Genomic DNA, 273,574 nt, shown 5'->3' on the forward strand with positions numbered 1-273,574 from the left:
TGGTTTTAGGATGCCACATTTTGGAATGATTTGTTATGCAAAATACAAATACAAGAGAACAAATATGGAATACTAATTCAAGGGTGTAGCTGGGAAGGCAGGCTAAGGAATGTTAGACTTGACCCAGTGGAGCATGCTTTCCAGAGGGGAATGACGGGCTCAGGCCTATCTTTTTTTAAAAAAGGCCCTCTGGCAGCTGAGAAGGTGCTCTGGAAGGGGCAAGATTGGCCATGAGACCAGTCAGGGGATTCTGCAGTTGTCCAGGCAAAAAGACTGACATTAAGAGAAGGTGGCAGAGATAGAAGATAGGTGCAAGAGACATTTCCGAGTAAAAATAGTCAAAGGCTATTGATCAGCTGCATGCAAATAATAACAATAAAGGTAGTATTATTAACAGCTAACATTTATTGAAAACTTAATATATATCAAGTACTGCTCTAAGCATCTTGCACATATACTCACATTTAATGCTCACAACCATATGAGGTAGGCATTATTATCTCATTTTACAGATGAGGAAACAGAGGCACAGACAGATTCTGTGACTGGCTCAATGGCACTCAGCTGGTGAGTAGCAGAGCCTGGGTTCCAGCTTGGGCAGCTGTGCCTTTAACCCCCCCCCCAGACTTCCTCTGGAGGGATTAGAGAGAGAGGGAAGGAAGCAGAAGACAAGGGTGAGCCCGCTCTCCAGCCTGGGAAGCCGACTGCAGCCACACTGAAAGTAGGGGCAGATGAATTGAAAGAAAGACATTTCTATCACCAATCACCTAATTCCCTGTGTACCATTGGGGCTGCTTAATGAGCTCAACTACAACCCAGCACGTGAAATGTAGAATAACATCCGGATGTGGCACCAGGCCCCACTTCTACCACACTCCAGTAAAAATAAACTCTCTGTCCAAATATAGAGTGGTTAGAAGTGCCATGTTTTACAGGAGAAGAGGCAGTTATTTGGCATTAAATATAGACAAGTTTCGGCTTCCCCACCGATCTGGGTGAGAGCATAGCAGTTTCCAAATGGAAACCCAGATGAGTGGGGTAAGGCCCCCTCAGACTGACTCAGCTGTTTAAAAGGCCCAAATAGAAAATAACGTCCCCTTTCTGGGCCTCTTCCACATGATGAAGAGCTAAGACAACATAATCAATGTCACTTCAAAGTCGCACTGTCTATAAGTATAGGTACAAGAGTCCGAGGCTGTCCTCAGAGAGCTGACGGCTTCCTAAATCAAGGGCGCCTGGCCCAGGCAAGGCAAGTTGGCCTTTTGGCTCACAGTTTACTGCTCATAGGACCAGTAGCGGTTTTTTCCAAGCATTTTTCAGAACCCTGTCAAGTGCTTTAAATTATCCTTTGAGTCAGACACATTGTTAATCCCCAAAGAAAGGCAAGTGAGGACTACCTCTAGCATACCTCCTGAGATGCTACCTTGATAAAAAGGAAACTGCAGCCCAGTTTGACACGGGTGGGGGGCTGCATGGAGGGGCTGCCAGGACGCTGTCTGTCAGTGAGGCTGCCATCACTGAGTGCCCTCAGGGCAGGTCCTTTGGGGACACTCCCTTTAATCCTGCAAGGCAGACACAGCTGTAATTTACACAGGGAAGAATGGAAGGCTCAGAGAGGTTACACAACTTGCCTTAAGTCATTCACCTGACAGAAGCTAGAACCAGATCCAAATCCCTGTCTGGGCTGGTCTGGATTCAAAGCCTGTGTCTTTCCCCCTCACGAAACTCTGCTGCGCTGTTTACTGTGTGGTCAGAAGGGCCCCTCTGATCTCCAGGAGGGGAAAGGAAGTCCTGATGAAAGCCAGAAGCCTTGGAGGTAACTCGGGAAGGCAGCTGAGAAACGAGGTAGAAGTCAATTCCCTAACCGATCCCCATGCATTTTCATCACACCTTGAAAAAGAAAGATCAGCTTTGCTTTAAATGGTTTTATTAAAAATTGTACCAGTTGATGGGGGAAAATATACACATACATATATGCATGTGAAAAGACACAAAGCTAAACACTCTGTACAGATTAAAAAACAATGGGTTCCCATCCCCTCCCTCTCTTTCCCTGTCTCTCTCCCAGAGGCAGAGTGCCTAGAACCCAGGAAAACTAACCTGGGATGAACAAAATGCTACATTCTCACTGGGTCTCACCCTGACAGTCCCTGTGGACCCAGAGATGGGGCAGCGCATTGGGCAATGCTCACAGAGCAGGGAGAGGAGAGGCGCTGGCCACCTCCTCAGAGCGAGGGGATGTGCAGACCGGGCAGCCTGCACAGGATCTGAGCACCTCCAGCCCACAAGGCTGGCCCATCTATGGGAGAGCTCGGCTTTCTCTGCTATTCCCTCAACACCCAAAGTCCCCACCAGCCCTAAGGTGCCCACTGCCCACAGTGTTCCAGGAGGCATCACAGGCTGATAGGTTAATCCCTTCCTGGACCAAGTCCAGCCAGGGTGGCCTCCCACCAAGAGTCCCACCTACGCATGGCGGGACCCTGCAGCTCTCTCTGGGCTGGGCTGTAGCACTGTTTCACAGAAGCCCCATGGAGCCCTGGCAGCTGAAATCTAACTGCTTCTGTCATTCTCTACTCTCCCTACCCACCTCTTCATCAAGTCCTCTAAATGGGACAAGCTCTCAAGCTCTTGGCATTGCTGACCAGGTCAGTCACAGTGACCCAATGGAGGCCCTGGATGGACCATCCCAAACAACCCTCTCCCTCCCCATGCTCAGGCCGGGGACACCCTTGGACAGGGCTGGGCTGCTGGGGATAGTGAGGCAAGGCAGCTGGGCCCCTCTGAGTGCTCGGAACATGCCTGCCTGGAGTTTGGACACAGACCCATTCCCTTGGGGCTCAGGGAGGCAGAGAGGTGATCTCTTTCTGCCTCGGACTGAGCAAGCAAGAAAAGGCCATGGGGGCAGTTCTCCATCAACCCAGACTTTAAAGCAGGCAAAGGCAGGGAGGCCAGGCTAGTCCTCCAATGGCCCTGGTGGGGTCAGAGGTCAGCCTGAGGGGTTCCCCCAGTCCTGTCTACTGGCTTCCAGACACAGCTATTGGGGGTTCTGAATTAGAAGGGCTGTTTTGAGCCTGAACATCAAGCTTCCCTTCCTCCAGGGCATTTCTACAATGGGGAGGTTTCCAGTACCTCTCCCACCCCCACCCTCAGCAAACCACAAAAGCTCCAGAAGTCTTCAGTTGGTTACAGGTCAGGAGCCAGGTCAGACTCTCCCTCCCTCTAAATCTGATTCTCCACCCACTAACTAGAGACAGCCAAGCTCCTGGGGGTGGGGGATGGGGGAAAGGGGCCCAAGGGGAGGGACACGTCTCCTGAGGCTGGACTGGAGGAATGTTCAGACCCACTGGCAGAGGGGGAAGGGGCCAGTCTAGATCATTAGGCCAATTAAAAACAGCCAGTCGGGAGGAACCTCTCTTCTCTCCCTTCTGGGACTGTTCTGCCAGTCACCTCCTGGGTTTTTGCATGGAGGGGGAGGAAGGGAGTTCTAAATTTTACCCTGGCTTGCAGTGAGTTACTTTGTGGCTTCACTTAAGATGGAGACAGTGTAGTCAGATCACACTCCGCCTAGCCCCAGGCAAAATGTTCAGGTGGGCTTGTCCAAGTCTGGGCTCAGTTCTCAGCACAGGCCACAGGACATCCCTCCCCCTCCCGGGCCAGGCAAGGTCTCTGCAATTGATGGCTTTGCCTCAGCACCAAGGCCCAGTCCACTTACTTGCTCTCTCACTCGGCTCAGGTGGAAAATCTGTTGAGAGGGGTTAAAGGTGTCTGGTAGAAATAGTCCTGGTTTCCTTGTGTGTGATACACAAACACATACCAGCAGCCTGCCTATCACAGTCCAGGAGAGGGGAAAACAACACATGTCCTATGCACATCATAAAATGGTGTGAAGACATGCAGAAAAATCCAGATTTCATAATGATCATCGTGTCCCAGAGCCAGTCTTCACCTGTTCCCTGGGCTCCCTCTTGTGAGCAGGAACCCATCTTCTTAGCAAATGATGGTACACACCCTGAGAATATAATTCTGGCAAAGAGGTAATACCTCCAGAACATCCAAGCAGAACAAAACAAAGGCTTGCGCACAGTTTGAGGTCCTTTGCCTCAGGGCCACTGTGAGCCCACCTTTGTGCAAATATAAGAAAAGCTCCCCTTCCTCTGAGCAGATATAGCCCTACACTAGGGCATATAGCTTAGGAAGCAGAGCCTGGGCTGGATCTTAGCTTCCATTATCTTCCTCTGCAGGTGCCCTTGTGCAGTGAACAACCTGCCTGACTGTACATCCAGAAGAGCACTGCCTCCCTCAGCAGTACTGAAGGTCTCCTCTACGCAGAATTGGAGGAGCTTGGGCTTGTTCAGATTTGTGAGTCTACTCGGGACTCCTCCAATTTCCTTGGGTAGCCCCAATGTCTTCTATGACCAAGCAATCTTTTCTTTGTGCCTTGCTTCACTGTTAGCACCAAGGTTATCTTTTCTTACATATGCAAAAATTATAATTTAATTTCTAGGTGTCTGGTTAACAGAGTCCCTGTGTCTTTTCATATTCCCTGTGTCTGCTATCAGAGCTGCCAGACTGGCTGCTTTAAATTCTCTCCATTAGTGCCACAGCAGGCAGAAAAGGGAAGAAGTTCAGAGGCAGCTGTGATCCTGCTGCGTTCCAGAGCACGCCCTTCTAGCCTAGCTGGAAGCTGAAGGAAGCCAGCTTTAACGGTTCTGCTTTCTAATCATTGTCTGTTACTCTAAAAGACACATTTCAGCTGACAAAGCCACTGTGCTGGCTTCTTCCTGTATCCCACTAGGTGTGAAAAAGGAATGGGGATCAAGGGGAGGAGGTATGTTGTCTCCAAGGAAACCAAGGGGTCTGGGTTCCTCTCGGGCTGACTCCTACAGGTGGATGGCCTCCACATTTCCCAGCACCACTGCAATCCTGCCTCTTCACGCCCTAGAGTGCTGATATAGGGTGGAAAGCAGTCTGTCAGCTGGGTCTTTTGAAAGGAGAGCTGAAAAAGGCACAAGCTGCTGGCTGCAGCATGTTGATTGGCTATTTGGCTCATCCATGGTTGATACCCAGCCAGTTCAGTCCCTGGTAGCCAGAGGTGGCAGGGATTCTGCACCCAAGGACCAATCCTGGGGCCTCCAAGTAGAACCAAGTCAGATCAGAGGTCTACCCAGAAGTTTGTTTCATTTTGCAGCACATTTGAAGGGTCCTTGGAGAAACCCAGCCCTCCCTGAGGTCTGCTGGAGATGACAGGGGCTGGGTGAGAATCCCTGAGCCCTTGGGGAGAGCACTAGCTAGGCCAAAGGAGAACCCAGAGATGGAGCTGGCTGACCAGCCTAGCGAAATTGCCATGCTCAGCCTGAAAGCCCCTGGCCGAGGCCCTCGGGGGTTAAAGCAATGTGACCGCAGATCTTGGCCCCATCCATGGTGGAAGGCTGATAGATTTTGCTGGAACCAGGAGTCTAATCCAGTCTCCTATTTGTTAACCAAGTTCCCATGGGAAAACTTCAGTCCACTGACCAGAGAATATCACTACCTGGTCATCTTCAACAACTGCTGACTGTGGAACTACTTGTCAGAGCCTTTGGGAGGTCCCACATCACAGACACATCACCTCTACTTCAACAGTGTTTAACAAAGGCCCTCATTCCTGGTTGGGGCCCTGAACAGGGAAATAGGTCTCTCTTAGATATGTCTTATGTACAGGGAGAGGCATTCTAAAAATAAAACAAAACAACAACAAAAGCTTCACAAGACACAGTGTCCATCCACGCCGGCGTCCTTCCTGTGGTGCCCCTGTGAAGAGGGCAGCCCAGCCTCACCTGGGGCCTGCCCCATTCCTGTTCTCGTCTGCATTCAAAGCGAGGTTGTGTAGGAAGAGCAGGATCTGCCACCACACGCGATTTCGGTTCTGCTGGTGCTGAAAGGAGAAAAAAAAAGTCAGTGTAACTCCTAAATGCAGCCTGAGATGACTGCTTATCATTTCCAATAAAAGTTTAGATGGACATGTCTCGGGGTGGCACTTTAATCCTATCAGTACAGCAAACAATGGGGAGGTGAGAGAGGGATGGGAGAAGTGGCAATGAGGGGGAGATAGTTGAGTTCTCCAAAAACAATAGCAGTTTTAACATTAAAAAGAAAAGACCAGGCTCTTTATGCACTGTGCACAAGAGGATTAAACTTTTTCCCCTGCTTGCAGGATTTTCCAGAGTTTAGCCAAGTGCTGCTTTTAATCAGATTGGCTCCTGAATCCCTCTAACCTCAGCTGCATGAACAACAAACTTTCTTCAGAAAGAAAGAGAAGTGCCCCCTCTCTTCCCCCACTCCAAAGTAACACAGAGAACAAGGGAGGAAAGGGGGGAGCCCTCCATCTGCAAGTGATTTGACACTGTGAAGGTCAAAGGGTTAATCTTCAATTTAAACCACACTGCTGAGGCAGCAAAAATCTGATTTCATCCAGTGCAAACACGCACACACAGGGACACACAGACACAGACACACACACACACTTGTGCACCCGCCCTCTCTCCCTTCCCAGCGTCTCCAGCTCAGTGTTGCCCTTTTTATAGCTGCTCTTGACAGTAAGCCATAAATAATCCCTCTTGGAGCGCTTTCCTACTGACTGGAGCCAATTAAACGTTAAGCAAGAACATACTTGAAAACAAAACAAAAACAAAGAATGCACACTACTCTCTGGAGGTTATCCCAGGTCCTACTGTCAGGCAGGGAAGCTGGGAGCAAAGGTCAGAGGTCAGTTGCACACAGGATTGGGCCTGGTGGCCCGCCCACACAGGTACCATTTCCCTGGGGCCAGCAGTGGCCCAGAAGGGTCTGAGGGGTGCTGGAAGAGTGGTTTTTGTTCTTTCTTTCTCTGCCAGGGCAGAAGGGCTGGGCCAGGGCCCTCTCTACTGGGTTCTCAGTAGACAGGTGAATAAAACCCAGTGTGCAGAAGGGAGCCAGCACAGGCTGCACTTGGATTGCTGCAGTGACCCAGGCGGCAAGCACATTTATGTGAACTGTCCGGGGACAAGGCAGGGGGGCCGGAGCCCTTGCTTAGGCTGTCTTTAACCACAGCCCCGGCCGGGCGGCCCCCACCAGGCAACTCCCAGTCAGATGAGAAGGGGACAGAGCAAGCCAGCAGCAGCGCTGCAAAGTGAGCCCAGCTGCACTCCCAGAACTTTGCAGGCATAGCTGGCCTGGCCTCCCTGACCTTTCCCCAGGCAGCAAGGTTGCTGGGGTCCCTTTCACCCTGCCTTAGGCCACAAGGAGAAGATAGGCGAGAGGTCAACTGAGGCTTCGGGTCCCGCCAACCCAGGTGAACAGAATGCCCTCTGTCTATGGCAGTCACATTCCTCTTTCGCCTGTGGAAGTGAGACTTGAAAACACCACAGAAAGCTGGAGGCACCGCTACTGTTAGGAAGGGAAGGAAAATCGGGGTGTGCCACAGAGGAGCCCTGGCAGACTGTGGCTGGGGAGGCTGATGACTTCCTCATGTTTTGTAAACAAAGATGAGTAAAAAGAGGAAACACACCCAGCTTAACAAAACCTGGTTAGAGTAAAGCAGCATGAAAAAGGACTCAGCTGTGAACCTGAAGAGTCAGGCCTGCCTGCAGCAGCTGGGCAAAGCACCCCCTCCTCCTGCTTCCCTCCCCAGCTGCTGCCCAGGACAGGTGCAAAGGTCATGTGGCAGAACAGGAGGAAAATCCAGGAAAAGACTGGTCCCTGGAGAGGCCAGTCTGCTAGAATTCCAAGGTTTCTCAGGTGCCTGTTTGAAAAGGCCAAGTAATAATAGCAACCACATTCATAACAGTAAGATTAACATTGAGTGAGCCAGGCTGTTCTGAGTGCTTTACAGCCTCGCTTCTCAAAGTGTAGTTCTAGACCAGTAGCCTCAGCAATATCAGGGAGCTTATTCGAAAGGCAGACCATAAATGTGCATTTTTAACAGGATCCCCAGGTGACTTGGCAACACATTAGAGCACGAGAAGCACAGTTCTATATACATTAAACTCCTTTGGTCCTCTCAACAGCCCTATGAGGTACATCTATATTACCATCCCCATTTTACAGATGGGATCACTGAAAGAGGTAAGTAGCTTGGCGACACAGCTGTAAGGGGCAGGGACTGGACTGGATCCAGACCCTAGAGCAATGTCCTCACGCATTACCACTGTGCTCCAAGTACCACCACGTACCTTTTCTTTATATTAAATCAGACTCTCCACCCTCCCCTTCTCCAAACCATCTCAGAACAGCTTAGCATCTAAGGAAGGGAGATCACAAGTCTATAATTTAGGGCCTGGGCCAATCCCACCTCTGTATGCTTCAGTTTCTTCCCCAGTTCCCCTCCTGGAGGAGAACTACTTGAAACCTGGGTAACTTCCTGGGCCCTGATGTCTCTGGGGATGAGGCAAGGCAGCACCCTCACTCTCATCATTTAGGGGTGTTGAAAGACCCAGAAGCCACTGTGGGCCAGAAAGCACTGTCAGACGGGAAGGCTGAGGTCTTGCTGAGAGACACAGGCAGGCCGAGGTGCAGGAGGCAGGGCACACGGACCCACCCTTGGAAAGGACCCAGGTTCTATGTGTGCCTCTGCTGTGACGGGCCTTGGGGCTCATGGATCATCAGGGAAGGCACTGGGGGGTGGATGGCTCCCTGAGCCAGGAATCGGAGGACCTGGCCGGGGGCTCCCATCAGCCCATCTGCAAGTCCTCACTTTCCTCATAAGTGAAATGCAGGTGTGTTATTAGATCAGTGGTTCCCAAACCTGACTGTGTTCTGGAATCCACTGAGATACTGTTGTAAATAGAGTCCCCAGGTCCCGCCCAGACCAACTGGATCAGAATTTCCAGGGAATATGTATACTGCTCAAGCTCCCTGGGTGACATTAAGACCAGAAGTAAAATTTATTGTACATTTTAGTCATAAAAGTAGTATATGTTAACTCTAGGAAAATTAGAAAATACAAGAAATTAGAGAGGAGAAAATAAAATCACTCATGATCCTAGAAGGAAATATGTCATAATTTGGTATTTTCTACAGTCTTTTTCAATCTCTTCCCCCCAGAGTAATGACCTGGCCAAGCCAGAGGTAAATCCTGCCCAGGTGGTTCACAGGTAGCCAGGCCACAGACAGGCATTTAGAAACCACTAAGGTGCTTTCCAACCCTACAGTTTGGTGATTCGGAGTTCGTCATCCACAACTACTTTCAGGATTATGGCTCAGAGCTCCAACAACTGATTCTCATCAGTCAGCCTGGTGGAGGGTCTGGGTGGGCCTGGAGAACAGGTTGCCTCTTACAGTTAAGCAGCAGCTGTGAAGCCAGCAAGGGCAGGGCCTGGGAAACCTGTCCACAGCCCCTGCAGCCCTTCCTCTAGGTACAAGCAGAGGCCACACATACTCCACTTAGCCTTCTCCTGTCACAGGACAAGCCCCAAAAGGCCCTTTTCTGAAAGGAAACCAAGCAGCCTCCTACCAAGAGAATCAAAGAATGCCCTTTATTATGTGGAACAACAATAAATATTTTTTAAAAATTAAACAAAAGGGCCTGAATAGAAAGGAAAGAAAAAAGGACTTGAAGGGAGGCCGGGGAGAGAAACAGCAAAAAGGAAGGAAACCAACATTCACTGAACAGGATGAGGTACACAAAGACACCAGACACCAGAGGGCACAGACCCTTCCAGGAGAGGGTGTGGAGAAGGGGAGAAGGAAGGGAGACTGGGAAAGAGCATGCGGGCTCTGACTCTCAGGCGCTTGGCACAGCACCTAACATAATTCGAGCTCAGTGAAAGCAAACCCTGGGGCAAGACTCTCTGGGACTCAGCTTGAGCACCCCTTAAAGTGGGGGAACCTGCAAAGAGTGGGGGTTCCCAGGATACATATTCAGGGTGGCCAACAGGCATAGTTGTACAGAGGAGGGGAAGCTGGTGGGAATTTTAGCTTACACCAGAAGCCCTCAAATTCAGAGTCTAGACAGTAGGACTAAGGCGTGGAGGGAAACAATGGAGGTGAATGGCCCAAGGGAAGGGGTCCTGGCATGGTGGGTAAAAATATCCTTTTCTGTTAAGAGGATACAACTAGGCATTAGACTTAGGTTTCCTGTTTGACTCAGTCCCACTTTCTTGCTGTGTTCAGGGGATGAAGGCCATCAGTAAACAAGTGTTTAAGTCACCCCCACTGTGACTGAATGCATGGTCGTTCATCCTGTATAACAGGGAACATGCTGGGGCATACAGTAGGTACTCAATAAGAGCACACTGAACTGACTACAGAAAAGTCAGTCTTGCAAGATAACCCACTTGTCTGAGGCCAGAAACAACTGATGTCTGGCCAGGTCTAAAGATGGACTTGATGTGATGTTATCAGCCCCCTGCCTAGAGAGAAGCTCAAACAGTAAAAGGCATTTTTTGTTGCTTTTTTTTTTTTTAAAGAGCTGGCAGTGGTGTCTGATGAGGTTGGATTACACAAATTAAACTCTGTTTCATCCCACGTGGTCTCTGCCTGAAGCACAAAGAGTGCTCCCTGCCCTCAGACAAGACTCTTCCTCTGCCTCTCCCCCTTTGGGTCCAGCTCACACCCTCTAGGGGATCTGTGTGTCACCAGTGTTCCAGATGCTCCAGCAAGAGCTAATTCACCCCAAAACACAAGAGGAAGGAGCAAGACTACATGGAGGCTCTGTTTTAAATGAACCCTACCAATTTATCAAACGGATAGCCATTTATATTATCTCACTTAAAACAAAGTGCTTTCCTGTTTTCCCATTTGCTCCTCACAAAGATCTGGGGCAGGTGTTATCAATCCCATTTTACAGATGGAGAAGCAAAGGCTCAGAAAAGTTACCCCAAGCAAGTTAGTTGTGGGAGGGAGGTTATTTGGACCCCCACATTCTGACTCCTTTCACTAAAATACTGCAGTGCCTTTATTCACGTAGGAAAATAGTATTAACTTTTCAAAGACAATTGCCACTGAACTGCTCCCCAGTATGTTTAAAGACATTGTTTCCAGATCATTAACTATTTAGTAAGGATGCTGTGGACCAGAAAAAAAATAAACCTTCCAGAGGCAGAGCTAACTGAAGATCAAACAGAAATAAAGCTAAAACTGGTCTGAAATTATAACTTTAGATCCTGTTCTGAAACCATGCTCAGTTTCTTTAAAATGCAGAATTGTACATACTCTGCTTTACAGGAAGAAACATGCTCTACAAAGTGACCTTTTCCTACCTCTCCCCTGCTCCCCATCACACTCTAAACCCAGCCCAGCCAAGGCTGAAGGGAAGAGCCTCACAGTTGAGAACAGGAACACGGAGATAAGGCAGACCAGGAAAACTGCAGCTGAAAGAAGTTGGGTAGGTGTTTTTGTTCAATTCAGCAAGCTTTTATCAAGCACCCAACTGAGCTAAGAATTACAAAGGACACAAAGATGAGCAAGTTGTAGGCCTTGCCCTCAATTATTTTACAATCCAAGGGGGAGAAAGCAGTAAGTCTAACAGGGGACAGAGCTAGGTCAGGGAGTAAGTGGGAGCTCCAGTGTATTCTCAGTGTCCAGGATGTGTCTGCTGAGGAGCCGAGGTGGGTGGTGGGAAGACCATGGTTTTAGGATCACTCAGATCTGTATGAATCCCAACTCAGCCACTTGCAGTGTAACTTGGGCATGTCGTCTCACTTCTCTAAGCCTCAGTTTCCTATAAAATGGGGGTAATGGGGTCTAGACATACAAGGTTGCTGTGATGATTAAGTGTATGTAAAGCATTAGGTCTGGTGGCTGCATCGAGCAGCTCACCCCTCCCTGGTGAGGACAAAGAAAACCCGTTGCCACTTCGCTTTGCTCAGACTTCCCCCAATACCCTCTGCTCACAGTGCGCACCCAAGGAGTGCTATCTTCTAAACAGACTCATGAAGTCCTGGGGAAATCCCTGACTTTTCACTCTGAGATGGACAGTGGCAGCCAGAAGCAGCCAAGTTCAGAATTCCAGGCTGCCAAGCTGAGCAAAGGGACTCTGCAACCCACAGGACAGACCCTTGGGCCCAGTGGCCCACCGCCCCAGCATGCTTCTGACGTAGACACAGGAGGAGCAAGCAATGCGGCAAAATGGAAAAGGAAGAAAAGTACTCCTTGCCAGAGCTTCTTTAGCCCAGCCAGCATTGATAACAGGACACTAAAGCCACCAGCTGCCACCATGGCAACACCAATCACTTCTCCAAGGAAGAAGAGCAGCCTGAGGCCAGCCCATTTTCAGTGGAAGACAGAGGGGCTTCCTCTAACCCAGCTGACTTCAGCCCCTGGAGCCTGGGGGTGGGCCCAGCTGTGCATAGGTCTCCAAAGCCTTGTGCTGCACCCCTTGAGGAGTGGAGGTGGGGACTACTGAGGCCCTTACCAGCTCCCCCAGGGATGGCTCTGCCCTCCACAGTCTGAGAGCAGCTCCGTCAAACTAGTGGGCAAATTGTTAAGAACTCAGGAGGGAACGGTGTTGTGTGTGCTCTGGTCAAAGGTGAGGGAGAGAAGGGATTGAGGAGGGGGTAAGTCTGCTGTGGGTCCATAAGGCTGTAGTGAAGGAACCCCAAGGCTGACTCCCAGCGGGAAGCCTCTGCAGCTGGCTGTTCTTGCCCTGCCAGGGGCCAGGGCCCAGCGCCGTGGGCAGAACAAAGCAAGCTGAGTGTAGAAGAAGGCTGCCCCCGTAGCCACACACTGACTGGTCTCATGCTGGTCATGGAACATGCCCTGTTGGTCGCCAAACTTCGATCAATAGGTAAACCAGCCATTTTTCCTGATCCTTTGTTAGTGCCTCCCCCAAACTTCCCCCCTTCATTCCACCCACCCCCACCCCAAGCCAGCTCCCATCCCCATGGCTTGCCTTGGTGGGGAGAAAATGAACTGTCTGGAACCACCGGGCCGTTCTCCTGGAAGGGAGAGTAGTCAGGTGCAGAGTGGAGTGGGGAACTGGCCCCTTGTCAGCCACACTGATGACTCAGAGGCTAAATATAGCGACGATATAAACAGAGCCAGCCACAGAGCAAACACAGGGCCCCTGAGTCCCAGCACTGACTCTCACGCAGAGCGCTCTCCACAGCCCCTCCCCCAGCCCTGCTCTTCCCCTGGCACTGTCCTAGGAGGGCCCCCCACTCCTGGGACAGAGGTTGGCTCCATAGGGACTCTTCTCACTCTAGGGTGAATCTCTGGGGTCCTGCCCAGGGCTCCCCCACCTAGAGCTTCAACAACCTCATCAGCCAGTCTGAGTTCCAGAAAACCACTTGCCAGCAAGGAAAGCATCCCAAAGGGTCAGGAAGCAGTCAGGGGTTCCATGAACAAAGGATCCTGGCTGCTGGAAGAAAAGCTGCTGGTTAATAAACCATGCAAACACCACCTTTGGTACAACTTCCAACAAAGGCAGGTCCAAGCAAAATCCTAAAATCATCTTTTAACACATTTCCAAAAGTATTACACAGTCCATACCTTAATAGTTATATGTATTACAATTTCCAAAGGACTTCTACATCAACTCTGCAAGGTAAGTATTAGAAATTGAGGCTCAGAGAAGTTAAATGATTTTCCTATGAACACAGAACTCATAAGTGACAGAGCTGGGATCAGAACCTGGATCTGCCTCTAAATCCAGGACTCTTTCTGTGATATTGCAACCAAAGATGGTTTCAACTGAGTGGCTGAAATTTTTCTCAGATTTCATTTTCCAGAAAGTCTTATTACTATTCAGGGCATTCCAAATCCAACTGCTCTGAATGGAGCCATTCCTGGTCCAAATGAAAAAGCCATTCCCAACACAAAGAATTCCAATCTTCCTGTAGCTTTACTTATGCAACAGTCTACAGTAACTAATTTTTTTGGAGAATTCTTGGCTTCTTAACATTGCCCAGAAATATCTCCACAAGTTTCAAGATGTGCCATTGGGATAGGAGACTTTCCTAAGGGAAGGCGATAACAGCTACTGGCCATTCTTAGATGCATACTGATGAAGACCATGGTGGGAGGAATGGCAAGAAGCTGAGACTACACCTTCTGGCTAGAGGAGCCCAGTGAAGCAGCAGACCTGAACCTCTTTGCTCCAGAAGCTAGATGGACATGGAAACACCAGGGTACCCTTAAAGAGCCAGAGGCAAGGTAGGCCACAGTCAGCAGACCACCGGAGGCCACCTGCTGCAGCTAGCCAACTCACAGAGCAACAAAGAGGGGACACTTGCACTCCTGACCCAGCCAAAAGAAAGTGGGGTGCTGGAAAGGCTTTTCCCTCCACTCATTCTTCTTCCAACCCTCTTGCTGCTTTGGAGACCCAGAGCTGACAGCGAGCACATGATACTGAGCTGCCTCCAATTCCTTGCCTGCCAGTCCAGAGGAGCCACCCTAAACTGACCACTCAGGTAACCAGGCTAGACCTTCACTCTGCATGCTCCTTGGAGAATATAATGAGAGTGCTAATGACCAACATAAACGCACACCCAGAGAATTTGCAACGTTTTGAATCTGGGGTTGTGCTGATGCACTTAACTTGCCATAATGCCAACCTACCACAAATTACACTTCCTCTGCTCCACATCTCCTAGTGAGGTTTCCCTCACACAAAGAAAGAACAACTGAGGTCCGAAGCCAGGGGCAAAAGGCAGGTGCTTACACTCCCTACAAGACTCAGGGACCAATGGCCACTGTCTGGCCCTGGGAGACTGTTCCAGCTTGAGGAGAAAGGAGATGGCCAGGCCCCCTCAACTTCATACTGCCTCTTGGGTTGTTATCCTCGGCTCTCTGAACTCAGCCCACAATGATGGGGCATGACCATCATTCTCTAAAGAGAAATGTCCAAGGCCAAGGCTCACAGCTGCACAGCCTGGACACAGATTTCTTTGGACAGGGCAGGTGGAGGGGAGCTCTGCTCAGGGGGGAGCAGCTTGACAGGTGAGGGGCAAAATGCACTGTGAAATGACAAGAACAAATGTGAAGATGATGAGGATTATGAACAGATAGAAGGAAACAAGCATTAAAGAATACTCTATGTAATGGGGTTGAGGGGTGGGGGTACTTGGTGAAGGGGGAAAAAAGAAAAAAAAAGGAATACTCTATGTATCTGGAACTTTCACAGGGTATTTTCTCTCTTGATCTTCACAATACAATTCTGTGCTATTAGCTCCAATTTACAGAAGAGGAAACAGACTCAGCAAGTCACTTGTGACTTCCCAATGGCTAGTAGGTGGCAGAGCTGGTGTTCAAACCTGGGCTTTCCAACTTTGTACTCAAAGCCTAGAGATCTAATCCTAAGTCAGTTTCTTACTAGTGCCTCAGTTTCCCTGCCTGCAAAGATGAAGGAAGGGAATAGGGACAGAAGATAAAGGATAAGAATGTTGGTGTGGCAACAGCACTTTCTAGATATGAAATATTAGACTATAGTTTAAATATTAACCAAGTTCAGAAAATGATCCACTTCTTAAACTAGCTGCTAAAAGGTCTTATACATGCCAGTGCTCAAACTCTGCCTGTAGCCATCATCCTAGCCCTTCCCAAGGGATGAGCTTCTGGGGAAGGTTTGTGAGCAGACACAGTGGGGAGGAGGGGATGAAGAGCAAGAGGACTCCATGGACAAAAAGTCTGGTTCTTTGTAATGGAAAATTTTAGAAAACTAGCTCTGGACTTCATTGGCCAGCCTCCTACCACCACAGGGTAGGAGAAGTAGGTGGCTGGCAGAAGGGCAAAGGGCAGAGGGAACTTGGGAGCCAGAGGGGTGAGGGGCAGCACAGAGGAGACTCTCCTACAGCCCTCCTCTGACTCTGCTGCCCTTCCCCTCCCTCCTCCAGGCTGGGGCAGTTGGCTCTGGCTGAGAGGATAGCACCCTGTCGAGAGCTGAACAGCGCCCTCAAAGAGGCACCCTTGGACTGGGGGAAATGAGGCTAAGAAGCAAAAAGCAGGGTCAAACCTTGGGGGAAGGGCCAAGCACTGAGTCAGGAAGAAAAGGCCCTGGGCTCTACTCCAGCTCTGTCCTCCAGCCTGCTCGGAAACCTACTGGGGTTCACCAATGGGTGGGGACTACTCTGGGAAACAACTGTTGAGAGCAATCAGGTCTATTGGGAATGAAGAAATCTGCATTCTGTCTGCAGACAATCCTGTAGATGAGCCTGGAAGACCCATAGCCATTGTCTCCTCCATCAACTCCAGCACCAGGACTGGAAGCTGTGAACTGGGCTCAGCTGTAGGCTCTACAACCAGAGTAGAATGAATGGGCAGGAAGGAGGCCAAGAGATGGAAATCAAGAATTAGAGCAAGTCAGTACATGGATTGAAGAGGAAACCCTAAGCCAAGTTTCCACAGAACAATCAAAGGAGGGACTAGGGACTGGGGCTTGGTGCCAGAGGGCCACCCCTCCTTCCTGATCACTAAGAAACCGGGAGAGCATACCAGGACCAGGACTAATCCCAAATTTCTCTCATACTCCTTGGCAGAAGGCATTAACCATACATATCTAACCCCTGATGGCCTGTTCTCAGGAGACCCAAAGCCAATTTCTTTCCCTTGCTGCTGGCAGTTAGGTTTGACCCTTCAATCAAACCTACTATATAGCCAGTAACTCTCCTCTGGTCATCTGAAGTTACCCATTTAACCTCAGGGTCAGCCCAATGGTGCTAAAGTATTCATTCTGTTGATTTCCAGGTAGACGACAGACACACACACACAGCCTACCAGGCCAGGGACACTGTCCCAGATGTAGGAAATATGTTCATTTCCAGGTGGCATGCCTTTGCTTCAGCGGTGATTGTATTAGCACAGATCCAACCTTGGGCTCCTCACCCTGCCTTGGCAGCCACCCAGAAATCCCTCCCGGAGAGGAAGGGTTAAGTGCATGGGGGCTGGCCCAGACAGCACTACAGAACAGGGCAGTCTCCAGCCCGTGCTGCTGAAGGGTTCCTCAAGCACGAGCCTGCCAGCCGCCGCCTTTGTTGATGGACTCTGCCACATGCTCAACTGACATGCAATCCTCTGCCCTGGTGGGGCTGGGGCCAGGCTGCCGGCCCAGCACCCCAGCCTCCTGCCTGGAGAGACTCTGAGGTACACTCTCCAGAGTCCTAAGCCCCAGTTCCCAGACAGAGACAATGAAGAGCAGCCTCCCCAGCTGGGAAGAGTCAGGTTACAACAGGTTCCACCACTTTCCCCCATTCAGACCCATCCCTGGCCTTACCCAGTTGCCAGTTTCCACTGCACCTCTGCTGGGCACCCCCAACTGTCCAGTTTCACTGCAGCACCCTGAAAATCTTTCCCTTAGATCTCCCCTTCCCCCCCACCACCAATAAGCCCCCATGCCTACCTGCTGCATATGAAGCCGATGGAACTGGTCTGCAATGCACTGAAGTTTTCGGGCAATCTGTACCTCTGCTCGATGCTGCCACTGTCCTTCGGGGGACTGCTCACCGAAGGGCAAGCCTGCAGGGAAACCCGCAGGGAGAGGGAGCCGGTAGCCAGCATTGCCTGCAGAGACAGAGGGCTCACATCTCAACATTCTCTCCAGCTCTCCAGTTCTGCCCATGCCAAGACCTGGGGCTGAGGCCTTTATCAGGGCATTCTGCCAAATCTGGATAGCCTGACTTGCCTGCTGCCCAAGTGTATAAAAGTTTATGCTGGGAGAACAGAAGGAAATGGTCCCAGCCTTCCCTCCAGTTCTCCATTCACCAGCAGTCCATGGCAAAAGGTACTTGTGTGGGTGAACCTGACAACCTTCTGTCCTCACCAAACTATCTTTGATCACAGTTTATGATTCATGTAGTAGCAGGTTGAAGCTCTCCTCTGGAGAAGCACTGGAAGCAGCTCACCAGACTTCCTGGGTAGAATAAGCAAGGGACCAAGAAAGAGAAAACCAAGAAAGGGTCGTCCCTTTTTAAGTACAGTAGAGGAAGGCCATTCTCAGGTCCTGACACTCTGGGCAGTGGCACCAAAACTAGGGAGAACACGCCTCAGGCCCACAGAATAGCCAAGGTCCTCTCTGGAGGCAGCCCGCCCGGCAAGACCTCAAGACCAGCGCTCCACACTTAGCAAGTGCTGGGCACTGAGCTGCCGCTAGGGGCGCCCACCCGCCTCCTCCCTCCTTTCCCTTTTCCCTGCCTGCCAGCCTTTTCCACCTTCTCAGACTCCCTCCAAAGCTGCTGTGCTGGAATTGCCCCATGGGGCGCTCTCTCTGGGGGAATAACTGCAGTGTCTCCTCAATCTGCTCCATCAGACACAGCAAGATAGCCTCTGAGCCTTTCCCTTCCCTCCATAAGCTAGTGTGCTAAAAGAAGAAAACAGACTGAATCTCAGAGGAGGGCATGCTCATAAAACAAAATTCATAAGCCCACAAATGAAGGGGTCTTGTCTGATTGAGCCTTGGTAACAGCCCCTCTGCTGGCATTGAGCCCAGGTAGGCCCAACCTCTTTCTCCAGTTCCGCTTCCAAGCACAGAAAGTCCCAAGTGACACCTCTGCCTTCAGAAACCTTCCCTTCTAGAATGGACTGTGTTTTTCCCTTCACTGTCAACATCAAGTCACAGATCCCTCAACCTTCTCCAGGGCAACATTAGCCACTTTAAGGAAAGTACATCACCAGGTCACAAAAGACTGGCACTCCACAGGCCACAGGATGTAAAAGCTGAGGCCCAGATACCCTCTTTACAACCCAAGGAGACACTGTGGACCCAGGGTCCCTCCAGAAAGGGACAGAAAAGCAGAAATAGTAGCATGGTAATTTGCCCTTCTTGGGGCCTGAGGAACACAGGTGAGGAGCAACAACAGGCCAAGAGGCAGAAGGGTGACAGCTAAGGAATCAGTAGCCTCTGCTGTTCAGTTTGGGGAAGGAAACGGCAACGGGCAGGTTTGGGGAGGGAAAGTCCCCTCTTTTCCCCCAGTCTCTATAGGAGGAGTCCTGAGGCTGAAAGCACTCACCATAAAAGAGTCGCTGGGGTTCCTCGGTCACCCCACAAGGCAGCATGACACCCTGGCTTGGGGAGGCTGGACTGAGGGTCTGGGTGGCTTTGTCTTCCTGGCTGGCGGGTCGAAGCCCAGGGCCACAGCAGTGGGTGAGGGGGAAGAGCTGCAGACGGCTGAGGGGACAGTCCAGCTGGCTCTGGGCAAACAGGTCAGCAGAGAGCAAGCGCCCTGGCTGGGCCTCTGGCTCCCCATCCTCTGGCTGGAACACATCATCCTCCAGCTCCTCCACACACTGGGGCGGCTCCATCTCCCCTGTCAGGGTGCAATGCAGGCATCCAGGATGCTGCCCCCACCCACGCCAAACCTGGAGGACTCCCCCTCCCCTTCCTTCTTCCCTGCTTTCCCTTCTTATCCAGGGAAATCAGGCCAGGTACTGGTGATAAAGCACTGCCAAGGATAACACCCACACCCAAATGTGGACTGCCTTGCTGTTCTGGGACTCCCTACACCTCTTCCCTGGGTCTGCCCAGAGCCACCCTCCCCTTGGCCTCTTCTTCTGACTCAGGCTGGTCAGGGTCATGAAGTTTGACTGCTATTGACTCTGGGCAATAGCAAGGGTATGATCAGCTGCTACAAGCTCACAGGGTACCTGGGGCAATGTTAACAAGACTCCTCTGTGAGTGGCTGTGGGAGGGCAGAAGGATGCTGTGACTGGCTATAGACACAATGCTCACAACACACACACTCACTCATTCACTGTCCTGGGGAGTAGCCACCAAGTCTTAGTCCCAGCTCAGCAGCACGAACAAAAGGCAGCCTTCCTAGGGCAGCCAGGTTCCCTCCAAACCTGCTAAGCCCCGCCTAGCTGCCCATCGACTCTAGTCTCCACCCCCTGCTTGCTCAACACAACAAACAGGCTCCCTGGTGTGTTAAGAGTGTGTTTTGGAAGGGAGAGAGGAGAAAGACCCAAGTTAGTCACTGCAGTTGCCCTCTCAGCAGAGCAGAGCTGGGTGTCCCCCACAGCTTGGCCTAGAGGGTAGATCCAGCATCCAGCAGAGTGGCCAGCCTGCCCCAGTTCAGTCTACTCGCTAGTTTCCATGACTTCAAATCTCTCCCCACAGCCTACCATTCCTGCCAGCGCCAAACCTGAGATTGGTATAACCTGCCTCACAGAAGGAAGTGAAATTCAGGCCTCTGTCTGTGACCTCACTTACTGCCTATAGTACTTAGGTTGTTGATATGAGTTCCTTGGTGATAAAGAAGTTCCTCTTGCTCCACCTGATGGCTCTAGGAAGTCTGAACTGGGAGCCATCCAGCATCCGGAGCTCCCAACCCAGTCCCCTAGATACACACTAGGAACCCTTAGTGCCCTTGGGGCAGCCAGAAGCAGCAGCCACATGAATGGGTAGGAATACAGAGACAATGTTCATCACTGACAGACTTAATTAGAGATCCCCTGGGAATTCTGTCTCCCAGTCTCTTGCCTTTGAAGAACAAGCCAAATGGTCTGTGGGTTGGTAATGTACTTAAAGAAATCTCAGTTAAATTCAGAAATCCTGGCTTTTCCAAATGCAAGCTCTCTCTGAGGTGCTTGCTTCAACCCTCCCTCCAACCAGTTCTTGAGCTAGCTAACTATGATCCTATCTGCCCTCTTTCCCAGAGAGTGAGTTGCCCCTAGAATGGCAAAACAGGCAATGGTGTTCTTTGGATAGTGTTTCCCAAAGTGGGGAGAGGGAGAGAACTCCAGCTTATCAGCACCAGAAAACAAAGTTTGGCGCTGATAAAGGACCAAGCGCTGGCTGTCCTGCCAGTCACTTAGCAGGGGGCTCCCCTCCTGCCCTTCAACCTTTCTCTGCAAGCAGGCAATCCCAACCTTTAGGTCCTCCAAAGCCAATCACAAGCAGGAGTCATTGTCTTGGTTTTTCCTTTGAAGCCTGTCACCTCCCCATTCCCCTCCCAGCAAAGCCCCAAAGTTCAGCCCTTGCCTGGACTGGACTGTGGGGAAGATGCAGCCAGAGGGTGTGGCTCTGCAAGCCGGGCTGGTGGGGGCTGGGTGGGGGGGACACCCTAACCTCTCTCCACAGGAACTGCAGGTGGCTCTTCTATAGGCGGGAGCCTCGGGAAAGTTGCTGGGCAAAGTCAAGTGTAAACTGGAATACAGTAAAGAGATCCTCTTCTCCCCATCCCACGAGCTGCTAAGGTGATGTCCAGACTGGAAGGAGGGGGCACTTGCTGAGAGCACTGCCAGGGAAGGCTTTATTCCTAGCGAGGAGAATTAAAGACCGCTGGGGCGAGCCCAGACCCTAAGGGCTCTCTACACAGGGATGCTGAACTTCGACTCCTCCTCCTAAGAGAGGCCAGATGCTCTGAACCTAAACAGGGGCTAAAATTTGGGAAAGCACACATACACACACACTCACGCACTCACACAACACACAGCCGACCTGGGTGACTCCAGGAGAGAGTCTCAGCCTCCGAGTCGTGATGCCAGGGCTCCGCGCCAGGGTCCAGCGTGACCAGCACTCGGGGGCTTGTCGCCCAGACTCAATTGGGAAGGAGGGGGAAAGCCCAGCTGTTAAGGAGAGGAGCCTTTAGACTCCGCAGGAAGTCAGGACGCCCTACGACTCCCTACCCTACCCCAAAGTCAGACACAGAGGCCAGGCCGTTTTAGGGCGCCCAGGTCTACTCAGCAGTGCACCGTAGGTTCCCCTGCCCACCTGGACCCAACTCCTTGGCGTCTCAGATGCTACTACACCCAACTTCCCTCGTGGAGCAGCGCACCTAGATGTGGGTTCTGCACGCCGTTCCCTCACCCCAGCGCCTCAGTCCTTCAATGGTCACCCCAAACGCCTGCAGCCCAACCCTTCTCGGGCCCCCACGCTCAGAGCGACTCCACTCCCCACTTTCCCGAGGAGGTGCGATCCAACTCCGCCCGGCCCCCAGCTGCACGGGCGCTCACCGGGCCGCAGCGGGAGGCGGGAGGCGCAGGCAGGGGCGGCGGCTGCAGCTGGCGGGCGGGCGCAGGAGGAGGCCACTCAGCACCGCGCGGTATTGTTTCCAAAATACGCCCGCTCGGGGCATCCCGCAAACAGCTGATGAAGCCCCGCCTCCTGAGCGTCACGCTGTCGGCTGGCCAATGGTGAGTGGAACCCCAAGTCCCGGGCTGGGCGGCTGCCAGGGACTGTCACGAATGTACGAACCTTCCCTTGGAAACATTGCAAGGGGCCGAGCAAAGTTCCTACTCCCGCCAGAAACGCATTTGGAGCACCGTCGCCCGCACAGATTCCGTTCCTAACGCAGGCTCTGGAAGCGCCAGAGAGTCCCTGACTCCTCTCGCCTCGCAGCGAGAGAGGGGGCGTCAAACTGACTTTTGTCTTCTCTTTCTCGGGAACGGGCTGAATAATTACACCGCGTCCAGAAAAGGAGGGGAAGGTGAGGCGGGAAATTTTCAGACATTGGCTGCGTCTTGTGGGTGCAAGATACGGGTCCCCGTGGATCCCGACCTGGTGGCAAAGCACCCTCCCGCCTGCCGAGCGGGTCAGAAGAAAACTCCAGCCACAAATCTGTAGGAAAAATGAGAATACGTGTGCCTGGCGCCGTTGATGAGTGACATTCAGATCAAACACATCCAGAGGGACACTCATGTCCTCTTTTTGACTGGGTGTGGACACTTGGAAAATACCATCGAGCTTGAGGAGAGGAGAGATCAAGAATGCAGGAGCTGCTTGGGCAGCTGACATCCTGTTTATGGGCACCATCCAGAGATAGTGCAGGCGCTGCCAGGAGAGCAACGCTGCCTGCAGAACTCGCGCTGTCGGTAACGGAGTCCATGAGCTAGTTCACAAACATTTATTGAGCACCTGCGTTTGAGTGCGGGCACCGAGCTAGGAACAACAACACCAAAAAAAATCCTGGTGCCTGCCCTCTGAGAGCTTCCAATCTACTTGGAGAGGAGGACCTAAAAATAAAGGAAAGCAGCATGGAATGCGTTAATTTTAGGAATAATGACTTCTGGGAAGTGCAGAAAAATTCAGAATGCAAAGACAGTACGACTTCAGGGACATGGCTTTTGAGTTGGGCTTTAAAGGATGGGAAATTTTTTCAAGAAGGAAAACCAGATAAAACAATTCGGGCCTTGTGGCAGCAGGACAAAGTACTGAACTGGAAGGTAGGATCATTGAGTGTACACTGGGATTTAGGAAAGATGGGCATGGACAGGTAGATACAGGTCAGATACAGAGGTGTCCCTGGAATGTCAGGCTGGGGAATCTGTACTTTATTCTGGAGGCAAAGGGGTGCCAGTAAAGATTTTATAGATGAGTGACTTGACCCAGAAATCTGTAAGAGGGAACCAGTCCCTGCAAAGATGAGGTGATCATTGCTGGGCCCTGACCCCAGGAGCAGTGGGGACTGGCTAATCACCAAGCTGCTCTCTCTGGGTGGTAAACTCAGACAGATTTAGGTTAAGTGGAACTAGGGCCCTTAGCCCAGAGGAGCCTGAGATCTCTTTATATATTTTTCCTGCCCATTCATCCTTTTCCTAGCTCCCAAAAAAAAGTACTTGAAAGAGAGCAAACCAGGCATATTGAGGGCTGTAGCTGCTAGAGTAGGAAAGTACTGTCCCTGAAGGACAGAGAAGAGGGAAAAAGGAAAGGGGAGAGTCAAAGTTGGCCTGCAGACAATCCCCTCAGGAGCTGACAGATAACCACAAAGATGGGCTGGAGCCAAAGGAGGTATTTTATTTTTCTGGGAGACTTGGCCAGGAGGGAGTGTGAGAGCTGGTCGGGGTGACCTCGCACTCATGCCACATGAGATGCGGAGACCAAGCCCAGCCTCAGGCCAGGGAACTGAGGAGCCCTGACCATGCTCACCATGCACACACCTCCTTCTCCTCCTTCTTTCTATCCTTCTCTTCTTCATGGCTTTCCTCCTGGGCCAGTGGTTCATGCTGGCCAGTGATGACCAAGAGTGTTACTTAGGGTCAAGAGTGGGGAACTGGAAAACGACTCAGTTCTGAATCTATCCTCTGGAGCCCCATGGTCCCTGGGGTGCAGGGGTCATCCTGTTTCTTCTGACCTACCCAAACTGCTGAAACTGCCTGATGCATCACAGCCCTGAAAGGCGGGTCTACAAAGCAAGGAAGCTGGTACCTGGGATCCATGTACCCACCAGAGCCCCCCAGGGTCTCTTCAGCTTTAGGGTGTATGAACCCCTGAAACTGGCTACATAGTGCTTGAGTTCACACAAACATTTAGGGGGTGGCTGCATAGCTTACAACAGTTTCCCAACAGGATCTGTGACCCTATAAAAGGTTAAAATCACCATTGTAGGAGAATGGGGCTGGAGAGCAGAAGAGATCGTCTTAGTGGGGCTGGACAGTTTGCAAGATGGTGGGTCACACTCTTAGTGACATTTCTTCTGGGACTTCTCTCCCAGGCCTTCCCATCCTGCTCCCTCAGGCTGGTTCTGAAGGACAGAGCTCCCAGTAGCTTGGCCTCCTGTGCTTTTAGCCTCTAAGGTCAAGCAGCAGGGGCCCAGCCTTCTGAGCTGGAAGGACCAGAAAAGACTGTCAGGGATAAAGGGGTCAGGGAGGTCAGGAGCCTCACTCCCCACTCTCATCACTGTCAAAGCAGACCCCTCCCTCTTGTGCCCTTTCTTTCTCCCTTCCAGCACACAGCAGTCTCAACAGTGTCAGGACCTGCTGGGCTAGAGTTCTGGGCTCTGAGTCCTCTGACCACCAGCAGCACCCTAGTAACAGATGAACCCTGGGCTTTTGACAGGACTCAGAGCAAATGTACATTGCAGCCACAACAAGCCTTTTTTAAAGAATTTCCTCTCTTTCTCTTCCCACAACTTACCCCAACTTGTTTTTCCCTTTGCTGACTGATGCTGTCTCCAGAAGGAGGGTCCCCAGAGAAAGGCAGGGTTGCTCTGAAAGGCATCAGGGCAGAGGCCTGAGAGGGAGACAGACCTTCCCCAACAATCTGGGAGGGATGCAAAGAGTTAAGGGGAGGCTGCTTTCAACAGAAGAGAAAACCCAGCTCCCTATAGAAAGTGTGCAGGAGCCCTCTCCATTGTTTTACCTGGCTATAGGATTTCTCTCTGAGACAAGGAATGGGCTCTAAAACTCCAGTAACTGGATCACTGGGAAGGGAGGTTTTTAAAAACCAGCTGACAGCTGAATAATAGGAATTACCAGGCAGGCCGCCCTGGGGTTACTGAGGTTTGTAACTCAACCCCCAGGGAGCGGTTAGATTGGAAACTGATTTATGGGTGGGGGTTTTGGTGGGAATGCCCATAGTGCTTGACCCCCTTACTTCTTAACTCCTTCCATGAGGGATCATGTACATAAGAAAGACCAGGAACCTGGAAGGTTTGGGTGCCCTTCCCTCAGTGGACTTGCTCTAAGAGAGTGAATTTATCTCTCAGAGCACCATTCCATCTGTCTGCAAAGGAACAGTCCCTTTCTTCTGAGTTGCAGAGAGAGAGAGAGAGAGATGGAGAGACAGAATATACCAGGACGGACAGACTGGCTTCTGCTAATTGAGTAAGCAAGTGAAGAGACTTGATTTCCCAGTCATTGAGTTCACTGCTTGCCAATCAGTGGTTCGGTGGGGTTTTGACAGAAAAAGCAGATACCAGTGTTTGGAATTCAGAGACCTGGATGTGAAGGGAAATGCAAAGATGGAGGTTGCCATGCTGAAGTCCAATGGAACCTAAAAAATAAGGTGGAGTTCAGGCTCCCATGAATTATGCCATTCAGTACATATTCAGCTTTATTTGGGGGACACAATAAATATTTGCTGAATGAGTGAATGAATGAATATACATATACACATTTTAAAAATATGAATAGTTTTGTGTTGGCAAGTGCAAAAAACCTGCAGTGGAGCATTTTCCATAAATGTGCTGTCTCCACTATGTTTGACACGTGGAGTGGCTGGCCTTAACCTGAGTTTCTTCTCACCAGCAGAGCCTTCCCATGGAAGGCAAAGGTGATGCTTTCAAATCACTGCATGCACCTCCAACCACCCTCCTCCAGGCTTGGCACATTCTGGACCTAAGTCTGCCAGGACAGATTTACAGAAAAAACTACAAGCAGGCGCTCAGGGCAGTGTCCTCAGCTCCTCACTCCCCCACCTCTGGCCCAGCCCAGGGCTCAGCATGCCCAGCCCATGAAAAGTAGGTCAGCTTTATTCTGCCAAGGAATGAAGAAACCCAACCAAAATACTCTTACTCTGCTTCCCCCAGAATGCAGCCTCTCTCCTGGGCAAAAGTACATCACTATGTCAGTACATACTTCTCCTTGAGGTTGGCAGGGAACTCTGAGGAGCTGACAGCTAAGGACACAGAATGATCAATTGCTATCAAGGAAACCTGCCACCTGGAAGAGCTGGGAACCAGTCCCTTCTGGGTCTAGAGGCTCCCAGGTTTTGAAGTTGGTGCTCAAGAGGATCTGGGCCAAGAAGATGAGCTGAATCAGCTGTTTCTCAACCAACCTTTCAGCCCCCACTGTCCTGGACTGTAAGAAGGTCACTATCTGGCAACGAGAGGGGCTCAGTCACTGAGGTGTGAGTTCATCAAGCATTTACGGGGCACCTGCCATATGCTAGGCCCCATGTCAGGGGCTGGAGGTACAGGTGCAATCCCTGGGGGGGACCCTTGAGCATATCCATATCCTTTCTTCCTGAACATGAAGCCTTATATGCACACCTACACACAAACTGAAAGAGAAACTGGGGACAGGAGGAGGCTATGGTAGGAAAGGCTGAAGCTGGATGAGCTAAGGGAGGCTGAGACTCCCTGCGGGGGTCTTGCTTTCTTGTCACAGAGGCATCCTGGGTATGTCTGATGCAGCGCTTCTTCCCTGTTCCCAAAGCCCACTCATAATCAGGTCAGGTAGAAAGAGTTCTGAATTAGATGTCAGGAAATCTGGGTTCTGTTCCCAGCTCTGCCATTAACAGGTGACCTTCCAACACTCACATTTATGTCCTTGCCCCTACAGATTCAGAGGGGGCAGGCTTGAGTAAACAAGCTGGCTCCACAGGGCTTAGGACTTTGGGGCAACACCAGCCTCTTATCCCAATCTGGCCTGAGGTCCCTGGGCTATCATCAAAACAGCGCTCACCTGTTGAGCACCTCCTGAATGCCAGACACATGACAAAATGTGTCTCATTTAATCCTAAACAACCCCAAGAGGGAGCTGTCACCACCAGTGCCCTTTTACACTCAAGGAAATAAGATCACTTCTCTGAAGATGGGCAAAGAGCAGCAGAAACATGATTTGAGGCCACATCTGTCTGACGAAAGCCCATGCTTACATCCCCTACATCTACTGCCTTACAGGCAAACCCAGTCCCTCCCACAGACGGATTTCACTCCCCTCCCCCCCATCAATAACACCCTGTCCTCGGTGCCCCCAGAACAGGAAGGCCAAGCCTGAGGCAGCCTCGAGAGGTAAATTCCAGACTCTCTCAGTTGCAAACACTCCCACTGCCACCACCACCTGCGGCAGAGGCGATTGCATCACCCGCAGGAAGCGGCCGAGCGGCCCAGCATCGGCTCTGGGGTATGTTTTCATTTCCTACTTCTACGCTTGCCTGCATTGAGCACACTGCCTTATCTACCCCTGCCCTGGCCCTGTGGGTTTAGGCAAACGTGTGTGTGATGGACAAGGGACTATGGACTGTTGCTTAGATGGGATTTGTATGGGACCAACGAGTACCCCACTCCCTTTTCTGAACACTATCAGGTGGGAGAGGGGAGGTCAGGCTGCAGGAGCTTTTCCAACCAAGGACCAATAAGAGATCCTGTAAGCTCAGAGAAAAAGTCCTCTTGGATGCAGGAGACAAGTCCCAGGTAGCCACCATTCCCATGCCCTGCCTCTCAAGGATGAGTACCCACATGTCTGGGCCATGCCCAGCAGCCAGATGGCCACTGAGGGGCAGGTGCTGAAGAGGCGGCCAACATAGCCATGATGTCTCTGGTGAGGTGTCTTGGGCCCATTCAATTGACAGATACATTGCACGGGACCTTGCTTAACCCCCACCCAACATTGCCATGGAATCTTCTGGAACTGAGGACAGATTTTCCCCTCTATAGTTCCTCTTCTGTCCATCCTGAACTTCCTTTCCCTCCCTCCCTTCCTTCTCTCTCTCCCTCATGAAGCACTCTTACTTTATCTCCCTAATCCCTCCTTCTACCCTGGTTTCCTCCTGCACTTGCCACCTCTCTCTGGACTCACCTTGGCCCACAGCAACAGTCAGCCCTCTATGGGCTCATAAAAAATTCGATGTTTTGGTGGAACTTATCCTGTGTGGAAAGGCTGCTTCTTTTTTTTTTTTTCTAATTAAGGTTTCACATGAAAAGCATTGTGGTTACTACACTCACCTATATTATCAAGTCCCCTTCACACCCCATTGCAGTCACTATCTGTGAAAGGCTGCTTCTTTTAATGTTATCATCCCATTTGAAAATGGTTCTTAAGTCTGAGTGACATTTGAAATGGCTCTATGAGTGGGGTTATTGCTCTCTTCACCCAGAGAGCTATGTCAAACCAGTGCCCACTATGTGGGTCTCTCCCATCTCTCAGATGCTCTTTGCACCACAAACCTGACTCTGCAAGGGATAGGGCACCTGAATCAGTGATTTGAATAAATAGCAAGTTGTTCTTTTAGGACCAGCCCTGACTTAAATAATCAATACTGGTTTACTGTGTTAAAAAAAAAAGCCAAACTGCAATGCGAAACTGGGTAATGATAGGGCTATTTTACATGCTCTCCTAAGGCTTTGGGGTCATTAAACCTGTTCTAGATGTAATATTCCCTTAGAAATGAAGGGAGACCTAGGGACTCTGAGCTCTTCCCCCAAATCAGACCAGGTACTGGAGCCTATTCCAGGTTTCATGAATTCCTAAGCATCATCTGAGGCTATGTAAAGTGATGAAGAAACTAAATAATCAGGATCCATCCTGAATTTCACAACTGGAGAAAAATATCAACAATTTCCAGATGCTTTAAAATAGAATTGTTTCTTTAATCCTGACCTCGCTCACAGTAAGGATTTAAAATATACAAAACTGACTTTTATAGAAGCCCCTGGCACAAATTCTCACTGACCTTAGAGAGAAACCCTTCCCAAGCTTGCATCAACTCTGAGACGGGGTCATAGAGTACTTCACTGTGCCTTTGGACCAGGTAAGCTCTCAGAGAGGAGGAAACAAAGAGAATCTTGATGTAGCTTTCACTTTAAAATATATTTATCTGGAAAGTATTCCTGGAGCTTACCAGCTTCCTTGTCTGCAGGAAGGAAGTTTTTGCTTAAATGTTTATTGCTCAAATGTTTCCTGTAGGCAGAGAGTTTCTTTCTCTATTCCATTTCTTTGGTAGTGAAAGTTTGTATCATCATCTTTGAAATGTGATTTTTAAAACATATTTAGTATTTTGCTTTGGGGACCTTGTTTGATTTGGTATTTTTTGGTTCTTTGGCAATGGGGACCTCTTCCTATTTCTACAAATCCCCAATAGGTTTAACTGAAATCATTATTACATCTCTGAAACTATTTCCTTTTCATTAACTATTTATTGAGCACATATTGTGTGTCCCAAACCATGTTAGGAGTATTAGGGAAGCCATAAGGTATAAGACACATCTCCTGCTTGCCTTCCCACTGCCTGCTCTTATAGTATTATTTATTGAGATATAATTCACCCACCATAAAATTCACCCATTTAACATATACCATCTAATGGTTTTAAAATATATTTTCAGAGTTTTGTGACTATCATCATGATATTAAAACATTTCATCACCCCCAAAAGAAACCCCCCATACCCATTAGCTATCACTCTTGATTTCCCTCAGCCCTTCCCCAGAGTCGATCACCACTAAGCTACTTCTTATTTGCCTATTCTGGACATTTTGTATAAATGGAAGCATATTCTGTGTTGTCCTTTGTAATTTCATTCACTTAATGTTTTCAAGATTCATCCATGTGGTCATGTGTGTCAATATTCCTTTTTATGGCTGAATAATATGCCATCGTATGGATATACCACATTTTGTTTACCTGTTCATCAGTTGATGGACATGTGAGTTGTTTCTACCTTTCAGATGTTGTGAATAGTGCTTCCATGAACATTCATGTATAAATTTTTGTTTCAATACCTGTTTTCCAGTCTTTTGAATACACACCAGGAGTGGAATTCCTGGATCAAGTGATAATGCATTGTTTAATCTTCTGAGGAATCATTGTGTGTTTTATTTGCATTACCTAATGACTAATATTGTTAAGTATCTTTTTGTGGGCTTATTGGCTATTTGTAAATCTTCTTTGGAGAAATGCCTATCCAAATCCTTTGCCTATTTTAACATTGAGTTATATGTCTTTTTATTATTGAGTTGTAAGAATTTTTAAATGTATTTCGGATATAATCCTTTATCAGATATATGATTTGCAAATGTTTTCTCCTATTAGTTGTCTTTTTGCTTGTCATGATGAGGTCATTAATTTGCAGCACAGAAGTTTTTGATTTTGATGTAGTTCAGTTTGTCTATTTGTTCTTATGTCACTTTCACTTTTGGTTTCATATCTAAGAAACCATTACCTAACCCAAGGTCATGAAGATTTATTCATATGTTTTTGTCTCAGAGTTCTACAGTCTTAACCCTTATATTTAGGCTTATGCTCCACTTTTAGCTAGTTTTTGAGTCTGGTATAAAGAAATGATTCAAGTCATTCTTTTGTGTGTTGATATCCAGTGCTCCCAGTACAAATTGTTGAAAAGACTATTTTTTCCCTAATTAAATGGTCTTGGCAGCCTTGTTGAAAATTAATTGGCCATATATGTAAGGGTTTACTTCTGGACTCTCAGTTCTATTCCTTTCATCTATATGTCTATCCTTTATGCCAGTACCACACTGTCTTGATTACTATAACTGTGTAGTAACTTTTGAAATTGAAAACTGTGAGTCCTCCAACTTTGCTCTTGTTTTTCAAGATCATTAGGATATTTTTGATCCCCTTGCATTCCCTCATGAATCCACTTGTCAATATCTGCAAAAGAGCCAGCTGGGATTTTGATTGAGATTGCATTGAACCCATAGATCAGTTAGGGAATATTGCCATCTTAACAATATTAAGTCTCTCAAATCATGAACCTGTGATGTCTTTCCATGTATTTAAATATTTTTAAATTTCTTTCAACAATGTCTTATAGTTTTCAGTGAGCACATCTAACACATCTTTTGAAGAATTATTCCTAAGTATTTTATCTTTTCTGGTGCTACTGCAAATGTGATTGTTTTCTTAATTTTATTTTCAGATTATTCACTGCTAGTGTATTGAAATACAATTAATTTTTGTATATTGATCTCATATTCCATAATCTTGCTTAAGTCAATTATTAATCTAATACTAGTTTTCCCCTTTTTTGAGGATTCCTTAGACTTTTCTATATACAAGATCATATCACCTGTGACTAGAGATAGTCTTATTTCTTCCTTTCTGATCTGTATGCCTTTTATTTCTTTTTCTTGCCTAACTTTCCTGGCTAAAGCCTCCAGTGCAATGCTGCACAGAAGTGACAAGAGTGAACATTCTTGTCTTATTCCTGATCTCAGGGAAAAAGTTTTCAGTCTTTCACTATTAAGTATGATGTTAGTTGTGGGGTTTTTGTAGATGCCCTTTGTCACGGAGGAAGTTCCCTTCTATTCCTGGTTTTTTGAGTGTTTTTATTATGAAGATGTGTTGTATTTTGTCAAATGCTTCTCTGTATCTATTGAGATGATAGTGTGGTTTTTGTCCTTTATTTTATTGATTAACTTTATATGTTAAACCAACCTTGCAGTCCTGGGACAAAGTCCACTTCACGCACAATCCTTTCTATGTATTGCTGATAACAGCTTGCTAACCTTTTGTTGTGCTCTAGTCTTTTGAGGAGGTACAATTTACACAGAAGAAGGAATAGAGGATGTGAATACAAAACAGCATACAACCAAGTATTATAAGATTTAATCAGTGCCCTTCTAATAAATAAATATTTACTGTGTGTCAACTACTTGCCAGGTAGTGTGGACTGGGGAGATAAAAGCTGCAAGGGCTGATGGGCCTCCTTTAGGCCCCTTGAGCCCTTCATTCTGGTCAGTATCCCCAAAATTATCAAGATCCCCACTCCTTCTCTGCTCCAGGCATTATCAGGGACCAATGGAAAAGAAGCAAGGACTGCTTAGGGATTTAATTAGGTGGCCAGAGTGATTCAGTTAAGAAGCCAGAATAACAGGATAAGAACAAGGCTGTGGAGTTAGACAAATGGGGATTCAGATCCCAGAACTGGCACCTCCTGGTGATTTGGAAATAGTAAATTAACCTCTCTGAACTTAGTTACATCACCTGTCAGATGGAGATAATTACGGCACCATCCTCATGTGGTTGTTAGGGAGTAGAACTTAAAAAATTCAAAGTACCTAGTAGTGCTTTGGTACATAGTAGATGCTCAGCAGATCATTGCTATTCCTATGTGTTTAGCACCGTGTGAAACCATAGAGTGGGGAAAGAAAGTCCAAAAGAAGAATGAAAAAAACCTTAGCTTTATTTTCAGAAGGTGTAGGTTTTAGCTAGGGGGTCAAATCTAGTTGTCAAACTAAGTCAAACTTAGATATGACTAAGCATGTAGTGAATAACTGTAGCATTACCAAAACAGTATATAATTTACCTGAAAAATTAGTTTATGTGGAATATGATTAGCATAGGAATCAGTGACTATAGCATGTGAAATTCTTGACACCAAGGTTCCTGACATATAGTAAGTACTTGAAAATGGCAGTGGTAGTTATTATTAACAGTTGCCTTCACCTTAAAAGTCTCCCTGAAACAGTGATTCTCAGTGTGGTCCCTGGTCCAGCAGATCAACATCGTCTGGAACTTGTTAGACATGTAAATTCTTGATCTCTCTGCCAGATCTACTGACTCAGAAACTCAGAGGATGGGGCCCAGCAATCTGTGTTTTAATAAGCCCTTCAGGTAATTTGTATGCTGTGGTTCTAAACATTGGCTGCACATTAGAATTACCTGGGGAGCTTAAAGAAACCCCATGCCAATGCTCCCCCACCAAGACCAATCAGAATCTCTAAGAATGGGATCCAGGCCATAGAATTTTTTAAAGCTCCCCAGGTTATTCAAATATACATCTAAGGTTTGCCTCCACATCACAGGTGGAACTTTGCATTAACAAGAAGAAGAGATTCAAAGTTTAAAAATTAATAAATTTACTAAAGCTGGTTATGGAAGAGGCTCTAAAATACCCCTTTTCCATCTTCTACCCCTCCTCCCAAATCTGCACCACAAGAATAGAGACACAGGGGAAAAGAGAGCCTCTTCCCTAATCTGAGGTTGAGCTGGGGATAGAACAAAGCATCCTGTCCCCTCCCCTTTGATGGACTGCCATCCTAGGGAATAGACACTAAAAGCTTGAGCCCAATGTTCATTTTTTTTTTCTGGTATCATTAATGTACAGTTACATGAAGGACATTATGTTTACTAGGCTCCCCCTTCACCAAGTCCCCCCACATACCCCTTCACAGTCACTGTACATCAGCGTAGTAAGATGTTGTAAAATCCCGACGTTCATTTTTAATCACTCAGTGTTAATTTCCTCCTGGGGGACAAGGAGGCATCTGCCTTGAACATAAGAGGATCTCATGTCTCCCAAATCCTTTGCTTATCTATGAACAAGGAAGATCCTGTATCAGCCCCAATCCTGTACCCTAGGAGCCCAATTCAGATTGTCCCAAGAGGCAGCCTGTCCACCACATGCACACTGGCCACACCCCGCCTGACCTGCCATATTCAAAGTCCAGGATGCTGTTTCAGACAGGAAGAGAACTTGGTGTCAAGTTTAGCAGAGTATGGAAATAATGTATAAGCAGGGTATCATAGAGCCCATGTGCCATCCTGTATAAGTGGTTGTGCAAAATGAGATCTCCAGAATCCCTGGATTTTCACCCCTCACCCTGCCTGCCATTAAGGAGATTATAGCTCCCAGGCTCCTGGGTTGTGCTTGCTGGTAAAGCAGAAGCTCCCTCTGCTACTAGCTGTTTTGGGGAAGTAGCTAGTAGTGAAAGAAGTGTGGGGGCTGGAATCCTCAGACAGACAGAAATCCCACTATGCCCCTTATAATTCACTTAACTTCTTTGAGTCCCAGTTTCTTCTTCTGTTTATAAAACAATGGGGATATAACACCATAACAAATGTGCACGTCCTTAGCTTAGTGCCAACCACAGAGATGCTCAGGAAATGTTAGTTTCCCTTCCCTTTCCCAGAAAAGGGAAGGAGTGGCAGGGTATGATTGGCCAGCTGTTCAAGTCTTCCCTATGACCCCCCAGAACCACAAGTGTCCCTGCGACTCAGTGTCTGTGTCTCTCAGAACTTCTGCTAATTAAGAACAGGGTAAGATTTACATGTTAAATATTTCTCTGATAATTTCCCAGCTGGAGCCACAGCAAACCTGCGGTTTAATCAACTTTCAGTTACAATCTACATTCCCAGTACACAACTTTAGAAACTCAAATAGCAGAACTTAAAAGTTTATTTCAATTTTAAAATTCTTATTGTAAAAAATAATATGACAATCTCGTGACCCTGTTTCTTCACGGGGGAGATGGTGTCGCCCAGGCTGTACCCGTTCCCATGAAGGCGTGGCGCTTTCTTCTGGACTTTCATTTTTGGGTTTGAGTTCACATTTCTCCATTCTCTCACAGAGTCTAGAGCTGAATTTCTAAAAGAGAAAAAAAGGAAGTAGAGGGAAAATGGGCTGTTTTCTTTAAAAGGAAATGGTCCTAACCTTGAAATGCCCCCCAGTCCTCTGAAACGCCCACATGAACCCCACTTTCCCGGCCTGGGAATCTGAAAATAACACCAAGACAGGATGGCCACAGATGTTGTGCTTATTTGTACACATTTGCATACACTTAGAAGCAAATGTGCACTATCAATTAATTAGGGCACTCAGTGATGACTACAATCAACCCCAATATTCCAAGCTGGCCTATGGGAAGCAAATGGCATGACCACAGGGCAGGGCAGGACAGTACTGCTGGCCAGACACAGCTCCCACTTTAACGCTTTAGGGCCTCCCTGAAGAGGGCCAAAAATCCAATACTGCACAGGCCTAGTGTCCCCCTTTCATCTCTCTGCTCTCCCATTCTGACCTCCCCACACCATTTCCTCCTCCAGATTCAGATCCAACTGCCCTCTCTTCTTCTCCCTCCAAGTTCAGGAGAGGCCATGGCTTGGTGAGGCCTGAAAGCACTGAGGTAAGGTGGGCCTGAGCCCCACAGGATTCTTGCAGAGGGCTCTCCAGCCTGGGAAGAACATAGCACATACCTGGGCACATACCCCTTCCGCAATGCCTGCTCCTCTAGAGAATCTGCACAGCAGCTACATTGGGGAAGACATGCAGGAGCAGGCCAGGAGTGTGGATCCTTGTAAGGAAACCTCCAGGAAGACAGGCAGAGGAGACCTGGGAGTGTGGGGAAATTTGGCCTTGATCCATTTAACCTGCCTTTGAAGTACACCATTAAAGTTTGCTGGTTTCTTCCCTTAGCTGGAGAGCCTTTCTTCTCTGTCTACTGCTAACCAGCCTGGCTCCCAGACAAAGCCAGACAGATTGTTCTAAAGTTTGAATTTCTACTCACTCTCTGCATCTAATGGGCTGTCACTCAGAACTCTGCCCCAGGAACCAGACAGTGCCTGGAGAAAGTTGGGGAGGACAGCATGTGAGGCAGCAGCCTCAGCTGGGCCTGAACCTTGCTGGGTTAGAGGGAAGATGGGACTGCCCTGACCTCGGCTCCAAGTTCCACTCACAAGGATCTCTGTGCCCTTACACTTTAAAGTTACCTGGTTTCCCAAAGGCAAGGCCCAGCTGTGGACAAGGTCTCTTGGATCCTTCATGACCCTCAGGCCAGAGCTGCCCACATGGCATTGCTACAGTTGCCTTCTCTCTCCACAAGATAGTCCACACTTAGGCCAAGATGGCAGCTGCCAAGACAGAATGGTGTGAAAAAGGTCCCCAAACCTCTGGGTTCCCACAGCCTGTCCTGAGGCTCAAGCTGCTGCTTGAGGAAAGCTTTGGAGAAAAGGGCTGTGGGCTTGCCTTTAAGAGGTGCTCCAGCTTCTCTGGGGTAGCATTCAGCCACTGCCTTCTCCCAAGGACCCAGGGTTTTTCCTCCTGGAACAAAGCCATGGACCAAAACCTCCCCTTTATACTTCCCTCCATTCTCCTTTCCCACAAGGGCCTTCAGACAATACCTGTTCAGTTGGCCATCATAGGACAAACTTCTGTAGGGCAGTGTGTCTCACAGGTGATTAAGTAGCATCAGCGAGTAGAGTGCCAACACTTACTAAGGACAGTTAGAGCCATAATGAGGAGAACTACAAATGCATGTCCACAGCCACTCATCCAAAATTCTGAAATCTCAAAGCTCCAAAATCTAAAAAATAAACCAACCCCACATGTATAACATATTTGGCACCAAAGCCTATTAAAATGATGTGAAGTTTTCATGATTTCTATCCCACTTCGGGTGGTTATTCCTACATTTTTCTGCCAAATTAGTAAAATATTCATTTACAGAGTGCTGGCCCAGCCCCTGCTGGAGTTGGTAGCAAAACACATGGTATGGACCCCAAGGGTTTCAGATAAGGAATTGTGAACATGTATGATATGCTATTACAGGTGAAGAATAAACTATACCAAGGTATGAATACCCTTACTCAGAAGTATATAGACCATGTTAAGAAATCAGGCTGTGACGCAGACCTGCTGAATTCAAATTCTAGTCCCACCATTTACCAGCTGTGTGACCTTGTGAACATTGTCTAATCTCTCTACACCTCCTGTTACAGACTGAATTGTTTCCATCACAAAACTCATATGTTGAAGCCTGAACTTCTAGTACCTCAGAATGTGACTGTATTTTAAAAGAGGTAATAGGTTAAAATGAGGTCATATGGGTAGACCTTGATCTAGTCTGACTAGTGTCCTTATAAAAAGAGGATATTAGGATAGGACATACAGAAAGGGATACACGTATACATAGGGAATGCCAACTGCAAGCCAAGGATAGAGGCCTCAAGAGAAACCAAACTGCCTGACTGACGTCTCAATCCTGGACTTCCAGCCTCCAGTTTATAAGAAAATTAATTTCCGCTGTTTAAGCCACCCATTCTGTGGCATTTTGTTATAGTAGCCTTAACACACCAATACACTTCCCTTTTGGGATGGTAATAAGAGAGCCTAATTCTCAGGGTTGTTGTGAGGATTGAATGAGTTAACAGATACAAGAACACAGTACAGAGCCTGGCAGAGTAAGTGCTCAATAATGTTAAGCCAGACTGAGGGAATTTTTCTCATTTGTTCATTCACTTATTAAAAAAAAGAAGGATAAGCCCAGCCCATTTCTCTTCCCTAACCAGCAGACCTAGGGCCTACCCCACAGCTCTACTTAGATGGCTAACAGGTACTTCCCACAAACCTGCTGCTCAATCTTCCCCACCAAAACCAGCAACTCCATCCTGCTTGCTCAGGCCAAAATCTGGAGGCATCCTCAGCTCCTCTTTTTCTCATACTTAACATCAAATCAGTCAGTAAACCCTGTTGGCTCAGCCTTTGAAATGTATCCAGATTTTGACACCACTTCACCACTACTCCAAGCCACCATTATCCCTTGCCTGAATTCTAGATTTCTCTACCTATAGCCAAGAAAAATAGCTTCTGAAAATGAAAGAGAAATTGAAGACATTTTCAGATAAATAACAGCCTAGAGAAATCACTGCCAACAGACCTGTGCTTCAAGAAACACCAAAAGACATTCTCCAGCCTGAAGAGAAACGAGATCAGTTGGAAACTTAGATCTACCTGAAGGAATAAAGATCATTGGAAATGGTAAATATGTGGGTAAATACAAAAGGTTATTTTCTTAATTTATTTAATAGGCAATTGACTGTTTAAATAAATAGTAACAATGTATTATGGAATTTTTGTACATACAGAGAAGTGAAATAGATGATAGCAATAGCTAAAGGATGGCACAGGGTAAAGGGATATCTAATAAGTTTCTTACATCATTTGCAAAGTAGTATAATGTAGATTCAAAACAAACTGTAACAAGTTGAAGATGCATATTGTAACCCCTAGAGCAATCACTAAGAATTAAGTAGAGGTATAGCTAAAAAGTGAAAGAGGCAACAAAAAGGACCAGTTCTTCAAAATAAATGACTATCCTAAATGTGTATGCACCAGACCTTCAAAATACGTGAAGGCAAAAGTTCACAGAACTTAAGGGAAAAATAAATAAATCCATAATTCTAGTTGGAGGTTTTAACACTCCTTTGTCAGAAATTGATAGACCCAATGGACCAAAACTCAATAAAGAGATAGAAGGTTTGAACAATGCTGTCAGCCAACTTAAACTAACTGACATTTATTGATCACTATACCAGTAACTATAGAAATTATATTCTTATCAAGTACACACGGAACATTCTTCAGGATAAACCATATGCTGGGCCTCTAATATCTAGACGTGCTCCTTCCTCAAGACCTTTGTACTTTTCTGTTCCCTATCCCTGGAATAATTTTCCCTCGGCTCTCTGTGGCTTATTTCCTCACAACCTTTATATCTTCATTCAAATGTCACCTTCTTAGGGGGACCTTCCCTGACTATCTTCTTTTGTTTCATACCTCCTCTCCAAAGCAACTCAACTCCCTGTTTATCTTTCTGTGGCTTCAGGGGACCCAGCTGCCCTTGGAGTGCCAGATGTGGGATGTGGTCACCCTTCCCTGTCTCGCGCCTGAGGCCTGAGGCCCTGGAAAGGACATTGCCCAAACACTGCAGTTTGTTGTGAGCAGTAACAAAACAAGGCATCAGACGCCTTATCATGGTCCTTTGTATTTACTAGAAAGCCACAGCTGGTGTAGAATGTGTAATAAAGGGCTTGGGTATCCCTGAACACTTGACCATGCAGCCAGGAGGGCTAGATGGTGAAAGAGGAGAAGGCAGCTATTGGACAGAGGCTAGGAAGGGGAGGAGAGGGAGCTGCCACCACTATAAATTATTATCATAAACACTTTCCTGTGCTGAGGTCCCCTACCACTGGACGCTGCTGGCCCTCCATGTTATCTGTATCTCTCCCCTCCCCTGCTGGCACCTACTCATCAGAAGCAGAAGACAAGGTGACCCGAAGCAAACAGGTTCCCAAGGCAACATGCCAGGCCCTGCCCTTCCTGGGCAATGGCACCTGAATATGAACTGGAGATAAAAGCATGAAATCCCCATAGTCTCTACCCTGAAGAGCTTACGGTTTAACAGGGATAATAAAACAGATCCACAAGACACATCATTTCAAAAGTGCATTGCCTCTAACCATCCATAAGGTATACCCGCTTCCTGGCTCAAGCCAACATTCAAAGAATTCTATGTTGAATTACTAGGACTGTACTGCTCATACCTTAATGAATTTCCTGGAGCTTTGTTACAGTGCAAACCACACCTTGATTAGCAAGGCTGTAGAGGATTCTAAAATGGAAAAGACAAGGTCCCTGCTCACACAAGAGAGGAGAGAAGTGCCATAATAAAGGCACAGAAGAGAGGACAGCAGAGAGACAATTTCACTGGTTTCAATCAGAAAGCACAAGATTTTGGTAGGTATTAAACCTCAAGTCCATAGACAGATTTAATGTCTAAGAGCACTTGGCAAGAGGGAGAGCTGAGGGCACATAAAAACTCAGAGAAGTATGGATGAAACAATGTTGTATGACCCAAGTGAGTAGGCGCTTGGGGTCCTCACTTTTCCTTTCTCCATTCGGATGGAAATTGCTGGAGGCGAAAAGAGCACCACTGTGGCTTGGCCAGTGTGGATGTTTTCCCATAGGCAAAGAGGGCCTCCAATAAATGAACTAGAGAAAGTGCATCAGAGAGGGAGGCCCATGAGGACCTAGGTGTGCACCCTTCTTACCCAGGGAGACAGCAAGCAGAGAGGACCAAGCAGCCAGCGAGAGTGTGACTCACTGTAGGTTAGTCTTGAATTCGTGTCATTTCGAAACACAGAGCCCTGCTAGCTTCTTTCATATCGACTCTCTTTGAGGAGTGCAGATTTTGGTACAACCTTCAACCTAACACCCACTCTGATGATGAAAGGCTAAGACTGAATGCGGTTAGGCTGGTCACTCAGTACCTGCAGAGGGCATCATGTCTACCTTCCCCAAGGTAGGACAAACGGCAAAAGGGCCCTGACAGCTGTGTCTCTCCCATCCTCTCCAGACTTCTCTTTGGGTCATAACCGATCACATGGCCACTCTTAGATGCAAGAGAAGCCAAGAATCTGGGAAACAGAACTGTCAAAAATCATGTTCCATTGCTTGGAGCAGGGTACACTGCCATCTCAACAAACCCTCTTGTTAGCAAAGGAGAGCAGGGGGTACTGGTGTGGCTGTGAGTACTGACAGTGGCAGGGTAATCTCCTAAAGCTGAGGCTGCAGCATGGGCTGATGCTACTGTGATCAGAAACTGGTGGAGGGCAGGGATGGAAGGTAGTTAAAAACCCACTGTCCCCAAAACTGTCTAGTGTTCAGTTCCTCCTTTGTGATAGTTATGGAGAGAAACCCTAGACAAAGTCAGAAAACGGCCCTGCAAAGTCTCCCACAATGGCTCAGACTTTCTCCCCCCTCCGGGTGTCCAAGCTGCATAGGATACTTCTACTCAACAACTGACCCCACTGTATTGCAATTTTCTTTCCCACAGGCTATCCTCACCTACTAGACTAGAGGTAACTTGGGACAAGAATCTCATTTTATTTGCCCATTGCTCAGCTAGTATCTGGCATGTCATAGAAAACACTCAATAAGGTGACCAATTGATTAGGTGACTGACTGAATAAAGGAATGGGAGTTGGGTTGTGCTCAGTTTTGCCCCTCATGTGCTATGTGACCTTCAGCAAGTAACTTCCCTGAACCTTGGCTTCTTGTCTGTCAACTGAGAGAGATCTAGATCTCCAAGACCTCTTCTCATTCTGACATTTGGTGTGATTTAACCGTGATTTCATTCACAGATGAAAGAACTCCCCCTCTCTGGAGTTATTTCTTTGGATGGAGACACTAGCTATCCAGATGTCCCCTGTTTAAATGCATATACACCACATGGGGAGGTTATCATAATAAAAAATTCTGTCAGCTTCACTGAGGAAAATTCTCTGGTGTTTATAATTAGCTGGCCTCAAAGAGAGTTTCTGAAGGGAAGGGGACATCAGAGAGGTAAGTTCTGATTGGTTAGGAAAGAAGGTCTGAAGCAAGTGTACTGTACATGTATTCTAGAGCTAGCTGAGATTCTGCAAGAACTAGACAGGGGCAAGAAGCCTGGGTGACTGGCACATAGGGGACATAAGTACAGTGAGGAATTGTGGGGAGACAGAAAATTGCCAGAGAAAATACCATCAGTTGCCCATGTCTGTCTAGTGGAATAGCTGAGCAAGAAGATTCAGGCTGTGCATCGCAGAGGAGCAGTGGGACAGGACGGGAGAAGGGCCAATATCTTGCTCAAGGAAAGCTGTCCAGAGGACCTGATGGGAGGCCACTCTGGGGAGCAGATTATCAGGGTGTGGCCTTCCACTGTCTGCCTGGGACAGTCCTCAGGGTCCTTGCATGGCTGAAACTGAACAGGAGGGAAGAGCCTGTCTCCTGTGCCTCCCAGCTCCCCCTCCACCATGCACGTGCAGGGAGTCAGACCTGAGGCACATGGCTTTCTTCTCAGGGTGCCTACTTTTGTCCTTTTACATAACCTATCATTTCTCTCCTGTCACAGTTATTTTTGCCATGAGTATAATGGTATTACTTTATTACTGGTACCTCACCCTGGGTAATTCACTTCTTTTTTAGCCCCAGGTACACTGGATTAATCACAATCCTTGGTCAATAGCCCTTTCTCTTCATTGATTCAGGCATGGCCCACCTTTGCACTCATTTATGCTTAATTAGTTATTTATTTTAAAATAATATAAGAAACACCCATGAACTAGGCACTGGGACTAAACCATGGACCATACCCACATCTCCCTCTGTGCTCCTCTTTCATCTTATTCCTCTCCCCACCACCCTGCCACACACCATAGATTTTTTTTCATTTGATCTCTGAGGCTTGTGAAGCCTCACAGCCACTACCAGCGTTTATTCTCTGGGACCACAACCCAGTGCTCCTCACTTCCAACTGGCTGGATGTGCTTCATGCTCAAAGGGGTCTGGGCCTTGGTCAGTGACATGTGTTCACAGCATCGTGGCTGGAGTCACCAACTTGCAATGAAGTCAGGTTGCACATTACTTTAAAAAATATGTTGACATATATTTCACATTGTTTTAAAATTTTATCTAAGCCAGCATTTCTCACCCTTGGCACTACTGACATTCTGGGCTGGATCATACTTTTTAGGGAGGGTGTGTCCTCTGTGTTGTGGGGTATTTGTAGTATACCTGGCCTCCACCTACTAAGTGCTAATAGCACCCCCACCCTGCCCCCCTGGTTGTGACAGCCAAAGATGTCTCCTGGAAAAGGAGGCCAGATCACTCCTGATGAAAACCATAATTTAAGCAAGTATTTGGCAACATCCATTTCAACAAATTCTGCAGATAAAATGTCCCTCCCTAAAGAAAATACATGCACATTTGTGCTGTAAAGCCTTGCTACACAAAGTGTGGGCCTGAACCAGCAGCTAAGCAATACCTGGAAACCCAATAGAAATACAGACTTGCAGGCCCCATGCCAGCCCTACTGAGTCAGGGTCTGTGTTCTACCAAGATCCACCATGATTCATGTACACAATGAAGTTTGAGAAACTCCGCTGCAGAGGTTACACAAATTGCACTTCTGTGAATAAAATGGGCCCAGATACAGTGTTTCTCAATGGGGGAAGTTACTGCCCTTTTGGGTGGGACAATCTGTTGTTGTGTGGGGATGTCCCCTGCTTTGCAAGACATCCCTGCCCCATCCCCATTAAATGCACAGTGCTCCCTAGTCCCTAAGACAATCAGAAATGCCCTCACCCTCCAGACACCCTCTAGGGAGCAAAATCCCCTCGGAGAGCACATCCCTGGAGAGGAGTGTTTCTTGCAGTATGGACGGTTTACCTGACAGCAGGCCTTCCTCAGTCTGCAGATGGGGCCAGGAGGCACGGAAAAATACAGAAGTTAAAACATCACAGTGCTTTCCATCACGTTCTTTGGGGGATGAGTGTGGTGCCAAGTGATGCGCACTAGCTAGGAGAAGCCACTTCAGCCAATGGGAACATGTCAGAGCTGGGAAGAGCAGGGGAGACACAGGAGCCCTCTGGGAGAGATAGGAACTGTGAGCTGCAGGCCAACCAGTCAGACCAGCTGGGGCAGTTCCCCTGGTCCTTGCAGCTTGCTGGCAGTCAGGATAAAGCAAATGAATGAAAACAGGATGGCATCCAGGAGCCAGTGTCTGAGGTGAGGAAAGGAACACATCCTGGTGGATGAGGGGCCCTTTCTGTGCCCTGCCCTGCCCCCTTCTCACCTGGCACAGGCCCTTCCCATAGCCGGGTGGAATGGCTGGAATTTGAAAGCTCCGCGGGAAGAGATCCAGCTTCCATGTAGCTGCTGGGTGGCTGCCCTAGACTGGGAGCAGAAGGTGCTGGGTTTGCCCTCCAACGTTGCTTTCTGCTGACACGTAAGTCAGGAGCCTCCCCAGTCAGGTCCCCACACCTCCCGGAGCTCCTGACATTTATGACTACCTGAAGTCTCTGACACCCAGCCCACTCTCTCTCTCGCCTCCCTGCATTAAGTGTGCAGTTTCTTCTACCTGGAAAGTCCTTTCTCTCCTAGTAACCCCTGGTCACTTTTCAAGACCCCCCCTTGAAAGCACTTTCTGACCTTCCTCAGGCTCAGGTCGGGGACAGGCTGAGCTCCCTAGCTTCAGGCACACACTGGGTTATAGCTCATAAGCTGCAATGTTATTGATTGTTTTACTTGAGTGAAGAAATTGTGCTTTTTTTCACATGTATATCCCTGGTGTTTGGCGTAGTATCTGACACAAAATATTCAATAAATGTTTGTTGAGTGAATAAAGGACATTCTTGAGTGCTTGATCTAACAAGGTCGTGTGCTAGCTATTCTCTTTTGTTCATTTCTGTCAGTCAGTCAGTTACCCGTTGTTTATTGAGCACCTACCTTGGTCCAGGTCCTGGAAATTCCACGAAAAGCAAGAACTGCCATACCCTGCCAGTTAGAGACACAGTGGAACTCAGAGCCTTTGACTGCTGGGAGGAGCCAACACATCCAGTTTCTTTGTTTTCAGTTGAGGCGAAGACCACACCCATGGATGGCAAGGCTGAGCCTCTCTAATACCTGTTTGTACCGGTCTCCCCTGTGATGGCTGTAGGATGTAATCCATGTCCATGGTCTGCATTCTGGGAGCACATCTCCCAATTGGTAGAAGCCAGCTTCTCAAATACCACAGCTACTCTGGTGAAAACACAGGTACCACAGCAGGCAAATGTTCTTGTTTTTTCTCTCAGAAAGCCCACCACCTTCCCTGACTCCCTACAAGGAGCCCGGACAGAAAACCAGAAACAGGATCAGACTGATGCACTTCTGACTTTGGTTGTTAGGAGATGTCTGTCTGACTTTTGCCTGTTTCTGGATTCTCTCCTCTCTGCTCCATTTTAGGAGGCTGTGTTGGAAGAGAGGCCTTGGAACTTCCCAGAGGCAATGGGGGCCGAGGACCTGTGCTGCAAGGAAGGACGTGTGTGTGGGGCTGTCCTGGCTCACGAGACTGGGGTTCCTTGCTGACATGTTCAAGCCCGGGAGTGAGCCAGGATTCTGAAATGTGAAGAGTCCCTCTTTCATTGCTCTAGAATGGCCCCAAATTCAAACTTCCCACTGGCCCTCAGTCTTAGAATTGTTTTAAGAAAGGAAGAATCCTGGGGAAGACCCAAACCTCTGGACAAGGTCAAAAAAGGATAGCTTTAGAGAAGAGTGTAGAGGTGTGAATAGAGGCCAAATAGCTTGTCACCTCATTTAATTCTTCTCTGAACCATCTCATATCTAGCATGGTCAGCTTCTCATAGTGCGATCCAAACATCTCTATGCTTGGCCCCAAACTAAATTGTTTACTATTGTCTTATCCTCTCCCAGCCTGGGGCCTCTGACATCTGGCCTTTCCTCAGAAATGCAAGACAGAGCCCACAGCTGGGCCCCTCAGTATGCAGAAGGAAACTGTCCACAGTCTGCACCAGGTCCCAGGAGGCAACACCTGAGAGAGTGGGGCAGGAAGCCTGCCTGCCAGAGCAGCCATGGGAACCGAGACACACCCATCCCACAGATAACCCCTCCTCCTGTTGGCTTTCCCACAGTGGCTGGCTCTGCCAAGGGCCATCCCAATTGCAGTTCACCTGTCATTGGATCACCACCTCGAGCAAGGATAGAGCAGTATGGAACTCATTTCTTCAGGCCTTGATGCTATGGAGCCACAGGAACACAAGTAATGGAGTTCCACTGGCTTTTCCATAGGACCGCCAGGCCCAGGGCCACAGCTAGCACACACAGTGCTTTGTGTAGTTCAGAGAAAGGGGGCCCACTGGGGCAGATGAACTTTTAAAGGTGCCTCATCTGGGTGAGCAAAGCAGGAAAAAGTATCCATATTTGTGTCTCAGGCTGGGCGTTCTTGGGTGTAGCATAATTTTTACACCCATACACTTGGCCCTGAATCAGCATCCCCTTTTGAAGCCTCCCTCAGGTTATCTGGGTATTTTCCAGAGCTCCTGTGCCCACCAATCAGTCCATTCCCTACAGTTACCACCCAGAGCATCTGCCATGCTCCCCTTTCCTGCTCCAGCAACCTGGCTGATGGTCTCCACCTCTGAGCCTCCAGAGGGTGTCTCACCTGTGCCACAGCCTGCTGTGAGGGGATTGAGGTCTGGGCCCAGGAGTGGCCTCCCAGTGCTCTCAGAATGACCAGTCCTGGAGATGCTGGAGTGGACCAAACCCTTGGCAACTGGGCACAAAGACAGTGCTGCTAGAGGCCAGCGTCACACAGAACTGATTCCTATAGCCTCTGCTTGCAGGTCCTCTCACTGCAAGGCCCGGAGGTCTTGGGGCAGGCCACGAAGGACAACTGTCCAGGGTGGATATCAAGGGGCCCTCCCCATTCTAGTTCCTCCCAAGCCCATGGGCAAACTGTCCTGATTCCACCATTCCTCTTCCTCAAAAGCAAACAAAAATTGCCTGCCAGTAGAGGTTCTTGGTGCATATGATGCTGAGTAACATTGAATTTTCTCCTCCCCCAGAATGTGGCACCCAAGAAATAGAAGTTGATTAAACATTAGAGGTTGTTGGATCCCTTAATTTAGGATTTATATGCTGAGGTTTGTAGCACCCAGAGCAGTGGACTTAAAATATTCAGATCCTACTCACAAGGGTCATTTTCATCATTGCTTTAACTTCCTTGAGTTTGAATCATCTCATGTGTAAATTGAGCACAGTGATGAATATTTGAGGACTCTTTAGATTCTTCAAGGCCTTCCGGAAGCATAAAACTTTGGTCAGGATAATACTAGGGAAAAACAGTCTAATTTTACACTTTCTATTAGCTATAGCTTATTTAGCTCTACATCTTACCTTGTTTCTTAGCTTTGCCATGTGACTGTTTCTGTTCTCAGCTTGTGGTCCATTCTGATCTTTCGGTTCTTTTCAGTCAGATGCAGGAAAGTTGATAAATGGTTATCTCCTTGATCAGCATGTATTTTTGCATATGTCTGTGCAGAAATTCTGGGTCAGGCAATTTCCAATGATTTGAGAAGACTCAGGAAAAGTAGGGTAGTTCTGCAGGAAAGCAGAAGTATAGTCCAGAAAGGAGTTTCCATGGAACTAAAGAGAGAGGAACCCAGCTCCTTGAGAGTTCCCTAATACTCTGTCAGCAACACTGCTATGAGATGCAACTGGTCAGTGGCCAGTAGCCTGAGCCCTGGGTTAATGCATCTTTTTACCCTTTACCTCAAGACACCTTATCACTGGTAAATACAAGATGCAGCTGCTGCTCTGACTGGCTGGTCTGTTGCTGAGATAAATGCCACCATGCAATACTGCTTTTCCAGACATGGTCTTCTTCATGCTCTGCACACAACCCCCATTCAGTCTCTCTTTACCTTCCTCCCACACCCACATAGTCCCTCCCTCCTTCAGTAGTTGCGCAGTAAACAAGCATTCCATCTGAGGGTCCCTGGAGGCCCAGAAGTTTTCATCTTTGCAATGCTTAGCCAGCTAAAGCAGGATTTTGTATAATCCATGAAGGCTAAGTTGGGGGAAATGAGCCTTTGATGATCAAGAACACACACATGTCCACAAGACCAAGCAAGAGATCATAGATTTTCAACAAAATCCCTCTAACAGCCCCTGGTCCAGATAGGTATGGCTTTGCATGTAAAGTAAATGGGTGAAAATGAGGGGCTTGCCAGTTCACAACTGCTACCAGTCACCACTGTGCCTGAAATTCCACCACTAAGATTATTCCTTCATGAATTTTCTCCTCCTGGGGCCTGTTAAAACACAAAGAGCCCAAAATCTGTTCTGAAAGAGATGTGAAAAGGTTTCTTCATGGTCAAATAAGTTTAGAGACACCAACATATTTTAGAACCTCCTGTGATAGGTAGAATAATGCCCCCCAAACATGTCCATATCCTAAACCACAAAACCTGTGAATATGTCACCTTATGTGGCAAAAAGGAACTTGGCAGATGTGATTTAGGTTCAGGACCTTGAGATAGAAAGGTTGTCCTGCATGGTCCGGATGGGCCCAATGTAATTACAGGAGCCCTCCAAGACAGATCTTCCTGACTAGTTAGAGAAAGATGTGGTAGCAGAGGATGGATCAGAGTGATGCTATATTGCTGGCTTTGGAGATGGAGAAAGGGGGCCTCTAATCAAGGAATAGCATTAAATACCTCTGAAAACAGGAAGAAAGGAAACAAATTCTCCTGAAGGATCTCCAGAAACACAGTCCTGCCAGCATCTTGTTTAGCCCAGTAAGACTCAAGTCAAACTTGTGATCTACCAAACTGAAGACAGTAAGTTTGTGCTGTTTTAAGACATTACGTTTATGGTAGTTTGTTACAGCAGCTATAGAAAACTAATACACCCTCTCCCCTAGAAGTTAATGGTGCACGTTGGCATAACAAGTCCCCTAGGGAGTCTTTCAGTAAAGATACCCACTTAACCCAGCATTTCAGAAACATTTCTGAACACCAAGCCTTATTCTCCTATAAGGTCTGCTAGAATCTTAGAAACATGATGTGGAAAATGCTGCATTAAAGCATTAACTGTTATAAACATCTTAGTGGAATTTAGTGCATATGTTTTCAATGGGATAATTGGGTGAGAGAGAATAGGACACTGGACAGGTAAGTTTTGATGGTCCAGCATGGAGGACTAAAGAGGTGAGGTGCAGGAACTCAGTGGAGAGTGTGGCAAATAGACAGAAGTAGGCACATGCCATAGAGAAACATCAGCTGCTACCCAACTTGTGTTTGTGTGCTCAATAGTTTGTGCCAAATCCTCCTGCCCTTCAGGTTCACCATCTTTCTAGGAAATTCCCCCTGACCTTCTCCTCTCCCCGAGACCTGGGTTAGAAGGTTCTCCTAAATGTTTCCATGGCCCCCTCTGTTTATTTGCCTCTGGCTGTGACAGCACTGTACTGAAATTGCCTGTTTGTTTGTCTCCCACTAGCCTGAGGTTCCTAGAGGACAAGAATCATATCTAGTTCACCATTTGCCTCTTCTGTGTAGCATTAACACTTGGCACACTGAGTACTCAGGCTGAGAATTTGTCTCATCCTCTTTGTACTATAAAGGTGTGTGAGCTTAATCCTGACTTTCTTCACAATTAGTGGGTGCCCGTATCACCACCTGGGCCCTGTGCTGGCCACCCAGCCATAGTCCAGCCTAACAAGAACTCATGTTCCAAATAAGACCATAGACCATCTTCTGTCCAACTTTTTTTTTTTACCTATCTCCTCTTTTCTGGAGAAACAAGCACAGGGTTTAGCCTGGTAAGACCATAGACCATCTTCTGTCCAACTTTTTTTTTTTTTTACCTATCTCCTCTTTTCTGGAGAAACAAGCACAGGGTTTAGCCTGGATGTATTCTATCTTGTACCACTGTTTATGGGATATCTGACAATGTTACAAGAAAGACTGAAATCAAAAGAGAAAATGCAACACTTCCAAGATGGTTTAGGGAGCAAGAGAAATTGAGGAGCTGTAGATGTACAAAGGACACCCTGGGGAAAGGCAACAAGGGGCTAGGTCAGTCCTGGTGTTCAGTAAGAGAAAAAATGAGCCACAGAGAGAATCCAATATACCACATCTCCCATAAACCAGGAAGCCTTCCTGGATGTAAAGGACTTGGAAGTAAAGGGAAACCAAAATTTCCCATGGGGAACTACCCCTTTTTCCCCTCACAGTCCCAAGGTGAAACTTATGATTAGAGCCTAATCGTTCAGGCTAGCTCAACTGATTGTTTGGGGAGAAGGGGCTAATCAGAGCGACTTCTGAGACCATACCTGGACCTGGAAGAATACAGTCCTAAAGCTGTTGTTCAATGGACAGTACCCATAAACCAACCTGACAAGCAGAGGTGAGAAATGCAGAGAAGGCCCATTCCTGACAGCACCACATGAGTCCTAGGTTAAGCGTCATTTGAAGCCTTTCACATATGAGCTGGTAAATTCCATTTTCTGAGTAAGCCAGTTTGAACTGTGTTTCCATTCCACTAAATTCAAATGTCCTGGTGACACAAAAGAAAGAAGAGGTTACATGGTATGAACAAAGATGGAGAAAGCTGGGGACCAAGAGGCAGAGAGCAGCTGACACTACCCACCCATCCCCGCTCCCCACTCTGGGAACTGCCACCACTCCCACCATCCCCACCATCATAGAGGACGACTCCCCTGGAGGTGGGTTTGTTCAAAAGACCCTGCTCCCCTGACCACAACTAAGCCCACCATTGTTTCTTCCTCAGGACACTGGAACTGGGACTAAAAAGTCCAGTGGAAGTAAAGGCTGGTGTCCTGAAGGGGAAATGAGGCAAAACCTTGGGAGCTGAGGCACAGCTGTATTTTCTGCCTGTGGACTTAGAGAAAGGCGGTATCATCACATCACAGATGAGGGAAGTTGAAGGTCAGAGAGACTACGCGGCTTGCCTAAGGTTGCACATTTGGTACGATTTTTACAGAACTAGAATCCAGCTTTTCTGAATTCAAGGGTTGGGCAGGAAACAGCTGGGTCAGAGCTACCTGAGAACTTTGGACACGTACAAGACTTGGGGTTGAAGGGGGGACCATAGCCTGGCCAGATACCCCAAAAAAGAGTCAGGCCAAATGCAAGCACTCAAAGATATCTATCTCCCTATACTCAAAACATCAAAGAAATTCTGGTGCTCAAAGTGTTCCTCGCTCCGCTCAGAGAGTGGCTTTAGAGTCCGGACTCACAGAGCACCTGCAGTGAATTTGTACTGCCCTACGCCTGCGGCACCTGGGCAGCCACAGATCGCGGAAACTTCAACTCCCATTATGCACCGGGACTGCACGTACTAAACCCCGAATAAACTACAAGCCCCAGAATTCCTTGGGACTGAGCCGCCAGTACCATGGGGCAAAGGGGCGTGGCCACGTCGTCCGCGCGGGACCGTTAAATTTGAAACTTGGCGGCTTAGATTGAGGGCTCGGGGTGGCGGGTTTGTGAGGGAGTCAGCTGCATGCTTTTGTCCGGTAGCACTCTAGTCGCTTCAACACCTCTAAGGGCAGGTTGCAGAAGGAAGCTCAGACGGTCTGTAGCCGTAAGGAAAGGCCTGCGGCAGGACGAGGGTCTGAGCCGGGAATGCAGGATGGCGGCGATGAAGAAGGAAGGGGGTTCTCTGAGGTAGGTATGGGAGAAGAGCTGCTGGGAGCTGGGCCTGCACGACCCCAGAATGTCTAGCAGATGGCAATTGCTCCGCTCAGAGCAGTGAAGGAGAGGACCGGCACCGTCGGAAGAGCGGGTCCAGCCGGAGCCTCCTGCCTGTTCACGTTGGACACCAAGGTGGAGGGGAAGACTCAGGATAAGCACTGACCTCGGCGGGTGAGGGCACGTGAGAATCTTGTAGCATCCAGCTTCAAAGCAGATAGGCTGTGGAACCCCAATGGTACAAAGAATTTGTAGTGTGGGCTGTGTTTGAATCTCCGCTCAGCCGTGCTAGCTGTTGACCTTGAACATGTCCTGATATGGAAAATGCTGATAAATTCGAAGTATTTGTAAAAAAAAAAAAAAAAAAGACAGAAAACTGCCTCCAAATAAGCGCTCAACAAATGGTAGGTGCTATGCCAATAGCATAGTTAGAAATCTAAAAAGCCTTTCTCTGCATGCTTGCTGCTTTTCCTTATATAATCAATTATTCTAGGTAGGAATTCTGTATGCGCTTTCATTATGTGGTCCATAATACGTAGATAAATGCCACGTCATGAGCTCCTTAATTAATGCAACAAATATTTATTGACCAGCTACTAAAGGCTGGGTACAGCAAATAAATTCTGGCTTGGGGTGAGGGTGGGGGCGACAGTAAACAAGACAAAAATTAGGTGGTATCGGTACTAAAAATATAAAGCGGTGGGGAGTAGGGGATGTTGGTGCACTTTTAGGTAGTTATGAACTGGGGACCTCACTGAGAAGGTGTCTTTTGGGTCAATACTTGAAGGAAACTCAAGAGCTAGTCATGCCTATATCTGGAGGAAGTACAAAGACCGGAGGGTGGGGGTTGGAGGAGGGATCTGCACCTGGTAAGTAGCCGGAGCAGAATGAACTAGGAAAGCAAAAGGGAATGAAGTGGAAAAAAAAAAAAAAAGTGGGTTGGAGGGGATGCAGGCACTGTAAGGGTTGGCTTTTACTCTGTAGTTGAAAGTCACTGGAAGATTTTGAGCCTAGGAAACATAGGCTTTGAAATGTAAGTGGGATCACTTTGGTTACAGTGTTGAAAAGCCTAAAGGCAGAAAAGGGTGGAAGCCGGGAGACCAATTAAGAGGTTATTGAAAAAATTCAGGCAAGAGAAGATGGCGGCTTGAGCCAGGCTGGAAACAGTGGAAATGGTGAAAAGAGGTTGATTTCTCATATATTTTGAAGGTAGAACCAACAGGATTTACTGAGTGACTTGGGGTCGGGGGAGGAAAAGGGGTATGTATCATGGTTGGCACTTGGCTTGAGCAACTGGAAAAATGAAATTGCCATTTATTTGAGATGAGGGAAGACTGTTGGAGGAGCAGTTTGGGAGGAGGCAAGAGGGGGAGGGAGGGAGCAGTCCCGGCTCATTTGGGGACATCTAGCTGAGATAGTTTAATTACTATTTTAAGAGCAAGAGAAGAAATTCAGATGAACTCAACAAACATTTATTCAGTGCTTACTAATATCAGATCCTGTATTAGACCATGAAGATACAAAAATCACATGGCCTATATAGTTACAGGATTCATATGATATAGTTAAAAAGATTTGAGTAGTTACAACCTAAATTATTAATCACTTACAGTATACTTTTTTAAATTGAAGTATAGAATATCAACTATACAATCTTTTATTGGATTCGTATACAACACAGTGGTTCAACAGTTATCCATATTCTTAAACCCTCACTCCCAGTAGTGCAGTTACTGTCAACATAGGAAGATATTACAGAATCATTGGCTATATCCATGCTGTACTGCTATCCCTGTGACCAACCTCTATTATGATTGAGAATTTTTGTGCCCCTTTATCCCCCTCCCCGATCTCCCCCATGCCTCCCAACCCCTTCCTCATGGTAACCACTAGTCACTTCTCAGTGCCTATGAGTCTACTACTGGTTCGTTCTGTTTTGCTTTGTATTTACGTTCCACAAATAAGTGAAACCATATGGTATTTGTCTTTCTCTGCTGCAGTTTACTTTCTTGAAGAGAGTTTTCAACTCTCATCTAGACTGAGGTCACATATACATATAACTTTTACTCCATTTTGAAGATTAGTGCCTATCTGTCTCTGTTTTAAACCCAGGGATAATATCTCAGCCAGAAGTAGGCTTCTACTTGACCATCACTGAAGTTCAGAGTATATACCCTTTATGGTAATTGCCTCCAAAAACTTGTGGAGATTCTCCCCACAGGCTTGATAGAATTGGGGCAGGGGGTGGGAAGTGTAGGGCAATTGTGACCAGTAAACTATTTTTGCCTGCTTCTGCTCTGGGCTACCTATATACATTAAACTTCAGTTTTAAGTCATCAGTTGAAAAATGGGATGTTAGTTTGATGAACAGTTTGCTAATTTTAAATTAAACTAGGTGATGCATTCAGTGGTAAGCATAGAAATGCTTTTTGACAAATTTATAAAACTTTTTTCCCTTCCTTTCTCCTTGCTTTAAACATTATTCCTATGGTACTGTCCAATGATGCCCTAGCCACATTCTCTTCCATGAAGCAGTACTACAGCCATAAACTTGGAAACCAGGTCACAGAAAGGCTCAGAAGCTTAGGGGTATTATAACATTACTAATGTACCAGACCACCATATTTAACCCAAAAATTATGAATAAAGACTTACCTGAAAACATTCACAATAATCTAGTGATGTAATACTCAATGTCAGTATCAGATTTACTTCAGTTTCCCTCCTTACAGTGAAGCCATGTCCTTGGAGGGAGATGAATGGGAGCTGAGTAAAGAAAACGTTCAACCCCTAAGGCAGGGGCGGATCATGTCCACACTTCAGGGAGCGCTGGCACAGCAAGAAGCTGCCTGCAACACTACTCTTCAGCAACAGAAACGGTGTGTAGAATAGTTGGGGCTCAACCTGTCATCATTCATTCCCAACTGTGGTAGGTAATGTGAGTGTCAATCCATGCAAGATGGAATAAGACATACTCTTCAAAAATTGGTGAATGAGCATCTGTTCCCCACCTGCTTTCTCATCACACAACAGCTTTCTAGAGATCCCAAGTGTGATTAAGAACAAGAGCTGTGGGCTCTCATTTATTTCATTGTGAAGCAACTAAACTCTTGTATCAATAGAAATACATCTTAATATAGGAAACAATGATAACAAAGTAAAGCAAGTATTACATTACAGTATTTCCCAAAAGTATTATGTCATTCTGGATCCCTAACAGAATTATGTCATGTTATGCCAGATCCCAAACAATTAACTCTGATAGTAATCAGTTGGAGAAATTGCTTCCTTGGATTCTGAGTACTGAAAGAAAGTGAATATGCTGTCTTTAGTACATACTCAATGATTAACTTTCTGTGAAAGTAGTTTTGAGAATGTGCCAGAAAGAGTGGTCTTCAAAGAGAATGTAAACCTCAGAGAAACTGATTTTATTTTAGAAAGTTTCTCATTAATTTAACTCTGGATAAAGAAAAGCTGAAAAATACAAATACATTATTGAAATGGACCTACAGAACTTGCTGTCCTTGACTAACACGTTTTGATAAATATGCTTTTTTCCAAAAAATAAGCTAAAGTACCAGTTTCTACCTTTAATCTCTGACAAAAGAATTTTGCCATCATTGGCAAATTATCATTAATTTGGTTATAAAAAATGAATATCTTTTTTTTTCATTAGGTCTTTAAAAGCATTGCATCTTATGATTTTGTTTCAGAGACAGTGGTGTTCTACTCTTAACTCTTCTTCCTAGCTTCTGTGACATTGTACTAGTTACTCCACTTCTCTAATCTACCTTTTTTCTTGTTGGCTTCTTACTGTATTTTACCTAAGTTCTTTTCTTTGCCAACTGTTCTGCTTCCATATTCAAATTTCCCAGGATTGTCTATTATTTTTCATCTCTTAGTTGCCTTCTAAATGTCTATCTACCTGTAACATGTAAGTAGGTTAATATTTTACTAATATATTAAATACTGAATCTCTTCTCTTATAAATGACCTTCCTTTTTTTCTATTTCATTTTGGTTAATGGCACCAAAACTCACCTGAATGATCTTTCACACGGTTCTCTCACCCTCATTTTATTTAGTCAATTACTAAGGACCAGTGCCTTTTTTTTTTTAAGTATAATTTACACTCAGTGAAATGCTCAGATTTTTAAGTATATTGTTTAATCAGGTTTGACATGCATTTACAGACACAGAACATTTTTATTACCTCAGAATGTTCTCTCACGCCCCTTCCCAATCTTCTTCCCCTCCTTCACAAAGCAATCTGTGATCAGATTTCTATCACCATAGGTCACTTTTGCTTATTTTAGAATTTCATATAAATAGAATCTTACAGTTCTTTGACTGTAGGTTTTTTAGGCATTTTCATGTTGCATTAACAGGAGATTGCTCCTTTGCATTACTGAGTAGTATTTCATTTGCTTACCTATTCATCAGTTGATGGACATTTAGATTCTTACCAGTTTTGTGCTCTTATAAATAAGGCTGTGGACATTCTTGTACAAGGCTTTTTGTGGGCATAGATTTTCATTTCTGATGGAATAGAATTGCTGGGTAGTAGAGTAAATGTATATTCAATTTTTAAAGAAACTTCCAGTGTCCCAGAGGTTGTAACATTTTACACTCCTACCAGTAATGTATGAGAGTCTACTTGCTCCAAATTCATTTCCCGTATTCAGTGGTGTCAGTCTTTTTCGTTTAAGTCGTTCTAGTGGGTGTGTAATAGTATCTCTATGGTTTTTACTTCTTCCCATTCCCCAGGTGACTGATGATGGTGAGCACTTTTTCACATGTTTATGGCCTTTTATATATTTTCTGTGCTGTATTTGTGGAAATATTTTGCCCAATTTTAAAATTAGATGGCATGAGTTCTTTACATAATCTGTATATAAGCCCTTTATCAAATATATGTGTTGCAAATATTTTCTCCTAGTCTGTGGCTGTTTCCTTGGTGGTATTTTTTGGGAAGTAGAGAAGTCATTAATTTTGGTGAAGTTTAGTGTTTTTCTTTTTTGATTAGTGCTTTTTGTGTCTTCTGTAGGAGATCTTTGCAAAGATCCAAAGTTGCAAAGAAATTCTGTGTTTTCTTCTAGTAGATTTTTGTTTTAGCTTTTATGTTTAGGTCTATGATTCATCTTAAATTTATCCTTTGTACGGTGTGAAGTTGGAGTAAATGCTCTCCCTCTCACCCCCTTATGAATATCTAGCTGTTCTGCCTCCATTTGTTGAGTTTGTTTGCCTTTTTTCCCCCCTTTCCCTCTTTAATTGCTTTGGGACTCTTGTCAAAAAAAAAAATCACTTGATTGTCTGGTCTGTCTGTTCTGCCATTGATCTAATTGTCTATTCTTTCACCAATTACATATTGTCTTGATTAGCTTTATATAATGAATTTTGAAGTCAGGTGGAGTGAGTTATCCAACTTTTGTTGTTCTTTTTCAAAACTGTTTTGGCTATTCTTGGTCCTTTGCCTTTCCAAACAAATTTAAAATCACCTTGTTAGTTTCTGGAAAAGCCTTCTGAGATTTTGGGTGGATTACATTGACTCTGTTTTGGAATAGAAGTTATTTAGTTAAATTTGGAAGATTGCTGATTTTTATAAATAGTGTCTTGGATTTTTTTTTTTTTCACCATTTCTGCAGGCAATTCCCTCATCTCATGTTTCAGTCACCATATTAGCTTCATAATCGTGGCCCCTTTTCTAGTTTCCCTTATTCTTATAATGTTACTTGATCAACCTTTTGGAATTTTTACTTACCATTTTCAAGATACTCTCCAGTTAAAGAAGTAGTAGTGACTTGAGCAACTGGTATCCAAAGTGTTTAAATGTGCATTTAAAGCATGCCCTTATCTCTCCAGAGAGCTCCATTTATTCCCAATACTGACTTTATGTATAATTCAATCTCCTCTGGATAAACTCTCCTACTTTCACAACTTTATTCAATACTGGTTTCCCTCTTGAAAACTCCCCCTTTCTTTCAAATCTTATGGCTCCTTCAGAGTCCCACCTTCTGAGGCTTCTGCTTTGATACTTCCTTTTGCCTTCTTAAAGCCTTTACTGTCCATTCTTTGCAATTGCAAAGAATACTTTGTATTGTGAATTTTTCATTTGTGTACCTTTTCTTATTAAATTATAAATTCCTTTGTGTCAGGAACTATTTTATTATATCAAACATAACCCCTTATATAGTTTTTACTGATTAAACACTTATCTAAATTGTGGTTTATTACCCAATACTTCTCTTCTATTCTAGTTAGTCAGTCTTAATTAAGTCTTAACCCTCTGCCTTTTCCAGCTCTTTACAAACTCTTATGTTACACGTTCTTTGAAGCACTCCCCAGTTTATATATGGTATTATTCTCTGACTAGTGTTCCCATGGAATTTTTCCTTAAGATTCTTATTTCTATATATTTGTGTGTTTGTGTTCGGTTTGTTCAATATAAAATAATATGTGTATATATAAAATAATAGCTATCATTTATTGAGCATGTAATATGTCTAAACACTTTGCACTCACACTAATCAACCTAATAAGATAATTGGGTATACTATTGTGTCCCCCCTTACCTGGGGATTTTGTTTTCCGTAATTTCAGTTACCCATGGTCAACTGCATCCTGGAAGCAGATGATCCTTCTTCTGACATTGTCAGATCAATAGTAGCCTAACGCTATGTCAAAATGCCTATGTCATTCACTTCCCTTCATCTCATCACATAGTCATTTTATCATCTCATATCTCAAGAAGAAGGGTGAGTACAGTACAGTAAGATATTTTGAAAGAGAAAGAGACCACACTCATAACTTTTATTATGTTTTAATTGTTCTATTATTATTATTGCTGTTAATATCTTACTTTAATGATCAGTTAAAGTTTATCATAGTTATGTTTGTATAGAAAAAAACACATGGTGTATGTAGGGTTTGGTACTATCTGCTGTTTAGGCATCCACTGGAGAATTTGAAACATATCCTCCTTGTGAATAAGGGGGAACTCCTGTATTATTATCCCCTTTTGACAGATGAGGGACCTGAAAACAGATAAATAGCTTGTCCAGTGTCACTCAGCTAGTAATTAGTGGAGCTGCATTTGAATTTAGAGAGTCTTGTTCCAGAGCTTTAGACTGCTGTGTAATACTGCTTTTCTATATGTTGTCTTGGTATTTGTTTTTCTAGTTTCTGCATGTTTTATCACTCCTGTTATATTAGGCAGAATCCTAATTATTTCTATTTTTCTTTCTGTTTAACAAACCCACAAACTCCAGTGCAGTTATCAAAATTGGTATTAAACACTTAATATGTGAATAAAAGTAGAGGTGATACTTGTTCATTTGGCTGTAATCACTATTGTTTACGCTAATATTTCTGTTTAAATTTCAGGGCATTTGAATCTGAAATTCGATTTTACACTGGAAATGACCCTCTGGATGTTTGGGATAGGTGGGTCTTTTTTACTTAACAAGGGCAGTAGAAGCTTAACACGTGAGACCTCATGGTGCTGCCTCTCATATTGGGATGTACAGAACAGTGTGTCAGAGCAGAAAGTGATGTCTTGAAGACACAGACAGAATAATCATAGTGTTTCTTCCTGAGGTGTTTAAGACTGAAGAAATTTCAAGTTTGTGGCATGCAACTGTGAGCTACTCCCTTCTATCCCCACTGCCATTATTTCCCAGAGACACACATTAATAATATTTGGGAAAGTTTGAGGGATACAGACCTAGCAGTGTCATTGAGGATCTCTAAATAAACAATGAAGTATTTCTACTTGAAAAAGTCCATTATGGGTGTTGGTTTAAGAACACAAGTACATGCTAAACTTTAAAAATATTCTTTTTCTTTTCTTCCTATTCAGGTATATTAATTGGACAGAGCAGAACTATCCTCAAGGAGGGAAAGAGAGTAATATGTCAACATTGTTAGAAAGAGCTGTAGAAGCCCTGCAAGGAGAAAAACGGTATTATAGTGATCCTCGATTTCTTAGTCTCTGGCTTAAATTGGTAAGTCTTTCTGAAGTGCCATTTGAGTTTAATATACTAAACCATGAGATTTTCTCTAGAGCTATCTGGTACACCAAAACAATGGTAAAACCTGAGCCATTTAATAGATACTAAACATTTGATAAATATTCAGCATTCAATAAATGTTTCTACTTTAAAGATGGATTTTAATATAGTTTTTTTACTCCTTTAAAAGTGATCATAAGGCATGTATACTCCTTCATGGGAGTATAGGTTGTCTATTTATTGTAAACATAATTGAGCCACACAACTCCTGGAGGAGGATGGGTAAGACCCAACATATGGCAGGAGTATGATTGCTTGGGAAAAAGCTTTTGTATGTGATTCTGGTATCCCTTTCTCCCCTTTTGGAGAATCATCACAATAAAAAAAGTGATGTTTAATTCTTCATTTGTCTTTGGGCTTTTTTGGTTGTATACTGCTACATCCAGATCTTTGTACAGTCTCAACTTTGACATGTAGTGCTTTTGTTTCTATAATACTCTTGAGGTTTTTTTTTTTTTTTTATGAAATCATCTTCATTAATTTCATTGTTTTTATCCTAACAGAAACTAGAGAAAGTAAGTGATAAATATTTAGGATAGCATGTTAGATAATAGATAATTAGATAATGGTTAATTAGTACTTATAAAAATAAATTTTTAAAAGTAAATTATAAAAAATAAGTGATTAGGTAAGTCTAAACAATATTACAAGCATAATATGGTAAAATAATGACACTTGAAATTGATAAAATTTTTAGCTAAAATATATCTCTTGAGGAGGGCTTTTTTTTTTTTTTGAGAGGGCATCTCATATTTATTGATTAAATGGTTGTTAACAACAATAAAATTCTGTATAGGGGACTCAATGCTCAATGCACAATCATTAATCCATCTCAAGCCTAATTCTTGTCAGTCTCCAATCTTCTGAAGCATAACGAACAAGTTCTTACATGGTGAACGAATTCTTACATAGTGAATAAGTTCTTACATGGTGAACAGTACAAGGGCATTCATCATAGAAACTTTCGGTTTTGATCACGCATTATGAATTATAAACAATCAGGTCAGATATGAATATTCCTTTGATTTTTATACTTGATTTATATGTGGATCCCACATTTCTCCCTTTATTATTATTATTATTTTTATTTTTAATAAAATGCTGAAGTGGTAGGTAGATGCAAGATAAAGGTAGAAAACATAGTTTAGTGTTGTAAGAGAGCAAAATTGTAGATGATCAGGTGTGTGCCTGTAGACTATGTGTTAATCCAAGCTAGACAAGGGCCTTAAAACATCCACGGATGCAGATTTCTCTCAAAACAGGGGGGGTGAGGTTCTAAGTCTCACCACTGTTGATCCCCGATTTCTCACCTGATGGCCCCCCTGCGACTGTGCCTGTCTTAGGTTGTTCCTCCCTTGAGGAATCTTACCCATCTCTGGCTAACCAGTCATCTTCCGGGGCCATACAGGGAGATGTAAAGTTGGTAAGTGAGAGAGAAGCCATATTGTTTGAGAAGGTTAGCTTTTTACTTCTTTGCAGATTTATGGAGGAGGGCTTATTTTAAACTTCAGATAGTTACTAGTGAAGGAAATTAGGTGAATCCTGAAGGCATAATGTATCTTGATTTCTGCCAGACATTTGATATGTCTTGGCATCCTTGACAAGTTGGAGAAATTACCTTAGGAATATTAGTTACAGGAATTTATAACAGGATGGCACCCAAAGAATGCTAAACAGATTTGTGAGCATAGAGACTATGGTCCCTGGTGGGGACCATACTAATGAATTCTGTTCTTCATTCCATCCTATATAATATTCTTATCCTGTATGTTATTCTTATTTGTGATTTATTAAAAGGTTGCAATTTTTTGTGATTTATGAAAAGGTTAGAACCATTAAAAACTTTTACCAAGTGACTCTTAATCCCAGGATTCTGTGATTGTATTTAGTTGAAGCTATTAAAAGTAACAATTAGAATAATTTCTTTGTTCACTTATGCTAACCTGGTGCTAGTACTGAAGAGCAGTGACATTATCATAAAGTAAGAAGCATAGCCTAGACCCCTACTACTGAACAAATGGTCTGCAGACTGTTCAAGATACATACAAAAATTCAGAGCAAGCATTTAGACATTTGTTAACAATTTGACATTGCCACAATATCAAGTGTATCATCATTTCTCTAGTAACTTCCATTTTTATTGTATTCTTAAAAAATAATCAGTCCCGGAAGATGACTCATTAGCCAGAGACGGGTAAGATTCCGCAAGGGAGGAACAACCTAAGACAGGCACAGTCGCAGGGGGGCCATCAGGAGAGAAATTGGGGATCAACAGAGGGGAGGCTTAGAACCTAACCCCCTCCTGTTTTGAGAGAAATCTTCTGCATCCGTGGATGTTTTGTTGCCCTTGTCTAGCTTGGATTAATACTTAGTCTATAGGCACACACCTGATCATCTACATTTACCCTCTTACAGCACTAAATTATGTTTTCTACCTTTATCTTGCATCTACCTACCACTTCAGCATTTTATTAAAAAAATTATAAAATAAGGGAGAAATGTGGGATTCACATATAAATCAAGTATAAAAATCAAACAAATGATCATATCTGACTTGATTGTTTATAGTTCATGATGCGTGATCAAAATCGAAAATTTCTGTGATATGACTGCCCTTGCACTGTTCACCATGTAAGAACTTATTCACTATGTAAGAACTTGTTCACCGTGTAAGAACTTGTTTGTTATGCTTCAGAAGATTGGAGACTGTTGAGAAATAGGCTTGGGGTTGATTAATGACTGTGTATTGAGTCCCCTATACAGAATTTTATTGTTGTTAACAACCATTTGATCAATAAATATGAGAGATGCCCTCTCAAAAAAAATAAAAATAATCAACAACAGAATGGAAACTTAAACATACACACACACACACATACCCACCCCCCAAAACTGGCCCTTTCACCACAGGTAATCAGAAGAAGCACTGGTCTAGACAACCCTCAAATTCAAATGATCAGCCCTAGAATCATCAGCAATAATTTAAACTTTGTACATAGTTAATATGGTGCATATTAAACTATTTTGCTGTCTTTTTCTTTATGCAGTGGTCAAGAGAAGTAACTTATGGGTTCCTCGTACTACTACTTTCTTTTGCTTTGCAGGAAGATTCCTCTAGCCAGTTATTTTTGTAAGAGATAGCTATAACCTAGCTAAGAAATTAGAAAATATCTAGAATTTTTAGTTAAAAGTGTAAAATTGGCTTAGTTTGGCCTTTAGGAGTTACCAAAGAGATCTGCTTCACATTTTCCTTTTCTTTGTGTTATTTCTTAAGCATTCTCATTCAGCACTCTGGAATAACATGATCCTTTTTGGCTATCCAGTGCTGAACCAGGGCTATTCAGAAATCCATTAATGAAGTGAAATCAATGTTAAGCTTTATTTAGGTAGTAGCAAATCAAGGACTGGATCTTACACTGATAACACTTTCAGAATTATGATTTTGCTTAAAACACCATCACATGGGAAAACATCACTAACTTGGATAAGCAGAAAAACTCCACTTACTGAATTAATATAAAATTGAACTATAAAACACTAATTGTTATTGTTAAAAATATAAATGGAACATTTCATTTATTCAACCTTTTTCTACTAGACTCTGGTTAGAGAATGTTTTCCACCTTTGTGGAGTTTACTTTTTATGGAAGACACATGTTAAGCTTTTTATTGTAAGTGTAACAAAAGAGAAAGAGGGGGTGTATTGAGTTGTGTAGGAAGGAATTCATACAAGGAGGACTTAATCTAAGCTAGACAGCCAGGAATAGGAGAGATACACAAGAAAATCATTTAGTAAATAAATAGGAAAAAATGTTAGCTTCCCTAGTAAAAGAACTCCTAAGTAGAACACTGAAATGCCATTTTTATATGAAATTAGAAGCTTTTAAAATTAAATATTTTCTATGAAATAGTATTTGGGAATAACTACTAGCATTTGAAATCTCTTTGCACAAATCTCTTAAAGCAGTTTGTTACTTTTTTTTTCAAGTACCCTGGTCCTGCAAGAAGCAATAAGGGCTAATAATAAACAGACAGTACTCTGAGAAACAGGAAATATAGTTCCATTTATGACTTCACTATGGTCTGCCATGGAATTTTGAGCAGCTTCAGTCTGCTGCCCTGTGGTTTGGGTCGCAAGGTGCCCTCTGAACCTTTCAGAGGCAAGGGTTAGGTTTCTTGTTTTTTGGTTTTTGGTTTTTTTGGTATCATTAATCTACAATTACGTGAGGAACATTATGTTTACTAGACTCCCCCCTTCACCAAGTCCCCCTCACAAACCCCATTACAGTCACTGTCCATCAGCGTAGTAAGATGCTGTATAATCACTACTTGTCTTCTTTGAGTTTGTTACTTTTTAACTAGTTTTACTTCAAGGAATTTATCTTAAGGGAACAGTGTAAAACATGAAAGGTTGTATGCATGAAGATATTTGTTATAGAATTATTTATAATTGTGCAAAATTAGGAGTTGTTTATCCCCAAAATAGGGAAATAGTTAAATGATGAAAGATCTACTAGATGGGACATTATTCACCCATTTAAAAGTAATAATGAAGAGTAAGCAGCAGCATGGAAAAATGGACGATGCACTGTTAAGTGGAGAAAAACCAATTTTATGAAAATTAAATCTTTTTTGTTGTTGTTATTTTTGGTTTTTAATTAAAGCCATCCTACTAGATGTAAAGTGGTATCACATTGTGGTTTTAATTTGTATTTCCTTAATGACCTGTGATTTTGAACATCTTTTGCTTGTTGGCCACTTGTTTACCTTCTTTGGAGACATCTATTCTAGTCCTTTGCTCATGTTTAAATTGGGTTGTTTGTCCTTTTTTTGTTGAACTGTGAGAGTTCTTTGTATTTTCTGGATATTAAACCTTTATCAGATCTGTAATTTGCAGATATTTCTCTTGCATTCTGTAGGTTGTCTTTTCACATTCTTGCACAATATGATCTCTGTCTTTTTTTGTGGGCTCACTAGCTTTTTTTTTTTCATTATTAAGGTGTCATTGATACACAATCTTATGAAGGTTTCACATATGAAGATTAAATCTTTATAAAATGATAAAAAATCCTTTTATCCTGTGTAAGATGTATGTTCCTTTTTTTTCCTGAAGGAACAAAAAGACTGAAGAAGATAGATCACTGTTAATAGTGTAGAATTTTTAGTAGACCCCCCCACTTCTTGCTACTAGCATTATCTACAATTTACCTGGTTTTACAAGGTCCTTTCTAAAATACAGATTTGACCATGTCATTCCTTTGCATAGAGCTCTCCCACTGCAACATATATTACAGTGACTGTCAGTTAAATTTAAAGTTGATTAGTTTGACATTCAAGACCTGTCATACCTTTTTTTACAAACTAATACCTTACCTATACCCCCCAAAACTTAGCCTTTTCTGTCTTCATTTATGGTATTTTCTCTGTCTAGAATGCCTTTCCTTTCCCAGTCTCTACCTGATGTAAGTCTATGCTTCCTTCAAGGCCACACAAATGTCATGCCTTCGTTCCTCCTCTTCCCTTTTCTTACAAATTAATCTTACTTTTGTCTAATTTTTATGTCCTCCCCATATAGTCCTTATAACTTCAAATTATAATACATTTTTTTCAATGCAGAAACTACATATAGTATCTGCAGTGATTGGTACTCAATAGACACTTGGTATGTAAGCAGAAATTGGTTAACTGTTAAAGCTTTTAATTTGTTACAGGGGCATTTATGCAGTGAGCCTTTGGATATGTACAGTTATCTACACAACGAAGGAATTGGTGTTTCACTTGCTCAGTTCTATATCTCATGGGCTGAAGAATACGAAGCTAGAGAAAACTTTAAGAAAGCAGATACAATATTTCAGGAAGGGATTCAACAGAAGGCTGAACCACTGGAAAGACTGCATTCCCAGCACCGGTAAACTGATGCTCTGAAGTTTATTTCTGAAACTAATAGATATAAATGGTTTTTTTTGCATCTGAACAAAGGGCTCTCCAAGGATCGGCAAGTTTACTTGGTTACTGTTGAGTTTTTAAAAAGACATATTTAAATATTTAATATACAGTAAAATCCATTCTGGTGTACGGTTCTATAAGTTTTTATAGATGAATAGTCATATAACCATTACCATGATCAAGATACAGAGTAGAATCATACCATAAAGAATTCATTCCCTCATGTTATCCCTTTGTACCTGCTCTCACTCCCAACACCTGGGGAATATGTTTGCAAATGATATGTTTTTACCTTTATCTCATAGAGCATCATTATAGCTGCTTTAAAATTTCTGTCTGAAAATTCCAACACCTGGATCATCTTGATGTTGGCATGTATGAATTGTCTTTTCCTCTGAAAATTGGTTGTAGTGTCCTGGTTCTTTGTGTGTCAAGTAATTTTGGATTATATCCTGGACATTTATCCTGGTACTAGACTGGGTCCTGTTGGTTGGTATTTCTAGAGAATGTTAATGTCTTGGTAGACAACCATCTTCAGATATCACAAGTTCTCTCTCATCTTATGTGGGTAGTGGTTCCAGTGTCAGCTTTATTTTCAAGACCTTTGTGTCTATCCCATGGTGTGTTGTTCAGGGGTTAGTCTAGAACTTGGGTACTGTTTATATCATAGTTCAGTCTCAAAGCCTTTTCTGTGCTGCTTTGAGCCTGCCCTGTGTATGCATAGCTCAAGAGTAAGTCCAGGGTTTGTGCCGATTCATGTACAGGATTAGGCAATGTCTTTTTCAGCTCATTCTCTCCAGTATTTCTCCCATACTCCATGGTCCTCAGAGTCCCATTTTCCCAGACCTCTGGCAGAGAGATGAGGTTTCTGTAGTTTTAGCTTCCTACACCACCATTGCAGCAATTCAAAACCACCAGAGAAAAGAGAAGAAAAAAACAGGAAACAACCCCGTGTAGGTCATTTCTTCAACTTTGACTCCTCTCCACAGTCCACTTGCTTTTGTTTACTTTTCAGAAGCCTCAGTTGCTTTTTTGTATTTTGACTAGAGTTTTTAATTCTAATCAGAAAGGGGGCCATTGTGGGCTTACTCCCTTCACCAGCATTTGCAGTTTGTTTTTTTACCTTTTTGATAATACTTAAAACTTTGTCAACAGTGTAAGAAGTTTAGTCTTCAAACATCTGCCAGCTTTGCTAAAGTAAAACATCATGTTGGATGCAACTTCATTTCATATGAAATGGTTCATAAGGATCAGGAAAATTCATGGAGTTGGGGGAGCAATGAGAAGGAGAAGCAGTGATAAAATAGATGTGGCAAGATGTTAACAATCTGAATCTAGGTTAAGGGTATATGGGTGCAGATTAACTCTTTCCACTATTTTGTAAGTTTTATAATAAAAAGTTTATGGGAAACTCTGATCTTAATAAATTCTATAATCTTAATCACCCTGATTCTATCCTCAAAATCAACATAATGGTGCTCTTCAGAGTATTTTTAATTGATCAAACTTGGACATTTAAAGGGGGAGTTAAATCTTTAGTCAAAACTTTCTCTGATTTCAAGGTGGCTTTCTTTATTCTTGAGAGAATAAACACTTTCTAGTTCTATATATTTCCTAACCCTTGTTGTTTTTTTTTAACAGTTTAAGAATTTTGAATCTGGTCATTAGTGTTCATCTCAGCAAAGTAATTGTCCATTCTTTTGCTTTAGGCAATTCCAAGCTCGAGTATCTCGGCAAACTCTATTGGCACTTGAGAAAGAAGAGGAGGAGGAAGTTTTTGGGTCTTCTTTACCACAACGAAGCACACTGGCTGAACTCAAAAGCAAAGGGAAAAAGACAGCAAGAGCCCCAGTCAGCCGTGTAGGAGGTGCTCTCAAGGGTAAGTTTGTTAAGTGTTATGAGAATTTCTTAGTCTCTGGTGGTAGGCAAATTATGTAAAGAGATAATGGATAAATATATGTGTGAACACCATCCTAGATTTCTGAGTACTAGGTAACAAAAAGAAGGAAGCCTAAGGAAAGCTGAGATGACGGTGTGCAGTAAAACCAAAACATGTCCATAGTTTTATTTCTTAAGAAAAACTTAAATGCATAGGCAGTATCAAGAGTTTCTGAGTTTGAGTAGCTAACTGAAAGAAGATATGCAATAATATAGCAAGTATTGTCAGAGTAAAGTTTACATATACCAAAGCCCCAGGGAATGTATTAACATTGTCTTTAACTTTTTGGGGTCAGAAATTGGACCCCTCTTTTTTAGGGAAATTTTAGGTTCACAAGAAAATTGAGCAGAAGGTACAGAGAGCAATAGGCTTTCATTAACTAATTTTTTAGCTAAACCAAATTTTTAGCTAACTAAATTTTATTACCTAATTTTAATATTAACAGACATGTAGAGCAGAATTGCTTTCAATCTCTTACCCTTTTGTGGTATCAAATTATGAATATTCAGAATGTTCCTTAGAGAGCCCGGAATTGGGCATAAGAGAGTACATAGTCCTAAAGAATATTTCATACAGATCATGATGAAGCTTGATTGTAATAAGCCGCCTCACAACAGAGAACAACCCAAATAAATAGGTTCATTTGTCTTATCTAGATTCAGTACACTGCAACTGATTTCCATTGACAGAAATTCTTAAAGAGAAAAATTAATATTAGGTTACTCTGATAAAACTAGACAATATTAGAATGATGTGTGAAGGAAGATGTGGGATTTCTTTTTTTAGATGTCTGAATAAAAGATTGGAGGTGGGTGAAAGAAGGAAGAGTATAAGTAACAAACCAAATGGATTTAAAAGTTGCTAATTTGATCCATTAATTTTTTTTAATTATTATTTAAAAAAATTTTTGTTTCTATGGGAGGAGGAATAATTTCCTTGTGAGGAAGAATTAGGTATACCTTATATGGCATCTAAATTGATAATTAAAGATTTTACATGAAGTTTTAATATTTTTCTCCTAGCTGCAAACCAGAACAGAGGACTCCAAAATCCGGTTCCTCAACAGATGCAAAGTAATTCCAGAATTACTGTTTTTGATGAAAATGCCGATGAAGCTTCTGGAGCAGACTTGACTAAACCTACAGTCCAGCCATGGGTAGCACCCCCTGTGTCCAGAGCCAAAGAAAATGAGCTGCAAGCAGGCCCTTGGAACACAGGCAGGCCTTTGGAATACAGGGTAAGAACCCTTAGATCCAGTGTGTTATCCAACATAACAAATACTGAAGACTTAGAGTAGAGGAGTATTTTTAACATTTTTAAATTCCTTTTGAATAATTAGGCATGGTCTCCATATGTTATGTCAGATTGTAAAATTATGGTAATTTTAGTTTTCTTTTTCATCACCAGCCTCATAGCAATACAGTTTCTGTGGCAGCTGTACCCTCTGCACTACCCAATTTTACTCCATACGTGGAAGAGACTGCACAACAGCCAGTTATGTGAGTTTGATTTCCAGATATTTTAAGGTGGGAATTATTAAGAGTGACCAGGTACACCTATCCTAACGCTCAAAGACATTTTCTTTGTGGGAATGAAAGTAACTAGTTTTCTGTTTACTTTATGTCTATATTCCTTTGAGTATGTTAGGGCTAAAAGACCATTTGGTAATATTCTTATTAAGGAATAAACTTAATAGATTTATATTTACATTGTTGTAGTCAAAGATAATCACCATGACTCAATTGAGATACTTACCTTTATTATTGATAACAATAAGAAATTATGATAGTTTTTCCTCATATGCTGCTCTTTCCTTCTGAATATCTTTTTCTTCTAACCCTTAGCATTTCTGTTTATAAGAAAAGTATGATAGGTGCTGATTACATAATCAGGCAGTCTGAGATTCAGTCTAATACATAACACTGCGAGTGCTAATACTTTGGTGTATTCTGTGTATCAGTGCAACAGTTTCCTCATGACTTATCTACAACCCCTCACTTTATGTTTGGCACTATAGGAATGCAAAAATAGCAAGATTTAGAGCAAAAATTCTGTTTGGTAAGAGCTCTACACAAGGGAGGCTATTCTTAGGAAAATCATGAGTCTTTACAAAGGATAACCAGAAGAGAGAAATAGCACACATTTATGGTTGTTTCATCTTTCTAATATTTCAAGATCACTTGTAGAATAATTATGTCAAACTATGGTATAGAAAATGTTGAACTTTATTTGTATTTAAATTCCTTTAAAATGGCTATCTCATTTGACCTCTCTGCAACCTTTTTCTTTAGTTGGTGTTTTTCCTAATGTTGTATTTCAAGGGCTCTTCATGGATTAAGAAAATCAGCCAAAATCTGTAATAGGAATTACAAATATTTTCCCCTACTTTGTCACTTGTCTTTTGACCTTGCATAGCAGTAACCATTATAAAAATATTTTAAATTCTTACACAAATTTAGTAGTCTTCTTTATGCCTCCTGTGTCTCCATCATTTTTTGCTGGGATTACTGCAACATGATTAATATATCTACCTCTAGTTTTACTCATTCCCACTCATTCTCTATGCTTTCACAGGTCTAGAGAACAAATCTGATCATGTCATTTTCTGGGTCAGAATCCTTCATTAGCTCCCCATAACCTTTGTGATGAAACCCAAACTCTTTAACATTAATTATAAGACTCTTCATTATTTGGCCTCTGCTAATATCTTGTTTTCTATCCCACCTGTAGTCACACGAGACCATTTGCAAGTTCCTGAATTTGGTTTTTGCCATCCTAGCAAATATGAAGTAGTATCTCACTGTGGCTTGTTTCGCATTTCCCTAATGACTAATGATTTTGAGAATCTTTTCAAGGGCTTAATGGCCATTTGTAGGTCTCCTTTGGAAAAATGCCTGTTCCAATCCTTTGTCTATTTTTCAATTGGATTATTTGTCTTTTTAATGAGTTGTACGAGTATATATATTCTGGATACAAGTCCCTTATCAGATATGTGACTTGTAAATATTTTCTCCCATTCTATGACTTGTCTTTTCATTTTCTTGATCATATCTTTTGAAGCCCACAAGTTTTTTTAATTCTGATGAAGTGCAGTTTATTTGTTGTTTTCTTTTGTTTCTTGTGCTGTTTTTGTTGTTATATCTAAGATGGTTTTGCCTAACCCAAGGTCATGAAGATTTACTCTTATGTTTTGTTCTAAGAGTTTTATAGTTTTAACTCTTGTACTTAGGTCTATGATCCATTCTTAGCTAATGTTTATGCATAGTATAAGGAAAGAGTCCAGCTTCATTCTTCTGCATGTGGATATCCAGTTGTCCCAGCACCATTTGCTGAAAAAACTTCTTTCCTCATTAAATGTCTTAGCACCCATGTTGAAAGCAATTGACCATAATGTATGGGTTTATTTCTGGGTTCTTGTATTTCATTGATTTTATGTTTATCTTTATGCCAATACCACACAGTCTTGATTTCTGTAGATTTGTAATAACTTTTGAAATCTAGAAGTATGAGTCTTGTTTTTTGTTTTGTTTTGTTAATTAAGATATCATTGATAAACAATCTAATGAGGAACATTGTGGTTTCAACATTCACCCATATTATCAAGGACCCCCGCACACCCCATTGCAATCACTGTCCATCAGTGTAGTAAGATGCTATAGAGTCGTTACTTGTCTTCTCTGTGCTATACTGCTTTCCCCGTGACCTACCTATATTGTGAGTGCTGATCATAATGCCTCTTAATCCCCTTCTCCCTCCACCACCCATCCTCCCCACCCACTTCCCTTGTGGTAACCACTAGTCCCTTCTTGGAATCTGTTGAGTCTGCTGCTGTTTTGTTCCTTCAGTTTTGCTTTGTTGTTACACTCCACAAATGAGTGAAATCATTTGGTACTTGTCTTTCTCCACCTGGCTTATCTCACTGAGCATAATACCCTCTAACTCCATCCATGTTGTTACAAATGGTAATATTTGTTTTCTTTTTTATGGCTGAATAATATTCCATTGTGTATGAGTCTTGGATATTTTTAAAGATTGTTTTAACCAATCTGATCCCCTTGCAATTCCATATGTATTTAAGGATCGCCTTGGCAATTTCTGCAAAATAGTCAGCTGGGATTTTGATACAGATTGTGTAAAATCTGTAGATCAATACTATGAATATTTCCATCCTAACATTATTAAATCTGATCAATGAACAATGGGATGTCTTTCCTTTTATTCATCTTATTTCATTTCTTTCAACAATGTTTCATAGTTTTCAGAATACAAATTTTGCACTCTTTAAAAAAATGAGTAGACTATTTTTTGTGCAGTTATTTGTGTTTACAGAAAAATTGTGCAAATGTACAGAGTTTCCCTGTACTCCCTTCTTCCTGCCCTGGACAATTTTCATGATTATTAACACCTTGATAATCATTGCTTGATAATCACATCAGTGTGATTCATTTGTTATAACTGACAAACCAATATTGATACATTATTTTTAACTAAAGTTCATAGCTTACATTAGGGTTCACTCTAATGTGTTTTATAGTTTTATGGGTTTTGACAAATAATGTCATATATCCCTCATTACAGTATCATATAAAATAGTTTCATTGCCCTAAAAATTCCCTGTATTCCACCTATTCATCAATTCCTACTCTGAATCCCTGGTAACCACTGGCTTTTATATTGTATTAATAGTTTTGTCTTTTTCAGAAAGTCACATAGTTGGAATCATACAGTAAGTAGCCTTTTCAGATTGGAATATTAGGAATTTTTAAGGTTTCTCCCTGTCTTTTCATGGCTTAATTGATCATTTATTTTTAGTGCTGACTGATATCCCATTATTTGGATGTTTATCCATTCATCTATTGGAGGACATCTTGGTTGCTTCCAAGCTTTGGCAATTATGAAAAAAATTGCTATAAAATTTTGTGCAAGTTTTGTGTGGACGTAAATTTTCAACTCATTTGGCTGGATATTATTGTAAGACTAATTTTAGCTTTGTAAGAAAGTGCCAAGCTCTCTTCCAAAGTGGCTGTACCATTTTGCATTCTTACCAGCAATGAAGAGTTTCTGTTGTTCTGCATCCTTGATGTTGTTAATAATTTAGATTTTAGCCATTCTAATAGATACATTAATAGTATCTCGTTGTTTGCAATTCCCTAGTAATAACATGATGTTGAGAATCTTTTCATGTGCTTATTTGCCATCTATACATCTTCTTTCTTTACACCTTTAAAAAAATATATTCAGAAGTACTTTACTTTTGTTGATGCTATTGTAAATAGAATGGTTTTCTTAATTTCGTTTTCAGAGTGTTTGTTGCAAGTATATAAAATATAATTGATTTTTATATATTGATCTTATATCCAGCTTCTTTGATGAACTCTTTATTAGCTCTAATTTTTTAATAGATTCTTAGGGGGTTATTTATTTATTTATTTATTTATATAGGTTTTCATGTCATCAACAAATAGAGATCATTTTACTTCCCTTCTCATCTCGGTGCCTCACTCCTTTTTTTTTTCTTCCTCCTCCACATTTTTCATATTAGATGTCATAATCTACACTTTTTGTGTATCCCTTGACTGATTTTATATATAGTTGATTTTGCTTCTTTTGTTTTGTTTTAATTTCATACTTGCTTGATAATTAGTTGGTCTACTACCTTTACTGTGGGTTTATTTTCACTGGTGACAGCTATTTAGCCTTAGGGTCACTTCCATCTACAACAGTCCCTTTAATACATCATGTACGACTGGCTTAGTGGTGGCAAATTCCTCCAACTTTTGTTTATCTGGAAATTGTTTAATACCTGCTTCAAATTTAAATGATAATCTTGCTGGGTAGAGGAATCTTGGTTGGAGGTCCTTCTTTTTCAGTACATTAAATATATCATGCCACCACTCCCTTCTGACCTGTACAGTTTCTGTTAAGAAGTCTGCTGATATTCTGATGGGATTTCTTTTATAAGTAATCTTTTTTTCTCTCTCTGGCTCCTTTCAACACACTCCTTATCCTTGATCTTTGCCATTTTAATTATATGTCTTGATGTTGTCTTCCTAGGGTTCCTTTTCTTAGGGAATCTCTGTACTTCCATGACCTGAGTGTCTATTTCCTTCTCGAGTTTGGGGAAATTTTCAATTATTTCCTTAAACTTTCTATCCCTTTGTCTTTCTCTTCTCCTTCTGGTTACCCCCATTATGTGCATATTGTTTCTTTTGGATTGGTCACATAGCTGTCTTATTCTTTCATTCCTAGAGATTTTTTTTCTCTCTGTTTCTCAGCTTCTTTGTTTTCCTGTTCTATATTTCATTTACTATCTCCTCTCCATGATCTAATCTACTTTTTTTTTTTTTGCTGGAACTTTTTATTTTTAATTAAGGTATCACTGATATACAGTCTTATACTCAGGTTTCACAAGAGCAGCATTGTGGTTACTACATTCCCCCTATTATCAAGTCCCCACCATACACCCCATTTACAGTCACTGTCCATCAGCATAGTAAGATGCTATAGAGTCACTACTTGTCTTCTCTGTGCTATAATTCCTTCCCCTTAGCCCCCCCTATATTTTGTGTGCTAATCATAATGCCCCTTATCCCCTTATCCCTCCCTTCCCACCCACCCTTCCCAGTCTCTTCCCCTTTGGTAACTGTTAGTCCATTCTTGGGTTCTGTGAGTCTGCTGCTGTTTTGTTCCTTCAGTTTTTGCTTTGCTGTTATATTCCACAGATGGGTGAAATCATTTGGTACTTGCCTTTCTCTGCCTGGCTTATTTCAGTGAGCATAATACCCTCTAGCTCTATCCATGTTGTTGCAAAGAGTAGGATTTGTTTTTTTCTTATGGCTGAATAACATTCCATTGTGTATATGTACTACATCTTCTTTATCCATTCATCTAATGATAGACACTAGGTTGCTCCCATATCTTGGCTATTGTAAATAGTGCTGCAATAAACATATGGGTGCATATGTCTTTTTGAATCTGTGATCCTGTTCTTAGGGTAAATTCCTAGGAGTGGAATTCCTGGGTCAAATGGTATGTCTATTTTTAGTTTTTTGAGGAACCTCCATACTGCTTTCCACAATGGTTGAACTAATTTACATTCCCACCAGCAGTGTAGGAGGGTTCCCCTTTCTCCATATCCTTGCCAGCGTTTGTTGTTTGTCTTTTGGATGGTGGCCATCCTAACTGGTGTGAGGTGATATCTCATTGTGGTTTTAATTGGCATTTCTCTGATGATTAGCAATGTGGAGCATCTTTTCATGTGCCTGTTGGCCATCTGAATTTCTTCTTTGGAGAAGTGTTCAGATCCTCTGCCGATTTTTTAATTGGGTTATTTGCTTCTTGTTTGTTGAGGCATGTGAGCTCTTTATATATTTTGGGTGTCAACCCCTTATCAGATATGTCATTTATGAATATATTCTCCCATACTGTAGGATGCCTTTTTGTTCTACTGATAGTGTTCTTTGCTGTACAGAAGCTTCTTTAGTTTGATATAGTCCCACTTATTCATTTTTGCTTTTGTTTCCCTTGCCTGAGGAGATATGAAAATGTTGCTCATGTTTATATTCAAGAGAGTTTTGCCTGTGTTTTCTTCTAAGAGTTTTATGGTTTGATCTAATCTACTTTTAAATCCCTCCATTGTATGTTTCATTTCACGTACTATATTCTTCAGCTCTGAGTGGCTCTTTTTCAGATCTTCTGTCCCTTTGTCAGTGTTCTCCCTGAGATCTTGAATACTGTTCTATACATCTGTCAGCATGTTTTTTACTTTTATTTTGAAATCTTTATCAAGAAGATTGGTGATCTCTGTTTCATTTAATCCTCTTTCTGGGGTTCTGTCTTGTGGTTTTGTTTGGATCAAATTCCTCAGCCTGCTAATTTTGTTAGGAATTCTTTGTTTCTTCCTTTGTATTAGGTGTCTCAGCTATGCTTTCTGATCTAAAGAGTAATAGCTTTATGAAGGTGTGCTATGGTGCCCAGAAGCTCAAGATTCTTTACTCTCTAGTGCCTGGTTCTATTTTGTGGAGGCCCCAGCTGTTGGCATGCCAAGGGCAGGACCACCTTTCTGTCTGGCTTCTGTAATGGTCTAAGTCTGGGTAGGCAGTTTGCTTGAGCTGCTGCCTTTTTGATCAGCTCAGGATTCTCTGTTGAGCTCACTGTTGGCAGGGCCACCCTCTGCCTGGCCTGCAGCAATGGCCAGGCTGCAGAATTAATGGGGTGAGTGGACCAGTGTGCCCCAGCAGGATGTGCAGCACCAGTTTTGGACACCTACAGAGAGGAAGGAGCTCTTGGGGCTGGCTCCTCTAGGCACCTCTCTGGTTGTGCTGAAATGGAGCCAAGCGAGCTGGGAGAGTTGCCTTCTGCCTGCTAGGCAGCAAAGTCTGACACTGCTACTGGGCCAAGTGGGTTGTCTGTGGGCAGCGTGCACAAGGAGGAGACTCGGGGCTGTGTTGCCAGCAAGGTGGCTGGAGCGTCTGGGGCTCCCAAGAGTTCCTGATCTGTTGGGCAGAGGAAGAGCTGGGGAGATATCCTCCACCTGCCTTTTACCTGAGGAAAGAGTTCCGTCCAACCCTTGTCCCCTCTAGTAACCTTCCCACTGCTAGCAAGTCTTTCAAACTGTTGCCTCTGCTTTGGGTCTCAGGACTGGTGGAGCGTGCCTGCCCTCCACACTGGCTAGAGTCTCAGCCTCCCAGAGTGTTCCTCCTGCCCATGGTGTCTAGTCCTGATAATCACCAGAGCCCAGTGTAATGTGGTCTCATGCTCCCAGAGCAGATCTCCAGGGCCAGGTGTGCAGCACTCCTGGGCTCCTGCCCACTCCCTGATCCATTCCTCTTTCTCCCCACTGTAGGCTGTGGTTGGGGGAGGGCTTGGGTCCAGCTCACCCTTTTATGTGTAGTCCTCTTTTCTTCCTCAGGTGTAGGGGTTCTGTTCTGCAGTCTTCTGGTCATTTTCAGGTCTAATTGCATTTGCTGTATTTTCCTCTTTTGTGTGTTTTTGGGAGGAGGTTTCTGTCTTGCCTTCTTAGTGCTCCATCTTTAATCCCTTAAAAGGTGGAACAGTTGGGCCAACCCCATACCAGGCAGGGCCAGAAAGTCCCTGGGTGCCTTATTCCATTATGCTTTATTTCTTTTCTTACCTAATTGCTCTGGCAACAGTTTTCACTGCAATATTGAATAGAAGCGGCAAGAATTTACATCCTTGTCTTGTTCCTGATCTCAGTGGGGAAGCATTCAGTCTTTCATCATTAAGTATGATATTCGCGTGGATTTTTTGTTGATGTCCTTTATTAGGTTGTGCAAGTTGAGGAAGCCTTTTAAGCATGTAGGTACTTGGACTCTGTAATTACAGGTTCTGATTCAGTGGATCTGGGGTAAGGGCCAGGTATCTTTAATTGTAAAAAGGTACATAAAAAAATATTAAAAAGTGTAGAAGTGGTTCTGATCCCTAGTTAGGACGGAGAACATTTGCCCTCTCTTGAGGTACTTTATGCTTTCATCTTTTCAAACTTGTGTTACCACTCTTATCCTTCCTTCTCAGGGAAGAACCACATCATCAGTTGCCTAAATGCTGTATTTGTAACTGTAATTCTTTTGGGTGCTAAGCAGTGCTAAATAGTCTGTATTGTATTATAGATTAATTTCCTTTCATAAACTTGGTTTGTTTAAGATACAGTATCTTTAGTTATGATATTCTGATATTCAGATTTGTTTTCACATATAAGGAATATAAGCTATTTGTTGACCCTATTTTATGGCTAATTTTCTAACTCATCATAACAGAGTAGTACTCAGAACATAATTGTCAATGACCTGTATAAATTAATTTTAGCCTCTTAATCTTAATTGTTTTTGTTTTTGTTTTTGAAATCAGTCACATATAGTCTTGCTACTGATATCCCTTTGTTCTGTCAAAACATGCAAAGAAATAACTTTGACTTATATGGTGAGTAATAATTATTTTGCTTCGTTTAGGACACCGTGTAAAATTGAACCCAGTATAAACCACATTCTAAGCACAAGAAAGCCTGGAAAGGAAGAAGGAGATCTTCTGCAAAGAGTTCAAAACCACAAGCAAGAATCTGAGGAGAAGAAAGAGAAGATGATGTATTGTAAGGAGAAGATCTATGCAGGAGTGGGGGAATTCTCCTTTGAAGAGATCCGGGCTGAGGTTTTCCGGAAGAAATTAAAAGAACAAAGGGAAGGTATGTGTATTAATCTAGTTCAAGTTTGTAAAAATAACTTCGTTGTAGGAAGGTTGAGCTAATATATTAAGTCTGAAGAAAATTGCTCCATTGTTTGTACCTTTACGTGCTCCTCCTGTGGTTTCTACTGTTTGTCTACATAACTGAACTTACATTGCTGTTTTCCATGAAACCACTAAGGGGAAAAACTAAAAACTAAGTCTATGTTCAAAAGTAAAGGAGGAAAAGCTCTAAACTATAGAAACAATTTATATTCCCCAACACAATAGCAGATAGCTATGATCCCTGACATATACACATGTACATGCCATGTCTCCCATTAAATACTTTTCCTAATATTGCCTGAAATATTTCACTTTACTTTTGATACTCTGCCTGAAGTTTCTCCCAGGGCTTATTTAGGTTAACATACTCAATCATACCTCAGTCACTTAGATCATAGTTATTTGTAGTGTTTCTTAAAGATGTTATCTTCTTTCTAAATTAAGGGAAATTTTTACATACATTGGAAAAATTGGAAACTGTTGTTTCTGAAATACTTTAGGTCAAAAGGTAGTATAGAATGTGCTAAAAAAATAAGGAAGCAAAGCATTTGGACTTTAAGGCATTAGTAGATGGGGAAGAACACAGAAAAGTAGGTGGGGGAGGGTCCAAAAATAAATTTCGTCCATATAGACACTTTGACTAGGATCCACACCAAGAAAGAAAAAAGAGGTGTTTCTTCTTACAAAAATATTCAGAATAGACTATTGTAGCTCAGCTCACTAAATAAGATACGGCATATGCGGGGATAGCTAGAAAACTTAACCATCACTTAAAATTTATTTGAAGAAAAATCAAGAGCTCCAAGTCATCAGTTAGAAGTACATTTCTGTAAAGCAGATTATTATTAGTGAGTTAAGAATTGCCTTCATTTGTTACATCAACTAGTGCCTTCCAGGATTGACAAAAAGTGCTCCGGATCCAAATAATATATTGAAAAATGGCATCTATGTGTCCAGGTAGAAGGGAATGTTTAGAAATCAAGGAGCTGGTTGAGTAAAGCTTTTTAAAAATGGGAACCACCCCAACAAAGAAGTAGGTTATTGCCGCATTACTTAAAACAGCCAAGTCATGGAAGTAACCAAAATGTCCATCAATAGATGAATAGATAAAGAAGATGTGGTACTTATACACAATGGAATATTATCTATCCAGCCATAAAAATGAAAGAAATTCTGCCATTTTCAGCAACATAGATAGATCTAGAGGGTATTATGCTAAGTGAAATAAGCCAAGTGGAGGATACCAAATACCATATGGTTTAACTTTTTTGTTGAATATAAAAACAAAATAAACAAAATAGCAGTAGATACATATGCATGAGAAGTGACTGGTGGTTACCATAGGGGATGGACTGGGGTGGATGAGGACGGTGAGGGGGACAAAAATTCTCAATCATAATAGAAGTTGGTCACAGAGATGGTAATACAGCATATAGAATATAGCCATTGATTCTGCAACATCTTTCTGTGTTGACAGATAGTAACTGCACTGTGAGGGTGAGGATTTAATAATATGGGTAACTTGAATCATTGTGTTGTTTACTTGAAACCAAAGTAAGATTGTATCAATAATACTTCAGATAAAAAAAAAAATGAAGAAGTAGGCTTGAGGATAGCCAAGTATGAGCTGGGAATGAAACTAGTGACTTCAATAAAAACTACTGTTCTTTTAAGGTGTAGCTTACAATAGGTATAGAAGTAAGATGAAACTACATTCAATTATCAGCTAGCCAAAGAAGGACCTGGCAAGGGTCAGGTGAAATCTGAGTAAGTAAAAGTGATATTGGCCTCAGAGGACTTTTTAAGACTTATTTCCTAGGCTGGTTTCTAAAGCATTCATGAACTTGTAATTTCCCTGCTATATATAGTTTGTACTCTTATAAAAACCCTCATGCCTATTACAAATGGTTTTTTTGTTACCGTTGAAAACTTGCTTCAAAAACTATTGCTGACTACTTACTCAGGTAAGGATGTGAGAAACCAGGAAGCCACAGGCAGGACCTAGGGACAAGGTCACTGTTCCTTCATCCCATGGCTACTTCCAAACCATTTTTCCCTCATCCTTCAAAAACTCTAGCTTCCTTCAGATTCATGTCTTCCAATTTTTTTTCTGCCTCATGAGCCTTATTGGTGTTCTCACCTCAAACTTTTTGGTCACTCTCCATCATTCATTCATTGACGAAGCACCTGGCTCTGTTTCTTCCTTTCTACCCTTACACCACCCAGTACCATGGCTTCTCAGTTCCATGACCACCACACCTCTTGTGATCTTTTCTTGAGCACTACTCACTACCTCCTCCTGTGGTTTTACTGTTGACCTTAAGATCTCAAACGGGCATTCAGCAGTGTCTAGCAGACTTACATTTGCCTGGTAAGTGAATTTCTCTTTTCTGCTAAACAAATAATTTAAATTTCTCTAATATTATTTTCAAATCTTCTTCATACCTCCTCAGTTATTATCTTGTATCATATTTCATTGAGATGATAGAAAGAATATACTGGTAGCTCTGTTTTCTTCCACCATATCTACCATATCTTCAATCTGTACCTAAACACTCTAACATTCTTTCTGTTAAAATTAACATTTCTCTGTTCCTATCAATCAAGAATGACCCTTTTATGCACCCCTATGTTTATTGTTGCACTGTTTACAATAGCCAAGATATGGAAGCAACCTAAATGTCCATCAGTAGATGAATTGATAAAGAAGATGTGGTACATATACACAATGGAATATTATGCAGGTATAAGAAAAAAACAGATCCTACCATTCGCAACAACATGGATGGAGCTAGAGGGAATTATGCTCAGTGAAATAAGCCAAGCAGAGAAAGAGAAATAATACCAAATGATTTCACCCATATGTGGAGTATAAGAACAAAGGAAAACTGAAGGAACAAAACAGCAGCAGAATCACAGAACCCAAGAATGGACTAATAGTTACCAAAGGGAAAGGGACTGGGGATGATGGGTGGGAAGGAAGGGATAAGGGTGGGGAAAAACAAAGAGGGCATTACAATTAGCATGTATAGTGCGTGGGGGACATGGGGAGGGCTGCATACCACAGAGAAGACAAGTAGTGATTTTACAGCATCTTACTACACAGATGGACAGTGACTGTGAAGGGGTATGTGGGGGGGACTTGGTGAAGGGGGAACCTAGTAAACATAATGTTCTTTCTGTAATTGTAGATTAATGATACAAAAAAAAAAGAATGACCCCTTTTTCTTCCCCCTCCAGCATTTTCTCTTTCTACTAAACCATTCTTACCATCATTCAAATGTACTCTATTACCTTAATTCTTTAAAAAAAAACAGTCCTCCATTATTCTCAGACTCTTCTCCAGCTATTACTCATTTTTCTAATGTTCACAGCAAAATTTCTTGGAATTTATAATCTTCTTCACTGCCTATTATTTCCTCAAGTATCCCTTCTATTCCAGTGAATCAGCTCTAATCATAGTCACCAGAAGCTTCCTTTTTGCCAAATATTGTGGCCATTTATCAGTCCTGATCTTTATTGACCTCTTGATTTATTTTAGCATAATTAATGAAATACTTCTTTGCAAAATGCTTCTCTTGGCTTCTTCCTTGGTGTGCACTCCCTCTCACTTTTTCTTTCTTCTTCTCAAGGACCTATTTCTGAGGCCCAGGATAGAGTTCTGGAATACTCCAGTTACCTTTCTACAACTCTCTCTAGGTAATGAATTAAATACTGTTTACAGGCCATGGGCTTTCAAATTTATATCCCCATCCCTGACATGTTAGGGGTGTCAGAACTACAGACTCATATTTAGTTGCCTTCATCATTGGCTATCCTAATAGACATCTTACACTCAACATAGCCAAAACAGAATTATTGATTTTTACCACAAACCACACCCCAACACACATATTTGCCACAGGATTCCCATCTCAATAAAAGCCATCACTACGTACCTAGTTGGTTCAAGTCATAAAAATCCAGAAGTCATCACTGATCCTCTTGCCCTACCATTCCCCCCACTAACACCTTCATCACCAAAAAGTTCCCAAACCTTTCATTTATCACGATTCTCATTATCTAAATCCAAGCCACATTCTTTCAGCTGAACTATTGCAACTAGACTTTCTGCCCTCATTCTGGCCTTACCACAATCCACTTTGCTCATAAAAAATGATCTTTATAAAAAGTCAGATAATGTCAGTCCTTAAAATCTTTTTGCGGTCTTAGAATGCAATATAAACCCTGTACCCCTACATGACTTGGCCCCTGGCTATCTCTCCAACCTATTTTTTTACTTTGCTCCCTCTTACTATGCCACAGCTATGTCTGGGCTCTGGTCATTCAGGGTCACAGCTTTATAATGTCACTTTCTTACAGTGATCTTCTCTGATCACTGGTCTTAAGTAGCCTCTGACCTCTATCCCCCTACCCAGTCACACATTCTCATGTCACCTATTTTATTTTTTACACTGCATTTCTTGTTAATTTGTGTGTGTCTACATCCCTCAAATTGAATGTTAGTGTCACATGACCAAGGATTTTGTATTGTGCACCACTGACACCTAAATGCTCAGAGTTGTGCTTGGCACATTATAGATATTCTTTTTTTTTTTTTTAATTGACTGGGTATATAAAAGAATGAGACCTATATCATCTCAACTTGAGGATATGGCTCCACTTATATACCATTCTCTGATCTGTAATAGCAACACATAAGTTGAGGACATAAACCCATAAACTCCAAAGACAGTTTCTGACAGCATATTGCTTTGAGGAAGTACTGCCTCATCCAACTTTACTGTTTCTAGCCGAACTACTGACCAGTGCAAAGAAGAGAGCAGAAATGCAGAAACAGATTGAAGAGATGGAGAAGAAACTAAAAGAAATTCAAACTACTCAGCAAGAAAGAGCGGGTGATCAGGTCATTTCTCTTTTTTTAATACACCAAACTAATACTTATTGAAACAAATATTAAAAAATATAAAAGTATAGAAGGTAAAAGTCCTCCTTCCTCCCATTCAGAGTTTTTCTGGTAGCTATTCTTAGCTTAGTAGTAACAAAATTGACCAGAAAAGTAATTTAACAGGTGGCTTCCAATGGAAGTTATGGCATGTGATATAAGCGAGGCAATTTATTGACTCATTAGTTGTGGTCTACACCCTTGTTTTGTTACCTCTGACTTTACCTTTTTATTCTAGTCATGTTCCATTAAAATGGGTTACCTAAAGAAATTCGTATATGCTTGGCACTGCTCAGTTGAATACAACAGTACCAGTTTATACTAAGAACATAAATTATTGGAAAAAACTTTTATGATACAGACATTTAATATAGTCAATGGATATCTAAGGGAAGAATATGCTAAAGCTAATTTTGGAGCTAAAGCTTGAAAATACAGCATTTTCTAGATAGGAGAGACACACTGATTTTGTTTATTTAATGCAAATAGCAAGAAGAAAAGATGCCTATACAGGACACAGCTGAACTGCGAATTGCTTCAGAGCCTCAGGAAATACCAGCAGTGGTTCAACCCAATTCTTTTTGTCCAGTAAATTCTTGTGCCAGGTAGGACCACTCTGGTGGAAAGAACAATGCTTCTACGAGGGCATTTAGAGCCAATCTTTGAATCTAGTGACTTAAAGTCTTCTGGAAGTCTCCAGTCTCTTTTATAGTATCAAGATGTGATTTTTGCAAGTCTCTGTCACAATATAAGCTTTGATGCTGATGAGGGAGGACAGAAAAATATACATGTATCTTATAGAAACCATTAAATATAAATAATTCTTAAAAAGAGAAAACTACCCATTTCTATCACCAAGAGATGACTTCTATTAATATTGGTATATCTCTCCTTATGTGTTCTGTTTTTGTTTTGTTTTATAAAAATGAAAGTTTATCATTTTGTAATCTGCTTATACTGTTAATGTAATTTATCAAATATATTTCTATAATAATTTTAATAACTGAAGTTTCTATCTTAATGAATTTGGATTGACAGTATTTTATCTTAGATTATAGAGGATTATATTTCATCAAGCCTCTTAGACTTTTAAGAATTAAATAATTCTTTCTGTGAGTACAAAGCACATGTTTTAAACCAAGTTTCTTCACAGGGAAACTTCACTTGCAGAAAACATTTGGCAAGAACAACCTCATTCTAAAGGTGAATTGTGTTTGACTCTCTTAAGAAACTTCTGTTAACAAATGTATTATGTAACAAGTTGTAAATACTTTTCTTAATTATGGTAAAGGGAGTTGAAAGAAGTAGAGCTGGGGACTAAGGTATTATACCTTTGATCATGGAATTTATAAGCATATGATTTGAAATAGAATGGACATTTGAAAGAAAATTTTTGTAAGATTTCTCAGTGCTTTGAAATATTTGCTTTAAATGTAAATTTAAATTTGTATTAATTACCAAATAATCTTCCACTTAGGCTAATATACCCTGAGCTAAGCATAGTAGTAGTATCCAGCAGCCAAGACTAGAAAGTTGGTTTTTGGAAGAAAGGGGAGAAGTTTTAAACTAAATCTCTTTTATATTCATATTTGTCTTCTTTCTATTCAGAAATATGTTAAAAGAGGTAAAAACATGAATATCAACCTATGAGTAGTTTTCAAAAAGCATTAAAAAGGACCTGATTAAACCTCTAATTCTAACCACCAATTTATAGGAAATACAAAGCATGGAGGAACATGCAAAACTGACAAATCCAGCATGACAAAACTATTGTTTCTTCAACAAAATCACTAAAAAAAAAAAAAACTCTATAGAATCAAAGTGATTGAAGAGGCATTTCAACCAGGAAATGCATACTGAAATATTTATAGATGAAATGATATGATGTCTTGGATTTGCTTCAAAATAATCCAAAGTTGGGTTGGTTTGGAGGAGTGGTAGTTGTGGTTAATACAGATGAAACAAGATCATCCATGTTTAGATAATTGTTATTAAGTGATCTCTTATTTTTATGAAATCATTCTTACAAAAAACAGACTGCCTTTCTGCTTTCAAAGAACACAAAATATTACTTAACTCTTGTTTTGAAGTTTGGAATCATTACTCCAAAGAGTATAAATTTAGTTTCTTTTTCTGTAGGTTCCAGTATACCTTTCTCCATTTTTGACGAGTTTCTTCTTTCAGAAAAAAAGAATATCAGGTTTGAGATTTTTTGTTTTGTTTGTTCTGACACTTTAAAGTTTTTACTATTATAGATGAAAGTTAATTAGGGTATTTCTGTTATCTCTGTTAATAAAAAAAATTGCTAACTGGAGTATGTCTTTTTCCAGTTCCCCTGCAGATCCCTCACAGGTTTTAGCCCAACGAAGACCCCTTGCAATTCTCAAAACTTCAGAAAGCATCAACTCAAATGAGGATGTGTCTCCAGATGTTTGTGTAAGTCTGTTAATGTAAATGGAGTGCTGGATTGTTTCATTCAATGATCACAAAAGTTTAGGGTTAAAATTAAAATCACTGGCTTAAAATAAGCACATGAAAAAATGCTCAATGTCATTAGTAACCAGAGAATGCAAATCAAAACATCAGTGAGATACTACTTCACATGCAATAGAATGGCTATAGTCAAAAAGACAGAAAATAAGAAGTGTTGGTAAAGATATGGAGAAATTAGAACCCTCGCACATCACTGGTGGGAATGTAAAATGGTGCAGCCCCTTTGGAAAACAGTTTGGCAGTTAAACATGTACCATAGACCCAGTAATTCCCCCCCTAGGTATATAGCCAAGAGAATTAAAAATATATGTTCACATAAAAAATTTGTACTATACCAGCATTATTCATAATATCCAAAGAGTGAAAACAACTGAATGTCCATCAACTAATGCATGGATAAACAAAATGTGGTATATGCATACAATGGAATATTATTTAGCCATAAAAAGGAATGATGTATTGATAGATCTTATACATGGATGCACCTTGAAAAGACTTTCCTTTGTGAATGAAGCCAAATACAAAAGACCATTCCATTTGTATGAAATAGCCAGAATAGGTAAATCAATAAAGATAGTAAATAGATTAGGAATTTCCAAAGGATTAGGGAAGAAGAGATTAGCAAGTAACTACTAATGGATATTGGGTATATTGGGTATTCTTTTTGGGGTGATGAAAATTTTCGGGAGTTTGATGGTGGTGGTTGCACAACCTTGTGAATGTACTAAAAAAGAGTGAAATGAATACTTTCAAAGGGTGAATTTTTTGGTAATGTGAATTATATCCCAATTTTTTACAGTGAGGAAAAAAATCAGTCTTAAAACCTGTAATACTTTTTTTTAAACCAACACACAAAAGATCTTTGTTCTTTTATATAAAATACTGTTTGTGGCAACTGAAGAGTTATGTGCACTATAGCCATTTTTTTGTTAGTAATGTCCTATTTTAACCACTGTTGACTAGTGACATAGTAATACTTAGGGTAAAAAGATCCTTCATAGACATGCAAGTCAAAGTAAGTAATCTTTATCATTAACATTTCATTGAAATTTTAAGGAAGAAAATCATACTTCAAACCAGCATCTGGAAACTTGAGGTTGAAAAGAATTGAATGTGTTTTAATTTGAAGGCTTTTAAAGGGAGACGTGATCAGTAGTTATAATGATTTAAAGCAGTGTGTTCACCACATCCTAGGAAATGAATCACTCAGGGAAACGTTTTTAAACACACTTTTCTTTTTATTTACTTCTTTATTGAGATATATTTTACCTCCTCTAAATCTCACAAATAATTGTACAGCTAGATGAATTTTTACATGTATCTCCACCCAAAACAAGATGTAGAATATTTCTAGCAACCCAGAAAAGACTAGGAAGTTGTTTATAGCTGTAGGTGCTCAGGCCCTGTTTCAGCTCTACTGAATTGGGTTTTCCCGTAATGAAATATTAGCATGTATTTTTGTTTGTTTTAAATACTTTCCCAGGTATTTCCCAATACTTTCTGGAAGTCCACAGACCGCTACAACAAGATAATGATGTGTAAGAGTAGTTATTTACATACTGTGTTGTGGAGAATAACACCAGAGAGCATGGATAGATAGGCTGAATTTGGAGGCAGTGGTTCTAGGTTCAGCTGATCAGGGATGGACTGAATTATTAAAAGAGTCAATCTTAATCGAGTTTTTTTGTCTTAAACCTTTTACTTGAATCTTAATAGGTACCTACCGGAATTCTTCCCCTAAAAATAGATCATATTTAAAAGTCTAAACTAATAGGGCCATAAGTAGTACTTGCATAAAATGTGTTCTTAGAATACAGACATCTTTCTTACTTTAATCTTAATGATTTTTAGCTACATTTTTTTGTTTCTTCTAGATGTATCTCTCACCTCTACTTATTAACATTGAGTCAGAAATCCAAAGTATGTCAAATTGGTAATGACCTAGCAAATTAACATCTAGTATCCTCAAGGGTTAAATGAATAAGCACTTAGGCATACTGCAGATAAATGTGTAAAGTAGTACCAAAATCAAGGAGGGCAGTTAGGCAATATGTAAAAAGAACCCTAGTGTTCATAAACTTTTGACCCAATAATTCTACCTTTAGGAATTATTTCTAAGAAAATTAAGATATTCCTAAAGATGTACATGTACAAAGATATTTTTAATAGTTTTATAGTATTAGAAAACAGAATAACCTTAAAAAGTTGGTGAATTTCTAATAGACCTACAGTGTAACCATCATGTTTTTAAAGAATTTTTGATAGCACAGAAAATATACTAAAAATATGAAGAAGAGTACTATATAGTAGCATATATGCTATAATTTCACTTGTTTTAAAGTCCCTTTTTTAAATGCATAGACTATGCTTGGGCATGTATCCTACCAGCTGGATGTGATAACTCCAGTTGCCTCTGGGGAATAGTGATTGGAGTGGAGATGGGGGGTGAAGTGTGGGAGAGAAACTTTTTCACTATTTTTCCCTTTAAACTATTGACTTTTTTAAACTGTATGCATGTCATGTATTTTAAAAACAAAGACATGTTTTAAATCTTTTTAACTTTTTTATACTTTTTAAGTATTTGGCATAGAAGAAGTAAAAGCTAGGAGGATTGCAGATTATCAGAACATTTTCTAGGCCATAGCCAGAAGAAAAACAGTATTAGTCCCCTAGTTCTTGGGTGAAATTGGTTGGGGAGAAAAAAATTGTCCAGTATTTCCCTTTGTGTGTAGAATCCTCACAGTGTTATATTTTTTTTAATGAAATATAGTTTGCTGTTTTCATAATACAGAACCATTTTCCTCAAACATTATGATGTGTTTTCTAAAATTGCCTTCCCCTAGAGATTCTGATATGCTACTTCTATACCCTGTGTTGAAAATCACTTATCTAATATGTGTACCTATAAGTAAAAAGACAGGCCATTTTATATGAAATATTGAAATATTTCAGCTAAACTTTACATGGTTTTCATTTCAGGATGAATTTACAGGAATTGAGCCTTTGAGTGAGGAAGCTATTATCACAGGTTTCAGGAATGTAACTATTTGTCCTAACCCAGAAGACACTTGTGACTTCGCTAGAGCAGCTCGTTTTGTATCCACTCCTTTTCATGACATAATATCCTTGAAGGATCTCCCTTCTGATCCTGGGAGACTGTTGCCAGAAGATCTAGACGTGAAGACCTCTGAGGACCAGCAGACTACTTGTGGCACTATATTTAATCCAACTCTCAGCATCAAGAAGCTGAGGTGATTGGTGATTATAGGTTACATAAACGAGATTGTTTGAGTGTTCTCTTATTCTGTGTGTGCTTGTCAGTTATAGTGATCAATTATCAAGCTCTTACCACTTGCCAGGTACTCTGCTAAGAGCATTACATGACAGTAGAGATCCCCCAAATTGTGTCAATAGGATTTAGTAATTGATTTGAACATGAGGGTTAGAAGAAGTAAAGTTTGATGGTTATGAGATTAAGGCCAGGTATCTTTGAAGAAAGTTTGGCAAAGTGTACCTGTTTGGGAGAGTGGGGGGCATTTTTTTTTTGCCCTTTAATAAAGTATCTTTTGAAAGAGTTGGAACTGAATAAAGAATAGTAGAAGGGAATGGCATAAAGAGCCAGGGACTAAACCTTGTGATCTACCCATATTTAAAAGTCAGCTAATTTAAACAAACTAATTCCAATTTTAAGAATATTCTTTAATTTCCAATTTGTGCTTTAAAAACTGCATCTTGAGACTCTGCCTCACAAACTTTTTATCATGTTTGCTAGCAAGTATTCACCTTGAGTGATTTGTGTGTCCCTTTTTCTTTTATCTTCTGTTAAAGAGTAAGAAGTCCAGGGAAAGGATAAACAGGAAGAAAGTTAGTGTCTTAGTCAATGATTCTCAATCGTTTAGAATAAACTTATAGTGGTTATTTGCTACAGATTGGGTAAATAAAGCGTAATTTCAGAAATTTAATGCTGGGCATTCCTTGTCAGCTGGGATAAATAATTACCTAGATTCTGATTATGAATCTTTTTCTGTTTAAGGAAAATAATAGGCTTTAAAAATGAGACTATTGAACAGCAAATAAAATCATTACAAAGAGAAGCTCATATATATTATCCCTATGAGGACTGACTCATTTGTGGTTGTTTCAGCCCAATTATTGAAGACAGCTGCGAAGCCACACACTCCTCTGGGTTCTCCGGATCTTCAGCCTCGGTTACAAGCACCTCCTCCATCAAATGTCTTCAAATTCCTGAGAAACTAGAGCTTACTAATGAAACTACAGGTATGTTCCTAAAGGCCACTTGTAAGCCAATATCTACATCCATGTCTAGTAAACATTTATTTATCTCCAAACAGAGCTGCTTTTATTCTCTAGAAAAGTTGCTGTAAATTGTGAAATTTCTGGAATAAATTAGCACTAACTGAACAGAGTGTCATTAAGACCTGAGATGGAAAAGTATTGTTAGGTTAGCAGTGTTGATCACACAGTCTTCTTTTTTTTCCCTCCTGTGTTATAATACCCATTTTAAGTTTTTTAGGTGATGTTTTTTGTTTTCCAACTTTTTCCTCCCAGACAACCCTACTCAGTCACCCTGGTGTTCACAGTATCGTAGACAATTACTAAAATCCTTAACGGAGCTGAGTGCCTCTGCAGAGTTTTTTGTAGAAGATAAGCCAATACCTAAGTTGGAAATAGAAAAGGAAATTGAATTAGGTAAGTATCATTGAATGCATGTTCTTTTGTATATGACAGTGAACAAATAAGTGATTATTTATATTTGAACTTGATTCTTGAGCCCAACAAATATTTCTAGATTATAAGAAACAGCATTATAGAAGTTGACATGGTGATAAGTTCATGTCCCAGTAACAGCAGAAATTCTGTCTTCTCCTTTTTCAATTTTTAACAAATAATTTTGAGAAAGGAATTCTAGATGCTACTAGCTGGTAAATATAAAATGCCTTTAGCCCATAAACTGGGAAGTAAAGCTAGAGAGCTATCCATATGATTTCTAAATGGAATCATACCTTCTCAACAGGTAATGAGGACTATTGCATTAAACAAGAATATCTAATATGTGAAGATTACAAATTATTCTGGGTGACGCCTAGAAACTCTGCAGAGTTAACCATCATAAAGGTGGGACTCATTTTTTTTTTGTCATTTCAATTACCTCATAAAAAATAATGTGGTTGGAAGCTGTGGCCCCATGGTACCATCAAATCCTTCTAATAATTTATAAGCTTCTTTGTAGGGAAGTCATTGAGGCATCAAGAAATCACTCACCGTTATATGCCAGGATTAGATATCAAAAATGAGAGGCTATTGTGTAAATCTCTTAATATATTAAGTATTGTATCAGTTTTATCTCTTTGAGGAAATCTCTCCTGAAATTTTCTGGCCTGCTCCAGTCTGGACAAATTACATTCTAGGCTTGACACACATGGACACAGTATTGCCTTGAAATTTCCATTCTCCTTCATCTTCGGGATTCATGTTACACTTTCTTAAATTGAATGCTCCATGATATTGGATCCCATTTTTTCTCTCTTAGTTTAAGCACTCATATTTTAGTAGTTGCCCAAGAAAGGATGCACGTAAATTTTTTTCGAGATCTTGCTTGTCAGAAAATTCTTTATTCCACACATTTACTTGATTGGTTGTCTGGCTGATTATTAGAACTCTACATTTAAAACCTTTTCTCCTTAGAATTTTGAAGATCAGCTCCATTATCTTCTGGCTTCTAACCTCGCTTTTAAAGTATGTTGCTATTATTTGCATGAGACTATTTTTTCCCTCCTTCCAAATCCTCATAGGATCTTATGTTTGTCCCCAGAGTTCTGAAATACCACAATTACATGCTTTGGTAAAAGTCTCCTTGTCACCCATATACTAGATACTCTATGGCCATTTCAACCTGGAAACTCCTTCAGTTCTGAGAAGATGATTTCTTCCTCTCAGTCTTCTCTGTTCTTTCAGCTGCAATTCTTTTTATTAGGATATGAGATCTCCTGGACAGATCCTTTTAAAATCTTTTCTTTTTCTCCTGTTTTCTATCCCTTTGTCTTTTTGCTTTATTTTTTGGGATGTTCTGTCAACTTTATTTTCATTCTTTCTGTTGGGTTTTTCATTTCTTTTGTCATGTTTTTAATTTTCAAGAGCTCTTTTTTATTCTCAGAATTTTGTTCTTTGTAGCATTCTGTCCTTCATTTCAAACATGGAATATTCCTTGTCTCTCTGAGTATATTGATGATGCTATAAATTTTTCTTCCTGCATTGTCTGTTGCCTTTTGTCTGTTTTGATCTTTGTGTTTCCTTTTAGAGGCTTCCTTCAAGTCTTTGCCTGTTTATATTAAAGTGTGGGACTCTAAAAGCTAGTTGAAAACTGTGTATAAGATGGCTGTGGGCGTCACTCAAGGAAGATCTCACTTGACTATTTTATTAGAAACCCCCAGCCATTAGGTCTTTCCTCTTGAGCTGATCAGATTCCTCAGAGAAAACTTCTGATTTCCTGTCTGGAGCATATAATCCTGGCTGCTAGCTTCCTGAAAGCAGAAGCAGAGAAATTAGTCTAGAGATTGAAGGGATGGGAAAGTGCACTTACCATTGGATATATAAGCTTTTTTTCCCTTTCTTTCATATGGTATTCCAATCCTCAGCAGTGTCTGCTGTCCTCTAGTCCAGAAGTCTTCTGTTTTACACTCTCTAGGAGCAAACTACTGGTCTTCTGGAATGGGGTAGAGGCAGCTGGCCAGGCTGGGCTACAGGAGCAAGAGGAGACATCCACGGTCTAACTTCCTCTGTGAAGAGTTCAGACATTCCTGTTTTAGCTACACCTTCACCCTTACTTCTGTAGGTAACTGGTGCCACCAGTTTTATACTATAGGGAGATGGACGGCCTTGTGGTTAAATTAGATTGCACTCGGTTTTTTCCTCTGCTAGAATCGACTTTCCTTGGGTCTGCTAAGTGAATTGTTACCTCTTATTATTCTCTTTCTGTGTCCACATTTTGTTGCTGCTGTGTCCTTTATTAAATACTATGGCTTTTAAAATATCCCTTTACTATTATTTCTTTTTTTTTTAAGAAAAGAATTTATTAAATAGAGGAGTGTAAATTTAATATTATTTGATATTTAAGTGTGATTTATTTTATCATAAAATAGTTGATATACAATATTATATTGGTTTCAGATGCAAACATACTGATTCAGTAATTAATACATTGCTAACTGCTTGACAAATGAATGTGGTTACCCCCATTCCCACACCAAGATAGAATATTATTGGTTATATTTTGTGTTGTACTTCCATTCCTATGACTAATTTATCTTATAATTTGAAGTTTGTATCTCTTTATCCCCCTTTGTTATTAATACTGTTTGTGTATTGAAAGGGCTAGAGAGAATATTTTCAATCTACTAACCATAACCATAGATTCTAATTGCTCTTATTTTTAAAATATAATCTCTTACAGGTATCTTCTCAACCTGTCCCATGGGATTTTTATATCAACCTCAAGTTAAAGGAACGTTTAAGTGAGGAGTGTGATCATTTGTGCAGCTGTTATCAATACCAAGATGGCTGTATCATTTGGTACCAATATATAAACTGCTTCACTCTTCAGGTTTGCAATACTATAAAAACATTATTTGAAGTTCTCAAGTAGAGAGATTTGTGCTCCATTGAGCAATGGAATTCAGTTCAAAATTCCTGTTAATATTCTAGAGATAGGCCAATTAAATTACAAATTAAAAGAGTTAATCATTTTCTTTTCCCAAGTTATTTTGACCAAGAACCTCTTTGGGTTTTTTTAAACTTTTTATTATGTCAATTTTCAAATATATACAAAGTAGACAGAATTAGGCAATGATGCAGTCATCTAACTATGCTCGTAATCAGCTCAGGGCACTCCTATTACTGATTCCTAGTCTGTTCATTCCAACATCCCTGCCATATGTGGTTTTGGTGCTTGCTCTGTCTATTCAAACTGTTTTTTGCCTTTTAGAATACCTTGCGATTTTTTCTTGATAGCCAGAAATGATGTTTTGAGTAAAAAGAACTGCTGTAAATTGGCCTTTACAATGTGGTGATACGCGTGAGGGGAGGGGACGCACTGTCTAGTCCTTCGATTTCTACTGTTCATAGAGGACCCATGCCTCTGGGCTATGAACTTCACAAGTGTTTCTCAGGTTTTTTCTCCCACCTTAATGGGACAGGACAGCTAGAGTGAGTTGGCTTTAAGTATTTCCCTTCCCGCAGATCACTTAGACTCTGATAATATTCCCACAGGTTAGGTTCTAGTTAACTCGTTACCCCTGAGGGCAGGGCTTGTTTAAAAAGAACAGTGCTGCAGCCCATTTCAAAATGGCTCCTTTTCCCCTCCCTGTGCCAGAAGCATGCCAGGAATTTTCTGTTATTTAATGTGAGAACCTAGTCTAGCTCTTAGAGGTAAAACTCACAAAGTTGGGATTGGCAGAGGTGTCCCCTTATTCTAACAGATTCTAGAAGAGTTGTTGATTTTTCAGTCTGTTCAGCTTTTTACTTAATTAGGACAGAGTGGGGACTTCCAAGTTCCTATGTAAGGAATGGTCCATTTTTACCACTTTTATTTATCTATGCTAACCTCCAATGGATTATTTTTAGAACCCAAACACAATGTATCACTTTATTCTTTGGAGTTTAAGATTTTGCTGCATATTTTGATGGTAATATGAATTCTCTAAAATGATGGAATAAGGGTATTTTTAAATTACCATTTATAGCGTACCTCTTACGGGCCAGGCTCATCCTTGATGCTCTTCATCCATTACTTCATTAAATCTTTACAAACAATCTTATAAAAGAGCAGTGTTGTTAAAACTGGGACCAAGACTCAACCTACAGAGGAACCCAAGCTCTAGCAGAGAACAAGGAAAAGTACAGAGCAGCAGTCAGCAAGATACTAAGTCAACTGTCACCTCAACTTAAGAAATAGTGAGTTTTCTGTCCTTCTATTTTCAGGATCTTCTTCAACACAGTGAATTTATCACCCATGAAATAACTGTGTTGATTGTTTATAACCTTTTGACAATAGTGGAGAAACTACACAAAGCAGAAATAGTCCATGGTGACTTGAGTCCAAGGAGTCTGATTCTTAGAAACAGGTTGGTCCTTTTTGTTCTCTTTTGATTCTGTCACCTCTCTTTTAAAACAAAGATAGGTTCTAGTTTGTTTTGCCTTTTGGAAGTGCCATATTTATAAATAACACAGTATGTTAAGAGAATATTTGCTCCCTAAAAATTAATGATTGGAAATAGTTTTCAGTAATTCAAAGGAAAAAAATTGAGAAAATACATTAATAGAGAAAGAACTAACCACTCTGAGTATTATGATGATTCCTGTCAAAAAGAGATATAAAATATGAATAGTTGGAGGAATGTGAAGTAGATTATTTAGTCTTTATCCTAACAAAGCCAAGGCACTGCTCAGTTTCAAAGACCAAAGCTTAAATCAGGCTAAATCGAGGTGCCAAGAGAAGCGGGTACAACCAGAGTGCACATACAAACCATGCCAAAGAAAGGGGCTGGGTGTTCAGATTCAACCCAGGTCAGCCGTCAGATTCAAGGGTGAGCGCAAAACAGGAAGTAAGAAATGTAGTCCAAATACTAAGAACTGAGAAAATATAGGAAACATTGAGGCATGAACAGAGCAAAGACCAACCACAAGTTTTGTTTTATAATAAGGACTGTAAGGCCAGCACACCATTTTAGTGATCGTTGATCTCATAGTGTTTGAGCAAAGCAGTCTGGTTTAAAAGATGCTTTGTCTGCCCCAACCTGATGACTTGGGTAAGCAGTTAACTTTCTCTCTGAGATCATTGGTATGTACTAAAAGCTAGAATCATTCTTTACATTTCTCCTGACTACTTAATCTGTAAGAAAGAACTGAGTTAGACTCCAATCACAGTTGGCATGGAAATTAAGAGAACCCACAATGTATTTCTGCAGTTATAACCAAAAGAACTTGAGCATCCTACCTTCTTTCCTGAGATAGTAGAGTCACAAAGGTTTCCCCAGGCATAACATAGCAGCATTTCTCATCCAGGGCATGATAGTACTTTGAATGAGATAAGTCTTTGTGCAGGTAGGTCTCAGGCATTTCAGAATGTTTTATATACCTCTATTTCCCCCATAACCAAGTAAATGCAAGCTGTATTCCCCTGGCTGCTGTGTCTACAAGAAATTTTTCTGTTTCTAGATGTGAGAACCCCTGGTATAGTTTTTATTTTCAGCCTATTTCACAACATTGGAAAACTCAGAGGATAAGTGCTAGAGTTCTCAGGGCTATGGAAGTTGTAAGCAAAGGGACTTTCTAAGCCTGTTTTGGAACTGGGCATAGGTGAACTGTGTGTTCCAGGATCCTTTCTCGCAGTCACCAGAGGACTCCACATAGTGTCAAATTGACATTGCCTTTTACTTTGCCACCACTTATAAAATTTGATAAGAAATTTCATACAGATTCACAAGGGATTGAAAGAGCCTTTTGAAATAATTTAAGGCAGTTTTTACACATTTTTTGTGAGGAAAATGAGAGCCAAAAAAGTGGAATGCTTTCCTTGTGATAACAGTGAGTGGACAATCAGCTAGGAGAACTTCCTACTTTTTAAATTTTTTCCTACCTCTCCCAGGTTTAAAATATTTGGGAATTATAGTTTTATGATGACCAAAAAAATGTTGCATCTTGTGCCAAGGAAAAATGGTAGCAACTGTAAATTTTAAAGCAAAATGATAGATCATTCTGTGCTGTGAAGGTATGTGATGGGATTAGTCAAATTATTTAGAAATACAAGACCTGTCACTGATAACATTCAGGGATTTGAGGGGAAAAATAGAGACACAAAAAGAATGCATAAAAATAATCCATTCTTTTCTGTTACATAAATAGTTCCCAGTAGTTTGGAGAGTAGCTTTCTTGCACGGAATTGGTAAACCTAAGGAAAATATAATTAATCAATAGTGAATTAGTGTTATGAAGGTTTTTTTTTTTTTTTTAAGAAATAAGGGTTGGAATTACAGATATGAGTAAAATGGAATATGGTGTTAGTTTAATAGAAACAGAATAGTTCGTTATACAAATAGCAGTTTACAAAAAAAAGAGTCTTGTTCTTTTCAGTTAAACTCTGGGAAGGAGGAATCTGAGTGACACCTGGAAAGCCTAATCTATAACAGTTAACAAGAAGGGCTATGACACCTATAAAAGTTTAATTTCCTCCATCATAATTCTCATTGTGTGTAAATCATTGCTATTGTATGAGTTGATGTGTACAATACAAGGCAGAGGCCTGCACTCTACTTCTAGTACTTGCTATATATAATATGGAAAACCTGATTAATGTTCTGTGGTAGCCATGCACTATGATTTAGATAACACTTTGTGTCACTAAACTAAGCCTGAACATTCCCCACTTGGGTAGACACTGCCCCTGCTCCTACAGGTGCATTTTTATAACTAACCACTGGAGGGAGCTGTTTGCATAGCTAAGACACCTGCAGTACCTTTTTTTTTTTTTTTTTTAGACCAGCTCTGCAGCTTCTTTCATGGCCTATTTTTATTATCTCTTTCTCTTAAATCTGGGCTTAGAATTCACGATCCCTATGATTGTAATAAGAACAATGAAGCTTTGAAGATAGTGGACTTTTCCTACAGTGTCGACCTTAGGGTGCAGCTAGACGTTTTTACCCTCAGCGGCTTTCGGACTGTACAGATCCTGGAAGGACAAAAGATTCTGGCTAACTGTTCTTCTCCCTATCAGGTAAGTGTAAAACAAGCCTGAGCTAATATGGAGAGGGTTTCTTAATCTCTTTCTTATCTAGATAAGCTAGTGTTTACTGACACTGTATCTTGGAACAGATGACCTAGTTTTCAGATATCACCAAGTCAACCAAAATGTACCATTTTTCTGTCATAACACTGAAGACTATGCACATACACGTGCAAACACATGACTAACTCATTAACCTAAGTGTCAGGATCATTTCTACCACTTATCCGATCTTTTTTAAGTCATTTCTATTATCTTCTCTGTAAAATAAGGATAACAATCTGCTCTGTGTACTTAGAATTGTTGTGAGAATTAAATAATGTATATAAAAAGAACACTAGGACACATGTAAAGTATTTTATACAGTGGCATTATATGCAAAAATTCCTTCTGACTCAGCTCTGGACCAGTGGCATTTGCTGACTGAGTATGTAGCATGAATCTGAACTAGTCATGTGGACCAATTTAGATCATAGCTGGAGTCCATGCAGATTCCGTAGGTCTACAGTTTGAATTGACAGTCCAGATATTTTTGTCATCTTGTGTTTTTAAGGATAATTCCTGAATTGGCTCTATCAATCACTTCTTTGGGGAGTTTGTCCCTATACTGTAAGGGTAAAGAACAGTCCGCTAAAATACATGTCATAAAATAAACTTAGTTAAGTGCTATAAGACTTTTCAACTTCCTACATAAATAAACTGCTGTGATGGTGGCAGAGAATTATTTTAGCTGATGGTGCTTTTTGTGATTTCAGGTAGATCTGTTTGGTTTAGCAGATTTAGCACATTTACTATTGTTCAAGGAACACCTACAGGTCTTCTGGGATGGGTCCCTCTGGAAACTTAGCCAAAATATTTCTGAGTAAGTACTGGCGATTTCAGGGTCTTTGCCTGCCTGAGTTATTTTCTCTTCCTTCTGGGTGCTCTCTTTGCTTTGGTAGTCTTAGTTTCCTTAGTCCAAATGCCATGATTCCATTAATTTCAACCAGTTTTCACTAGAATATCAGTGGGGTGCCTAATGCAGGAGAAAGGAATTGCTAATTAAAAATAAGAATCAAACTATTCAGACCTCAAACATCGTTCAGGACCTAGATGTATCTTTTAGTCTGCAACTATAATACAGAAGCTTCTCAGTTCAGAAGTGTTAATAGAAACATTTTGTGAAAACAATTTTCTAACCAATTGATACTAGTTTTGTACCCCTTTTTAATAGCTGTTATCAAAAGTTAATAAGCACCTCTTGAAGAGAGTTAAATTTCTAAATTATATGCTAATTTTAGGCTATTATTTACTTAATGAATGGGTGGAACCAAAGCAGAAAAATGAATGTCCTTGGAAAAGAAATAAATGCTCTCCTAGTAAGAGCTCCTTGGTCTCAGAACCTCAGACCTGCTCAGAAAACTTTTTAAATATATCATGTTCCACTTCAGCTTACAGCTTATAAATTCCCAGAGTAAACTTGCCAGACTGTCACTTATTGGTATGTTTGGTTTGAAAAAAAACAGTGTGGAATATTTAACACCCTTTCTTCTACATTCCCCCTTCCAAACAATTGAATTATATTTTTTTCTTTATTTATTATCAATTCAGAATTTAGCCAGTCTTGTTTATCTTCAATGTATCTTTAAAAATAGGCTTGAAATAAAATGTAAGACATATAGGATAGATGCAGGTATCTCCGGTTGGGTATGGTCCTAGGTGAGTCTAAGACAAATGAAACAGGTGGGGTCAGTTGGAGTTGTCTAACAGCCCTGCCTTACATAATAATAGTAGCTTCTCTGATTAAAAAGAAAAAGTACAAACATCATAAACTTAAGCAGTTACTGTAATCAAGCTTAGGATTCTCAAAGGATTGTGAAGATAATAAACCACTGAGTGGGGAAGAGAGGGAGCTGTAGTCTCTAATGACATAGATCTTAGGAAGTTAGAGGACAGGAGCAAGATTCATTTTTCTTCTATTTGTAGAAGAGAAGTGCTGCACCTTGGTACACAGAGGAAATTTATAAATCCAGATGAGATACTTTCTTTCCATTTATGTGCATTGTATTATGGCTTTTCCCACTATGGTAGTCTTTTTCTTCTAGACCCAAACTGGGCTTTCAAAGGATTATTTGAATGATCTCTAACCCTAGATAGAGTATTACCTTAATTCATCTTTGTGCATAATTGTGCCAGTGCATTAAACACAGGAAGAACTCTTTTATATGTGTAATCTTGATGGAAATGATTTTATATATTTTTAGGCTAAAAGCTGGTGAATTGTGGAATAAATTCTTTGTGCGGATTCTGAATGCCAGTGATGAGTCCACAGTGTCTGTTCTGAGGGAACTTGCAGCAGAAATGAATGGGGTGTTTGACACCACATTCCAAAGTCACCTGAACAAAGCTTTATGGAAGCTAGGGAAGTTACTCAGCCCTGGGGCTTTGCTCTTCCTGCAAGAGACATAATCAAGGCTGTCACAGATCCTGCCTAAAACCCCATGGTGGTGTTGTGGAACACTGGACCTGTATATGTTACAAGTTAATTTAGGACACATTTAGATACACTACCAATACATTTCTATTTCTTGGTAGAGGTATGTTTCTAGGTAACTGGCATTTTTACACAGCTATGTACCTACTCTTGGTCTTGTCCAACTTTAACGAAGAACTGTTTTATTCTAAATAGACTCCATATGAATGGGACCTTGTTGTCATTTACTTCATTTGCCTCTACTTTTCCCTTATAATTTCTGACATGTACCTTTATGACCACTATGTATTTTGTAAATAATAAAATAGAATTTGTTAAATTTGTGCTTTTAACATCTCATCTACTTTTTACCAACTAAGATAATAAAAAATGGCTTGATTTTGTAGACAGGAGCTATTTAACCATGGAAATTAATATATCTTGGCCTTGGAACTGGTATAATAGGATCGTAAGAAGACAGAATAGCCAACCATTCCTTTAGATATTCCTGAGCTTCCACTAAGTGATCTAGATTGAAGAGTAGATAAAATGATTTACACAAGGCCAAATTTTCTTAAATTTCAAGTGGCAAAATTGTTTATGTTTTCAATATGTTTTAATGTTTTCCTTTTTGATCCACCAAGCCCCTTGGTATATTTATGTAATCTAGTGGTACTGGGACTACTATTTCTCTTAATTAGGAATGTGACTATTAGAATGGAAAAGTAAAGGTCTGGGGTGGGGTTTAGTAACCTTTCAGAAATGGAATAATCACCATTCTATTATGTGAAGGATGACTTTGTGAGAGGAAGGAATAAAAGGGGGTTTTGTTATTTGGAAGATCTGAAGAGGAAGAAGGTCAGAATTAAAAGGTAACTTTGAAGCATGGAATAATTCAGGAAGAGTAGGTTTAGATGAAGCATTAGACGCCCCCAAATAGAAGCATGGGGATAGGGAAGAAAATTGGTAAAAAGGGAAAAATGAAAATGACCTATTTCATATCTATATCAAAATTTTATCAAGTATGCCCCCATGCTGATACCTGATTTTTTTTATTTTTTAAATTTTTACTCTAGTTGTTAGTGTTACTACTCTAAGATTGCTGAACAGCAGAAAATTTTAAGTATATCTCAAGTAAAAATATTTAAGCATATATGGTAAACATGAGTTGGATCTGAAAGATAATTCAACTGAGAAATTTTTTCTCTAAACCAAAATACAATTTTTCAATACAAACATTTTCATGTTTGCTTCTTGTACAACAGATGATGTAAAATTACAAGACTGTATCTTTTATGTAATCGAGCCCTTCTACCCCTCTGCCCTGGTTTCTCAATCTACTGCTTAGATGCATTGTTATTACTCTGAGACTGGTTGATAAATTTAATTCTTAACATAGACTTATACCATCTAGTGAATTCTACAGCAAGGCTGACAGACCTCCACTCTGGGTAAAGCTTTGTTTTTGAAAGTCCACCCTGAGGAGCCGGGGGGAAATCTGAGAAAGCTACTTTATTAGAGAACTTTCAACAGTTTTGCCACCTCTCCCTCCATTCCCTATCCACTCCAACCCCTACCTTTCTTTGCAGAGAGGAGAAAAGAGTACCTGCCCAGTTAAGACCTATGATCTCTTAATTTTCTCTTTGCCTAAGCATAGAACCACAAAGTGGGCATGTGTCCATTTCCCTTTTATTTTACACTTGTTTGTCTTGGGAGAAGGAAGCCTCTTTGTTTTGGCAGAAGCTGAAAATGGTTCCTATTGCTTGTCTACTAAGGCAGGATTTTTGCTTTTGTTTGAAAAGAGACCATGGAATATATGGTGCCTCACCATTCACATAGTGTGCATCCACTAATCCTCTTCCACTGATAGAGCCTTCATCCTCCCAAGGACAGTTGTGTAAGAAAGCTTCTACCCAAGTCAGAGTGCTCTCGCTGATGCCCAAGCTGGATCTGCAAGTAAAAAGGTTTCCTACAGTAGTAGGACTTTAGACTGTTAGTTGAACTATTATCTGAAGGTAGATAAGAAAGCCTTTCAGAGGCTTAGTACAGGGCTCTTCAAAATGACTCTTAGTAATTAATGTGTTTAAGCTAAAGTCTTTAAGTAAAGACAGCAAAGAAATGCTTTTTTTCTGTTGCATCAGGAAATGAGGAATTCTTCCTCCAATTGCACCAATTCTTCCTAAATATGCCAAAATTTGCTTCTAATCTGGCTCCTAAAATTAAGACTTCCCTAACGAGGAAGATACTTTTTAAAATTTATTTTAATAAGGCGAACTTCAATCTTAATGAGGTCTTTGGTTCCACCAAAGACACAAGAAGCTATAAATATTTAATAGGGTAAAGGTGGCGTTTCAAATCAGTATGGGGAGAAATGGATATCCACTAACTGGTGTTGAAACAATGGATTAGAGTTTGAGCCCATCACTAGTGCCGCCCTAGTTCATACAGTACCTTTGTGCAAGTCAGAAAAAGGCTCCTCACTCTGGCAGTTAGTTCCTCCCGGTACACCGCAGCGTGACTGGGTTTCAAGCCCTATACCTTTGTACAGAGAATAAAGTGCATAGCCATACATATCCAGTAGTTTTGCCTGTTTCACTGCTTATTTGCAAAAAAATTTTACATAGGCCAAAAGTTAATGTAAGAAGATGAACATATAAAATACTAGATGACTATAATCTTTTGCCTGTATGACATAAAAGCAAGATATAAACAAGATTTCTATTTATTACTATTGTAGATAGAAAAACAGAATCTAACATGGCCACCTATCTCTCCCCTCCAAAGGAAAAAGAAAAACCATAAAACAAACTAGGAAAAATTATTTGCATCATCTGTTAGTTGCATTATTTCAAGGTCTCATATCTCATCTCTATGCTTTGCCCCCACCCCCCAAACTACCGACCTCTAGTCATGTCAGAACCCTCCAATGACTTCCAGACTCATTTGACCCAAAATCCAAAGCCCTTATCATAGCCTACAAGACCCTACCAGGCCTGACCCCGCTATTTACTGATCCCTTCCCTGACTCCTTTTCCTTGCTCACTCCACTCTATCCTGTCTACCTTCTTGCTACTCCTTAAATATGCCAATGAGTTTCTCTCTGCTTGCCATATTTTCCGTGTAGAATGTTCTTTCTTGTATCTTCACATAGATTACTCCCTTATTTCCCTCTAGTGTCTTCTCAAATCTCCACCTTATCAGAGAGGCCATTCTAGACAAAACAGCATCCTGAACACACTGCTGTTATTTTATATCCCTCTTACCTTGCTTTATTTTTTCCAAAGCACCTATCACCAGTTCACATGTGTGTATGTGTGTGTGCGCGCCCATGCGTGTGTGTATGTTTTTTTCCCTGTATCCTACTACCAGAATTTAACTCCCAAAGAGCAAGGATTTACTTTGCCCTACTGCCTAGAGAACAAAGCACTGTTTTACCCTAAGTACAAAGAACTCTGAAGAAAAATGGAAAAATTTTTAGTAGAAATAGACAAAGGGCATGAACAACCCACTAAAAACATTTCAACAACCAACATACATGAGATGTTCACTTTCATTCCTAAGTAAAATGCAAAATAAACCTGAGATTTTTATCATTCACATAGTAAACGGTTGAAAATTGTGTTGATGAGGGTGAGGGGAAACGCACTCATATTGTTAGTTGGAGTTCAAATTGGACATCATTAGAAGGTGCTTTGGACATCATTAGAAGGTGTTTTGAGTTTATGGGGTTTTTTTTCCTTTGGAGGGGAGAGAGAGGTGGCCATGTTAGATTTTGTTTTTCTATCTACAATAGTAATATTGGTTAATTTAAATATTCCATTCAGCTGGGAAATTTTTTTTTTTTAGAATTTATCTTAACATTACTGCAGGTGCTCGGATATAAAGCACTGTTTGTATTGTCCTCTTTGCTTCCAAGGCTCAGTAATCCCAAAGGGATAATCAACATGACAGACCCTGGGAAAATAGGAGTCCTGAAACTATTAAAAAGGTGATGACAAGAGCATTTTTGTAGAATTTGGGGGGCCTTGGCATTGGTTCTAAAGGCCCATTTTCCAATTTAGCCTGAGTCCATAGAGATGGCAGACCCTGAGGTAGGCTTTGAAAGATGAATTTCAGACATTTTCAACTTATATTTAAAAAAAAAACCTGAAGGGGGAAAAGTGATTATCTTTAGGAAGAGTGTATGGGGTAGAGAGAGGAGAGAATGAAAGCTTTTCCTTTTCAATTTATACCTTTCTGAACATTGAATTTTCTGACCATGTGTATGTATTCCTTTTTTTTCTCTAATGGGATAATGCAGGCTGAGAAATTATGGGTCATTGTTTTTGTTATCTTTTCCCTTCTCTATATTTTAAGAAATAAAAAGCCTAGTAAATGTTAGGGTTTTTTTAATGGGAAATTTTATCATCCAAATATAAAAGCAAGAATAACTTGGAATTAAAATGAGAGAGTGAAATCGTTTTAAATCTTTGAAGATAATGTATATCAACTTCTATTTTTAGTATGTTACAATTCATGTGTGTTGAAGTGTTTGTAATGTTTCTATTCAAGATATGCTTTCTAAAATTACCACCTTTCTACTATTACAATTTCTTATATCTGTAAACAAGGGATTGAATTACATAAAACTCAACTCTCTTCAAAAGAAAATACATTTTATGGCTTTCATATAAAAACTTGAGTTTCTACAAACTGACATTGCATGATTAAGAAAGAAACAGGCAATGATGAACTTAGACTGAAATTCTATAAACATACTTTTTTCCATCAAAGCATACTACCAATAATCTTGCTCTTTAGAAGCTCCTGTGGCGAACTTTTGGCTGCTGAGCAATATTGTCCCATAAGTTCAAATTGGCCTCTCCATGGGAAATAGTGGCTGCCCGGTCAAACTGCTGGCTTGCGAACCCCTTGTGAGCAGAGGACTATGTGTCTTAGTAATTTCATATACCCTTAGAAATAAACACATAGTTCTCAAAAAATCAGTATTAAATTAAAATGTTGGAAAGAATAGCCACAAGTTCAAAATCTAGTTATATGGGAGCCTTGGATAAGGGGGAAATTAATCTATCCTCAACTTGAGATGTACATCGAATCATAATTCATTTCTAGTGTGTCACTTTATGTTTCTTTAACCTATTGTAATTGCTGACTGTACATCATGATAGACTTGTTTACTACTTGCAAAGTTAAATGTTATTTTCACAAGTGTATTTATTCCATCAAAATGTGTATTTTCTTTATTTCCCATGTGTGTTTAATGCAGCCTCACATTCATTTGAAACACTTAGTTGTGTGAATCAGCAAATCCTGCAATTTCAAAGTAGCTGAATCTTAATGGCCTAGTCATGATACATTTTATTTAAATGCTTAGGCCCTGCAATTAGAAAAGTAACAATGGTATTTCATAAAAACAAATACCCATAAAATCTGAAAAAAAAGAACATGTATTTATTTGTTTGCTTTAGCATGTTGTAAAGTAAATTGAGAAAGAAATTTGGGAATGCTAGAATAAAGTGATAAAAATATTGAAAAAGATGACACATGAAGCCTCAAAGAGACTGGCTTGTTCATTGCTAGGAGAGATTTTCCAGGTCATCTGTACCCACAGCTGAACAGATAAGGAAGCCTGTTGTTCAGGACTCAAACAGATACATTCATTATCCTAGCATGTGGACCAGGGGTTGAGGTTCCACAGTAAAGGCACTGGAGGCAGCCCCATAGCTCCTACCTGCACCATTTGCCTGGTGCATTATGTCACCAGCTGCCTTGGACGGATACCTGTATATGCCTTTCCTAACTCAGGAGCTCTTTGGGACAAGATGTGTCTTTTTATAACCTAATTACAGCTTGCATGTAGTGCTCACATTATAGCGGGTCAACTTCACAGGCCCAGGGCCTGTTAGAACTGCCTCAGTTCTAGGGCAGCTCCCTGCCTGTGGTGAGAAATGCTGCCCCCTGGAGCCAGACGCCTGGGCTTGAATCCTGTCTGTGGCCGTATGGCACTGAACAAGGTACTTACACTCTCTGAGCCAGTGTCTTCCTCTATAAAATAAGGATAACCTGAGTGACCACTTTATGGAGCGTTGAGAACCAAAGCTTTTAGCACAGATATTTCTCAACATTTGTATTGATTTAGTTCTAATGTTTAAATGTTCTAAAGTTCTCTGGAAACCTCTCCAGTAAATTGGCTGGAGTTGGCTGGAGTCTTACTATCTTTTGAATTAATTTACAGAATATAGCTAAATCTGTAATATAGTAAAGATAGGTGAAAGAAATGCAGTGTTCTGTAATCTAAAGGGGAAATGTGTTGTTTCTATTGGGAGTGACCTTCAGGGAACCAAATATTTGTACTTAAAGAAGACAGTCTCAAGATGAGCCAAGTGCCCAACTATCAGGAAGGGCCATCTGGCCCCCAGTCTTCAGTCCAAAAGGTCTCCTCTGGCGTACAGCCCTTTGCTGCCTCTGTGCCATGTTCAGAGCACAAGAATCTAAAAGGCTGCCTCTGGTCCCCTTTGCTCTAACGTATGAGGCAGAGCCCTGCTGCCCACGCTGGTGGGAAACAGGATGCAGATCCCTTCTCTCTAGCCACCTGCAGATGCATCTCATTCCTCCATGCCCCTCCTTTCTCTTCCTCTCCCCACTGGGGCAAAGACTCTCTGGCTTACGGAGCAGGGCCTACTCACCCCATTTAAGGCCAAGATATTTAGTGTCTTCCTGAGATTCTGCTAGAGCTTAGGCTTTCGGAACAATTTCTATTTCATGCTCTGCTACATCCCTCTCCTGAGCCAATGGATAAAAGGCGACCATTTAATAGGAAAAAGGGGAGGAGGAACATAGGAAGCCCTATAAACAACTCAGGAACTGGAAAACCTGGGCTCAAGTCAAACAGGTCGGCTGCTTACTAGCTGCATGCTCAGGGCAGGTCGGTCTGCCATCTATAAGATAGGGCTGATGGCTCCCACTTCAAAGGCCGCTGTGAGAATCGAAAACACAATATGGTTGCTGAACATGAAAGTGCCTTGGCTCGTAGCAAACAGCAGATTCCTGTCTCTCTGCAGCAGCCAGCCCAGAGCCAGGCACACAGGAGGCTGTCGGAGCTGGTAGAACCCCTGTGGAATCTAAGCCCCCACTGAGATGCCTGACAGCGTTACTCACCCAGGCCTCCAGCTGCAGCCCATTCACTCCTGTTTTACTCTTTGCTGAAACATGTTCATTTACCACCACCACCCTGGGACAGCAAATGACTTCTTGGAATGTGTTAAAGAAAATTAGGCAATAAATATTTATTAAAGTCTGCTGAGGTTCCACATTAATGACAGGCACCCTGAAGGATATAAAGTGTAAGGCATGCTCACTCCCTTCAGGGAGTTTTTAATTTAGTTAGAGCAACAGGATATTACAGGTCAAAAGCCAAGAAGATATAGAGAGAAACAAGTCAAAGTACATCTCAAGGTAAACCATGACCAAGAGCAAAGGAGTGGGGCAGGTGTGTTTGGACTCTGAGGAAGTGAGGCCCCTGTGGGCTGGGGTGGCATGGCAGGAATCGGAGCTGCTCTGTATCAGGTAGTTTTCAGATGCAAAAATCAGGAATACAATCCAAGATACAGTGAGGGGTAGGAATATCTGTCAGCTCACCTAGCAGTAAGCCGGGAGCTCCGCAGTTCATGTGGGACCCAAGTTGTTGGCACCTCTCGAGTCTGCCGTCCTCAGCATGTTGGTGCTGGTCCCCTGAGGGAACCACCGGCCACCACAGTTCCAAGCTCAGCAATGGAGCAGCACCAGAAAACTGCCCAAAAACCCTCCCAGCAAACCTCCCCTCTTCTCTTGGCAGGGTTGTCAAGAGAAGAGGGGCCTAAATCAATCCCTGGCAAAGGAAAGGAATTACCAAAACGGGTTCAAACTATCAAAATTCACCCTTAGGCTTGGCACTGGGAAGGGGCCCTCCCCTGAACGTGCAGGTAGGAGAGTATACCTGGAAGTAAATTGACTTCCAGCAAGTAAGAAGGGAGGTGAGATGGATATAGAGAGGGAACCAGTAGTGTCTGCCACATGGGTGGTGGTGGGAAGAAAAAAGGATTTGGTAGCAAAAAGCATCCTGTGCTCTGGAACAGATTGCCTGGGTTCAAACCCCTGTTCTGAGTAAATCAACTTCAAGAGGCCTTAGTTTCCTCCTTTCTGGAATGGAATAATAGTTCCTACCTAGACTATGAATTTCATTGAGGACAGAAACTCACCCTGTTCACTGAATTATCCCCAGCACCAATACAGAGCTGTGTACCTAGCAGGTATTCAATAGGTATTTATTGAATGGATTTATTAATTGGATTATTGTGAGAATTGAATGAGTTAAGTCCAGCAAGGGTTTAGCACAGGGCACAGCCTATAAACTATGACCAGAAGATTAGCTTTTAGCCACAGTCATTGTCGACACGTGTCCTCCGCATATCCTGCTGCTTTGCATCACCAGGGCTGCCAGATTTATCACTAGCCCTGGCTTGTCACAGAAGCTGAGATTCGTCAAGATTCTGCTCCTGGTGGACTGGGGCTGGTGGATGGCAAAGGCCCATCACATCTCTGCTAGAGAGAAGATACACTTGGCAGTCCATACTGGGACTCTGCAGTTTGTGACTCTGACCAGTTTCTGAGCATTAACAGCTCGAGGTCAGCCCCCTGGAGTCCCCCTGGGACCAGCCTAACTCACTTCTAAGTCCACATGGCCAGAGCGGAAGGGCACCCATTTCCTCTGACAGAAGTCTTCTTTTTTTGCTTCCAGCGCCTTCCATAGAGGCTGTTTGCAGGAAAGCCTCATCCTGTTTCTCCTGCTGTTGGAGGTCGATGGCATGGTCCCCAGCCAGGGTCACTCCTAATCCTGTTGAGATTTTGATCTGTGCCTCACTCCCTCATGTCCCCTGCGTCATCATGACAAGGATTGGGCAGGAAGGGAAGACCATACAAAATGGTGCCTCCCTTTTGCCCTCTCAGGCCATCTGCTGACACTGGCCTCTTCTCTTGGCCTGTCCGCCCTCTGGCTAAGCACCTGTTACCCTATCTTCTTGTTTCCCCAGTCATCCCAGAGGCAGGGACACTGTAGGGATGGAGGCATGAGGAATGCTAAACCCACGTATCAGAGCATCATCCCTGTGCCCCTCAGGCTGACCATGGTCCCTTTGCCTTTCCCTGCTTCCCCCGCCCATTAGTATCCAGGAAGGTTCCACAGCCCAGACCGGGCTACTGGAAGGCCTTGTCACTCCCTCTTGGCTTCTAGGCAAAGGAACAGCCCTGGGCTTTCTGACCAAGGCCGGGGGCGCAGTGGCCTAGCAGCAAGGGTATTGGACAGCAGCAATTAAAAGGCATAACTCCTCCTGAGCTATCCCGATTTGCTTTTGTTGAAAAGAGCTCCTGCAGAAAATCCCTAATCTGCAGCCCAGCAGGCTCTCCTACTCCATGGAGTATGGTGGAGAGGGTCCCCCTGCCAGTTGCCCTCCAGCCACCAGGATACCTCATTGCCCTGGGCTCCTTGCCCCCTCCTGCCCCTATAGGAGGGGAGAGGGAGCAGGGCTGGAGAAGAGGGCACAAAGGGATCCAGAGCATCCCTATCTGACAAGGCCCTTCAGCTTCCTTTCCACTGAAGCCCCAGGACTTGACTTGGTCATCCCCCTCTTCACTACCAATACCATGGAGGGCAGGCAGGTGCCCTGGAGGCATCTGCTTCCCATGCACCCCACCTGCCCTGCAGGAAGTCACCTGGGAAAATCTCTTGAAGGCAGGGCCCCTACCTCTGGCCTGTCTTTCCTGGAAGCCCAGGGCTGAGGTAGTGCCAGCCCTGGAGTGCAGAACACAAAGCCTCAGTGACAACACCTGCCACTAATCCTTTCTAAAGCCTGCCTTGGCTTGGGATGGTGGGGGGCACCTCTCTGTGATGAGAGGTGGTGATGAGTGTAGACAGGTGGCAACAGGCCCACACAGCCATCAGAAAACCCTTCGTAAGGCACCTTCTATACACAGCACAAGACGGGCAGGGAATATGGGGAGCAATCTAAAGATGTAAAAAATTTGACAGGACAAGGGAATTTTTACCACACTCTAGAACCCCAGACTTTGTTTCTGAAACTTTTTATGCTTTTCAAAATCAGTAAAAAAATCTTTTCTTTTATAGGAAAGACCTTTCCTATTTCAGGTTTATAGGAAAAAACCTTTCCTCATCTTTTATGAAAATTTTAGGTCCTCATCGCTACATGGCCTTTCCAAACACATCCCCAAAAGACTTTTTTTAAAACCAGGCAGTGGGACACTGTTGATGTAAGCAGTCATTCCAGTTGAACCTGGATGGTGCAGATGAGGCAACTTACTTTGGGGACTATTAAGTGTATAATGTGAGAGACTTCATTAAGAAATTGTAAGGACATGGAGAAAGGGGAGTCCTCCTACACTGCTAGTAGGTATGTAAATTAGTTCAACCATTGGGGAATGCAGTGTGGAGGTTCCTCAAAAGACTAAAAATAGAAATACCATTTGACCCAGGAATTCCACTCCTAGGAATTTTCCCTAAGAATGCAGGAGCCCAGTTTGAAAAAGACATATGCACGCCTATGTTTATTGCTGCACTATTTACAATAGCCAAGACAAGGAAGCAACCTAAGTGTCCATCAGTAGATGAATGGATAAAGAAGATGTGGTACATATACACAATGGAATATTATTCAGCCATAAGAAGAAAACAAATCCTATCATTTGCAACAACATGGATGGAGCTGGAGGGTATTATGCTCAGTGAAATAAGCCAGGTGGAGAAAGACAAGTACCAAATGATTTCACTCACCTGTGGAGCATAAGAACAAAGAAGAACTGAAGGAACAAAACAGCAGCAGACTCACAGAACCCAAGAATGGACTAACAGTTGCCAAAGGGAAAGGGACTGGGGAGGATGGGTGGGAAGGGAGGGATAAAGGGAATAAGGGGCATTACGATTAGCACACATAATGTAGAGAGGGGCACAGGGAAGGCAGTATAGCACAGAGAAGACAAGCAGTGACTCTACAGCATGTTACTACGCTGATGGACAGTGACTGTAATGGGGTATGTGGTGGGGACTTGATAATGGGGGGAATCTAGTAACCACAATGTTGCTCATATAACTGTATATTAATGATACCAAAATTTTAAAAAATTTTTAAGAAGAAATTGTAAGGACACTGTTTTGGCTGATTCACACTGCTGCAATTCCCTGGCTTGAGGTTCAAAGGCAGACACCCGTGGCGACAGCACGGCTGCTGCCTTTGACTGAATTACAGATATGTCACACTCAGGGCTGGAGCTAGAAAGGGCTGTGTAGGCAGCAAAGGGAACATCAGGGCGTGAGGAAGAAAAGCTGAGTTCCAGTCCCAACTTTGCCTCTAATGTCCTCTGAGGCTTTGCTGAGTCACTTAATCTCTCAGAGCTGCAGTTTTCTCACCTGTACAAGGAAGGGTGGGGCTGATGACTCTGGAGTCCTTTCAGCTCCATGACTCACTATATTCTAAGTAAGGATGGCCATAGAACCTCTTCAGAGGTTCATTCATTTGTTCAGTCAACAAAGTTTTCATGAGTATCTACTATATGCCAAGAACCATGCTGGGTTTCCTGACCCGAAGAGCTCACAGCCTGCTGGGATGAGCAGAGAGGTGACTGCAGCATAAAGAAGGGCACAGAACACACCACTGACTCAGGAACATGAGCATCTGCCTGCCCACCCCCTGCAACAGGTAGCTGGGCTTTGCAGTGTTTCTCCCAGTGGCTGGCAGATCCCCTAATTTCTATGGCCTACAAAAGAATTAGATCGAAGTTTGCAGATAGTTGCACAAGAAGTCATGCAACACTACAGAGTAGAGAGACAGGTCTGTTTATGCTGGCCATCAGTTTTCAGAAGTCCACGAAAACAAGAAGAGAAAACAATCAACAATTGCTGATTATCACACCCGGGAATTAAAAATGATTAGGAAAAATGGCAAAGATGCGGTGGTGACCACTGACTGGCTTTGGCATCCAGCACCCATTCCCCTTTCCTTTAGTAACAGCACCCCAATTTTCCTCCCCACATCATATGTGGCAACAGAAGCACTGTGCCAGGATACCCTCCCCTCCACCAATGGCAGAGGTGGGCAGTGAACCCACCAGCCAGATTCTCAGACTCAGAGGTGCACTAGTTGGTATGCATGGGGGGAGCACTTTCTGTCCAGGGACAGGGGAGTGTGGAGGCTGCAGAGTCCATCCTGATGCCTGGAGACCTCGAGGCTGCTCTGGCTTCTGTCCTGCAGTTGATTCTCCAGGCTTCTCATCAGTGCTAGGAGTTAATTACCTGATGGCTGTCAAAAAATTTATTTCCTTCTCAAGATGGAGCTGGGGTGGGTTCCAAGCCTGCTAGAGGACCTGACTAATTGAAGTTTTTATGATTAATGTCATGTGGTCCAATTCAGTGGCAGTCAGTCAAAATGTCTATGTGTGCAGCTTGAGACTTTTGCACAGGACAGACTGGGGTCATGGTTTGGAAGATTAACCTGCCACCAGTTGGTGGGTGGGTAAGAATGAACAACAAACATCACGAAAACTAAGAAGAGCTCCCAGGATGAGCAGTCCCTGTGCCTGGAGCTCTGTTCATTTAATCCCGACAGCCCTGTGAGGCAGGTGAACTCATCCCCACTTTATGGATGAGGAAAACTGAGTTCAGTTGGTTAAATAACATGCTGAAGTTCATGCCAAACCTTGGCTGATGAACGGCAGAGCTGAGATGGGAACTCAGGTGTGAAAACTCAGAGCCTGGGCTTTTCACCAAACACCACATTACTTCACTATGGAAGAATATGTATGAAAGAATTTTCAAAAATATTATGAGCAACCTAGTGCCACCTTGGAGGTAAGGGCCTGGGGGTGGGAAAAGTCAAGGAAAACAGCAGGCTTCCCTCTGGCTGCCATCAGCTACGGTGGGCTGGGGAGCAGGAGCCGGAGATGGCCAGCAGGGCTTGTGCCTGCACCCCCGCAGCCAGGCGGGGCCTCTGGGTCGAGCATGTCTAGGGTGACAGTGGAAGCCACAGTGCGGTGTTCCAGGAGTGCGGGTGAGTGTGGCAGAAAGGAGCAGGGAGCTGCACTGGGACTTGAGCACCCACAGTTGTACACTGGAGAAGAAAAGGAGCCAGGGAAGCTCAGAAGTAGGGAGGGCATTGTCGTGCACTCGGGGGAGCTTGCGGGGGCAGGGGGCACGCTCAAGCCGCTTACCTGCACATGCCCCTGTTTCTGACCAGAAGTAGTGACAGGAAGGTGTCCGGTTAAGTGGTTGGCTTCTGGTCCTTGCCAAGCCAGGAAGCCGGCACTCACCCTGCCCAGCACCCATCACGTGCCACTCTCTCCGCCCTTCACCTCACAGCCAGCCAAGACCCCCAAAAGAGGGCTCAGCCCGCTATGGCTTAGGGCCTGCCAGGTCTCAGTCCTGCCACTCTGCGGGGGTGGAGCGCCCGGGCAGTCTGGCTACTGGGAGACTGGGGGGAGGCTTCCACTGAGCCAAGCAGGCAGCCCATCCTCTCCCTCCCCCTCAGTAAAGGAAGGCAGGGGAAAAACGTCTTTTTATAAATAGCTCCAGCCCCAGCTGATTTGTAAATTCAGTGGGGTTTTTTTTGTGTGTCAATGACATCACCCTCCTCCCCATGGCAACCTCCGACGATATCAAAATTGCCAAGCAACATTGGAGCAGCTCAGCACCCTAAAGGAGTAGGTCGTTGCCTGAGGATTTAATGGAGAAATCCCTAAGTGAGCCTGGGTGTGCGGTGGAGGAGGAGCCCTCCGCAGCCAGCACGGGGAAGGCAGCCAGAGCTCGCCAGTGCCGCCTGCCAGGAAGCCCTGGGCCAGCTGGCGCTCCTGGGCCACTCTACCTTTGACAGCCCTGCTGTTGATAGCAGGTGGGGGAGGGCACTGCTCCCTGCCTGATGTGCCAGGAGCCAGGAGCAGCCATCCAGGTGACTAAGCCGGCCCACTAGCACTGAGTCACCTGCTGGCCCGGAGGTTTCTCCCTTCCCTTTTGCATCTGATTATTTTGGGAGCTGAAAACTTGGAGCTGCACCTGAGTCCCTCCCCTTCTAGCTCTCCACCCCCTACCTTGGGCTCCGAGGAAGATGGGACCTGCCACAACTCTGCAGCCACCCCCTAAGGATATGGAAGGTGCTGTAGGGGCCCGAGGTGCCTGGGGAGAGACACCAGCCGGCAAAGTACAATAGCAGAATATGGTGATCAAGCTGCCATGTCCTCTGGAGATGTCGGGAAAGAAGGGAAGGCTGGTCCATGCTAACTGGAGTCCTCCCAGACTGGCTTTGAACATCTCCCACGGGATATTCTGCAAATGAGTGGCTTCTAGGGTCAGAGTGGCATTTGGAGAGCAAGGCTGGATTGGACTAGGCTGCCTGGGCAGGTAGGTGGCTCTGTGCTGGGTGTGGCTCCACATGTGTATGAGAGAGCACGCAAGTGTACATGAGAGCACGGGTGCTGTCCCCCTGCTGGGGGTGGCAGGGGGGTCTGGGAGAGAGCTGGGCATAGGGGATTTGGCAGGCCCGCCAAAGCCCCAAGAGGTGCTGTGGAAAATGGACACCAAGTACCTGGCCTGAGCAGGTGGAGGAGCAGCTCCAGCTCCCACAGGCCCAGCTGTCCCTGAGTCCACAAGACAGACACAGCAGGATGCCAAGGTAGGGAGTGACCCAGAGGGGCAGACCAAGGATGGAAGCCAACCCTCCAGGGGCTGGATGGTACATCAGCTGCCCCCTCTCTGACAGCCCTGGGCACTAAGGAGACAGCTTCTACCAAGGGATTCTGCCACTCGCCCATGCAGTGCTTGTCAGCACCATGTGGGTCCTGTGCAGAGTTCAGAGGGATGTGCTCCCTAAGAAGGGTGCTGGCCAGGGCATGCTTCCCCACACTCAGGACCCAGCCAGGGCCACTGTTCAATGCGGCACTCAGGCCAGATCCTGGAGCCCCGTCCCCACAGGGCATGCTCCTGCGTGTGTCATTCGGAGGGGTGAGCCCCCCACCCCCGCCCACCTCCCCCATGCAGCTGGTAGGCACACCGGTGAGTAAGCTGCCGGAGGCAGGAGGCCACGTGCGGCAGAGACAGGACAACAGCAACCAGGAGCCTTCGGGGAGAAATGGAGAAGCGGCAGGGTGAAAAAAGAACTGATGTTTTCTTCTTCATTTCCTTCTTTTTTGATTTTTTGCCTGAAGGGAGTGCAGCTTCCTGGGCTAGAGACAAGCAGCAGCCTGCAGTGGGGAGCTCGAGTCCCAGCTACCCGAGGGAAGAGTGCCAAGGTAAGGTCCCCATGGCCCCTGGGGCGAGGCTTTCCAGGCAGAGGTGGGCACCGAGGCGTCCAGGCTGCCCGCCATCTGGGGCAGGGGCTGAGGAGCCCCATGCCCTGCAGACCTGCCACTCCCCTACCAGAGCGATTTTGAAACAGCCCAGTCCAAGTTGGCCTCTGGCTTCCTGGGCAAAGGGAGAAATGCTTGTTTCTGCTATTCCTGCCCTTCCCTCCCCCTCCTGCTGGGTCAAGCCAGTACCACCAGGATGCCCCTCCAGGAGGACCTTCTCACCTCCCCACCTCTGGGACACTCCCCCCACATATTCATCCCACAGATATTTAGTGCTGGAACCCAGGCTTTGAGTCATGCCCTTATGCTTGCCCTGGCACAGACTCAGACCCTGAAACTGGCATCAGGCTGGGTTTAGGGGGCTGCCTGGCTGAGTACTATCCCTCTGCACAGGCCTCGGGCTCCCCACCCCTGCTGCCTGGTCAGTGACCTAGTGGGCTCCAGGAGGGGTTATACAGCACGGGGGCCCCACCAAGAAGTGAGACTAACACAGTATAGTGTGTTCTTTCCCTGGCATCACACTCCAAGGTCACGGGCTCCTGTGTGGGATCTTTCCCTCAGCTGACCCTGGTGGGAACTGGGTTCCAGGAAAGGATGAACTCTGGGCTGCCTGGCTAAGCTCTACGGCAGCTCATCGAACCGGGAATAAGGCCTTCAGGCCAAGCAAGGGGTCCTCTCTGCTGCGCAGCAGTGGCAAACCTGGAAACCCTAGTGACAAGGACACCTACTCAGGATGGGGTTTGCAAGTCTTCTGGAAGCACCTGATTTGGCAGAACGCTCTGTGCACCTGAGAGGGGACACAAGGTGGGACTACGGGGGCTGCACAGACTTTCCAGTCCCCCACCGACAGACCAATTCTTTGTGATCTGAGCTCTCTGTGGTATGCCAGGCAGAGGGACGATGCAGGCAGGTCTGGGGGCTCCAGCCACAGCAAAGCCCACTCTTAATAATTCTCAAGGGTGGCCCAGAATGCCCTCTGTCCTGGGGGAGCACATGGACCCAAAGTCCGGATGAACCCATAAGTGTCTGCCACTCGGCTAGCCCTCACACCTGGCTCCAGGACGAGGAAGACGACCCAGCTGTGGGGGTATTTCCTGCCTCCTCATAAAAGGTGACTCCAAGCCTGGGAGTCCCCAGTGTTTGCAGAGCTGAGCAACACTGAATGCCTAGCTGGGGGGCAGAGTAGCAAAAGCTGTGGACCCCCAGACAAACAGCAGGCCAGCAGGGCAGAGCTGGCTGGGCCTGGAGGGAGCAGAGGGTAGAGGCCAGGACACAGGGGGCAGGATTTTTGGAGGGCTCTGGATGGATGGCTTTCTCATACCTGCCCACCTCTGTGATGGACCAGCCAGGGAGGAGGCGGCAACACTAAGAAACTGCATTCTGGACCCAACAGCCCCAGAGATATCTCTAATGCCCTGTGCCCTGGGTGCAGAAGGCAGCAAGGGCACATGGGAAGCTATTCTGTGGCCTGAAACTGAGCTCTTCCCCATAGGGTGCCCTCCACACCGTGACTGGAAAGGCCCAGGGCTCAGGCACAGTTCCCAGCACTTGGGCAGTAGGAAGAGGGCTAACAATCTTCATAAGCAGGTGCTCTGCGGCCTGCCCCTAAAAGAAGTGGGCTAGCCCACAGGTTGGAAGAGAGCATGGAAAATGGAAGCCTTGGAGGCAGGAAGAGCTCCTGCCTTCCTGAGGGCTAAGGTGAGCTGTGTGAGCTGTGAGAGAAAGGGGAGCTTGTCTTTTCTTGGCAAGAGGGCAGCTCCAGGCAGCACCTGGGGGTGGCAGCTGGCACTTTGTTCTGACTCCCTCGCTTGCAGGTGGGAACACAGACTGCCTGACTATGAAGAACAAAGCACTGGTGGTGGGAAGGGTGGGAGGGGGTGCCGATAAAATGAAGGGACAGAGTGCTTGCACTGGGAAGCTTACAGCCCTTCAGCAGAGGACTAAAAAGGAAAGCTGAGCTTGGGGTGAGTCCTAACAGAAACCAGCCGGACTTCAGATCCATGGGGTCACCTTTTGCCCATTCTGGGCCCCAGACTCATTGCTGAAGTTGCCAGCCCGACCCATCCAGTCCAGGTAATTTGTAAGTTTAGATTGACACTGGAAGATGGTTCTTAACATAGAACTTAATAAAGATGGACAAAAAAAGATCAGTTGAGAACACAAAGAAAGAAGCAACTTCTACAGCTGGGGGCAGAAGACTAGTATCCAGAGATACACAAGCATGCGAAGAGGCAGGAGGGTGGGTGGTGACCTGCGTGGAGTCAGGCAGGTGAGAGTCAGGCCCAGAGCTGCCTCTTCCTGCCTGGGTGGCCTCAGAGCAGTACCTCAGCTCTCTCCTCTCAATTTCCTCTCCTGTCCGACAGAGAGTATCTGTGAGGTCGGGCTGTTGAGAAGATTGAATAAGACAACATGTAAATACTCTCAACAGCATGGCTGACCCATAAGTGCTCAGAAAAAGATAACATTATCAATGGATGATTATTAGTGTTGGAGGAACAAAGTGCCAGGAGGGAGAGACCACACTGAGGTCTTCAGGGGAATCAGAAAGGGCTTCATGGAGGAGGGGGCTTTGGAAGAACCCTGCCCTGAAAAAAAGCTAAAGCTCTCAGAATGATGATAGATCCGTGCCCTATAACGCTGGGAGGAAAAGCAATATCAGATCCATATTTTTCCCAAATTGCAAACTGTTTGTCCAATGAGGTTCTGTGAGGAATGACTTGAGCCTGGTAAGTTTAGATGGTGCTGCCTTCTGGGGTCTAGAGTTTGAGATCTTGAGGACTTGAAATGGTCTGTACATAGTGAATGAATCAAGAGGCCTGTCTACTCCTCTCTGGGATTTTGTCCCATAGTGGCCCTGATTCCTTTAGGGACTATACAAATAAGCTCCATCTGAAACACAAACTTGAAGGTGGTGCGTGCAGAGGGGCCAGATGAAATCACAGCAGGCTCCCTGATCACTCGGGCAAGTGACTGAGAAATGCTCAGGAACCCTAAGGTTCAGACTCAGAGACTTTTTGCTTTTTCTACCAAAGTTATCTGTCCTATGAATTTAGGAAAGGTTTACCTAAAAGAACAAGGCAAACCCCGAGCATGACAGACTTTCATATGCTGGAGGAAATAAGCACGTGAAAATGAGCTTCTTCCTAACCACACAGAGCAGCCTGGCACCCCCAGGGCCCTCTAAGCATAGCACAGCCCAACCAAATGACAGACAGGTGACGCCTTCTAACACTGACCCAGGGCAGGTGCCAAAAGCACAGTTCCATGAGCTCTACAGCCAGACGGTTAAGGCCCCCAAGAGGCCGTACAGCTCTGAGAACTAAGAACTTTGTGCCTTTGGAGCTGAGGTGTTCCGCCCTGAGGGCTGTGAATGGGGCTCAGGCAGCCAACATCACGCTTCCTCACTCTGTCCTTCTTTGGGGCTCTGGCCTGTGCCCTTACCTGCTCAGACACAAGCCTTCTGCTCCGCCCACTCACCTGTCCTTCCTGCCTGTCTGGCCCTCGGCTCCGAGGCATGGGTGCAAGTCACAGTCCTGCTCCAGTCTCAGACCCAGGCAGCCACTGGAGGCTCAGAAGAGAGAGGAAAGGACAGTGAAGGGCCTCCATTCAAGAGGCTTCCAGCTGTTAGTTCTGCCAGGGAAGATGCCAGTCAGAGAGCTAAACTACCAGCAATAGACATTTGGACGCCCATAAACTTTGGAGCCCAGTAAGAGCAGGGGCTGCACAGTGATCAGAGTGAGAAAATAGTACATTAATTTATGATGTCTCTAAAATGAGTGTTCTTAGCACAGAGGTGGCTTTTTCTGTTCCCAGCCCTCCCCAGGGTAGCTCATACCCCCATGTAACTGGGCAGGGTACCACAGCCTGCCCTGCCCCTGCTTCCACCCTTTGAGGTGGATGGACAGTGACCCCCACATCTGAGTGGCTTGTTCAGATCACCAGGCCCCTTAGGGACTATCAGGCAGGTGCAGTCCCCAGTGTGAGTACATGTTTGGGGAAGACAGCCTATGTATTCCTATTGGTGGAGGAAGCCTAGTACAGATGCAGAACTTTAGAAAAAGCCAGGCAGAGAGAGGCTGGAGGCTCCTGGGTGTGGTAGTTTCCCTCAGCTGAAGTTCAAGGTGGCAGAAGGACTCATCTGTGCAGCAGCCAGACAGGGGAGTCCCATGGATTTTCCCCAAACACCTAACTGGGCCCAGACAGTGCTGTCACCAGGGGATCCTCTCAAGAATCTGGAGTGGATAGACCTGCTGGGCTGATTTAGCAGCTAGCTCTTCTGGAAAATCCCTAGGATTCTATGCCACCTCAATCAGGGCTCTGTTGCTCCCTGGGGCAGTTGTGTTCATGTACAGCCTGGGGGAGGGGAGGTGCCTTTGCTAGCAACTGTAAGGGCTAAGGGTCAAGAACCTCTCTCACTCTGGGAGTGCTGGTCCTCAGGGCCCCTGTACGCCAGTACCGCATCATTCCATCACCTTCCCAGTGGAGAAGGACGCTGTCTCCCCCCATTATACACAGCAAGAAACTGAATCTGGGACATGCTGGAATTCTGGAGAGGCAGAGGCTTCCAATCCTGTGAGAATCCATGCTCTCTGCAGCTAGACTCTTGTCTGCCTGCCTCCTGTGTAGGGGTCCCAGGGGCTTGGCAATGTCAGCTCCCTTAGTTCACGTTCCCAGACCCTCAGAAGTTTGCACCTACCTCTCCGCCCCATCAGCACAGAGAGATAGTTGGTACCGTCAAGACGAGAGACTCTGGCCCAGCCACCCCAAGAGCAGGAAGAGAATGATGTTGGACTGCCTCAAAGGGAGGAGGAGGAAGGGGTCTTCTCCAAAGAGTGCCCCTCTCCTGGTGCTGGGGGCCGCGGGATGAGTGGGCAACTAGCTACTCCTCCTGGAGCCCAGGCTCCAAGGGCTTCCTCGAGTCAAGTAGCAAGAGGACATGCCAGCCCCCCCGACCCAGGAGTGCTGCCATGAGCCTGATGGTCCTGTTCCCAGTCTGTGTATGGGAAGGACAGATAGCTTGATGCAAGGGACTTCAGGCTCCTGACTGGGGAAATCTAGCTGGGCCTCAGTGAGAGGGTGGGAGAAACTGAGGCCCCCTCTGCCCTCACACCCAGTGCCATGTGGGGGTCCTCATGCCCTTGTCAGAAATGAGAGAAGGATAACCCCCACTTCTGTGTCACACCACTCACCCTTCCTGGGTGGTGGTCACTATTGACATAAGAAGGCCAAGACTGGTGCCTACCCCACCAATTGTTCCCAGGATTTGACCCCACATGTCCTTAGAACCAGGGACATCAGAGCAATACAGAGATAAGAGACAATAGTCTGGGGGCAGATACACTTGGGTTGAAATTCTAGCTGCACCACTCAGTCACTACAAGACCTTGAGCTAGTTCCTTGACCACTCTGAACCTCAGTTTCCTCATGTGTAAGATGAGAATAATAATAGTATAGTACTTCTAGGCCAGGGTTGTTGTAAAGAATTGAGTGAGAGAATATGTGTAAGTAGCTTAGTGTGGGCTGAGCCCATGGCAAGCATTCCATAAGTAGCAGGCATTATTACTGTTATTAGGGGCAGACAGAGGCACCCAGAAAAGGAGCCCTGGAAGGAGACTGAAGGCTTGTCGGTGGTGCTCCTGGTCCTCAGGAAGTGCCCCTGGTCCCCAGGCAGCTTTTCACTTCACACAGCAGAAAGGTGAAGGAAAGGGTAATGAGTCTGTTTCTCTAAACCATAGGTCAATCATATCTTTCCTCTTTGGTCCTGACCTGAGCTCTCAGCCCAGGCTGTGCTCATAGTTACATCAGCCCCAACAGCCACAGGCTGAGGTACCTGGGAAGTACCTACCCTGCCCAGTGTGCCTGTCCAACACCCTCCCAGAAAGACTGGCTGGCTGATGCCCCAGAGGTGGTGAGGCTCCAAGAGCCATTGCCCATGGTGAAATGTCAGTTCCCAGTGCCCCTGCCCAGTTTGTAGAGTGGCAGTCCATAGACAACCCCTCAACCAGAAGGCCTCTGCCAGCCACCAGGGCTCTTCAAAGGAGGGTGTGCCCGGTCCCTCTCCTGGTGTGGGGCACAGCAGCCTAGAAACAGCCACAGGGAGGCATGTGGATGCTGAAGGAGATGCTGTCCCCCAGACTGTTTTCCTGCTCTTCCTGTCCTGTTGTTCTACCCTATTCCTGGGCAGGGCTGAGTTGGGTGTGGATCAGAGGAGGATAGAGAAGCAGAGGGAGTCACACACAGGACTTACTCACTCAGGACCCATTCTGTGCATCCTGGCCACCCCAGTTTGCAGATGTTCATCCAACCCAGAGCAGCTGCCCCACCTGAAGACATGCCTGGAAGTGCAGCTAGAGGATTGCGATGTGCCTAAGACGGTCCCTAACCTAGTCTAGCATCCAGTATGGGAAACTTTTCTCTGCATATCTGACTGATATTATCTGGATTCTTGAATACCTCCAGTATGGGGGACTTACTACCTCCTTGGTCAGTCTTACTTGGGAGTCTCTGCCTCTCTTAAGTCCCAAACCCCATCACAGCTCCAAAGATGGGAGGACCCCAGGGTTTCTTAGACTTACTCCCTACAGGGTGAAGATGGCACTAGGCTAGTAGCCTTTCTGTGATAACCACACCTGGATTCAAACCACATCAAGTGCCAGCTCAATCCTGATAACATTCTAATGTTCACAGTGTGTCGCTGACTAGTTCAAGAGTACCGCTGGAAGCTGTGGTTTTTGTATTAAGGTACTAAGGGAAATGTGTGCATTTGTGAGTCAGTAAAAAATAATTTTAGGGTGTTGACTCTAGGTTCAACAACGTAATGCATTTCATTCTAGCTTTGATTCATGGTTCATTTCAAATCCTCAGCAGCCAACTCCCCAGCCTGCACACCCCACCACCACCACCACCCAGCACACCCTGCTTCTCACAGCTGGCATTCAGCCAGTGCTCCTGTGTCCCTGGGTAACTAACTGATCTGTGGGGAAAGCCCTATTTGTATCACCTGCCCTCTCCCCACCACATGGGCCCCTCATCCTAGGCTCAGCTTCCTTTTGGGCCACAGTTGGTCAGGGGTTAGCTTACAGGGTCAGGCCAGCAGTCTTGCCCCATCAGAGGAAGGAGAAAGAATCTGCTTGGGAAAGACACAAAAAGGAGGAAAAACAAAGAGTAAAGAGAAGAGCAGAGACTAAATTTAAGCATTAGTCTGTGGAGGGAGGTGGCAGGGGCTTGCACCTAGCCTGCACTTAGATGCCTGGCTTCCATGCCACTCTCCCAGGGCTCACAGGGCCAGCTCACAGTCACCCTTGTGGCCCCCCAACCCCACCCCACCCCTGCCACCACCATACTTTCCCCAGGGAGACTAAGGGCATCAGGGCTTGTGGTGCATCCAGATGGAATGCAGGCCTGTTTGGGGCCAATGAACTCCCTCTAGTCCCCTTAGCTCTGTCTGGTAGGAGCCTTGACTAAATTGTGCATAAGTAATAGAGTCCATATGCAAATGCTTGATCCATAAATTGCATTGATATATCTAAAGAATCAGTGAACAAAAATGGTACATGGCATGACCTTAATTAATAACTAAAGCTTGAGGTGCCCAACAATGTCAAAAACCCCTGCACAGTCCCCAGTCCCTGCTCTGTGACACTGGCAGTCACCCAGCCATTTGGGGTCCAGATGTACTGAATTTCCAAGCCAGAATCCCTCAGCACTCAGTTAGACACAGCCCTTTCTGGGGACTTAAGCCTGGGACAGTAAGGTTCTTCTCACTATCTTGTTTGGGGAAGAAACAGACAGGTGTCCCCCACGCCTCCCCCACAACATATATACACAGGCGAAACCACCCTCTAATTCAAAAAAAGCAGGCAAAGGACAGCCAGGACTGAGCCAGTCTGAGTGGCCATCCTGCTCCTTAGGGCAGGGCACTCCTGGGGACAACCAGCAGATGCCAGCTCTGTAACTGGCCCATCCTCTGTTTAGGGGTGCAGGCCTCTGGGGAGCTTTCTTTTCCTGGAGGTCTCTACCGCACCTGAGACTCCCAAGGCCAGAGGTTCTCAGAACTAAGCAAGTTCTGACGAGGGAACTGGAATCGCTTTAAATCCCACTTTCCTGCCTGCACAAGGGGGTTACCCCCAAAACAGTCTGAGGGCCTTGTCTAGGAGGGACAGGCAGGCCAAGGTGCCCTCCGGGGGTGTGAGCGGCGCGGTCAGCCCCGCTGCCCCTCGAGGAGCCAGAGGAGCCGGCCAGTGGCCTCCGTAGCAGGCAGCTGCAAGAGAAAGTTACACAGCCGAGCGCTCAGCAGATAACAGGTCAGGCCTCGGCGCGGCCGCCCAGGGGCCGTGGGGCCCCAAGCAGGTAGCAGCCAGGGCCGGCCGCGGCTGGAGCCGAGCGATTAGGGGGAAAAGGCTGAGCGGGGCCGCTTGGGGGGTGGCGCCCCTCGGACAGGGGGACTCCTGGCTGAGGCCCCTGCATCCCTCGGAGCCTTTTCCCGGGTTCTGTGCTCGCCGTGTCCTACCTGAGGCCACACCCTGAAATCAAACTCGCGGCCAGGTGAAGCCGGCGCTGCACAAACAAGTACGCGCGGCCTTTCTTCGTTGCTCCCGACGCCGAGGTCCCTCCCGCGGAGGGCGGGCCCGGCTCTCGCCGCCTCTCCCGGCGCTCCGAGGGCCTGCAGCTCCGCAGGTGGGTGCACCGGCCACCCCGGAAGGCTAGCGACAGGGAGGAGGGGACAGGCCTCCCGGCACGCCCGGCCGCCTGCCCCGGGTTTTCATTCCCCGAAGTTCGGGGCGGACCGGCGCCCTGTACGCCCGGGAGCGGCTCTGGGGCCGCGGGCGCCGGGTGGGAACGCCTGGGGCTCAGGGACAGAGAGCTCGGCGCGGCCTCCTCGGCGGTCTTAACTCCGCGGGGGCGCCCAGCGCTCCCGCCCCACCCCCGGCTGGGGCCGTGGGGCTCGGGGCTGGGAGGTTTCCCGACCCAGGGCGCCCACTCGGGCCTGCGGGGTGGGGCCGGCTGGCCTCGTGGCATCTGAGCGCAGAGGGGAGAGGGCCCAGAAGGGGGCTGCGCCCACCAGCCCCTCCTCCCCGTGCGCCTCGCCTCCCCTTTCACCTGAGAAGGTGGCTCGGTGGCGAGGCGGGTGTGGGATGGTTCCGAATGCTCTGGATTCCGGCCAGTCGCAGTATCCTCGAGGACACTTATACATTTGTCAATGAACTTCTAATCTGTTTCAACCAGGTTCAGAGGACTGGCCAGGGAAGGTCTTTCAGCTCCTCAGCGCCTGAGACCTCTGCCCACTGAAAGGTGAGGAGTTGGGAGGAAGGAGTGGTGAGAAGGGCCGCCGGGAGGTGAGTGAGAGACCTTCAGCAGTGGTAGGGTGTCCAGTGGGCAGGCAGATGGCCCTCCTGGGCTGGCCTGTTCTTGGTATTACTAGGCAGTGGCAGTAATCCTTTCTAGGTGCTATTTCTCAATCCTCAGTGGATGTTCATTGTTACTTCTACCACCCATGCCCACAGCAAACGGCAGGGCTTCAAATACCCCGCCCTGCCCGCTGGCCCAGCCTCTGCTTGTCATCAGGTCTGATGCTTGCTTGGGGTGAGGCAGTTTCACCAAGGCCAATGCACTAATTTCCTGCTTGGGAAAGAGGCTCCCCAACAGGAAGGGCAATAGTAGGCCCAGGGTCTGTGCTGAGCAGGCCAGGAGACAGCCCCAGGCCGAGGTGCTGCTTGGCACATCCCAACATATCAGCTTGTTCTCCAGATGTCCAACATGCTAAAATCACTGAAGCTTTTCCCTCACTCAGTCAGCAGTGTCGGATCTGGAATACAGATGCTACTAGAAACACCAAGAACTAAGATGGAAAGAGTTCCCAGGATATAGGCTGTGTTTTCTGTATCTTGCCCCATTCTCATGTTTGTAGGCTCCTCTGACTTGTTTTCCTAGGTGGGGGAAGAGATGGGGCTCAGGTCTCTGTCTGTGCTAGGTTCTTTTGTGACTGATGTAGTATATGCTCCAATGCTGTGAGTTCTCCTCAGTGCATACAGAGCACAGTGGCTGAGAATACATTTGAAACCAGAAAGAGCTGGGTTCAAATTCTGACTTTGCCTTTCATTCCCTAAGCAAGTTGTTCTACATCATTCTCATCCCCACTATGGGGGTGATCATGCTTTCCTCTTAGGAGTCCTGATAAATGTAGAACAGTCCCATCAGTGAGCCACCTCTCAGCCTCCAGCTGTCACTGCTGAAGAACTTTGAGAAGGTCTGGCTCTGTGGCAGGAGATTGTGGAGGGTGTTAGAGCAAAGTGATGGGAATAAGTAAAGGCAGAGAGTCCATGGAGGGTGGGTAGTGAGGTGACCCGGGGCAGGAGCCATTTCTGGAAGGGGATCTGGCTTTGCAGGCAGAGACAGCCACATACTCTAACATGTCACATGCATTCATGTGGCCTGGGTAACATTGAACACACTGTTACCACAGGCACTGCCTGGAGCGGAGGGAGCCTCTGACTTGAGGCTTCCAGTCCTATCTCTGCCCTAAGTAGCTGTGTGATCTGGGGCAGGTCATTTGATTTCCCTGGGTGTCCCGCATGTTAGAGAAGCTTAGAATTTGGAGCTTGAAATCAGAGAGATCTGCATTTAAATCACAGCTCCACACTTAATCATCTCAGACAATTCTGAGCCCTTGCTTTCTTCACTTACTAAACAGAGCTTATAATATCTACCTCATAGAGTTGTGACCATTAAATATACTAATAAAAAGCACTGCAGCCCACCCTGGAAGGTCATTCTTCACTCTTCCCTTGGAGATAACCCCGTGCCCAGGAAAGCCGTGCCATGAACCATGGAAGCAGTTAGGATTCCAAGTCCAGTGAACAGAGGTCAGAGCATGGCTGTGGCTTGAGCGGCTGCTGAAGTGCAGCCCTGTGCACACAGGCTGGAGCTGGGCCCAAGAGCCGGCCTAAGTCAATATTGACCTTCCCTTGCTGGCCAGCCTGGCTCTTTGGTCTCTCATTCAGCTGGAGTGTTGACACAAGTGATTGAATGAGCTTTATTATCATATTCTTTTCAACAATAGCCCCATTATCTCTCCCCTGGGGGTCCACTGGGACTTGAGTGTGGGAATGGTGGCCAGTGCCGGGAGCCCAGATGTGTTGCCTTGTCATATGCACAATGCTTCTGCCCTGCACACTCGGCTTCTCTCTGGGCCTCTCTGGAGTAGCTCAGGGTGCTGCTCAGCATCCTGGGGACATGCCACACTTCAGCACAGATCGGGGCAGCTCTTCCAGCGCCCTCACAAGCCAGACGATGAGAGCCACAGCCGGGGTCTAGGACCACCCACCCTGCAGGTGACAACTGGGCAGAAGGGCAAATGAAATTCCCTTCAGGCCCCTCCCCCTCCTGCCTTTTTGGGGGCCAAAAAGTGGTGCTGGGGTGCCACCTCTCCTGACTCACATGTCACATAAAGAGAGGCAGATGGCAGACCTGGATGCCTGGTAAAGGCTAAGAAGGCCAGAGCTCAGTTCCACACCAAGGATGAAGGGTGAGGGGATGAAGGCACAGAGGGCAGGGGCCTCAGGAAAGAGTAGGAGCTCCCCATCACTGAACACATTCGAGCAAGGTTCAGAGGACAGTCTCCTGTTGGAAACACCACTGAGGGCTGACAGTTGGGCACAGACAGAAGGGAAGCCAGACCCCATGAGCAAGTCCCACAGGGCACGCATCACTACCTCTTCTGCGGGCATGCACAGTGGGGTCTAGCAACATCTATTTGGAAAAGCAAACTGAACTGTGCAAGAGTAAATATTTTAGTTTATTTTTACCATGGTCCCCCTAGCCCAGAGCAGAGTAGATGCACAATAAATGAACTTACTAAATAAATGAATGAATAATATAATTTTATATTTTTTAAAACTCCAGAATGTAAAATTTGAGAAAAATCTTTCTGACTGATGAGAATATTCCAATGAAAGGTTGGTTTCTGTCCAGGGTATTCTCAACCGGGGTCCAGCTGAAAGAGTTTGTGGGATGCCAGTGCCCAAGTGGTTATAGCAAGCTCAGGCAGCCCAGCTGCTGATCTCAGGGTGATAGGACCCAACTCGGGGTTGGGGTGGCAAGGCCCTCTGTAGGCCACACTGTGACTGGATGGTGGCAGAAGTAGGGCACCTTTCTTTGTGCTGTAGAACTTGGGGCCTTACGTCTACCTCAAGTATAATCCTAGGATAGTTCCTTCCCCAAAACATCTTGGGTGGGCCTAAGAATGACACAGGGTGGGGTGCTGGGAGGTGGCAGCTGACTGCAGCCACAGGTACATCAAGGTCTGGGTCAGATAGACCCAGGTCTTCCCCTTCTTTGCTGCTCCACTTGGGCAGATCACTTAATCTCTCTGTTTATGTGTGTCCTCATCTGCACAGTGAGTATAGTAATAGTCCTACCTCACAGGCCTGTGCTGAGGAGAGCCTGTATGTGAAATGCTCAGCCCAGAGCCTGTGCTTACACTAGGCACTCCCTGAATGATGATTACTAAAAATACCCAAGTTGTCCCTTGAGTTAGAATAGATGCTCTTTCTCTCCTCTGTACCTAGAGAAGCTGGTAGAGGGGAATGAGTCCATTCCCTTGTCACCACAAATGCCAAGACCTCATAAGGAGGAAAGTAGGCCAAGGTCACAAGCAGGAATTTAGGAACCCCACACCCCAGGCCATACTGAGTCAGGTTGCAGCTCTGATTAGCAGGCAGGCCCTGCGTGTGCCCCCCCACTCTCTCTCACTGGCACTTGGAGCAGGGTCCAGGGTGCAGCTACCTCCTCTCTTCCCAGTCACCCAGCTGTGGAGGAGATTCCACCAGCCTCATTCCTAACAGTTTACAACTTTCAGAACTTTTACAACCACAAAGTCCTGCCCCCTTCAGAGTAGCTGTAAACCCCTTTGGACTCACTTTCCAGAAGCCACCTTCCCAATCTGCTGCTCATTCTTGTGAATCCCTTCAGCATCTAACAGTCCTTTCCTTGAAAGGGATTCGATGTATGGAAATAGCCAAAACCCACTCAAAGCCAGGTGCGGAGGGCAAAGGGGGTGACCATTTCCAGTGAAAACCCAAGGCAACAAACAGGTCAGGAGAGCAATGGATGTTGGCTCAACATGGGCCCCATAGGTGTTCTCAAGGAAGGCTTCTGGAAATACTACAGCACGTTTGGAATGGGTAGATGCACTCCCAAGAGGGCTGCCTCAAGTGGTAGTGCCCGTCTGAATGTCTAAGCTTTGGTGTGAGGTTTCCATGAAGCCTCATTGCTCCACAGCTCAGCCTGGGGTTAGTAGGGCCCCAGCAGCTTAGTGGCACTGGCACCCCAAGCCCCGGCCGGTGGCTGTGTCCTCTCCCAGAGAAGCTGTTTGAGAGGGTGGCCCACACACCACAGCTGCTCTGCTTGTCCCTGTTGTGGACTCTAGACCAGCCTAGACACAATGTCCTGCTCTGGGGTCCCCTCCACCCAGACCCCTTGTTGCCATGGAACAGTAGCACTAACCACAAAGCTCTGCCCACCACTCCTTGGGCCAAGCCTACAAGTCGTCTGACTTTAGGCTGAGACTCTGCGAAGGGACATGGACCTGTGCTGGGAGAAGACACTCCTGCTGCTCCTGCAGCTCTTTCCATATATATGGCAGGCCCTGGCCTCACAGCCACCAACATGGACTCTTTGGAACATTTACCACCCCATGCGAGGCAGAAAAACCCCCAAACCAAAAAACTGGTCCAAACAAAGGATCAGCCTGCAAGTCAGGACAGCCCCAGTCTCCTCTGGCCTCTGACTCACAGATCAGCCCAGGAAAGAACCTGGCAGTTTTGGTTGAGGAGTTGGCCCCAGCCCACCCCTTCTCTGCACTCTGTGAGTTACTCAGGATGCTCAGCCCATTCGTGTGCTCAGATACCCCCAGGAAGAAGATAAGTTAACAAACCAGCTCCCTCAGAGTGGACATACACAGAACGGGGGCTTTGGAACCAATCTGGGTTCAAACTCCAACTCAGTCATTTCCTGATTCTGTCACCTTGGGCAAGTGATTTAGCCTCTCTGAAGCTTACCTGGACTTGTGGATAATAATGATAATTCCTACCTCCCAGGGTTGTTGTGAGTATGAAATGAGTTGCTCCTCAGAAAGGGTCTAGCATACAATAGGTGCTCAAGAAAAGTTACCTCCCTTACTGTCTCCTGCTCCTCTGAGGTGACAGTCCTACCCCTCAGTGACCCCAGGCCTATAGCTCCCTGAACTCTCTCACCAGCTCCACCCTGGGGTTTACTGGGTGTGGCAGCATTTCCTCCAGAAGGCCTCTGCCGGGAGCTGACCTGCTCCCCAGCTGCCAGGCTCCGGCTGGAGGAAGCAGCCTCAGCAGCAGCTGTGCCCGGTGAGCTTCCTTCTCAAACTGGTCTGGGCAGGGCTCTCCCTCCCAGTGTTGGCCATCACCTCGGGTGCAGTCACGGGCCAGCCAAGCGGGCAGGGAGATGATGTCTGCAGACATTCAGAAGAGGAAAGTTCAAAGCATTCCTCAGTCTCCCGGATGCATCCCCACCTCAGAAGGAATCGTCAGCATCTCCTCCTCCTGTGTTGGGCCCAGAGCCAGGCTGGAGCAGCTGGGGCAGCAGGGGGCGCCTGGAGCCTGATCTGGCCCCGGCCTCTGCCCACTTCCACTCGAGTCTCAGGCCCACACCATTTCTGGTAGGCTAGGTGGAAGGAAAGGCAGGGGCTGGCTCTCTGAGGGAAAATCCTCCCCCTTCCTCCTTTCTCCTCTGGGGTATCTTTGAGGAAGGCTCCTCCACTGGGTGAATCAGGCGTAGATGCAAAGATGTGGAGACACTAGGTAGGCAACTTTAAAGGCTGGTACGGGCTGATTTGATTAAGCACTGCAACCTCATGGCGGATGCAGAACCACCCCCTCTCAGCCCCAGGGGCCCCTGGGCTTGGGTCAGAGATAGGAAACAGTGGAAAATGGAGCCTCCGATGGCAGATCGCGGGCCTGTCTGGGCGGGCAGTGTGCTCCGAGGACTCCCGCCCTGTGGCTGGCTGGAGAGAGGCAAGCTGTTTGGGTCTTGGGAGTTTCACACCAATGGCTTGGCAACATTGGACGTGAGAGTGGGTGAGTGTGCCTCTTGGAAACTCAGTCCTCAGGGATCACTCTTTTTGTTGTTTAAAAAGGTTTTTTTCTTTAGAAAGGCAGTCCATTGTCTCTAAGGAAAATTTAGAAGAGTAGAAAGACAGTGTAGGAGGACAACACCTGTAGTCCCACCAGTCAAGCACAACGATAAACATTTTGCTGTATTTCCTTCAAATATACATTGTATTCATACTCAGTCCTGGTGAAATCTTTAGAAAAATCTCCTACCCCTAACTCCTGCCAGCAAGGATTCTGCTTTGAATGCTACAAAGAAAACCTCAGTAGCTTAATTTGTTTCTGGGACCCATGGATGTGAACAGGTTTTGCTACCAGCAGGTCAGGGACTCCAGGAGAGCCCACCACACTTGGGCCATTTAGACCACTTGCTAAAGATGCTGTCCCGCTGCCTTCCTGCAGCAAAAGCTGGGCCCTTGGGGTGGGGGCTGGGGGAGCAGGAGAGCCGAGGTGAGGGACGTTCTGGGCATAAAAGTGTCAGCCAGCTCTTCTTGGACTCCAGGGTCTGTCCCTACACCTCCAGCAGAGTCCACAGAGTGAGGAGGAAGGCGAGACTGTCAGCTAAGCTAACCCAGTCCCCGACACTGGCCCCGAGGCAGGGAATGGCCAGACTCTCCTGCCCGCCCCTCACTCTCACCGGCTTTACTGTTAGGCCTTTCACATTTAGAACCAGTAATTCTGGAGTATGATATTTTTCAGGATTCTTTTTTTTCCCATATGGATATCTAATTGCTTCAGCTACATTTATTGCAGAGATCATCTGTTCACTGTATTACTGCGGTGTCACCTCTGTCGTGAATTAAGTGATGTTAATGATTGGATCTATTTCTGGATTCTATCCTCCTATCCATTGGGGTGTTTGTCAATCCTTGTTACCAATTCCACACTATGTTAATTACTATAGCATCACAATAAATCTTGATACCTAATGGTGTTATCCTCCAACCGTGTTCTTCAAGATTATCTTTACTATTTGATTCTTTATGTTTCTCTGTACATTTTAGAATCAATTCATCAATTTCTACTAAAAGAAATATGCAGGGATTTGGATTGAGGCTGAAACAAATCCGTAGATTATTTTGGAACTAACTGATATCTTTATAACATTGAGCCTTCCAATCTATGAACATTCTTTTAATAGCTATAATAATATTTTATACTTTTCAATGTAGAGACCTTGCATATCTTTGATTCAGTTTATTCCTAGGTATTTTGTATTTTTAATTTAAAATGGTAAATGGTATCTGAGGGTTTTTTTCTCCCTAATAACACTTCTGACATCAAATGAGAGGGCTTTTTCCCTTCTGAGGTCATTTCTCCAACTCTCCGACACCAACTGGGTATTCGATAATTCAATTCAATTCTGACACCCACAGGCTCAGTCCCATACACCACCCTGCACTTTAGATGCCAGTCGTAAGTCCTGGGCCACCTGTACTTCTACCACCTGACTGTAAATCAAGGGCTCCCAACAACCCCCTCCTCAGGTTCTATAATTTGCTAGACTGGCTCATGGAACCCAGGAAGGCATTTTACTTACTTTTACCAGTTCATTACAAAAGGTACAACTCAGGCACAGCCAGGTGGAAGAGGTGAATGGGATGAGGTATGTGGGAAGGGGCGCAGAGTTTCCCTGCCCTTGTGGGGCGGGCAGGAAGTTCGCGCACCTGGCACCTCCATATGTTCACCAACCTGGAAGCTCCCTGAATCCTGTCATTTAGGGTTTTTTATGGAGGTCTCTTTACATTGGCATGATTGACTAAATCCTTGGCTATCGACTCTCCAGCCCCTCTCCCCTCCCCAGAGGTGGGGGCAGGGCTGAAAGTGTGAACATTCTTGTCACTCGGGACTCCAAGGGTTTTAGGAGCTATGTGCCAGGAATAGGGCAGAGACCAAGTATCTGATTCCCATTGTACTGCAGAATCTTTTCTAAAACTTCATTTTCTACTTGTTTATCACTGGTGTATAGAAATTTATTTGATTTTTATTTATATTGACCTCGAAGCAGGAACCTTCTAAGTCCACTCATCTAATTCCAATAGTTTTTATGTAGGCCTTTCTGGATTTTCTTTGTGCACAATCATGTCGGCCCAGGTAGTGGTAGTCACAGCACATTTGGGATGAGTCTCAGCAGCATCCTTTTAGGTGTGGATTTCCCACCAGCTAGGTGAGTACCTCTGATTTCTAAATCTATACTCCCCTGTCCTCCAAAGCCAGAGCTCGGTTCATTGCTTCCACCAGCTCCCCACCCTCACCACTGCAGCCTTGGACCGAAGGACTCTGTGCCATCCCTGCTCCTCAGGCCTTGCCTGCTGCCTCTGGGAAGAGCTTATTCTGGAGTCACTGGTAGGGTGGACTCTGGAGGGGGCTCACACTCCCAGCAAAGCCATTCAGACCATTTGCTAAAGATGCTGTCCCCACATGTTCCTGCAGCAAAAGCTGGGCACTCAAGTGGGGCTAAGAGAGCTGAGAGGGGTGTTCTGGGCACAAAAGTATTAGCCAGCTGTTCTTCAGCTCCAGGGTCTGTCCCTACAGCTCCAGAAAAGTCTGCAGAGCAAGGAGGAAGGCCATACTGCCAGCTAAGTCAGCCGAGGATGAGGGTCTGTCTGAGAGGCTGTGAGGACAGAACTGTGGAATGAAGACTCTTGGGAGCCAAAGGCGGGGAGGGAGGAGGTCATTTCACCAAACCATGAAACGCATACGTAGCAGAGAGGCAGTGAGGTCCCCAGGTCCCAGAAGTCAGGCACGGCCCCTTGACAGGTGAATCTGAGAGCAAAGACTTGCATCTGCCCACATTCCCATGTCTGCAGGACCCTGAGCTTAGAGAGAGGGATGCAATATAGCAAGAGAAACAGTCCCCAATCGCTGGGAATATGCCCACTTCATAACTCCTGAAGCCCTGTGAGGTGTCACTTATGAACCCATTTTATAGCTGAATAGTACTGGGGCAAAAATTGTTTAGTCAGCTTGCTCAGTCTCCCCAAATTAGTAGAGACTCCCTACAACTCACCAGCAAGTCCAAGTGTATTTCATGCCAAGGTCCTTGGTCCTTGGGAGTCCTGATGTGGTTATGCCTATAGGGAGCATTTGGTAAATTCCCAAACCTCAAGGTCCCAAAATGTGGCTGACATTCTAAGGGGTGTGACATGGATTCAGACTGGTTCACACTTGGTGATTTCCCAGTGGGGAAACTGCAACTATCTGAGGCACCAGGTACCTCCCAGATCTGTGACCTACTCCAGACTGGTAAAGTAATCAGGATAATGCTGTTTCCAGAGCAGGAACCAAAGGAGAATACCACAGCCCTGTACTCAGATCTTTAGACACAGGAATAACCCAAACATTCAATTTAAGAAACAAACACATGACCTTTCAGTTGATCTCATTGACCATCCAATTCAACAAATCTAGAGTTGACCTTTCCAGGTGACATAAGAACCTCAATAACCAAACATCTCTAAAAACACTGAGCTATTTGGAGCTGCTTCAGATACAAAAGCATTCAAGTGGGCTCCCCTACTTGTCTTCCATCAGCATGTGGTCCCCACTGGAGCTCCCTGACTGCCAGGCTAAAGTGTCACCTTAGAAGAGTCACTTTACCTCCTGATTTTTGGTCTCCTTCTCTGAAATCTGCACGCCCCAATAGTTACTGTCACTCCTAGTTGTTGGAACTCAGAGCCTTAGGCAAACCCCAAGTGAACAAGGCAAGGGATGGAGGTATGAGTGTAGTGATGTGCTGTCCAGAGCTCTGAGACCTGAGAGAGAGGAGCCGAAGGAGAGGTGGGCTGTCTCACCCCTGGACAGCCTTACCCCTACGACAGCCATCGCCATCCTCACCAGCCCAGCCGTGCCCTTGGCTCGGGGCCCTTATGGACTTACAGCCAAGCCCCCGGTGACCAAAAGGGCCCTTCTGGGGTTCCTGGTCCTGTGATAAATAGCCCCAAACAGGGCAATGTGTTGGCTTCTCCTCAGTGTTGTATATCACATTAACAAGTCTTCTGTCGTTGAACTATCATGGGACAAACCTGAGTTGAATGTGATATAAAAGAAAAATTAAACAAAAAAACTTTCATGCTAGAGTCAATTTTCTTAGTTTGTTTAGGGTTTTCATTTATGTTGGTAAGTGAGACTGATTCAACTTTTCTTGTACTACTCTTTATCTAGTTTAAGAATCAAGGTCATACTGGCTTCATAAACTGAGCTTGCCCACTTTCTTCCCTCTTTCCCCCTTTTCCAGTTCTTTGACAGTGGAATGATATTTGTAATGGGTTTTGCATCTTTTAAAAACACACCCCCAAAGTCTGCCTGCTTAGCAGGAGACTTGGCTCAGACAAGAAGACAGACACCTCTTTTCCTTGTTTGTAGTCTGTGCTGGTTTATTTATGGCACCTTTGTTATTTCTGGACTGCTTTGCTGGGAGCTAGTCATTTCCCTAAGGAAGTAGGGATGAGAGGTGAGGGGGAGCCCCAGGCCTGGGACAGGGGAGCTGTGCTGGGGGGAGGAAGTCCTGAGCCTGAGGCACCAGTGCCCACCACAGCCACCTGTGTTTCAGTGAACCCCCACCAGACTCCCAGGAACCTCTGCTGGGGCTCAGCCTGACCTTCCTCACATAGGCACCATGTTCCGCAAGAAAAAGAAGAAACGCCCTGAGATCTCAGCCCCACAGAATTTCCATCACCGTGTCCACACCTCCTTCGACCCCAAAGAAGGCAAGTTCGTGGGCCTCCCCCCACAATGGCAGAACATCCTGGACACACTGAGGCGCCCCAAGCCAGTGGTGGACCCTTCACGCATCACCCAAGTGCAGCTTCAGCCCATGAAGGTAAGGTGGGCAGTGGGGCAGGGGGCGGAGGGCCCAATTCAGCCTCTCCCACTCCACAGAAGACTGTGCCTGGCAAAACCACAAAGACATCTGGAGGAACCTCCTCATTACCGGCTACCAGTCAGCTGGCTATTTTCCTTCCCAGCTGATCAGCCTCTCCCTGGGTGACCCAGGGAGGAGCCTGGGGGGTCCCTCTGCAGGGTGGGAGGGTTGCCAGATTTAGCAAATAAAAATACAGGATGCCTAATAAAATTTGGATTTCAGATAACAACAAATAATCTGTTAGTATTAAGTGTGCCCCATGCAATATTCGGACCTGTGGTGCTGGTATAATTTAGCTGCATGAATCAAGAAGGGTAGAACCCAAGAGCCTGGTAGGAGTTGGGGGTCAGGGACCCTGTCAGGGTTTGGAGGCCACAAAGCCAGTGTGCGTGGAGCAGAGCTCTGGATTGGTCCCCTCTACCTCTGATAGCTCTGCACACCTCCCAGAAGGCATGGCATGCTGGAGGGTAACCCTGTGGTTCCTCACCTGTCTGCCCCTAAATATGGGCTTTACCCCTGTATTCCTGCCCTGGCACAGGCCTGACCTACTGTGGGTACTTCTAAATGGCTGAAAAATTAAGGAATGGGTGGCTGACACAGCAAGCAAGGCCCATAGGTGTTCTTCCCCCAAGGTCCCTGGGAGGCCTTCTGACCTGGTCCCAGACCACCCCTCCCTGCCATGAAGGGGCTGCTCACTCACCCTCCTCTCCTTCCCTGCAGACAGTGGTGCGGGGCAGCTTGGGGCCTGTGGATGGCTACATCTCCGGGCTGCTCAACGACATCCAGAAGTTGTCCGTCATCAGCTCCAACACCCTGCGTGGCCGCAGCCCCACCAGCCGGCGGCGGGCACAGTCCCTGGGCCTGCTGGGGGATGACCAGTGGGCCGCCAACCCGGACATGTACCTGCAGAGCCCCCAGTCTGAGCGCACTGACCCCCATGGCCTCTACCTCAGCTGCAATGGGGGCACACCAGCAGGCCAAAGGCAGATGCCATGGCCCAAGCCACAAAGCCCACAGGTCTTACCCAATGGGCTGGCCGCCAAGGCACAGTCGCTGGGTCCCAGTGAGTTTCAGGGTGCCATACAGCGCTGCCTGCAGCTGGGCACCTGCCTTCAGAGCTCTCCACCTGGCACCTCACCCCCCCCAGCCACGGGGAGGTGTGGCACCAAGGCTGCCAGGCAGGGGTCTGAAGAGGCCCGACCACAGTCCTGCCTGGTGGGTTCAGCCATGGGCAGGCCGGGCGGGGAGAGCAGGCTGAGCCCCAAGACCCAGGAAAGCAGCCTGAAGTGCAGGCTGTTTCGAAGCATGTTCCTGTCTACTTCTGCCCCGGCCCCTCCGAGCAGCAGCAAGCCAGGCCCTCCACCACAGAGCAAGGTAGGTGACGCTGGGGCCACCCTCAGCCGGGCAGGGATCCACTGGGGAATGCATGTCAGGGAGACAGGCCCTGCCCAGCCTCCCCCACTTACAGGCGAGGCTCGGGAGAATGGGAGGGAATGAAATGATAAACCAGCCCAGCCTCAGCTGAGGTTTCTACCCTGACCCACCTGAGCCCTTGTCCTCCAAAGGCTGAGCACGTGTGAGTCAGAGGTTACAAGCCATCTCATTTTCTGGGGGCCCTTAGAGGGGTTTTTGGTACACCCCAGATTACCCTGCTGCCGGCTGTATCTAGGCAGACCACACTGGAAGGTAGGCACACCCCCACCCTGAAAAGCAGCGTCTTTACCCACAAGCCCAGACCCTCCCCAATCCCCAGTGGCCAGCAGCCCCACCCAGACCCCATCAGGGAAGGGTGCTCCAGCACTGGGCACGGGCAGCTTCTCTGCCTCCCTCTTCTCAGAGCTTCTTCTACCTGCACCCTTCGCTTGCCCGGTGCCCTCCTGAGGTCATGCCAGGCTCCTGGACTGCTTCTCCCTAAGGTGTCAAAAATGTGCATGTTCACCCTTCTCTGGTGGGGATTCTTCCCTTTCTCCCTTTTTCCTTCCTTTCCATTTTCAGTTGGTCATTGTTCTGTTTAACAGTTCTGTGATGATTTATTCTTGAGCTTGTGTGCCATTTAAAAAGCTAAAGGACTGAATTTGCCTGGGCCCAGGAGCAGCAGGACTGGGGACTTTTGGCATGTGTGACAGCTCCAAATGCACATTTTTTTTTGTGTGTGTGTGGAAAACAGAAAACAGCAAAGGGAGCCATAATGGTGACATATCTTGGCAGGCAGAAGAGAACGTTTTTGTTTCTTCCATTTCCTATGACATCCTGTCTGTAACATTCTTTCCCATTTGGCAGATGAGAAGACTGACTCAGACAGGGTGTGACTACCCGCAGGTGCCTCAAATGAGTCAGGGAAGGAAGGAGTGAGAGGGTCCTCTGGGCTCGTGCCTCTTGCTCAGGAAGGCTTTTTGATCATAGCATCTCTAAATTCTTGAGGGACAAGCAGAAATGAGCTTAGGCTGCAGCACGAGGGTTGTAAGTCAGACCCAAGAAACAACTTCTGACTTACAGTGGCATGAGTGATAGGGCCACCCCTCCTCAAAGGGCTTTAAGAACAAGCCTGGTCCTCCCTGTGGGCAATGGCATGACTGCAGTCCAGCCTGAATGTGGACAGGGGGCTTGGGGCATGGCCTAGACCCTCAACCTTTCTAAGACACTGCCAGCCCCAGCACCCATAGAAAGTTCTGGGCTTTGTACATTCCAGGCCTTCAACAGGACAAAGAACAGTGGGTTGGAATCCCCCATGGGTCAGAGTCTTGGAGGACAAATAGATGAGATGTGGCTTGAGATGCCCATGTGAGGAATATAAGTGTCTGTGGAATGAGGGGTCTCTGGAAGGCTGTGCCCCTGGGGAGACATTCCCTGGGAAACCAAGGTGGGAGCAGGACAGTGCACACTGCCAGGGAGGTGAGAATGGAACTTGATTGCTACCTGGCCTCTGGGGAGTCCTGTGGCAGGGCTTCAGGGATTTGGAGAAAGGAGGTGTCAACACCAGGCTGGGCACTGACATGCATGTTTCTGAGCAGCTGCTAGCACCCCACAGCAGGGAACAGGCCATCCACCCAGCCTTTATCTCCTGTCCATCTTTTCACACTCTACTGAGTACCAACCTGTAGATACTCAGTAGGCTCTGGACACTCACAGCTGCTCCTGTAGGTCAGGCCACCAAAGGCCACAATGTGTCAGGCATGGCTGCAGGAGGGTCTGTGGCCCAGGGCTCTTGTACTCAGCCCCAGGCAGCTTGGCCTATAGTCACTCACTTTGGCTAAAGAGTGAAAAAGACCTCAAGACCACGTCAGTGCTGGGCTCCTCACTAGCTCCCTGCTGTTTGCTGCTTCTGACCCTGCACTGCACCCATGGTCCCCTGTGCACAGCCAGCCCCTGCAGTGGTGTTCCCACAAGCTCCTTGACAGCAGATGGGGAGCAGATGCCTCTTCTTGGGCCCTCTACATGGCTTGTGTTCACCCCTCCCAACCATTCCCACTCACCCACAGAGCAGAGAGAGCCCCAGCGGGAGGCCAGAAGGTGAAAGGAATCCTTTTACAGCCTTCCCAAGAAATTCAGAGGGGAGAGAGGCCAGAGGGCATTAGAACAACCTCAGGAGCAGCTTTAGGTACTTTTAGGGTCCCCAAGCGCTGCACAGCTTCCAGAGCACATCTTCTGGGTTAAGTGCACACCTTGCAGGCCAGTGGGCAGCCTTTTCACAGGGCCTCGGGGGCTGCTTCAGTGATCACATGATGCAGTGAGCCCTGCTGGAAGCTATCTCGCAGAGCCTCTGCTCCCAGGACAGGGCCTCACTGCCTCAATGGTGGCCACGCTCCCTCCACGCCCAGTCCCAGCCCTCCTGCAGCCTTCCTGAGGCCAGGGAATCAAAGAGGCCATTTGTCCAGGGCTGCTCAAAGTGTGGTCCACCCCTCCTACATCAAGGCCCAGGGGCCTGTAAAATGCAGAGTCCCTGTTGTAGGGACCTACTCAAGCAGTCTTTGGGGCCTGACAATATGCATTTTACACAGCGCCGCAGATCACTGTGCCTTTACAGAGGAGATTAGGGCTCAGAGAGGGTGACTTACCTAAGATGCACTGCAAGTCAGAGCAAAGCAGGACGGGAACCCAAGTCCTGACACCCCATCCAGAGGTCCCACTGCTTCACTACACAGAGTGGGGAAAAGTGGGTAAGGAAGGATAAGGTGCCAGCGAAGACATGGGGGAATCTCTTTACTGTCCAGACAAGCTCACTAGGCAGAATGAAGTGATCACAGCAGCGCTGGGAGGCTTTCCTGGCTCCTAAACTGCAAGGCCCAAGGCTGAGCCAGGCACAGGCTGCCAGGGGCTCGCACACCCTTGGGGGTGGCAGAGCACCATAGTGAGCATGGATCTCTGCTGGCAGGGGCACCTGTGCACATGCTCAGCCTTAGGCAAGGCCAGGGATTGGGTGTGGGTGGGAGCCCTGAAGCCCAGAGAGAGGGGGCTGAAGAGGTTAAAAAGGCTCTGCTGGGCCTGGGGGTGCCCAAGGCCCAGACTTGGGACCCCTGATCAAGTAGCTCAGCTCAAGCTGAGTGCCCAAGGGGATTTCTTGGAAGCTGATTCAGCTCTGGGGGTCAGGACCAGGAGCTACTGGGTGCCTAGACAGCAGGTAGGCACTAGGTTCTGAGACTGTCCAAGGAGGCCTCTCTGCAGCCCCTGAAGTGCCTCTGTTAGGACAGGTATGGCCCGCTCCAGGTGCCGCTTTTGAAATACATAATCCGTGGGAAGAGTCAGGTTGCACATCACCAGCTCCTTGGGGAGAACCCAAGGGGGAGACCCTTTCCTGCCTGGGCTGGCAGGAGGGCTTGAGCCTGGAAAGGCAAGGATCCTCAAAGGCTTCCGGACTGGGCCTGAATGGGGCTTATGGGGGTCAGTCTGCCACTCTGTTCTACCTTCCCTCCCTGCGGCCTGAGGATCGGCACCGATGCCTCACAGCAGAGACAGGCAGACTCCCTGTCGTCAGGTACAAGCAGGGCCCTCAGTCTCCTGCTGTGGCTTCCCTGCCCTGTTCTGGGCCCCAGTCACAGCCTCCCACCCCCTACCCCATTGCTCAGGGCCTCTTCCACCCATGGGAGCCCTTGGTGTTTGGGGGCTGGGTTTGGGGGAGTGAAGAATGCCTCTGACCCAGATTCCCAGTGCAGCCCCATAGCTCAGAGGGAAGACTGCCTGCTGATGGCATCCCTAGGGGCTGCTGTCAGTATACTCAGGACGAAATACCCAGCAGAGGACACCCCAGGAACTCAGCTTTCTTTGTCTTCCCAGGTCAGCAGAGTGGATGTAAAGAGCTGTTGTTCGGACTGCTCACCAGACACTGGGGGCTGGTTTCCCCGAGTAGGACTACATTTTGACTTTAACTCCATTTGAGAATCTTCACTTGTAGCACCTCCCCAATTTGGTCTGATGCCCTTCCAGGCTCTGTCAGACCCTGCCCATGTCCAGAGGTCATAGCAGCCAACCCCTGCTCCTGGGAAGTTTGCTCCAAAGGCTCCTATAGACAAACTCTTTTCATTTCTTTCTTTCTTCCTACAGCCCATCTCCTCTTACCTACCACCACAGAAAGATGCACCCCCAAGCCTGGTGGTCAAGGCCCAGTCTTTGCCCTCAGACCAGCCCATGGGGACCTTCAACCCTATGTCCACCTCAGATACCAGCAGCCCCCAGAAGTCCCTCCGCAGAGCCCCAGCCACTGGCTTGCCTCCAGGCCGGTCTTCCCCAGCGGGCTCCCCACGCACACGGCACACCCAGATGAGCACCAGCAACCTGTACCTGCCCCAGGACCTCACCGCAGCCAAGGGTGCCCTGGCTGGAGAGGACGCGGGTGTCGTGACACATGAACAGTTCAAGGCAGCACTCAGGATGGTGGTGGACCAGGGTGACCCCCGACTGCTGCTGGACAGCTACGTGAAGATTGGAGAGGGCTCCACAGGCATCGTCTGCCTGGCCCGGGAGAAGCACTCAGGCCGCCAGGTGGCCGTCAAGATGATGGACCTCAGGAAGCAGCAGCGCAGGGAGCTGCTCTTTAATGAGGTGGGGGAGAGAGCAGGGCATGGGTGGGGCATCTGGATAGGCAGTGAGCACAGAGCCAGGCTGGACACTTGTGAGTGGGGGCAGTGGGGACTCTGCCTAGCACTCAGACATCCTCACCTGCCCCCCAGGTGGTGATCATGAGGGACTACCAGCACCTCAACGTGGTGGAGATGTACAAGAGCTACCTGGTGGGCGACGAGCTGTGGGTGCTTATGGAGTTCCTGCAGGGCGGGGCCCTCACAGATATCGTCTCTCAAGTCAGGTGGGCATCTGGGAGGGCTGGGCCCCGAGTGCTAGCTGCCCCCACCACTGGACGGTGATATTGGGCAGCCTTGAACCCAGATGTCTTGGTGTGTCTTTCAGATTGCCCCCAGCTCCCTTCCCCCATGTCTTTTGGATTAAAAGATTCAGGGATCTCAAGGGAGTGGGGAAGATACGGTAGTCTCCAGCATAGGCCCAGGCCCGTTTCTACCAGAGTTCTGGCCTGACTGGACTCCTGCACACATTGCCAGGAGCGGTGGGGCCCAGTACCAGGGGCATCTACTCTGTCCAGCCAATCTGCCCTGCAGCCCTGCCAAAGCTAACACTGTCTCCCACTGCTGGCCCTGCCTCCCCCGTCCAGGCTGAATGAAGAGCAGATCGCCACTGTGTGTGAGGCCGTGCTGCAGGCCCTGGCTTACCTGCATGCCCAGGGTGTTATCCACCGGGACATCAAGAGTGACTCCATCCTACTGACCCTCGATGGCAGGGTAGGGCCCTTCCCATCCTGGCATACCCATACCTCCCACTTCCCTGCTTCCAGTACGGTTCCTCCCCCTGATTCACCTCACACGTCCTTCTCCCTTTCACCCCAACCCAGGTGAAACTCTCCGACTTTGGATTCTGTGCTCAGATCAGCAAAGACGTCCCTAAAAGGAAGTCCCTGGTTGGAACCCCCTACTGGATGGCTCCTGAAGTGATCTCCAGGTCCCTGTATGCGACTGAGGTAACTGTTCCTTCCATCCCCCAGTCGCCCAAAGAGGCTTGGGAACTCAAGGCTCGTCCACTTGTGGCCTCTCTGGATGCCCAGTGCCACCAAGAAAGCCCTGGTTCTAAAGTTTCCACTTAGTCAATACCCTACCTGCTGCCCCTCTTGGGTGAGTCTGCTCTTGACTGTGACTTTGCTGCCACAAACTGATCCTGAAAATGCTCACCCCCATCTCAGTGGCAGGGTGGGGTATGGCCAGGCTTACCCATGTGCGATGGCCTTCCTCAGAGATGGCTGACTGCTATGTCCCTGCAGTCAGTGGTCACTCACACAGGAAGTACTTGACCACAGCACAGGTGGCCAGGAAGCAGGCTGACTCACCAAGGGGAGCTGGGCCCAGCAGCTCCCACCTACTGCAGTGCATTGCTACCAAGGGGCCAGACGCTGGCCGGTGGAGTCAGGGACATTCTCCTCCTGCAGGTAGATATCTGGTCTCTGGGTATCATGGTGATTGAGATGGTGGATGGGGAGCCACCCTACTTCAGCGACTCCCCAGTGCAAGCCATGAAGAGGCTCCGGGACAGCCCCCCACCCAAGCTGAAAAACTCTCACAAGGTCAGTTGGTGCACAAGGTGGGGCCCCGCAGACACCATTCTTCCTGAGGCTTAGAGGTCAGAAGCCTGGTCTTCCAGGCTGAGCCTCTCCCTTCCACAGCAGCCAGAGGGTCTGGGCTCCCAGAAAAGGCTCTTCTTTCTCCTCCACACAGACCTGCCCTGAGGTGTGAAGCCACAGCCACATCCAAACTTCATGGTGCCTCTAACAAATTTCCTGCAGCAGTTGCTAGTAGCCCAAGAGAAGGGAAATTAAGGCTGCTAAGAATCCCTGATGTCCGGGGGAGGACTCTGGAGAAGCTAATTGAGCAGGAACCCCTTCACCCCATCTGTTAGGGAAGCCGTACCATGGTACAGTGTTCCCAGTCTGTCACAGCAAATTGACTTGTCCTTTGTCAGTGCACATCCTGACCACATCTGAGCCGCAGTTTTTGCCTTAAAACCTGTTTATGCGAGTGTGTGTTTAACCCTTTTCTGCAAAACTACCCAAACTCACAAGCCTTACCTGTAGACACCCCCTGCTGGTGGCCAGGTCATCACGGAGCTGCAAAATGGCACTGACCTCTGGTGGCCAGAATGAGAAACGTCCCAGAGGGTTGAAGCCCAGTCCCTAAATGGAAAGCGTTCTGTGGCCCCCAACATGGCTGGATGGGAGGACAGACAGGAAATGCCTTCCAAGACAGCCAGTCCTTGAAGCCTGTACTCCTGGCCCCCAGATTAGCAGATAGGGGATACTTCCAAATGGCTAATTCCCCAAGGGATGTAGCCTTTGATAACAGACCAAGACTCAGCCTCATCCCAACATACTGGCTCAAAAGAAACCCTCAACTTAGCCTCTAAAGCTTAGAGCAATAAAGAAATCTTCCTTTTCAGACCTCACTTTGTTCTTTTCTACTTTTCAAAACACTTCTTCATCACTGACCTCTTTTTATCTTCACTAAAGACCTATGTGGCCAACAGGGCAAACACATCTTCATAGCCCAGTCTGCAGATGAGAAAACTGATGTCTAGAGAAAACTGCAACTTGCCCAGATCAAGGATAGACCCAGACAGAATCACTGATACCAATCCCATGCCCCTTCCACAGAACCACAGAACCTGAATGCTGAGGGACCTGAAAAGCCAAGTGGGGAATTGGGCTGTATTTGGAGCCCGGTTCCTCAGTGCTCCAGGCATCCATACTCCGTTACTCAGCAGCACCCCCGCAAGGTAGACTGGCTCCTGGACTGGACTGATTCCCTTTACCTGGTACCTGATAATCCAAAAAGTGCTGAACCAGGAAGTGAAAAAGGAGAGAATTCAAGACTTTCAAATGGTGATGGGGTCAGGCAGATAGGTCATCCCAAAGTGACTGCAAACTGCGTTCCTTGCAGCACCATCCTGTCTCCACAGGTCTCTCCAGTGCTGCGAGACTTCCTGGAACGGATGCTGGTGCGGGACCCCCAGGAGAGAGCCACGGCCCAGGAGCTCCTGGACCACCCCTTCCTGCTGCAGACGGGGCTGCCTGAGTGCTTGGTGCCCCTGATCCAGCTCTACCGCAAGCAGACCTCTGCCTGCTGAGCCCTCCCCCAGAGCACACCTGCCACCTGTGCCCACAGGCAGGGGACACTGGGCAGCTCGTCTGCCAGCAGGGCCTGCCTGCCTCATCCTATCAGTATTCTCTCCAAAGATTGAATGTGAAGTCGTACCCCTGCCCTCCTGCCCCTCAGCCCACTGGGCCAGGCCGGACCTGCCCCTCCATCTCTCTCCCTCCCAAGGGAGTCCCCAGTTGCCTTTGGGATGATGGAGACCACTTCTACAGGATGATCCTTTGTTATTTGCACAGGGATATTTCTAAGAAACATGGAGATCAGCACTCCTGGCCACTGTGGCCAACACAGCAGAAAAAGCTGCAGTGGTTTTTTAAAGATGGTTGTACACTAGCATCCCAGGCCACCCAAGAGGGCTGACTGCCAGTCTTCACCAGGATACTTGCTGTTCCCAGCTCCAACTCCAAGCCCTGGGGCCTTGAGAGGGCCCCAGGGAAGGTTTTTACTGCCTGAATCCATCTTCCTCCCTGTGTCTGACTTCGTGAAGGCACCTTCCCACCTGTGCTGACAGCACTCTCCCTGCACTGCCTGATCCCAACTATGAATAGCCTGCTTGCAGGACAGGGGAGGAGGGAATGTCCTGGGTGAAAGAGGAAGAATGGAATTGGTGGTACAGGTGGTCTCACTGTATAGGACGGAGAGAACATCGTGTGTGTATTTGTGTGTGTGTGTGTGTGTGTGTGTGTGTGTGTGTGCGCGCGCGCGTGTGGGTGTGGGTGTGTAGGAAGGCCACCCTTACAGCCTGGACTTCAGGCCCCCCACAGACAGCTAATTTAGTAAGGCTCCCTCATCCCCTCTCCCACTAAGTTCTGTTCTGAAGGGACCTGCTTTCTTTGCCTGGCTTCCCACCTCATAAGTCTTGTGTTTCTACCTGACCAGTGAAGGGGTCTATATTGAGTCTAACCCATCCTGGGGTTTTCTGAGTTTCTCCTGTATTGTGGAGTCTGCGAGCCAGAGATCAGAACAGTGAGGAAACAAGTTTTGTTCTACATGTGAGCTTCATCTCAAGAACCAGGTCATCAGGGACTCATTCTTTTCAACATCCTGGTGTAAGGGAGGTGAACCAGCTCCTGGGGTTCCGTTGTGTCAGGAAAATGGGCACCCATCTGTGCAAACCATCTGCCCCTAGCTGTCTCTTCAGACACCTGTCTCCTTGTCCTCCTTCCCTCCCTACCTTCAGGGCTGTTGTGAGACAGGGAATTGCAGGGTAGAATTCCAGGTGTCTGGACCCTATCTAGATAATATTTTTAAATTCATCTGCTCCCTAGCAACCTGCTTTGGGGCAAAAGAAAAAAAACTGCAAGGACTTTTTTTAAGGGTCTGAGTTTTAAAAACAAAAGCATCTTCCCTAGAAACTTTTGTGAATTGTTTGCACTTGTGCCTGTTTTAAATTAAACTGAGTGTTCAAAACCTCTGGGCTTCCTGTTGTCTCTGGGAGTGGAACCAGGCTGTCTTCAGGCTGGAAACCCTGTAGTGGGTGTCTGGTGTGGCCCTCCCTCCTCCCCCACATTGAGCTCTGCAGCGGTCACTCTGGTCCACAGAAAACTAACTCCCTGGGGGCATGTGGGTTCAAAATGAGGGCAGAGAAGGAGGAAAACAGGAAGTGAAAGGCCCTTGGGACTGAAAGCACTGAGAGATGGATGGGGCTCCTTCTCAGGGAGAAGAGCCCAGCCAGGAAAGCCAGGGCCATGTGCCACAGGAGGCCTGGGGGCAGCCACTGGGGCTGATGACCACTTTGCATCAGCTTCTCCCTCTTCCCTTTTGCTCCTCACTCCCTGGAAAGTGAGAGGCTGCTCTCTTCAGGCAGTTCATAGGAAGTAGCCTGAAACTGCTTCTAAGAAAGTCTCTGTTCTGGTTCTGAGACTGAGGGAGACAGGATTTGTGCAAGAGCAGTGCAGTGAATGCTGGGAATCAAGACATCTGGATTCTAGTCCCGTGAATGGGAGAGGTGGATGAAATTATCTTTCAACTTCCAGCTCTGACACTGATTCCACAACTTCCTCCTGAGATCTCATCCTACCCACTACACCAGGCTTCACTAAAACCTCTTAACCAGGAGCAAGGGTCATACACAACTTCTGCTCCCCACAGAGTGCCCACCTAGACAGCTGTCCTGGCCCCAGGGTCCCACCAGCTCAGGTGGAAGCAGCACCTGAGTCTCTCCTTCAGGAGGCAGCCACAGTGGAGCTGGCAGGGATGATGGCTGACTGAAGACAAAACCTTTGTGGGAAGCAAGGGCACCCTTCCACCTCTCCAAAGGGAGCCCAGAGTCAAGAGTGGCAAAGAGAAGCCAATTCTCACAACTGAATAATACTGGATTTATTAACTATTCTTTTGAGTTCTAATAGTCCTTCCACCACACAGTGTCATTCCAAAAGCACAACATTCAGCCTCCCACAGAGACCAGTTCTGAGCATGATCTTGGGGCACCAAGCTCCAGTGGCTTGGGTGACTCTCCACGGTGATGAAAGCAACAAGAGTTGGAAAAGCAAAATGTTTAGAAAAGTCTCTTCTGAAGTGGAGTGAGCTAGAGAGGACCACAGCCTCAACATCCCAGGGCTGACAATGAGAGGAGGTGCAGGAGAGTGAAATGAGGTGAACCATGTAAGTTCTGCAGAGCTGGGTCTGGTAAGAAATCTGCAAGAAGCGCAAGTCAATCACAAACACAATTCAGTTCAGACAGAAAAGATCTGCTGTCAATTTTTCAGAAACTTCCAACCACCAAGCCCTTGAAATTTCCTCGGAGAGAAGCCCTCATGGTTGTTTACCCAAGAAGGAGGGCCCAAGGTGACATTCAGTCAGAAAGCCACATCAGTGACACTTGAAAGATGACAGCACCTTCCACACAATGAGCAACCCAGACCTCCTGGCATTTTGAAGAAGCCAAAATACTTGTATTCTTACACCATTAAAAACTTCATGAAAATTAAACACAGTTGGAATGGGAATAGTGAGCAAGCAAGGATCGGAAAAGAGTTTATACTTGGGGTGTCCAATTATCCTCTCCTAGGTCCTCTCCCTCTGGCTTTTCGGGTTCTTCAGTATTGTTCACCCACCACCCAGACAGTGGGACTGAGTAGAGGCAGATGTTTGGGAAGAAAGGAGTGGAGGAAAGGCAAAACACTCTAGAAACAAAAGCAAATCTCATCAGAAGGAAATGCATGATCAGCAGGTCCTAAAGTTCAGAAATCATACGGGAGAAGTTGGAAGTTCCAGTTTTTTCAGGAGCTCTCAGGACACAGGAGCCATAACTTGGAAGATCCTGGGGTCCTTAGTGAAGGGTCTGGGCTCCTGCTACTCCAAACGCAAGTATTTTGTTCATTATCCCTCATTTCTCTGCTGTGGAACGACTTCAAGTATCCGGATTTAATGTACTACAAGAGGATGAGGATTCCAGGGGTAAATGCACACGGAGTGAGAAGTACACAGCGGAGATTCCCAAATAAAACCTGGAGCCTGAACTCCGAGCCAGGGCGCAACGAGGAGAGGGTAATGCTGCCACCAGGGGGCACTAGAGATCACGTGCAGCGGAGGGGCTCGCGCGGCCTCTCTGACCCTATAAGACTGGAAGGATTTGGGAGGTGTCTGACACCTACTCCAGGCCCTCTCCTCAACGCCTACCCCACACCCCAGGGCCAGCGTCTTCTCAGGGGTGATTCTCGCAGAGGAACTTCGCAGTTCCCTTAGAGTTACTGCTGAGAAAACTTTCGTTCTGCAAAGGCTGACTGATCAACGACGTCTTGAAAAGACCCCATCACGACTAGGTGAGTGGCTGCACGTTCAAACCTTCGGGGGCTCCCAAAAGGCCCCCACGCGCCGCCAACCCGCGGGCTAAGCGCCCAAATACCTGCGCTAGCGTTTCCGCACGGTCCTAGAACGCGAGATTCGCCAGATCCCCTAGACCTTCCTCACTAAGCTATCAGGAAGAGGGCGGGGGCGGGAAAGGAGGGGACAAAGGACCAGGCCGGAAAAGGGCCTTTAACCACCTCTCCGCGGTTGCCTCTGACTAATCTGCTCTGTAATGAAGCTGGTCCGGGGCTGCTTCCCACGCGCTGTGGCAGAGGCAGGGGTCCTTGGTCTCGACCTCTAGCATCCATCATCCTCTCTGCCCTCCATTAACGGCCCAGCAAGAAGCAGGAGCCGTTTAACAGCCCCCTTCCAGCTCTCACTGAAGTTTGATGTAATTTAAACCCGGACCTGCGGCTCGTGTGGGCTTCCCAACTCCCGCGCGCCGCCGTTTAACGTGGCAAACACTTGAGTCAATTATCCCCCTCGCAGAGCTTCTATTTAAAGAGACATTGTCAGGTTCTTAAGCCTCGGATCAGACCCGCTGTTTTCTGCTTCTTATACAAAGACTCAAAACACGAGTTCTTTGATGATTGGGAGAAATACAATTAAGCAAAGCCTTTGCAACCGTTCCACCCTGTTGTAGCACCCACGTGCAGGATGGGGGAGCTGGGAGGCGGTGAGGGCGGGGGAAGTGCTAAATCCTTTCCATTTCAAGCCTCAGAGTGAGAGGAAAAAAGGCTGGGCCACAAGGGCTGAGACCTCAAAGATGGAACTCAAATGCCTGCCCCGAGGTGAGAACAGGCTGGCTCAGGAGCCTGGAGCTGGGCTGGTTAGGGGTTGGTGTGGGGCAATGACCCCACATTGTCAGTGAAGTTGGATCTTGGGTCTGCAAATGCTGTGAAGGCAGAGGCAGCTGGAATTACCCAGAAGCTGTTTCAAGGGACGACTGGCATTCAACACCAGGGGCTCTCCCACTCGCAAAATATGCTTTCATTGCCTGGAGGAAGGACTTTCTCAAAAAAAAAACTTTACCCCCAGTTTCTTTCCTGATTAGCGCCCCCAGACCAGAATGGCTCCGAGGTCGTAGTTGGTGCAACGGGTGTCCACACTTAAAGGGGAGGAAGAATTGGGTGGGGTGCAGCATTACTGTCTGCATCACTAGGTAAAGGAGGCAGGCTAGGCCTTTGTTCCATGAGTCGACTCTTCTTCCTGCATGGCTGCCAGGGTTTAGGAAAACCGGTAAAGGGGAGGTGACCAGCCAGAAGCCAGCAGTATTCAGAACTGAGTCATAGGGCTGAGGAAAAGGGGTCTCTCTTCTTGGCTGGAAGCTGTAGCCTATGGAACCCATCTTCTACTCCTCACCTTCCAGGACAGCAAAGGGAGACCTTAGGGAAACTGATAGTCCTAGGCAGGGAACACCAACAAGCACAAAAAAAGAAGATAGGGGTCTGTTTCAGAGAAAGGGCTGGTAGAAGTCTTGCCTTTGCAGTGGGGACAGGTTCTGGGATCACAGGCGGGAAAATGCCAGGAAAGTGAGGGACCTGCAAGAAAGTGAAAATCCCAGTGGTCCAGGGAAGGGGGAGTGGAGGGAAGCAGGTGTCAGCTTCCGCGCTGTTTACTGTTGAGCATGCAGCACCACAGCCTCCGTGCCGGCCTCCCAAGGCTGAGATACTGGCACCGAGTGGGCAAGGGCGTTGGCCTCTAACTCTGGCCCACTCTCAGGCCCTGATACCTCCCCAACCAGGCTGGGGATGTCTGGAGCTGTGGAACGTCGGCGCAAACCCAAGCGGCCAGAGCCGGGGTCGACCTCTGGGTGGGGACTAAGCCCAATAGGGGGTTGCACTAAGGTTGGGGGCGCTCCCTCCAGCACCTCCTGGGAACGCCACCGCCCAGTCCCCGAAGACTGGGGCGAGTGTGGTCGGGCCATCAGGGCTCCCGCCCGCAGTCGAGCAGCCTCCTCCTCGGTCACAGCACCCAGCGCCAGGCTCATGCTCCGGCCCAGCTCAGGCCGCTCGCTGCCCTGAGCCCGGTGCCGGCCCGAGCTTTTGCCCCCTGGGCCAGCTTCGCCTCCGTGCCCATGACCGCCAGCCGCTCTCGCAAAGCGCGCTAGGAGAGGCCGCGGTAGGCGGCGGGGGCTGGGTCGTCGGCGCTCAGGGCTGGGCGCGGGAGCCGGACGACCGGGGGGACTGTCGGAGTTGGAACCCCGAGCCGCCGCCGCGGCGGCTGCGCGGCCCCAAGGCCCAGTGAGGGCCTGCACGCAGGTCCCGTGGCCGCGAGCGGCGGCCAGCTGCAGCGCTGTGAGCCCCGCACGGTTGGTGCGGTCGAGGCGCAGGCCGAGTCGGCGAAAAGAGCGCACCAAGAACTCGAGCACAGCCCCATGGCCGCATGCCGCCGCCCACATCACAGGGCTGTTGCCCGCGGAGTCCGCCGCTTCAGGGTCCCCGCTAAACTGCACCAGCAGCTGCACGGCGTCCAGGTGGCCGCGCTCGCACGCCAGGCTGAGGGCGGTGCGGCCGCGCTCGTCCCGCAGGTTCACCGCCGCACCCTGTTCCAATAGTAGCCGCACGAAGCGTGCGCGCAGCGCAGGGTCCGGCAGCCCCACAGCCACCATGAGCGGCGTGCGTCCCTGCTCCGCGCGGCAGTCGATGATGCTGCGGTCCAGCGCGTCCAGCACAAAGCGGGCCAGGTGCACTTTGCCCGCCTGCATGGCCTCCAGGAAAGTGCGCGTACCCGCTCGGGGGCACAGGTCCTTGGGCTTGAGCATGGCCCTGGCCGCCGCGCCCAGGCGGCCCGGCAGCTCCGCACGGGGGCGCCCCTGTTCCCGCGCCCGGCCGGGTTCTTGTCCCCTCCGGTGCTCTGGTACGGCTCCCTCAGCGCGTGGGTGGCTGCGACCGAGGGTCTTGAGGTTCCCACACTTATCGCCCCGCAGCTCCCGCGGCTCCTGGGTCGCACGCCTGGCGTCTCGCTGCTCCTTCCCTGGGCTTCCCGCCTGGAGGTGTAGGTTACTCGCTGCTCTGGGCTCAGCGCCTGGCCCCCAAGAAGACTACGGGAGCCGAAGCTGGGCCCCCTCCTGACTCTCCCGCTGCTTTCCCCGCGTCCGGCCCCCCTCAGTCCCTCGTGGCTTGGAGCAGCGCCACTCACCCGCACCCCGGGCAGCCCCCGCTCCCCTGCTGAGAAGGTGGCGCCCGTCGTGCACGCCTGCCTCCAGCCCTGGCGGGCGCGCCGCTCCTCAAGCTGCTGGCGCCGTTCCTCCGCCTCCGCCCCTCTCGCGGGGGCCGGGCCACGCCGGGGCGCTTGCTCCTTACTTGGGGGGCTCAGCGGCGCGGGAGCCACCGTCCTCCTAGATACCTGGCTTTATAGCCTCGGGGGTCACCATGGCTATGGCTGCCCTGGAAGCAGGCTGAGCCGTCAAGGCAGAAACCGACGGGGCGGAGAAGACTGTCCCTGACCCCACCCCTTCCACCGGCCGCGAAGTTGGGGAGCGGCTTCTCCGCACTCTCCAGGCGCTGCCACGGCGGTTGCCAGGGCGGGGGCTGCTCGCTGGGAGCCCGGTCGGTGCACCCGACCAGGCCAATCCCACAGTCAGTCTTCTCCCCGCCTTCCGCCCCCACGGAGTCGTGACCTTCGGCTCCTTAGAAACTGGCGGGACCTCGCGTCCGTCAGAGAAGACCGAGGTCAGCCCCTCGCGGTCCTGGTAGTAGGAAATGGGACCCCATAAGGGGAGAGCTGGACCACAAGCGAGCTGGGGTGGGGGCAAAAGGCTGAGGGGGAGTAAAGGGGGCGAGGGTTCCTGTGCTGCATTGCGGGTGGGGGACGCTCAGTCTGGCTGGGAACTGCCGCGCAGAGTGTAGCGAATCATGCACTCATACACGTTTGTTCCTTCCGCACACGCTCACTTGGAGCGGGGGTTGCGGAGGGAGAGCGTGCCCTCCAGTCTCAGACGTCTCCAACCCTTGACAACGCGCCCGCCTACCAGATACTGGCGGCCAAGAGTCAGGCGGAGCGGAGACGCGCGGCCACAGCTGGCGCCTTAGGATCCGGGAGTGCTGCAGCCGAGTTAACAGCTCCCCCTGCATCAGGGCCGGCCGCCACCCCGGACACACACACGCACAGATCTGCAACGACCCCGGCCTCCCTTTTGAGCACAAACAACGCCCAGACCACAGGGCAGGGCTCTCTGACTTGACCACTAGCTGACACCTTCTGAGAGGAAGGAGAAGAGAGCTCCAGTTCATAGGGTGTGGGAAAACTGCTGCATCCCCTCTCCCTCTGGCGGGCTGCTCAGCCCTGGGGTGTGGGGGTGGGGTGTGCAGGCCTCAGCTAAGGGAAGTCAAGGTGCCTCAGAGACACAGGGGGGTGGAGGGTGTGTACGGTTGGAACTGATATTTGTAAAGACATGAGTCAGGTATCAACTACAGAATTTACTGAGGATTTTCATGAGCCAGGTATTTGTTCCCAGCGGTGGGAAATGCAGAAGCAGAACTTGGGTTCTAGATGGAACAGACCTCCCGCCCAAGCAGAAAGACAAGATCAGGACTTAAAAAGTAGAGCTTCTTATCTGAGGGCTAAATACATCTGTTAAATACAAAACAGGTAGCGCTTAGAGGAAAAGATGGAGTTGTGGGGAAGGAGAACTCTGGGGTCTTCTGAGGATAGGACTCTGGGGTGGTTTTCAAGGATGTGTGGGACCTGGCTGCTCAAGAAATAAGAAGACATTCCAAACTGGGTTACTGAGGCAAGGGCAGAGAAGCGGGCAAACACTTCAGGAAATAAAGAAAAAAGATGTCCTCTGTCTAGGCAGAGCAGGATTAAGATGCTTTACAGCAGGAGGTTGGGGATGAGGGGACCTGCATCTGGAAAGAAGACAGTAGGCCTAGATGCATGAATAGCAAAGCGAGTACACTGTTTACACCCTGAGGTTTTTCTCTCTCTTCAGCTAGGTTTCAGGGATGCCTTCCTGGCATCCAAGACCCAGACATGGAGCAAGGGCCCCCACTCCCCTCTGTCCTGAGGGGGGAAGCATTTGATATATACCTGCACATACCCTACTCAAGGCTCTGCCAATTTTCTCTGCGTTGTTACAGAAAGGGCACAGTATTTAACATCAGTTAAATTCCCGCTTGAAGGCATTTACTAGAAAACTGTGGCTCCAGCCATGCCTATTGTCGTCTGCAAAATGAAGGTGACAGTACTAGCCCTGCCTGGTTCATGCAAGATCAAGCTAGAGGACATCAGGGCAAGGGCTGCACAGGTACTCAGAATGCAGAAAGACCAGTCCCTATCCCCCAGACCCAGGGACTTCTTCTGGGGTGTCACCCAGGGGTGGGTACAGACTCTGCAATCCCAATAAGAGTGCAGAAACGCTCTCCCTCTTTACTCAGATAGCAGAAGAAAGGCTTCCCTTCATGACTCAATTTCCCTTTTCTGCAGCATGAAGAAAACTGATTTTTTCCCCCCTTCTTTTTCTGTTTCCAGACCAAGGGATCTGGAATCTGTATCTGGCAGGCCAGTCTGACAAGCTGGGCAGTGACATACCCCAGGTAATAGAACACGGAATGGGTACCTCCTTGGTCCTAAACAGCCATGCTCCCCCACCACACTTGAGCCTCCTTGAGACAACCCTGTTTCATTTATGCATGAATGTTTCATTTATGCATCTGTTCCCTGTGGTAGATATGGAGACAGTTCCAGGGAAGAAGAGGCACTTGAGGCTGGGCCCCATCAGGGCCTCACCCTGGCCTGGCAGAGCATGCCATGTTGGGTACTCTGGAAGGATTCACCCCAGCTGGCACTGCCAACCCCACCAGGCCTGTGGTGGGATGGAGGGATGGTGCCCAGTCTCAGGCCCTGGAACCTTTGCTCTGACTTCCCTGTAGGCTCAGTATGTTCTGAACAGAAAAGAAATAGCAAAGCTGAAAAAAGCTGAGACTTTGCTGCAGAGCACAGAGGCACCAACAGCCGGAATTAGAAGCTGTCTCTTAGGGAGCTGAAGGCTGACAGGAGATGGAGCTGAGGCAGGCAGGGGGCATACAGGCACTCCACGCTCCCTTCCCCTCCCCTCCCACCTGCTGAGCCTCCCCTTCTGCAGGCCCAGGCTGGCAAAAGGGCTTCCTCCCAGGGGCGGCTCAGGACTGCAGTCTGCCACTCTGTCTGCAGCTGCCCCCCTTCCCAGGCCCCCTTCTTTCCTCCTCTAGTGTCACCAGCCCCCTCACCCTGTCACGTTGCACCAGCTCAGCAGGGTTGGGCCTAGTGGCACGTGGCTGGGAGATCCAGAGAGCTTCTGGGGGGAGGGGAGGTGCAGGGGATAGGGTGAGTCAGCAGGGGACTGGCATCTGAATCAGCAATGGGATTGGGAAGGGGTAGGACCCTTCTCTTTAGGCAAAAGGTGAAGCTGATGCATGATGCCCCAGCCCCACAGATACACAGCAGGAATGGAACCCAGGTGCCCTTCACCTGCCCGGGGCCCTGAGGGAAGACATCATCTCTTCCTCTGCACATACTCTACATCCAGAGCTTAAATCATCTCTGGGGCCCAGAGACTATGACACTTTACCAGGGGGCACCTTGCCCTTTTTCCAGAGGACAGAAAGCAGGGAGGCAGGTATCTGGCCCTGGCCTCAGGGGTAGCCCCCAGTCTGCTGTGCAGAGGCTACTCCAGGAGGCAGAACTGCATCCCCTTCCTCATTCCTGGGCTTCCCAGCTCCACACTGGGACCATGGAGACTGCCCTGCCTGGCTGAGAGGTGAGAAGGCAGCCTGTCCTTCTCCTGAGCAGCCATTGGCAAAAGCTGAGGGCTGCCCAGTGGGCTCTACTTGGTCCCACCTTATGCCCATGTGCCTGAGTCAGTGAGTTCCTCTAGGCCTGGGTCCTCCTCTCTGCATGGTTCTACCCTGGGGTTGAGGGGAAGATGGAGCAGCTGAGTGCCCAGCAGGAGGGTTGAAGACAGGGCACTGCCCTGGGGTGTAGGTGTCCCACCCTTGGCTATACCTAGTGTGTATGGAGGCTGATCAATCACAGACCATGCTCCTGTGAATGAGCAGGCCCCCTAGTCTCAACCTGCAACCAGAGAATGCTAGACTCCCAGAGGTCAGGCTCCCATAGGGATGTATATGAGGCAAGATGGTGGTGGGGGGGGGCTGTTTATTTTCTGAAGGCACAGGTGCTCACAGCTAATGGTATTTGCTACAACTCTGATAAGAAAACAACCTCTTCCCGGAATCAACCCCCACCCTCCCTCTCCCAAGCCAGTGTATGTCCCCATTTGGGATTTGGAACTCTGCCTGCAGTGAATGGCTGTGCACAAGCCCCTCTCTAGCAAGTGTTGGGGTCAACCACAACTGCTTAGGGGCTCAAGAATCTCACCACTCTAAGTCTAACTAAAAGGTCCCAGGTGCCCTGAAGGTTTATGACTCCTCAAGAGCATAGGGGCACCTTGCACTAGGCTCTTCTGCTCCAGCTCTGAGGGTAGAGACAAGGAAGGGCCACATCTGGGTGGGGGTTGAGAAGAGAAATGACATCATTTTCCAGTGGCTGTGGCATCAGGGCCAGCAAAAGGGGAAGTGGATCCTCTACAAGCCCAGAGGCAAGGCATTTTCCTGGGCCCTGGAAGGGACCTCACCATAGGGCTCAACTCCCAATGGTCTTTTTTCCCGTAGCCTCCTTCATTTCAGGAACATTCTACTCCAGCCCCCACTATCCCCATCCACATTTCTTAGCTGTAATACAGAAGCCAGGTTAGGCAGGAAATATTGAGACAGGCTTCTTTAGTAGAAGTAAAAAGGAGAAAAATAAATAAATCTCATAGAGTCAGGAGAGAAAATGATGCTAACCTTGTCAGGCAGCCTGAGTTGGGGTACATTCTAGGAAGCCTCTCCAGGCCTAGGAAAAGGGGTGAGCCAGGATCTGGATGGGAGAGTGCCCAGAAGGCCGACCTTCCCTCACCACCAGCCACAGCCCCAGTTGTCTCAGCAGCCTGAGAGCCAGACAGATGAGGCAGCTTTTCCATGTCAGCCTCCCATCCTTCAACAGGCAGGAGGCCAGGGAGGGACCTCAGCATGGAATCCTGGGAATAGCTATGCCCAGGGAGCTTAGGCATAGTGCCACACTCTGTATAAGATAGCCGACAATGAGACCAAATCAGGGCAGATGGCAGGCCTGAGATGGGGCCTAGAAGTATGGTGAGCTGCCCACCTTATGGCAGTAAGGATCGGAGTTTGGTCATTCTTGAACTACAGATACTAGAGTGGGGGTTCCAGGAGTCCAGGCCTAATCCTCCAGGTGATAAAGCTAAACCCACAGTGGGGCACCACTAGTTTTACACTAGGAAACGTAGAATGGGTCCAAGACCCCAGTTCCTGCCTCCCAGTCAGTATTCTTTTGCAAACGTGAAGAGGTGAAGGAGAAGGATGAGGAGCCACATGTCATATTAAAGGACCACTAGGCCCAGATGGCTTGTGTCTGGTGGTACATGGTCCCTGACTCCTCCTCTGGCCTGGCTGTTGAGGAATTCTAAGGGAGCCCCACCTTTCCACAGCCTCAGAGCACTGGGGCCTTTCCTCTTGGGGATAATGGAGTCACATCCCAAAGAAGGATGAACATCCTTGCAGAATATCCTGGTGGAAACGGAGGCATCAGAGGCGGCTCTCCTGGGCATCTGTGTTTGCTGTGAGTGGGTCCTGCTCACACAGCTCCCTGGAGGCCCCAGAGGGCCTCTCAGGCTTGTCCTTGGCCTCGGAGGGGAAGCAGGCCCTCACAGACTCCTTCACCTCACCTTCTAGGACCTTCATCCTGGCTTCATACTCTGTCAGTGCCTCCTGCTGGAACTGTAAGGACAGCAAAGACCACCACCTGGCTCAGGAAGGGCCTCCTGCCTACACTCCCTTCCCTGGAGAGCAGAGCAAGATGACCTGGGACTCAGTCTGTTCGGAGTGCTCAGGAGACTGGGGCGGAGGTGTGGGGCATTGGAGCCCATCAGGGAGCCTCTCAGGTGAGTGGGCACTAACCAAACAAAGAGATCTGCAAAGCTGCCTCATGACAGGGCCTGAGGACCCCATAGGAACCGGAGCCTGGGGTCCCATGGTGAGAGGGGAGCCTCCCTCCCCCACCTCCTGACTAGCAGCTCTCTGGAGCAGGGCCCTTTGCTCCCTGGAGCCAGGCCAGCTCTGCTGCTGGCCAGGACAGTGGTCCTTATCACCTGCTTTTCCATCTCCCGGATCTGTTCCAGGCAGGCTGCTTGCTTCTCCTCTAGCCTCTCCTGGTGCTTCTCCAGGTTCCCTGTCATCTGGGTGGGAGTGAGAGGCAGGGACTCAGGACAGCACAGTCACCCTGGTTTGGGATCCAGCTACAATCCCAGCTAACCAGCTGTAAGACTTTGGACAAATTCTTTGAACTTTTAAAAGTTTTTTTTTTAATCTGTAAAATGGAGATAATACTGTCTGTCTCATTGATTGTAAAGATTTATTTGAGACAGTTTATGTGAAAGCACCTGGCTTAGTGCCTGGCATGAGGTTAGGAATCAATAAATGGCAGTTCTGTCACTCTTGTTAATGATCCCATGGGAGCTTTAGGTCCATTCTCAGCAGGGCTTCCCTTCCTCTTCCAACTCCGTAGAGCCTTAAAGAAGCCTCCCTCACTCCCTCTCACCCACCTACCCCAATCCTTCTCCCCAGGCCAGGCCAGCTAGCCTATATCATTTTCATCCAGGGCAGCTGGCCAGAGACTAGTACCCTAACCTCCATGCAAAGGTCAGAACCCCTGGATGGCCCAGAGGCTCCCTCTTCCCTGCATCCCTAGCCTCATGGGCCAGTCTTGGTAGTGCATTTCCTAAGGACAAAGTAAAGGCCTGGGGCCGCCCCTTCACTCCCGTGGAGAGCCTTTGTGCATGTGTGTGAAGGATGCAGCTCTTACACACCTGCTTGATGACCTGCACCACCTCCTGGATGTGGGAGTTGTTAATCTCTCTCTTCAACCTGTTGGGTGATCAGAGTTTCAAGGAGGGCAGGAGGCCCCTGGGAAGATTACGGGAGACAAGTCTCTTCAGGGTGAAGGCAAAATGAAAAATCTGCCACGGGGCAGGACCCAGGCAGAGGCATAAATAAGGGGACTCAATGAGGATTTGAAGGGCTCTCTGAGGGAAAGGCTTCCTCTCTAAAATGCACTGTCCTTCAAGGCATGTAGGTGGAAAGCTGCCATCTCAAGGTTTCTCCTCCCTCTTTGCATGCTGGATTTTCCCTTAAATTCTCCTTTCAGCTCAAATAGTGTTGGCATCTGTTTTGCCTAAGGAGAACACTCTGATCAGAGGTGATGAGAGTCGGATTAACTTTTGAGAGCCAGGGGACAGGCACATCTCCGGAAAGGGAGTCGGGATGCATGGGCGGGGAGGCCCCTTCCCATCTGGAGTGGGGACCCTGCTCAGCACTGGCCCTGGAGTCTGAGTCCTGGGCCTCCCTCCAGGGCTCACCTCTCCTGGGCCATCTTGTCTGTGGTGACCTTGATCATGGCCTGGATCCGCTCCAGTCTCTTGGCTTCCAGCTTTTTTTTCATCTCTTTCGTGTCACTGCAGAGACACAGGCATCAGGAAGATGTTTAATGGGGCTCCAGGGCGGTGGGAGATGAAAGCCTGCATGGGAGGGAGGCAGTCGTACCTCTCCGAGGCCTCCTTGAGGGTCTTCAGCTCTGCAGCCTGTTTCTCTCTGGCCAACTCCATCATCTTGGCGATTTGCTGAGGGACGGAAAAGATGAGCTCAGCGAGAGACCTCTGTGGTGTGGACGGTGTGGGGACGCTAGGGCTGCCGCTCCGCCTCCCGCCCGGGCACCTCCGCCGCGTGCTGCTCCCTGCGCTTCAGGATGCATTCGTACTGCTCCTCGCCCTGGTGCAGCAGCTCCCCCTCCAGCCTGTCCTTCAGCTCCCGCACGCTCGCGCACGCGCCCTCGAGGCCCTCGCCCGGCGTGGCCCCGGAGGTCTCCTCGCAGAGCAGAGTCCTGCGGAGGCCACGAGGGGACAGGCCCTAAGCCCTCGGCCGCCCGCGCCCGCCCGCGCCGCTGAGGGCAGAGCAGCGCCCCCGCCCTTACCGCTTCTTGCGGGAGCCCTTGCCCGGGCTCAGCTTGCAGCCCCCGCCGCCGCCCCCCGCGCCCGGCGGCCGGAGAGCAGCCAGCTGCGCCAAGCCCCTCTGCAGGAGCTCCTCCCAGCGCCGCGCGCCGCGCCGCTCCAGATCCCGCAGCTCCTTCTCGTGCCGCCGCTGCAGCTTCACGACGCCCTTCAGCTCCCGCAGCTCCTCTGGGCTGGCGGTCCGCGGCTCTGCGGGGGCCGGGGTGAGGCGCGCCGCCACCCAGCAGCTCCCTAGGGCACATTCCCCCACCCAGGAGTCCTGGACCTGCCCCAGGCTAGTCCCCAAGATCACGCCGAGTCTGCAGGCCTTACCAGCAGCTTCTTTCGCGGGCTCCTCCCTGGCCCTGGCCCCAGCTGCTGCAAGAGCCACAGGATGGACTGACAGGTGCCCCGGGGGCCTGCTTGCCTCAACATGGCTCCTCCCCGGCCCCTGGGGGTAGCAGTCTGAGCCCCCTGCTGCGCACTTTCCCCGGTGCTGAGGCTTCAGACGCAGTGGTTCCCTCCCGGATAGTCTTAGTTTTGTAAAGAGCTGCCACCAGGTGGGGACCTGCCTATAGGTGGGGCTGGAGAGGTCAAGGCTTTTCCAGTAGGTGGGAGGACTCTGCGGTGCATACCTGTTGACCCGTTGCTGGCTGGGGCCAATGTCCCCTTGACTTGCCCCACAGCTGGACTCCCAGCAGAGAAGGGCTTCTGTGGAGGGAGAACAAGTCGGGAAGGTGACCCCGGCCGCCCTCTCCTTGAGCCAGGGGCTCTGCGGACTCCCTCAGCCTCCCACTGAGAAGGCAAAACTCCCAGGGGCACCTGGCCATGGAGCAGGCAACACAGACCTCAGGCAGACCTCCCATAGCTTCCTTGAGCTTCACAGACTTCTTATCATGGGCACTGAAGAACTTGATGGGATTGGCGAGGGCCACAGTGAGATCTGGGTGCACAGGGGCATCACAGGCCTGGTATGGAGATGTACCTGCAAGCCTCCCCCAGGCTCACCTATCCCAAGGTACCCTGTCCTGCCCCCTTCTGCAGGCTGGCTTGAGAGGAGGGAGGGGAAAGGGACAGCCTGGGGCTCCCAGCATGCTATGGGCTTCCTACCTGCCCAGGTGTCAGGCACATAGTCCTTCATCTCCAGGAAGACAAAGAGCGCAGGCATAGTGAGGGGCATGTTGCTCTCACTGTGCAGGCACAGGTGATGGTATCCTGTCAGGCATGATGGGGTGGGCAGTGAGCCAGAGCAGCCCAATGTTCAAGACTTCTGGCTTTAGAGTCAGACCAGTGTCCAAGTATGGCTCTGCACCTTTCTGGCTATGTGGCCTTAGGCATTTTACTTTAAATCTCTGAGACTTTCCTCAGCTATGAAATGGGGAAAATTGTGTCTATCTCATGTGGTTATTGCTAGAATTAAGTGAGAATGTGTGATAAGCCCTTAATTCATTTTAAGTGCCCAACAAGTATCAGCTACTTGGGAAACTGCCCCAGGAGTTCAAGAATTGGGTTAGGTGGTCATTAGAAGGGCAGAGTACCCACTTCTGTCAGTTTCCTGGAGAGGTACTATTCCTGCCACACTCCTTAGAGCCAATAACAAGAGAGTTAGGTGAAGCCTCAGGGCCACTTCCCTGAAGCCACCGCACACTCTGGACAGGCTCCTGATGCTGGCCTTACTCTCAGACCCATGGGGAACAGCAAAGAAGGGCTCCTACCCTTACCAGAATTCAGGGCACTGATGGGGATGATGCGATGCCCAAGGAACTTGTTGCCTTCCTCCATCACAGCCACCCTGAGGGAGGCCAGCTCAGGCATCAGGATCTGCAGAGAGTTCAGGATACGGCAAGCTGGTGAGGGAGAGGGTGGCCAAGCTGCCCCTCTCCCTGGCTCCAGAAGTCTTCGGGTCAGTGTGAGAAAGTGGCAGGTATTAGCAGAGTTGGTGAGAACAGAGCACACTCAAGGCCACACACACAGATGTTGCCACAGCTCGTGCTGTAGCTGGTCCATGCAGGGGAGAAGGGCTGCATTTGTAGCTCGGGGCTCTGGGGTCTCAGGGCAGACAGCCTTTGGCAGCTTTGACAGTGAGTATCCATGAGGGCAAAAGACCCCTGCGATTCCATGGGACCCTGCACCCCGGACTGGGCATTCATGTTCCTGACTCTAATCCGAACATGAACATGCATGCACACACAAAACCAGCCTACCCACATAAGTTTCTGTAAACTTGGTATTTGGACTCTTGCAGTTCAGGAGGGCCCAGAGTGAGGGGTGTGGAGAAGAGGAGAATAAAGGAAGTCCCTTTATTTAATTCCTCTTTTCTGTAAGTAGAGGCCAGGAAGTACAGCAGACCCCAGCTCCTGCCCTGCCCTGGCTCCCACCTTCTCAAAGACAAAGGGTTCCTCCTTCCAGACAGGATTGATGGAATTAGTACTAGGTGACAGCTTGGTGCGGTAGCGCCTCTTGGGGTCCCCAGGAAGGCCAAACAGTTCTACTTCGACATAGGTCCGCACACTGCGTTCTGACAGGAACTGCCCAGAGATCACCTGGAGGTGGGGGCCCAGGAGAGGCAAGCATCAGCCCCCACCCAGGCTCTTCCCCAACACCTGAGGCCTCTGGGCCCTCTCACTGAAGCACCCATTCTTGAGTACTGTGAGGGGCGCAGTTGGCTCCCACCACCAAGTAGAGGCTGTGAGGCTCCAGGGTTACAGCTAAGCGCCGTGACCAGGGTACCTCAGCATTCAGGGAAGAGGTGTGGGCCTCCCCACCTCCCTCCCCAGGCAAGGGAGGAACAGAGCCCTCCCCCAGGGCCTGGGGCTCCGGCTGCCCCAGTCGGCCCACTCATCTCCCCTCCCCCACCCAGCCTCAGCCCGGCCCCTTGGTTTCCATGGAGACCAAGAGGCAGCCTCCAGCACTGAGGAGGAGGCAGTTTCCAAGGCAACTTGCTAGTGCACGAACTGGCTGGGGCTGAAGTTTTCAGGATATCAAGGGAGGGGGTTGGGAGGAGGGGAGTGGGGCTCCTGTGTCTTCTCAAGACCCCAGTCCTCCAGGCCAGTGGTCCGCCTCAGGGCCTTGCCGTAATGGAGAGGGTGGTGGCTACCACCACGTCAATGCGGTCCACCGAGAAGGGGTTGAACTGCTTGTCCAGCCGGCGCATGAACTCATGCTTGAGGAGGTAGCCACTCTGCCCGTTGAACTCAAACAGCGCCATGTTTTGCTGCATGGGCAGGTCTTGGGGAACAAGGGCGCTCAGTGAGCAAGGCCCAGCCTAGGGCTGTACCCAGTCTCCATTTCCATCATCTCCCAGCCCTTCCTGTCCTGTGGATGGGGAGGTTGGGGGGACTGTGAGGTAAGGGTTTCCCATGCCCCAGCCTGGCTCCTTAGGATGTCTCCTCTCTCAGGAAGGGTCCACAACCTGGAGTCAGCAGGAGCAAAGCTACAATCAGTCCACAGGCTCACAGTGGGAACTGAGGTTGGGGGGAGGTGTTCACACAGACCCACTCAGGCAGAGCGGCCAGAACCCATGCCAGCACCCTGGCATCTTCACATACATGCTTGCGTATGTGCAATCATACAGGCATGAGCTGATGCATCTATACCCCTAAACCCTGACACATCTGCATGTGCTCCCAGAGCCTAAACAAATATCAGGACACCTCAGTCTGTTCTAAAGACACCCCCCTCCCAGGGTGGGTGAAGGTGAGAGGGGTTCTTAGAGGCCTGGGACTGCCCTCACCCATTGTCTGGAAATTGAGGGCAACCATCTGGCAACCAGCATTCCAGAACATCTGGGGCATGTAGTTGGAGGAGTCCATGCGGGTGCCCTTGGGGTAAATGCGGCTCATCTGCCACTTGTTGTAGCTGCCTCAGAGTATAGGAGCCCAGCCCAAGGCTGCCGGCCCCAGGAAGACCCAACAGCCTCCACCCTCACCCCCATGAGCACTGTTCCCCATCCCTTCACCCCAACCAGGGACCCTGGCTATTGAGGCCTCAAGGATACTCCACAAATTGCACTGCACCCTTGGAGAGCAGGTCATAAGCCTTTAGCTCTGTGAAGGAGGAGATAACATAACTTTGGTTCTTCTCTGTGTAGGGAAGAAAGGGGAGGGGGAGATCAGGTCAGGCTGTCCCTTCCCTCAGCCCTGCCCTCCCTTTTGGGGCAGCTCCCTCCCCCATAGAGCTCCCTCCAACCTAGCATTTCCACTGAAGCCCAAGGGTTTAGGGGATAAACCCCAGCCAGGAGAATGTGCAGATCAGTTTGGGTAGCAGTGTGTGCTGGGGGTAAGTTGTAGACAAAGTGGGTGCCCAGCCAAGGGGGGTGTGCTACAGTCCTAGAGAGTGAGAAGTGAGGCCCTGGATGGACACAGAAAGTGTGGGGAACATGCTAGGATGGGCGGCCTGGGTCAGGAATGTGCTATGATTACAGAAAGAGAAGCATGGTGCAAGCTACCAAACAAGAGGGGTGCAAACTACGCCGCTGAACAAGAGGGGTGGGGGGGCAGGGGTGAGAGGTATACACCAAGGGTACTCGCATTGGGCAGGATGGGGCTGCAGGCTGTGGGCGCAGGGAGGAGGGATCAGGGTTGCAGAGGTGTACACTATGCACAAGTGCATGCAGAAAGAGGTCTTCATGTTGGGGGCATGCAGAGGATGAAGGGAATGCACTACATGTGTCCAGAAAAGCTAGTGGTAATGACCGTGAGTGTGCACAAAAAGGGGCCAGTGTGCACTGGCTGGTTTCTCTGCCAGGAGTGCTCATGCGCTGGCGCCAGGACTTCTGGGCTTGGGCCAGCAGAAGGCAGATTCAGCCCAGGGAGCCACAGAACCTTTAGGAGCTACAGGCCAGCCAGTCTGAGGTGGCCTGTCATAAGCGACCTTCCTGTCACTGACATACACCAGAGCATTCTGCTTGGTGCCAAGTTCCTCAGGACAGTGCCCAGAAACTGGGAGCCACTGCCACTTAAGTAAACCCTTTGCCTGACTCTCCTGGGTATTTATAGACAGAGACCCAATCCCAGGAAGAAAGAGCCCCCTTTTTCTTTCCCCCACCCATCAAGCTCCTCTGGTGTCAGGACACACTTCTTAAGGGCCTTCTGAATCTAGCCTAACCTCCAGCTTACCCCCACCCTCCCATCATCATCCCCCATGCGAACTTACCAGCAGAGAACTCAAAGGAAATGAACTTGGTGGGCTGGATGTAATTGACTAGGCTGGACATCTCCTCATAAGCTGTCACCTCTAGGCCTGCTGTGCCCTGTGTAGGAGAGAGAAGACTGGAAAAGAGGGCGAAGGTACAGAGCCCAGGGATGAGGCCCCACACCCCTGCCTGGAGGCTGTGCAGGCAGAAGGGCCTCAGGGCTCTGCCCACACACCTCATCCGACTGCATCTTCTTCAGCTCTTCTTCGTCCAGGTTTCCTGACTCCTCCTCCTCCTCCTCTTCCACCTCTTCTTCCTCCAGCTGAGCCCCTTCCTCACCTGCCCACACTGTCACACAGGGCTCCATCAGCACCAGGGCCAGCCAGCCCTCCCGGCCCACACCACACACCAGGCTGGCTCCCCAGCACATCCCCCACAGGCCCAGCCCCTTTCCCCCTTCCCACCTGCCCCCCACCCAGCCCTCTCCCAGGCTGGCGACACACCTGTGTCCTGGTCCTGAGGGGCAGTGGCTGGGCAGCCTCCCTCAGCACCCCCAACAGGCTCCTCGCTGGGGGCTGCTGGGCCAGAAAACTGGTTCTTCTTGTTCTTAATGAGGATCTTGCCTCGGAGGTCCTCAGGGCTGGGCAGGGGGACACCTGGCTTCAGCTGTGGGAGAGGGGAGAGGGTCAGACCCATCTCCTCGCCTTCACGGGGTAGCCTAAGTTCCTTCACACCAAGCAGTTCTCCAGCTGCCCCTTCCTGCTCCTCCAGCCTTGCCTTCCACTGCTCACCACCATGCACTGAACTCCTGCCTGACCCAACTGACCCCATTCCACACACAATGATGCTCTCTCTCACCTCTTCCACCTGCCTTTCCCCACTCTCACCAGGATAAATCCAGTTCCTCCTTTAGGTTTCAGCTTAGCCATCACTTCCTCCAGGAAGCCTTCCTTAACCCCAAGTACTCCCATAGATTACTATGGAATTGTAAGGATTGTATTACTAGTTGTAATGTCCCAGTTTCTTGTCTGTCTCCCTGCTAGAGGGTAAGCAACCTGAGGGCTGGATTGTGTGTCACTAAGGTACCCCCAAGCCAGCACAGTGCCTGACACATGGTAGGTGGGGGGAATCCCAGTTCCACAATGCTCCCAGGTGGACCCCAGTGTCCTCTGGGGACATCTGCCTCCTTAACCTGGCCTCTTCCCTGCCCCAGGCTCCCAGCCCCCAGGCCCAGATGCCCCACAGTGCAGCCCACTCACCGGGAACTTTTCCAGGGGCTCTGTGAGTAGCATTTCCCCAAACATGGTCCGGCAGTACTCGGCCATCTTGGCCTGTTGGCGGGGTCTGCAGGGAGCAGAAGTGGGGTGGGGGTCAGCAGCTCCGCCCCCGTCTTATCCATCTTTCTGGGCCTCTGAGCTGAGTCATCGGGGGTGCAGGAGGTCAGGGAGGCAGAGGCACAGCCAGGAGAGCCTGGGATCCAAGGAGATTGAGGCCTGGGAGAGAGCTGGAGGGCATGGCTAGAGTCTGGGGATAGTTGGGGGAGGGAAGCTGCAGGCAGGAGATGGGGACAGGGTAGAGAATGGGGCTGAACAGGCCTGGATACGCACGAGTCCACATGGTTTTCAAAGGACAGGATGACAGGATAAGGGGAAGTCTTAAAGGCACTTTCCGCAATAGCTTCAATTGCTTCCTGGAGGAGAAGGGGACTCAGTAGAGAGGAGGTCAGTGCTCCAGACATCCACTCCCCCAGTAGCACCCTTTCCCACTCTCCAGGTTCAATACCCACATAGAACTGGAGGGCCACTGTTGGCCCCTGTCTCCTCTGGTCCTCCTCATTCCCACACTGGTCCAAGGCCTCCCAGCTGTCCTTCCTCTCTGCTTCACTCCCCCCACCCTCAGAAAGCTTGTGGCCCAGGGCCCTTCCCTAGTGCCACAGCCACCAGCCTCCACAAACCAGAGTCTCACCTTGAAGTAGATGTCTGTGGTCATGGTGAAGCCGTGGGTGATAATGGGCTCCTCATCAGGCGGCTTCCCCTTCCAGCAGTCCAGCTCCACGCAGCGGCAGCCAGCCAGCAGCACCTGGCGGTACATCTCGGCAGAGGAGAGGCCTGAGAACTGGCCAGCTGAGCCAGAGGGAAGGGGAAGAGCTTCACTCAAGGCCGTCCAGCTCTTTCCCACCCGACTCATGCTCTATCCTATTGGGAGCCCCAGGGGCAGCCCCTGTGAGGGATTCTGAAAACAGAAGCAGCCCATCAAAAGAGAGGTCAGCAATGAGGTGACTGGGGCCCACCTGTCAGGTAGGTGTTGTGTGAGGAGTTGATAAAATAATGATTGAGCGGCTGCATCATGTCGTGGTGGAGCATCAGCTTGTCCTGGGCCACCACGCTGTTCTCTGGCCCACAGAGAAACCACACCATGCCCTCGGGTGACAGCTGACCTAGGGGGAAGGGGACAGCTGTCAGGGCCACAGCCCAGTGCCCAGAGCAGGACAGGGTCCCCGTTCCTTTAGTCCTCACCCCTCTGCACGTTGATGCCACTGGGCTCATACTTGTCGATGAGGCCCCGCACCTGGTCAGGCCGCGCTGGCGGGAACAGCAGGGAGTTGAGGCGGGAGTCCCTCTGCTTCTGATTGATGAATTGGGTCAGGTGCTCCTTGGTCATGTAGGGTTTGGCCTTGGCATGGCTGCAAGCCAGAGAGATGAGCTCAGACAACCCCCTTCTCCAGTGAAGTCACCTAATTCCCAGCATGGCAAGTGGGAATTTTAGCCACTACTTCCCCATGCCCAGCCCAGTCCCAGCTCACTAGGAAGTGAAGATCTCGTCTATTTCTGGCCGAGGACAGAGGCTCATGAGGAAACTCTTATAGACGGATTCTGGGAAGTCCTCAGGATTGATGGCGTCATTCTGGGGGAATAGTCACCTGATCACTCCTGCCCCCACCTTCTCAGAGCTAAGAACCACAAATGAGGCCCAGCTCTGTGCAAGGGGGGCTGGCTCAGAGGCAGGGCCCAGGGCAGATAGAGCAGCAGCAAGCACAGCCCTGGGCACCCATTTCAAGGCCCCTTGGCCGCTGAGCAGAGAGCCTACTTAGCTGGTTTGCCTTGCCCTGAATTTGGACACAGGCTAGTCTCTTGGCAGGGACAGAACTGGAAATAAAAATGACCAGAACAGGGAGGAAAGGAGGTTAGAAGTAAGTTGTATGGCTTGCGAGAGCAGTGAGCTATCTTTCTTTTAAGTGGAGGGCAAATTTTCAAAAAAAGAAGCAATCTGAATATAAACAATGTACCAACCAACAGAGCCCCAAGATGCAGGAAGCAAAATCTGAGAGAACTGAAGGGAGAAGTAGACGATTCAACAGTAATAGTTGGAAGCACCAAAAAGCACAAGGAACAATAACAGAAAAGAAAAATTAGGCTTCATCCAAATTAAAAATGTTTGTGCTTCGAAAGACACCATCAAGAGAGTGAAAAGACAACCCACAGAATGGGAGAAAATATTTGCAGATCAGTATCCAGTAAGGGACAACAACAGTGAAAAGGCAAATAACCCAACTGAAAATGGGCAATGGATTTGAATAGACATTTCTGAAAAGAAGTTATGCAAATGACCAATAAACACATAAAAAGATGCTCAATATCATTAGTCACTTGGGAAATGCAAATCAAAACCACAATGAGCTACCACTCACTCCCACAGGATGACTTAAAAAAAGACAATAACAACTATTGGTGAGAATGTGAAGAAATCCCATCATCAGTGTTGGTGGGATTATAAAATGGTATGGTCACTTCAGAAAACAGTTTGGCAGTTCCTCCAAATGCTAAATGAACGGCTACCACATGAACCAACAATTCCACCATTAGGTACATACCCAAGAGTATTGAAAACATATACCCAGACAAATTGTGTACAAGAATGTTCACAGCATTATTATAATAGCCAGAAAATGGGAACAGACCAAATGTCCATCAACTGATAAATAGATAAGCAGAATATGGTATATTCATACAATAGAATATCATTCGGCAATAAAAAGAATGAAGTGCTGACACATGCTATAACATGGATGAACCTTGAAAACATAACGCTAAGTGAATGAAGCCTGACATCAGAGATCACATATTACATAATTCCATTTACATGAAATGTGCAGAGTAGGCAAATCTATAGAAATAGAAACAGAAGATTAGTGGCATTCAGGGATTCTGTGCCTCTGCATTCCTTCCCAGAAAAATCCATTAAGTGTCTTCCAAGATCATACTGGAAGGCCAGCATCGGTCTTAGTTTGGAGCTCAGTGGCCCCTATCGGGACATAAGCAGAGCTGACAAATAAGGAGGACTTAGCCAAGGTGGGAGACCAGGAGGCAGAAGGAAAAGAGGGTGAATGTATACAGCCTGCAGGAAGCAGAACTGGCTATAGGGCCCTCAGCAAGAGACCCTTTCCACCCCCTTTCTGGCCTCATGTCTGCATCCCCTCTAACTGATTGCATCACAGGGTCACCAGCTCCACAGAACTGTGATGGAGGAATTCATGTGGACAAGCAACCAATGAGGTCTTAGTTTTATTTATAACAGTCCAAATTCTTACCAGGAGAAAGACTCCATAGGATGCAAGTGGAGCCCTATACAAAGGCACTGGTCAAAGGGGAAGTGGGGGATGTGCTGAGATCTGCTCCCCTGGCCAGGCGTAAAGCCTGGCTCAGGGCTGTGCCTGTGCAGAGGGCTCCACATAAGATACTTCATGGGGTGACCCATACAACTTGTAATTAAAAATTACTTACTTAACTAAAAAGAAAGGAAATAGTATTTTCCTGTGTCAAGCTGAAGTCCATGTCCTGGCAGCTTCCACCCTTGGTTCTGTTCCTTCCCTCTGCACCCTGTAGACCTAGTCCCTTCTAGCAGCTTTCAGATCCCTGCCTTTGTCCCTGCTGACATTTTCTCACCCCTCCTGGCTGAAAACATTCACTCTCAATTTCCCTTCCAAGGCTAAGAATGGGAATGCACCCACCCCTGCTGCTTGCCCTGAATGGGGTCCACTGCCCACCATGGCCACCCAAAGGGAAGGGGCTGCAGAGCACCTGCTGAGAACCCAGGCCCCTCATCCCTCTTGCCCCAGCTTTGTCTCAGTGCCTTGTGCCAGAAACCAGTGGCTCTGAGGTTAGATGGCTTTCCAGGCTGTTGGTCAGGGTGTACAGTCATTCCTGTCCTCCGCACCCGACTCCAGGCTTGACCCTGTTACCCTCGTGTCAGAGCCAGCTCAGGTGAGAGGGAGGGGTCTGGGGTCAGGGGTTAGGGGAGGACTCACCTTGCCTTTGGGGAGGTGGCAGGCACTGAGGGCAGCCTCTACTCGCTTGCGATCAGCAGGAAACATCTGGAAAAAACTGAAGGAGCAGAGAAAGGCACCAGGCAAAGAGAGGGGTCAGGCCTGGAAAGGGAAGGCTTTGGGGAGCTGGTCAGAAGTAGGGGAAGAGTTGGGGAGACTCACTTCTTCACAGGGATCTTCCCTTCAGGGTTGAGCTGCATCTTGAGCTTCACCAGGCTGGCAGGGCAGAAAGGAGCTTGTCAAGGACCTGGGTTGGCATGTAGCCCCACGCTAAGGCCAGACAGGCGGGCACTTACATCTTGTCCAGGAAGGTGCTGCGGGAGGCATTGGCCGTCAGCGGGTGCTTCACCAGAGCCAGTATGTCCTCAGCCCAGTCCTGCGGGGCCCCAGAGCACAGCAGTCAGGCCCCTGACCACAAAGGTGCCCCCACCCCCTGGGGCCCAGGCCTGTCAGTCAGGAAATCCAGGCTATATCCCAGGTGCCAGGCCCCAGGCCGGGTGCCCCCAAAGCACCTTGCCCACATTCTCTTTGTAGGAGACAAAGTTGTGGAAGGTGAGGTCCACCATGTCAGGGCCAGACACCACAGTGAGTGTCTTCAGCAGGAAATTGTTGTCAGGAAAGTCCATGTTGAAGACATCCCGGAGCTTCTGGCTCTGTAGCAAGTGGGAACGTGGTTAGCACCAGAGGTGTGCCTCCATCCCTTTCTGACCTGGCCCTCCTGCCTCAGCCACCCTGACCTATGGCCTGATGGGATGGGATTGCATCCATCTGAGGAGCCACAGGCCTCAGCATCTTCCTATCCCTGACTTCAGGGGCTGGAGCAGGGATGGAGAGGCTCACAAGAAGAGATTAACCAAGGTGGTGGGACTGGGAGTTCTGTATATTTTGTTTGCCATTTTCCTTTTGAAGAAGAATTCTTAGCTCCCAGTCTCAGGGAGTCCTGTGTCCCACCAATCCCTTCCTCTGATTTTCCTACCAGCATTAGGCAAATACAGGCAAACCAGTTGGGAGGTGAGGGGGGTTCAAGCAACAACTCCCAGACAATCTGGAGTCCTCTAGGGTCAAGAGCTGGCCACACATCTCCATCACAGTGCCTTGGGACTGAAGTTCTGCAAGCCCAGAAGTGGCCACTGCCCTTCCTCCACTCCGGGGGAGCCCCTGCTGCCCAGCCCGGGGCCTGCCCCCGCTCCAGAGATCAGACTTCCTCCCCCACAGGACTCCTGCTTTGGCCCCATGGAGCTGAGCCCGGGCTGTTACTGGGCCCACCTACCTTGGGCATCTTGGCAAACTTCCCAAAGCGGGTGTCCCGGATGCTGGTGATATCCAGAAACTCCATCTCCTGAAAGAGGCCCCAGTGGGAGCAAAGAAGGGATGTGGACAAAAAGGGCAGGTCAAAAATGGAGAACAGGGAGGAGGGAGCCTCCACACTGCTTCACGTCTCAGCCAACTGCCTTCTCTAGATGCCAAGACTGGACCCCAACTCTCCCTTGCCACTGACCAGATTCTGCCTACTCATGGTGACCCTCCCCCCTTCCTCTCAGTCCACTCAAGTCACTCAGGAGCTGTGGCCTTCAGCCTCGCCCCATTATCCTGGACTCTCCACCATGTTCCCTGTCCCTTCCTTTGTCCAGGCACTGAGGCCCTTCTCCAATCGCTCTCTGAGCCTTGAAGTTCATCCAGAACCACAGGCAGAGAATCAGCCTTCAGCAACAGGTTTTTTTATTTCTCTCTCTCTCTAAAGGAGCATCTGGCCCAGAGGCAGCCATGGTTAGAATGACTGAATCCTCCTTCCCAAAGCAAATAGGTCCTGCCCACAGGAGATCCCCCAGAGCCGCCCTTCCAGGCTGTTCTATCTATACTCTTCAACCTTCATGCTACCACCCCTGTATCATCAAGAGGGTGCTTTGACTCAGCAGGTCAGTAGGGGCTCCGGGCCAGGGTGGTAGGGGCTGCCTCACCTTACTCTGATGTGTCCAGTATAAGTAATAGCCCTTGGGATCCACACGGAGTATAACTGGGGAGGCTACTGTAGTTTCCTGCAGAGAGAATGGGTCAGCTCTCTGCTCTGAGACTTCAGGCCAAGCTTCCCCAGCCAGGGGTTTCAGAGCTCACCAGCTCCCTAGGAGGTGGCCTTCCTGGGAACCTTCAGGCATTTCTCTTTGTTCTCCAGAGCTATGGGCTGGCCATGACCCTTGAAAGCTCTGAACCAGGGTTGGGGAGGGGAAGAAGATTATAAATAGCATTTCTAGAGGAGAAGAGGTTTCTCCTCTAAACCCCAAATCGAAGTTCTCCCTCTAGACCCCAAACAGGGTCTTGTCTCCCACGTCACCCTGTTTTCAAGGGCCACAGCTCAGCTATAGAGGTACAATGTCTCTCCCCAAGACTCGACACCCACCCAGAAGAGCCCAACACAGTGAGGGCCAAGCGCCCAGGCCCCGCACTTGCACCCGCGACCCTGAGCAGTCCAGCTGCAGCCTAGCTTCCTGCAGTCCACGCCCTGCCTCCATGAGCCACCTCCAGCCCGTCCACCCAGCCATCTGCAGACCCCAAATGCATGCCCACCTCCAAGCCTAAGCACCCAACCCTCTCCTGCCTGAAATACTTTCAAATATCAGCCAAGCCTCATCTTCTGAAAAGCCTTCCCTGAAACACGCTTTAATGAGGGGAGGTGGCTGATTCGCAGACCTAGGTGCCCATCCAGGAAATCCCCAAGCTCATGGACTCCAGGGAAACAGGCTTGTGCTAGACCAGGAGCTTGTGTGCTGGCCATGAGCTCAGTGCTCCATGCTGGCTGAAGGACCACGTGAGGGATGAATGAGCTTGATTCTAAATTCCTGTCCCACTCACAGAGCATGCAGGCTGCCTTTTATTTTGATGGTCTGTATGCATTGATCATGGGATAATAAAAATGAAGTCTCCAGCAAGGCATGGTAGTTGTTACACGCCCAACCAGACCACATCCAGAATTTACAAAAGAAATGGTCCAAAAAAAGGTTCTTAGGTCAGGAATAGTTAGAGTATTGGAGGAAGAACACTTGGGGAGGAGGCTAATTTTGGAGAAAGCTGAATTGTGAGCTCCATCCCCTTCCTGCCCAGATGGGAGGATTGGGGGTGACTGACCCATTACCTTAGCCTAGTGAGGGGTTCAGCTGTACCTGGAGAGTTTGGTCACCCCTACACTTGTGGGTCATATAGCCTGGGGTCTGACTCCTGCCCAGGAAAGTGACTTTTGGAAGCAGAGAGATGCTGGTTGGGCTAATGAGCCTGAAGCCACAAAGTCAGTTGGAGTAAAGAACAGTGAGTGTTTTCTGGGGTCCAGAGTGGCATGCAAGAGAGGGGACAGAGGCCCAGGCTACAGGGAGCTGAAGGTGGTGACTGTATTCTGAGAAATAACATCAAGTGACCTCCCAAAGTAGACTTGGCAAGAGGACCCTCACATGAGAGATCCCCGGCACAGGGGGCAGGGTCTCTTCATTTTGAGGAGGACCCTCAGAAATGGCCACCAGAGAAAAAATAAGCCCTAACCTCTGCCAGGCTCAGGGAGCACAAGCCAGCTGATGATAGCACCGGGTCAGTGAAGAACGCTGGTACCCCCTTCCCTCCTCTTTCACTGCACCCCATCCCTAGCACAGCCTGGAGGAAGACCAGGGAATTCGGCCACAGGCTTTCCAGAGGGCCTACAGCCCACCTGAAACTATTCCTAGATGAGAAGGGCAGAAGACATCATTCTAAATTAAGGTTTGAGTTTTTGAATTGTAACTAGTTTCTGAAATAAGACTGCGTTTTGTGAGGAAAGGGGGTCACGGGATTGTCTCTTCCCCAAGAGCAAATGGAATGTCTTGTGACTAGCTGATTTTCTTTCCAGAGTTCAGAAGGAGAGTGTTTCACATCAAATACACTGTAAAGGAGCCATGGGAGTCAAGATCAAGTTGGGAGTTGATTACATCCCATGCAATGTGCTTATTCAATATGGCAAAACATGCCCAAGTCTTCTCCCAATAGGGCGGACCATAGTCTGAGAGCAGGGTCCTGTCTCACAGATGCATGTGCCTGTGACTGGGCTTGGGAGGTCCTGCTCATGGAAGTTAGGATGCAGGGACTGGCTGGTGCCCTGCCTTAGGGAGAGGAATGGGGCAGTCAGGTACACAGGTGCTGGGTTGCAGAGAAAGCCACATAGCATGTCCCACACCTAACGCCCCCCCACCCAGTCAAGTTACACACACTTCCCAGAGGAACTGAGAGAGGCCACTTCATTTTTCATTCTGAGCCACTTCCCTCATTCCACAGGCTCCTGGGACATGCCACCGCTGTGCCACACTGACCACACCACTTCATGAGAAGCAGAAAGTATCCTGCCATGAGCTGCCTCCCCATAGTTACGGCAACTGGATTACTCAGCCTGCTGCAGCTCTGAAGGGCTAAGAACCCCAGGCTGTTAACGCCCAGATGGAGAGCCCCCTCATGCCACCTATAAGGAGGATGAGCCAGCCCTAATGGCCCTCTCCCCTTCCCCCAGGCCTTTATGCTCCCTTCCTAGGACCAGCCTTCTCTGACTTGCACACTGGGCCAGCACAGCAGCCTCCCTTCCCTAGAGGAGAAGCCCCAGATTTTGACAGCAATGCAACATTTTCAGGATCTGGGAAGACCAGAGACTGGGAAGCAGGCCCCAGTTTGAGAAGGAGCAGACACAGAGACAAAGGTACAAGGGAAAGCAGAGCCTTCCCCCCTCCTCTGCAGACAGGTGGGGGTCAGGGAGCCAGGCAGAGAGCAGCCAGCAGAAGCAGAAGTCAATCGTTCCCTCACAGGCCCCTGGGAACAGAGGCCTCCAGTTCTCACTTAGGGTCCAGGGGCCTTCTGTGGATGCCCCAGAGCTGCTGAGGGGAGCAGACCTTCCCTGGCACAGGGACAGGGTCAGGTAGGGAGTGGGGAAGGATTTCAGGCTGGGCATCTGCTGAAACAGGAGCAGAATGTCTATGCTGGCAGTAGGGGCCTGGCTCGCCTCTGCCTCTGGCCCTGCCTCAGCTCTGGGGCACACTTGCCTCCCTCTGACACGGAGACCAGGAGCAGTGAGCCCTGCCCCTCTTGGGGCTGGAGGAGGCCTGACCCACACCAAGGAAACATCCCCCTGTGACCACCCAGGCAGCCACCCTCTTGTCACATCCAGACCCAGAGCCTTAGTGCAGGCAGCCCGGGGACACATGCTGGGGGCACACACCCTCACCCCCGGGTTTGTTTATCCAACCAGCCGTGGCAGCTGCCTGGCCAAGCCACACAGGCTCCTGGGTCCCCGCAGACATAAGCCAACCCACTCACCCTGACAAGGCCCCTAATAGCCAGCCCCACCACCCCAGGTCCCCTGCTGCCCGCTGCCCCTGCCCCACTCACGTCATCCCATTTGATGAAGCGTTCTCCTTGGCTCAGATAAGCCTTCACAGTGGGGGGCAGCAGGACAGGGTTGAGCAGAGACATGGTGCAAGCATCCGTCTTTGGAAAGGCTGTGCAGGCCCAGGGGGCAGGAGGAGGGAAGGAAGGAGGACAGCAGGGGGGAGCCAAGCTGGGCTCACATGGTGCCCGCCCCACGGCTGTCCAGACGCCTGGATGCTCCTTTGGCCCACAGGTGGCAGGGGCTGGTTGCAGAGCTGAGTGGGGCAGCCAGAGGCCCATTTGCCTTTTAAAGCAGCCTCCTCCCGCCCGCCTGCAGTGGGGGGCTGTGGTGACCGCTCCTGCCCAGGGAGGCCGGGCTCCCTGCCTTGAAGCCCCCGCCCTCAGCCTGTGCCTCAGCACTTCCTGCTCAGGGCTTCCTTCTCTGCTGCTCAGGACTGAAAGGCAGGTCGTGAGCCTGGGTGGCTTGGAGCAGGGGCCTCTCAGGCCCGGGGCAGTCCCTGGTCAGATGTGGCTGGCAGGATGGAGAAGGAATAATATGGGGACCAGCTGGGGACACTGTTGCCCAGGCCAGGACTGAGGGGAGGGTGCAAGGAGCTCATCAGGGGAAGGGACCTCCACAGAGGTGGGGTCTGGAGCATAAGGGTCTCTCCCAGAGGTTGAGGGGGCTATGACCACCCGGAGGTGGGGGTTGAATGTAGGGCAGGGTTCAGCTGGGATTGAGTGTTTTGAATAAGCAAAGTTAGCTGAACACCCAGCTCCCCTTTCTCAATGCTTCCTCCCCATGAAAATGAGGTACAAGTGAGGCAATCATGCCCCCATCCACAGCACATGACTCTCCTCCTGGCCCTCTTGGCCTGGCCACGGCCTGGAACCTCCACTGACCAGCCACCACTCCACACACAGTTGCTTCAAGCAACCTCTGGCCTCCAGCCTCCACTGTGCTCTCCTGCCAGGCTCTGTCTTCTGCTCTGTGCCCAGGGCCTGGGCTGAGAACGCCTGGGACATGGGCTGCTTGAGGAGGCCTCAGCTTCAGGGGCCTAACACTGCCCTGGCCCAGGGAGCTCAGTTCTAGCCCACTTCCTCTTGCCTAACCTGCTTCTGTTACCACAGCTGGGGGAGCAGGGAGCTGCCCAGGGCTTCCTTCCCCTCTCAGGGCCTGGCTTTCTGTGCCAGGTTCCACCGTGGGCCTTTGTGCCACCCCTGACATCTGTGGATCCCTCACCCAAGCCCTAGAACTGACTGCTGGCCAGTCTGGGTCAGAACAGGATAGGAGACACTGGGGTCTGGAGCTAAGGGGATTCCTGACACAAAAATAGCCCCTCAAAAAGCAGTTATGAGAGTACCTGGGTGGATCCTAGAGCAAGGCCTGAGTGAGCCTGTGGAAATGGCTCAGGAATTCCTGCATGCCTTCTTCTACCACTTCTGCCTTCAGGACTCATCCTGTCCCCTCCCTTCACATGTTGCTGTCTGTCTTCTTTCCTCCCTGCCTCCCTCCAGCCTGGAGTCCTTCTGGGGGCCCCTCTGGTGTCCCCTGCAGTTCCAGTTCCCTCCCTGAGATCAGGTTCCCTCTCTGTTTGAATGGATTTTGCAAGGGAAATCCTGCCCCTTCCAAAAGGCCCTGCACCTGTCACCTGCGGCCTCCCCTGGTCAGGCACCCAAGTTCCTCCTTGTCTGCTCTGCAGACATCAGTCAGCCTTCTCTCCACTGTGGGCCTGAAAAGACAATCCCCTTCCTCTCCCTCAGCTTGGGGACAGGGAAGGAACTAAAGGTTGAGGCATGGATCCACAGAATAGAAGCCTCACTTCTCTTTACCCAGTGGTGGACCTGCCTGACCCCATTCTTAAGACCCCAGCTGTAGCTTCAGTGGTGCCTGGACTCTCCTGCTCACATCCTACAAATCAGCCCTCAGAATGCAGGAAATCCACACAGCAAGGGAGCCAGGAATACCTGCATCAAAGACGGCTTTTTTTCTTTTAAAGATACATTTAGGTTTTTTAAAAATATGAATTGACCAAAAAAAAAAATGTTTAAATAATGGTAGAGTGGGTTATGGAGAAAATCAGGGTAATCACCAGATTGCCCAGGTTGGGAAAGGTGGCTCCTGGTCTGAGCTGAGAAGCCAGCACCACCCCCACCACCCCCATGACTCCCCCGCCCTGCCCCACTCTGCCCCACTCCCCCAACAGTCTGCCCATCTCACCCCTAGGGCAGAAAGTGGAAGGGCGAGGATGCCGCCTAGTGGGCGCACTGGAAAGCATGTGCCAGCTGAGAATCCAGGCAAAGCAGACGCTCCAGGAAGTCACCGGTGTGTCTGTCATTTGTGATCCATGGAGACACATACGCTGGGGAGTTTGGCAGGTATGAGCTTTGGGTGAAGAAGGCAGTGGGAACTTGCATTCAACATGTGAGCCTCCCAGGGACGTGCAGGTGCCCTGGAGCCCAGGAGGCAGGTCCCAAATTCACTTGATTTCTTGGCAGCTTTGTGTGCAGACCTTGTGCTTTGGTTTCTCAACCTGTTCGTCAGAGAAAATTGGTGATAGTAGCTGCCCTGAGATCTTCAGGTTTCCAGCCAAATGAGAGTCAGGTTGGCTGGTTTCTTACTGGATGCTATGACTTATCTGATGAAGCAGTGGGGTTGAGGAGCCCCGAGGCCTGTTGTACATCTTGGCCCAATGGCTAGCTTACTTTTGGAATGAAAGTGGCTTAGTGTTGCATCTTCTGTGGTCTGTTTTCTAGTCTGGCGTAGGGAACCCACTCAAGCTCTATGAACCCAGCCACTTCCTAGCTGTAATCCTTAACCAGTAGTACTTTATCCTGTGATACTTAACCTTGCTGTGCCTCAACATTCTCACCTGTAAGATGGGGATAATAATGTCTCACAGTGATGTAAGGATCGATGTAAACTATTTAATATGGCACGTACCCATGAGCTCAATCATATCATTATCACTATTTATCATTATTATGTTAGCAGACAATGGCAGAAGAAATGCAGTTTTTTAATAACTTCCTCCTGAGTATATATGCTGTTGTTTCCAAACAACTATCTTCATTGACTTGCTCTTTGGATCACTTTTTCTTTTTCAGCAGCTTGTGTGCATCAGGGGCTGGATGCACCTTCCCAGAGCAGGCTGAGTTAGGGGTGCTCCTGGTTGTGAACTTGAAGCAGACTATCTCCCAAGGGGCCTGAACTCATGAAGTCATGAGCACAAGGGCTCAAGTCATGGACAAGAGCCAATACCCCACCACCTTTGCACCACCACAGCCCCCACAGCTGATGAGGCAGGTGTGTGAGCAAGGATCACAGCTGTCCATCAGTCTAACTATATGTCCAGCTGTGGCTCCAGATCCAGCCACCCTCTGTGCACTGAGAGGTGAGTGTGAATAGAGGCAGGAACAGGGCTGGGTAACAGGTGCTGAGGTTCTAATCCCCTACATAGGAGAGGAAAGACAATCAAGAGTTCTCTGCAGAAGCCCAGGAGGAAGATGTTGCCTGTCCTCCCATACCAAGCCCTTCTAGAATCATAGAAATAACCATCTGGGGCTTAGATCAGTCCCATGTGTGTTTCCTTTGAAGTGCCATTTTGGATCGGACTTACCAGGTGGTGTAGCTGAGTGAATACTTCACCCTCAAGAATCCCAGGTTTTAGTCTAGACCCAACTGGGGCTTTGCTATGAGATCTTGGCAAGTTACCTGAGCTCTCTGATCTGCTAAGCTTTTTGTCATTTCTACAATTCCCTCCAGCTCTAAAAATCTGTCTTTCTAATCTTAAAGGCCAACCTTGTCACTTTTATCTCTTGCCTTTCCTCTGAGAGATGACAAACCTAGAGATGAGAGCTGCAGATGGCAGAAGACTGGCTCCTATCCCAGAATGTGTTCTTGGACACATTACTCATCTTCTCTGCCTCTATTCATCTATCTGTGAAATGGACCAGTTTTCATAGTGCCATGGAAATAAGTTAGATGATGTCCTTCTCCAGGCTGTCAGGTGCATTGCACATAAGGAGTGTCCTCAGAACAGATTGCTTCTATCCTTACTCCTGTCAGGTCCACCTTTCTATCAGGACCTAGGCAAAGCCATAGTGAACAAACCCCTCAACTTTGTGATAGTAGGAAGCCAGTGAGAACAAGGCATATGTTGAGAGACACACTCAGAATCCCAAACCATCCTAACCTGCTGAAGCAACAGCCTGAGCCTCACAAGGTAAAATGAATGTGGATTAACTGAGAGATCTGGGCTTCACTCCAAGGCACCCTCTCCACAAGGACAGGGTGGGGAAGTGGCAGCTTAGCAGAAGCATGTGTGAATAAAACTAAGGTTTTTGCTGACAGCCAACTCCAAACGAGTCAAGTGAAAAGGCTGCCAAATAAGCAGACAGACTCAGTCTGCTGAACTGAAGTTGAGTACCAAGCCCAGGGATCCTCCGTCTTGGTATCAGAGTCACCTGGGAAGCTCTGGTACCGCTGTGTATTCCTTGCTGCATTCAGACCCTCTGGATAAGGACCTGGGTTAGGTGTGTGCAGAGAGGGGAGGGAAGATGAGGAACTTGTATTTCTAAAGCTCTTCAGCCCTTGTGCAGCCAGGGCTCTAGAATAAAAAAAAACTCAGTCCCATTCTCATTCTTGGCATGTCAGAACACATCTGATATACTCAAGGACTTCAGCTTAGGTTGCTTTATCATGGGGAAACATGGAAGCTAGAATGCATGCAACACCCTGTGAGGACTGAGGAGGGAACCACAGCATAGTCAGAATGGGTTGCCAGGAGGTCCACTTTCAAATGGGTGAGACTTGTTCTCTGGGGTCCCAAAAGTTAGAATCTTAGGTGACTTAGGTGACTGTCTTAGGTCAGCTTCCCCATAAAACTTTATGAGACAGAGATTTGCTTGCAGGAAGTTTATGGGGAGGTGCTCTCAGAAACAAGACAACTCACCTGAGGGAGTGAAGGAAGCAGGATTGAGTGGAGGAAGAAATTGATTGATGTTGTAGGCACCACAAAGGACGACTCCATGGAGAGCTCTGGGGTTTAAATGACCTGTTAGAGCTGGCCCCAAATAAGGCAAGAGGGCTGGACCTTTGAATCCCCACGTTGACCAGGCAGATTATCCCTAGGGAGGGTTCATGAAGTCAGGCAAGGCAGCTCCCTGTGGTGACTGAAGGAAATGCCCAGAGAGATTTATCTGTGAGCTATCAGCAGCCAAAACTACTGGCAACTTGCTGACAAGCTTCTTGGTCTCAAAAGCAGGACCTGGGTGGTGCACCACAGGAACCACAGTGGTACCCACTTTGCACAACTTGGGCCAATTTGCTTCATATGATAATCGGGGACTAGCTTCTCCAGGATTCTGGTGATCGGTTTCTCTGGGAAACTTACTAGAAAGTAAGTGGAATGAACTAGAGTCCCCATTACTGCAGTTTATCTTGGTGTCACAACTGATATTCAGCATCCTCCCCTTTACCCATTCTAGATTTTCTTTACCTTTAGCTTGTACCTCTGCTGGTCTAAGGGGTTTACCCTGTGGGGTGATTCACACCCTCATTCCTCAGTCCCTAATCATCATGCCCTTCTCAAACCATGCTGCTAAATTTGTCTGCTATCAAAATTGGGCAAGTAACTACCACGAGACACCCTAGTGGGTCACTGAGTGTCAAATGTATTCTTCCATTATGTAGCACCAGCCCCATCTCTTCCAAGGATTGGTGTCCAGTACCCCTGCAAGGAAGTGACTCCTTTTTTTGCTGCTGGTCCCTTGACACAAGGTGTCTGAAGGACAGAAAGCACCCACACTTAAAGCTTATGGGGTTCTTGTTCTGTCCCCTGGCAAAAGTGTTCCACATCTAAGAACCAAATTCTCTAAACCCAAACATCCTGGAACTGTAGGGTTTTAAGACTAGGTACCACAATTCCCCCAAAAAGGGCACTTGGAGTGAGGATAATGGGTTATTCCTACTTCCACCCCTTGTTTCCTAGACCTCTGTATCCTACATATTGGGCATAGCACCATATTATAGTTACTAGGTAGGGTGCCAACTTCATCTTAGGGCATGGAGGAGTCCCATCGTCTCTAAAATGGTATGTGAGCTGCACCTTTGAAAGGCTGTTCTTTTACTCTATTAGCTCTATTTCCTAGTGAACAGCAAAGTATGTGAAGGGCCCAGAAGATTCCATGATCACGTGCCTACTCTTTTGGTGTGAAGTGGGACTCTTGGTCTGATGCAATGTTATGTAAGATCCCTTGTCAGTGAATCAGACACTCCTGAAGGCCTCAGGGAATGGTGCTCATTAAGGCCTTTGGCAGTGTTTTCTTTTGCACACAGCAGCATAACTCCTTTAGTTTCCAGACCAGTTCCAACGTGTGTGTGTCTTCCCACGCATAACCCCAAGCAATTCTTGGACACCAGCAGGGTATCTGAGAACTCAATTCTGATGCTATCTTCATGGAGACAGCACCAGATTCCCCAGGTTAAGGGCTCTGTCCTACAAGACTGCCCTCCACCCCCAACTCCAGATGCTGGTCCCAAGCCCCAGGCAGTTACCAGTGCTTCTGACCTACCGGCTACAGACTGGAGGTTCCCACCACCTCCCCCTTAAGTTTGATTAATTTGCTGGAGCGACTCACAGAACTCGGGAAAACACTTACACTTACCAGTTTAATAAAGGGTACAAGTTAACAGCCAGATGAAGAAAGACACAGGGCAAGGTCCCAAATAAAGGAGCTTCTATCCTTGTGGAGCTGGGGGCCTGGCTCGGTGACACGCAGAAGCTTTCTGGTTCCCCAAATGTAGAAGCTCTCCAACAGAGAGGCAGGACGCAAGAGAGACATGCTCTTTTCATGGGTTTTTGTGAGACTTCATTGCTAGTCATAATTGACTAAATCATCGGCCACTGGCTGATTCAGCCTCCCACCCCTGCCCTTGGGTGGGGACTAAAGGCTCTCATCAACGCGACAAGACACCATTTCCCATTTCACCTTTAAGTCTCTGAAGTGTTTCAGGAACTGTAGGGGAAGATGGAATACACTTGGGAAATACATATTTGGTCATCTGAATGACCAAATATGTATTTCTTATAACTCATTATATGACAGACAGGAAAGAGAAATCCATATCCAGAATATATGCCAGTTCAAGTCAAGATGAATCACTAACCAACTGCTCCAGAGTAGAACCACTCCAGTGCAGTCAACTTATTGCTAAGTGGCTGGTTGACCATCAGTTGTTGGCAGGTTGGACATTTGGCAGCAATAATAGCTAGATAAACCTAGGTGAGAGAGAGCCCATTCTGCTGGGTCCACCCCTGCCACCATACACAATATGCCCATAAGTAGCCACCATCTATGCCCACCATGGCCCACTGTGCCCACAGTGCCAGCCTGAGTGGTCAAACACAGAGGTTGGCTAACATCAGCTCACCAAGTCATTCTATCTGCTTGGTTCTTTAGCATTTCCTCCATGGTGGATGCTCTTGGGTGGGCCTTTATATCCAGTGTATAGGTCTTCTCATTTCATGCCCATTCCCATAAATACATCCACATGCCTCTTCCCAAACCTTGTTCCCAATCTTCCAACATTTCTCTTTTTGGGCCTCCAGCCAGCTAATCAAGCCATTTGCTACAGCCCATGAGCCTATACATATTTATTACCTAGGGCTACACTACCAGGGAGCCATGATAATGACACAGTTCCCAAGATATCAGTGTCAACTCAGACACTGCATGACTTGAAAATGTTTGGTTATTCTACTTTCCCCAGTGTACTGTTACCCAAGTAAATAGCCATAGGTCCCTTTGGGGAAGGAGAAGGGAAATCATTACTAGATTGCCACAGTATTACAGAAGGCTTCCTTCTGGGAACCCAACCTCTCCTCCAGAGAGGGTCAGTGGGTCCTAGATCCAAAAATTGAATCAGATCTGGAAACAGGACAAGGTATTATGACTTTTTATTGGAGCAACTGCTATCAACCTCCTGGTCTTTCATTTCTGATTTCTTTTCATCGTACAGCTCAGCAATTCTGTGTGTGGTCTGAAGATCCCTGAGGGTTCCTGAGACTATTTCAGGGATTTTACAAGGTGAACATGTTTGCACAGTAATACTAACATATTATATCCCTTTTACCTGTGTTGACATCTTCACTGATGATGAAAAGCATTGTCAGGTAAAATTTCTGGCACCTCAACAAACCAAGGCAGGGGCACCAAACTGTTCTGGTAGTTCATTGTGAAAGAAAAGAAGGAAGGGGAAAAGGACAGAAAGAAGAGAGGGAGGGAGGAAGAAAAGAGTCAGTTTCACTTAAGAATGTCCTTACTTCTTAAGTTTTATTAAATCATGACCCTTAAATACATGTATTTTTAAATATTCTCTATGATTAAATGTAAGTACTGGACCGCACACAGAAGTATAATGGCTCTCTTCTGAACCATTGAACAATTGAGTTACCAGCTAAATAAGCCACTTTTTTCATGGAACACAATTGTCATTTGAAAGAATAACTGACAGATAAATCATGGTTATACAGATTTAGTTATTTAGCAGATGTTTTCTCAAATTCAAACCAACTAAGCTTGTTGCTCTGAGGAAACAACTGATATCATTTGTTGCCAATGATAAAATTTCAAGTAAAAATCAGAATTTTAGGAAACCTGTATGCATTATCATGAGCTTGACAAATTCCCAATACTTAAACCTTTTCTGATGACACTAACAAATATGATTTTTAGTATTGTATAATGAATTGTATCAATATTTGAAATATTATAATTCAACAAACCAATATTTTCCAGTGACCAAAGCAGAATGTTACAAAATCATGCATGGGTAGAAAAACCATTCACATTATGCAAGGTAGATTAATAGACTTTAATGTGATTGAGTACAAAAAGTCCATTGATGTCATTTCATATTCTACATTACAACTACCGCTTAAGAAAATACTACTTATTGAGCTTTGGTGTAACACCAAAGAAAATTACCCACAATTATCTGAAAGGCTATTAAAGGTGCTCTTCTCTTTCCCAACTACATATCTGGGTTAGGCCAAATTTCTTCATATATTTTAACCAAAATAACATATTGCCAATAGAAGCAGATATGAGAATCCATATATTCTCATACATGCATTCTCTTCTTAAAGAATGTAAAGCCACATTTAAGAGGTTTGCAAAAATGTGAAAAAAGCCACTTATTTCACTGACTTTTCTGTTTTACAAAATATAGCTATTTTCCATAAAAATGTTATGTATGTTAACATATAATGGGCATTATTTTTTAATGAGCAGATAAATATTTTATACAGTTTTCATTCTTATTTCTAATATAAATGTCAATAGATATAACCCACATAAACAGATATTTGGAAATAACAATTTTCAAGAGTGTTAAAGTGATCTTCGGAACAAAAAGTTTGAGATCCACTGGTATCGGTTGAGCAATACCATTACTGGCTGCCCATTTAGTCTGCCATGGGTATATTATGTTCTGTTAACCATTGCATAACTCTACTACCAGGATGCCCCACTATTACTCCAACTTGCTGCTCATTACAATAGTTGGGCCAACCTCTGGTTTCTGTGATTTCATGATCCTATCATCCCCATTGCTCTCAGGGAGCCAATTCTGTGATGGCCTTCCTATCAGCCCTGGCCGACAGAGGACAGCCAAAGTGAGCTGCTCACCACTGCATTATCTTTGTTTCGATAACCAGAGTAGCCTCTGGGCCTTTCTGTAGAACTTCAGTGGGTTTCTGGCCGTACATCAGATTCTCACTAGAGCATGCCCATTTTTCTGAACTTGTGGAGCCTTTCTTTCACCTTCTGCCATGGTCCTCTGGCATTTCCATTTCTCTTGGTGGGCTGTTGCCTTTCTCCTTTCTCCCAGGATAAACAGGGCATTAAATCCCGTTTCACAGGAGAGTGCTCTCATATCAGGAAATTCTCTTATTCAACTAAATATTCAGCTCCCCCTTGATCCAGCCTCTATATCCTCTTCTGGTTCCTTCCAACTGGGTACTTCGGCAGCTCCTTGCAGGTATAACCCTCTTCCTTCCCTAGCAGGCCCCTGCACATTGCTGGCTGAGCTGCTGCAACTTAGCCTATTTATTGGTCTTGTAGGCCAGGAGAAAGAGGCAGCTTCCTTTGGTGCCTGAGGGCGATTCCCAAGGACAGTGGCCCCTGTGAGCCACCAGTAACCCACACTCCTGGCAGCTGGCAGAGTGAGTGCCTCCACCCTGAGGGTGATCTGGGTGGTACCCCCCAACATCCACTGCAGAGTGAAGTTCAGCTCTGCCTATAAGGCAGAGTAGAGCAGAGATTAGAACCTAATGCCCTCCAGTCAGAAAGACTTGGGTTTCAATTCTAGCTATGTGAGCTTGGGCAAGTTACTTAACTTTTTGAGGCAGTTTCTCTAAAATGAAGATAAATAGAAACTACCTGATTGTTGTGAGACAAATGAGACATGGAGTTTAAACACTTAGTACAGTGCCTAGAACAGAATAAGGGTATGGATGTTGCTGCTCTTATAATCTGTCAGAACCTTCCAAAACCTGAATAGGCTGCCTTAGGGAGCTGACAATAAGGAGCACCACCACCGAAGCTCTTGTAGCTGATGCTGGTGAGGGCTCCATAGGGATGCTGTGGAGGAGGTTCTAGGATCTGTGCGGTATTTACAAAAGATGACCTTTTGGGTTAAATTCTATCCCCAAGCTGCCTTGATTCTCTGATTTCTCACTTTTCCTATCCTTAGTCTGGGGTGGGGGTGGGGTGGGGTAGGCACTTAAAGAAGCATATTCACATTCAGGCCACTAGGGGGCCATTTAGTTGCCAGCAGCAGGAATACACTAATGGTTTCTTAATAGCTCAGGCACTAGGGAGATCAGACTCAATTATATCTGAAAGCATTTTGAGTTTCCTGGGGAAAAAGACACTGCGTAAATCCAGAAAATAAATAGGGTCTATTGATGATAGGTTAAAGAATCTGGCACTGTTTGGTTTGGAGAAGAATAGGGGTGAGAGGAATTGAATAAAAGTATCAAGTATATTTGTTCTTTAGTATAGAAAAAGATGACATGCTGTTTTCCTACTCACCAGGAACCAAGCAAGAAGAAAGAAGTTTAATTTGCAACAGAAGACATACAACATGCATTCAAAAAGATGATGGAAGGAGGCTCTGGGTTGGCTTTCCTCGGAATCTTTCAGAATAATTCGCCTAGGTATATTGGTATGATCCATCCAAGAAGACTGGAAAGCAAGGAAATAAGAGGACTACATCCAGAGACAATTCAGGGATTTTTAACTTAACAGGCTACTAGATGGGCCATGGCTGATCTGGAAGCAGGATGGGAAAGGAGTGGTTATCTTCTCCCTCAACCCACAGAAGGCAATAAACATTCCAAACTTCCAATGTCCTTAACATTTCTCAGAAAGTAAAAAGCCAGGATCGTCCTGGAAATAGCACCCAGTTGGCCACAGCCAGGCAGACTCACACCTGGGCTGAGGAATCAAAGTGAGGCACAAGGTTACAGGCCTAGGGTTCCAGCAAGAGCAGCACACTCGCTCTGGTAGCCCCTGACTTCTCTACAGTTCAAGTGGCAGGGCAGCAGTGCTGGGGAGCCGCTTCCTCATAAGGGTCAGAGAGGGGAAACTGGTAGGGTGGGAAGGGTCCTGCCCCCAGAATCAGAAACCAGGAGTTAGACTCACACATGCAGGGGCCAGAGGGGACTACCCACAGATTCCCATGGGGATCACAGTCCTCTCTCACACATACACACACACTCACACAGGCACATATTCCCACACCCACTGACAACCAGGCAGTCCATACACCCAGCTCTGGGAACACAGGAAGTACATTCAAGGAGGAGGGAACCAGAAATTCTGGAAAGCCTTATAGAGAGGGAATGGGGAGGAACGAAAGCAGGAGAGAGAAGGGCAGAGGGAGTGGGGAGGCAGAGCAGCCACTGAGTGTTCAAGCTTGGAGAAGGGTCGTCAGCACCGAGCAGCAGGAGGACAAACCTCACCTGCGAAATGGGGCAGGGGAGCAACTGCCCAGACTCTGAAGCTCCGAGAGGATCAGGGACGGGAAAAGCTCTGGGAGCCGCACTCCACTGATCAGTGAAGACCCTGAATCCAAATCAAGACCAAACCTGGGAGGAAGCAGAACCTGAGACCTGTTGGAAACGTCGGGACTACGGAGGGAAGCAAGTCTGGATAATCAGCTCAGTCCCAGAAGCTTCAGAAAATCTGGACAGCCAGACTCCGGGGTTTAAGAGGACAAGGAATGGGGAAAATTGCCGCAGAGTCCCGAAGCCCAGCCGGGAACGGGAGAGGGAGAGGGGCGACCAGCTGTGACCACAGTGCGTGCTCCAGGTTCATTGGCTGCTTGCGCGGGACGTGGGCCAGACTCGCTAAGTGTGAAGAGGTCTGAGAGACCCTCCCGGAAGATACGTGGAGCGGGGCGCGGGCCGAGAGCACGACCGTGGTATCACACCCACTTCTGGGGTAAACTGAGGTCTGGGAAGGAAGCCGCCGCTGCTATTCCACTTGTCACTTTGGACGGTCAGGGCAGAGCGGGAAGGCGCCCGAGCTGACAGCTCGGCTCTCCGACCGCCCCGACCGCCTCCCTTCCAGTTGTTCCCCACTCCGCCCCAAACGACGTCGTTCCCCTTTTAAAGAAGCACCGAGGGTCCGCGCCTCACCGCCGCAGCCCGTGCGGGCTGCGGCGACGTTGCTCTTTTAAGAAGCAGCTCCTTTTAACTCCCTGCACAGAGCTTTCCCCCGGGACTCGCGGCGCGCGGCAGAAGCCCGCCTCTCTGCGCGGCACTTCCGGACCCCGGCGTTGCCCATTTAAGAGGCGGTCCACAGCAGCGCTCTCCCCGCCCCCTGTGCCCGGCGCGCGAGGAGGGGGAGCCGGGCTGGAGCCGAGCGCGCGGTCCGCGCGACCACAGGAGATCGGGCGGCCGGCGGCCGGGCAGGCGGCGGCGGCGGCGGCTTCGGCGGATGGGGACGCGGAGCCGGGCGGCGGTGACGGCGGCGAGGAAGCAGCTGACGGGCCGGCGGCGGCGGCGGCGCTGGCGGCAGTGACTGGCCCAGGCCCGGCGGCGGCTGCAGCGACACGGTGGCGGGCTGCGGGCGGACGGCGTGAGGAGCGGCGGCGGAGCTGCCGGGAGCCGGGGGTGCCGGGACGCCCCCTGACTAGTCCTCGCAGGCCGCCAGGCCCCCTCCAGCCGGGGCCGTGGAGCACCGAGGCAAAGGCCGGGGCCCCCCCATGAAGGAGCGCGACGTGGCCCCGGCCGAGCGGGGCAAGCCGGCCACCTACACCGGGGACAAGAAGGCGAAGATGGCGGCCAAGACCAACAAGAAGTGGGTCCGGCTTGCCACCGTGTTCGCCTACGTGCTCTCCGTGTCGTTGGCCGCCATCGTGCTCGCCGTCTACTACAGCCTCATCTGGCAGCCGGTGGGCGCCGGGACCTCCGGGGGAGCCGCTGGCCCGCCCCTCGGCGGCTCCAACGCCACCGGCCCGTCCGGGACTTCGGGGGCGACAACGGTGGGGTCCAATGCCACGGGGTCGTCCCGCCACGAGGCGCCGCGCGAGGCGCCCCCGCTGCAGGCGGCGCGGCCCCTGGCTCCGGAGCCCTCTGCGGACAGCCCCTTGGCGGAGCCGCTGGAGCGGCCGCGGGGACCCGAGGAGGACGAGGAGGCGGCGGCGGCGTCCGGGAGTCGCTGAACCCCTCCGCGCCAGGGGCGACCGGGAACCATCCTCCCCAAGCCCGGAGGCAGGATTTTACAGCTGGACGGGGCGGGGAGCCCGCTGGAGCGACCCCCACGGGAGTGAACGCCCTCTCTCCCTCCGACGGTCGCCAGCTCGCTCCGGGGGCAAGTGGCCTGCAGCCAATTCTTCAGCCAAGGGACCACGATTCGCCGGAGGTTCGGGTTTGGTCTTACCAGGACCGTGCTGCGCCGGGGCCCTGAGCCATCAGGGGACTGGGGGGAGGGGAGGGGAAATCCCAGCACCGAACCCTTCTGCGCCGCTAGCTCTGGTGTATCCTACGTGCAGGAGAGACTCGGGCTTTCCCCCAAGACTCAGGGGAAGGAGGGAGCTGTAGGGGCTCTTCTTTAATAAGCCGAAGCCCTCGAAAGGAGAAGGGCACCAAAAGTAGTGGAGCTCAGGTACGTCAACCTAGCCGCAGTGGCCACAGATGCATTTAATTTATAGATCCCTGTATATAGTTGTTGACATATGCACTAGAAGCTATAATTACATAGAACCAAATGTATCCTCCCACACCCTGGGTAGCTCCAAACTGATGGGGTCAAGCAAGGACTATTTGCTAACCCCCAAAGTGCAGCTAGCCAGAAAGGCACAAACACTGTTTTGTTTTGTTTTTTGTCACCCACTCTTTCTCCTATTTCAGAAAAATCGGTTTATGACACAAGAGAGTGTAATCATTCTTAGACTTGATGAAAGGACAATGGAAAACCTTAGGAGAAGCAGTTGCAGTTTAGGGAGGGTGGGGGATGTACTGTTCCCCTCCTCTTCCCACCCTAGTTCCCCACCGAAGAGGCTTCCTGTTGCTGCCCTAAGTATCTGGATATGGGCCAGGCAAGAAGGAAGGGAAAGAGCAATGCCTCTGCTTCAGTCCTTGGCGTTCTCCTCACAGAGTTCTTTGAGGAAGAGCAAGCTTTTGTAAGTAAAGTGGCTCCCAAGTGTTTTGTTTTGTTGTTTCTGCCCCACAAGATCTTGTCTTGTTCCAATAATCACCTGAGTCTTCCCTCTTTCCAGAGCCAGTAGTGACAGTGTTGCCCTGTAATTAGAAAGAGATCTATCGTGAAACCAGAGTCTTGAGCATGTCCTCTGGATTTTTGAGTTGTGTTGTAGAACCAGAAAGACTAAAAGGTGGGCTTCAAACTCAGGATTGTGCTTTGATAGCCAGTTAATAGGTCAGCCGTGGGAAGGTTAAGTAGGCTTGTCTTACCTCTCCTGATAAACCCTACTTGTGTGCAGCCAGTATTTTTATTGAGTTGGAAACATCAAGGGAAATTACATACATACAGTTCTCGGGCAACAAGAATTTCATATCCTCAGTTTGGATTCCATTTCCTTCTGCCACTTACTTTTAGGCTGTCAAGTGTGGATAGTGAGAAGATATCAAGCCCCTTCATTTTTCCTTTTTGGGAAATGAGGCACTTAAAAAAAAAAAAAGACAAAAACTTACCCACCTGAGTCCTGAAACTGTCTCTGCAGTTTTCTGGCCTGTATTCTAGTTACTCTGATCCAAGTTTACAGGACAACAGCCTTGTTTTAAGCCACATCCTGTTGTAGGCAAGATAATGGCAGCTGAGCTGTCCTAGCCTAGGGGCAGGCTGGTAGCACCCCCAAGGTGTCTTGGATGGAGATTTCTGAGCAGCTGACTTGACTTTGGTCATTAGGAAGCCTTTGAGGCTTTTTAAAATTTTGGTGGGGGCCTGGGGGAAAGAAACATAAAATGCCACTTTATAACTTGGATAATAGCCTGTGATTTATATTTATTGTGTGAATTTTTAGTCCTATATTTTAATAATTTGTAAATTGATATCTTATTACAAGAATCCTTTGAACTTGCAGGAGACCATCTGGGAGTCCAATCCCTGTCCCTGTCCTGACCCCCTGCATTCTGGACTGTTTAATCCACATTGGGATGGATCAGAGAGTCTAGAGAGACCACTCATAGGTCCAGCTGCTGGCCTCCTGACTCCTTAAAGCCTTCACTGGAATTGGGACATTAGCTCCAGCTCTAGCTGTGAACATGACCAGAGACATTATTTATAATTCAGCCATTCAAGATATACCTGTACTCAAAAAGTCCTGTATATTTTTTAAAAGTTTTATTTTTCAGGTGAACAAAAATACATTCTGAGAACTCTACTTAAGCCTGTGTAAGTTGACGGTTTCTCTTTTTGCACTTCTTGGGGGAAAAGTAGAAAAAAGTTGGAAGAAGAAATGACCTGAGATGTGGTAGATGGGCGGTAATGAATAGGGGTAGGAGGAAAAAGCAATTGCCCCATGCTCTCTGTGCCTAAGGCTTTTTTTTTTAATTGATTAGTGAAGGGTGGCAGGAATCCATCTTAATCAGGAAACAATCATGGAGTCGGAAGAACAGTGAAATCTAGTTTAGCCACCTTTAGCCAACCTTAAAAAGGTTGAAAACAGTCATGCTTTTAAAGGACTCCCGTAGCTGAGGAAGGTAAGGGAACAACAGTAAGCATGCATAATAAGAATTATTACAAAGATTGAGCATCGCTGTTCTCCCCTTTAAACCACTGGCCCCTAGGTAGCTCAAGAAGTGCTACAGGGATATACCAGCAGTTGTTGGTCAGAGCTTTGTCTACAGTGGAGGAGGTGAAAGAGCCAAACAGCTAAGAGGAGATGTAGGTTGCTTCAAAGGTGAGGCTTTTCCTCCCCATAAAGCAAACAATAAAAGACATGTGGGTGAAAAGCACAAATATAAGGGATTAGTTATGCTGCACAATACATGACCTGCCGCTGAGCTCAGCTCATTACTAGACAATGCTGCCCAGTACAAACAGGAGTGAGAAGCCAGTGTTGGTGGGGCCCCCTGAGGCCTGTACTTCTTCAGAGCTGTTGGGGGTGGCTGCTGTGATTTTTACATCACCTTGTTGGCTGCAGGGAACATGGAAAAAATCCGCCCTTCTTTTATTTCCCTCTTCAGCCTACACAATGGCTTTCAGTGAGAGGGCTTGGTAAGTTTCTGAGGTTCTTCAGGCCCTTCTTTCTGTAGAAGGTGACATGTGGCTTCTGCAGCTGCACATGGCTTCACACATTGGGTACATAACAGCAGTGTGTGCAGCAGGAACCTGCTGGCCAATGAAAGCAGGGACCCGGGCGTGCAGAGTGGTGGAGGTGTAATAGCTTTATTTTCAAGGGTTAGAAAGTAATTGCAAAACTGTCCATCAGGCTTCAAATAAAATTTTAAAAAAGCATCTGTCCATCAGGTTTGAGCCAGGAAGGAGAGGTCTATACAAAGAGATTCCTTCAACTACTTTGCACCTGGACTGCTAAGGTCATTTTTAGGTGTCTTGAGTATACTAGAAGTTATTTGTGTGTTTATTCCCTGACAGCATGAGTTTGAAAAAAGAGAGAATCATCTTTCAAACTGAAGTTTGGGAGGGTGAAGGGTAAGGAGTTTGCTAAGCCGTTTAAACTGCATTTGTTATTTCTTTCTTCCCATGATGCTGAGGTACAAAGTGGTGTTTTCTGATGTTTCAAGCATAAGAAACACTTTTCTATCTAACAGCTCTAGATTTCTACATGGTCTGAGACCCCAGCTTTGTTAGCTTTTCCATCTACCTTGTTTTGCAGTTTTCACCAGGGAATTCTAAGATAGTATGTTCTTTTGGTTTAGTATTATTTATATCCTGTTTTGAAATGCTGAATGGAGAGCATCTACTTGTTTCTACATGTTTCTTTAAGGGAACTGAAAGGTCAGGTCCCAAGCTGTAGGGCCACCACAGTTACTTAAAAGGGGTAGTATTGTCCTCCCCTTCCTGTCTGCAGAGAATGGAGGTATTTCTGGAATTGCAATGCAACAACAAAAGGGCCATAGCTATACTTTCTTTTTTTTTGTCTCCCTCAGTGGTGGGAGAGACCACAATGGCTGTGCTCATTTCACAGAACCAGCACTAAGCTCAGTGCCTGGCACACAGTAGTAGGTACTCTGAGTTGGTTGATCACTGGGGGATATTGGATAAAATTGGCCCTAGTGTCATTGTGGTGTCATTATCATAATCCACTTGCGTACCCAAATCCCCAGCCCATAATCTGGCTCAAGGGAGTGGACGGCTGGGGGACCCCTGCAGATCACATCTGCTCTGGCTGCACGTCTTTATTTCCAAGTTGAAGGACTTAGTCTTGACCTGTCTGTTCTCTCCAGGCTCCAGAAGCCCACAGCTATATTCCATGTGCTGCTTAGAGGAGGCAGCATGGAATGTGTGACCCATTCTTTGTCTCCTTTGTTCTAGTCTTATGGCTTAAGGTTGAGCTATAAAAATACCTGCTCTATCAACAGTTTTTTGGTCACATCTGTTTTACTTGCTGACATAGCTTGTGGGATTCTGCTGCCAGAAAATCTGTGTTACACTCTTTGTTCCCTTTAGTACCTAATTAAAAAAAATACAAAAACAAAACCATGTTAACCACCCACCCAGACTCTACCAGGCTCTCCATCCTACGTGCAGAAACAGCCATGGCTCCCAGTGTACACCATGCATGTGAGCCACCTATCAATAAGAAGCATCCAGGCCAAACCAGTTTCTCTGTGCCCCATTCAATTCTATAAACAATATTAGGCTACTGCTAAGGGACCAGGAAAGTACTACACAGTTCTTCCCCTCAAGCCAACAAGAATCTACCCTTACTATTGCCCTGTTTTCTTCAATAATCTGACTTTTACGCTAGTTTGTCAGTTAAGCAGCAATAAGATTCTAACATTCCTTAGAATATTTTCCATAAACCACTAACATTAATTCAAGAACTAAATCGTACTTACAGTGTGTGAAGTGAGCCTCAAAAGTCCCAAAACCAACTTGTTCAGAAAAGAAATTGTGCTGATTAACAAGCATTTCCTTTTAAATATACCTCTCTCTTTTACCTCTATGTTCAGAGTCCTGAGTTGAGTCTCCCCTGACTTTGCGTCTGGGAGGCCACCTGCCCCTTCTTCTCCCTGCTGGTGGTCTAGCAGTGCTGAGTTGCATCAGGCAGTCTATGAGCCATCAGCTGCTCACAGCATCATGAGGACCTGGGCTGGGGAGACAGTGTGTTCTTGGGATGGACCCCTGAACTGGAAAACAGGAAATCTGTGGACTCAGCAATGGCACTGGTTATGGCCCTTGACCCCTCTCTTTCCTCCAGCACAAATGGTATTCATGAGAGCAAATGAAGGTCATAGATGTGACAGGGCTTAGGGATCCTGGCAATAAAAGTACAGTGCATATACATGAGGTAATATATTTTCAAGGAAATGTCTGTCCCTTTGGGCAAAAATTCATGGAAGGAAATGTGAAGGGGCAGGTAGGAAACATACCAGTGCCCAGACCATTGCATCAGCGTCACCTGGGAACTTATCAGAAGCGCCATGTTTTCTTTTCCCTCTGATTCTCTAACTTAGGGTATTCCTGTTTTGACAGATGGTTATCAAGATGCCTTTTCACCCTCTTTCTTGGTTGAAGACAAATACCCTGCTTGGCGAGAGGCAACGCTGATTACATTTTTTATTCTTTTTGACATTTGCCAGAGAACGTGCCCTGGAAAGAGCCCTCCCTTTTCCTCCCCCTCCCACAAAGGTACTGATGTGTTTGCCTCACCTCCTGCCCTGGGGCCTGCTGCTCCTCGAGCCAGTCCTTAAAAGGAGCAGTGGGTGCCACATTTGTTCTTTCTGGTGCCAGGTCTGTGCTATTTCACTCCCCCAGCGTCAAGTGGATGCTTAATGAGCGGCTGTGACGTAGGCCAGCAGACTTGAGAGCAGCCTCGGTCTGCTTTACACAGGCTCTTCTCACTGCCTGTCCAGCTGCAGGGTCTTCCCACAGCAAGGTTGTGGTCACCCTGTGTCAGCCTTTCCTCGTAAGCCTTGACAGCCCTCACTCACAAAGAGGCTCGCCGGAGTCTGTGGGCACTGATAAGTGACTCGAGGAAGAAGTGAGAGCCTTAGTTTCTTCTATTCCCTTGCCCCCACTGGCTTAGTCCAGAAGAAAGAAGATAAGGCCGTATGGGGATTTTTGCCATTTCCTTTGTTGTGTTTGGAGGCTAGTAACCATCCTGTCCAACTATTCCTGTCCCTGAGGACAGGATTGGGGCAGAGTTGACTGGTGGTCAAAACCTTCCAAACTTGTGCCTTCTTTGATAGCTGGGGAGCCCCTTGTCTCCAGGGATCCCCAACTACTTGTCCCTTGAGTATAAGAAAATACAGTCATGCTGCTCTGTTGGATGAAAAGACTTAACTTGGGAAGGCCTGGAGCCAATTCACAGGGAGTTTGTTTCTGGGGAAAATATTAAAGAAGCAAAAACTGGTGGGAGTTCACAAGATTACTCCTGATGTAAACAGAAGGAAAGAGGAGCCACTGAGTTGTGAGAGCTCATGCAAAGTCGGGAAATGCGGTGGACAGCCTTGGGGTGCAGCACAGGTGAAGGCAAAGATGCCCCTGTAAGAGGAGGGTCTCTGCACTAGATTACCCAAGGGGAATAAAAGAAGCCCACGGTCCTGGAAGGCTGGGTACCAAGCTTTGTTTCTCTAGAAGCCTGTTGACCCCAGTGAAGATGAGTCTAGAAAAGAAGATAAAGGAAAAGATAGAAAACAGTGTAGACATATCACGCCAAATAGCTACTTCATTTATTCAACAAATATATATATTTGCTGATTGCCTGCTGTGTGCCAGGTATATTTTGCATACTCTTTAATTTTCTCAACAACCCTTCAGGGTAGGTACTACTAGCCTTGTTTTACAGATGAGAAAACAGACTTTTAGAGGTTAAAATTGACCAAGTTCACCCAGCTAGCAGGTGGCTGACCTAGGATTCATTTTCAGTCTACCAGATTCCAAGACCCATGTCTGTTCCACTCTACTATGCTGCCTGTCATCAAAAACACTCCTCCCTTGTGGTATGTGGCCTGCCTCTCCCCTCTGCAAGGTGGTGTGGGTCCAGGGCAGAGATGTCTTCCACCTCTTCCGCCCGTCTTGTTTTGAGGCCTTAGGTAAAGCTGTCATCCCTCTACTGGCTCCCTACCATGCTGTCTACCCTCCCTTCTCAGTTCTTCCAGCTCTGTGCTTGGATTCCTGAGAGCCACGTCTCCTGAAGGACTTCGCACCTTTGAGGAGTCGTCTAGTCTACTAATTGGTGAGGAGAAGAGCATCCAAGCACAGGCTGCCAGCCAGGCCTTTAAATAAAGGAGCCAGGAAGAGACCTGGGGATCTTCCAAGCCTTCCACGACCACCAGGTTTGTGGGCATCCCTCCTGCATCACAGCTGATTCCATCCTAGAGCAGGAAGGTGGCCACCATAGCTGCTGAATCCCTTATTCTGAAGAAGGGCTCCCCTTTTTTTGAGAAAAGCTCAGTGATAACTTGTCTTGCATTCAATCTTCCTACAATGAAGATGTCCTATGCCAGCCTCCATTCTCTCCAATCCCTAGGGACCCCTATGACATCCTTTCTCCTAATGCCCTTCTAGATGTCACCTCAGGGAGAGAAGCCTAATTTCTCCAGCCCTTCTGGCCAGCTTTCTCTCCTGTTTAGGTCCCATTGTGAGGGCTGACCTAGAGCTCTGCCCAAATTCTACATCCCCATCCCCATAGTCAAACATGCCTTGCCATACACCCTTTAATGAAGGCACATCTGTACATTTGGCAGCACTCAGGATTGGGGAGCAGTTTGTGAATCTCAGAATTCAAATTCTTGATCACAATTATTTTTGGAGACGTCTGAATTCAAGGGCTCTGCCTGAACCTGCACTACCCCAGCTCCATCCTTTGGGAGCCACGGGTTCCAGGGCCAGTACCATGCTATGATGTCCTGTATATATGCATGGAAGGCAGGAGGAAAACAGGCTTGAACTCTTTCACCCATGCCTATTCATGTGTCTCAGGGACCTTCTTCCCATAAGCATTGGAATATTCTCAAGCCTGTCCAAAATTCCTGTGGTCAACCTTACACCAATGTCTTCCTCCCCTTCATCCCATCCCATTCCCAATCAGCGTCCTTCTCCCCACTACGGGACAGTGGCAACACCCACTCACTGGCCTCTCAAATATCTTCCCAGGTGTCTGGCTTCCCACCCAGCTCTGAAGCCAAAAAGCTCCCACCCTGCATGGGGCAGCCCTCCCCCATCCCCTACAGAGACAGCAACCAGCCCTTAGAGCCTAAAGTCTATCTTTTACCCTAGCCATCCATATATTCTGGTCCAGGAACCAGCAGCATAGGTATCACCTGGAGCCTATTGATAATGCAAATTCCCAGGCCCACCCCAGACTTACTGAATTAAAATATTCATTACTCTGCATCTTAACGTGTGAAAGGCACTGCTCTAAACAACATCTGCTAAAAAGACACCCCCCTCCTTATGTTTCCTGAATATAGGGGGTGGAGGGTGGAGAGAAAGCCAGTGAGGAAACAGGCTGAAACACACACTGGCCCCAATTTAGGCCTCATTTTGACAATGAAGACATCCTGGGGATGATCTGGACACTCCCTAGGGAACCTAGAGGGCCTGGTGAGGCCTGAGACCCTCAGCAGAGAGGAGGGGAGCAGCAGGGGCCGTGGGTGTAGATCCAGACAAGGGCTTGGGAGCAGAGGGCAGACACGATGAGAAAGGGAGGAGCCCTTGCTTTGCCAGCAGAGGTGGGATGGCTCCCTGTGGGCTCCTGTTACCATTCCCAGCTCCTGCCGGGCACCTACAGCCAATAATGGCTCCTGCTGTGCATCCTGGATCTGCCGGATGACTTCCCTCCCTCCTGCTGGCAGAGTCACTATCGCCCACTGGCTGCATTGCGGGTAGTGGGTGCTCAGGAAATGTTTGTTGAATTGAGAGGAAGCCACAGCTTGTGCAGAGTCTGGATAATTCACCAGATAATTCACCAGCCGTGGGCCTCAGGGGAGGGAAACAGGAAAGACAAGTCCTGATGCACTTAGCTGGAGTTGCTATTTCTCAGTCTCTTGAGTCCCCGTTTGAGTCCTCACTTTTGCATGACCATGGTGCAAGAAGGTGCTGGGACAGAGGAAGTAGAAGATGGCAGGAAACAACCCCGAGCTGCAGGGCTGCCCCCTTGCCCCAGTTCAGGGTACACCTGAGGTCTGACCTGAGTGTGGAGGAGGGTCCCTGAAAGTGGGCTCTCTCACCCTACTGTGGGGTGAGGAGGCTGTCCCCTGCCCACCCAACCTCCCCCTTCCAGAGAGGAGGCCTTTCCAGGGACCCTCCCTTTTTCAGATGAGACCTGAGCCCTGTTCAGTCCCTGACAGCTGTGGCCTCCATTTCTCTCGGCCTCAGTCTCCTCTTCTGGAAAAGCAAAGGACTGCTGGCTGATTGCCAAAATTCCCCTGGTTTAGCCATCCTCTGAGTCTGGAGCTGTGAGTCACCTGGATGCAGACAGGGGCATGGGAAAGGGCCCAGGCCTGGACTGGCCATGCCAGCTGCTGAGGCTGCCTGCACCTGAGGAGCTGGCAGCTGCCAGCTGGAGAGGGAGGCCTGGCGAGCCACGTGTTGAGTGCTTCCAAGCCGTGCGCTCTTGCCAGGGTGGGGCAGCCTGTGGCCTGGGCAGCAGCAGGCCCAGGATAGGGCTCGCCAGCCCCAGAGACCAGGTGTAGTGCAGGAAGATAGCAGGAGCTGTACCTTCAGGTGAAAGCACGCGTGTATGTGGGAGGTGCATGTGAGGTGCAGAGAAGAACAGTCCTTGCCCTAACAGTGTCACTCCACTGGAGAGGCTGCCAAACTGCACAGCCAGTCTGCCACAAACACCAGCAACCAGGTAGGTGTCTGCCCAGAACACAGCAGACTCTTGTCTGCTTTCCCTCCTCTTCCTCTCCCCAGTCTGCCCCTCTGCTCCCAGGAGCTTTGCTCAGCATCTTCCTGCAGGGCCAGGATGCTCTGTCTTGTTCCTCATGCCTCCTGTGGCCCTTGCCCTTTGGCTGCTTCCTCTGGGGGCCCTGCCTCGTGGTGCCAGGCCCTGCTGGGCCCCAGTCTTGCCAGACCTGTCTTCTCTGGGCTCTAGGGGCCCTTTTCCTCTTTGTGGCTCAGAGCAAGTCTGGACTTCTGGCCCATCCTGGGGGTTGTTCCATCCCAGGGGCTGCTTGGAACCGTCTGGCCAGGACACAGGGCTTTCCCGGGGCTCAGGCCCTGTACTGAGCACACACACTCTCTCCCCAGGCCCAGGACTACTGGCCCTTCCTAGTGAGAGGTCGAGGGGAACCAAGTCATTGTTCTGTGGACAGCCAGGGACCAGACTGGCTGGTGAAGCTCCTGACTCCCCTTTTGGCCCCTCTGGAGATGCTGGGGCTACTTGCTGGTTGCTGGGTCTGCCAGGCTCCATCCTGCTCTGCTTCTGTGCATGTTCCTCCTTGCTCAGAGTCTTTCTATTACTTTGGCTTCCCTGAAACAAATAATTGGCTCTGTTGGCTGGCGAATTCAGGGTTCATTTCCATAGCCTGCCCCATCCTATGTCCAAGTACCCACCTTCTGGCTCTCCAGCTCCTTGTCTTCCTTCATTTCCCACCTGTAGAAACATAGCACACAGCAGGCGCTACTCCCACCCACCCCACTTCACACCGTCCACTCTGTAACAGAAGGCCCATGTTCCCCAAGAAGCAGCTAGAGTCCAAAGGTCTCAGAGGCACATCAGAGCAAGAAGCAGACTCCAGGATGCTGCCCTTTCAGCCTGACCTTGCTTTCCAAATCCAACCATTTCCTCTGAACACCACCCACCTTAGCCCCATCCAACATCCCCAGCTGCTGTTTATGTCCAAGCCTGTAGCACTTTGAGTTCTGTGGGGACTCCAGGCATGTCCCTGCCTGCGCTGCCTGGGAAAGGCATGCCTGACTTCCCAGGGGAAGATAACTGCGGTAATTACCGCCTGCCTCCCTGAGCACCAAGCTCTTGCCGTGCTGCCTTTGCTGAGAGCCTCTCCCCACATCTCATTAACCTGCCGCCAGGCAGCAGTCAGCCAGGGGGCAGAGGCCCCAGGGACTGGAGCAGCCACCTGGACCAGTGCCAGTCCTAACTTTCCAGAGGCAAGGAAGATCCAGGAAATCAGAAGCCCAGATGTACCCCTTGATTTTACCCCCTGCCACCTGTTACCTGCGGGCCCTGCCAGTCAGCCTCTCCATCCCCCGGGCTTTGCTATGTGTAGCTGGCACCACAGAGGGTCTGCTGGCTGGTCCACCTCGCACAGTACCACCTTCAAGAGATGGTCCACAAATCAAGGACGAAGATAGCCAAAGCAGCCCAAACCCTTCACCAGCTCATGGGATCCTGCTCCTCCTCCTCTCCCAACTCACCTTTGCCATCAGGGGACATTGGTGAGGGCGGGATCTTCCGGTAGCTTCTGGGACCTAAGTGGGCACAGGAAATGGGAAAGGGTAGGGTAACAAAGGGTCCAAAGCAGAAACACCAGCTCTTCCCAGACCAGGAAGCTGTTGGTCCTTTTCTTGGTCCAGTTGTGGGTCTTCTGGCTCCCAGGAAGAGCCCTGGTCTTGGGATCAGGAGACCTGGGTCCCTATGCTTGTTTTGCCACTCCCGGCTGGGTGACTGGCCAAGCCTCCCCAGCCGGTTTCCCCATGTGCAAAAATAAGGGGGCCAGCAACTCAGAGCTCAATTCGTAAGAGTTAAGGGGCAGGGAAACTAGAGCTTTCATCCATGAGCAAGTAACACCTTCTGGGGCAGGAGCTGTGGGTCTGATGGGTGGGAAGGGTGCCCTTCTGTGATAGGGAGAGGAAGGCAGATATTACTCCATGCTACCTTCGAGCTCTGAAAATAAGCAGTCAGCCAAGAAACAGAGGAAAGAGGAAGAGGAGGACAAGAGAAAAAAAAAGTCAAGGAGGGGAAGGGGATAAGGTGCATGTGGACTCACCCCTGGTAGTGCCCACCCTGGCTGAGCCCTCTTCCTGAGGCTTGCCAGTATCCTGTTGCCTGTGGAGACAGAGAGAGGGAATCGGGCTGCTGGTGCAAGGAGAACAGAGGCTGCAGCAAGAACCACACTGCCTTCCCCAGCCCCCACCCCAGAACTGAAGGCAGCAGGGAAACAGTGGGCCCCTGAAAGACGGCGACCCAGTGCCCACACAGAGCCCTGAGCTCAAGGCGTGATCAGAAGGCCCAGGCAGATCCTCACAGCCCTCCCAAGAGCACCCACAGCTAGCCACACCCAAACATGTCATCCCAACAAGCTGTCCAGCACTGCCACCCACATGGGCTTGGCCTTGTCCAGGTCCCATGGACGGCGCCAGTCACCCTGTGCATCTCTGTGCCGGGCGAGGCGGGCCAGGTCGATCTGCTCCCGCTCCTGCTTCCACTGGGCATAGTCCCAGCCCATCACCTGGGGCCTCCCAGCTGGCCAGCAGAGAGCTGAGCCTGGGACTGAGCCTGGACGCTGGGGCTCACAAGTTCCCTGCAAGGAAAAGACACTCAGCACTAAGGGGAAGAAGCAGAAAAAGCCCTGGGTTTGGAATGGAAATCCAAAGTCTACTAACCCCTTCCTCTCTCAGGGTTTCGACGTCCCCATCTAAAACTTAGATCTGTTCCATCTCTAACATGCAGTTTGCCATAGGCACGGTTTCCATCGAATTGGTAGTTGCATCTTTGGGGCAAGTTACTTAACCTCTCTGTAACATTTCGTCATCTGTAAAATGGGGGTAATAATAGCACCTATCCACAGGGTTGTTGCAGGAGGAGTGTGTGGACTGGCCCAGGATGGAGAGGCACCCAGCAGCTGTGAGGAACAGCCAGGACTAGGGACTGCTGCCACCTAGAGGTCACACCTGGCACATGGCCAGTCCCTTACACCCTCCAGGCCCACAGCAAGGGCTCCACCCACTTCCGCCCAGCGATACAGGTAAAGTAAGGGGCTGGAGCACACCTCTAGCTTACCCTGACTCTCACTGCAAGGCCCACCCAATGTGGAGACTGGCCAGAGCAAGGAAGAAGGGATGGGTGCTGCCTGGGCTGTGTAGGGGATGGGGGACATAGATGGGGAACATATGTGACTCAGCTCCTCTGTCTCTCCCCAGTAGGGACCACCACATCCATGCCCCCATCCCCTCTTGAAGATGCACCTTCTGTGTAGAGTCTGAGGTGCCAGGCATTTGCACAGAAGAGCTCCGGCCCAAGCCCCCTCCAGGTGATCCTTCAGCCCCCTGGTTCCTTGCTCTGGCAGGCTTCTCACTTACAATCCGCTTGGCCTGGGGAAGATGAAGATAGGAACGAGGCAGAGCTGGGGAGGAAGAGGCCACCCCCACTGGCTCTGAGTTTCCCCACTGACCCTGCTCACCTCAGCTTTGTTTTCCATGGTCACGGCCAGCTCCACCCGTTCCCCCAAGCAGAAAGTACCCGTGTGGTCCTCAGCCGCCTCATCCTCAAGCATCTCATTGGCTGCTCCAGGTCCAAGGGCACACCTTGTCCAGTTCTGGCTGACCACCCGCTTCTCCTGCAGAAGGAGGTTGCCATGCCCTCAGGTCACGTGGGCAGCGCTGGGCAGGAATTAGAGGCTGGGCCCTTTCGGTGGTTCCCTAGGCTGGGTTCCAGCCCCCATCCTCCCTGGAATACCCACAGAGTAGGTGACTCCATGGTACATTCACATGCCAGTGGTGTTAGGTTATCCAGGGCCTTGGGCCACACAGTGACCCGAGATGCCACAGCGGCCCGTCATCTCTGAGCTGGGAAATCCAGCAGACAATGGGGCTTTGTCCCTCAGACATTGTTCCTGGCACTTGGCCCCACTTCTCTGTCCCCCTGGGGCTTGGGGCTTAGGAGCCGGCAGTGCTTTGGGGCATAGGTACAGAGCTGTGGGGCTGGAAAAGGCCCCATGCCGGTGGCCTCTCAGCAGGGGCCTGCACTGCATGAGGTCGGGAGCTGGAGGGTGGTCCCAAGAACTGTAAGTGTGAGAGGAAGAGGGGCAGGGGCAGCTGTCCTCCTCTGGCACGGCTAGCCTTCCACCGCCTTGCCGCCCCACCCTGTCTCCCTGCTGGGCCTTACGCCAGGAGCCTGGCTGATGGTGACAGTGAGGCCATCGGGTTGGAGGAGTTCCTGTGTGCTCACAGCCATGCCTCCCAGCTCCGCCTGCCGACGGTCTTCTTGGATCTCCTGTGGGAGGGTCCCAGGTCAGCACAAGCCATGGCCCCCCAGATTCAAGAGACAGACACCGACAGGCCTACACAGAGAGATGGCGGCAGGACACCAGGGGGCAGAGTCATCACGGAAGCCCCAAGGCCCTCACAGAGCCTCTGAGATGGACCCTACCCACCATAACTGGGGCCCCAGGCCCAGAGACTGCCATGCAGGGGTCTGCAGCCAGACAGGAGTGCCAACCCATGCAGTCCTCCTAGCCCCCATCACAGCCCACTCACCTGGTACCTGCGTAGTAAGGCCTGGTTCTTCTTGCGAAGAGCAACTATCCTCCGGTCCAGCTCTGCATCCTTCTCTTCCTGCCTGCTCATGGGTGACTCGGTCCCGTAAAGCCCCTGCAGAGGGCCGGGGGCGAAGCTCCTGACTGCTGGGCCCATTCTTACCAGTTCTCCAACTTGCACATCTGCCTGGCCAGCCATATTCCACCACCCAAGGAGCAGACCCCAGGCCCAGGGCTAGGGCCACAAGGGGAGATGGCACACGGAGGGCTCCAAGGCTTGTCTGCCCAGCCTGCTGCCTCCTCAGGGGCTCAGGGCAGGGCCTCCCACCCAGCAGTGGGCTGCCCCTCCCCCAGCTCTCCAGGGAGCTCCACTGCTGAGCAGAGGCTGGAATGGGAGTTATAAATGGCTCTGGCAGAGGAACCTGCTGTGACTGGGAAATTGCCAGGGGATTCAGGAGGTTGAGGGGAGAGCCGTTTGGCTCCCAGACCCAGAACCACAGTAAAAAGAGAGGCCCCTGCTTTTTCCTGGGCTCCTAGGCCTTGGACCCCACTCCCCAGCCCTGTGCCCAGCCTGTGGAAAAGGGCTGCTCCCATGGGCCCAGCCTCTCCAGGCCATGAGCTGCTGGTAGTTGGGTCAGGAGAGAGCCAGTTCTGTGGGCAGGCCCAACTGGGTCACTCCCCTGAGCAAGCCATGCCTCTGCACAGAGATCCCCAGGTCTCTCCCTGTCTGGCTGCAGGGTGTCAGTTACAGCCAATGCCCCTGCCCAGCCCCCTGCCCGCCTAGGTATAGCCCTCTTCTTCCCAGGCCCAGCTGTCCCCAGCTGCCCCCAGAATATGGCTGCCTCCTGTCCCAGCCCCCTCCCAGCACCAAAAAGCCCCCCACCCCCACCAAAAACAAGGTGCCACTCACAGCCAAGTGCATGGCAATGGCGGGCACCAAGAGAATTCCAGAGCAGCACCAAGCGAGCCAGAGTAGAAGGGAAGCCGGAGCTGCCGGAGCCGGGCCTCTGCCGGCCTTTCCCTGCCTGCTTTACTGCTCAGCACACGAGATCATGTTGTGATTACAAAAGACTCCTCTGGGCTCCTAGCCAGGAATGCCGTATCCACCCCCCTCCCCCCCCATCCACTCTCAGAGGGTGAGGATCAGGGCACCAGCAGCCAGCTGGCCCTGCCCAGCACCTCTCCCTGCTCTGCCCTGGTGTCCCTAGGCAGACTGGCAGGAACATCTCCCTGACAGGTTGGGCCACACAGGGGTCTTGGCTGTCCCAGGCCCTGCCTTCCCCAAAGCCTGGGCCTGCTTGCAGACAGATGGGCAGCCAACATAGACCTCTGTCCATCTCATTTATAGAGAATGGCCTACAGGATGAAGCCCAGCCCAGCAGGTTCCCTGGTCTGAGGCCCCCACCTGGAATGAGCCTCCTCTCATTGTCATCAACAGCACTGGTTTAAGTAATTCCAAGGGATCAAGAAACTCAACTCCCCTAGGCCACTAAATACTACTGCATACCTAAAATTACACCATTAGTTATTCATTCCTTTAGGTTGAACACTGTCTTCCCTGTATTTGAAAGTACAGCCATTCCTGAAAGTCTCAGCTATTGGAGTCTCCCCTTGGTGTGGGGAGCTGGGCCTTCCTGCAGGGCCTCTGCCACCACAGCTCAGAGCTGGCCAACTGCCTTCCCTACTTGGGATATTAACTCTGGGCCCTTCCCATCCCTGCTGTCCAAGGACGGCCCTTTCAGCTTCTCCAACCTTGCAAAAAGAGGTAGCCTTTCTCAGGGAAGTCTCTCACCAAATCTTCCCAGTACGGCTGAAACTGGTCCCTCTGCCCAGAGGAGCAGCTCGTCTGTCAGTCCCACTCTGAGGGCCAACCTGGGGCTTGGGAATGTTGGGAGGAGGAATGGTCTCTGTATTAGGAGTGCTGGGGGTTACAGCACCCTGACCTCAGACCCTAAGGGACATGTCAGATGTCCCTTCGTTCCCCACATCCCTAATTGACCCGGCCTGTTTCCCTAATCCCATGCCATGACTTGTCTGTCTCTAGAGCAGAAAGTCCTGCTGGCCGCTGTCTCCTCCCTAGACCAGCCCAGGCAGCCAGAGGTCCAATCTCTGCTCTCCTTGAACTACCCCTTTCTGTCTGCCCTCCCCTCCCCATCACACAGCCTCTTTCCTGGCCAGGCCTTTGCACAGCATCCCTGACCCCACACCCGATCTCTGCGGCCCCAGAGTTCCCATCCTACTTGGAAATGCCACTGCGTTCTCTGTGCCTTTCCTGCCGGATGTTCCCACTGAGTCAGACTCATCTACTTTCTCAGCAACTGTGACGCACCCAGGCTCCTCGCCCTGCACCTCTCTCTCACACACACTCAGTCTTCTTCCCACCTTCTCCACGTGATACCTCACACAGGCTGCTAAGTTCCAGCCTGGCCTTTGAATGCCAGGGGCAGGGGCCTGGTGGGGTGGCAGTCAAGCTTCCCTTCACCTGCCCCACACCATGGTGTTGGAGCTGGGAGGTCCCACAAAGCACCAGCCTGCAACAAGGAGAGGCAGTTGAGACCTATTGTTCTCTCTCATCTTTGGAACCCAGGCTCCCAAACCAAGTCTGGGGAGAAGGGGAGTAGATAGAGGAGGCTGCAGGGGCAAGGCAAGGCCTGCCTGTCCCCCTTGCTCCTATTCCCAGCCAAGGTGGGGTCAAGACAGTAGCACAGAGCAGCAGGAGGCACAGGTAGAAATCTAGCCATCCGGTAGAGCGGGTGACCCAGCTCTTCCAGAAAGGCTTGCAAGGAGAGATTCCCTTAACCTAGTGGCAGAGCCTCCCCGCCCATCAGGCTGGAGGCCCACGTGCCCAGAGCAAAGCAACAAACACTCAGACAGGTCCCTACAGTGGCTAGCCATGTGCTTCCCAAGTGTTACACAATATGTCACACCTCAGAGCAGCCCCCACACTCTCCTATTTTCCCCAGAGTCTGTGGTTTGCCTGTCTGCTCCTCCACTGGCCAGAGGCCCTCTGAGGGCAGGAGTGGTGTGCCAAGCAACTCTAGATTCCCAGGGCATGGCATAATGCGCTCTCAAACCACAGACTCTTCCTCAGCATTTGCAGAATGAATACATGGGTGAAAAACCAGTACTATCCTGTGCACAGATGTAGGTGTCCTTTGCATAGGTGGTGCCTTTCTCTCACCCAGGATGCACACAGCAGGAGGGAGGCGGTGGGTGATAAAGACCCTTAAGTTGAATCGCCCTTCCCTCTCTGGGGGCTGGGGTAGGGAGATGAGCAGCATGATCTTCCTGGTGAGAGCATATCTCTGTTACTGCATGCCACCACCAGAGGGCAGCAGACTTACAAAGCCTGGTAGCGGGGTGGGCGTGGGGAGCTCTTCCCCCTTTCCCCTCCTGCTCCCCAGCTCCTCTCGCTCAAATCTCTGTAATCTTCACCTCCCAACTCCACCAGAAGAGAGAAGCTATGCAGTTGTGGAAGCATTATTTTATTGATGGGGAGGCCCAGAGAGGTAACACCATTTGGGCTATGCAGCCTGATTGGGACACAGATGAGACTGGGAGGCAGGGTGCCTGTCTCCCTGCCTGGCACTCTTTTCCCTGGCTGCCCAACAGTAATGCTGTTTCCACTGAGACTCCACTCTGTGCCGCCTTCTGTCCCCCAGGGGTTGGGCCCATTGTCTCCACACCTCGGCCACGGGTCCAGGTCATGTCCCTTCCCTGGCTGGTCCCCCACCTCAGGTGGCTGCCAGCTGGGTCCATAGCCCCACACCTGGGGTGGACCATATTTGGACAGTATTCATATCCATGGTACACAGACCAAAAGCAACCCTTTGGACAAGATGCCTGCAAGTGTGGGGATCCTCACTGAGGTGGGGGGAAAAAGAGGGAGGACCCCAGGTGAGGAAAGAACCCCAGGCCCGCAAACTGAGACTGGGGACACAGACCTGGCAGAGGCGCATGTGGCCTGCACTACTCAGACCTCATTCACTATTTCCAGAATAGCTGCTCATGCTAAGGGTTGAATAAAATATAAGTACTCAGGCCCTTGCCCTTTTTCAACCTTGTCATAAAATGAAGCAGAGTGGGATGGTGGATTCCAATTAACTTCACCCTTCACTGGCTGTATGACTTTAGGTAAGCCCCTTATCTCTCTGGTCCTCATCTGTAAAATGAGGTGGGCCTACTTCACTGAGTCATTGGCAGTTGATAGGAAATACCACGGTAACATCCTTATCTGGAACAATGTGTGACCTAGAGTAAAGCTCAAAATAGTTTTCTTCTTGCCTCAGGTAACTGTAATAGCCCCCCTTCTGGATGTTCCCAGCACAGCATCCTTTGAGGGGCCCAAAGACTACCTCCCACCAGTCTGCTGGGGCCTAAACACATTGCAGACTTTTGGGGCAAGGGGACCATTTGTGACCTGGTGGTGAAGATCCTGAGGTACCCCCTCAGCATCCTCTCTGTGCCTCCCTGTTAACTCCTGCCCAGCAAATCTTGCAAGGGCAGGTTCCTGACACCCCCTCCAGGGAGTCTTCCTTGACTGCTCCCCTCCCCATGCTTGTCCCTTCTGAAGCCCCATGCTTCAGAGCTGCCATACCTCTCCATTAGCACCAGTGCTCCTGGAAGCAGTCCCTGTGCTCCACCTGCCCCTGGGTCCCACTGGGCCCATCCCCAGGCTCACATCCCACTGCCCAGGAACTGTTCTTGTTGGCTAGGGCTGAGCCCTTAGAGGTCACTGGTGCCCCTTGCCAGTTCTGGGTGGGTGAATAAGTGTTGAGGAAGAGGCTGGATTGCATAAGAGCTCAGCCACTTAGAAGGTGGCCTTACAGATGGGAAGGGGCAAGAGAATGGCTTAAAGCACAGTGTTTCTTTCCCTCAAACCCATTCTTGATTACTCTCCACCACAGCCATTCCTGGCTCAAGAAACTGCTGCCCTGACTCCTACTGACTAGAGGTCTATGTGCAGGCCTCTCAGGTCAGGCTAGGCCTGGACCTAGCTGGGGAGGACTCAAAGTACATGCAGTAGGGCCAGAGGGACCAGCCCCAGGCAGGCACCAGCTGCCAGGAACAGCCTGGCCCTGCCTCTCCCAAGAACACACATGCCAGAGCAGGGTGGGGCCAAAACACTCTGAAGCATCAGGAGGCAGAAGGAAGGCTGGGGCCCCACTTCTCCATTCTCCACTCCAGAGCACACCCAGGCCCAGCACTAGGTGAACTCCAGTGTGTAACAGAACCCCTGATGTCTTCCTTGCTTAGGGCTTTCTCCACAGAGGGTGCAAAGGTGACTCAAGGGTTTTCCCAGGACCCCCGCCCCCAGGCCCCTAGCCCAGAGCTGCCTGCAACCAGAGGCTGAGGGATGCCCCTGCCAGGGCTGGCTTACATTAGCAGGGCAGCCACTGTGGCTTCCCCTGGCCGAGGCAACAATGGCCAGGAGGTGAAGACCCAGGCCCGGCGGCAGAGGCACTTGCCCAAACCATGCTGCGTTAGCCTGGGGCCAAGGCGCACAGCTCAGACCAGCCGAGGGGTTCTGCATGAGATGAGCCTCAAGGGGATGAGCAAGCCGTGGTAAGGAGGTAGCAGTGAGGGCATTCTGTGAATGTATCATGGCAAGTGGTGGTGGCATTTAGCAGCAAGAGAACATTAGATTAAGAAGGTAATCCAGTGAGGTCCCTGAAGAGTAGACTGAGGGGGTAAAGTGCAGAAGGGCATCTGACTCACTGAAGGTTTTATAGCTGTCACTGAGGCAGCCACGCCGGGGGTTAGGTGGCCATGCTGCAGCAGCCAGCATGGGTCAGCCGGTGAGACTGGAGACAGCACACAGCAGGAGGCTGTTTCAAGACCCTGGAGGGAGAGGTCTGCCGGGCAGAGGGTGAGCAGGGGAGCCTCAGGAGGCCTCAGAGCATCAGCGTGGCCAGGGGTGGGCACAGTGGGAAGGGGAGGGGCCAAGGCAGCGTAGAGGACCCTCTTGAACGTGGGGAGCAGGCGGGGCTTGCCTGCTTGCTGCTCCTTCCTCTGGGCAGGCGGCTGGAAGGCTGGCATGGGACAGACAGGTCCTCCCTCGCTGGAAGCTCATCACAGGGGCCTTTTGTGCGGGTGAGGTATGGTGGTGTCACACCGTCTAGGGGGGAGGAAAAGGTCTGGCAGTTTTGCAGGGTGAGAAGGACAAGCCCAACAGAAGATGGAGGGATTGGTGAAAGCTGGTCATCAGCTGAGAAGAGGGAAGGGCCTTTGGAAGGGCGGAGGGTGCACGCCCCTTGCCAGCCTCCAGGGGAGAGGACAGCCAGGGACACATGACCAAGGAAAGATGAAGCAGTCTGGGGGTGGACAGGGAAGTAGGGTGGCCAGCTGTCTCGGGACTGGGACTTGCCTGGAACCGACCCCATCCACTGCAGGTCCTGCATCTGGAACACCCCTCAGTCCTCTGCAAATCTGGATGTTTGGTCGCCTTAGGGGGAGAGAGGGTATTGCAAGAGGCTGGGGCAGGGAGGGAACCTCTCAGGAGCCTGTCTGTGAAATGCTCAGTGATGTGGCCCATCCCCCAGAATGATCCCAATGTGGGCAAGGGAACGAGTGAGGAGGCCAGGAAACAAACAGGTCATCAGTGCTAAACTCTAAAACCTCACACTTAGATCTAACACTGCCAAAGCCCTCACAGGCGTGATGTGATTTGATTTTGGCAAGCTTTGAAATCTGTGAATTAGCCCAGGCAGGTGTCATTAGCTTCTCTTTGAAGATCAGGGTCATGACCTGGCCAGGCGTCGTGTGGTAGGCTGGCGCTTCTCCACTGCACCTGCCCTGGATCACTGAGCCTCTTGCTCCCGCCCTGCAGCTCTCTCTCCAGCCCATGCCCAGGGCCAGCCATCTTTGCCCTCTCACTGTGAAAAACTTGTCCACCCAAACCAGGTAAGGTTGCCTAACTGTCCTGCCTCTCTCCCCTCACCACAGGGCAGCCCAGGAGCAGGGGCCTGGCTGGCTCTGCCAACTGGGATTGGGAGGCCACGAGGCATCCTGCCTTCTGGCATCACTATCAGACCCTGACTGCACAGAGAGTGAGAGCAGAACCTCAAGGCCAGGGCACTGGGTCCCACTGCACACCCCAGCCCTGCAGCCCCACTTTCCCCCTTGGGGGTCCTTGAAGACATAGGCATCTTCTTTCAGCTTCCTGCCAAAGGCTGGATATGGAGGTGGGGAGATCACATCTTCAGGATCCCCGATGGGGAAAAGGAGGATTTCTGGAAGAGGCGGGCTTGGAGGGCTGGTAAAGACAGACATGGGTGAACGCAGGTCATGCCAGGCTCACTGCAGGCATCTCACCTTTGTAAACTCCCTTGGCCCTCCACCCTCTGTGCCCTGGCTCCCTGGAGGCTGCAGCAAATGTGTGCACGGTGGATGCATGATTCCCCACCTCCTCATGAACCAAAGTCCTCTGCCCATAATGTTACCAAAGCAGGCTGAAATTTTTCAGAACATTCCTGAAAGGAGAGACAATGTGGAAATGGGGCTGCCTGAGTGACCTCAGGCAATTCTTAACTTCTCTGAATCCTGACTTTTTTGAATCTGTAAAAGAGAAGATAATACCTACCTCCAAGAGCCAATATATGTGATACTGTAAAAGAACCTGACACACAGATACACTCTCCTTTCCTGCCCACCATGGATATAAAGGGAGACTCACTCTTTTTCCTTTGCATAATTTTTCAAATCGTGTCAATTGTGGTTATGTTGTTTCTGTTTTCACAGCTCTAAATGAACCCAAATCAACATACTCCAAAGTGCAGGGATCATGCAGTTCGATGAGTTTTGCCATGTGAATACTCCATGAAACCCTCCCTACTCCCACCCTGCTGTCCCCAGGCAGCCACTGATCTCTGTCATTATCAGTTCATGTTTTCTAGAATTTCAAAAAATTCTAAAATTTTATAGACAGAATTATACAATATGCATTCCTTATGTCTTGCTTCCTTTGCTCAGTATAATTATTTCGAGACTCCCATGTCAGCATGTATCCATAGTTCATCCCTTTTTATTGTTGAGTGGTATTTCTTAACTGTAGGAACCACAATTTGCTTATTCATTCCCCTATAGATGGACATTTGAGAAGTTCCCAATTCTTAGCTATGCCAAACAAGGCTACCAGGAACATTCAAATATAAACCTTTGTGACGATGTTTTCATTTCTCTCAGGTATGTTACTTTTTCAAAATGAGCTTAACTCAGGTACAGTTCAAAATGAGCAGTTCAGGGGCAGCTACTTCCTCCAGGCTCTTTACAGGGAAACCTGACACCTGTGGCTGTTTTCACTTCCCTGCCTTCTCTTGCAAACTTTTGATGTCACCTCATTCTTGTTCTCTTTGATTCAAACAGGGGCCAACTGAGGGGCCTGGTTGACATGTGAGTCTTAGCTGGCCTCAGTTTTGCCCAGCACTATGAGCCCATAGGTGGGAGGCATGATCTCAGGCCAGCCAGGCAATTGCGACCATGGAAGAAATGCTCCTCCTTTTTCCAGAAAAAATTAAATTCCAAAAACATGTAAAAAAGAGAAAAAGATAAACCCAAAATATAAACCACAGAAATGGAGGCCATATCTGTTGTTTTCCGACAATATTATATAGCATTTCTATTATTACCAACAATAACTACACTCCAACCTTTTATTCACTCACCAGATATTTATTGAGCACCAGCTAGGTGCGAGGAGAACTGCTAATGGCCAGTCCCTGGGAATACAAAGGTGGGCAGACAGTCCAGTGGGGGCAAGACACATTAGAAGAAAGGAGCTTGTAATAGGGGACCCTGGTCTGTCTGCAGGGGACACAGGGAGGCCAGTGTGACCAGAGCACACAGAGAAAAGGGTTTTGGCACAGCAGAGGTCAAAGAGGTTAGTGGGAATCAGACTACAGGGGCTTGCAGAGTGCAGAGCAACCTGGACTTCAAAACCCTAAGCCCCCTTCCCACTTGTCTGCATTCCATCCCTCGAGTCCCCTTTTCTGGCTTGATTTCCACCCGCACTCTGGCTCCCAGGGCTGGGGCAGCACACTTGAGAACTAGAGCCTGGAATTTGGTGTCCAAGGCAAAGATCCCACAGGCTCACCCACTAGGGTCACTATTTCCTCCTCCACCCGTGGAAGCAGGTGAAAATCCTACCATTCTGTAGGCATTGGTGGGTTAACTAAACAGTGTGAAGCACTTCATGGCCTGGCATTCAGTAGGTGCTCCACAAGTGTTTAGAGCTGGCACCTGGGTGCTGAACAGCCTCATCAGGGTTTGGGACTCCTGCCTAAGTTCTATGACATCTAGATACCGCCCCCCCCCACCACACACCTGCTTCCAGCTACTCTTTGCCCAGATAATCATACCCCCTCATTCTCCCACACCCTCTGCCCATAATCCTCCCATCACACCTGACCCAACCTAGCCCTTCCCTCCCCTATAAAACACACCTGAGGCCACAGCCTCAGACTTCCTCAGTAGTCCCTGCTTGGCACCCTCTGGTAAGGGTCTATCTTTTCTGGCTGTGGGCAAGGGACAGGAGAGGCTCTCTGGGAGTGTGTTGTGGGTGGGTGTGGTCATGGTCTCCCTGGGTATGTGTCTGTGTACCAAATTGGTATCTGTGCCTCTGTGTCTCTGTGTGTGGGTGGAGTGTGTCTATGTTGGTCTGTCTCTCATGAGCGTGACGTGGGACTGTAAGCACGTGTGTCTGTGTATCTGCATATTGCCTGTCCACCTGCCCTGCCCCCACTCCTGGGCTTCCAGTCTCTACTTGAGTTACTGAATTTATAGCCTCTGCCATACCAGGAAAAGGGGTTTTCCTGAGGGTTAAAGGGACTGTATTAATTCACTTCAGAGCCACCAACTCCTGTCCCTCAAGCACCTTGGCTTGAAGGGGACAGTCCAAGGCTTATTTTTTTTGAGCTTTAATATCATATAACTTTATGTTAATTTCAGGTGTATAACAGTTCGGACCTTCTGACCACCTTCAGCCATTTTGCCTACCCCTCACCCCTCACACCAAATCACCAATATGTTCTCTGTGTCTATAACCTGAGGTGGGGTGGTTAGATTTTGTTTTTAGATTCCACATATATGTGAGATCATATGGTATTAGTCTTTCTCAGATTTATTTTACTTAGCACAATGCCCCTCACTTAGCACAATGCCCTCTAGGTCCATCTGTGTTGTCATGAATGGCAAGATTTCCTTCTTTTTATGGCTGAATAATATTCCATTATATACACACCACATCTTCTTTATCCATACACCCACTGATGGACACTTAGGTTGCTTCCATGCCTTGGCTATTGTAAATAACGCTTCAATGAACACAGGAATGCATACATCTTTCCCAGTTAGTATTTTCACTTTCTTTGGTTATATACGCAGGAGTGGAACTGCTGGATCATATGGTCATTCTATTTTTAATTTTTTGAGGAACCTCCATACTGTTTTCCACTGTGGCTGCAACAATTTGCAATCCCACCAAGAGAGCATGAGGGTTCCCTTTTCTCCACATCCTGGCCAACACTTGTTACTTCTTATCTTTTCGGTACTAGCCATTATGAATGGGGTGAGGTGAAATCTCACTGTGGTTTTGACTTGCATTCCCTGATGATTAGAGATGTTGAGCATCTTTTCATATGCCTGTTGGCCATCTATACGTCTTCTTTGGAGAAATGTCTATTCAGGTCTTCTGCCCATTTTTAAATGAGATCATTTGGTTTTTCTTCCAAGGACTGTCTTCCTTCTTCCAAACCAGATCCTGACTGGCCCTAAGTTTTCTTTACCAGTCCCTCCCCCAAGCCCAGCCCCATGGATCTTTTCCAGGCTGAGACCTCACTAAGGGGAAGGATCAGGGAGCAGGAAAGTCCATGAGCTAGCTCAGAGGCTGATCTCAGCTGAACATTTGTGGTATAAGTAGGTGCCCACAAAAATGGGTGGCTCACCAGGTGCGGGGAGCCTGTCTTGCAGGAGGCTGGGGCTATTGTATTTGGGATGTGTGTGTGTGTGTGTGTGTGTGTGTGTGTGTGTGTGTGTGTGTGTGTGTGTGTGAACATTTGTGCTTATATTTCAGCAACCATATGATTACCAGAGAGCCTGGCATCAAGTATTTGGCCCTTTCATATTATATTCTAATTTGTGAGTCACAAAAAATTCATGTCCTATGTCTACACTGGGTCCATTCTGGGGTTGTGAACAATGTGCCACCACCAAGTAAGATGAAGCCAGTCTTGGCACCAGGGCACCTCAGCAATTCCATTGGATGAGAGCACACCTGTTGGATAATGCCCAATTGGCTCAAATCCCAACTTTAGATCCTGGCAGAAAGAGACGGGAACAAGCAGCTAAGAACCCTGGAAGGTTTTCCACTCACTTCTTATAGGGACAAAGGTCTTGGGGCCTTTGACTGTGAATCCGTGGAGTGGTTCTGAGGGCATGAGGGTGTGGGGTTCAGAGCATGATGCCTCCATGTCTCTGTCTACCTACCATGTGTCCACTCAACACCCATTCCTGGCACCTACTCAGTGCCTTGCTCCATACTGGGTACCAAACTAGGCCAGAAGGAGCAGTTTTATCCCTTTTATTCCTTAAAAGGGCTGTGTGTGTATGTCCCTGGGAGGGAAGAAGGAGGGATTAAAATTTAGATTTTAGTAAATTAAACTTTACCTATTGTTCTACAGGTGTTCCTTTTGTCACTCCCTATGCTTGCCCCAAAAAGATGGAGTCAGTTAAGTACTGTGGCTGGGAGGCTGTGGGGTAGAAAAATGAAGAAAGAAGGAAGGACAGTAGTGAAGTAAGGGGCAATCTGTCAGCCGCATCTACTGCAAGCTAAGCCTGTGTTTGTGTGAAGGTGGTGGTAGGGTTCCAAAATGAAAACAATCCCTTGTATTTTGTGGAATACTTATAGATTAAGAAACATGCTTACCCATCATCCATCTCACTAGATCTTCAACCTCAGGAGTAAAACAGGCACACGCTTCTCCCACCCTACACATGAGGCCCAGGGAAATTAGGGGTCATGCTCAGGGTGAGGCCATGGAGGGGTGGCTGGGTCTGGAGCCCAGAACTCAGCTCCTAACAGCTGTACTATTGTCTCCCCTCAAAAGGAACAAAAAAACCATCCTGGCCCTCAACAAACATAAATCATATTGAGTATCTGATTCCCACCAATAGAGCACTTCAGAATGTCCAGGGCCCCTCTGACTGGTCATTGCAGAAAGCCCAGTGGACCCACAGCTGGGCAGGCAAGATGTCCCATCTGAGCAGCTTCCACAGCAAGGCAACAGAGAGTCAAGGAAGACAGATTTCCAAGTGGCAGGAGACATGAGCAAAGGCTAAGATCTGGGACCAGAAGGTCATAAGCAAGAGCCAACAAACAGGAGGACTTAAGCAAAGAAAAAAGGCGGCTTTGGAGGGGAGGGGGTGTACAGGATGGATCTGTCTGGAGGGGAAAGCAGAAGCATCAGGGTTTGCCACTGCAGAGCGCTTCCCTTGGGGTGCTGGAGTTTGGCCAAGGTTGGGAGGGTAGAGAGCTGACAGAGTTGGAACAATAACTCACATTTCCTAACTGGCCCCACCCCACCCAGGAGGACTCAGCCCACTCTTGAACAAACAGGGATGCACAACTGAACTTTGTATTGACTTTCAGTATATTGCCATTGAGTGAATGAATGAGAGAGTAAGAGTCAAGCAAGTGACCAAGTCTGAGTAGCCCTGTGGGGGGCAGGGGGAGGAAGGTGAAATCAGCCCCAGGGTGAGAACAGGTTTCTCACTGCAGAAAAGTGACCAAAGCTCCTTTTCTTACTTCCTCTCCCACAGGTCCAAAGGTACAAAAGTTCCCCAGCCATTTCCCCTTTTCCTTGCCCACTGCCATGTCCACCAGGCCTCCAGCCCCCTTCCTAGACCCTCCAGGAGCAGCCACGACTTCCCCAAGATGAGGAGCAGGGAGCAGGCTCTGGCCCCAGCCCCTGGGGTGGGGGGCACCACAGTGCTCACCCACTCACCCACCGCCTGCCGCCTGCAGCCTTCTCCTCAGCCCCTCTCCTGTTTTCCCATCTGTCTCTCTCCTTTCCTCACGGCCCCTCCCCGCCCCAGCCTCTCTCCTGCTGCTTCCCCACCTGCTCCTTGTTTCTCTGCTTTTCTGACTACCCCCACAGCCTCCCTGGATGGTTGGCTTGCTCCCAGACCCTGCCACACTGCAGGCCTCCAATGACCTGCTGTCTGTTAGAGGAGGGAGGCTGCCTGTCTTCCTCCCTGCCTCCCCCCACACTACATTAGTTGCCACCAGCAGAGCCAGCTCCCAGGCCCGGAACTGGCCCTACACAAAAAGTATCACAGAAGGAGAGCCAGGTAGGGTGGGAAGTGGCTGTTTACAGGCATCACTGAGTCTCTATGGGCCACAGGCTGCTCTAATGCGGCCCCAGGGAAGGCCTAGCCCTTGGAGTCTGCCTCTTCCCAACCCTGGGCCTAGGAGGCAGAAGCAGACTGGGAGTTATCCAGCCCCTGGAGAAGGGGCATAGCACCAGCCCTGCTCCCTCAGAGCCTCAGGGCCCCAGTGCTCTCTCACCAGAAGTGAGGTGGTGACTCTCTCCTCCTCCCCGGGTCTGTGGCAAGAAGCAAGGAATTCCTCTGGCCTTGGGGCCTCAGGAATGGTTCCAGCCAAGACAGAATGTCAAACCACATTCTTTGCAGGCCTCTTGTAGCTGAGATGGTAAAACCTTGACTTTACTTTATATTTTTCCTGGTTTCCTGAGTCTGGTACCTGTTCAGGGACAGCACAGGCTCAAACACACTCCATTGTCATGTACACAAAACCATGCATGTGCATTCATATGCCTGTATTTGTGAGCACAGCAGGCATATTATGTACACATACACGCACATGTTTATGTATGTTAATATAGCACAATACCCCTGTGCCTACACAAACACATACACTACCTATACAGAGAACATGCATGTCCTCACCTTGCCACCTCCTATCTTTGGTCTCCCTCAACCTTCTAGCTGCCCTCCTCCTCCTCTTTCTCCTCCTCCCCCTTGGCTCCTGCATCTCCCCTGACCCTGCCTCTTGTCTCCTCCTTGCCCCTGGCCCTCAGTGAGCTCCTCTGTAGCCTCCCACACTCTCACTTCTAAGTAGACAGCCTGCTGTTCTTAGCATGACAAAATCTTTAATCATTCTGCAAGGATTCCTGTGTAAGGGAAGGGAGATGAGATAATTCTGCTTTTTAGTTGCAGATAAAATAAACAAAGGTCCAGGGAGTGGGACTATATCTCAGCTCAAAGAATGGAAACCAATGAATCTAACTTCTGCCCCTTATGTCTGCTCAGTGCTCTGGCTTCAAGGCAAAAGGTCCAGGGCTAGGAGTAGTCACATGCTGTCCCTGCTTCCCAGCCCTCCACCATGATGCCCTATTCCTACCCAGAAACCCTGAGTCCTCTACAATGAGGGTGGTGGGAAGGGTAGGAATACGGTTGCTGAGCTTGGTTAAGATTGGCCCTGGATCTCTGACTCCATCATTCACTTGGCTTTCTGCAGGGGTACTGACATGGGGGAACACACACCCCTGGCCATGGAGGCCACCCCCCAGGACCCGGTGGGTACCCTCCTGTCCATGGCTCAGGGCTCTGTCCTGGGGGGAGCCACCCCGGGTCCTGTGGGCACCCACCTGTTCCACATCACTGAGGAAGCAGAAGAAACAGAAACCAAGAATGGGGAGCCTGAGTGGGTTGCCCTAAACCAGAATCTTTTCTTCCTAATAAACAACCTCCTGGAGGCCATGTTTTACTTTTAAAAAGAGCCTGTCTTGGCAGAGAAAGACAAATACCAAATGATTTAACTTATTGGTGGGGTTTAAAAACAAAGCAAAACAGAAGGAACAAAATAGCAGTAGGCTCATGAACACTGAGAAGGGACTAGTGGTTACTGAGAGGGAGGGGTTGGGAGGACAGGGGGAAGGGGATAAAGAGGCACAATAATTTGCAATTCCAATACAAGTTGGTCACAGGGACAGTAGTACAGCATGGAAAATCAGTTGATGATTCTGTAACATCTTACTACATTGATAAATAGTGACCGCACTAGAGGGGGTGAGAATTTAATAATATGGGTAACTGTTGAACTACTGTGTTGTATATTTGAAACCAATGTAAGACTGTATATCAATAATACTTTTAAAAAAAAAGAGCCTGTCTTCCTTCATTTCCAACCTGGCGCTCAGGGGCCCAGTAGTCTCTGCGTTCTCTAGTTGTGAAAATGGGGCACCCAGCCAGGCATTCTCAGAAGGTTGGCTCAGTGATATCCACATCATGTGGTTGTATAAGGCTACCCCTCCTCTCCTTTCCACTTCTGCCTCCTCCTGTCAAAGGGCTCCAAGTGCAGCCTCGTCACCTTACCCCATCATATTACACCCAGACCTGGTATACCTTCCAAGGTTCCATCTTGCATGCCTCACTCCAAATCAGGAGAATTCAGAGAATTCCTACTGTCCAGATGTATATTTCACCATTCCCTGAAAAATACATTGAACTTTCTAGCCTCCTTAACTTTGCACAGTTCCCTACCACCACCACCCCATCCCACCCCCCAGGTCAGGAACACCTTCCTTCCAAGCCAGGTGAAGGTCCACCATCAAGATAAAATAAACCTTCCCTAAAGCCCATTAGGAAGAGAGAGATCCTCTCTGCACATTCTCCTATTTCTGCAGCTTATTATCAACCACCACATGCACCTGAACACTACCCAGCACCAACTTACGGGCTCACCTTTTATCTCTCCGACCAAAACTGTAAGCTACTCAGGCAGGCCTGCTGCTTCTACACTCCTAGATTCTCCCACTCCCATCCCCTACTGACACGTGCCTTGTAAGGGATGGCATTTACACACAATTTTAGGGATAGCTATACTCCAAACACTCCTGGATTCTGACTCGCTCTCCCCAGCCTGATTCTTCAGCCAAGGCACCTCCCTGCACATACAGCCAGCCTGCTTTCTGTGAAACCTTTTCTGCCCATTGAAATCCCACATCTGGGTCCCTCTCCACTCCCCAACTCTCAGGCTTCTCACATTGCCCCCATCTATTCCAGAGCTACCACAGCCCTCTAGCCAGGCCTGCCCATAATCCACCACACCTCCCCTCTCTCACAGCCATTCTCTGACAGGTGAGGCAGCAAGTACCCTGGAGTGAGTGGCTTTGGGTACCTCCCAGGCTGAAGTGGGGTGATATAAGAAAAGGGGATTCTCTGAGCATCTGTCTTCCCCCTCTCTCCACCCATTCCCCACCCCCACGTCACTTCCACCCCCGCTGCCCCCAACGCACTTGAGTAACAGAATCAGGACTCCACGTCTAAGAGGCGCAGACCCAAGTCTAGACACGAGAAGAAAGACCCAACTTGAAAAGGTGCTTAGCCCCACTGTGTGCGGTGGAAGGTAGGAGTGAGCAGAGCTTAAATGTGAAACTAAAGTTGCCAGCCCTCTCGACCCCTTGGCGTCCTACGCAGTGAAGTGTGGGCGTGGAGTTCTTCCGCCTTTCAGGCTGGCAGAGTCTGAGTATCAAGTTTGAGACTCTGCATGGTGCCTCGGGTCGAGCTTCCTGGTCCCTTACGGGAAGACCGTTGCCCCCAGGACTACAGGGTATGCGGACTACAGCCAAATGTCTGAACTCCCTAACAGCTATGGCCTGGGCAGACTCGCCCACAACCCCAGCCCACGGGTCTCAAGACAGCGGGCCTCCAGCGCAGGGCAGCGGCGCCGCGGGAAGCCTCTGTCCCCGCCCCGCCGTGCCACACCCATTGGCTGGGCTCCGGTAGGCCCGCCCAGCGATCGGTCCTTCCAGCACTGACGCATGCGCAGGAACCCAACCACCGCCTCCACCGCTTCAGCACCAGCGCCCGGACAGCGGCGCCGCCCACGGGCATGGACGGTGGTAGCGGCAGCCGCAGAGGCGACCCGGCTCCCGGCCAGGAGCCGGAGGAGGGGAGGCAGCGGCCCGAGGGAGAGCCTTTGGCCCCAGACGGCAGCTCCCCGGACAGGTAGGGCGGACCTCTCCGCAGACCCCCGTCGCAGACCTTCCCAGCATCCGCCCCGGGTATCCCCAGTAGCCGCCATGTCTCCCCTCACTGGCCAGCCCCTCCCAGAACCCCTTCCATCGCTCCTCGCTCACAGCCCCCTGGCCGCACCCTCACTCTGCCAGGTCAGTTTTCTTCCTCACTGATACCCCCTCCTGTCAACCCCATCGCCCCCACAGCTGGGGCCCGGCCCCACCCACTCTTCTTGCCCAACTCTAAGGTGCGGGTTCCCCCGTTACTCTGGGCTCCCAAGCTCCTTTCTCTAGGCCCTACCCCTACTTCTTCTCAATAAGCCCCAAGCCCACAGCGACCTCAGTCCCGGTTCCAGCGTGTCAGTGTGTTCGAGGGTGTGTGTTGTAGACGGGGAGCTCGCCAAGGTGTGTCCTGGGGAGGGCAGATACTCGGTTGCCAAACCAGGGACTGTCTTTGTCCATCACCATCAGTCTCCAGTCTGCCCCGCATGGCCTGCTGCTCACGTGTGGGCTGGAGTCCCAGCCTGTGGCAGCAGCCAGCACTTGCCAGAGACAAGGGCAAGCAGGCTTTGAGACAGGCCACAGTCAGTACTGTCCGTGAAGGAGCCCCAGGCTGATGTGACAGAAGCAGCACCTTCCCGCTTAGCACCCGGATTTGATGCCTCTCCTCTCCTTTCTCCACCATATGTGCAAGGGATGAACCCAACCAGGTAGCAATATGGCGCAATTTCTCTACCGGCCTCATGTGCTGCCCTCTGAGTCCCTCCCCTAACACGACACTCCCTCTCTCTCCTGCCTGGACTGAAATAAGAGGCATTCTTTGGGGGCAGAAAGCAGAGATCTACACATTGTTTCCAGACTGCCCCAGTTAAAATGTACATTCTGTACTCAGAGCAAAGAGGAGACCCCACAAGTGAAGAAAAATGTTTTTTTTCCCTCTACTGTTAATACATCAGCCTGGGTAGATTTAGCCACCTTTCAGTCTGAAAGGCACAGAGCTTTCTTTAAGGGGGTGAGATCCAGGATGGATGTGTTACCTGCACCAGAGGGCTGCCTAGGGCTATGGTCTCACCAAAGAGCCAGAGATAGACAGGGCAGGGGCAGTGACAGGGGAAAGCAGGTGTCTGGGGCCAGAAGCATCCCTAGAAGTGACTGAAAAGTTCTTTCTGTCTTGGATATTTTGTCAAGACTCAGCCCTATCTTCCCCTTTTTTTTGCTCACTTCCTCTGTACATGGGGGTCATTCTTGGGCACAGGAACCACTTGCTCTCTTCCAGCAACTCCCTGAGACTCTGGCCCGGATTTGCACTTTCCCAGAAACCCTGAACACTAATCAGGCAAAGGGACTCAGTTCAGTTCAAGAAGCACAAATATGCTCCTAGCACTCTGAAGATAGACATACAGTGAATAAAGATGGTGCTCACACATGCACATGCACACATATATACATATACACACACATGCGCACACATATGTACAGAGTCCTTTACTAATGCATTGACTACAGAAAGATTTGAAATAGTTCATCTTTGTGTTTTTAAAATCACTTTTTTATTTTCCTATTGGCATAAGCTGCTCCCCCATCTGCCCTGGACACCCTGTGGGATCACAAGGATGTCCATATGGCTGTGTCTGTAGGCCTGAGGGCATGGTTCATGCACATGCACATTTGCCAAGTGGGAGCTCTGTGTCTGGGGCCCTGTCAGCCAGGCTCTGGCTGCTGTGGCTGTGGCCCCTTGAGGAGGCTTGCGTCACCACTTTCCACCCCTGTGCCTGCCCACTCCTATCACTTGGCTCACAGGCTAGTGAACCCAGACAGACAGCCCAGGAAGTTGTTCATCCCAGTCAGAGCCATAGAACTGAGAGGAGGAGAATGAAAGTGCTCCCCCAAGGGAAGCAAGGTCTGGGGTGCTTAACTAATATTATTACTAGGTCTCCTGAAAACAGGACAGCTGTGCTGGCAGGAGAAAGCTTTTATTCTGAGAAGAGTTAGGCTCTTGTCCTTGGAAGGGTTGAGGCAAGGCTGGGTTCTACAGCAGTCAGAATGTGGAGGGTTTCAAATTCTGCCACACTGATAATCATGGACACAATCAATAGGGCTGAGATTTGGGAGATGATCCTAGGTCCCTGGAGAGGAACAGAAGGGGCTGAAAGGGTCTGGGACGAGGGAGACCACAGTAGAAGCAAACCAATCGTAGAGGATAGAATCCCCCTTGAACAGGAGCCAGCTAAGGAAGGGGGTAGGCTTATGAGGTTTGGCAAACTGGTTAAAGGAGAGTGCTCCCATTCTCCAGCACCCTCTCTAGAGTGCTGGCTTCCTTTAATGAAAAAGAAATGGATACTCCAAGTGGGGGCCTGGCTCCTAGGATAAGCCCTGTGCTCAGTGAGTGCTGTAAGGCCATGGGCAGCTGGAATAGGCAGCCTAGCTACCCTCCCCTCCTGACCCCTGGTGGGCAGGCTCTTCTATCAAGAGGAAGACCAAGACTAATGGGTCATCCTCATGTCTTCAGGATCCAACCCAGACAAGCACAATGCCCAAGATGTAGCAGTAGCTCAAAAAAAATGTAGATGTCCACACTTACACACATGTTTAAACCCAGGCCATTTAGCCATCTCCCTTTGGCCCATGGGTATGTTCCCATAAGGTGTTTTATCTGCCAGGACACTGGTTGCTCTGTCATTAACTTTATGGGGTCATCTGAGGTTTTGCTTTAGAACAGCTTTGGTCAAATTCCTATTTTTCTGAACTTTGAGTTAGTAAGAAAAAAAGTATCAATGATTTAAATCAGGAGATCAAATTCTGATGTAGCTTTTGGATTACAAAAATGAAAGTATTTATAATTATATATGTAGTAAGATTCTCAAGGTGTGAGAAATTCTGAAAGGTGTTATATTATCTGAGGTGTCTAAAGAGGTCAAATGTAAACATAAGTATATTTCTTAAATCCCATGCTCCCTGCAGCACTGAGTATGGGGAGGGACAGGGAAAGCAAATGTGTTTTCCATATGCCAGGCACCTTACATACGTTATATCAGTTAATTCCCATACCAAAGCCTACAGGGGGCATTGTCATCATAACCTCATTCAGCAGACAAGGATGTCAATGCTCCAAGAACTGTGTGTCTTTCTCAAGGCCCAGAGCTAAAGGATGATAAAGCCAGGAGCCTACCTCCACTCCTCCCCGATTTTACTCTCAACATGAGCATCATTCCGTCCCAGACTGCTATGCCTGCCAGGCATCCTTCTGGAAGGAAAAGGAAGAGCTTGCTTATTCTTTCCAGTCCTCTACTTGATCTCTGGGTGAACCCAGCCTTCGTGGGCAATGTCCACTTGCCACCACGGCTGGAACTCTGACCCACAGCCCCCTCAGCAATGCAGCAGGCAGGACTGGAATGGGACTTATGCAAGCTCTGGCAATCCAGGTAAGCCAAGAAGATAGGGAGAAGGAGATAGGGCTCTGCTAAGGCTTCACAACCCAGAACCCCTCTGGGAACTCCCACATGGCCCTTAGGCACTCTGTTCTGTGGCCATCTTCTGTCCTAGGTCTGGCAATCCACGGGGGTGGGACACCACCTCCCTGTGCACCCAAGGAGTGGGGCTGGGTCCATGCACAGAGTGCAGCCCTCATGAGTAACTTTAAAAGAGGAATCTATTGCTGACTCTTCCTTGGCGGTCCAAACTCCCTCTCCCAATTGTGCACTCCCCTGCAAAGCAAACCTTCTGCCCCATGGCCCAAGGATGGTGGAAGGGCAGAGGTTGCCTCTGCCAAACTCTACTGAACCCCCATCACTGTCAAAGTTGGGCCTTCCTCTAGGTTTCTGCAGCCCTCGGTGACTTCCTCTCTCACAGCACTCAACATGTGGGACTGTTGGCAACATCTCCCACCTCTATAAGTGCCTAGACAACAAGAACTGGGCCTTATTCAACCTAGCACCACTGTTAGTAGCCTGTTTAGCATTCCATATTCATTCAGCAAACATTCCCTGTACATCTACTGAGTACAAGGCACTTTTCAAGGCACTAGGATATAGAGATGAACAAATAAATGCCTCAGGCCCTATTTTCCCAGAGCACACATTCCATATGAGTCAGGCAATAAGCATGACAACTACCTAATGCCCAGGATGGCAAATACTTTGAAGCAATATAAAGCAGGTTAGGGGGCTAGAAAGCAGATAGGAGTTTCTTTAGAAAGGGTAGTCAGGGAAGGCTTCTCTGAGGAGGTAACAGACTGAGACTAGACTACAAGAAGGGTGAGTGCCATGCAACTATCTGGAGGAAGAGCATCCCAAGCAGAAAGAGAAGACAGTTCAAAGACTCTCAGGTAAGTACAAAGTCGATTGCTCAGATGCTCAGGAAATGTCTGACAGGAGAATGAACAGGCAACTAAAGCAGAAAGAGTACAGGACTGCAAATCAGAACTAGGCTTAAGGCCCATTCTTCATGTCTCACTGAACCTCAGTTTTCAAATCTATGAAAAAGAAAGTATTGCTCCGGTAGGGTTTTTGTAAGGAATATATAAGATCATATATGTAAAAGCATGTTCAATGCCTAGCATAGTGTCCAGCATGCAGCAGACTGCAAATAATGTTTTCTGAGTGCATGGCAAGATGAGTGAATGAGACAATGGACCCCAAAAGATAGATTGGGATATAGAGCTAGAGCCCCAACTCTCCTCATCTCTCCCCCCAGGACTAGTAACAGAGCCCCCACCTCCCTCTCTCAGCTTACTGACCAATGCTGAACATGGGGTGGCCCAACCACATCCCTCAGCACAATCACCTCTGCCTCCTCTCTCCTCTCTCCCTAGGTCCCAGAGGAAGGCTGTGGCCCCTGCAGCAAGCCCAGAGAGAAGCTGTTCCTTCCACAGCTGCCCCCTTGAAGACCCTTACAGTTCTTCAGGTCCCCCAGCAACAACTTCCACCCTCCAGCCTGTGGGCACATCCAGCCCCTTGGCCCCTGCCCACTTCACCTATCCCCGGGCGCCACAGGAATACAGGGGGGACAGTTCCCTGCCAGGACTTGGGGACCGGGCAGCTCTGTGCTCCCATGGCTCCAGCCTCAGCCCTTCCCCAGCCCCCTCACAGCGTGATGGGGCCTGGAAGCCGCTGTCTGTGCAGCACCATGTGGTCAGCGTCAGGTAAGGAAGGTTCCGGCAGCCTGCCAGCTGCCATTGGAAGGTGGGACAGGGTTTAAAGTGGGGCTGATAGCCTCCCCCATCCCTCTGGACTCCCTCATTAGGAAGCAGCTTGGGATGTCCCCTGTCTCTGATGGAGAAGGCACCCTGGATGAAGGAAGAAGGGTTGGAGCTTGGGAACGGGAAAGCCTGAAGGATTGTTAATACCCCTGTCCTCTTTCCCACACCACTACCTCCCACCCTAGAAGAGGTCACTGACAAACCCTTTTCTTCTCCTCCATAGGCAGGAACAGACCTTCCAGATGCCAAAGAGGTAGGTGTAGACCTTTTCTGGACCCCTAGGAGTGACCAGGCTAGTGCCCAGTTTAGCCCCACTACCCTTTCTTGTTAACTCCTGAGCTCACCCACCCCCTGCTACCACACCCAACACCATTCACGTGGGTTCACTTCTACTTTCCCAGCTATTCCCAGCTGATTGCTGAGTGGCCGGTGGCTGTGCTGCTGCTGTGTCTGGCTGTCATCCTCCTCTGCACTCTGGCTGGACTGTTGGGAACCCAGCTGCCTGACTTCTCCAAGCCCTTGCTGGTAAGGGCCCAAGTGGAAGTAGGGCCCCCCCACCTGGCCACCTCAGCTCAGTCTAGGGCAGAAAGCTGGAGAGGCCCAGCTGGGGGTGGGGATGGCAGTGGTAGGTTCTCTACCCCCAGAGAGAGCTGGAGAGATGTGTAGAGGGGATATTCTCATCCAACAATCCAGGCAGGTGGGCTGGACTTCCCTGCTTCAGGGACCCAAAGGGGAGAGTCAGAACAGGGTGATGGAGAACTAATTCCTCCTCTCCTGCCTACATAATCTTCTCTGCCTTGTCCTGCAGGGCTTTGAGCCTCGGGATACAGACATTGGGCGTAAGCTAGTGGTCTGGAGAGCACTGCAAGCCCTCACGGGCCCCAGGAAGCTGCTTTCTCTTTTCCCAGACCTTGAGCCAAACAGGTAATGGATTCCCATCTTTCCACGTTTTGGGGAGTAAAGGAAAGGGCAAGGTCTCCAGAGAGGGGCCACTGGGTGACCTCCCCAAAGGCAGGTCGGAGGAGCTTGCTGGGCCCGCTGGGGAGTGATATCTGGTCTCCTGTGAACTCCCACCCCTTGATGGTGCCTGGCACAGATTTTCTCTCTACCTCAGCTCAAACCCTCACACCACTCTGAGCCCCACACCCTGGAGCAGAGCCCAGGAGAGCATGGTCCGGCCTCGGAGGATGGTGGAGTCTCTGGAAGATGGAGGAAAGGAGAGCTTCTTCTGTGGCCCCCCCGGTAAGCTGTACCTTGACCCATTCCTGTCTTTAATGGTGGTCCCCACCCCATCTACTAAAATAGGAGGGCCCAGGAGAACAAATTTAGGCAGACAAAAAGGGAAGGAGGCCAGCTGGTCACAGTCAAACCAAAGGAAGTTACAGATAGGAGAATGAGGCAGGTCTCAGGTGCTCCAGCCAGGTAGGGCCATGCTGGGTGAGGATGGGGCACAAGAGCAGGGATGCAGGCCCAGGGTCAGGCATTCAGGTACAAGTTTCAAGCTCCTGAGAATCTGTATCTCATATGGCCCTGGGTAAGCATCTTCCCTTTGGTGGGCCCAGGGTCTGGGGCCAAAGGCTGACCTCTGGGGGCTGTATTGCAGAGAAGAGTTATGCACAGCTGGTGTTCATGTCCACCTCAGCGGGCAGCCTGTGGAACCTGCATGCCATCCATTCCATGTGTCGCATGGAACAGGACCAGGTGAGCTGACTGCGGAGGTGCCAGGGGCTGGGGGGGATGGAACCAGGGACATCAGGGACCTGATCCCATGGAAGTACAGCTGAGCTAGGATGGTTGGGGTGGACTGGGGCAGAGCATTCCCTCCTTACACAATTATTCCAACCCTGCTGAGAGGCTCCAGGTTGGGGTGGGGAAAGAAGAGTCAGCTGTTCACAAAAGAGCCAAGACAAATTCTGGAAGTAAGACCATGCAGAGCCTGGGGATTTTTAAAAGGTCCTGAAAAGGAGCCTCAAGAGCTCTTGAGGAGACCCCAGCCCAAAGCTCCCAACCCCATGAACCCAAGCAGTGCTAAATGGACAACCCTACACCATAACATCTACAGAAAGGTTTGCTGCTAAAAACGGTGTAAACACCACTAAGTGGCCCAACCCACTCACTTCACACAGGGGTGTCCAAAGGACCAGAAGACACTGGTGGCAAACGTGTTCTGGAGTCGGATGCCTGAATTTAAGGCCAGCTCAAATCCCTCCCTAGCTTCAGACACATTTCTTAACCCCTCAGTTATATATATGTCTTTGCACATATAAAATGGAGATGATAATAGTACATTCCTCATAGGGGTGTTGTGACAATTCAACAGGACCGAATCTGTAAAAATATAGCATAATGACTGGCAATAGTAATCTCTTATGTTACTATTATCACCATGACCTCAGGTCCAAGGCCATACAGCCAGTTGGTAGCAGAACAGCAGAACAGGGCAGGGCCTCTGATTCCCAGGCCAGGGCTCTCTTAAACTACACCAGCTGTTGTGATGTCAGCAGCAGGTGGGAGAGAAAAGGAGCCATGAGAACTGAAAAAGAAAACACCCTGTCCCTAAGAGGGTTTCAGCAGACCAGTGGACAGAGGTAGGAAGTTAAGGTTTGGCAGTGCCTCTGATTCAAGAACATTTTAGCCCCCCCTTTTCCACCATTTGCTTCCAGGTCAGTTCCCTGGGCCCTTGGCCTGTTGCAACTGTGGCCGCCACTTCCACTCCTATGCCTGGCTCAGGCAGTGCAGTTGGAGTATGTGACCTGCAGGGACCCTTAGGGCAGGACCTCTCAGGCTGAGGTCTTGGGTAGCATCCCTGAGGCTCCTCTTTGATGGAGTCAGGACATAGCTGCTGGCACCTGGTCCAGGAACCAAAGACAGCTCTGAGGCCAGCCAGTTCTGCTGGGCTGTCAAGAAATCTCTTCCTATAGCTTTGCACAGTGGCAGTATTGTAGCCAATGAGGTTTATCCGAGGCGTGATTATTGCTAATTGAAAACTTTTCCCAATACCCCACCATGACAACTTGAAATATAGTCGACATTGGCAATTTTTTGCAAAAAAAAAAAAAAAAGATACCTCCCACCATTGCCCTACAGCCTGAAAGGGGGTGAGAAGGCCTTGGATAGGACCAGGGAAACCAGAGCCCCTGCACTGCCCCTGAGTTCTCTCCTGCTGTGTGTGCTATACAGATCCGCTCCCACACCCGCTTTGGGGCTCTGTGCCAGCGTACAGCTGCCAACGAGTGTTGCCCTAGCTGGTCCCTGGGCAACTATGTGGCCGTGCTCTCCAACCGCTCCTCTTGCCTGGACACTACTCAAGCAGATGCAGCCCACATCCTGGCCCTGCTGCGAGTCTGTGCCCTCTACTACCACCGTGGTGCCCTGGTGCCCTCTTGTCTGGGACCCGGGAAGAACAAGGCCCCAAACTGTGCCCAGGTCCCCACCAAGTGCTCCCAAAACAGTGCAGTCTACCAACTCCTGCACTTTCTGCTGGACAGAGACTTTCTGAGTCCCCAGACTGCTGACTACCAGGTACCCTCCCTCAAGTACAGCCTGCTCTTTCTGCCCACCCCAAAGAGTGCCTCCTTAATGGGCATCTACCTGGACCGCCTAGCCACCCCCTGGGAGCTCTCTGACAACTACACATCCATCACTGGCATGGACCTGGGCCTCAAGCAAGAATTGCTGAGGCACTACCTGGCCCAGGATACGGTATACCCCTTGTTGGCCCTGGCTGCCATCTTCCTCAGCATTGCCCTCTATCTGCGCTCCCTCTTCCTGACGTTCATGGTGCTGCTCGGGGTGCTAGGCTCCCTGCTGGTTGCCTTCTTTCTTTACCGAGTGGCCTTCCGCATGGCCTACTTCCCTTTCATCAATCTGGCGGCCCTCGTCCTGCTCAGCAGCGTCTGTGTCAACCATACCCTCATCTTCTTCGACCTATGGCGCCTCAGCAAGAGCCAGCTGCCCTCTGGGGGGCTGGCACAGCGTGTGGGCCGCACCATGCACCACTTTGGCTACCTGCTGCTGGTCTCAGGCCTCACTACGGGCGTGGCCTTCTATGCCAGCTACCTGAGCCGCCTCCCGGCTGTGCGCTGCTTCGCCCTCTACATGGGCACTGCTGTGCTGACGCACCTGGCGCTCACGCTGGCCTGGCTGCCCTCCTCTGCTGTGCTCCACGAGCGCTACCTGGCGCGCGTCTGTGCGTCCCGGGCGCAGGGCCCGTGGGACGGCAGCGCCCCCCGGCGGCTAGCGCTGGCGCTGCACCGGCGGCTCCGCGGTCTTCGGAGGGCTGTGGCCAGTACCTCGCGTCTGCTCTTCCAGCGCCTACTGCCCTGTGGCGTCATCAAGTTCCGCTACATATGGATCTGCTGGTTCGCTGCGCTGGCGGCAGGGGGCGCCTACATCGCCGGCGTCAGCCCGCGCCTGCGGCTGCCCACTCTGTCCCCACCCCGCGGCCAGGTCTTCCGGCCTAGCCACCCCTTCGAGCGCTTCGACGCAGAGTACCGGCAGCAGTTCCTGTTTGAGTGGCTGCCTGAGGGTGAGGGCGGTCACATGCCTGTGGTTTTGGTGTGGGGCATCCTGCCTGTAGACACTGGCGACCCCCTGGACCCCCGCAGCAACAGCTCACTGGTGAGAGATCCTGCCTTCTCGGCCAGCGGTCCTGATGCCCAGCGCTGGCTCTTGGCACTCTGCCATGGAGCTCGGAATCAGAGCTTCTTTGGAACCCAGCCAGAGGGCTGGCCCACTCTATGCTTCATGGAGGCCCTCCAGCGCTGGATGCAGAGCCCCAGTTGCGCCCGCCTGGGGCCTGGCCTCTGCTGTGGTCATTCTGACTTCCCCTGGGCACCCCAGCTTTTCCTGCACTGCCTCAAGATGATGGCTGTAGAGCAAGGCCCCCATAGCACCAGTGACCTGGGACCCCGGTTCAATACCCAGGGCAGCCTGGTGGCACTGGTCCTGCAGTTCCAGACCAACTTCCAGTACAGTTCAGACTACAGCCAGGCCCACCACTTCTACACTGAGGTCAGCCACTGGCTGGCAGCAGAACTGGGAAGAGCACCTTCTGGCCTCCGCCACGGTTGGTTCACTAGCCGCCTGGAGCTGTACAGCCTGCAGTGCAGCCTGAGCACTGAGCCTGCTGTGGTGTTGGCGCTGGCTCTGGCACTGGCCTTTGCCACACTGCTGCTAGGAACCTGGAATGTTCCACTTAGCCTGTTCTCTGTGGCAGCTGTGGCAGGCACCGTACTGCTCACTGTGGGGCTCCTGGTTCTGCTCGAGTGGCAGCTCAACACTGCCGAGGTCCTCTTTCTCTCTGCCTCTGTGGGCCTCTCTGTAGACTTCACTGTCAACTACTGCATCTCCTATCACCTGTGCCCACATCCTGACCGCCTGAGCCGCGTGGCCTTCTCGCTTCGCCAGACCAGCTGCGCCACCGCAGTGGGGGCTGCTGCCCTGTTTGCAGCCGGTGTACTCATGCTGCCTGCCACAGTGCTGCTCTATCGCAAGCTAGGCATCGTCCTCATGATGGTCAAGTGTGTCAGCTGTGGCTTTGCAAGCTTCTTCTTCCAATCTCTGTGCTGTTTCTTTGGACCAGAGAAGAACTGTGGACAGATCCTCTGGCCTTGTGCCCACCTGCCATGGGACACTGGAACTGGAGGGCCTGGTGAGGAGAAGGCAGGCTGCCCACGACCGGGGCCAGTGGGAGGAGCTCTTGTGTCCTGCTCAGAACAATACGAGCTACAGCCCCTGGCCCGGCGCCGGAGCCCCAGCTTTGATACCAGCACTGCCACCAGCAAGCTGTCCCACCGGCCTTCTGTGCTCTCTGAAGACCTACAGCTGCACGATGGCCCCTGCTACCCCCGGCCCCCATTGGCCCCTGCCTCCCCAAGAGAGCTGTTTCTGGACCACCAGACAGTCTTCAGCCAGTGCCCAGCCCTGCAGACCTCCTCCCCCTATAAGCACACCGGCCCCAGCCCCAACACCAGAGCTAGGCAGGACTCTCAAGGGCAGAAGGCCAAGCCCGGGCAGGCCTCACCCAAAGCCACAGACCACTCCCCCAAGCCCGAGGCTGTGGAGCCTCCTGATTGCCTCTGCTCCTCAGCCAGTACCCTGGAGGGGCTCAGTGTCTCTGATGAGACCTGCCTAAGTACCTCTGAACCCAGTGCCCGTGTACCAGATTCCATGGGTGCCTCCCCAGAGGACCTGGACAAAACTGAGCAAACAATACCTGAGCGTGGCCAGCTGAACAGGAAGCGGGACACCCTGTGGCTGGCACTGAGGGAGACCGTGTATGATCCATCACTGCCCGCCTCCCACCAGAGCAGCTTGTCCTGGAAGGGCCGTGGGGGACCAGGGGATGGCAGCCCTGTGGTGCTGCCCAACAGCCAGCCAGATCTGCCAGACGTTTGGCTGCGCAGGCCCAGCACCCACACTTCAGGCTACAGTAGCTGAGGGAGGCCCCGGGAAGACAGACCAGGCACAGAGTCCGTCAGGGATGACAAGGCAGGGGCAGCACCAGGCTGGAGCCTGATGGTGCTTCCCCACATCAGCACGGAGCAGTCTCACCCTCCAGTTGTGGATTTGAAATGCTGCCAGATGTTCCCATCCTGGTCTGAACTGCTGCTTACTCCCCTTATCTGGAGGATCCAGTGGGGAGGATCTTTGGCAGGAAACACCAAGCCCTCCTTGTGACCTGCTGAGGGCTCATTTGCCCCCACAGCTCCAACCAGGACCCACCCTCTGGAAGGGGGAAGGCCAGATATATAGCTCCAGGTATGAGGGGCCAAATGGCAAGAATTTCAGTGGGACTAAGGGACATGTGTCTTGAGACCCTGTCAGGATACCTCACAACTGAAAGAGCCCTGGGGAACCTCGGTAGCCTCCTGGTCCTCATACCTTTCAGGGACTCTTTCATCAAGACACTTCTTTTACTTTGGGGAGCATCTCTAGGCCAGGATTGGGCTGGGGCCTCTGTCCTGAATGCCCAAACCCCTCATGCTTCCAAGGCAGATGAGAAATTCATCAATGCCAGGCTTGGGGGTGAAGCAAGAGAAGAAGGGATGGTCAGCTTCAGAGCATCTCCAAATTGCAGGATGGCCCCTCATAGGAAGCAACTCTGGCATTGGGAGATGCCGCCCCTGTTAACAAACAATAAGAATCCTCTACATCCCTGCATTTTTTAGGTTACAGAACACTTGGGCAACCATGGTGTCCCTTGGGTCTCACCACTTTGCTCTGGGGCAGCCTGCAGTTGGCCATGTCCTTTATCTCCAGTTTACAGGTAAAGATGTTGAGACTACATAAGGTCAAGTGATTTATCCGAAGGCACATACATAGCTAGTAAATGGCAGAACAGGGTTCCTGACTCACTTCTTGACACATGTTCCTCCTGGCTTCCTGCCCCAAGGCCACTGGCCTCTGACTGTCTTGATCTTTTCACCCCTGTCTCCTTGCTGTTGCCACCTGCCTTGGCAGGTGTCTCTGAGTAAATGCCCCTCTCCTCTTTAGGTTGCCATCTCCAGAGAGAGCTACCCTGTGAGCAAACCAGAGCTCCTCCCCATTAAGCCTGGGCTTCCCCCGGACCCAACTGAGGCCCCTACCAGCAGCCATGGGGCATCCTGGCTGCTCTGATTCCCAGGGTTAGGTGTAGGGGCATGCATCTGCCAGGCCACAGTGTAGGGAGAGCCCCTACCAGGAGAGGCACCAAGGGCAGTAAAAGTTAAGCAGAATTCAGTTAAGGCAGGAGCTCAGGCCTGCCCTTTTTAGGAGTGTGTGTTCCCTAGGCAGGGGTCCCCATCTTTATAAGGACAGGTCTCTTGGGGGCCACTCAGCAGACCAAGGGCTGACTCCTCCTCCCCAAAGCAAAGAGTCTTTCTGGAAGGGTTTATCCCATGTGAGCTCATGACTCTGGAAGCATCAAGTTTACTCAACACCTACTCTGCATAAGGACTACAAGGGGACAGAGTCATTGAAGGAAAATGGAACATCTGCCTCAAGAAGCTCACCATCCAGCTAGGGATACAGTTCACACATACCTGCAGGCATCAGTGGCTCACGGATGGTACTGCACAGTGCACGCTGAGGGCCCTATGCCTGTCACCATTTGTATTGCTGGAACTCAAATACTCAGGACTGGGTAACCAGGAAGACTTCCTAGAGGAAGAACAGCTTGAGCTGGGTTTCTGAAGTCCCAAGTATCTCAGACTAGAAGGGACTTTAACTATCCCTTAACCATTCCAGTGGTTTTCAAACTTTGTTGCCTCAGGACCCTTTCTTCAAAGAATCTTTGTGTGGAAACACAGTATACAAAACAGATAAAAAGCAGCTATTCTAGTAATGCCAGGGTGGGGGGAGTACAGAGCCAACTCAGCCTCCCTTTCTACACCTCTTAGGGGGCCCAGGGAGCCCCTCAAACTCCTGGCACCTGTACAGAATGTGGTGTGAAAACCGCTGATCCAGGCTGTTTTATAGATGAGTATCCCAGAGGGGAAAGGATTTTTCTAGAGCCAGTGTGTGGCAGAGCTGGAGGCAAATCAGGGGGTGCTTTTTTCCCGCTATATTGTCAAGGTGTCCTATCACCCACCTCAAGTAGCCCTTGAGAAGTGGGGCAGAAACACAAATGAGACGCAAGACTTGTTGAAGAGACAGAAGACAATGGGCAGGAATGACAGGACACAGTGGCTCTTTTGCAAGGTAAAAGTAAATCAAACCCATTTGACTCCTGACACCAGGAATGGGAAGCAGTGACTAGGACCTAACTTGGACCTGTCCCCCTGCAGTCTGCTGGGACCTCTCTCTCTTCATGTCCAAGTGGAACTCAGCCTCTCTGGCCTAGGGCTGGTCATCAGGGTCCTGGCCTCTCTGCACCATGACCATGTCCTCTTGTTATTACACAGCAAGGGCCAGAGAGCCTTGGTCTCATCTGGGACAATCAAAGACAATGTGACCCCTTCTTCCTGAGCATGATCAGAAGTCTGGCCTCAAAAAGAGAGGCCAGCATCTTCGTTGCTTGTCGGTAACTCATCGAGGCTCCTCTGCCCCAGGTTGTAGGAGGGCAACAGGGACCTGGACCAAAAGGACCTACTCCTCCACACCCTCTTTTGTGTCTTGCAAATGGAGACATTGGTGTCTGGAGACAGAGCTTCAAAACCTTTGCCTGAACACAATTGAAATGTTACATTATTTGAAGGGTGGGTGGGGTGGGCATCAGAGATTTAGGCACAACTGAGGGAATTTCTGGGTCCCATTCTGGCAAGCCATGGCCACATAGCCCTGCAGGAAGGCAGATGAGCCAGAGAAGCTGAGGAACCGACTGGATTTGTTCTTTATACCTGCAGGCCCCAAGAGCTAGGAGAACCCAGTGGTGATCTAAAACATCATGTCACACCTACAGTGGCCCAAACCAACAGCAGACAGTCCAAATCAGAGGGTAATCCAGCCTGCCTCTCTAGTCCCAACTTCGGAAAGTAGGATTCAAAGCATGTTCTATTTCCTTTGGGTATTAGCAGATCTGTTCACTTTATTATTATCATAGGTGGTTACAGTAACTGTATGGTTCTGAACACTCGTGGAAAGAGGCTCAGAAGCATATTGTGAGACAGGGAAAACCAGTCAGAGCCTCACATTTGCTCTGGAAAATTCAAGCAATGGTTTCTTAACACTGAGACACTTTAAAATAGAACTGTATCAATGTTCATTTGGGAACTGAGGTCATTGCTCTAATTTGTGCCACAGATCCTTGAACTTATAAGTACATGTGGTGTATCTTTTTAAAATGTAACTTGGTACAGTTTGTTCCTATAGGAAAATCCATTCTCCCATGGCTGTGGTGTTTGGTGACAATGTTAGACAGAAATTGATTTGACTGGCAGAATCAGATCTTACTGGCACGTGGCATATCCCATACCATGATATTTAGGCAATATCCCAGCTTGAGCCTGATTCTGAAAGACATCTCACAAGAGATCTATAAGCTAAACTTCCCAGCCCCCTCCAACTCATTCTATTCCTCTCCCAGTGTGTTACAGGATAGGGAGGCAGGTGAGGGGTATCAGGAAAGAGGATATGTTGGTTTACAACCACCCGTTAGCTGGAGAGTTTCTGATCTTCCATGGTGGCCCTACCTCAGCCTTTGATAATACATGTGGGCAATGAAAAATTCTCTAGTACCCCAAGCCATACGTCAAGATCCCATTTTCTTGGAGACAGGAAAAACAGACATTCCTTTCCCTTGTTCACAAGGAGGACTGTAACTCAAGGTTTGGAGCTGTTTATGTTTTTAGGTCCAAAAAATGTAACTCAATTCACTGGGAAGATAAGCAAAAGAAAGTCACTATGTGCTATGTAAATGGTTGGCTATCCAAAGCCACCCTGTACTGAAGAGCCCTAGAAGGACCTTGATAAACTTTTAATTATTATCAGGCCTCTGTGTGATTATTCATGTTATACCTCAACAGAGAGAAAAGATTAGCACTCTACCAAATTCACAGGCAAGAGCTTCAGTATTACTAAAGAAACACCTGCAGCTGGGCAGAATGATATAGATTTGAATTTTTGACCACCAACCTCAAGTGGACCCCCAGCCCTGCCCATCTAGTTTCCATTCTAGTCACTAGTTTCCATTCTTTGTAATGACCATTTAATATTTTCCCTACCTTCTGAAAACATCTGATGCTCTCCACTTCCCTGTTCCCCAACTTTCTGTAGATGAAACACTCATTTTTCATAAGAAACTGGAGCCATCAAATAGAAATGTCCTCATCTTCAAGGCATCAAGTCCCCAACTTCCCTACCCCTTCTCCTGCTTCTCCCCCCATCCTTTCTATTACAAGGAAGGAAGCAGTAATGACTCCATTAATGGCTTCACACACTTTGCATCACAGGTCTTCAGACTAGGGCCTGCATTCCCATAGGCACATGAGCACTTTCTAGAAGGTAGGTGGACACAAACAGTTTTAAGGAAATCAGTTTCCAGAGCTTCCTCCTTCATATGTTCCTTCATATTGATGAGCCTACGAAGAAGCCTTAGGTCAACTAGTTCTCCTTTCCAGCCTCCTCTTTCCCAGCTGACCCTCTCCTTCATTTTGAATACTACTCTGACACCTTGCTCTGCAATATAAAAAAAAAATGAAGAACTACTTTAGATTCTGTGCTTGAGGAAGTCCTTAAGAGAGCAAAGCCTAAGAGCTTTCAGGAGTAATTTCAAAGGTGGTAGCCTTATAGCTCAGTTCTCTGCCTTCTCCATTTAAGAATTCAAATTCAAAAGTGAGAGGTTGATATGTTATGCATATTAACCATATTTATTTGAGTTGAAAACAAAATCAGATTTTCTAATAGAAAGTCATTCTGATCTGGCTGATGGGTTTGACAGAGAGGACCAGCTTTGTCAATAGGATACGTGAGATAGGGTGGACATTTTTCAAAAATGAAATCAGCAGCTCCATGGTTTGAACAAAAATGCATTTAAAGTATATATACAACTTGCCCTTCCAACCAAGATGGAGTAGCTGGGACCAGATTTACTCTCCTACCTGAAACAACCAGCCAAACAGAAATAAATCAATGAAACAACACTTTTCAAGACAATGGACATCAGGCAACAAAGGACCGTGATCCCTGAAAGACAAGACACAAATGAAGTGAGCCCCATGATTGCCCCAGCTTACTGCTTGAGAGAGTCCCCAGGACGTATTTTAGGGAGGGAAACCTGAGCCATGCAGACTCCCTGAGCTGAGGAGGTAACTCAGAGTTTGGGACAACCAAAGTAGCTAAAGTGCTCAGGACAGAGCTGGAAATTTAGGTACATAGAAAGAAAAGAACATAGAAAATTCTGGAAATCTGCAAAGGTCCCCCCACTCCCTTGAATATTCAGCAGAGCCCCACTTATCATATAATTGTGAGGAAACCGTTGAGACCAAGGAAAGAAAAACCCAAAATGATTAGATGGAACAGTAGCCAGTAGTCACAGTGCCTGTTCCTATTAGCCAAACTAGAAAACCTCAAACCTCATAATTTATGGAGCTTTGGTTAGAGTTTTCAGAAGGGTCTTACTTCGGTAATGGGGACTCACTAGCACTAGTTTAAACACAGCTCATTTCCACCTAACAAACGTTAAAAGCAAGACCTGAAGAGATCAAACTGTTTTTAAGTAAAGTAACTGCATGCCAAAATAAACCTCAAGAATATTTACAGGAATAGAAAAATAGCCAGCACCTAAAACTGTAAAATTCACAATGTCTGAGGTCTAATAAAAATTTGACCAGTCATGCAAAGAAGCAGAAAATACTGACATTAACCCAGAACTGACCCTTGATGTGAGAATTAGAAAAGGACATCAAAACAGTTAATTTAACTGTATTCCATATATTCACGTAGCTAAGTAGAGACTTGGGAGATTTTTTTTTTAAATACCCAAACTGAACTTGTAGAGATGAAAACTAAAATGTCTGGGATGAAAAAATCACTGAATGGAATTAACAACAGTTTAGACACTGCAGAAAAATGATTAGTGAAGTTGAAGGCATGGCAATAGAAATTATCTGAAATGAAACATCAAAAGTAAAAAGAATTTTAGAAATGAATAAAGAGAATACACAACATATGATAGGTAGAAAGCAGGCCCTTTATAAATATCTAAAACTTCAAAAAAATTTAGGTATCAACTAAAAATGAGTGGGAGGGTGCACTCTTTTAAATTTATTTTGTAAGGGTACATGAACAAGAGTTTGAAGATGCTACTCTAAATCTTGTCTTCTTTCCCCACTTTCTCTATTATTTTGCTCCTTTGACCATCTCTTCTCCCCACTGAGGGTTCCTCTCCTTCCTCTCAGCTGGCTCATTCCCATCAGCACATGTATCCACTAGTACCTGCATATTTGAGAAAACCCTTCTTGACCCTCACAACCCACCTCCAGTTATTGCCCAATTGCTCTATTCCATTCACAAACCCTAGAGTCTGCATCTGCCACCTCTGCTTCCTTATCTCTCATGTGCCTCTTACCCAATTCACTGTGGCTTCCATTCAAACCTCTCCACCAGAATTCCCCTTGCCAATGACTTCTTTAATGCTAGATTAAATGGACCATTTAGTTCTCATGTTGCTTGCACTTTCAGTTATCTTCAGTAGTTTACTACTACCTCCTCAGCAGTTTTCCACTTCCTCCTTCTTGGCTTCTAGGACACCACCCTTCTTTTGTTTTCTTCTCACTTCTCTGGCACCTCTTTATCAGGTTTCCTGGCTGGCAGCCTCTTCTCATTGAAACTTCAAGTGCTACTGTCACTGTCCTTGGCCCTAAAGCTCTCTGTACTCTTTTTCCCTCGGTGATCTTGTCCAATATCTTGGCTTTTTTTTTAATGCATCCGTAAGAGTATATGTATCTCCAACCCAGAATCTCCTCTGGTCTCAAAGCCTGTATTTCAAACTACCTACTTGACAGCTCCACTTGAATATCTCAGAGGCATTTGAAGTTTACTATGTTCAAAACTGTACTCTCAGTCTCCCCCCAACACAAAATAGTGACTCTATCCATACAATTATTCAAGCCTAGGAAGTATCCTTAAGATCTCCCTCTCTCTTACCTCTCCTTCCCCCTGAAATTCTACCTCCAAAAGCTGTCTTAAATGTGTCTGCTTCTCTCCACCTCCATTACTACCACCACCATCGTGGCCAAGCCACCATCATCTTTCACTTGAATGCTAACAGTAGCCTCCCAACTGTCTCTACTAGTTTTACTCTTGCCTCCCTTCAGTCCATCCCTGTGGAGTAGCCAGAGTGAGCATTTTAAAATATAAATTGAATAGCACTCTCCTGCTCTAATATTTCAATAACCTCCCACTATTCTTAAGATCTTAAAATCTAAAAGGCCATATATGACAAATCCACAGCCAACATTATACTTAACAGTGAAAAGCTGAAAGCTTTTCCTTTAAGATCAGGAACAAGACAAGGATGCCCCCTCTCCCCACTTCTATTCAACATCGTACTGGAGGTCCTAGCCACGACAATCAGACAACACAAAGAAATACAAGGAATCCAGATTGGCAAGGAAGAAGTTAAACTGTCCCTGTTTGCAGATGACATGATATTGTACATAAAAAACCCTAAATAATCCACTCCAAAACTACTAGATCTAATATCTGAATTCAGCAAAGTGGCAGGATACAAAATTAAGACACAGAAATCTGTGGCATTCCTATACACTAACAATGAACTAGCAGAAAGAGAAATCAGGAAAACAATTCCATTCACAATTGCATCAAAAAGAATAAAATACCTAGGAATAAACCTAACCAAGGAAGTGAAAGACCTACACTCTGAAAACTACAAGACACTCATGAGAGAAATTAAAGAAGATACCAATAAATGGAAACACATCCTGTGCTCATGGACAGGAAGAATTAATATTGTCAAAATGGCCATCTTGCCTAAAGAAATCTATAGATTCAATGCAATTCCTACCAAAATACCAACAGCATTCTTCAACGAACTAGAGAAAATTGTCCTAAAATTCATAAGGAACCACAAAAGACTCTAAATAACCAAACCAATCCTGAGAAGAAAGAATAAAGCTGGGAGATTACTCTCCCCAACTTCAAGCTCTACTGCAAAGCCACAGTAATCAAGACAATTTGGTACTAGCAGAAGAACAGACCCATAAACCAGTGGAACAGATTAGAGAGCCCTGATATAAACCCAACCATGTATGGTCAATTAATAAATGATAAAGGAGCCATGGACATACAATGGGGAAATGACAGCCTCTTCAACAGCTGGTGTTGGCAAAACCGGACAGGTACATGCAAGAGAATGAAACTGGATTATTGTTTAACCCCATACACAAAAGTAAACTCAAAATGGTTAAAGACTTGAATGTAAGTCATGAAACCATAAAACTCTTAGAAGACAACATAGACAAACATCTCCTGAATATAATAAGCATGAGCAACTTCTTCCTGAACGCATCTCCTCAAGCAAGGGAAACAAAAGCAAAAATGAACTCATGGGGCTACATCAAACTAAAAAGTTTCTGTATGGCAAAGGACACCATCAACAGGACAAAAAGGCATCCTACAGTATGGGAGAATATATTTGTAAATGACATATCCAACAAGGGGTTAACATATAAAATATATAAAGAACTTACACACTTCAACACCCAAAAAGCAAATAACCCGATTAACAAATGGGCAGAAGATATGAAGAGACAGTTCTCCAAAGAAGAAATTCAGATGGCCAGCAGACACATGAAAAGATGCTCCACATCACTAACCATCAGGGAAATGCAAATTAAAACCACAATGAGATATCACCTCACACCAGTTAGGATGGCCAGCATCAAAAAGACTAAGAACAACAAATGCTGGCAAGGATGCGGAGAAAGGGGAACCCTTCTACACTGCTGGTGGGAATGTAAGCTAGATCAACGATTGTGGAAAGCAATATGGAGGTTCCTCAAAAAACTAAAAATAGAAATACCATTTGACCTGGGAATTCCACTCCTTGGAATTTACCCAAAGAATACAACTTCTCAGATTCAAAAAGACATATGCACCCCTATGTTTATCACAGCACTTTTTACAATAGTCAAGATATGGAAGCTACCTAAGTGTCCATCAGTAGATGAATGGATAAAGAAGAAGTGGTACATACACACTATGGAATACTATTGTGATAAGAAAGAAACAAATCCTACCATTTGCAACAACATGGATGGAGCTGGAAGACCTTATGCTCAGTGAAATAAGCCAGGTGGAGAAAGACAAATGCCAAATGATTTCCCTCATTTGTGGAGTATAACAATGAAGCAAAACTGAAGGAACAAAATGGCAGCAGACTCAGAGACTCCAAGAATGAACTAGTGTTTACCAAAGGAGAGAGGTGTGGGAGGGCGGCTTGGGAGGGAGTGAGAAGGGGATTGAGGGGTATTATGTTTAGTACACATGGTGTGAGGGATCACGGGGAGAACAGTGTATCACAGAGAAGGCACATAGTGGATCTGTGGCATCTTGCTTCACTGATGGACAGTGACTGCATTGGGGTATGGGTGGGGACTTGATACTATGGGTAAATGTAGTAACCACATTGTTTTTTCATGTGAAACCTTCATAAGAGTGTATATCAATCATACCTTAATAAAAAATTTAAAAATATATGTCTTAAAATCTAATCTCTTTACCTTTGGCTGACAAAGCCTGCCATTTGACTTATCTCTCCAGCTTTCTCTGTACCACTCTCCTCCAATCTTTCCGTCTCTTCTAGGAGAAAAGCCAATTCGCCGTGGGACTCTGTATTTCTTTTTCCCTCCTCCGTCGTTCATCTGATTAACTCCCACTCATCCTTCTTTAATCAAACCTCACTTCAGATGTCTTCCCCAACTCTCCAGTTTAAACTAGGTTACCTTGCTTTTCTCTCATAATACATTATACTTTTCTTTCATAGTTTTACTACAGTTGGTAGATACATATTTATTTTCCCCAGCTTCATTGAGATACAACTAACAAGTTTGTGTGATTATTTGTTTACTGTTCCTTAAATTGTAAACTCCAGGAGGGCAGAGCCAAGGTCAGTCTTGATACTTGCTGCCCCATGCTCATCTGCTCACTTAGAATAAGTAGTCTGCACATGGCAGGTGTTCAATACATATTTCTTGAGTGAAATCAATGAGTGCAGTAAGTGTACTTACTGCCCTGTTCTCTAGAATAGCTTTGAATTAGCTTAAAATCTTGATGTGTTATTAAAGTTAGGGCTTAGGGTAGTAGGTGCGTCTGGTATTTAAGCCCACAGGCTCTGTTCAACCTTTACCTGCCACTGTCCACCCTATAACGCGTAGTTTTTCGCCCACCCAAATACCCTGTGCTCCTGGCATTCAGACATCATACAGTATCTCTAACAATCACAGACCAAATTAAGAGGACTGCGACATGAAGTCTAAACGTAACTGCGTTCGCGTCCGAAAGCCGGAACATGACGCTGGGGGCTCACAGCTCCATTCAAGCAAGCGAAGTACACCACCCACTTCCCCGACTCAGACCGGGAGCTCCGACGCCCGTAGACAGGAAGCTCAAGCTCGCTCCTTCGCTCGGACCTTACGTACAGCATGGCAGCTCCTGAAGGTGTCGCACACGGCTATGGCTTCCGTACAACATGGCTGCCTACAGGGCGCGTACCGCACCCCTTTCCGCCCGTACACCGGAAGTTTCCATTTGAAATCCAGGCGGAAGACCGGGCCGGTGGTGCGTCAGTTACTGCGGAACGTCTTCTGAACCAGAACAGCGAGGACTGCGGGCAGTAGGAGCAGGCTTCTGGGTTCGACTCTCCCGGGGCGAGGGATTTGGCTAGATGTGGTGGGCAGACGGAACAGGCTGGGAATGGAGGATTTTCTCTCCCCTGGGTCGGGGCCGACCGAGTCGCGCTCTTCCGTGGCCCTCCACCTGCCCCGGCCCCCTGGCACACCACGGGGTAACATTCACCTTACACCTTTCAGGGCCCAGCCGTGCCGCCTCGTTGCGATGACCAGTGTGGTTAAGACGGTGTACACCCTGCAGACGCCCTCTGTGCTGAGCGGCAGCCTGACCGCAGGTGGGTGTCCGCGCCGCCCGAGGGGCACTGCGGATTGGCCCCGGGTGGTCAGGGCGGGAAATCCTGCGGGGTCTCATCGTGGCCAGGAATGGGGGGCGCGGACAGAGGGCCCAGACAGTCCGCTAATTCCCCTAGAACTGGGCTAGCTGCCTAGGTTTATGATGGGAGTTAGGGGAAGGGCCATGCCCTACACCACTCCTCGCCCAAACCTAACCTGCATTCACCAATTCTACTTAAGTTGTTGTCTACAGTATTATTCCCATTCAGCGAGGAATGCCTTTTTAAACAACTACTCGTATTTCCGGACTTGGATTACCTGGAAGCACTGGGTTTGTTGCCAGGGAGGGGAGAGAGGAGTCTTTTGAGCAGGATACTTAGGGAGAAGCACTAGGGTTCACACCATGTCTAGTTCACATTTGTATTTGCCCAGTGTCTGTTACATAGTACAGTCTCAATAAATGTTGAGTGGAGTGAGAGAGAAGGGTCAGGCCTAGCTAGAGTATTCTAGAATCTTGGGAGAAGAGACATGATTAAAAACAATTTTTGATGGCCATTTTGCTTTGTTACTTGGCTTGTGATTGAAAGTCATCCCCTAGGGTCTGCAGTAGTTGAGCTGCCTAATCTAGAGATCATAGCACAGAATAAGCTTCAAACATTGGAACTTGCTGTGGGAGATTTTGAAGCAGCTAGTTAAGACCCCTTACCAGGTGACTCCATGCAGCTGGTTGATGAGCGTAGCAGACTGGATCTGTGAAGTAAATGGGCTTTTCTCCAAAGGCATTAAGGGTGGTTCTGTTTGTCTTATGTTGCCTCAGAGCACCTGAATGGTAATCCTGGCATTAGCCAGGTCTCAGAATTGCTAGCCAAACTGTAGCCATGTCGGCTTACACCGCCTTTCCTTCAGAGAGCAGTGCCTCTCGTTCAGTGGGGAGTGACTGGTGCTTCCCAGCCAAACTGAAAGCTTTCACCCCTTTGCTTGCTCTCTCTCTCCCAGCTTTATGATCATACAATCTCAGTAGTTGAACATTTTAGGCTGCCTCTCAGGTTTTTTGTTTTTATTTTGAGCATGGTTGGTTGTTTTCAAATTCTTGTTTTTTGACTAGGTAACATAAGTACCTGTAAAAGTCCCAAGTTAGAAAACAATATGCAGTGAAGTCTCCTTCCTTCCTTGACACCAGCCATCTAATTCCCCTCCTTAGCATCTTTCATTTTTAAGAAGACAATCTTTGTTAAATCCTGCTAAATTTTTCCTACAATGCAATTCTTAGGTTCTAGCAAATATGGATTATTGAAACTGACTCTAGTTAATGAAGAATGTTAACTTTGATGAATTTACTCTAACACCTTTTCACATGGGTTAGATTTGTTACTGTACATAACTTACTAATACTTGAGAGAGAAGGTAAACACATTCTCCAAAGGTTACTTTTTACTTCAGACAGACCTCAATAAGAACCCTTTTAATAATTGCTCTGTGAGTAAGAGTATGGAAAATAGGGTTTAAGTACCCAGTGAATGTACCTATAAATAAATGATTTGTTAGCTTGAGAAATCATATTTATTACAAACTGTTATGCAGCGAGAGCCATCAAAAAATACATATTTTTTCTAAAAAGTATGAATACAAAATTTCCCAATCCTTGTGATCCAGTGTTTTGTACCTTATTTTTTCAATCTGAGTTATTATGGCTCTTAATTTAGGTCAAGCTTAAAAGAACCATTTTGCAGTGAAGGAAGTGAAAGTATAAACTAGAAAAGCATGTAGATATTGGGGTTAGAAGTGCTTACCTCCAAACCAAGTTACTTGAATTTGCTATGGAATATAAATGGTAGAAAGACAGTGTGGTGGAGGGCTAGCATAAGGACAAGGGGAAGAATGTTCTCTGGGGAAGAAGAGTGTCATGGCAGAGACGCTTCTCTGGTTATCTGGCAGTAAGTAGCCTTACAAGGTCATAACAGAATGTGAAATAGCCTGTAAACAGAGGGCTGGCAATAAAGGCAATCAGCATAGAAGACAGAGAGAAGACTAGGGGAAAGAGTATAGAGATGGTCTGTGAAACAACCCATGGAACTGAAGTGTTTCATTTGTTCAACCAACAGGTATTGAACCTCTTGATATGCTGTCCTAGGCACTGGTGACACAAAAATGTCTGTTGGAAACAAGGAGACAGGCTTGTCAAAACAGCTAAGCAATAGTTAAAAGAGAAACTCATAGCAGCCTTCGGAGCTTGTATAGAGTGCTTAGGATCTCAACAAAATGGTTTGACTACACTGGTGTTAGATGAAGGATTCAGGTGTGCTTTGCCCTGCTGACTGTCACTGTCTCCTATTTAGCTCTTTGCTTATTACCAGCCTCCACTTTCACATCTGTACTCTAGCCATTCAGTTTGATGTATCTTCAGGCTTTTGGCTACCTTCAACACACTGCACTGTTACATGTAAAGAATTTTGCTTGCTATCTCCAGTTAGTCTAGAATTCTTATTTTTCTGAATTAATCTTCACAGATTGAGATTGGCCAGAATGAAAATACAGGTTTCTGACCCCTTGGAATGGAGCTCTGTTTGTTGCAGAGTTGTAGCTGTTGGGTCATGGTGCTGGAGAGTTTACCCTCTTGTCTTCCTTTGCAGATACACAAACTCGAACCCTTTCTAAGAGCCTATTACCTGTTAAGTCCAAAGAAGTGGATGTTTCCAAACTTCTTCCCTCAGGAAGTTCAGAGAATGATATTACAAAAATCACCAAACGAAGACGAGAGAATGGGTGAGAGTCAGATCACTGGTATCCAGTTAGAACATCTTGCTAGAAATTGTTCAATACCAAGAATTAGAAAGTAGGGTTTTTAAGAGCGCAGGGTTGGCCTTTCTGTAATCTGTGACCCAGAGCAGTGCAGCAACACTGAGCCATTTGCCAGACCCTCTGTATCGATCAGTGATGAAGAGGCACAGCAAGGGTTACGATCAGAGGGAGTCTTTCCTCTTACCACTCACTGAGTGTGCAAACGGCTGTGCTATGGTCAAACACCAGCCTTAAGTGGCAGTCATGACAAGTGAGGGCTAGTTATTAGCCCAGGTTGCTGGTCCAAGCACAGCCCAGCCCAGTGTAATGTGTGCATGTCCTTCCACCTGGTGCTAGTTCCCCTGTAAGTGAGGTTGATGTGAGAAAGCCACCGCTTGCAGAACTGGGTCTGTCAGGTTGCTGAGGGTCAGGAGGGGAGCCACTTCCTCTTCATGAACCTTTTCAGTAGTCTGGGCTAAAACAAAAAAGTGCAGGGGCCCTCAGAACTTCTCAGGCTAGTGCTGTTTGCGTTGCATATGATGTTTGTGTTCTTTCCTCAGAAGTGCAGGCTATTGGTTCTGCCTTGCTCATAACACGTGTAACAGTAGTACAATAGTACTACAACTTTCTGGTGGATTTTTTGGCCTTGTTTCTATTGACTTATAAGTGACATACAATATTAGTGTCAGGTATATAGCAAAATCATTTGATATTTGTATATATTGCAAAATGATCACCACAAGAAGTCTAGTTAGCATCCTGATTTCTTTGTTTTCACTTCTTCAGGCAGATGAAAGCTGCAGACATTGCTGTGAAGAGGAACGTCAGAAAGAGGTGAGCATTGGGGTAAATGAAAGTTGGCCACCATTTTAGGTGGTAGAGCCCAATCCTGGTTGTACATCAGAATCATTCATGGGACTGGTTTAATGTGTTACAGTCTGGGTGCCATCCCAGCCATCTGCCATCCCAGTGGAATTCTCAGAGGTGAGGCACAGCCAGGTTTGAGAACCACTGTCAGGTCAAAAATCAGTGATGCTATCATCTTGGGTACCAGAAGAACTTTCTGGGCTGCATGCCAGAACCACTGCTGGTCAAAAATCAAACCTAGCTATGGCCCATCAACAGGAGCGTGAACATAACACCTTCAGGATAGGGGTGCTGCATGTTAGTGATTATGAGATGAGTATTGTAGTGGTGGTGGCTGTGGTCCTGGAGAAGGATCCATTTCTCTCTGTTTGAGGCTAACTTGGACATCTCGCAGTCCTGAAGACAGAACTAATACAGCTGAAAAGTTTGTAGAGGTAGGTTCTAATTCCAAATCTGTTAATTGAGGCATGTCTTAAGTGTTTTGAAGATAATCTATCTTCAAAGAAGAAACTATCAAGAAGGAACTTGAGAATGTTGAAAAGAAGGTTTAATATTGATGATGATAATGGCTATTATTAAATGTTTACTACCTTCAGTAGCTGTGCTAAGAAGTGTACATTCGTTCTCCTATTCTTTACAATAAATTATGATAACGTATAGAAATGTTGAATCCATGTTGTATACCTGGAACTAATAATGTCAATTATACTTCAGTTAAAAAGAAAGAAATAATAATATTATGATATGTGGGTATTATCCTAGTTCTAGAAATGAGAAAACAAATCCTCAGAGGCATCATGCAACCTGCTGCAGTCATATACCACTACGTAATGAAGCCAAGATCTGAACCCCTGTTTGTGTGACTCCATAGCCCATGCTCTGAACCCCTCCACCTTTTCACGCAAGTGCAATTATCATTACAGCTACAAACCATTGACTAAGCAAAAATCAGAGGAAGAGCTCAAGGATAAGAACCAGCTCTTAGAGGCCGTCAATAAGCAGTTACACAAGAAGTTGACTGAAACTCAGGTAAGAGACCCACCCATCTCTACTATCACTGCCCTGGACTATATGTGTAGAGTCCTGAGGGATGGCCCCTTGGGTGGGAGCAAGTTTGTAATGCCCAGGTACCCAAGGGGAGAAAGAGAAGATGCCAGGTTTGTGCTGTGGCTGTCTAAGAACAAGGGCAGGAAAAACCACCCCTGGGGAGTGGGAAAGGCCTGATCTGTGTGCACGGCACCCCAATAGGGAGAACTGAAGGACCTGACCCAAAAGGTAGAGCTGCTGGAGAAGTTTCAGGACAACTGTTTGGCAATTTTGGAGAGCAAGGGCCTCAACCCAGGTAAGAGACAGACCACAGCTGCATTCAGAGGACTCAGTGCGTGTACCCCTTCTGGGCTGATTCTAGACTGTGTGTCCGGGGTCCAGCTGGCTCAGCCAGTGCAGGGATTGCTTAGCAAAGTCCTAAAGATTTGGGGGAGCTTTTCTTGGTCTCTTGTGATGTTTACTTTGCCTGACCAACAGAATTTCCAGTGGTGTTGGAGAGACGATTATCTTTTGCCATTACTGTGGTGCCAACAGGCATGATCTTGCAAATAAACCAGAAATCCTTTATTTCTTTCAAGAGAGATAGCATACAGATCACTTTCCTAGGTGGGAAGAGAATTGATAACTGTTTGAAAGGTTCATAAACCTGGCTGATCAGCAGAATCACAGTGGTTAAAATGTGATTTCTGTTCTGACTCTGTCCTTACAGAGCAGAGTCTGTAGCAAAGAGGAGAGCAAAAGGAACTGCCCAAAGACTGTAAAAGGGCTTCACAGTGAGTTGAGGACCCTGAGGATACCCAGGGAAGGGGCCCAACCTCCCTGAATTAAGTAAGAATGACATTGAATGCTACTGCTTAACCTGTGCATTTTAGGATGTGTTCTTTATAGTCACCATGTATGTTTCTGTGTGATTCAAATTTCCTGTGTGTATGTACTACTTGTACCAAAAATAATAATTTTTTAAGGCTTAAAAAGCTTTTAAAAATAACGTTTTATATTGTAAACAAAACAGAAAAATCCAACCTATGCATTTCCTTTAGACAGATTTTCTGCTGAGGTGAGTAAAAAGTAGAATAAATTTTTGACTATACCCAAACCTGGAGAGGAAGGTGACGTGTAGCTCTGGAGGGCAGGTAAAAACTCAGGGGAGAGAGTTGGGGACCAGACACACTCAGAGAAGTTCCCTCACGAACCCTCCTGTGCTTGTTCATGGAGGGCCTTTCTTTCCTTTGTGTAAGGTAGCGTTCCTTCAGCACAGCTGACTCACTGTTTCCATCAGTTTTAGGCAGTGAGGTCCTGGCATTGCAGCAAGAATCCACCACAGACCATACGGACTCAATGGTGAGGGGCGAGGACCCTGGTGTGAGGGGGTGAGGGTCAAGTGGCCACAGGGCCTGCGGGGCTAAGACTGTCTCTGCCCTCTGCTCAGCAATCCCCCAGAAGCAGCCTATGGTTATCCATGACAATGGAAGAGAGCAGTGGCTGTGTACTTAAAGTAGCATTTTTTACTTAGAAGGTGACTTTGTGCTTACAAATATCATAGAGTCTGAGTTGCTAATATACTACTTTAAAACACATTAGAAGATAAACCTATATAGAGAGCCTTCTGGTTTCTCTATTCTACACTTTATCAAATTTCTCCCCTGTTCCTTTGCTGAGAACTGTATGATGTGAAGATCCAGCCAGAATAAAATTTGGCTTCTCTTTGGTTCCTTCCCTGAAGTAGGAAGGAAATCTGTCCTGTGGACTGAGTTCCTGCCAAGTGCCCAATAGAGAATCCAGCACGTGTGTGGATGCTGACTGACTGAATGGAGGGGATGTTAGTAATCTCATTCATTCACTTCATATGGAGAGATTAGTGTGTAAGAAAGTTTGTGCATTTCAATAAAGATCTGTTACTACCTTTTACTTTCCTCTCAGTTGCTGTTAGAAACTTTACAAGATGAGCTGAAGCTTTTTAACGAAACAGCCAGAAAGCAGATGGAGGAGTTACAGGTGAGAGGCATACATCACCTTGCGGCATGGTTCCTATTTCTACCACAATAGGTGGATCTGTGGAGGACTCTTCTTTTTTAATAAACTATTTTGTAATAATTTTAGACTTATAGAAAAGTTGCAAAGATAATACAGGGAATTCAATTCCCCTAATACTAGCATCTTATATTGTCATGGTACATTTGTCAAAAACTAAGAAACCAACACTGATACCTTACTGTTAACTAAATTCTAAGACTTAATTTGGTTTCACCATTTTCTCAGATAGTTTTCTTTTTCTGTTCTAAAGACTCAGAAATGTTCACATCTGCAAGGTAGGAGGCACTCTGCAACTCAGTAGGTTGCTCAAAGTTAAGAGTTGAGGCCTGTGTGATATCCATCCAGTGGACACAATACTTCAAGGAAACTTGTAATAGGAAACCCAGATTCTATGGTCTGGACCACTTTGGATTTCTTAGGTGAATCTTGGGATATTACACTGAATCCCAGAAGATTTCATTGCTCCAGTTGCTATTTAGGAGTCTGTGGTAGAGAGGGATAATTCCTAAAACCAGCAGTGATAAACAAATCTAAGGTAGAAAATACAGTGTCTGTTGATAGTCTAGTGGTCTTCCTCAACGGAATAGAAGCATAATGTTCTGGTACAGTATTATCTTTCCTGTGAGTCAAAGTTTTTTGGATTTTTTGTTTGTTTCTTTTTGAATGTCTCTCCACACAGGCCTTAAAAGTAAAGTTGAAGATGAAAGACGAGGAGAGGGCCCAGTTCCTAGAACAGCAGACCTTATATAACAGTCAAGTAAGTGATTTTACAACAGCCCTTGAAGAAATGGAGCAGTTATTAGAAATGTGATTTTCAAAAGTGGCCAGATGGCTCCCTCTTGGAGATAAGCTCTCAGAAGAAGCCACTTAGGACCTCTGCTTCCTGGTCATGATCTTCTAGGACTCACCATTCCCAGAATGAAACAGTTTCTGCAATAGGATTAAGGACAGTTTATGCTGGAATGGTAATCCCTCCTTTAAGCAAGATTTCCCACCCCTTCAGTTTGGCCAGCTCTCACGTGGAAATAATTGAGGCCTGTAAGAGCGGGGCCTGGAAGCTTGGAGCAACATCCAAGCAATGCAGTGGCACACCATTAGAATCGGGAGACTGAGCCAGCCACAGCCAATGGACCCAAAAGGTCACAATCAGATGTGCAGGAAGAAAATCTTACACAGTGGAGCACAGGAGCTCCACAGGAGACATCATTGAAGACCCATGATGTCCCTTCTAACTTGGAACACATTCTGTCCTATCCTGGTTGGGTTGGGCTCTGTACCTCATTATAAATTTGTGAACTTGAAGTTACTTGAAATGGCTTAATAAATGGGGTGAAGGTATAGATAGCAATAACACCTACCTGAAACAATACACCTTGGAACTTTAAATCACCTCTTTCCTTTTTTTTAATAAAGTGCTACTTGTAAAATAAATATTTCTGTAACTATTCAGACTGCAACAATGAGAACTGAAAATAGCCTTTAACCTAAATATGTCCATGCATACTGTTAAACTAGTTAACAAGTTCAAGACTTCAACTTAACCCAGAATATTTTCCTTCCACTCATCAAGCACTCTGAGGCTAATCCTCCTGTCTTCTAGGAGCAGTAGCTAGTCTTTGAGAGTGTTCACTCTTTGTAGCAGTGGATACCAGACTATCCACCAGGTTTGTGTTACTGGCTACCTGTTTTCTCCCAGTAATCCTCAGCATGGTTGTGTACATGCTGTTTGCTCTGCACAACCAATCCTGGACCTGGCCTCATGGATCCTTAGTCAACAGCACTTGAAATGTCCTGTGCATGATACTTGTGTATATAATCCTCATTACAGTTGTGCAAGATGAGAGCTGTTGCCCCTTTTTAATGAGCTGGGGAAATAGGCTCAGAGAAGACAAACTGATCTGCCCAAGGTGAAACAACAACAACCACATATTAAGGTTTGAGCCAGGGAATAATGGGTGTGGAAGCTGCGTCATGTTACCAGAAGTCTTGAAGAACCTGAAAGCCAGGCTAAATGTGGATTTTTATCATCTAGGCCAGAGGTTTCCAAATTTTCTCAGTTCATTATGTCCCAATGTCTTAATAATATTTTATGATACACCAAAGGAAATACCAATGGTTTATTTTAGGTAGTTAGATCCAAACAATGAATACTTTTATCCTCACAACTTAGTAGGTATTTGAAAAAAATATATAAATCCAAAGAAAAAATATTTCACTTTTAAATAACTACAGTTATTTACTACTGGGGTGTTGGATACTGCTTAACTTCTCAAACCTTGGAATCAAATTGGACACTACTGCCTTCCTTCCCTGTTCCACACTGAAATCATGACACTGTAGCATGATTTAATGTTGAAACTGACCTACTTTGAGCTAGTAGTTCACATGTTGCCTAACATGTCAAGTATCACTGTAATTCCCCCCAAAGTTTAAAATATCCCTGTGATTATGTACCCAAGGGTGCCTTGGCTCACAGTCTGGGAGCCACAGATTTAGGCAATAAGAAATCACTGATACATTTTGAGCAGGCAATCACTGTAATGAATATTTTAGAAAAATTAATCTGGCATTGATGTTAAAGATGGATGGCAGGAAACCACTGGGGAAAGCAGTATGGAGTTTCCTCAAAAAACTAAAAATAGAAATACCATGTAACCTAGTAATTCCACTCCTAGGAATTTGCCTAAAGAAAATTCAGAAAGATAACATGCACCCCTATGTATTGCCACACTATTTGCAATAGCCAAGATGTGGAAGCAACCTCTGTCCATCAGTAGATGAATGGGTAAAGAAGATGGAGTACATATACACAATGGAATATCATTCAGCCATAAAAAGAAAAATCCACTTGCAACTACATGGATGGATCCAGGGGCTATTGTGCTCAGTGAAATAAGCCAGGTGGAGAAAGACAAATACCATATGATTTCATTTATTTGTGGAGTATAAAAACAGCAAAACAGAAGGAACAAAGTAGCAGTAGACTCAGACACTGAGAAGTGACTAGTGGTTATCAACGGAGAGGGGCTGAGGTGGGTGAGGGGGATAAAGGGGCAATAATTTGCAGTCACAGTGTAAGTTGGTCATGGAGACAGTAGGTAGTACAGCATGGAGAATATAGTCAATGATTCTGTAACATCTTTCTACATTGATAGATAGTAACCGCACTAGAGGGGGTGAAGACTTAATAACGTGGGTAACTGTTGAACCACTGTGCTGTATATTTGAAACCAACATAATAAGATTATATATCAATGATACTTCAATTATATATATATATATATATATATATATATATATATATATATATATATATATATATATATATATACAGAAAAAAAAAGATGGATGGCAGGATTAAGAGAATGGTGTAAAGGACATCAGGAAAATGAGTCAAATGTGTTAGGGCCATGACAGCAAAGGTATGAAGATCTGAAACACAGGAAAACTACAGGAATTAACTGATGGTGTATAAGGCGTGGGGGGAAGGACTCTACATACATAGAGGTTTTGAGCGAGGATGACATAATAATTGATTATAAAATTAGGGTAGTGAAACTTCAGCTTGCAGACAGTTCCCAGCCAGAGGGGATCTGGGTTGGAATCCCAGCCTACCCACTAAAAAATGTTCTGTGGCAAACTACTTTTCTCAGTCTAATTTCTTACTAGTAAAATGGAGGTAATGTCAGTCTTGCTGGGTTGTGAGAGAACTGTATGTAGCACCTAACCCAGTACCTTGCAAGGATACGCAAATCCTGATAGTGATTATTATTCAAGTTCAAAATTTATCTTGGCAAACGATTCCCCTCATAGTCTTGCCCTGAGGTCCCTCTACAGTGCTCACATTATTTTCTGTCCCTTGTCTCTGTCTGTCTCCTTAGTGCCCTGTTTTTCCCATGCCTTCCTCAGCTTCAGACAGTCAACTTTCCAACTCAACCTTGACTCTCAGGCTCAAATTACAACCATCTTAAGAAACAAACCATCCACTCTCCTCCCTTCCAAATGTCCCCTATCCTCTATCCAGTCAGATTTCTCTGGTGTTTTCCCTACTGTTCTCTTCCCCTTCCAATCTGACTTATAAACAAAAACAATTCCATGAAGTACCTAGAGTAGACAAATTCACAGAGACAAAAGCACAGCAAAAGTTACCAGAGGTGAAAGGAGAAGCAAAGGAAGAGTTAATGTTTAACACAGAATTTCTGTTTGGCATGATGAAAGAAATAGTGGTGATTATTGCACAACAGTGTGAATGTGCTTCATGCCACTGAATTGTATGCTTAAATGTGGTTAAAAGGGCAAATTTTGTTACGTATATTCTACAATTTGTAGAATAAAATGCACTGAGGTTTAACAAAGTACTCATCTTAAGTCTACAGGTCAGTAAATTACTGCCTCTCTCCAGAGATAAGCAATATTCTGATAGAAAATCACCATCTGAGTATTATCTTTTCTTGAACTTCACCTAAGTGGATTTTTCCATTTTATCACTGCCAAATGTACTGGCGTGAATTGCTCAAAATATCCTTTTTTTCATATCTAGAATCTAAAGGCTGGCCTCTTCTTCATTTCTGACGTCAGTAATTTGCAGTTTATTTTTTTTCATGATCAGCCTTGTTAGTGCTTTATTGATTTTATGTTGATTTTCTCTGTTGTACATGTACTCTCTATTTCATAATTTCTACTCTTATACTCGTTCATTTTGTTAACGAACCCCCAAATCCTGATTTACATACCTGTGCACGGGAAGCCAATCTATTGAGTCACCAGGTTTGAAGTGCTAAACCACCCGAGATGAATTGTTAAGGCCATTGGCCCACCGTAGAGGAGGAAGATAGCCCGGAACCGCTCGTCCTTTCCTGTATTTCCACCCCCCAAATCCCCCTACCTCGTTTTTTTTTTAATCCTGTTTTTATTGTGCCCTAAGTAATTTGCAAGACAGCAACTGTCACTGAGTTCAAGCTCGTGCCACTCGCACAACATGCCAGTAAGTAGAGAGATAAGGTGTTGGGGCAAGGAAAGTGACCCCGTTTGGTCCAAAGGCTAAAGCAGCAAAGGAGGCAGAGAGGCCCCTTTGTACTCCTTACACAACCTCTTAACAACTCCTTTCTCATCAAATGCTAATCAAAATCAACGAACTCTGTTACATAATAAAGGAAGTTTTATTAAGTTATAGTCAGTATGCACACTAGAGCAAGAGCTACTTTCCCAGTTTTAGCAATCCCGGCTTTTAACAATTCATCCTCAAACACTGGACAGTTGGGGAGTTTTTTTCCGTTTGCTGTTTTAACACTTGCTATCTCAGAGAGAGATTTCTCTACATTTAGGAACGGCCATTGCAAAGCAGGGTGGTACCGTATCTTCCACTCAAAAAAGAACTTTCTTTTCTCTTCTAAACCTAGGGACGCCGCCAGGAGGTCCAGCGCCACGAGCATCACCCACGCCCCGGGGGAGTCTCCTGACGGCCACCACTGATTGGCTCGTGTCGCGGCCAAGAGCAGCGGGGCCTTCCGCGGGCAGTGGAAGGCGATTGGCTGCTGGAGACCCACCCCTCGCAGACAGGGTGGGAACCTCGAGGCTGGGATTGGTGGCCCTGGGAGGGCGGGCTCTTTACCGCTGCCGCTCCGCTCCCCGATCCTCAGCAGAGCAGAGATGGCGGCCGCTGCGCAAGTACTGGGTCGGCGTGTGGCCAGCTGGAGACTGCGGACGCCGCTCGCCGGCCTCGTATCCCAGCGGGCCCACTCAATGTTGCCCGTGGACGATGCGATCAACGGACTGAGTGAGGAACAGCAGCAGGTAGGGAGCCTGACCGCCTTCCCGGCCCCAAGGCCTCCTGGCCGGGCCCCCTCGCCCTGCGCCGTGATCGCCCCCACGCTGTGCTGCCCAGAGCCACCCAGCCGCGGCATGTGCGCGTGGGGCTGTGGGGGCGCCGAGACGGAAAGGCCCGGCTGCCGAGGCTAGATGAGGAGTGAGACGCGAAAGCTCCTGGGGACTGGTGGTGTTTCGGTGAAGGACTGGCAGGGGCCACCCGCTCGTGGCAAAAGGGCCCTCCGGCTGTCAGAAGTGCGCTCACACCTGAACACTGCCTAAGGCTGTGGTTCTCAAACCTGGCTAATCATTACCAGGGCCTCTTTTTCCGCATACACATGGACGAGGGGGAGGTTGAAGTGAACAGTAATCTCCTATACTTTTTCGACCCATTGAATGGTTAAAGCATCAAGTTGAACAACTTGAAAAATGTCATTACCAATAGAACTGAAGCAGAGCCTTCCTGGAGGATGGAGGCTGTGTTCACTGGGCTTGTGGCAGAGTTCTCTGGGAACGTGAATCCCCTGCTGCTCTAAGCGAGTGCCTGAGCCTACAAAAACTCCGAAGAACGTCTGGGTTTAGTCAGCAGGCAGAGCTTTGAATCACTTGAAAGAGAAAGGGCTCAATCCCAGTTCTCAACCTTTTGCAGAATCCCAGTTCTGCAAAGAGGAGATTTTAATTTCTTTGAGTAATCCCTTTTAGCCAAAGGCCCTGGGGCAAAAAAAAGTGCCTGTCTGGAGCCAAGAATTGGTGGGGGCCTGGCTGGAGCAGAATGACGGGTATGGGTGAGAAGGGTGCTGGGAAAGCCTGGCAGGGTCAGCAGGGGTCAACTCATGCTGGGCCTTATAGGCCTGGGTAGGAATCTTGTCTTCTAAGTACAGTGGAAAGCCATGGAATGATTTTATGTTGGAGAATGACATTTAAAAAGTAATCTTCAAGCTGTCTAGACTGAGGATCTTGAGAAGTGAAGACCATCTCTGAGGCAGCATAAACTAGTGGGGTCTCTAAGTTTCAGTCTGATGCTGGTTGGTTAGTGTACGTTTGGCCTATTTCTCTGAAATAGGAGTTGAGTCAGTAGTGGAGTTGCTGTCCTTTGGCGGTAATGTACGATTTCAGTGGCATCTGTCCACCTCTTTCCCTCTAGCTTCGTCAGACCATGTCTAGGTTCCTTCAGGAGCACCTAGTCCCCCAGGCCCAGGAGATTGACCGCAGCAACGAGTTTAAGAACTTTCGAGTGAGTCACGAGGCCGGCAGTGGGGGCAGCCCAGGAGCTGGGCAGGGCTGGGCTGGGCTGGGCATTGAGCTGCTGCCTGGAAGGGTTCACACAGCCTCCTGGCAAGTGAAACCTCCCTAAGAATGCAGCCCCTTCCGTGAAGCGCTGGGTGTCATTGTTCCAGGTGTGCCGGGCACCTGTGATGGGCTCCCTTCCTACAACTCACTGTACTCACTCCATTCTGCTGGCAGGAGTTTTGGAAGCAGCTGGGGAACCTGGGGGTCTTGGGCATCACAGCCCCTGGTGAGTACAGTTTCTTTCCCTAAAGAGAACTTTCCCTGCATGCCTTTAACACCATTCCCAGAGGAAGCAGGAAGGAGGAGGGGGAAGATCATGCTCAAAGAAACCCAGGACTTCCTCCCTCTTGGATCTGAGAAAGTACCCATTGACTGTCAGCCCAGAGATGAGTACACTCTTCTGTTTCTCTAGGCAGTGGTGTCAAGAAGGCAAAGGGATTAGGTCAGTGTGGTTCACTTGGAGGGGGATCAGCCAAACTCTTGAACTCTGCATGCTTAATAAATTCCCCCAAGTGATTCTGGGAGTTTAGAAAACTCCCATATCACACAGCTCCTCTCAGTATCTCAGTCTTAATATCTCTGTTAATCCCTAAACTCTACCCTACAAGGGGTGTCTAGGTGAGACCAATCAGGACATGTCTGTCGCTGTGGGACTGCCTGGGTCCTCTGCCCACAGCCTGGCCCTGGAGCAGATGGTGGTGTAGGGGAGAGAGATGCCTGTCTGACGTTCCACGTGAGGTAGCCAATGATGTGTTCAGTAGGCTGTCCCTGAGCCTGCCCAGTGTCCCCTGTGGGTCTGTCTGCTTGTTTCCGGGGGGAGAGGGTAGGGAGCTAGTGGGCTTTGGTTTGGATGTTGGCCTCTGCAAGAGAGGCCCAGCCTGGCTTGTAGTGCCCAGTAAGGAGGTGAGCCTGTGACCTCACCAGCCAAAGCCTGGACAGCCCACCTGCTTCAGCTTATGTCCGTTTGGCATTGGAACAGAGGTGGAATACAGTATACTTCTGCTTACGTCTTCCCCTCACCATTTGGAGACAGTTCCTGAGATTCAAGCTAATCACAGAAACTTTCATCATGTGTAATGATAAAATGAAACCACTTAAATTAATTTAAACCATCTTAGTGTAAAATGGTAGGCAGGCCACTGGGAATTCCCAAATAAGACTCTTTCTCCCACTGTATCTTGGGGGTTTATGAGCCCCCATGGAGAATATGCTACTGAATCAGATAGTATTTCACGGAAGAAAGAGGCAGTTAGAAATCAGATGCAGACCCTTTCATTGGGGAACCTTGAAAAAAAAAAAAGCCAGATATGAGTCTTGTTTCCATATGGCTGCCCTGGTGGTTGTTTGCCAGTGTCACCCACCTGTGGGCTTTCCTTCCCAGAGCTGCAGGGGTTCAGCCAACCTTTCCCTAGAGCAGAGGATAAGCCTGACTTCTTGGTCAGAGTGAATGTGTGCAGAGGGCCTGTCCAGGGTTTACCCAAACAGCGGGATGACGTGGTACCAGATGACCCAGCTACTTTGATTTCAGATCTACTTGCCCAGGAAAAGCCACATTTACTTATGAGGAGTTTTGAAATTCCATACCAGCATCTCTTCTGCCCTCTGTTAGTTGCCCATGAGTTTGTCTTCCAGGTGTCTCTTCATTTATTTGTCTGCCTCTGGACTTCTGTAGCTTTCTAAATAACAGATGTTCAGATTCTCTTGTCTTTATTAAGAGGTCTGTTTGGGATAAAGCAGGATTTGCAGTAATTCGTTTCTGAATCACACCTCAATTGATCAGAAGCAACAGACAAAACCAGTTCTGCACTCATAAGCAGAGTTATGATATCAGCTTGGTAACCTTGCCAGAACATTAGGGTAACTGGAATAGGTGCCATGAGGGCGTTTCTTGCTACCAACTGCTAAGATTCCCATTAGTGTCCCAGTTTAACCTGGGCTGCTGTGTCCCTTCCCAGTTCAATATGGTGGCTCTGGCCTGGGCTACCTGGAGCAAGTGCTGGTGATAGAAGAGATATCCCGAGCTTCAGGAGCAGTGGGACTCAGTTACGGTGCCCACTCCAACCTCTGTGTCAACCAAATTGTGCGGAATGGAAACGAGGCCCAGAAGGAGAAGTACCTCCCCAAGGTGAGGAAATGGAAATGGAGCAACACATGCTAACCTCATGGTCAGCCACCAACCATGAGCCCTCCACCACCAGCCCATTGGTGGAGACCGTTCATACTTGCTTTCTACTGCGTGCTGCCTTCAACCAGATATGGCCAGGAAAGGGTTAGGGATTTACTATCAGATACTTCAGCCCAAAAATCTGAAAATGGGACCAGGCCTTCAGGCTTGGTCACTGGACAGCATTTGCAGAGCATTTTAAGAAACAGAAGACTAGGACTTGTTTCCCTAGCAAAGGGAATGAGATAAGGAGAGAGACTTTTAGCCCTGCAGGTATTGGGCTTTTCTTCTAGGACTTTACACATATCCTGGTCTGAGAAAGAAGTTTGAAGGGGTGTCAGGTGAACAGGCAAGAAGCAGTTATCAGTGAGCTCATGTAGGAGACTTCTGTAGTCATAACCAGGCCCTGTGGGGTTTGCCTTGCAGCTGATCAGTGGGGAGTATGTCGGAGCTCTGGCCATGAGTGAACCCAATGCTGGCTCTGATGTCGTCTCCATGAAGCTAAAAGCAGAAAAGAAAGGTGAGGATCTCTTGACTTGGGAGCTGAAATGGATGGAAAGACAGACCTTCTCAAGTTGAGGAAGCAATTAGTGGGGGTAGCCTCTGCTGCATTGGCAGAACTGTTTCCAAGCTGGGCAACTGTTTCCCAGTCCTCAGCAGCAGGTCTGTGGACTGACTGGCTGAGACAGGCCAACACAGCTTGAGCAAATAGCCAACTTAACTATTCTTAGGTGATCACTACATCCTGAACGGCAGCAAGTTCTGGATCACCAATGGCCCCGATGCCGACATCCTTGTTGTCTATGCCAAGACAGATGTGGCTGCGGTGCCAGCCTCTCGGGGCATCACAGCCTTCATTGTGGAGAAGGTGAGTGGAGGGGAGTGCACAGCAAGAGGCTTTTGTCTCCTGACAGCGGACAGAGATGGCTCCCTTCAACTGATTGCAAACAGTCAATGTTGTGTGCTCTGCCAAGATGCCCTGCGGTAGGGTGCTGGGTGGTGAGGCAGAAGAACAGACTGAAAGGAAGGTGTCCTAAAAATGAATCAAGTCTGAGGAATGTGGAGCTCTCCACAGAACCAGGGTACACAGAGGTCCAGGAAGATTAGGGCTGGAAGGAGGCAACTGGCTTTGACAATCAGGATGTCATTGGTAGGCCTGGTGAGAGCAGCTCTGGGAGAGTGGGGTGTGAGTTGGGAGTGCATGTGGAGAGAGAACGAAGACTGCACCTTCCAAATCTTGCCAATAAAAAGAGGGAGATGGAGCAGGAATTAAAATGTAAAGTTGGGAGTTTGAATTTGTTTTTAAGAATGGGAGAGAACTGAGCAAATTTTTTGGTAAAGAGAAAGGAAAATACAAGAAAAATTGAGATGTGTAGAAGCAAGTGAGAAAAACACAATGGGGAGATGAGGGAGAAGAGGTAAGGTTGGGTTTCAGGTACTGACAGAGGAACCATCTGCCTGATGACCTCCAGGTATGAGGGCTGGAGACCACAGGGCTGGAGCAGAGAGCTTTGTGAATTAGTGTAGTAAAAAGGTTTGCAATACCCTCCACAGCTAGAAGGGGAGAGTAGCTGAACAGGATTGGAGGACAAGAAAAATGAGCAGCCCTAAGGGCCTGGCTGCAATTGGAAATCTCAAGGTCGTGGGGTGCCACCCTCACCAGCCAGGAGGAAAAGGGGGCAGCGCCTGCCAGGGCATACTGCATCTGACTGGTTCAAGTTAAGAGTGCAGGTGGTTGGACTGATCCTGGGCAGGACTCAGTCACAGATGGCAGAGGGACAAGGGGCAACGGAACTAAGTGGGTGTGAGTATCTTGGAGATGAATTCCTATGAGGAAAGTAAACAAAACCAGGAAGGGTCAGGAGAGCCCCAGGGGTCAGAGTTTCATTGAGAAAGAACTGCTCCCATGAGAAATGGGGAGAACGCAAGCCAGCAGCAGAGGAGGCTGGGGTCAGGGTTGGATGAAAGGGCTGGAGCATCCAGGAGTGGGGCAGAGAGAGGCCCTGGGAGTACGATGCTGGTGTGCCATGCGAGTACAGGGACTGGATGGAAAGGTGGGCATTTCCCAGCATCTTCCCTTTACTAGACCCTCTTGGGACTGGTCTGTAATCAGGGCCACCTTTTGTTCCTGTCAAGAATATGCCTGGCTTCAGCACCTCCAAGAAGCTGGACAAGCTGGGGATGAGGGGCTCTAACACCTGTGAGCTGATCTTTGAAGACTGCGAGGTTCCTGGTGAGTTTCTGAGACTGGGATTGCCCCTGTCCTGACCCCTTCACAAGCTGAGAAGTCCATTTCTGGTTAGAACAGCTCACCACTGTCAGCTTACCAATGCCACGTGGCTAGGCAGTGGGCCTGCCACTGCTGTACTTGGCCACTGGCCTGCTCACATGGGACTCAGGCTGCTGGGCAGCTGTGTGCCTGACTGTCTGCCATGAAGGGCAGTGTTTCCCCTGTGGATAACACGCGGGGCCTGGGTTGGCATGCCAGTGTCTGGAGTACATAGGTAAGATTTGCCCTTCAGACTTCCTCCTTTGTACATTTCCCTCTGTAGCGTGTGTGAGGTATTTATTGATGCTAACAAACCATCTGAACAAACTGATGAGAGCTGGGCTCAGCAAGGGGAATTCTGTTTGAGAATTTTCTTCCCTGAAGTGTAACTGAAAATGTGACACATCGTGGGAAAGTCAGCGCATCCATCATGTGCTAATGAAACCAGGGCATAGATTTGACCACCAGCTAGGTTTGCTCTGCACCTCAGCTATAGAGCATCCCTCTCCTCCACGATCTGCCACGTGAGAAAAGTACACTTTGGGTACAAGGAGCATTAGGGAGGGGGGATCAGTGCAGATCCTTTGTCAGCAGGAAAAAACTCCACCATCATTAAAGGCAGGTCAGTGGTGTCAACTCTGTGTACTCAGTTTCCTGCTTACACCTCCCAAGGCCATCCAGTGCCCTGGCTTCAGTTTTTGTCCCTAGTGCTGAATGGCTCCTCTCTTGACAAAGACTCTTCCATGGACCACCCTTGGCAGGGGCAGTGGAATGATACTGGTCCAGAGCTGACTCAACTTGGGGGCAGGAGTAACTCTGTTTCCTTATGGGCACAGGAATAAAAAGAACTAGAGGGGCTTCTAGACCAAATTAGCTTTTCTTCCTTCCCATCCAAGGCTGTCAAAGAAAAGAAAGGGAAGATCGAAGGATGGAGCCTTTGTGGATGGTGGTGGTGGAGTGGGGCGGAGGGGAGGGGTTCCCCTAGCAAGCTCCAGTTCTGACTGGAAGTGATAAACTCCTTCCTTTTCTCCACCCAGAACCATGGTTGAAGGTCAGATGACATTTTAGTGCCTTGTGTGAGCCATGGAACCAAACCTAGTAGCTTTTATAAAAATGAGGAGGCTGTGGACAGCCCTTTTCTGCCTAACTGGCACTCTTCCCGGCAGCTGCCAACATCCTGGGCCATCAAAATAAGGGCGTCTACGTGCTGATGAGTGGGCTGGACTTGGAGCGGCTGGTGCTGGCTGGTGGGCCCATCGGGTAAGTGTGAGACTCAGCAGGGAACTGGACTTTTGGCCTTCTTGGCCTGTGGTGCCACCACGGCCTTCCCTTTAGGGATTACCTGGAGCCACTTCCTGGCAGGTACACCCTCTCTCCTGGAGAGAAAATGAACCTCCTCCTCACACATGTAATTTCTTCACACTAAAGGGAAGTACCATTAGAAGACAGACAAAAGACCTGGGGAACCACACTGTTCAGTTACTCAAAATGGGAAACTTTGAGCACCCAAGCTCAAAGAACCACCTACACAGAAGTGACAAGAGTCCTCAAATTCCTTTTCTCCTGGCACTGCAGGTCCTCGTCTTGCTGAGCTGTCCCCATGCCTTTTCCTAACTGGCATTTTGCCCCCCTAACCGGCAGTAGGGGGACAGCGAGGTATCCCAGAGTCTCTCCTTTCTGGCAGGCTCATGCAGGCTGTCCTGGACCACACCATTCCCTACGTGCACACACGGGAAGCCTTTGGCCAAAAGATCGGCTACTTCCAGGTGAATGGAATGCTTGTGTAGAAATGTGCTCTCATTGGATTCTGATTTTTTTTAGCAAATAAGTAAGCAGAGCGTTTACTCTCCTTCACCAGCAAAATGAGTTTGACTGCTTCAATGTGGGCTATGTCAGCATGCTGCCTGGCTTTGGAGGTGTCAGAAAGTTCATCACACATTACCTCATTTCTTGCTTGAGATGAATGAACTAGGCATTGTAAGGTTGGAGGGTGAAGTGTGCAAGTTGAGGGACAGCATGGGAGAAAGGCAGCAGCATTTCTAGTCACACTTTCTGCAGGACATTAATGAAGGTTGTGGTAGGTGAAGGGCTGTTTCAAGGCGCAGTGTCCGCAGTGTAACAGTAAGTCTCTAGCCTTACCTCCAGACCCCCTACCATCTGTCATCCTAGGCAAGTACCATTTCCTCCCTGCCCCAGAGGCCCCATTTCCAGGCTGTCAGCTTCCTACAGTTGACCTGCTTTTGGAAAGTAGGGAGAGAGGAGCAGGGCTGCAGTGTACTGACTCACGCCCTTGCTCTGTGTCTAGCTGATGCAGGGGAAGATGGCTGACATGTACACCCGCCTCATGGCATGCCGGCAGTATGTCTACAATGTTGCCAGGGCCTGTGATGCAGGCCACGTCACCTCCAAGGTAAGGGCCAGGTCTGGAGGAAGGAGAGCTGGGGCAGCAGGCTGGCTGCTGGACTCACTGTCTGTGCAGCCCTGGCAGGGCCCTGCTGATCTGGAGCTTCCCCACAGGACTGTGCGGGTGTGGTTCTTTACTCAGCGGAGTGCGCCACAAAGGTAGCCCTGGATGGCATCCAGTGTTTCGGTGAGTGGCCCCCCACCTCCCACTCCCAGGGCCGTCTTGCTTCTGGAGCCTGTGGCTGCCTCCAAAAAGAGGTTTTCTCTTTACTCCTCACTCTGTGCTTCAGCCAGGTGCAGCTGAGCTGGCACCTTTAGGCCCCTTCTGCCCCAGTTACTAGGAGGATAGGGAAGAACAGATGAGAAAACTGCTAGATACTACCTTCAGCAATGCCACCTCCTCATTCTCCCCACCTGGCCCTGTGGACACTGGGTAATGGGGAGGGACAGATTTCTCGAAGGTGGCACAACATCGTTTCAATGCTGCACAGAGGTTAAGAACGTACACAAGCCAAATGGCCTGTTTGAGTCCTGGCTCTACCACTGATTGGCTTTGTGACTTGTGCAAATTGCTTAACCTCTCTAGGCCTGGCACCCAGCAAGTGCTATGCACTATCTTCTTGTCCCCCCTTCTCCATGTCTGCTGGTGGTTTGTCCCCGTTTGCTGGTATCCTCAGCGCTCCGGGTGGTCTTCCAGTCCCTAGTCCCACACCACCCCCAGCTAGGTATTCCCCACAGCCTCCCACTCACCAACCCTTGCTGTGTCTCTTTAAGCAGTCTCCTCTGGTCTGTTTCTATGTACTTGACCTCTTTGCTTTCCTCACTGCCCATCACTTTTCCTGTTGTCCTTTCTTCTCTGCCCAAACCCCTCTGCAGGTGGTAATGGCTACATCAATGACTTTCCCATGGGCCGCTTTCTTCGAGATGCCAAGCTCTATGAGATTGGGGGTGGGACCAGTGAGGTGAGGCGACTGGTCATCGGCAGAGCCTTCAATGCAAACTTCCACTAACCTTCACTCCCCTTCCCACCACCTGGAGGCCTTTCTTTGGAATGAGAGATGTGACAGCTCTTAACACCTGCCAGAGGCAGACCCTGCTGCCCAGCTGCCCTCTAGCCTCTGCATGAGGTTGAGTTTTCCACAGTGGCTGCCAAGCACTGTGGGCCTCAGAGCCAGCCAACCAGCCTGCCCAGATGATGCAGGCATGGGGGGAATACAGCGGCCATTGTGGTACCACGTTTGGGTCTGAACATGAAGCAAGATGCTACTGAGGGCTGTGGTTGGTGGAGGATCTACCTGAAAAGCCTTCAGAGGCTTAAAGTGGATTCAGCAGAAAATATGTTGGCTTTTCTGTGGCTCACTGGGAGGACTTTGTTCTGGGCCCTTCACCTCTCATTTCTGAGTCTGCTGTACCCACCTCCCAGGTAGGTACCTGGAGGCAGGGAGGCAGCCACTCCTTTTCCTTGGGTGAGCCTCTGGCAGGTAGGCCTCTGCTCAAGTACAGCAGAAGCATGGCCTCTCTCCATTTATTCAAACTTAAGAGCCTCTTTTCTTTCTCTTTGGGGAAAAAGACCCCCAAGAACCTAGTATTTTTTTCCTGTTGATTTCTAGAGGTATCAGTTCCAGCAGCAGCAGGCACCCAGTCTGCAGCTGCCCATCCATCCCTCCAAGGTTTTATTCTTTAGGGCTGAAATCCTACCATGTTGGGGTGGAGCTCTGGGAAGAGGCATCTCAGACCACCTGTGCCACCTGCTGAGTCTACAATGGGGCAGGTGGTCTACATGCTTGTGGAGGATTGGCTCCAATGTGGCCTCAAGGCAGCACTTCTGAGCCCTTTAGCATTACTCTGTCCCCACCACCGTCCAGTCTCCTGGCCACATGACAGTTCATAACTGACTGGGTGGGCCTGGGTTGGCTGGCTCAGCTCCAATCAGAGCTGACTGCGTATATTTCTCTCCACACCCTATGGCTAGTTTTGTTACAACTGCACAGCAGCTGCCATTTTATATTAAACTTATTAAGAAGCAAACCATCTGCTTTTAAACTGGTGTTTTGGGGGAGAAGCAATTGACTTGTCACTGTCTCCTGTCTGGCTCCAGCCCCATGTCCTGCTCCTGCCCTCCAGCCTGCTCACTGGTGAGAGGGGGGGCAAAGGGGTGGGATGAGCCCTTAGGATAGAGGAGGTTTCAACTTCTCTTTCCCAGATCTGCCAGTGATTATTTTAAAGGAAGAAGGAAGGCCAGAGTTTTAAGTCTTGGAGCTAGAAGGAAGCTCATTAATTTCTGGGAACCATTCTCATCTTTTAAAAGATCAGTATAATTTGATTTTCCCAAGGTCAGAACAGGAACTAGAATCCAGATCAGCAGAAATGGTAAAAATGCCAGCCTGGGCCAAGCCCCTGCACAGCCATCTGCCTGGTGCATGGTTAGAGTGGAACAGGTTTGGATTGTTACTACCATATGTAAATTCCCTAAAAAAACTAGTTTTCTTGGCTCTCAGCCCAGTAGTGCCTGTTCTGACTTTTGGTCTGGTCCCCAGCCAAGCACTGTTCCCAGCCTGATGGCCCGAGACAGGTGGTGTTACTTCCTTACCAACCCCAGCCCAGCTGCATCTTGAGGGGAAGACCGTCCCAGGGCTGTGTCACTGTCCATCTCCTCACCCTGCCCTCTGCTGCCTTACAGATGAATGTGGCTAAAATGGTGGTCTTGCTGGGTTCAAAGTATAGCTGGAACAACCAGCCTGGATGTGTTCAGAATGTGACAGAATGCAATGTTTTTGTCCATTCAGTGTGGGTAACAGAACCCTGCTACCAACTTGAGGAGAAGGTGATTGTTGTCCTGATGCAGTATGTAAAATACAAATGTTTAAAAATAAAGACCCCCCAAACGTAGTCTGAGTAGTGAATGAAGAGCAGGAGCATTTCCACTTTAGTTTTGGGGAGTCTGGTTGTTCCATGCACTTGCAACTCCTCCAGTACCAGCTGCCAGCACAGCTCCCTGCTGAGGCTGCCAGGTTCCACTCCAGTTCTACTCAGGTCACACTACAGCCCAGCTGCCTGTTGACTACCATCCCCACTGTTTTCCTACTGCTTGCCGTTGGGCTAGCAACAAAAGCTGGCGAAGGGAATGGTTCTCCAAATGTGGGCACATCCTTTATCAGAATTTAGCGACCTGTAAAAAAAATAAAATAAAATACTGATTCCTGGATGGGCCCACGACCTACCACATCTCCAGAGGTAATTTTGAGGCACAGGCACCCTTTCAGAAGGAGTGATATGGGGCCTAAAGAACTTTGCCAGAGGCCTGAGTTCTGCTTTAAACCTATATAATCTAGTAACGACAATCCCTTGCCAATGTAGCCCTCTCAAGTCTCATGACATTAACTCCTTGATCTTCGCGACAACCCGGCGTGGAGACAGGGTTGCGCAGAGTCCCCTTCCAGAAGACAGCTAAGGTGAGTTACCCAGGGGTCTGCGACCCAGCGGCTGGTGAGCCAGCCACGCCCAGACGCCGGGTGGGGCCAGAGCTGGTGTCCTACGCGGCGTGGGGACGGAGGACATCCTCTTGCTTTGAGGGCGGATGCCCAGCCCGCGCCTAGACTGACGGAGAGGGGACTGCGGACGCAGGTGGTCACGAACCCCAGCCTAGGGCAGGTGCAGGGTCCTTACTCTGGCCCCCTCCGTCGGGGTGCCTCTCTGCGCTGCTGCGGCTGGCGGGCTCGAGCTCGGGCGCGGCGCCGCGGCCCTGCGTGGAGTTCGCCTGGCCCCTGCCGGCCGCCCGCGGGGTCGCAGGCGCGCGGAATCCGCGGCTCTAAGGCTCCTGCCGCGTGCGCAGGACTGGCGTCTCCCAGTCTCAGATTTCAGGATGCAAAGGGCTCAACGACATTTTGTTTTGCCAAACTGAGAGCATTAGGGGGAAATGTAAAAGGCCGGCTGTCCTCTATCTTGTATCATTTCATACAAGAAAGGCTACTTTTAGCAATTAAAAAAAGTAGAATGGACAAACTCAGGACAAAGGCCATTGTTTTTTTTTTTGTTTGCTGTATGTTCATAGTTTTTAAAATATGACAGTTTAAAAGACCTATTAAAAAAGCAACTCCCCTGCCCTCCACTCTCTCATTCCCAGGCCAAAACCACTTTTGAATCTTTAAGATTTCTTTCAGTAATTCACTTCATGCCTGATAAGCTTACTTACTGATTTAGTTGTAAATCAGACGTCTAAGGATAGTTCTTTAAAGTGCACACATTTGATTTATAGGAAGTTCATTACATGCTCATATTTTCCTCACTTTCTCAGGCTAGTCCTGTCCAAAGGCCAGCATTGGGAGCCCTGGGGTCAGATGGTACAGTGTCCTACCCACATACCCACCTGTTCGCTGCCTCTGCCTACACTTAGTGCTCCTCAGTACCCAGATCCCAGAGCCAAACCAGATCCAGGTGGGAGCCCTCCTCTCCCTGTGTGCTCCACCCGGTCACTCCAGCAGAGTGCTGTTCGTGAAGCTGGCCTTTTCCTCCTACATCCACCACCCGTCCACACTCAGACAGAGCTAGCCTATCTAGATATTTCTTGGATCCTCAACAACCTGACAACTTGCCTACCTTCCTCCAATCCACGCCCCTCAACCCTTCCTCTATATGGAGCCAGAGTGCGCTATCAAACTCACCCTAAATCCTTCAGTGGCTCTCAGCACCTATAAAATCTAAGGTTTTGCAAGGCAAATATGACTCTAATCCTCTCAGCCTTCCCCTGCAGCTGCTCCTCTTCCAATCCCTGATGAGTATTTGTGTTCCAGTTGCAAATAGTCCTCAGGGTGTTGTTTCTTATCCCTGGCCTTTGCCTCAGAGGGTCCCTCTGAGGATGTCTTTCTAGCCCTTCATCTTGCCTTTGCTTCTTCATCCCTAAAGCCTCAGTTCAGGGGAGCCCTTCAGGAAGCCCTCCCTTCTCCAACCTGTTCCCACTCCTCATCCTAAATGGGGCCCCTTCCTACTTCTCCCTGGGCATATCTGTATCAGTGAGCTTGCTCCACTATTGTATTTATCTTGTATGTGTCTATTTCCCCGGCATCAGGCTAAGAATTGAAGGACCAGGATTATGATTTAACTGCCTTAATATGCCATCTAGCTCCAGCATAGTTCTGGCACATAACAGGTACTCAACAAATGTTTATTGAAAGAGTAGATGGGTAGTCTGAAATTTAGCTCGCATTTTGCTGGTACCATATTTGTATGTGTGATAGCCTGAATATACTGTAGGATCTTTGAGGTCAAAGGCCATTTCTCACTTATCTGAACCCTCCCAACAGCACCCAGTGCTCACAGTAAGTGCTTGGTGGCTGTGTTCATGTTGAATGAGTGAAACAACAGGTGGGCCAGAGCCCTGGCTTAATCCCCAGAGTTGGCAGAAACAGCAGAGCCAGCCGGCCCTGCCTGGCCATGCTTTCCCCAGGACTTCTCACCCTGGAGTAGCCAGGGCCCAGCTGCGGAAGGGAGGCCCTCACCCCCCATATTCCTCCAACCTACTCAGAAGCAGAAAGGAACTGCGAGAGGCCCTGGTCCCTCATATGCCAGCTGAGGACAAGAATGGGGATTGGATGGGGAAAGGGGCAGAGTCAGGGCCACACCACTCTGTTTTTCTTGCATAAAATGTATGGTATATAAAAAAGAGTAAGTTACATACATATATGCAGCATAGGGAGCAATAATAAAACAAACTTCTGTGTGCCTAGCATCCAAGTCAATGAAGAGAGCATTCTAGGTACCTTAGAAGTCCATGTGGCCCTCCCTGACCCATTCTTCCCAGAGGATCCACCATCCTGAATTTAGTGACAGTCTTTTCCTTACTTTTCTTTGTGGTTTCCTACCTCTGTGTGTATCCCTAAACAATATTGTTTAGATTGCCTATTTTTAAAACTTTCTACAATTGAATTCATACTACATATGTTCTTCCGTGTTTGGCCTCTTTGGCTTATCATTGTAGAGTTTTTAAAGAGTCATTCATATTAATGAATAGAGCTGTGACTTGGTCAATCTTTTTTTCTTTGTATAGTATTTCATTGTGCAAAAATACCACAATTTAATTATCCATTCTAGTTTTGAGGGACATTGAGGTTGTTTCCAGTTTGGGGCAATTCTAAAACATTCTGTATGTGTCTTCAGGTTTCTGAGTGCCAGAGTTTCTCTAGGTACATTCCTAGGAATAGAATTTCTGTGCTATTGAGTATACACATGATCAACTCCACCAGTAATTCCAAACTGTTTTCCAAAGTAGTTGTGTGTCTGTATTTTTTAGAATGATGCTACCAGAGGTGACCTGGGGCAGAGGTGGCATGCAGCCCCAGAGCTAATTCCATGAGCTTGTTTTCAGCAAGGTGCAGAAGTCAAATGACAAAAGAGTGCATCACCACTTCCCTGCCCAGGCCCATCAACCACACAGTCAACAAACCTTTATAGACAAGCTGAGAGCAACGCACTTTACCAGAGGCTGTGAGATAGCACTGAGTTCACACAGACCAGTTTCAGAGAAGGGGAGTTATGTCTCCACTTAATCAGCTAAGCAGTGCAACACAGCTTGCCCTGGAAGACAGGGGAGAAGAAGGGCTAGATGGGTCAGTGGGAGTTTTTTGAAGACAGGAACGGTAATCTGAGTCCATGGATATCAGCACAGGCAGTATCACTCCTCAAAGAAGAATGGCGGATCAGTGGAGTAAGTACAGAGGGTTGCCATTGCCACCAGTAGAGGAAGGGAGGAAGAGAAGACCAGGGCTATGCCCCAAACCACAGAAACAGACACGTCTCTGTCCAAACACACCTGTGCCCTCGTGCCCATCCAGGGTACACACACAAAGACACACAGCTGCATACACCAAGCGACAGGCTGGTAGACATGGTGCAGGAGCCAGGAGTGGGAGTTTGCAGCTGCCTGGGGGAGATAAGCCAGCCTTGAGAGACGCCCTCCTGGTGTCTCCCCCTCCACCCCACCTGCAGCATTTGCCTGGGCTTCCAAGAGACAGCTTCTGCAAAGCTGTGTGTTTTCAGAACAACCTGGGGACCCCACCCCAAATTCTTTTTCTATTTATGAGAACAGGGGAGCAAAGTCTGTTAGTCCACACTGGAGCCCTGTCTGATGCTGCCAGGCTGGGCAGGGTTGGGTGTACAGTAATTTTTTTATTTGTTGGAGTAAAAAACTTTAATTAAATTTATTGTAAGATGATTTAAGATTTCAGATAGGCGGAAAAGGAATCTGAAATGAGAAGAGGCTAAGGAGGTGAGTCTTGATGTCCATGATTGGCCTGCAGCCTGCCCAGTCCGTCCTTGCTTTCCAGACTCCCCACTGTTGGCCAAGAGAGGAAGGGTGGGGTTAGGGCCATTGTGAGGTTGCTAATTAAGGCTGGAGGTTTGTAAATTTTATATGACTGCAGTTGCCTGGGAAAGGGGGATCTCCCCAGTACTGACACTGCTTCCACTGCCCACAACTGGCAACAGTTCAGGCTAAAGAATCACCACCCAGATATTCAGACCCAGCAAGTGCCAGCCCGTCTCCCTACCTCTCCCCTAGTCCTGACCTCCCAGGTGCCCCTAGTCAGAGTACACCCTTTGGTCCTGCAAGGCTGAGAAGTGGAGATAGGAAGCAGTTTGGCCTGTGGGATCTCCATTCCCCCTACACACACCTTCCCCACCCTGGGAAGCTGCCCGGAAGGTGGAGTCTCACTGGGAAGCAAGTAGAGCCCTCCTGGTTGTCTGCGTGGGATATCCAGGTGCTTAGAATGCTGCCACACACACCTCTGTTCCCCATTCACTGGCCCCTAGGGGCCCATCCAGGAGCGTTATATGCTGCAGTTTTTTGGCTCTCCCTACCTGACCACCTATACTCCCAAGGGGGCTGGAGCCTAATGTCCCAGACTCCTGAGCCATGGAGAGAGCCACAGGGGTATGCAAAGGGTCCCTCAAAGTGGAGCCTGTTGTCAGTAGGTGACAAGACAATCTGTAATTGAGGCTGTTAGTCCTCCCCAAAGAAGGGTCAGACAGAAAAGCTGGCTTCTCCCTGTTAGCTCCAAGGCACCTCCCTCACTAATAGGCACCCTTCTCCAGTCCCGTATTCTGCATTCTTTAAACTTCCATGTTCCTTTCTGCCCCAAAGCTGGAGGCTCACCACTCCTGTGGACTCAGCCATCTTAGGCTTCCCCACAAGGTCCTCTCATAAGCCCCTTCCCTCCAGCCAGCCCCCAACCCCCAGCTAGCCCCTCTCACCAGTAAGAGCCACCCAATTCATTTCCCTGCTGCTTCATGGAAGCCTCATCTCTCTGCACTAAGGGTTTCCTGGGCCCTGGCACCCAGTTTCCAGTCTGTGAATGGACCTGCTTGTCCAGCCTCCTGTCCCTTAGTGGGTACACACCATGCTTACCCACTTGAGTGACCCTCCCCTCCATCTACCAATCCCCAACTCAGTTAACTAACATTTACTGAGTGGCCACTATGTGCCAGGTATTCAATGACCAGTGATAGGTATAGGGCCAAAGGAGCCTTTAATTTAGTTGAGGAGATAGACATGAAACAGATTTCAGTCATTCCAACCAATTCTAATGTTTTTCATTTAGGACCCAGCACTGATAACTGCTCACCCAGACTTTACCAGTCTGGTTCCCTGCTTTATCCCCAGCATTTAGCCTGGCTTCAGAAAGGTGCCCACCCAATAAATACTTGCATAATGAATGCCTGCCCTGGGGGGCTGTAGCAGGGGACCACTTGTCTTCCCCTCACCCTCCAACAGCTTATCTAAATGAAATCAGATTTAGCTGAAACATCAAGGGCAGACCTGCAAGGGGGAGGGTCAGAAGTGAGCAGGGGAAATCCCAAGGCTTTGCCTTGAACTAAATTCTCCAACCTTTTTAGTAGCAGCTAAAAGAGCAGGATTCTGGGGCCACAGACTCCAGCTTCTTGGAGAAGCCATCTGGACAGCCAAAGCCAGAACTGTAACTTTCATATTTCCAGATTTCAAAGAGTCTGCTCTGTGGAACCCATGACTTGTAATCTGGTCACTGAAATAATCAAGCCAGTAAAGTTTACAGTAAAAATGTACACAAATCACAAACCCCACAAATGGAGACTCACTGGCCAAGGTAACATTACAATTACTCCTGAAAACAGGCAAACTGGGCTGGGAGGAGCAAGTCTAAGCGCAGGAGGCAGGCCTGGCACACAGTGTGGCTGTAGGAAGTAGTTTCCTAAGCTGGTATCAAAGTCCAGAGCTATGACCACCTGACAAAACAGCCAGACTACAGAGCTGCTCTGGCCCAGGCACAGCCTGATTTCTCTGCTAGTCATTCATGTATTCAGCTACCCTCTAATTGTTACTGAGAACCTACTGTGTGCAGGATCAAATGCAGACATGGTCCTCACCCTAGTCTAGTTGGAGAGGCGGGCCTTACCAAGCAACGACTCACTTGCTTGCCAGGCTTGGAAGGGAGGAGGCATCTCAGGCTGAGTGTGATTAGGAGGAGAGGGAGTAGGGATCAAGGCACCTTACCAGCTAGAACAGCCTCAGGTGTTGGTTCCAGATCTTTGTCTTGTCTGCCGGCAGAAGCCACAGAGGGTTTAAACAGGAGTGATACACGGGTTCTGTTTTGGAAAGATCCCTCTGGCTGCTGCTTGGAGAACAGGCTGGGGGGCGGAGGAGCGGGGCAGACGCTGGAGGCTAGGGCAACGGTTGTTGGGGTGGGGAAGAGGAGGGGAGGAGTGCAGGTAAATTACAGTCTGGCTGTGGTGCTGGATTAGATATGGATGGTGGCTGGGGAGGGACAGGGGGGTGCCAAGGATGACTTGAAGGTTCCTGGTTTTGGGAACTGGGTGGGAGATGGTGCCTTTACCCCCGATAACACTGGGAGAGCACTGGGTTTGCCTGTAGTTGGAAATGGTTGAAGTGTCAGAATGAGTGCAGAGGGCAGGGAAAGGGGACTTTTGATGGGGCGTTACAAGAGGAATATTGTTTTTGTAAAGAAATTTGACAAAATGCTCGCAACATTTTGCCCCCAATCTAATAGTGAAATAAATGTCGCTCCCGACAACTTCCTGTGTAAAATTCAAATGAGCTGCCAACAGACGTTTGGAAAACATAAGAATAGGGAATTGTTTGGGGAAGTTCATTTAGAAGCAAGTGATGGAGGAACAATTAAAAGTGACAAAGCTGGGATCTGAACCCTGGCTCTTCCACTTATTAGTTGTGACTCAGACAAGTTTATCGAACCTCTCTATGCCTCAGTTTCCTCATTGGTAAAATAGGAATAATAACATATCTACTTCATAAGACTGCTTGAGGATTAAAAGAGTGTATAAAGAACACAGTGCCTGGCTCATGGAATCTCTCCAAAGTGTTACCTGTCATACAGAACACACTCTGACAAAGAGAAACAAATGAAAAGCAATTGCTGACTTCCCCATATCCTTTTCAATAAAAAAAGTAGAGTTGCCCATATAACTAAGCATGATTTTCACAAATCCACTTGTAAGATTTCTAAAAATAGCCAAGATATGGAAGCAACCTAAATGTCCATCTATAGACAAATGGATAAAAAAGATGTGGCAAATATATATAATAGAATATTACTCAGCCATAGAAAAGAATGAAATCTTGCCATTTGCACCAACTTGGTTGGACCTAGACGGTATTATGCTGAGTGAAGTAGTTGGACAGAAAGACAAACACTGCATGATTTCACTTACATGTGGAATCTAAAAAACAAAACAAACAACAGAAATAGATTCACATACACAGAGAACAGACTGGTGGTTGCTATGGGGGTGGAGTGGGGGTGGGGGTAAGATGGGTGAAATAGGTGACCTGCCCAGCTATTTATTATATGACTCAGTCTTGCTTGGGTCATATATTCTTTGCTGGGTTCTTCAATTTCAGAGCGGCTCCCCTCTGCTGGGTGGAGAAGAAGCTTTCCAAGGTCAGAAGCAGTGTTACTGGCATCACTTGCAGGT

General features: G+C 47.9%; 10 protein-coding genes, 6 long non-coding RNA genes and 1 other non-coding gene across 47 annotated transcripts; 10 read left to right on the plus strand and 7 right to left on the minus strand.

Annotated features, from left to right (window-relative positions):
* Positions 1-379: 379 nt before the first annotated feature.
* BMF (Bcl2 modifying factor) lies at positions 380-21,962 on the minus strand. Its single transcript, XM_017667742.3, is given in 7 exon segments — positions 380-5,914; positions 17,291-17,451; positions 18,897-19,193; positions 21,326-21,412; positions 21,415-21,453; positions 21,841-21,896; positions 21,898-21,962. Coding segments are annotated over 7 exon segments (807 nt in total). The 3' UTR covers positions 380-5,812.
* On the plus strand, positions 21,841-38,217 carry LOC140843127 (uncharacterized). The gene is made up of 4 exons (XR_012120655.1): positions 21,841-23,049; positions 27,305-27,450; positions 35,113-35,192; positions 37,636-38,217. It is a non-coding gene; the product is annotated as an uncharacterized lncRNA (long non-coding RNA).
* Positions 34,387-44,286, minus strand: LOC140843128 (uncharacterized). Its single transcript, XR_012120656.1, has 3 exons — positions 44,111-44,286; positions 43,458-43,558; positions 34,387-34,654 (listed from the first exon to the last, which is right to left on the minus strand). It is a non-coding gene; the product is annotated as an uncharacterized lncRNA (long non-coding RNA).
* Positions 44,287-50,620: 6,334 nt separating this feature from the next.
* BUB1B (BUB1 mitotic checkpoint serine/threonine kinase B) lies at positions 50,621-99,099 on the plus strand. Of its 3 annotated transcripts, none has more exons than XM_017667718.3 (23): positions 50,621-50,853; positions 53,610-53,756; positions 58,260-58,319; positions 58,735-58,879; positions 64,657-64,853; positions 66,601-66,770; positions 67,853-68,067; positions 68,238-68,329; positions 76,799-77,028; positions 81,866-81,978; positions 82,507-82,622; positions 83,171-83,220; positions 84,157-84,217; positions 84,348-84,453; positions 87,490-87,761; positions 88,655-88,788; positions 89,080-89,220; positions 89,546-89,646; positions 91,982-92,131; positions 93,508-93,650; positions 96,127-96,298; positions 97,063-97,169; positions 98,551-99,099. In XM_017667718.3, exons 1-23 carry the CDS (start codon positions 50,690-50,692, stop codon positions 98,753-98,755), a joined length of 3,291 nt encoding a protein of 1,096 aa, XP_017523207.3. In that variant the 5' UTR covers positions 50,621-50,689; the 3' UTR covers positions 98,756-99,099. The 3 variants fall into 3 exon arrangements, with proteins under 3 accessions (XP_017523207.3, XP_073067727.1, XP_073067726.1); XM_073211625.1 differs by lacking the exon at positions 50,621-50,853 and adding an exon at positions 50,866-51,281; XM_073211626.1 differs by lacking the exons at positions 91,982-92,131; positions 93,508-93,650; positions 96,127-96,298; positions 97,063-97,169; positions 98,551-99,099 and adding an exon at positions 91,217-91,853.
* On the minus strand, positions 89,050-123,543 carry LOC108401649 (uncharacterized). The gene is made up of 3 exons (XR_005061484.2): positions 123,237-123,543; positions 91,112-91,307; positions 89,050-89,187 (listed from the first exon to the last, which is right to left on the minus strand). It is a non-coding gene; the product is annotated as an uncharacterized lncRNA (long non-coding RNA).
* On the plus strand, positions 111,986-144,756 carry PAK6 (p21 (RAC1) activated kinase 6). 6 transcript variants are annotated; one of them, XM_073211627.1, is made up of 11 exons: positions 111,986-113,193; positions 113,997-114,080; positions 123,363-123,472; positions 133,891-134,099; positions 134,862-135,515; positions 139,680-140,177; positions 140,306-140,439; positions 140,800-140,926; positions 141,037-141,162; positions 141,625-141,759; positions 143,148-144,756. In XM_073211627.1, exons 4-11 carry the CDS (start codon positions 133,896-133,898, stop codon positions 143,313-143,315), a joined length of 2,046 nt encoding a protein of 681 aa, XP_073067728.1. In that variant the 5' UTR covers positions 111,986-113,193; positions 113,997-114,080; positions 123,363-123,472; positions 133,891-133,895; the 3' UTR covers positions 143,316-144,756. The 6 variants fall into 6 exon arrangements, with proteins under 6 accessions (XP_073067728.1, XP_017523209.2, XP_017523208.2 ...); XM_017667720.3 differs by having other exon boundaries at positions 123,363-123,428; positions 133,830-134,099; XM_017667719.3 differs by having other exon boundaries at positions 111,988-113,193; positions 123,363-123,428.
* LOC140843129 (uncharacterized) lies at positions 113,191-122,779 on the minus strand. 2 transcript variants are annotated; one of them, XR_012120658.1, is made up of 4 exons: positions 122,647-122,775; positions 121,218-121,263; positions 117,615-117,698; positions 113,191-116,520 (listed from the first exon to the last, which is right to left on the minus strand). It is a non-coding gene; the product is annotated as an uncharacterized lncRNA (long non-coding RNA). The 2 variants fall into 2 exon arrangements; XR_012120657.1 differs by lacking the exon at positions 121,218-121,263 and having other exon boundaries at positions 122,647-122,779.
* A 1,458-nt stretch (positions 144,757-146,214) lies between the features above and the next one.
* On the minus strand, positions 146,215-150,839 carry ANKRD63 (ankyrin repeat domain 63). The gene has a single exon (XM_017667741.3). The coding sequence runs from the start codon at positions 149,895-149,897 to the stop codon at positions 148,749-148,751; it is 1,149 nt and encodes a 382-aa protein (XP_017523230.1). The 5' UTR covers positions 149,898-150,839; the 3' UTR covers positions 146,215-148,748.
* LOC118972445 (uncharacterized) lies at positions 146,757-156,318 on the plus strand. Its single transcript, XR_005061429.2, has 3 exons — positions 146,757-147,108; positions 152,609-152,673; positions 155,911-156,318. It is a non-coding gene; the product is annotated as an uncharacterized lncRNA (long non-coding RNA).
* PLCB2 (phospholipase C beta 2) lies at positions 152,693-174,450 on the minus strand. Of its 13 annotated transcripts, XM_017667735.3 has the most exons (33): positions 174,062-174,442; positions 170,789-170,877; positions 170,635-170,712; positions 169,947-170,015; positions 169,189-169,329; positions 168,973-169,052; positions 168,839-168,892; positions 168,659-168,734; positions 166,157-166,257; positions 165,870-166,036; positions 165,644-165,790; positions 165,319-165,476; positions 164,961-165,043; positions 164,613-164,697; positions 163,857-164,019; positions 163,589-163,701; positions 163,374-163,470; positions 162,217-162,301; positions 161,953-162,077; positions 161,293-161,447; positions 160,598-160,762; positions 159,941-160,040; positions 159,330-159,434; positions 159,068-159,162; positions 158,855-158,930; positions 158,553-158,597; positions 158,204-158,429; positions 157,948-158,113; positions 157,777-157,853; positions 157,593-157,688; positions 157,044-157,101; positions 156,327-156,413; positions 152,693-155,955 (listed from the first exon to the last, which is right to left on the minus strand). In XM_017667735.3, the coding sequence occupies exons 4-33, from the start codon at positions 170,010-170,012 to the stop codon at positions 155,764-155,766; spliced, it is 3,384 nt and encodes a 1,127-aa protein (XP_017523224.3). In that variant the 5' UTR covers positions 170,013-170,015; positions 170,635-170,712; positions 170,789-170,877; positions 174,062-174,442; the 3' UTR covers positions 152,693-155,763. The 13 variants fall into 13 exon arrangements, 7 of the variants coding, with proteins under 7 accessions (XP_017523224.3, XP_036874650.2, XP_017523223.3 ...); XM_037018755.2 differs by lacking the exon at positions 170,789-170,877 and having other exon boundaries at positions 165,644-165,785; positions 165,922-166,036; positions 174,062-174,443; XM_017667734.3 differs by lacking the exon at positions 170,789-170,877 and having other exon boundaries at positions 162,217-162,265; positions 174,062-174,443.
* Positions 174,451-185,979: 11,529 nt separating this feature from the next.
* INAFM2 (InaF motif containing 2) lies at positions 185,980-189,956 on the plus strand. 5 transcript variants are annotated; one of them, XM_073211632.1, is made up of 2 exons: positions 185,980-188,221; positions 188,601-189,956. In XM_073211632.1, the coding sequence occupies exon 1, from the start codon at positions 187,320-187,322 to the stop codon at positions 187,776-187,778; it is 459 nt and encodes a 152-aa protein (XP_073067733.1). In that variant the 5' UTR covers positions 185,980-187,319; the 3' UTR covers positions 187,779-188,221; positions 188,601-189,956. The 5 variants fall into 5 exon arrangements, 4 of the variants coding, with proteins under 4 accessions (XP_073067733.1, XP_073067735.1, XP_073067734.1 ...); XM_073211634.1 differs by having other exon boundaries at positions 189,657-189,956; XM_073211633.1 differs by having other exon boundaries at positions 185,980-187,978.
* Positions 189,957-193,301: 3,345 nt separating this feature from the next.
* CCDC9B (coiled-coil domain containing 9B) lies at positions 193,302-203,212 on the minus strand. 2 transcript variants are annotated; one of them, XM_017667730.3, is made up of 11 exons: positions 203,057-203,212; positions 202,148-202,261; positions 201,777-201,884; positions 201,073-201,228; positions 200,858-200,983; positions 199,994-200,193; positions 199,660-199,718; positions 199,088-199,141; positions 198,888-198,987; positions 198,266-198,305; positions 193,302-198,182 (listed from the first exon to the last, which is right to left on the minus strand). In XM_017667730.3, the coding sequence occupies exons 1-11, from the start codon at positions 203,066-203,068 to the stop codon at positions 197,652-197,654; spliced, it is 1,500 nt and encodes a 499-aa protein (XP_017523219.3). In that variant the 5' UTR covers positions 203,069-203,212; the 3' UTR covers positions 193,302-197,651. The 2 variants fall into 2 exon arrangements, with proteins under 2 accessions (XP_017523219.3, XP_073067732.1); XM_073211631.1 differs by lacking the exon at positions 203,057-203,212 and having other exon boundaries at positions 201,777-201,951.
* A 4,407-nt stretch (positions 203,213-207,619) lies between these two features.
* LOC118972455 (uncharacterized) lies at positions 207,620-210,083 on the plus strand. The gene is made up of 3 exons (XR_005061446.2): positions 207,620-208,015; positions 208,976-209,049; positions 209,887-210,083. It is a non-coding gene; the product is annotated as an uncharacterized lncRNA (long non-coding RNA).
* An 8,898-nt stretch (positions 210,084-218,981) lies between these two features.
* Positions 218,982-234,782, plus strand: DISP2 (dispatched RND transporter family member 2). Of its 4 annotated transcripts, none has more exons than XM_073211637.1 (9): positions 219,038-219,171; positions 222,461-222,601; positions 223,990-224,319; positions 224,600-224,629; positions 224,778-224,901; positions 225,185-225,300; positions 225,491-225,618; positions 225,980-226,077; positions 227,557-234,782. In XM_073211637.1, the coding sequence occupies exons 2-9, from the start codon at positions 222,552-222,554 to the stop codon at positions 230,815-230,817; spliced, it is 4,137 nt and encodes a 1,378-aa protein (XP_073067738.1). In that variant the 5' UTR covers positions 219,038-219,171; positions 222,461-222,551; the 3' UTR covers positions 230,818-234,782. The 4 variants fall into 4 exon arrangements, with proteins under 4 accessions (XP_017523197.2, XP_073067738.1, XP_073067737.1 ...); XM_073211636.1 differs by having other exon boundaries at positions 219,059-219,171; positions 222,313-222,601; XM_017667708.3 differs by lacking the exon at positions 222,461-222,601 and having other exon boundaries at positions 218,982-219,171.
* On the plus strand, positions 227,296-227,432 carry LOC118972483 (U4 spliceosomal RNA). The gene has a single exon (XR_005061502.1). It is a non-coding gene; the product is annotated as a U4 spliceosomal RNA (small nuclear RNA).
* Positions 234,783-241,546: 6,764 nt separating the features above from the next.
* Positions 241,547-254,204, plus strand: KNSTRN (kinetochore localized astrin (SPAG5) binding protein). 2 transcript variants are annotated; one of them, XM_017667714.3, is made up of 10 exons: positions 241,547-241,669; positions 241,848-241,942; positions 244,571-244,703; positions 245,505-245,552; positions 246,509-246,614; positions 246,834-246,927; positions 247,912-247,973; positions 248,553-248,627; positions 249,346-249,423; positions 254,066-254,204. In XM_017667714.3, the coding sequence occupies exons 2-10, from the start codon at positions 241,873-241,875 to the stop codon at positions 254,123-254,125; spliced, it is 726 nt and encodes a 241-aa protein (XP_017523203.3). In that variant the 5' UTR covers positions 241,547-241,669; positions 241,848-241,872; the 3' UTR covers positions 254,126-254,204. The 2 variants fall into 2 exon arrangements, with proteins under 2 accessions (XP_017523203.3, XP_073067739.1); XM_073211638.1 differs by having other exon boundaries at positions 241,594-241,707.
* A 41-nt stretch (positions 254,205-254,245) lies between these two features.
* On the plus strand, positions 254,246-264,625 carry IVD (isovaleryl-CoA dehydrogenase). 2 transcript variants are annotated; one of them, XM_037018938.2, is made up of 12 exons: positions 254,246-254,459; positions 255,616-255,705; positions 255,936-255,987; positions 257,717-257,886; positions 258,352-258,445; positions 258,657-258,793; positions 260,062-260,158; positions 261,361-261,454; positions 261,879-261,960; positions 262,500-262,604; positions 262,674-262,784; positions 263,474-264,625. In XM_037018938.2, exons 1-11 carry the CDS (start codon positions 254,316-254,318, stop codon positions 262,758-262,760), a joined length of 1,152 nt encoding a protein of 383 aa, XP_036874833.2. In that variant the 5' UTR covers positions 254,246-254,315; the 3' UTR covers positions 262,761-262,784; positions 263,474-264,625. The 2 variants fall into 2 exon arrangements, with proteins under 2 accessions (XP_036874833.2, XP_017523201.1); XM_017667712.3 differs by having other exon boundaries at positions 262,712-262,784.
* Positions 264,626-273,574: the final 8,949 nt, after the last annotated feature.

This window comes from Manis javanica, chromosome 8 (genome assembly GCF_040802235.1).
Source record: "Manis javanica isolate MJ-LG chromosome 8, MJ_LKY, whole genome shotgun sequence".
NCBI lineage: Eukaryota > Metazoa > Chordata > Mammalia > Pholidota > Manidae > Manis > Manis javanica.

Bases quoted from the DNA above. Each gene is read 5' to 3' on its own strand.
- BUB1B (XM_017667718.3), top strand. From the start codon at position 50,690: ATGCTTTTGTCCGGTAGCACTCTAGTCGCTTCAACACCTCTAAGGGCA. The intron at 64,854-66,600 runs GTAAACTGATGC...CTTTTGCTTTAG, and splicing joins AGACTGCATTCCCAGCACCG to GCAATTCCAAGCTCGAGTAT. The intron at 68,330-76,798 runs GTGAGTTTGATT...TGCTTCGTTTAG, and splicing joins ACTGCACAACAGCCAGTTAT to GACACCGTGTAAAATTGAAC.
- PAK6 (XM_073211627.1), top strand. From the start codon at position 133,896: ATGTTCCGCAAGAAAAAGAAGAAACGCCCTGAGATCTCAGCCCCACAG. The intron at 134,100-134,861 runs GTAAGGTGGGCA...CCTTCCCTGCAG, and splicing joins TGCAGCTTCAGCCCATGAAG to ACAGTGGTGCGGGGCAGCTT. The intron at 141,760-143,147 runs GTCAGTTGGTGC...CTGTCTCCACAG, and splicing joins AGCTGAAAAACTCTCACAAG to GTCTCTCCAGTGCTGCGAGA.
- ANKRD63 (XM_017667741.3), bottom strand. From the start codon at position 149,897: ATGCTCAAGCCCAAGGACCTGTGCCCCCGAGCGGGTACGCGCACTTTC.
- PLCB2 (XM_017667732.3), bottom strand. From the start codon at position 174,340: ATGGGCCTCTGGCTGCCCCACTCAGCTCTGCAACCAGCCCCTGCCACC. The intron at 162,078-162,216 runs GTATCCTTGAGG...ACTCTGAGGCAG, and splicing joins GGTGCAGTGCAATTTGTGGA to CTACAACAAGTGGCAGATGA. The intron at 155,956-156,326 runs GTGATAAGGACC...CTGTCCTTACAG, and splicing joins TCCGGGAGATGGAAAAGCAG to TTCCAGCAGGAGGCACTGAC.
- INAFM2 (XM_073211632.1), top strand. From the start codon at position 187,320: ATGAAGGAGCGCGACGTGGCCCCGGCCGAGCGGGGCAAGCCGGCCACC.
- CCDC9B (XM_017667730.3), bottom strand. The intron at 199,142-199,659 runs GTGAGTCCACAT...GTGCCCACTTAG, and splicing joins CAGGGTGGGCACTACCAGGG to GTCCCAGAAGCTACCGGAAG. The intron at 198,306-198,887 runs GTAACAGGTGGC...ATGTTTCTACAG, and splicing joins CTGACTGGCAGGGCCCGCAG to GTGGGAAATGAAGGAAGACA.
- DISP2 (XM_017667708.3), top strand. From the start codon at position 219,056: ATGGACGGTGGTAGCGGCAGCCGCAGAGGCGACCCGGCTCCCGGCCAG. The intron at 224,320-224,599 runs GTAAGGAAGGTT...TCTCCTCCATAG, and splicing joins CACCATGTGGTCAGCGTCAG to GCAGGAACAGACCTTCCAGA. The intron at 224,902-225,184 runs GTAAGGGCCCAA...CTTGTCCTGCAG, and splicing joins ACTTCTCCAAGCCCTTGCTG to GGCTTTGAGCCTCGGGATAC.
- KNSTRN (XM_073211638.1), top strand. The intron at 241,943-244,570 runs GTGGGTGTCCGC...CTTCCTTTGCAG, and splicing joins GAGCGGCAGCCTGACCGCAG to ATACACAAACTCGAACCCTT. The intron at 244,704-245,504 runs GTGAGAGTCAGA...TCACTTCTTCAG, and splicing joins AAACGAAGACGAGAGAATGG to GCAGATGAAAGCTGCAGACA.
- IVD (XM_017667712.3), top strand. From the start codon at position 254,316: ATGGCGGCCGCTGCGCAAGTACTGGGTCGGCGTGTGGCCAGCTGGAGA. The intron at 258,794-260,061 runs GTGAGTGGAGGG...GTTCCTGTCAAG, and splicing joins CAGCCTTCATTGTGGAGAAG to AATATGCCTGGCTTCAGCAC. The intron at 261,455-261,878 runs GTAAGTGTGAGA...CCTTTCTGGCAG, and splicing joins CTGGCTGGTGGGCCCATCGG to GCTCATGCAGGCTGTCCTGG.